General features: G+C 35.1%; 1 protein-coding gene and 1 long non-coding RNA gene across 13 annotated transcripts; one reads left to right on the top strand and one right to left on the bottom strand.

Annotated features, from left to right (window-relative positions):
* The first annotated feature begins 11,691 nt into the window (after positions 1–11,691).
* LOC140671903 (uncharacterized) lies at positions 11,692–54,889 on the top strand. The gene is made up of 3 exons (XR_012047809.1): positions 11,692–11,712; positions 27,754–27,918; positions 54,352–54,889. It is a non-coding gene; the product is annotated as an uncharacterized lncRNA (long non-coding RNA).
* A 12,606-nt stretch (positions 54,890–67,495) lies between these two features.
* On the bottom strand, positions 67,496–196,292 carry LOC140671576 (uncharacterized). 12 transcript variants are annotated; one of them, XM_072902975.1, is made up of 7 exons: positions 148,786–149,183; positions 143,387–143,470; positions 141,919–142,529; positions 76,181–76,486; positions 72,410–75,499; positions 70,811–71,154; positions 67,496–70,411 (listed from the first exon to the last, which is right to left on the bottom strand). In XM_072902975.1, the coding sequence occupies exons 4-7, from the start codon at positions 76,434–76,436 to the stop codon at positions 69,869–69,871; spliced, it is 4,233 nt and encodes a 1,410-aa protein (XP_072759076.1). In that variant the 5' UTR covers positions 76,437–76,486; positions 141,919–142,529; positions 143,387–143,470; positions 148,786–149,183; the 3' UTR covers positions 67,496–69,868. The 12 variants fall into 12 exon arrangements, with proteins under 12 accessions (XP_072759076.1, XP_072759083.1, XP_072759082.1 ...); XM_072902982.1 differs by lacking the exons at positions 141,919–142,529; positions 143,387–143,470; positions 148,786–149,183 and adding exons at positions 195,624–195,822; positions 196,240–196,292 and having other exon boundaries at positions 76,181–76,490; XM_072902981.1 differs by lacking the exons at positions 141,919–142,529; positions 143,387–143,470; positions 148,786–149,183 and adding exons at positions 188,313–188,543; positions 189,053–189,164 and having other exon boundaries at positions 76,181–76,490.
* Between the last annotated feature and the right edge of the window lie 22,146 nt (positions 196,293–218,438).

Genomic DNA, 218,438 nt, shown 5'->3' with positions numbered 1-218,438 from the left:
TTTTTCAGTCGTAATACATATATTTTAAATGCAAATAATATTAGCTTTGATTTCTCTTTGATATTTAAAAAAAAAATATTTTATAAACATTGTTTTTATTACTTATTTTTTCTGCAATGAAAAAGAAAGAGTATATTTATTAATAATATTTTTAATTTTATCTTTTTTTATCAAAATTGTGCAATATATATATATGTTTTAATAATGACGATGCAACGAACATGTTAAGAAGCTTATATTATATATTTCTACAAAATAACTATCCAGCATATTTCTAACAGAAGACCATATATATGAACATTGAAGATTTCTTGTTATTCTATATACTAAATGTCTTCCATCATCGCTTATTATCAAATGAAAACATTCCTTGAATTCAAGAAACCTGCCAAAGAAATCTCGATTACTATATTTATACAATGACGTTGAATCTTGTCTTTTACGGACATTGTTTTTTCGAGACCTCTTTAACGCGTTTACCCTGTCCTATAAAATTCTTTTTACACCACTGTTCGTCTTCCAATGTTGCTTATCCTCAAGTGATGACGTTCTTCGTATTTAAACGTCATTTAACTAAGAGTACCTTTTATTATCTTACAATAACATTGACCTTTTCTATCACTATTATCATACGCACAAGGTGTTCAATAAGTCAATCTTTTCTTACTTACCAAAAATGTGATATGCGATCAATGTCGCAAGAGAAGTTTTGGAAGTTAAGGTGATTCACTTTTGACTGTGTGTAACGTATTTTTGATGATGTTATTGTAATCAATCAGAGTCGATATATATATTTAATCATGAATAAATAATATATATTAAACGCGAAATATATAAAATATATATATCGAAATACCGTTTAATGCGCGTATATCGATAAACTAATCTCTTGTGATATTTATATCATATATTGAATAAAAACTATAAATGATTGTATTATAATTAATCACTAATGCCTCAATTTTACGAAATAAATACTACCAATGTTAAAAGAAAATTATGTATTTAGTGTGTATATATATATATATATATATATATATATATATATATATATATATATACATATATATAAAAGTGTTTATAAATGCATATTTTATGTGTGTCGATTTTTTCTGGAATCTGAAAGAACTTTGGATCGTTCTAGGAACGCCTTATATTTGATAGATATTGTTATTAAAAATTTTGTACTTTCATTATGTTGTTAATTGTGACTTAGCACTTTGAGTTGCCTTACTTCACGAGATGAGATGCTGAGAGGGTAAATAAATAGGTAAGCTTATAGAATTATGTGTACTATGGAGAGAAGATATAATCAATCTTAACTGCAGTTTACATAGAATTTCAACTCATCTCCCTATCTCAGGATATATTAACACTAAATTAAGCAGGAAAAAAGAATAATTGAAAATTATGGACGGATATTCTTATTATATAAGAATGAAGAAAAAATATTTTAATTTTTTTATTATTAGGGATTATTAATGCAAAATTATGATGCTATGTAATTTGTTGCCGGTTTATTATCAACAGAAAAATGTTATTGCAATTAGAACGTGAGATATAATTGAAATGTTACCATGATGGCAAAACATGAGAATGAATTTACATTGTATGAATTTATTGACATTATTCGTGATAGAGATAGAAATGAGCGTAAAATATACTATCTAAACAAACAATGGAAACTCTGGAAAGTATCTCTGGTAGCAAGCATTGAAACTTTAATGTTTCATCAATGAGACGAGGAGTTCAGAGTACACTAGAAGAGATTAAAGTTTGTCGAGAAACTTGCTTCATTGCTCGCTTATTAGTCTACTACTTATATCATATACTTATATATCGCATGTTTATGTAGATTAAGGTGCTGATTTTATGTTTTTATTATAAGAAAATTAGTCGTGTTTGTGCGCGCGCGTATGTGTGTGTTTGTACACACATACACATACTACTAATTTTCATATAATAAAAGCATAAAATCGACATCTCATAACAAGCTATATATATATATATATATATATATATTTTTTTTTTTTACTTTAATTTATTATACTTTTTGATTTAGAACTTTACAAATACTAATCAGAATTTTCAAGAAAATGACAGATTAAAAAAAAATCTATTTGTGAGAAATTTTCTAAATAAAGTGCAAGAATGATATATTAGTGATATCCATATTACTGAACGTTAAATATATTATTAAATTATTTATTATGCTAACTAGCTGCAAATTGCAAATGTATTATATAGCGTTTTCACGCAATTGTTGAATAATAGAAAATGTTATCAGAATATTATAAATATGGAGATGATTGAGCAAAAATATATTAAAATTACTATTTTTATGCAGTTTATTATCTCGATTAAATATTGTTGAATCTTCCATCTTTTTCATAATTAGCTACGATGCACCGTTATTACTATTCTTTATTACCGTAGTGCGTATTTTCAAGATTACACAAAGATATCGTAGCACGAGAGAAATTATTAGAATGCTAGCTCAGGAAACTTGCATACAATTTACAGAGCTAGAAGAAACACTAGCGGAAGTTGCGAGTGTCATAATACTGTATTATATACTTAAGAAACCATTTCGGATCTGCTTAATTGAGTTCTTCGTGATAAATTTAATCTGTATAATTAAGTACATCACAGCCATACATATTATTAGTAGTTGATATTAATTGACTTTTTTACTTATTACAGATACTTTAAAATGGTAAATATTTTTGTAATAATAATCATTTAACAGTTGAATAAAAATGTGCATGTCGAGATGTTTAAAATTGCATATTAATCTAACGATTTATATATAAATTATAAACTGCAATTCCTAACATTATATATATATATATATATATATATATATATATATATATATATATATATATATATATATATACACACACATCAGAGGATTAATATATTATTAAAAGTTCTATGTCGTAAAATTTGTAATAGCAATGTTTTAGAACGGGAGAATATTAATATCCAAGTTAATATATCTCTTTAAAATTATACACGTGTAGAAAGTTGTGTAACATATAAAGTTATTTTAAGTACAAGTTTCATTTCTCAAAGCATATTGAGAAAGATTAATATTAAATGATAAAGACAATATGCAAAGGTAATTTTTAAAGTAATTTTGAGCAACGTAAAAATAGATGTTGATTGTCTTTCGGAAAGAAAATTAAGAAATGCAGATACAAGCCACTCACCGAGTATTTATTATAAGATATTAAATTTGCAGCTTATCGCTGCAAGTAAAGGTGGCGCAAATTTATCTGGCAACTGTATTAATGGTAGACTATTTATCGAACCGCGAGCACTTCGTTGCTCGAGCAGTAATCTCCCTTTCTTACTTTGCCCACCCTCCCAATTTCTCTTTCTCTCTCTCTCTCTCTCTCTCTCTCTCTCTCTCTCTCTCTCTTTCTCTCTGCTCAAGGTGAGAGTAAGTTTCCGTGAAGTTCCGGCGACGGGTGTAACTTCTGACCGGAAGTTTCATCTTGCTATCTACCTGAATTCCCCTCGCTAGCTTGTTCGCCAGAGATGCGATGACTATAGCTATACTCGTTCTGCATGAATTTTCGTCGCACGTACTAGGCAGTCAGTTTCAAAGATGACACGGAGCTGCTTGGTTTCGCAATTTCGAGGTTTGTTTTACGGTAGTAAAGTAGAGAGTTGAAACCTACCTATTCTGATGTATATATATGCATATGAGTTTATACCTGTGGTGAGTGACAAGCGTTTGCTTCTTTTCAGCAATTATATTGACATACATGCGGTTGCATTTTTATTGTATAAATAAAATCATTATTTTGAATAATATTGCAATTAATTTCAATTCTAAATAGATAAATATATAAGAAATATTTTGTGAGCGATTTGTAATTTATTTGTACGCAGCTCATTGTTAAGTTTCCTCGAGTTGTTAAACGCGTGTGCGTATACACATACACATATTACCAATTTTCATGTAATAAAAACATAAAATCAACATCTCATAACAATCTATATATATATTTTTTTTTATTTTAAGAGAGATTTAATTTACTATACTTTTTGATTTAGAACTTTTCAAATATTAATCAGAATTTTCAAGAGAATGACAGATTAAAAAATAATTTATTTGTGAGAAATTTTCTAAATTTTCTTAACAAAGTGCAAGAATGATATATTAATGATATCTATATTACTGAACGTTAAATGTATTATTAAATATATTATTAAATTATTTATTATGCTAACTAGCTGCAAATTGCAAATGTATTATATAATTTTATCTTGCTTACGAGAAATTTAAATGATACAAAATTTTGAGAGATTAACATTAAAAATATTAACAAGTATTTATTAACATATGAAGCGTTTTGAATTGATCGACGTTCGTTAAATCGACAAGATTAATTGACATTAGCTGCGGTGACTCACGCTAAAGATTGAAAAATGAGGAAAATGTGGCGTCATTTATTGAAACCTAGATATTAACAGTGTAACGATAATCGACTTCCCTTGGCAGTGGTAAGACAGTGCGTCGAAACTTTTAACACGTTTGCCTCGGGGTTGCAAAACTGTCTACATCGACCGCTAGCGGTAGGTGCGAATGTTAGAACTTTTAATGTTTGATGCCAAACTGTAAAAGCAACATCAGCTTGGAGCTGCCGTGAGTTTTAAAACATACCCGTTGAAATTTTTGACACTTTACATGGTTTTTTTATCGTACGATTTTATAAAATCTCACGAGAAATGTGATCTGTTTTTCTTAATTTAGATATGAAAAGTAAGAGGAATTATTTTTGTTTATTACATAACGTTGAAATTTCAATCTTTGTATTTGTACGAACTAATTAATTTATGTCAATACGAATTATTCTTGTATTTTAGTTAACTGAGAAAATTTTGCAAAATTTTAAAAATACGTTTTTTTTTTAATATTTACGAGAATATATGATGAAGCCAATAATGTTATTGAATATTTTAATATTTCAACAAGATATTTTTTTAATTAAACTAATAAGTTTTATTTTGTCGATAAAATTTATTAGTTTAATGAATCGATAATGTTAGGGGTTTCTCTTTTCAACTAATAGAAGAAATAAAGAGAACCGACCGTGTTTCTCCCTCTCTTTCTCTCTCTCTCTCTCTCTCTCTCTCTCTCTCTCTCTCTCTCTCTCTCTCTTTTAAAGATAACCACGCATTCATTTCTTTTCTTCATACTTTGTCTTCTGATTTTGCTGCAATTTTCAGCAAAGAGGAGATTACGAAGACCGCAATACTCCAAGAAAACCTTAATGGTAGTGTTGTCATTTTTTTGTATTATGCATTTATCTTCGAGATTTCCGTTGTAGATTTGTCTTATCTATTTTTATAGCGAATCAAAATAACTGACACTCCAAAGATATTTTAAGAATTGTGCACACCTTATATAAAGTATTTTATCACGTTTAAATCGGCTTGCAAATAGATTATCTCTGACTATACTTGAACACAAAACGTTTACAATGTCTCTTTATTCGCGCGGAATTGCTTTTAGTACCATGGCTTTTTGTTCTCAGAATTGTGTGCTTTACTTTGTGCATTAATAATCATTTATTCGCATTATATTCCATCATTGTATCGTTTTGCATATAACTGAAATTGTCTTTTTGCAGATAATGACACTCAAGTACATGTATATTTACGACGGTATAAGGAAAGACTCTTAAAGCTGTCAATCGTTTGTCACGTGCTAATAAATTAATATTCAAAATTAAAGTTACAAGATATAATCGTGCATATATGAGCGGTTTTTTTTCCCCCACGCGTTATACATGTATACCACTCTTTTCAACATTAGCTTCCTCTCGTCGCGAGGTCGCTCGAAGATACATCCGGGTATCCACGTCCGCATTTCATCTCGTTTGTTTTATACTTATGTACACTCGAAGAACGCAGCGAAGCGAATAAGACTACGAAGAAGAAGACGGCGAAATAGCTGGGGTGGAACGTGTCGGTTGTTTCACCCTCCCGCGCTTATCCGGGGTGAACGTGTGTGAACGTCGACGAGAGGAACAACCCCTAATACAATAGTTGTGTACCGTGTATTTGTGTGCGTGTGTACCGATAGGCAGCGGAAGAATTTCGGTTAGATAGCCGACTGCTAGATAAAATGAAATTACGTCGCGACCTCGAGTCGGAATGGGCAACAGAATCCCCTTACCGCCTCTGTTTCTGGGTCGGTGCCGCTCCGCCGAGTGATTTATAACTTCCGTCTGCGCGGATATTTCACGTTCAGTGGCACACGACGGTAGCACGGGCGAAACGTTTGACCGTCTGGTCGGGATTCCACCGACGACCGAGAACGGCTCGACGGCAACATCTTGAAATAACGAGCGCGGGACGCGGCCTTCGGAATCGTCCGGCGAAGCCGCTCCGATGATTACTGGCACAACTTTTGCTTTACATTTCTTCTCGATTAATGTCGGCTGCTGCTATCCCGACTTCGTTTCTCAGAGAGCATCGCGTGGGAGGTCGTGGGATGGCATCGTCGTTTTTCTTCGTCTCGGATATCGATGGTTGTGATAAATGTGTGACTGATATAAAAATTATGTAACACACTGAATATAAAATTAACATTTTTGAACATACTATATTATAAGAATTTGATGTAATAAAATAGTTACAAATTTGCACACACCTACAAATAATTATAATAAAAATTATTTGAAATAATATATACATATTTTTCAAAAAAAAAAAAAAAAAAAAAAAAAAAGTAATGTGACGAAATTCGACGAAAATTATCAGAAAATTTATTACATTTTATACTGCAATATGTAGAGTGCATTCAAGAGAGATTCATAGATAAATCGTGCGGTGCATCTCGTGAATTTCTCTTGGATATTTGAATATGTAGATAAATTGAGAGTACGCACTTCCATGTGTTTTCATGAGATCCGGAAAGAGCGTTGCCATCGATTTCGGGCCAATATATCGGTCATCGTCGACTAGTTGATTTAAGAATTGTTCAACCGCATTCAGGTCACAGTCGCGAAGATGCAGAGAAGAGGGTCGCGTTTATAGTCATTCTATTCAAACGTAAGGAAAGCATTGTCGTTCCTGTGTACGCTTTGAACGTGAGCACCCTCATCTTCTTGGTGGATTTGCGGGACCTACGTTTCTATCTGTCTGTGGTGGGTGCCCACTAGTCTTTTCTCTCGGGGACGGCGCGAAATGCACTCAATTGTTTCGCTCGAGATTGTGAAACACGAGAAACTGGCTTAGAGGAAGCTTTACGCTGCTGCTCGAGATGGCTCGAGGGGGATGGTTTCTCTATGGAAGTTGGACACGAGGAAGCCCAAAGAAATACATCCCTCCTCCTTCTCCTCACCGTTACACACATCGCTTTCCTTTTCAGTCTCTTTTTCCTTCGTAAAATATTTTTGAGCAGAAATGACGCATACGTATCTCCTTTCTCACCGATGAAATTTTTGTGTAGCAGCGTCTTCCATTCTTTCGTAGAAAATTGTTAGGTAGAAAAAAACTCGTAGCTGCGATACACGTATTTTTATTCTAATTTTTCAGAAAATTAATTTTTTTAATATTCTTCTCAATTTTTTAAGAGTTTAAACTTTTATCACAGATATATATGCATTGAAAATTATATTGTATATTTGTGATATACATATTTAATATAGAGATTACATCCAGAATTCCGTTTTATGATGCTCAGTCATTTCGAAATTAGATTAATCAATCTATTTGATTATTTATTATAATCAACTTTAGCGATGAGAAATATTCACGGAAAAATATCGTTCTTTTATCCGTCGACTCAGAAATAGAAAATAATTCTTAACCGGATGAAAAACGGATTAAGTGGTCGTCTTTTCGGCAATTGCTGATCGGTCATTGAGCTGGTGGCGGCGCGATCGATCGAATTCGCTTTTCCAATTAACGTCACGTTTTCGTAGCGGATCGTTATCCCTCTTGTTTCGGCAATCCTCCCTCAAGCCGAGGTCGATCGAGGAAAAGTCTCACGAATCGCATCTCGTCTCGCTGAAACTTGGACTCTTTATCGGGAGACCGTTCCTTCTCATTCAACTTCCGCTCGGCTTTAACACAGTCCAGGGAATCGTAAACGATGGGACTCGAGGCTACTTCCGGATGCGGCCTGCCGGACTTGCGTTTCTTATTCCCTTTTGCTTTAAATCTGCGCTGGAGCAGATACCCTGGGACAATGAGAAGTGGTTAGTAAGAGGAGCGCGGGAAAGTTCGCGGCGCGGCGTCTCTTTATGCCGGCAGATACTCTGTGAATCACTTGGTCCGTGCACCGTGCACCGTGCACCGTGCACGCGGGCCGTGCTAACAAATGCGGAAAGTTCGAAAAGAGAGAGCGTTAACAACGACGTTACTGCGTAGAGTTTAGCGTCGCTCGTTTGCCGAGAAATTTCATTACGCTTGTCGCGTCTTTTGCCAGCGTCGCGACGACGCGTTCTGCTATTCTCTTTCAAAGCGGCATTTAAGTCCACGTCGATACCCTTTACGTGAGCATCGATGCAACAAAATGCGCGGTGAAGAACAGAAACTAAGTATCATTTAACTTTATTATTACCAAGATTGAAGAAAACAGGAAATGCAAAAGTTAATTTTAATCCTACGAACGCTAGAATATATATTGCGAATGGAAGACTTATGAGTTCCGGATAATCTATGCACTTATTGTTGTATAAGACTTACCTACTATTCACAATTTAACACTTTATTACTTTCTTTTTTTTCATATGAGATTTTAAAAAAATTTAAGACATAATATAACGGGGAAGAAAATTCTTCTATTATAAAAGCTAATTCTTTTTTATGACTCGAGTAAAAATGTGTCCCTGTAATATGCATATATTATTACTCTCTCTCTCTCTCTCTCTCTCTCTCTCTCTCTCTCTCGCGCGCAAGACAGATAACTTCTTATTGTCGAATAAAAAGTGTGAGAGAGTATGTGATTCTAGATCGGATTATCATAGAGAACTAGGCCAACGATTACTGGAGATTTCCATATCCCATCTTCCGTCTGGAATATCTTCCTGTTCCGGCTCTTACCGCGACTTCAGACGCTCCTGAAGTACCGCGACCGGGACGGTTCGGGAGAACGTTTTATTTCGACATTATAAGCTATTTCACTTTGAAATGGGACAAATGGAATTGTAGTCTCCCATCCGGCGTCGTCCGCATTTTTCCACTGCAGCTTCTCTTTCTCGCGCTCGCTTATCAACCACCTTTCCGGGACTCGTTTCAATTCGGCCTGAGTCGTGAATATGATTCTCGCGAAATTAAAATGTTCGCCACTATCGATTCATCGATCCCTTTGCTTATTTGAGAGAAGATATTGAATCTGAAATTATCTAGAACGACGGCGCATCTATCGTTTCTCACAAAGACATACGTTTACGATGGCATTATCGACCTTTCTTTATGATGAGAGGAGAGGTCCTTAAATATCTCGTCAAAATTACATGTCATTATTTTCCGCGAAAATTTTAACTTTATATCTCCAATCGATAATACGCGATATTTTTTACACACAAAGATAATTCGATTGCGCGAGAGCAGTCACCCCAGATTAATTTTAAAAATTATATATCGCATAGGAAAATAAAATGAAATTTTATCGTGATCTCGTATGCAGTTAAAAAGTTATTTTAATGAAATGTGGATTTAAAAGAAATCCTATTTTTGGTACCTTTTTCAAGATGCAAATTTTATTAAATTATGAGCAGAGGTGACGAGATGAAAGTTAATGTTATATACATGGTGTGTACAAAAAGTTGTCGCACTGATTTTTCGTAGGACGCACTAGCAGCTATTTCACAATTATGAAACTCGGTAGAACAAACCTTCCTCTACACATATAAAAATTTCAGACAGTTAGCTCTAGTGAAATGAAACGCGTGGTTTTGTGATGTGTTGTTCGTTGTTGATGTTACGATTTAAAAAAATGGAGCAACGTGCTGCAATTAAGTTTTGTGTTAAACTAGGAAAAAATGCGATAATGCAAATTGCGTTCGATGATGAAGTTTTGAGTGGTACTGTGGTACTCGAGTAGTTTGCATAATTTCGCGACAGTCGGGAATCGTTGGAAGACGATGCGAAAGATTCATGAAATCGTGCAAATCATTTGAACAGCATAGTGCGACATAACTTTATTATCGAACGCAATTTGCATCATCATAAACGTTTCGGTCTGCACTTTTTCCGAGTTTAACGCACAAAATTTAATTTCAACACTTTACTACATTTTTTAAAATCGTGACAGTTCGAAAATTTTTGGTATGTATCATGTATATTTATTATAAAAATTAAAACAAGAAATATATATTTTAACATCAATTTTTTTAATTTGAAGAAATAGAATTAAAAAGTAACAATTTTAAATAACTTAATTTAACTATTTACAATGTATTTAATTAAGTTGATACTTTCATTATCAATATATCCTTTATAGATTTTTTTTTCCAATTGTTTTACTGTTTAAAACAACCACGTAGTTTTCTCAACACTTTCCATTATGTATCGTTTATGGAAAGCAATTTACGTGGCTAACGTTGTAATGTTCCAAGGAAGATTTATAAAACAACGGTTCTGCACTTAGCTCCGTAGAATGCTTTATTTACTATTTTCTCTTCATCACTGCCAATGCAGAGGAATTGTTTATAATAATTTAAAAGTACAATAGCGATAGTTTGATCGTCTGTGAGTATCAAAATTGGCGTTTCATTTCGTGGAAATTCATTAATTGTTGGAAATTCTTTATTTTTAATAGTTTTAGAATTCTTAATAAATTGAACAAAAAGTTTTGGCTATTAAACCAAAAAAATAGCTCGGGATAAACTGATATCAAGTTCACGCTATATGTCTCATTTTATCCGCCAATTTTTTTTTAGTATTTCTTATCAGATTTTAAGCGGTTGAGAGTTCTACAATAATTTTACAAAAAAAAGTTCTATGCGCAAAAATTATTAGAATATTAATTAAACAAATTAGATCATCCGAACTGCCGAACGTATTGAGGTGAGATGCTCATATCTCCGCTCGTTTATAATAAATTAATTATCTATATATACGTATTATAAAGATGATAAATTATGTATTTATTCTATTATTTGTTAATAATTATGTATTTATTTATGCATCAAAATATTTAGATAAATACAATATACCTCCGTAAAACGTAATATTCATATACAATATTCGCATATATAATATTATTGAATAAAATATCACACGTGGAATATATTAACATATCTATAAAATCACGCGTGATTTCTTATATATATGTTAGTATATTCCACCATTATAAATATTATATATTTTAATTTTTATAATTATATTTTCTCCGTGCAGAAATTGCTATTATATTATTCCGTCACGAAACAAAGAGAAGTAACGCGCAGCGGAAGCGAGTATTGGTTCGACGTATTTGTATAATGTAATATCCGAAAATATTATGTTATATATTTGCCGATTGTGCTCGCGCGATGAATACTAATATTTTTTTTCGCAATGTCGCAATTAAAACAAAGTACGCGGAGGAGTGCGATTATTATCGGGAGTGTCGTGCAAAATGTCGTTATACTTGATTAATTAGTATATTCACGATCATAATTAAGTGCAAGTGTTTTGTGAGTGCTTTCAAAGATGACATCCCAAGACGATTAGGAGAGGATAAACAGACTTGGGATGGTAGAGCAAAATGAGATAAATTTATTACGTATTATTCACGAAATTAATTTTTTTTATCGCAGTGATTGCATAGCGTAATTCGTGCAATTCTATTTAGATGTATATAAAGCTGTATTTCGTAGAAACTCATTAACTATTGATTTTGGCTTTATTTTTAATAGTTCTACGAGATAAATTCTCGTAGATAAATTAAACAAATAGTTCTGGTAATTAAATTAAACAAATAGCTTAGGATTGAGATGTCAAATTTATATTGCGCATTTTGTTCTCTGATAATTTTTTTTAGCATTTCTTGGCAGATTTTAAGTTCTACAAACAGTTTTATGCATAAAAATTATTAGAATATTTATGAAACAAGTTAGATCGTCCAAGGTACTGGACAAATAAGTACTGAGATGCTAATCGTATTTCGATAGTTCTATCGACTTTAAATGAGATTTCGTATTATACCTCCAGCGATATCCAATTTGTTTAATAAATATTCTAATAATTGTTATGGATAGCAACTAATAAATAAATAAAAGTGATTTCTTTTTTTCATTAGAAATTAAAAGTGATTGCGAAATAACACGTAATCTCAATTTAAAGTCAATAGAACTATCGAAATACGACTAATGTTTCACCTTGATACTACGTCTCATATCTCGGGCGATCTAATTCATTTAATAAATATTCTAATAATTTTTACAGATAAAACTCTCGCTAGAAATTAATAATTAAGTTTGAGTGATTATAGAATAACATGAAATCTCAATTAAAATTTATCGAATTATGACAGCATTTAATTTGGCAATTTAATTTAATATTCTAATCATTTTTACGCATAGAGAAATTTTTTGTAAAATTACTGTGAAACTTTCAAGCGCTTAAAATCTCGCAAGAAATGCTAAAAAATCGTTGGAGGGACAAAATGAGACGCAACGTGAGCTTGGCATCTCATGTCAGTTTGTCCGGGGCAATTTTTTTTTTTTTTATTTAATAGGCAGAACTACTTATTTAATCTATTAGGAACTTTAAAATGATTAAAAATAAAGAATTTCAACAGCAAATGAGTTTGCATGAAAAGACGCCAGCTTCACACTTACATAACACTTTGATCGTAAAGATAGATTAAGATGAATATATTTGCAAGACACAGTTAAGATATAACTTATTTAAAAATTAAATATTTATTCAAGAATTGCAAACTTTATACAATTATTTTTCATGCAAATGATGGTTATTTAAAGATTTGAATTTAAAAATTACTTTACGAGTATACAAATACTTACTTTAGTAAATAATCTTAATAAATAAGATTATGTAAATTGTATCAAGTAAAATAATTTCTTTTATTTTTTTTCGTTTCTTAAAGCACGCAGAAAATAAAAATTAAATGTGACACACACTTTCTTACATTAAATAAATCATATCAAGCTCATAGATTATAAAGTATATATTTTTAAATTAATAAGTTTTATATCTATTGTGCTTTTTATCTGTCTGCTAAAGAATTTCTTCTATGGTGCTTAATTTTAATTGAACAAGGAGTTTGATCGATTTTAAATGCCGTGGCAGATCTCTTTTAATTGAATCGTCAAAAGCCGTTAAATATATTTTTCATTTATAAAAAATTTGGAAATATTTTAGGGAGCTATAATTAAATAGACCATGGATTTCTCATTTTCGCAGTAAGGATTATGTCTCAATGATTACATAGAATTAATGTACCATTCCGCTCTAAATTACCGCGATTTAAATTGTATTCGTGGACGTAAAATGCAAGCTCAACCCCGTCCGTTATGCGCGCATGAGAACACTGCCAAGTGGTAAGGCCGACAAAAAGCTGTGGCTGTCGCTTTCAGGAAGAAACCGCAATTTGGAATCACGGTTTAAAATATCAGGCTTATGAGGAAAACTGACGTTGTACGGTAACGAGATTCTGAAAATTCTTTGAAAATTATAGTCTTTTCAACATAATAAGAATTTATATTATATATTGATGCGCGATGAAAATCATCAATACTTTTTAAACTTTGTTAGTAATTTGAGATGCTGCATAGTGTCGGCGAACTGAGTAAATGTATTAAAAATACTTTAAAAAGGAGAATCGATAGTTTAACCGATAAAATAAAAATACGACGATAAATCAAACGTAAAAGCAAGATATTGAAATATATTATATATTGATTGAAATGAAGTAACGGAACGAAATCTATTGTTATATTTTTACAGATCTGTTGATTAGAATATATTCATAACGAACAACAAGGGAGTTGGATATTCGAAAATAAAGAGAGAGAGAGAGAGAGAGAGAGAGAGAGAGAGAGAGAGAGAGAGAGAGAGAGATTTTATATTATCTCTCTCGGAGATTTAAATAACCGATGGCCAATAAGCGGATTCACTCAAGATAAATATTGAAATTGTATCTTTTATACATAAATATCAAATAAATTTTATCTGTAGCGACTAATTATCACGGTTGTTCGTAGCTATTTTGATTATCAATTTTAAAATAATGAGAGAAGGGAAAGCGAGCACAAGTACACTTTAATTTACATTCGGAGAAGTTGCGACGCACAGCTGACTATCTCCAGTTCCTCCGGCAATTTCATGTGCTCTTCGTAAAATTTTTTTTAGCAAAATTACGAGTTAATTAAGCTGGATAGCTCGTTGTTGTACACGCAACGTACCGCTAGTTTAATTAGCTAGATTCCGTTTATGAAATAAATAAGATTTTATGAAATGTTGTTAGCTTATATCTCTACGTCGTTTTGATTCGAATTTCTTTCCTTTTCTTTTTATACAGAGGAAGTAAATTTGTTTTATGCGAAAGATTTTAAATATTCTAGAAAAAAATATATTGTGCTTTTACAATAAGGAAAATATTCGAAAAGGCTTTTATTCTTCGCAAGTTACATTGCGCCTGATGATTAATGTAAGGAATGCATACGCGCGACAAGAGCAAAAGATTTTTTGCAGTTATTTAATACTTTCTTTTTTCTTTCTTCATGCATTCACTTTTTTTTCCATTTTTTCGCACAGTAGATTCGTTGTGTTTTTGTGAATATTGGAATGATGAATCTTACGTAAAACTAGCATTTTTATAAAGAGTTACGCTACATTTTTTTTTTCTCTAATATTACAATGCAGTTATTTTAACTGTAGGGGATGTGAAATTGTTCTTTTACGGAAATAATTCCGTTTTACATCCGAAATAAAGACACATCTACCATTAAGTAGTGAAACCGACGACGAAAATGACGATGTAGGAAATTCTAACGAAGTATAAAATCAGCAAAGCGTAACCGAGCGCTATGGAACGCACCGCGTACGAAATTTCATGGTATGCGAATAAATGCGCTGACATTCCTCGTTTGTGAGAACTGCGAAAATGGAAGTGGAACCCGTTGCACACATACTCTGCGTACAATTTTCGTAACGTTTTATTGGGATGAGCACGTCGTCGTTGCAACATTCACCCGTGCCGTGACGTAAGATAGAAATATTTTACGAAATGGAACTTGAAGCCGGGACGATATGCGGACTCATCGCTTCGCTCTTGCGAAACACACCTTAACGTGCACCATCAGCCTCGACTTTCCCACGGGCAGACGTATTCTTCATGGGATTTAGCGGCGAACCGTAAATTCGTTTGCTCGCCCCCTTAAACGTCTCTAGTCACCGACAATATTTCATTTGAGAGGACCTCTATCCTTTTCGCGAGATGGATCTGCGGATCAGTTACAAGAAAGCGATTCGCGTATATGTTTTTATTCAGTCAACCATGTTCATTTTGTATCCTCGAATAATCATTTATTCCACTAACGTATGACGAAAATATTTGTCGACACTTGCATCAGTCATGTATTTTCAGTACATACTTTAGAATATTACGATCTAAACAAAAAAAAAAAAAAGAAAAAAGAGATGAATAGAGATATCGACAAAAGAAAGCAATTAATCATACTTTAGACAGCATTAATCAAGACATTAATTAGCCAAATTACTTAGACACTAATTTGTCATTTGATAATTTGGAAGAGAGAAAAATAATATTTTATATCAATTTTTCCGACGTCTGGGTATTTTTAGTTTTGCCAGTTTCATTCGGGAGGTGCGATATTTCTTGGATCTGACAGCTGACGACCTAACTCATAAATCGGTATAAGATTGTTATAAAATAACTTGTAGGGAGAGAAGTTTCCTAATCTCCTCTGTCTGCTTTAACTCTCAACTACTATGCGGTCAGTTTGGCGTCAGTGAAGATATTTTAAAAGAAATTGGAGAGAGAGAACTCGCATTCCTATCTTATCGTTTCTTTAATGTCTTTATAATCTTGTGTATATAGTCGCTATTTTTTATCTAACTGAAAATAACCAAAAATAATCTGCCATTTTTTATAAATTGTAATGCCACTTATTTATTTAGTTACAATCAAGTAAATCTTATAATAATAGTTAATACATAAATTAAACTAAAGTAACGAAAAATTAATAAATTTACTCTTCCTTTTTATTTCTTATTTTTTATCTTTTTTATTTTCAATGTTCATATTTTCCAAAAAAAAAAAAAAAAAAAAAAACAATATTGTGTTAAAACATTATCTACAAATTGTTTATTATATATATGTTATTATTATACGTATTTTTATATTTGTACATACATATGTTATTATTCTTTATTTGGGATGAAAACGTAATTTGTCCTGCTTCAAAGGTTGGAAAACAACGTTACCGTATACAACACTCGAGTACAATATTATCCTATGAACGGATGCACTTAGCAACTTCCAGTATACACTTCGCGGATAATAAATCCAGTTACTTCCGGCTTTTTATTTGCGTCAATATAAAGTTACAGCGTTGGGTAGGAAATGAGGACTGAAAGAAGGTAGAAAAGAAGACCGGCACGCGTTGATTACTTATCGATTGTTTGCGCGAGAGCCATTGCGATTCGTTCAATTTAAAATCGCGGTTTCTCGTTCGATGTTTTCGCAGATGGAACGTAATTTTCTCGCTTGTCTGGCCCGAGATTTCTTTTCTTCGATGCAGTACGGTTAGATAAGATCAGATTAGCTCCAAATGTGTATTATTCCATCAGTATTCTATTAGAGAAAAAAATTTTTCGATCATTTTTATTTTTCATTGAACGGCAAAGTTATTTGATAAATGCTAATTGTTTTTTTTTTTTTTATATATAAAACAAAGAAAAAAACCACAATTTTTTTTTAAATAATATAAATAATTCTAATTGAAGAAAAATCAACAATTCTATAATACTCCAGTAATTAGCTCTCAATTATTTTGTTTTGCAGATATAGCGCTTCGAATTGCGAGATATAATTACCGTTTTCGGAGTTACCGCGGATTTGATATTGGATTAAACAGACGTAGCAAATTGACCGCTCACGTACTCAGCAATTATTACTAGCTGGAATTACAACACAGAATGTAGGACGATAATAACATCGTTGCAGAGATTTTCATTAAAAGTACTTTATGTGTCATCTCCGTTCGTAACATTTTAATATTTTAAAATTTTTATACTTTTAATTACCTTCAAAGTTTATTAACTAAACGTAGAATGTTGCTTTATGTATTTGAATTTTTAAAACTTAATTTAGTAAAATAAATAATTTTTTAATTGTTTCTAATTTGGAAATAATTAACAATCGCATGAATTTTTTTTGATACAAAAGAATTATTTTACATACATAAATTGTTAGACCAATTAAAAAGTAATTAGTGAAGAGTTAGTGTCACACACACACACACACACACACACACACATTTATAAAAAAAAAAGAGAAATAGAAAGATAGAGGGGAGGTGGAAACCAAAAAATTTGTTTAAATTAAATTATCTTTAATTTAAATTCCTGATGTAAAAAAATAATTTGAATTTTTTTCTGCTTACTTTCTTTTTAATAATACATAAATTAATTTTGTTAATTTGTTAAATTGTTAAGTAAATTGTAATTTTGAAAATGTAATTTGATTTTAAAATATTAAGATTTGATTTTATACGCGGAAATGATCATATCTGCTCAGCGAAAAGGCAAAGAATTGTATATTATCGTATTTCATTAGCGATTATTCTCTCGGCGCACCACAATTTGAAAATTCGAAAGTGCAATGCAATATCGAGATGGGTCGCTTGCACACAGTCGAGATCTGAACCATCTGAAATACTTCGAAACGGTCCTTCAATGGTGGAAGTTCGTTCGGACCGTTCGTTGTGCCGTAAGTTCGTCGACGAGTTTCTCGAACTCGAATCGTTAAACATCGATTAAACGGATAGGTGACTCCTGGCGTGGACGCGAACGGGTACTCCCGGTACGTGGAGTGTAGCACAGATTGTACTTAGGGGGGTGAACAAGTTACAAGTCTCGTTACAAGCAGACCTAGAAGTTGGTACACCTAAAGCGGGCTTTGATGATGATTAAGTCGCGTTAGCGCAGAATCACGTCGCGACTCTTTGATTTCGACTCGGATCTGCGTGACACATGACATTAACAGGTACAGTAATGTACAGTTATGTGATACTTGCGGTACAATTGTACATTGGGAACATTGTCGAATTTACATGCGAAAAAGTCGACATTTTTATTGTAATATTTCATTGTAACATTTTTTTTATAATCGACAAACTAATACAATACGGTAGGATTTTTTGAAATTCTAGATTCATTGATAAGTGAAACGTGATGTCGAACATTTTTCGTAACAATATTCGATGGCAGTTAGATATAAAATAGCGAAGTTTCAACCGACATTTCACGTGAGAAACTATTATTGAGGTAATATCGCGTTATTTTTTTGCCAACAGCCTAACCGTTGCAAAATTTTATTAAATTTTTCAATGTTAAGAAAAAGAAAAGTTATTTAAGATAATGTGCAAAAATGTATCATAAAAATTGTTTAAAATTGGCACGTGTAGTAATAGTATTTTTCTAATAAATAATTTGATATATTTCAGAAAATTAAGTCGCAAATCTTGAACAGTGATTACCAATGATTATAATTATTATGGTTATAGGAAACATAATTGTACCAATTTTGTCTAATAAAATTTACGTTTCTCGAGTTACAACTAAAACTATGTTGCACACGAATATAAGAGATTTATAATAAAAAAAGCAATCATAAACCATCAGATTTATTTTTTGGTATCTTATGGTGACTCGTAAAATTCTACAGATCTCTGCGTCCGTTACTTGATAGAGACGTCGCGAATAGAAATGTCAGAATTTTGGCGATCTCCGGTATATATAAAGTATACGAATAAAAACGCTTCCGTCGGGACCATATTTCACAAATACTACTTACAGGCGTCCACCCATCGTTCTTCCTGTGGATGCTTTTCTGGTCCCAAGCTCGTCCTACGGAAATTATATGCGGGATTCGAGCCAGAGCTGCTACGTGCGCTCTGCAAGATCGGAGATCTTTAGATTCGAACTGCCGAACGTTAAACGTCGAATTAATGCCAGATGTCGCGTACATTGAACCCTTGAAGAGTCGCGTGATTAATATCTGACGGGTTAAAATCGCCGGAAATGTTCTCTCATAAATTGTATCAATTGATAATTTAAATGGAAAAATACTCAAAAATAAGCAGTGTGGATGTTTTACATTGGCATTCATACTTCAATATTCAGACTTAAAAAAAATACAAAAATTAAAAAATGCAATATTCTATATAATTCCATAAATTTATAATATTCTATAAGCTTCTTATTTGATAATGTTAGAGTTATTAATAAAATTTTATCAGTCGCGCTTTAAATTTATTTGTGTTACGTGTTCACTTGCCATTAAATTTATAGATTTCATTGTTAATAAAAAACGGATTTATTTATTAACATTTTGCAATTGAAAATTATGGCATCGACGGCTTACTGAGAAATGTTGAAGATTTTTTTCATATTTATTTATTCGAAAGAATAGATTCTATAAAAAAAAAAATATGATAAACGAAAATTTATTATTTTTGACAAGTATAAAAACTTTACGAATTCTAAATTGACAGATTAAAAATAAATTTTAATAGAATATTGTCTTGCCCATTTTTTATTAACATTAGTAAATTGCATGCGTAATATAGTGATAGATATATTTATCAGATAGTCATAATGAATATTTCAGCATGCGATATTAAGCGCATTGTACAAATTATATTGAAAATCAAGCGTTAATTAATAATCACGTATGAATTTACATAAAACACTCGTTTGGCTGAAATAAATGTTTGTTAAAATACGCAGCGTTGCATAATTTTATTTATATTGCTCGCGAGAAATCGAAGATATATCCGACGTAATAAAAATTTTTTTGTTACATTATACATAACGTTAATTAAATATTTTTTCACCTTTATTGAATTTATGAATTGGTAAGCTTTTCGCGTACGTTTTACATTTTGGTGAAAGAGTTGTTGAAATTTCAGCCGACAGTATGTCAAGTACGAATCGGTAATACTTTGTAGCGAGATATGACTTTGATTTTGAGTGTTTGCACTTCCGAAACATCATTTACCGGAGAGTTCGGAGTTGTATTAACTACGCCGAAACGAAAATTGGGCCAACTAAATCGACTTTGTCCTACGTTGAAGAGTTCGTGCATTCAAGCATGTGTTTGCACGATCGTAGCATAAAGTTAGCCTAATAGATGAAATATATTTGAGTGCATTATACTATGAGTAGTACAGATAGAATGTTTCCGCAGGAAGATGTTACGAACAAACACGAAGGAATCGTTGAAGATCATGCGCAAACACGAAATACAATTCCAAACTTATTTTTCCATTCTCGAAATCAAATGTATTTTTTATCATGCAATTTTATTACTTTCACGATATAAAAGTTTCACTGCATATCGCATTATCGATCGTATTCACTTGTGTCTCGGATATAAATTTTCTGTCCCCCGAGTACGATTCACTCTACCTTACGGTATCTTTGTCTGACACTTTGCTCCTATTTTATCATTGCTCGTTTACTTTCGAAGTAATTTTACGTATACACAGGTCCCGTAGGTATATTTTATATATATATATATATATATATATGTGTATGCATTCCTATCTCGAGTTTCTTTATGACGAAACGGCGCTCTTTTTCAAAAGCAATCTGTGAAAGGTTCATTTCTGCGGGCCATTTCTCCGCAGTCAGCGACCACCCTAATTCAGACCGCTGTCAATAAAACCGGTGGTTTCACAGAACATAGTAAAGTTATGCGACAATTTGAACGATAAATGATTCGAGATATTAAATGAGCCGTGGAATTTTTAGGTCCGTGCAGCCATCGGATCGTAGCCGTAATCATGATTCTTTTTTTTTTATATAATTCTAATATTAAATTTCTGACAATGCTTTTGCTAAAAATAATAATGGAACAAGTGTAATCGATCTAAATTCCTGGATGCTATCTAGATTACATATTTAATAAGAATTAAATATCAGGTAGGCACACTTTTTTATTATAAATAGTCCGGGTGTGTGAAGTTAGCATCCCGAAATGTAATTTTTATAGTTCTGATTAGAGTTCTAGCTTCTTCTTAAAGAGTTTAAGAGTTCTTTATAAAAAATAAAAAGACTTCCGTCAATTAACGGTTTTAAATTTGAATTTAAAAATTGGGATGCTAATTTCACATCGAAAATCGAGATCGATTAGTTCTGAATAACTTATTTGCTTTGTTTTTATGTGCTCTAGGGCGCGTTCGGGGAGATACTATTAGCGCTAACAGTGTCGTTCTGTCTTTGTTCAACTTTTAATGAGTAACAGAGCACATAAAAACAAAGCAAATAAACTATTCAGAACTTCTCGATCTCGATTTTCGATGTGAAATTAGCACCCCAATTTTTAAATTCAAATTTGAAACCGTTTTAATCGACGAAAGTCTTTTTATTTTTTATAAAGAACTCTTAAACTCTTTAAGAAGAAGCTAGAACTTTAATCAGAACTATAAAAATTACTATTTCATTTCGGAGTGCTAACTTCACACATCCAAATAGTCCAAAGTAATCGTAATTGGATGTGAATTTAATATTCAGGAAATTTTGAGTTAATTATACTGTGGTTTTCTTTAAACTTTCTTTAATCTAATATTCTATATTTATCCTATCAGTGTATCTTTCTCCTTTTCTAGAGAATATGATATTTTATTTTTCACGTATACGTACACGTAAAAATACGGAAAGATTGATATATGTATAATCATATGTAATAATAGCAGTAAAAAATATTCAGAGAAAGATATATTTTAGTAATCTGTATATTTTGGAAAAATACACGCACATGCGACAAGCGATTCATCGTAAGTTTTCAGTCTTCTTTCTCGTATTTTTCGCTCTATTTTTGTTAAAAATATTTTTCTCTGGTATTTTTAAAAGATCCGTGATTTGACACGCTCCAGCCTGTTTATTCGTGAAATGCATCTCTATATTTTTATTTTTAATTTTTCTGTGACGTGTTAAAAAATCGTTGCGAATATTTGTGTTTGTCGCTTTGAAAGCGATATTGTTAGTTTATGGGGTAGGTGTTTTGAAAACAACATTTATTTATGTATCACTCTGAATGTAATTACTTCCATATTTTTTGTGTTGCGGATAAATGGATCTGTCCTTAGTAAAACAGATAAATTTTTTTTTTTTATATAAACCATTTTATAAACCAAACAAATTCTCTCTTTTACAATATATTAGTTGGAAAATTCAAAAGGGATTTGTAAATGAATAGAAGCGTAAAGGAAAGAAAAAAAAAAAGGTGGAATGTCGTAGCTACTTACGCACCAGAAATTGTCACGATCGTTTCCAATTGAAATCCGATGACGTTTTCATCTCGTAGAAATATCCGACTTATTGGAGCGAAACTCGAATCTAGAGCTTTCTTCGTGTCGGATCCAGGCATTTTCTTGAAAGTCTCATGCGGGTGCATCGTGCAGGACGTGTTTACACGACGAAATGGAGGCTCGCTCAACATTGCAGCCGAGTTGTAAGGTGAACCGCAACAGCACCAACCTAACCGCGAGGCTATCTTATCTCATCTGGCATCTGTTAAATTACCCGACTCCAAAGGCATTCTTATTCGCCTCCCCTCCTTTCCTTTCTATTTCTCGCCACATCGCGGTATTTTGAACGAACGCAAAATGAGGGGTGAGAGGAAGGCATGAGAAAGGGTGGGTCGCAAACAAGGAGAGCAAACAGCGGCGCGGATAAAAGAACGGAGCGGGAACAAAGTGAACGGAGAAAGGGAGAGAAAAAGAAATGGAACAAAATTGCAATGCGTTCTAGGTGCTTTCGGGAATCTCGATAATGTCAAAGACTTTCGCGGGATAAGTATAAAATCGGAGGGGGGGTGGGGATGACTCTCGAGGCTCGATAGGACTTCCGATCGGGGGGAGGGGGTGAAAACTCTTTCGTGAAATATCGCCCGGGGACCACGCGCTCAACTTCGGATATACCTATCATTCGCGACTACTTATCGTGATTGGTGGTGGATTGGTTGGATGCTGAAGATTCGCGCGTTACGACTCTCTCGTAATTCTTCGGTCAGCGCATTTGCAGGATTATCTGCTGGAGCAGCGTTTGGAGGTGGTTTTTCGCTGAACACGATTCACGAGAGGTGTGCCTTGCCTTTCCCCCCCCCCCCCCGATCGCGGGATTCTTGCCCGCGAGAAATACGGAGCTTGCTTTCGGTTGCGTGGCACGGTAAACGATAACTTAATCGATGAAGACATTTACCTCCGTCGACCGCTGGACGTGGATTAAGCGCGCGGCTCGAACGCCGTATATCTCTCGAAACGCGCGGCGCAGCTCCGGAACAAAGAAGAAATGAAATTCAGTAATTCGTACCGGTCAGGATGCACTTACCGGGTAGAAACGACGGGCTTAGCGAGAGAAAGAGACCGGCGCCGATCTTCGTGTACTTACGCGTGCAAATCAAATTCGAGCTAGTCGCCGACTCACGGACGATTGATTTACGATGTTTTGAAAAATCTTAATCTCTTAGGATTCTTCCTAGGCGCCGAGAGTTGCCGATGAGTTTCGAGCAATCTTCTCCCTTCGGACTTTAACAAATTATTCGTCGAATTATAAGCGCAAGCGAACACTGACAAATATTCTTTCGATTTTTAGCGTATACATTTATTTTGTTCCATCTCTTCAAAATGTTGAACGAAATAAATTATTATTAATATAATTGATATTCCCTATATCAATCAATATATTTCCATATATGTACGTATATACCTTTCTATTTGCTCTGAGGTTAATTATAAAAACATCATGTCTTTGCAACATAATATACATAAAATAAATACTAATACATTACGCAAAATTATTTTTTGCGAGATAAAAGAGAAAAGTAATTTCAATGGTTCGCTTAGGATCAAATCAGATCAACATAATTTATTGAAGAAAAACTAAAAGGCGCGAAAGACCAGTCTACATCAAGCAACGTCAAATTTGCATTAGCTCTGATTAAAAGTTTATGCAGTATTTATCTTTGCAGATACTACTGCAGAGACCGTAGACGGAATTAACAAATAAATGAATAAAAATATATGCAAAGGTATAAACGATATAATTAGCTGTTTATTATTTTGCAAATTCGATGTAAGAGAAACACGAGATGAAGATTATGTTTAAGGATAAGCGCGTAATTGGTTTTGGAAAAGCAGAAAAACACAATGAAGAGCAATAGAAAAATAGCAATTAAAACGCATAGATTGCGATAAATTTGCGAAATGCAAATTTTTCAAAATTAGCGGCAATATCAACACGACACACTAGCTAGTAAAGTTAAACCAATCACTCCATCAAAGTTATAACTATGTTTTAGAACGAAGCGCGAAGTATGATGATCTTTCTTGTTCTAATTCAATCGTCAGGATTTTGATGATCCTTTTATTTTATTGGAAAATCAATATTCGTCAGGTTACTTATTATAATTATAGTTCGGGCTGCTTTGCAACATGAAACGGCTCGGTATATCTGATCGTTATTATCTTAGTGATTTCGAAAGTTATCTCCGCGTATATAACTTTAAGGGTTTCTTAATAACACCCTGCGCATCGTTATCTACCATCGAATTTGCACAAGAGAGAAAAGACAAGAGATAATTATATAAATTTAAATATATAAATCTTACAGTTACAGCGTGATAATTGCTACGAATGAACTAACAATATGTATTTATGTCTTACTTTGTGATATTACCTATGTTACACGAACGAGCTCTGAGAAATTTTCAAGAATTATTGCTGCTCGGGAATAGAATGGATCGCAGAAACATATTAGATGCAATCTGAATTTCTATCAATGCTTATATAATAATTCTTTGAATCTAATAATCTAATAATTTATGATTGAAAATTCCTTAGTATGATATATAATATTTTTGAGAATAGTAACAAGTCAAATTCAGTTAAATCTTCGTTACGTACATACAACCTGGTAACCCGGATTTCTTTTTCGTCTTACAATTCACCTGACTTTGATAGTAGCAACGAGGAACGTGATAGGGGAACCTGAAAACAGGGGTATCTCCGGAACGAATTCATTTGTCACGATTCGCCGACGTAACACGACATATATACGCGTATCACCGGAAAACCAAGGCGCTGTATCAAAGTGTAACAAAGCAGAAACAGGACGAGGAGGCCGTAACCTCGGTCGTATACACGTAGAACGCGGGCCATATAACGGGGGCATCGCCGAAAGCGAAGATACACTTTACTAGCATGTCAAAGATGTTGGTCGAGAAACAATGCAGCGTACATGGAACAATGTGTTTTATTCTCGGATGCGTCTATTATCTTTAGAGAGGAAAGAAGGCAAGAAAATGGGGTAGCTCTTGAAAAAGCCCCGTTTTTGCTCGATTCTTCCCGGTTTCACGTAGGTTTTAATGCAGATTGGCCGTAGAGACTCGCTATTATTCCGCCAGACATACTTGAAAAGAAAAGCAAAATACAGTTACCTACGTAGCAGATCGTAAGTAATAGTGATAGTTTTTATGTGAGAAAATAGTTGTATAAATATTACCATTATATAAAAAGAAATATATGTACAATCCAAATTAACATTCAATCACAGTATAATAAATAAATCATTTTTATACTCAAATAAATCAGATTCGATTTCGGAAAACACTGTATCAAGAGACGTTGTAATATTTTGCCTTAATTTTGTGGACTTGTTGTTGTAATATGTAAAAGTATCTCTAGAGTAATCACTGGTTTGTACTCGAAAAATGTCGAGATTATTCATAGAAATTTTTCGGGTTGCTTTTTCATCCGCGTTCACCCCGCTCTGTGATAATGTAACATATGTCTGTGTCAGGTAATTATGTTTCCAACCGAAGTTTTTACAACTCCGTAGTGGAGTGCCTGCCATGTTGACGCCGTTGCAAAGAGGCTGAAAAATACGATATATGCATTAATTTGTTTGCTGAATTTTTTCCGGACTAAAAATGTTACTGTTTTCGTAAAATATTTTGTTTCAGGCAACCGTGTAATCTAGGTTGAATATTTATGATAAATCATTTAAGTTATGTTGCAACGTATTGGACCTGATTTAACGTGAAACGGTGATTATATAAAGCTGATATGATATTATCCACATTAAATATAATTTATATTAGTCATTGATATACATATTAATTAACAGCTTAATTCAATATTACAATAACAGTGTAAATAGTATAGATTAATGCTGGTGTTATCGTACTGCTTAAGGGAAAATATTATATGAAATATATTATTAATTATATAGTTGATTAATGTGTGATAAATATAACTGATTAAAATTGATATTATTCGTATAAAGCTATTTTACGATTTAAATTTCTTTTTAAACTTCAGTGAAATTAATATTTGAAATATGTAAATATTATTTTTTATGAAATATTTATAATTAAAAAAGATAGTGCTTTCTCGTTTTTTACTTATCAATTGTAATACCAGAATTTTTACAATTATTATTATTGCTATTTATTATATACAAGATCTTCCATCCAACATGACCTAATATATTTCCATTGTTTTTAACGATATAGATGAATCAGGAAGTTTTACAAAAATTTTAAAAGAGATAAAATGTTACACAGTCGATGAAATATGTACTTAATTTATACTTTTTAAGATCTCATGAATATTTTTTTTTAATGATTCCATCTTCTAATAGAAGTTTCTAATGTATTCGATAAAGAGAAACGTGAAAAATCAAATGTTGAAAAAAATTAACCTTTTAAAATTTTTCTATATTGAAAATATTATATTTATATATTTCGATTGTATTTTATTATTATTTTGCAAGTGCGCAATTTTCTAGTGATACGCGAATGTATTTCTCTTATATATATATATATATATATATATATATATATATATATATATATATATATATATACATGTGTGTGTTATAGCTTTCATAGAGATAATGCTCGTATATGAATGCACTTCGATTTTTGCAGGTGATGGTCGATTACGTGATAACTTTTATATTTGACTTCCGTTTTAAGAAATAAATTGCTTTTCATGTAACAGGGTTCGCGCAATTTTATAAATTATTTTTTTCCTGTATGCAACGTTTTTGATGGAGAATATAAATTATACGATACGACGGTTATTCTGTTTGTTTTAAAAGCTAATTTTATAAAAATTAAACAATTACATAATATAAAAAAAAGTTTATTCAATATAATAATGAAAATTATATTTACACACATGTATTAAATATGTTTTTTTTTTCTTAATAACTACAATGAGAGAATTACTTTGTTCAGGCAATGTTTGCATTTAATTCATTCGTAGCATGTATGCATGCCATCTGTTGAAGTTGAATTCGATGTATAAGAGTTTGCGTTACTAGCCTTGATTTAGGTATGAATTTAGATTGAAAAATTTGCCGACTACTCGTTATTACACTTTTTATTTTCGCTATCCCGTTACGTAGCTTCGTTATCGTACACTGCGTGGCTTCTGGTAATCTATTCTCGCGAAAACAGAAAGGAGAGAAACGAGTGTCCGGCACAACTAATATTTTATCATATTTCACTTGCAGATTACGACGCCACGGAAAAATGACAAACGCACGTATCGATTTTCGCACTAGCTGATAATCCTGACCTACATAATGCCGCTGCATCATTTGTCTTTTATCTGCTACAAATCCTCATAAAGATTTATTAGTGACAGCGGAATATAGTATCCCCAAATGGACGAGAGGGTGAGTAATGGTTCGTTGCACGCGTGTATTAAGCAGACTAATGCATTCTTTTTCGCGCTCCGCTTGGGGATTTGTCTGGACCAACGTCAAAACAACTTATATCATTAACCTCCCGAGACCTTTCGCGTTATCATACATGATACGGTATATTTTTTTTATTTTCTGCGCGCTTAATTCAGAGGTAATCACGCGAAATGTAATTTACACCCCAGCGATTTCAAATGGAGGAGAATATGAGTGTTTATTAAATATATTTTGATTTTTGCTAATAAATATATTTCTTACATACATAGGTAACTACGATTTAGTGGAAATAATTTGACGGAACTTTACAATGTATAGCTCATTCATGTATTCGAATATAAAAACCATTATTATCAGCTGCACGAATTTGTAGCGTGCACAAAGAAGAGGTAATTCGAAATCTTTCTGCACCTGCTTATACCCATGCGCTTTATAAATTTCATTTTTTCTTATTAAGGCAAGAACAAAGATCGAAATAGTTACAGAAAGGATCTTATTATCGAGTTACTATTTGATAACCGTTATAAATTTTAGCATTATTCATGTATATCACGCAATAATCACATATTCCCTCAACGGTAGATTTTTTTCCATTGTTCATTGAATTTGGGGTTGAATACGAAACCGTTTCTTTTGAGAATTAATGTCATTTTCAATTGAGAATCGCGCTTACAACACAATTGTGATAGTTACACAATTCGATAACACGCGAAGGGGCGTTAATCTCCCCTTCCTGAGAGAATCCTTCAGCGACATGTTTCATAAGGCCGGTTTCGCACGGGTTGTAAGTCGGATCGCAAAGTGTGTTAGGGCAAACACGTCGTTGCCGATGAAAGGACAACCTTCTAAATGAAGGTTTTTACAGGAGAACATTTTGAGTCATTCGTGAAAAGGGAACATTTGAGCGACATCCTAATTGTGTTAAAATTTTGTCTACCGGCTCTTTTATAAACATTTATTTTCTGTCACTTATTGTTAAAGTAGACTTGTCCAAGTGTATTAAATTATCTTAGTATTGAATTCTATTAATTGTATCTATTAATAATTTACAATATTTTTTATTCAAATTGAATACATCATGGCAATTTAATAGCCGACGTAATAAACAATTTACTAACAGAGAGAGAGAGAGAGAGAGAGAGAGAGAGAGAGAGAGAGAGAGAGAGAGAGAGAGAGAGACATATTAATATTTTTCAATTTTTTTGATGAATTAGATACACTGTTTTATCTTTGTATATCTTTTTTAGGGAATATGATATTTTCAATATATTCTTCAATTTTTTCGATGAAATACGTTTTATCTTGTTTTTTTATTAAGGAATATAATATTTTCAATTCAATTTTTTAAAGTAAAACAGATGTTTCTAATTTATCTAAATTTATATTATGAATATGATTACATTTGTATCTTTAAATTGACTTTTTGCAAAAAATCAAAAGTTGCCCAAATAATTTATCGAGCAAATAAATCATTAATAAATTGATCATTTATGTACTTATATATTTCGAGAATTTGTTGAGTAATTAATATTATCATTTACAAACGAGACAGATTTGAAAATCGCTGGTAGAATCAATGATCCGTATGAAATTGGCTTAAACCGGTCTAGGGACGTGATGCTCCAGCGACGACGCTCATAATTGCGTCCGTCGGGAATAATCCCAGGCGTCGATGGATAATCAAGAGGACGGTCCGGTGTACGACTATCGTCGATCGCGTTCGCGTCCATTTTCACGAGGGGGTGGCTGAGTACCACGAGCGCGAAGGGGATGGACGAGATTATTATTTTAATAGTGGCTTAATTTGGCGGGCGCACAAAACGGCCGCCGAATCGGCGAACGATCAGTTATGAAGCGCGTCGATAGCAGTGCGCGAGTTCAAATATATATTCGAAATATATCCTCCTCCGTTGGACAAATACACATACATACACACACACACACCCACCCAACCCTCTTCTCTAACGCGTGCACTACACAATCTCTCGCACGCCAGTCGAAACGGTCCATTGTGCGGACATTCGCCCCGTCCGTTATTGCCGACTCGCGTATCCTCGTTCGAACCGTTTCCCCTTCTCACCCTTTATCAACCATCGCTTGCGAGAGGGTGTACGCACGTCTCCGTGTATATATACGCTTGTCATCCGCGATTTACTCACGAGCGACGATGGCGGACAGCGATGGCTCGGGGGGCGATTATATATGACGGGAAAAGAGCGCGCTTCGATAAAGCGGATAATGAATCGGAGGAGTAGCATCTTTTTTTTCTCCTTTCTCTCTCTCTCTCTCTCTCTCTCTCTCTCTCTCTTTTTTTTTCTTTATTTTTTTTTCATGTAGTCTGAGTTTCGCGGAGCGCTCGAAGGAAATATTTCTCGCGCGAGCGAGGAACTATCAACAATGAAGCTTGTTTTGCTCGTGGCGTGCTGTACCCGCGGGGGTTGCTTAACGCGCTCGGCGTGCTACATGCATTACTCGCGAATTAATTATCGCGGAGAGATGGAGATATTCTTCGTATTTTCGGCATTGTGTTGCTGGTCGGAGTCATAAGCATTATATTTTGTATGCTAATTGGACAGCTTTTATATACAAGGAGTGAATGGAATACATTTATTTATATCGCAAATATGAAATTTTTAATAATGTAATTTACCATACTTGGATTTGGAATACGTATGTAGAAAATAAATGACATCATTAGTTTAAAAACAGGTTATATTTAATAATATACTATACTATCATATAATAGTATTTTATTTTTGACAAATAAAATTCTATATATAAAAAATAAAAACGAGGAATTTTTTTTGTAACATATTCTGTAAGATAATTTAATAAAGGTAACGATTATAATTATAATTGATATTTAAGCAGGCAAACAAAAATGGTATTTTTTTTTATCAAACGCAAAATTTTTCGATGCTGTCATACAATAACAGTTAAAGTCTGATTTACTAAAAAAAGTTTTTGTCAAGGTATTTTTATTCCTCCCTGACTTTGACGAAGGGAATGCGCATACGCGTTAGACTTATGTACATAAATGAGTTTGCAGAAATATTTACACATCAAGGAGACATGATCGTTGAAATTGAAATTTATTTGTTATAAAAATTTGTTGTGTTACAATATGGTAGCCGCATTCATTGTGACGTTTTATAACTGTATACTCACATGAAAGCAAGATAAAAGACGAATATCGCATTTCGCAGTTCGAGTTTTGCTCTTTCACAAAGCACTATATATTTCGATAAAAGCGCAATTATTGTTTGTAATATTGATATTGCTGACAGCTCTATATTGTTTGACTCTTATACAATATATATATGTACTACGTATATTTCATACATGTGTATTACGCCTATCTGTATGTCGAAGTAAATATATATTGATAAAAATAAAAAGAGTGTACAACTCAATGGATATGTCACTGCTAATAAATTTTCTATGCAATACATGACATAAAAAGTAACAGTAAAAACAAATTTTATATCTGACAATGATTTGACAATTTATCATGCATTACAAAAATAAATACAAATATATACTTTATTAATTAATTTATTTATTTAGATTATACGGGAATATCTCTCTCTCTCTCTCTCTCTCTCTCTCTCTCTCTCTCTCTCTCTAATATAATCTTATTATTAATCAGTTGAATAATCTCAAACTTTAAAAATATAGTTGTTTCTTTTCTATGACTGGTTTTAAAAAAATCTAAATAAAAAAAATTAGTGCAAGAAAATTTATGTCACATAATGATATCAAGGAAATAATATATATATATATATATATATATAGATATTTATGTTAGTTGAAGCGTTTTTACAAATCGAATCCGTGATGAGTTTTACATCGTGAAAATTATGTATTACTTCAGCTTCATATAACATTGATCATTCTGAAATTTATTGAATAATATTAAACAATAAGTTTGATAATAGGTGGTTGTTTGATTTTGCCAATAGTTGTCACTTAAAATTCCATGAATCTCTTTTATGGCGAATATCGCAGTGAATTACTTGGCCGTTCAATCTCACGTGAAAATTATTAAAAAGTCTTTAGCAAGTTTGCAGATTAAGTTCCGAAGCTTCCTACATCTTTAAGCCTTTACTAGCCGAAAGAATTTTAAAACTTTAGACATGGTTTACCGTATCAAAAGTCGACCTCTTTCTGGCGCGCTTGCAAATCCTGCCGATAAATTCTCTCCCAAAAGTCGATCGTGCGACGGATAACTTCCCGGGCGAAAAGAGTTGCGGCAGCGATTATCCTGAAACGGGTCCACACGGCATACTTGTGCGTACGTGCGCGGATGTGAAGCGATTTCCCAGAGGATAATATGTTTGTGTCTACGGGATGCTCTCTCTTTCTGTATATACATACCACCTACATTATTAACATCGATCTCTGGTATTAACCGTTTATTTCCATCGCAGCCTTGTGTCGCGCTTCCGAAACGAAGAGATTTCTTCCGGCGGTGAAATAAATGCATTTTCTATTTTAAAGTTTAATAAACGACAATGTTCGCTGATTTTGTCGAATAACTCGAAATTCTGGCATAATACTTGGAGCGCGAATACGCATTAAAATGAGGAGAACCAAGGGAGAAGAAATAATCCGAAAGAGCGAAAGGGAAGAAGTACTCTGAAATACAAGCTCGTGCTAATTTTAATAACGGAGATTTTCAAGCAGTCATTAACGAATTCGCTGAGTACGTCTTGTTAGAGATGATAATAGAGAGTGAGAAAGGTGAGAGATGGAATGAGAGGGAAGCAGATAAGCAGAAAGGTATGGGGTGATGGGATGAACGAAGAGGTCGTGGATGACTATAATTTATCCGATTTCATCGTCTAACGAGATAAATGTGGTGTTATACCCGAATCGAGAGGGGGATATTTTATTGTGTCGAGACTGACAGTCGATTTAAATTATTTTTATGTATACCCTTAGCTTCTTATATTCGCAAGAGTTTGCAATAGCTATGTGTATAGGGATTTGTCAATATGTGGTACAATGGCGTCGTTAACATGACTTGGAGCAGTTGCGAGTCGAACGCGAATCGCGAGAGGGTAGAGCCCCATGTGACTCTTACAACATCGATCGTTGCAAACTTTTCTGACGCGCGATCCGTTGAATAAATAAATGTCTCTCCACTATGATAATATGAAAAGACTAACTGATATTTTGCTTGTGAATAAATATAATAGTGAGTTTTTATTAGTAATATCAATGATGCTGTAGCATTTATCAATGATGTTAAATTATCAAAGATTACGTACATATCCGGCGTATGTTTTTGAAAGAAATTTTTATTCTTAGAAATGTAATATATGTATAAATAACCTGTTTGTATTTTTTGAGGTGGTTATCGAGTTAAATAGATTTTAATCCCCAAAATCTTTTTACGTTGCATTAAAAGAATTGATTTAATTAAAAAAAGCTTATAAATTAAACGTTTTCAAATTTATTTTATTTTTCGTGTATGATTAATAACACTCATAAAACAAAATTGCAATGCAATTAAATGCACGAATGGTTTTAACGTAATATCATGGAATTTGTTGGAAAATCAATTATCTATTCACTCATTGGAGATAATGGAAATAGCAAGCATTTTCTTTAGAATACCTCTGTATATTGCTTCTAAACTGTGCTGCAAAATTTTAATAATTTTTCAAATTTTAAACTATTAATCGTATTTTAATCTAATTTGAATTAAATACGAGAGAAAATGTGCGAAAATATAAAGTGGAAAAAAAAAAATGAGATAATAAAGAATCATTTACTTTTGTTTCTCAACTTTAAGATATGTTGCTGTTACTTGCAAGTTAATACCTTCTATTTTCTTCGATCGTATCATTAGATATCATAGGGTACCGAAAAAGAGTGGCACTAATGGTTGAATGTGGTCTAACTGCCGCTTGGTTCGTTAGTTGCTGGTCGTTCCGGTGAAAATCTGGCCGTTTATTGCACCCTCTTAGACGCAACGAACCCGAACCGGACTGCAATGCTTAGAGGGTGGGAGGGAGGGAGGAGGAGAAAACTTTCTTTTATTTCTATTAGCCGTCGAAAGTTCCTCGATCCGGCTACGATAGCGGAGACCTCCGCCAACACTTCTACATAGCTTGTTTCGTCGCTTTTTTTATTTTCGGTTCGAGGAGCGGACATCCGGAGGAAATAAGAAAACCGTGCTCGTACGTCAGGGGTAATTAATCCAATTAATAGCGAAGAAATTATATAGACTACCATCGACAATAACACGCGCGCGTATATATATATACATACTAATAATTATTAAAAACTCTTAAATCAGTTTTACCTCAATTACATTCAAGAGTGTTTTATGAACCATATATATTCAATCAAAATTACCTATTAATACGATATGTTTTTACAAATTTAAGACAGTAGACACGTGGTCTATTTCTTTTTATTTTTCTATATTTAATATAACATGGCAATATATTATTACAAATAATGCAATTTTTTTTTAGTAAATCTATTTCGATTATATTATTAAGTATTACAGCATCTTTAGTAAAAGATATGTAGCTGTAATATTATAGATAACAAGGAAGAAATTGTGACAGTAACTATACTTTTACTAGTCCAAATAAAAAAAATGACTGCTTTATGCCTTCTGAATTTGTCGACAGTACGTTTTATTATCAGAGATATTAAAGATTAAATTACATATAATAATGAAAAATTTTAAATTATATTTGAGAAAATCAAATATAAATTGCAAGTGTGAGATATATGTACAAAGAATAGGAAATCTACAGGATATTCTCATTTGAAATAAAAAGGGGAAAAAAGCTTTCTTCTCTTACAATTTACAGCAAGTGTAGATATTTAAGGGATCGCAAAATTTATGTTGAAACATGCAAATTTTCTAGGAAAGTTAGTCACGTCGCACACCACCTTTATAACACTATCGATTCCTTCGATTTCAGAACACATAGTTCCCTCAAATATAAAGCGTCGTGCATCCAATAGAATAATGCCATATTTGCATTCGTCTCGAAGACTTGATTCCATCAGATATGCCTTGCCTAACTTCACGCGTGCTTCACGCTTGTTCTCACGTATGAATTCGTGAATCTGTCATTGTCGCTGACGACGAGATGTACTTCTTCCGTTCTTCGTTGGCACTACGAACGTGCCTTTAAAGTATGACCCAGATTCGTGAGACATAAAATTGTCGCAAAGCGGTTAGCTTTTCGATTCAATGAACATGAAAAATCAGAATCTTCCTGACTTCGTTATTCTTGATGAGTTTATGCGGAGAACCTCGCGAAATATGACAAAGCAAACCGATATACATTTATTACATGATAATGTAATATTATATTCTCATGTATAATTTAACTACTTACAATTTCATGTAATTTCATGTATGTATGACATGTTTCAGTATGACAAGTATCATTCTTTCACCACGAGATTATGTCAATAGAAATTAGAAATATGATTTTATATTGTCTCATAATTTTTAATATTTATTAACGTTATTATTAAATATTTATATAATTAAATTCAAATTAAATTTCTATTAAATTACGCTTGGGAAATTATATAAATTGCAATATGTTAATAATAATTTTTAATAATGATAAAAAGATAAGTATAATAATAATTATTATATTTTATTACAAGTTTTCAATTTTGATAGTTTACTGTTAATAATTTGAAATATCTTACAACTTTGAAAAATTTTACGAAAAAATATATTTTTATATTAAAACAGGGAAAATATATTTTTCAAGAATGTGATGCGTTTGCATGTAGGATGACAATGGATGCAATGCGTAAATATACTACTATAAATCCGCAGAAGAAAAAAAAACATAATGTTTCCTGTCAAAGTTTCAGTGCCTTTCGCATCACAAATTCCAACCCATGCTGAAAACAGCTTCCGTAATCCCCAAAGAGTAATTCGGATTTATACTTCCGCGCAGTGCCCTGCGTCCTGTGCGCAAAAACGTTCAACTTTTCCCTGCAGCTTTTTCAGATTCGCCGAGTTAAGAGGACACTGAAATATTGCGAAAGCCGCTCCTAGCGCGCATTGCAATAAGAGAAATAGTCGATAAGAAGCTTTTGGCCTAACTCGAAGTTTCAATAGCAATTCGCTCAGGCTATAGAGAAAGTTTGGCGTGAAAGTTTTCGACAAACCGTAATTTACTAAGTCAAAAACGCGGAGGTAGAAAGTGGAAACTCCTTATCGAAGGCACATAATTGCTCAAAAGATGTTCTGCGCCGGAAACTTTACTAATGTTTCGAGAGAAATAATATTACATAACTATTTATATTGTGTTGAATATGTAGAACTAAAATATTTATTAAAAGTTTATGAAATTAAGAATCAAGAATTTCATGCGTCAAAATATGTGAAAATTAAATAGATGATGAGACGCTGTAATTAAAATTCTATTCGGAGATAAATTTTCCATTTCAATTGCCAAGAAATTTGTCAAAATTCTAAGTCGTAACTGTATATGAATTTTTTCGAGTTTGCCTTTGTCTGAAGTGTCATAAATATGCAAAGTCCTTTATTCTATTTTTTCATTCATAATTACTTATTTTTTTAAAACTAGTTTTCTTCTATTATCTCAACGAGCAGTGTTCCAGTGATTGCGCTAACAAAATTCTGAACGCGGCTTGCATTAAAGATGCAAAAATCCACAGCGCTTTGCTAGAATTTGCCGAGGAGATCTCTATTCTGATATTCACACGACGTGAGATTCCTAACCGAGATTCGAGTCTACGGTAGATTAATGGCGACTCTCATCCTCGCACATGCCGCTGGGCAGAGCTCCTGAGAATCCGTATCCCCTTTACATATGCATCTACGTGCCAGAGTATGCGTGTGTGCATTTCTGAAGGCGCGTGCAAGCGCATATCTGTAGCAACGTACAGGTGTCGGCCTATGAATATCGATGAAGAGTCTAAAAAAAAAAAAAAAAAGAGAGTCTGAATTTTCTGTATCGATGTCATAAATTTCTGTATTTTGCGTCGATCGTTAATAAGAAGTTACTCGATTCAATCTCTCATTGATTCGATTCTTCCATCGTGGAAACGTTGAAATCTCTTCTCTCGTGACTACCCCCGAAATCCATCGACAACTCTTGCGGTTGTCATCTATCAGAGATGTGGGTATCTCCTGTTTCTTCTTCTCTCTCTCTCTCTCTTTTACCCTGCCTTCTTCCTTCTCTTCCTCCCTCAGTCTCTGCTCTGTCGTGTCGCGGACACCTTCACGCATTACTAAGACGAATAGCTCCCTTGCGGTGTCGTGCAATCTCCGCAAAACACGCGCAACCGTCAGCGAGCATGGGCCAACTTTATTGCAGTTTCTTACACACTCTGCATTGTAGGAAACGAATATTTAATTCTTCATTATTGCGCTTTTAAATATTCGCTCGTGTATGTCCCTCGTGTATGTCAGAAGAAACAAAATTTCCATGTTTAGATAACATATGTTATATGTTGTTATCTGAAATCGTATATTCTCTGTATAATATATTGTAAAATTAATTTTTTTTTCTTAAATTAAATAATTTAGTTAACATGTTTAGTCATTGGGGATTAATTGTTCTGTTTTTACATCGACGAGATATTTTAATTTGAAATTTTCCTGGAAAAAATAAAATTCTTATTTCTCTTAAAACTGTTCGTGCTATATATTGTTTGTTCGCGTTGTCGGGATGAATAAATTTGAGAGAAAATAATACAATTGTATTGCATCAAGAAACAAAGTTGGAAATGTATAACGTATCAATGTTATCGTTTGCTAAGAACAAGATGCAGCTGCCTTTCTTACGTACGTATCGAACACGTGTCATCCGAAATGTCAGACGGCGGGTAAACATTTTATGAGGGAAATTACAGGTTATCCGTTTATGTTACACAGCGCATCCGCTAGATCAAGCATCGTCGCATTAAGGTAGTTTCTGTTTAGGGAAACGGATGGTAGGATGCGGCAAGGTTAATTGCAACCAACAGCAAAGCCACGAGACATGTACGGAGGCGGACGTGAGAGACACGTGGCACGGAAATACGTGGCGTCTTCATAATCTGGCGTCGCCTCCGGTCGTAAGACGCGAAACGTTTTGGTCCTGTGATTCCGGGATTGGTGCTTAGAATTAGGACACACATTTAGAATGCTAGTACTTTAATCTAATTTGGTTAATTTAGATTTTCTTGCTTTATTTATTTGCAAGTGTATGCAACGTATTCGTGGCATAATACCGTGAAACGCGAACCGTCTTGTGTAAATTGATAATTTGTGAAAAATTACGTGTTTTACACGAACAAGAGACTTCTCAAATATTTAAAAAAAATTGGTTTAAATGTTATTAAATATTATAGTGCAACAAAAGTGAAGTATTCTGAACAATGAGATTATTTTTACATACTCAGGTATCTTTTTATACAGAAAACAATTAATACACGAGTATGTAAAAACGAGATAATGATTACTTTGGAATCGCAAATGCGATTGTACTTCTCATAGTCGTTGTCATCCCATTTTTCAAAAAATAAATGCCATGCTTTTAGTGAGATGCGAGCTTCATCCACTTCAAAGGCATTCGAAGCATAATACATTGAATTTCACTTCCCATTGTGTTTCTATTGTATTCAACCAACATTAAATCATCGTGGAAAGATATTAACGTTAACGCGATACGACCGCTGTACATTTCATTCGCGTGGTTGATAGGTGGATGAAACGTAAAGTTCATCGTTTCGCTCATTCGTAGGAGACCGCATAAAGTTGACGAAATGTTCGGATTTCGCGGCTGCGCGCACAAAACAAGACCAACTTCGACCCGACGACGAATCGTGTACCTCGCGGCCTTTCGTGGTACGCGAAACATCACCGAAGCAGGACATTTTTCTTTTCGAATTTCCATGGATAAGTATGTACCTTGTTAGTTCGCGTAAATTCGGATCTCTATCTAATCGCGAATTTGAAATTAAGCTAACGTATGCTAAATGTTAAACGCGGAACGGTTTAATTTTGCAACATTATACGTCTAAGGATGCATAGATCATTATCTATATTGATTCAGTAGCTTTCAAAATAAACTTTGACAATTTCAATTTACATATATATTGAATGTATAAATGATATCTATAAATTAACTGTATTTTAATTGTATGTTAATAAAGACTGTAACTTTCAAGGAGTAATACATCGCTAAAGCAAGCGCGATAATTTTAAAACATTCTGTCCACGTTTTACGCAAACATATAACTTTTACATATGTCAATGCGAGTTTAAAATTACATGAAAAGTGTTGCATAAACGGGATGGTGAATAACTGGTAAAACAAAGGTTTTTTTTCCCGTCGTAACTATCTGTTACACATCCGTTGTAATTAGAAAATAGTTGCGCGAGCAACGCAAGGAATTATGACGAGGAACAACGATGTACTACCACTCGTGGTCCGCGAAACACTGCCCGTGCATCACTTTAATAGACAGTATCAAGATGCATCTAACGATATGCCGCATTGTATCTTGTTGATGCATTAACTATGAGATATTACTGGGAACGCGAGACCTGTCTCTCTTGCGTATCGTCCTTATAAGGTTTCATGTGGTTTATCTATAGCAGAAATCTTGTTTGAGTTTCATACAAAGCATAAGCAAACATCACCTATGACTTTAGTGTTTGTCGCTTTAAACTACAAACGGTTTGTCGCTTTGAACTGCAAGCGGTTTGCCACTTCAAACGTGTGATGAAATAAAAACATCTTTATATAGGAATCTTTTATATAATTGAAATAAATTACCATCTATTTAAGACCCGAGGCTATAAAGCAATTCATTTTTTTCTCATGAAAAGTTATTGTGGATTTCATATTACGTTTTAAATAGATTTTTTTTTTTAATTATCACATTTCTCGCGCAATTATGTTGGACACATAATTTAATTATATCGTTTATTTGGTTTCAGCCAGATTGTTCTTGACGATCTATAAAATATTATCTTGCACTTCTTTCTTCTTCGCGGCTTGTCTATTCGTCGAAACATATGTTTTTTTTGTTTTTCAACCATCGCGTCACGTGTTTCATCATATACAAGTGTTATTTTCCCATTGCTACACATTTGATCCTTGCTACACGCGAAAGAGTACTATAAGAACGGTGGAAAGCGATTTCCACGAAATGGGAACTGCGCGAGTGGTAGTTAAATAAATGGGATCGCGGATGGTCGCCTCGAAAATCGGGTTGGACTCTTCAAATGCCGTTGTATTGGGAGCGAAGTGACATTGGGGGTGTTTTGTGGCTGATACCCCTTCTCCCCTTGTGAGATCTCTGGGCGAAGTGGTTCGCCCTAGAACACGTGGCGTTCTCATCGCTAAAGGACCGTTGGGTTCTTATTTATCTGGGCTGCGTCCTCACCACCGTCATCCCAGAGAGTCTCACTCTTGGAGGACCCTAGTTTTCATCTTGGCGGTTCACCTTCTTCCCAAATTCAACCCCGCTGCTTCTCGATACGTGCTCCACATGATCAATGAGCTTTGGAAAATGTGGTAGTTCACCTTCCTTTTCTTGGATCCCGTCCAAGTTGCTAGTTACATATTTATCGTGGTATTGTGCATCAACTTTCGGCTGCTTTTTTTGCCGCCCGACATGTTTATGGAAATTCTGATGCGTCTTAAAGTTTGTCAATATATCACTTTAATATCATAATATCATGTCGATAGGTGAATATCATCGTTTTACGCGAGGTTAAATTAAATCGAAAAAGCAATAAACAACTTTTCCAATTATTAACCTCGAGGTGAGGTGTAAAGAGTTCAAGACACTTATCTGGAAAGAGCAGAGAAGCTACCGGAGAAATGTTTCACTGAAAACTATCGAGGGTGTTCTTACCGTAAAGTCTGCCCTGCATGAAATAGAATTCGCAACTTGGTGAGCATACGCGACGTTGAGAAATTGGTCGCGTAGGTTACGAGCGTAAAACGCGCGAAACAATGTCCCGTACCTGCAACGATCGCCGATTCAACGCTTTAGTGCCACGTCGTAAAAGATATTGATATTCCTTACCGGTAAAGCGGATATACATGTAATGGACGAAAGTATCGAGGTAAGTGCGCGACGGTGCCAAGAAGAGGTGATTCCGTTCTGTTTCACATCGCGCGCAAACAGGAATAACACTCTATCTCCGCGAACAAAATTGATACCATCCCTCCGTGTTTCTCTTCCTCTTTGCTTTTTCTGATACCCGATTTCAGTACCGTACTTGTCGTTGCGTATTACGAAATCGATATGACAGAAGCGGTTGTTTCATATATATATTGGTATACTGCACAGAGAAAACTGTTTCACTCTAAAACATGTAATGTATATTAATATATTGTAAAACGCACGTGCGCGCACGAGTGACCATTCGATGCTTGGAGGTAAAGAGAAAATACAATATTTCATGTATACATGACATTTTTCCCTTCTATTTTCAAATCATCGAATGGTATTAGTTATCGATAATCTCATTTTAAAATATCGATATAATTTTATGAAGGAAGATTTATTTCTTACAATGTAAAAAAAAAAAAATATATATATATATATATATATATATATATATATATATATATATATATATATGTGTGTATTTATGTATTTATGTAGAATTTATTAGATACACTTATGTATATGTATATGAGATTTTTCCCTCCTATTTTCCAATCATCGAATGGTATTAGTTATCGATAATCTCATTTTAAAATATCGATATAATCTTATGAAGGAAGATTTATTTCTCACAATGTAAAAAATATATATGTATATGTATTTATGTACCATTTATTAGATACACTTATGTACCTATATACACTTTTTTTTAACTCTAAAGTAATCTGATTTTTTTTTGCGTGCACCATATTAATAATTCGCGCACATTTCATATCGATAAATGTGTCATAGTCTTTTGAAAAAATTTAAAAAATGATCAAAATACAAAATTTAATTTACGTGACAATGTAATCAAAGATCTTTATGCAATGGCGCGAAATTTTATCATGATTCTCATATTCCATTAAAAGGGACATTTTCGCTGGATATAAAAGCGAACGCATCTGCGCGTGCGCGTATATCTTCTGGTTTAATTTAAAATATGCATTTAATGGTAAAATGTCTTCAGGCGTGAGAAGAAAAAGTTCTTCGTCGTCATCTCACGGATGTAAGTTATTTCATCTTTTCTCAAGAAAAAACCGTAAAAGGACGGCTTCTTATTGAAAAGCGCGACGCAAGGGAGACAACGTATTTACATTCGCGGCAGATGTCCCGTTTATACTGCCTCCCTTTTTTCTACAATTACAATTTCGCGAAATCAAATTCACATCTCAGAAACGTACGTTTCTTAGGCTCTGAAAAAAAAATACGTACGCGGGATGAATGTATAGTCTCTATTCAGTATGAAATAATATTCCGGAGGAAAATCGATAACGGGTTGTCAAATGAGCGATTCGGGATATTACTTCGCTTTTACGATCGGACTGTCCTTTTTCTTTTTTTTTTACGACGTTAGATGAAACGAATCTTTCTCTGAGCTTTGCAACGGGAGTACGAAATCAGTTATATTCTAACATTAATACGATTTATCGGCCAGTGCTTTCTGTAAATCGTTTATCTCAGATTTACTCGCGACGTTGGGAGATTTGCTGGTGACGCCCTTACCAGGCGCACCGGCTCGACAGCACGATTAATCTGAGAATTCCGATCGATCCGTTCTCTGTAATGTATAATAGCACGTACACGAGAGAAATTTGCCTTCTGTTTGCTCTTAATCTTGCTATTTATATAAAATCGATATTTATCGAGATTTCAAGATTAAAAATTGTTTTTTGCATCAATTAACTTTAACATATTGTGTGTGATCGATCGTTAAATAAAAAGATTTGAAATTTATTAATATTTTTACGCAACATTTCGCAAGACCAGCAATAAAATATGTATGGTATATATAAATACGTACACGTGGTACGTAGAATATGTGCAGAGTGAATTTAAGTTTCGATTAATTTGTACGTTAGCGCTAGTTATTGATTTGAGAATTTTGTTTGACATACCCAGACGCGATATTGATGGTACGAGATTCGGTTAGAAAGCTCTAGTGTATCTAGTTATCTATCGGGCTTTAGCCTTTAGGCGAACATCAAGATTCGTCGTTGCTTATACCAACGGTTGTGATGTACATTGCGGTTGTAACGTCAGCCACCCTCGAATTACTTTGCCGCAGATTTATCCCCGATTCACCGAGATTCACTCTAATCACGCATCGCCACGGGCCTTGTTACACAGCGTGGTATCGCGGGTGTGGTTTACGATCGTTCCTCGCAGATTTAGCCCGCCCGGGCTGGTTGGCCGGTCCTTAATTTACGAGCTGCGTGCAGGCCCGTGGAAGAGCCAGACATTGCTCCGCGCGTACCGATTGTTCGACTAACGATCGCGGCCGATGGCTGTGAGATAGATACATCTCGGACCTTTGAAAGCGTCGTTAACGTGTTTTCTTATGTTCACGCTTCAGTTTCGTCCAGGATAAAATCGAAAAACTCAATGAGCGGAAAAAGGGATGTTAAGCGCGGTCGTTTATCGCCTTCAATGCATCTTTTTTCGGAGACAAGGGTAATGGTATTTTTCTTCTTTATATAAGCGAAACTCGTTTGTCTCGTGGACGAGACGTTTGTGTATCGAGAGTATCATTTTACTTTTTCAAAGTAGTATTTCCGTCGGGGTTGTTTATAAATTTGCCGGATAATTTTTCAACGACATGTCAAGAGTACTTATTGTTAATTATGATGCACGCGGTGCATTTTAATGCTTGCGACTTAAAGCTAATTGCAGGTTTCGTCGAAAATGCATTCTTAAGTCTGTTAATACAATAGCCGTTTAGAAGCTTTATGTATAATATTTTATTTTAAAGTGAAAAATTTTTTCATTAAACAATCTTTTCTAATCGTTATAAAAATTTAAATACGTTTGTATAATACCTTTATACCTTTATACAGCGTGTGTAAAATGTGTATACTAGAAGATAGACAGTTGATGCGTTATGTTGCCAAATGGAATGATCGAACATCGATAATTTGATTCGCAACGGTTTCGTTCTCGAAGAACAAATCACGGTCTGACAGAAATTTCTCCCTTCTGTTCCGACATCATACGGCTTGTTAATTGACGAACGAGAGTTGAACGAGTTTTCCTGTGTACGTCACGTATGTGAATTGCGTAACGCCGAATTCGCCCGGCAAATTCGATTACAATGTTTTGTGAATCAAGGTAGTCGACGAAAAAAGTCGCGGGTTATTCGTGATATTCACTGAACACAAAGCACGCGGAAGCCAATATGTACGGGAGTCGTCTGTGATTCATATATATACATATATGAGTGTGTGTGTGTGTGTGAGGGGGTTGTCTATTGAAACCCTATTGCACGCCCTTGCATAGTACGATTTCCAGCTGAGAAGATCTGGCACGGACTCGAACTATTCGTTCCGTGTGCGTCGGGTATGAATTACACGTGAAACTTTTTCGACATTAAATCTGGTCCCGTCCGACGTCGTGACAAAAAATATTTCCCCGGTACACGAAAAGATTAATTCCCGGTGGCGCGGTCGTCACTTTTTTAGTCGTGTTACCCGCGTGTTTTGCTCGCTCATTGAATTAAACGCGCGAGAATCGCGTTTAATTCTTGACGTCGTCGCCTCCTCGCAATATATGTATGTATGTATGTATGTATGTATGCATGTATGCAGTACACGCTTTTTCTTCCGGGGAACGCACGCGTGCATTCCCAACGTTGTCTGATTCGCTCCGACCGTTCCGACACATTCCGTTCCTCTCTCCCTCCCTCTCCTCTCTCCCTTTGCCTCCACCACTATACCGTTCTTCGTAAGTTGCGAGCATTACTCTCAATGATTTTCGCATCTCCACAAAGCGTCCCCCTAATTCTCGGCTGCCCGCGGCCGCCGTAGATCTCTTTCGCGAATTTTCCGCCGCGACGAGGGGAGGAAGGGATGTATGTCGCGCGCGATAAAACTCATGCGGCCGCGTGCCGGACATACGAGAGCATTTTAATCGCGTTATTTCATTTTCACCTTTTTCTCACATACGCCCACCGCTCTCTCGTAATTCAGACATTTGGCGTGTGCTTTCGCGTAGATACGCGCGCGTACGTGCCGGTGAAAAGTTTATCGTAGGGAAAGAGAGAACCGTGTGACGATTAAAGTGTCGGGAGCTTCGCAACGCTTGGACATGAGACCCATATCGAAAAAAGAATAAAGATGTTCGAAAAATGGTTTGTTACAATATTCTTCTTCTTTCGTTATTTGCCTGCGAAAATTATATCGCCATTGTAAAAATAAAATTAACCATTAATATATACTTAACATTGTTGTTCTTATATTTAAAGGAAATAAAATGCATCTATTTTCACAAAAGACACAATTCATATAATAGCGAATAGCGAAACCCATCAGTTAGATTACCATGGGTTATCAACCTGAAGTAGTTAATTTGACACGTTTTAAAAATTTCTAATGTATTCGCTAAAGAAAGGAAAACATCTATTGGTCAAAGACTAATCTTTTCACAGAGATATGTATTTTTTCCAAATACCTGGGACGACTCCAATTTCTTCAATGACTATATAATCGCGGACCGAATGGGACGGGACGGCTCTAAGGCGGAAAAATAAGTCGACAGTTTAACGATCGCGGACGCTTTATTTAAAAAATACGAGAGCCATTTCGCGATGTACGTAAAGACCAGAGAGGAACTAACCTACCCAGCCAAGATATCATGAATGTCAAGAAAATATATTATCTAGCTAACAGAAATGTTTGTAATAACGTATATATATATATATATATATATATATATATATATAACGCTACGTTTTTTCTTCATTATTTCAACATTAAATTTAGAGTTATAATATTTGAAACGTAAAGTAGAAAAATATTAAATTATATAAATAATACTGTGTTAAAGTATCAACTTTTTCAATGGCTTTAGCAGAGTCGACTTTTATACAATATATAGCTGTCTGAAGAAATAAAATTGTCAAACGTAATAGTCTTATTGTTAGTACAAACGAGATATAAAGAGTATCGCGAACAAATTTCAAAGATTTTATGTGCGCAGCCACTGATGTTATAAAAAAATTATGACATTTATACGAAGCGTAATTATAAATAAGAAAAATAGTGTCTTATATATGAATATTTGTTATTTAATATAAATTCGCGTGTAATATCGAATAGTAACATTCGAATATTATCGATAGATATTACATCCGTGAGGTGTGACTACATACAAGCTCACGTTCAAATTTATTTGAAGCTTTGTTGGCTCGGACGGAATATCGCACGCTCGCTTTTTTATTCACGTCGCGGAGCAGAGGGAGCCGTTTTCTATGTGTAATACAGCAACGATACTTTTCAGTTCTGAAAAAATAATGCTTTTATTACATGAGAGACAGGCGACATATGCGCGATCGATTGGTCGTGCAAAGCGGAAATGATCGTGAAATGTGTTTGCAGCGAGAATTGTTTCTCTTTCGCGTACTCGAATTAGAAATATAAATATATAAAACAATGGATACATTATTATTATATAACTTTTATTTTATGTGTATTTGCACATGTATATATATTTTTTATAATGTGTACTCTGAAAAGAATATATTTCGAATATATTTCGAATATATTTGAATTCCATTTTCTCTTGCTGCTATTATTTATACACGATTTTTTGTGCAAACTTTTCAATTATAAATAACATAGCACATGCAAGAGTTTAAATACTCTAATTAAATATATGCGCGAGCAACTAAAGAGCATATCTAATATACACTGTACTATAGAAAAGCGCTAACTTTATTTTAGTCAATCAAGTTTAAACTGTAATTAAACCATCATTTCTATCTGGTTTCATTATACCGACGAATCAGATTGCATCAACAAAATTAAGATTCAAGTACTTTTTTTTAAATCAATCCTACGTGACCCATATCGCGCTCCCTTCTTGATGCTAATGAAACTCATCGGACTGGCCGGAAATACAAATTGCTTCTTGATTGTTAAATGTAATCCTGCAGCGATTTGTTAATCAGACAAAGAACATTCATTGAATTTAATGCAACGATCCGTCTAATATTCTAATCTTTGCTCTCGCTAATTTTGCAACCAAGTGTTATTTGCTCATTTAAAGCAGCGCATTCAGTCGAATACAACGATACACGGTTTGACGTTTCTGTGAGCGCGCGTCTAATCAAAGTGCGTGTTCGTTCGCGCTCCGACATCGGCGCGAATATTCGGAACCGATTATGGTGGTTAGCTTAATTGCATCGACGTAATTTCTCGACTGGCTTGCGGGCTAGGGGCTCGCCAGTTTTGGGGTTGGCATTAACGTATGCTACTCGAAACGGGCCGACACAGCGGTTGTCGATCCGTTCGATAATCAACGCAATATATAGCGAGTACACACGCACAGGTGCGTTTGGTCGAGATGCGAACGAGAGCGATTGATTGAAAAATGTTGTGAACGATGGTACGGTAAAACGTGTCTATTTGGCAACTACCGAACGTAAACGCTTTGAGCGTTACCATCATGGCCGATTTTACGGATTAAAGTTTAACACACGTTTAAAGGATACGTATGCAAATCTCGTTTTTTTTTTTTTTTTTTCTTTTTCTTTTTTTTTGAAGGAGCTAGAAAAATTGGGAATTATGCAATTATTAGATTTACGTTTTGCACATGTAATTACTTTAATGAAATAAAATTTTTTATAAATATTATTTTTCGTTAAAACAGAGAATGGTTGCGGGCACACATTACATATAACAAGCATCGCGCGATAGTGTGAGATAGAATTCTTTCAAAAGAAATGAAATTTAGATGTTTGCTAAACTTTATATAAATGCTACCATCTTGAAGAAATGGGTGTCCTTCGTGTTTTCGATGTTCGTTTGAATAAACGGAACCATAAATAATTGCTACGCGATTTGTCCACGACTTTATTAGTTTTCGATTCGTGAATTTCTCGATATTATTGCACGGTAAGTCGAGATTGTTCTACGAGCGCGTCCAAGTACGAACTTTGACCGTTAATATCATCTTCGGTCAGGGGTAACTTTGGAGTTTGGTCTTTTGAGCAATAACCGATCTCACGGGTGCAGGATAATTTTCGCGCAAGCTTCCGACGTAATTGAACCAGCGTTTCAGTAATTGAACCTCGGCTCTGCAACTAAAAGCCAGTTAATAATCGCCGCTTTAACGAAGAGACGTGTCCGTCCTCTTTACGTGGCGCGAGAGAGATTATAGACTCGACAGACAACGAAGGGAGAGGCCATGTCGACGTCAAATCGCTTCCCGACCGCATACAAAATTGTATTAACGAGGTCACGCGAAATGAAATGAAATCTCGTATAGCGATTTTGCGCGTTTTTTTACGGTTGAAATAAAAGAATATATTTCGATGTCACAAGAGAGAGAGAGAGAGAGTACGTCATCGACGAGTCGTCGATGACGGGTTGGCAATAGTGCGGCTTATGCAATAAATTGCACTTTAATCCGCTCGCGTCGCTCAATAAATCGCGACCCTTCCAAATTACTTTTCCAATTAACAGCCGCGTTTTATGTTGCATTTGTCGATAATCAATCTCTCGTATATCTGTGTACCTTCTCTCTACGTCTGTCGCAGCAGAATGTGTTTGCGTGTTGACGTGTCCGTCGCTACGACGGGCTTTGCTCGTTGAACGTGTTTGGTCGTGTGCATCTCGATGCGTATTCCGATTGCTTGCTCCGCAAACCGGCTCGTACCAACTCCTACTCGTATGTACGTCGGAATATGTATGGACCGGCTGTTTACGATGCCGCACGCGCGTTTGCATTTAATAATTATCTGTTCTTTAATATGAATATTTATTTCCCGAAAATATTGCAATAATGCTAATTAATACATCCGAATGTCTCGTAATTTACTTTCTATCGAGAACAATGAGAGAGAGAGAGAGAGAGAGAGAGAGAGAGAGAGTACCGCGTTGTAATTTCTTATTCCATTTATTTCATATCTAAAATTCAATATCCGATAATCGCGTCGCTATAATATAAAAGAGACATTTTAATTCGCGAACAATGAAAGTCTGTTCTCAGTATCTCATTCCGATTCGTTTGCTTTGACATTAATTAATCTTACTGAATTTAATCAATCATGTTGCTCCGATAATTTGATGCGTGTTCTACGAATATAAAGGCGCTCGTGGAGAGAAAGGAGAAATAGAAAAGAGAAATAGCTTTGTGACGATGAAAGGCGCGTGCCAACGCGCTTCTTGAAAGGACATTGCCATTGAAATACCGTGATCTGTCTTCCTTCTCCGCGCATCATCCAAGAAGCTACGGAATTTAGATGGAAAAGCCAAATCAAGTGATACTGTATTTTCCATGCTTCGCGATGCGATCTTACTACAATACTTTGTAGAAAATGTTGCACGCATCAGATTTCGACAGAATCGATCTTCACAAAGATTCCTTCTACCCTCATCCGATTGCTATCTGTTATTTTTAATTTAAAGAGGAACTATACTATCTATGTTAAAAAAAGTTAATACATTTTCAGATTCATTCATCAATTTAACATTCAAATTTCAGAATTCAATCATCAGAATGAAAATTTTCATTCTTATAAATTTGTTTCTACAATTGCTATAAAAAATGAGTTCAATATGTGATAATATTTACGATTTTGAGATTAAATTATATTGTATAGAACAAATCTTCGACTCATAAATTAATTATTAATTTTATATTTTAAAAAGCTAAAAATGCGTAATGTCAACGGTCATAGGTGATCCGTAGAGTCTCTCTTTAAATTGTTGAAGCGTTTATATACTCATTTTTTTCGAAACAAGAGATATACGATATAGATAGGTATTATAAATGAGTTAATAAAATCTAGTTTGATGGAAATATAAATTGAAAGACAGAAAGAATTGATGAATCAAATGTATAATGCTTTCTTGCAGAATATATAAAAAATATCTACGAGTGTGATTCTTTTAAAGTAAAACGTGCTAAGAGTAAAAAGAGTCTTGGGGATAAAATTGTAACAATTAAAAAAAAACTAGTCTACTTCAATATTAATAATAAAAGTAATAATAATAATAAGACTGCTAACATCTCATTCTTCTTTCGAAATACAGCAGAAAAATTGTTAGCTATGAGGAGATTCATTTGTTCCATCGATTTTATGTTAATTTTTCCTTCTCACGGATATAATATGCAAAGAGGGGAGAGAGAAGGGTAGTATAATAGCAAATGAGACGTTAACTGCTTCGCACAGGTGTGTCCTTTCCAATATCCTTTTTCCGCGATGCTCGCGATCCACGTTCGAGCGCTTGGATGTTCTTTAAATATCGGCCGGGTACTCAGGGGGTGAATTACGATTTGCTTTGGCAAACGGCGCCGAACGTATGCTAAAGTGAAGGAAGAGCGGTGCGCGCAACGATAGCGTAGAACCGAGCTTACACGATACCGTAAGGCGATTTCTTAGACGTTCGCCTCGCAATATAAGTACCTATAATGCTCCGAAACGCGGAGCAAGCGAAACCGTTCTTCCATCGTTTATTCGCTATCGCCGCCCAATCCGCCCATAAACAACAGACTTAACGGTTACCGGAAAATTGCGAAACTACTTTAAAAATACTAATAATGTCGATGTCGATCTAAACGAATTCCGCGTATCCTCAAGATCGCGGATTAACTCTAATAGCATCGCGTAACGTTACGTTTAGTATACGGTAAGTATCGTACCGTTTGGAATATGTAAAGTTCGAGCATCGATTTTATTTGCGTATTGCGATAGTTTCAAAGTGAAATGTTTTCGGAGAGAAATGAAGAAGAGTGGAAAGACTCTCTCTTGTCTTATCGAAAATAACTTAATGTAAACGATTAAAATGTTTGCGTTTGCTTGTATTCCTGCCATCTCGGTTCTCGACTATTGTTTGTTCTCGACTACTTTAAGTACTATCTGCTGATAGGGAGAAGGAGGCTAAGGTACATAGACGAGCGACAGAAACAACTTTTCGCCAGGTTAACGGATGTTGCTGTTCGCAAGTCAAGATGTTAGAAGGATGCGAGAGAGGTTTTGACGGTAGATGATCCAGCTTAAAGTGTGTTGTCAGACAACGTACGCGAGAAAGTAAAAAGAATTAATTGTCTTTTGCATGTCGAATAATCAATTTAAGACGTCAAATATTTGCAGGGATGATAATAATTCGCGTTGGTTTTCAAAGATTGGAATGCAAGAATTCGGTTACGATCATCCTCGATCAAATTTCACCTCTCATCATCGTACTTTTTGTCATTCGTTCCAATGTTTGTCTCTCGATTGAATTGACCATGAAAATTGTGAAAAAAAAATTCACCGGGTTAGATCCAAGTTTCTAGATTATGAAGGAGAAAGTAAGATTGGAGAAACGGAAAATAGGTTCCGCGGATTACTAACAATAAGATAGCTATATAAAGATGAAACTTTCTTCGATGTGTACGAGCTGTAGCTTCGTGGAACGTGTCTCCACATTAAGATCCGGGTTTAAAAAGAAGCTTTGAATATACAGGCATTATGGATAAAGCAATGTAAAAACAGATAATACCAACATAAAAGATTACACTTAACAATGATTCAAGTTAAATTGCAAAAACACACAATGCTATTTCGTATACTACAGTGTTATGGATAATTCACGGCGAATTTACACGCAAATTTTTGCAGAAATCCTTGACTCACGCTAGTTTTGCCGATGAAAGCATCGTACTAAACTGTATTTACTTCAATATCATACATGTATATATAGGTATATACGCAAGATATATACAATCAAGCCCAAAGCGTGTTCTCGGTTCGCCGCGTTTGCTTTCATCTATAGATTCTTTGATAAATATGACGTCCACTTTTTTCCTAGCGAATTTGATTGGAGGCCACCTTTTTACATATAGGTTTTATAAAAAATCTTTCTGGATTTACAAAAAATCCTTTGTCTCACTAATTGTTTTTGTCTTGCGTTTCTCTATCGTCTCATCTATTTTAAAACCGTCACTATGTGGAATTAATTTTTGCGACAATTCAATTGTTACTTTTATATACTTTTATGTTCCTGTGCAAGACAAGCGTAGGACTTTGTTTTTGCCTGTCCAGCTTTAGATTTTTATTTTATCTTCCGTCTTTTTTTTTTAGAAAAATTTACGCAATATATATATATATATATATATAGCCGGAAGATTAGTTTTTTTTTATAATTTATCTAATACGTTTATTTAATTTTTAAAAGATTAATGAAAAAGGGTTCGAAATGATTGAATTATTTGTGACACTATAATCGAGTTTGCACTTTGGTTCGCGATGCTTGGAACCGATTTCTAGGAGTAATTCAATCTCGGTAATGAGAAACTAGCTGAGAGGGCCGAAAATTGATTCTCTCTTGCATCGCGTATGGCCTTGCGATGATGTTTCATAGCGCATAGCATCGGTTTCGTCCTCTCCTCTCGTCGATAAACTCTATCAGACCCAGGTGATGAAAGCTCGATCCAACTCGTCGTTCATCTCGTCGCGTTGTAATCCCACCACCGTTTAGCATGCATGTATACGCACACGCACACAACAAGAACGCGTCATAAATCCGGCTGGGTCGCGACAGCGTTCGCCGCTAGTAATTAACTGTTCGTTCACTGTCACTTCTTCTCTGACTGGATTCGGGATCGGATCGATATACGTCTCCTCGATACGTTCGCGCTTGAAGAAATCACGGATGGCGAACGCGCGCGCGCGCGCGCGCGAAGAGATCGGTAGAGACCCGTCGATTGATGGGATTGATTATTGTGAGATTAGCGAGTGACGAATCGTTATTTGTTCCCAACGATCTCTCTATCTCTCTCTCTCTCTCTTTCGAGAGAGAGAGACCAATGTGCATTTATATTCAGTCTGTCGATAATTAATTCCTCTCGAAGGTGAGCCTGACTAATCGTCTGGTCTTAGAGGCAGACAGTTTCCCCGAGACAGCTCGGTCGTCGCAGCTGCTTGGGGGCATATTTCGAGAGTACGTACATACATGTAGATTCTATATTCGAAGAATCTGATTAATACCGCGCATCACGATAAATATCGTCATGAATCAATGTGATTTATAGCGTTGTATTCCGTAATTCATTAAAACTATTATCCTGCGATTTAATTTATGCGTAGCGTAATTGATGGCTTTAAGTACAGTGGTGAATGATATAGTTAAGAGAGAATGAACAAATATTAAATTGGTATTACATTGAATTTAGATTAATTTGTGTGTACGTGTGAGAGAGATTATGAAAATTTATTCCTTTTTATTTGTATAATCTCCAACCAATTAATTAAAGCGTTTAGGAATCAATAGTTTATAATTCTAATGATAATATTTGATAAATATGACAAGTGTACACACATGGAAAGGTATGATATATGTAGCATATTTCGAATTTGTTTGACAGATCGTCTGACGGATAAGTGCAACTACAAATTTGAAATTCTAAATATTGCACCAGAGAGAGACCAGTATGTGTGCAATCGATCATTCGTAACAAGTTTTCTACTAGGATATCCTATTCGAAATGCTTTTACAACACTCTGCATATCTCTATTGCAATACGTAATCGTATTGCAAATCGTAACAGCGTGGTATGAGAAGCAATCTCGATATCCACATAGCCCAAGAAATACATGACTATTAATATTTTGTGCGAAAATTCCTTATAACTTTACATTTTAACGTAAAGATCAAAGATTACATAATATTGATATTGGAAATCAACTTTGATAAAAAACTTGAAAATTTCCATGTGTTTCCGTATTGATCCATAAATAATTGTGATAACAAGCTTATGTGGTTTTATCATTCACGCTTATTAACCCTTACTCCGTGTTGTTAGTTTTGGCATCTTCTAACTGTACAGGTGGTGGGTCAGCGTATTTTCGATAAGTTTATTAATATGTATAAAAGTGTTTAAAAAAATTTGAAAACATGTATATACCTTGTTTGAACATTTTAAATAAAGACTAAAATAATAAATTTGAAAAATAATTTACTTAAATATATTATTTTATGATTATTTGTTTTCGAGAAATTGACGTGTTGTTAGAAAAATCACAGACAAAAATGATCCATCAGTACGGAATAAGGGTTAATATATTATTAATAAGAAGTTGCGTAAAAAACACGACGATGCACGATATTGTAATCGAATATTGGCGAGAACGTACGTGAAAAAGTGGCCCCAATTTACGCGCGTAGTCCGAAGGGAGGGAAAAAGCGTACTAAAAAAAAAAAAAAAAAAAAAACAGAAAAAAATTCTTATCCGATATTCAATTTTCAGCCGGCCACAGAGTGTCGACGTCAGCTCTTATTTGCCGAAGTTGTAATGTAAAGCACCCAATATTTGCCGGATGCGTCGGCGCCTGTTTCTACTCGCTGGCGAAGAATATCGCGCCGGTGTGCACCGGATAAAAATAAAGCGGTACTGACGGGGCAAACGGTATTGGCGGAGGAGCGACACGATGGTATACACAACGAAATTGTTGCTTTCCGGTTCTGTGCGAAATGCGAAGTTCTCCTCCCTCCCTCCCCCCGATGGAGAATCAGGATAGCGCGAAGAGAATTGAGGATGAAAAAAAAAAAAAATGCGCGAGAGTTACATGACAGTAGTAGTAGTAGTAGTAGTAGTAGTAGTAGTAGTTCGTGCAGATGTGGCGAGAATGCCGATGTAACGTGTCGGTCGATCGGTTTTTTTCCACCTGATAAAGTTTAACCAATTAATGTCTGCCGATTAAATCACTTTGCGGTCACGATAAAGCCGGAGAAAGACATCGAGAGATTCGGCTTATTTGTACACATCTGCTGGCGAGATCGGGAATTGGCTGGGATTTATCGAATGGGGCCAAGGGGGGGGGGGGTGAAAGGGAGGGCGAAACGTCGACGAAGGGAAATGGAGAAACGTCGCGCCGTTTGTAACCGCTTGCGGCTTTATTTACTACAGGGCTTGTTTAGCGAAGCGTAGTTATAGCTATTGGAATATATTATCATCTGTGAATACGCGACATTTCTAGTTAGGTACGTATGTCAATAATGTTTAATATGCGACTTGCTTAAAATGCACGAGGACATGGAGCGTTATGAATTTTCTCAGGCTGCAGAACATCGCGAATATTGTTACCGTTATATAATCAGCCTTGTAACATAAATAATATCGTTATTTCTTTTATCGTTATTACTTTGTAACCGATTATATACACGCATACTTTTAAATTGAATTAATGAAAATATTGTTGATTAAATCAGTGACAAGATTTCACTAAAGATCAGTAAAATATTCGCCGATTTTCAGTGAAATTTTGTTACTGCTTTAATCAATGACAATATCGATGACAAAGAGGAGCAAAGTGTGAGTGTTTTCACTACAGATCAGTGAAAACACTCACACTTTGGTCCTCTTTGGTAACTATGCTCTTCCCTTTATTCAGTCACTTTTGTCAAAGTTTGTGTACAATTATGTGGAGAATAAGAGCTTGTGCTATCTTATAGCCTTGAAGTTAAATACACCAAAATTCCTTCTTCTCCAGAGTCCTTCGTAGTTGGAAACTATTTACATCTCGACATTTTTGCCAAGGCAAAATTATCCCTGTTTTCGACAAGAAATATTATCGTGCACTTTTCGTTTAATACTTTATGCTATTACATTTTGTTTTATATTTCCATTTAAAAGATTCTGTGTCAATTCTCTAGGCAAATAAGTTTCAATTTGATCATCGAAATAATAGAAGTATAATTTGCAATAACTTTAATTTAAATCCACTTATTGTTAGCATATATATGCTGCAAATATATTCAATTTTTAAATATACACACTTATTATAATTAAAATGTTCCATACAATCAAAATAAACATTTATCGTAATTAAAATGTTCAACGTCATATAAATTCAATATAGTATATATACTAATATATATATATATATATATATATATATATATATATATACTATATGTTTATATCTGGGATTATCACAGGTAGATAATATTGAGACGCAAAATGTTTTATCGTGCACAGCCAGTTCTCTTCTCGTACCGATGCAAATCTATATTTTCCGGCCAATATATGTCTTCATTATATTTCTAGTCGAGCACAGTCGATCGTCGACTCGATTTGTTTGAATCTGTGCAGTACAGTCAGCTGCCATTGCCGTTTTGCCCGGGATTTTGAAATTCCTTCAGTTACTCGCTCCGACTTTCAACATTCCTCGCACTAACGTAGAAGCGAGGTGGAAACGAGTTTACGGCGAATGTGTGTGGGATAAAAAGAGCAAACATGTTCGAGCCGATGGAAATATTTATGCCAGAAATTTTCCTCGGAATAACGGCCCGGTGTTCGCGTTTATATAAATTTGGCCCTCGGTCTCCCGGTGTCTCGGATCTTCTCGTTGAGGAGTTTCCGGCGCAACGCTGCGAAAAAAGCTCTTTAGAGTGAAAGGTCGAGTTCGGCGATAAACTTATGCATTTTCTTACACTTTTCTTTGCTTACCAACCGCATTGTTTTCGCTATCTTACGCTTCCATCCTCGGTTCGCTATCGACCACGTGTCTCGGGGGCATTCATAATGAAATATTAAATCTTGAGCGAATACAGTTTTATAAATATGAACGCGTAAAAATTTTTAAATTAGAATGCATGTATAATTAAAAATATGGATATTATATAGTTTTGTAACGTGTCCCAAATGCACTGCGCGTTGTAGAGAACTTGAGGTACAAAATATTTCCTTCACAAGCTACACAAATGTCAACTCGCGCGTCAGTTTGGAAGTCTGCAGTTTGTCTCGAAAGAAAACTCAGACTTCATGCTCCGTGGAAAAGCCGCGAATGTCAGGTTCTCATTTAGGTATTCGTTTTGAAGTCTCCGCGAAGTTGGCCGGCACTCGAGGATCTAAGACACCTAATTTTGAAACTTCTCGCGTTACTTATGGCCGTCTGCCCATGTAATTTGTCGACCTGCTGCAGAAAATTTATGAACAAAGCTCGGCTCTCAAATAACGAACTCTCGGAGCATCCACGTTATTCATGTGTTTCTTCTTTATTAATTCTCTTAATTTAACTCTTCTTGAACGTCCTTATTCTTCACACATTCAAAAAGCTGTATTTTTCTTCCCGAAATTTTTTAATTATATATTAGAAATATGACCGTATATAATTTCTAGCTTTCGTGCTTTCAACAAGCACAAGGCTATATATATGTATATAGAATACATACATTATTATGATATATAGATCAAATCGAGTGGACGAAATGTATTTGTGTATAGTAATTAAGCGGATGAATATCAATATTCAATAATATTCGAATGATAAGTTTGATATGACGACATTATTGTACTGTAATAATTCTAATTAAAATCATAATATTATCTTCTCATTTGTATTAAAGTGACTAAATTATTGATTACGCAAGAAAGGACACATAATTATTGCCAAAATTACCTCTTACTCCGTATTGTTATTTTTTGCACCTTCTAACTGTGCCGGTGGGTCAGGATATTTTCGATAAGTTTATTTATATGTAAAAGTGTTTTAAAAAATCTGAAAAATCTGAAAAAATGTATACACCTTCTTTGAACATTCTAAGTAAAGACTAAAATAATAAATTTGAAAAATAATTTACTTAAATATATTATTTTATGATTATTTGTTTTCGAGAAATTGACGTGTTGTTAGAAAAATCACAGATAAAAATGATCCATCAGTACTGAATAAGGGTTATTGATGTTGTGCCTTCAAGTAGCTGCAACAATATTCTTTTGCTTCTTCTTATTATTATTATTTATTTGTACCTCATAGTTATATATATGTAAGTTATAAATTATAGGCTGTTAAATGATGAAACAACAAACAGAATGCACGAATATCTTTGTTTGCTATTTAATTACGCGACAACATTCGAAATACAAGTGTCTAATTAACTTAAATGTTGCCACAAAGCTCGATCGTCTAGTTCGCGCGTACAGAGAACACAAGGTCGACGTAATAAATATAGGCGTACCGAAACAGTCGGCAGTCGGGATAATCCTCTCTGATCTCCGTCATAGATCTGTCTGACTTGTTAATCTTATGAGAAGACAAAGTTTACCTTTGTTTCATCACATTTTGTCGGTAATTTCGGTAACGTTACCGCTGAGCCTCGTTATAATTTCTCTGAGGCGTATTCCGACCACCGTGTTACCGCGCCATATCGAGGTATTAAGGTAATGAAAGTTCTCCCACTCCCTGTGTTCGTACATTCGATATGCGCGAGACCACGTTAAAGTGCAATTTTCCATTTCGAGGTAATGATTCGGTTCGTGAAAGTGCACGATAAAGATCTGAGAGATTATAAGATCAAATTTCTTCGCTGAAAATCTTCGCATAGACGTGTTCTTGAACCATTCTATAAAATTACGTATGCATATGTATATCGTATAAGTATCTAATTGGAAAATTACTTATACGCTAGTTATTCGCAACATTCGTATTTATTTCATGACTGCGTCAAATTCGCATATAGAGATATAGGAAATTTTGATCGTTTGCTAACATAAGGAACAATAGAAACAGACGCATTCTCGTATTACATATTGTGTTCACAGTAAGCGTTCAATTTGGTTCGAATATTATACAATACCGATGCATAGTATTACGCGTCTGTTTAGATTGCTAGCGGATACACCGTGTAATATGAGAATGGCTGGTGGCCATTATATAAACATTACATGATGATTGATCGAGATCAGCAAATTTAACTGTATCGAATCTGTATCCAGCGATTCGATGCTGTTCCTTCCATCCTATCGGCGAGTAATTATGTAACGTTAATCCGCAGAAATATCCTCTTCATCTCACATATGCGCTCTTTCTCGTTATACATATTACTTTTCGGGGATGGAAAATACGTGGCTCGAGGAGTAAACTGGAGAGATATTTTCAAAGGCGAAACGCACCAGCAGGCATTTACGATCAAGAAACGAAACAGGCATGTGTCGTTTTATGTAATCTCACGACAGTGAGATTCGCTTTGTGCGAGGCACAAAGCCACCGGCGCCATTTCGCCGAATGCCCGACTTTGTATGCATGTCTATTTCCCGAATGCGTCGTTACGGAGCCGGAAACGTTTGTTCGAGGCTCATTGAATTTCCCGTATTTGCGAAGTTTTGTATACGCCATGCTAAAGTAGAGTATCGACGAATGTTTCGTGAACGCTTAAATGTGTTTAGTTTCCGATAACCACACGTCGGAGACGCCTATATACGCGTGTTATTGCTAATATGTGATGCGAATACATAAGGTTTTGAGTGCAGCTTTACATAAAGCTAAATAAATCGTATTAATAAAAAAAAAAAAAAAAAAAAATAATGTAAGAAGATGGAACTAAATAAATCAAAAAGTGTCAAATCAATTTTTCTAAATTATTTGTACCGATGAGATTTTATCTCTTATTTATTTTTTTTAATTCAATTCACTAATTTAATTCAAAACACACACACACACACACACACACACACATATATATATATATATATATAATATTGATTTTATCAAAACGTTTAATTTTGAAAAATCGTGAATTTATATATATATTATGAGATATACTGAATATATTTTCTAATACGAATTTAACAGATATAATAAAGCGCATAAAACAATTAATAGTATTAATAAAGCTGCCTTATAATTTCGTTTGATATTCGCGAATTCTGCAAGATTAGAAGAAAAAAAAGATTGAACTTGAAAAAAAGAGATGAAGCCGTGATGCTCATTATAATATCGCCGGATAATCTTATACTCATTTCATACTAATCGATTCCTATCATTCTCGGATCTAAAAGTTAAAATCCAAGAATTAGAGTTGAGATTGAAGAAAAATGCTGAGCTCCATAATCGTACCTCGAAATTGCTTCGATGAGCCTCAGAGATTCTTCGAGAAGAACATTTGATTTTGCTTAGATCGCGCAAAAATGCTTCTAACCGTACATTTTTTTAATTATTTTTTATTTACTTACATATATATATATATATATATATACATCGCGGTATATATAAAGTGACGTGAAAACATACGGTAACCGTAAAACATTACGGCGGTAATGATTGAATGGCATATTGACGTACCTTTTGTAAACGAAACAGAATGGAGACGGGTTGCACACGAGTATCACTCGTAAATTGTCAAAGCGCGATCGCAGCTGCTGTCGAGGCAAAAGTTGTGAAAAAGAAAAGTCCGTCAATCGATCGTGCTTCATTGTGCGAAGCTCCGACCATTTTTCTCGATGGAACTGGGACGAGAGATCCGAGTTTCAGATAGCATTCCGGGGGCGTCTCATAAGCGTCTGGGTGTTCTCAGATACTTGCGCTCGCATCGTACGCCTGACGCCCACGCGTCTAACAAAAAAGTTGCTGATAAAATTCATGTATTCCTCACAACACGCAGGAAAAATATATACATATTGTGACTGACTTCCGCGCGCGAGAGGCGAAATATATAAATCACTTTTCGCTTTTTTTCCCTCGCGATGACCTCGCGACATTCCTTCCGTACATCTTCCATTCGATTTTCCACTCCACGGCTACTAGTGAATATATTTTTGCGCAATCGCTCTTAATCAGATCAGCATTTCAAAACGAAAATTATCGGTATTGTTACCGTACGGGAGAGATGCATATTTTTGGTCGTTTGTGTCGTGCGTTTATGAAAATGGATTAAATGTACTCCACCCGCACGTAAAATTATTCGCTCTCCATCCTGATGATTTCATTGTTGTATATCGCAAATACTTGTAAAAGCGATAAATAGAATTATACCAAAGAATATCTCATTGATTTAATAACAATGAATTTTTTAGCCAATCCTTTCCATTTGTTATTCATATATTTTAAAGATCGATACGCTAGATAGGAGTTTTATTGGCGTCTTATTTATTCAGTAGAAATTAAAATAATCGATATTTATATAAAACAATCGATCATTAAATATTGGATTTATTTTGCACGCCTATCTCTGATAAAATGCTTTTTCATTTGTATGGATATGTCCAAAAAAAAAAAAAAAAAAAGTCCACAAGTGTGTGCAATATACAAGTATTATTTTCGGAATTACTAAATCTATGTCAATGCGCCATAAACTTGTGAGATGTAACGCTAAAATGTAAGTTGTTATTATTATAATTACCGGATACATTGTAATGCGCCTGATAAATATACATGTATGCCTCGTACATATATACGAATCGACAAAGAGGAGGAAACTGATAAACTCGCATATATGAATTATATTTTACACTAGCATGATAATGGCGATTTTGAAAGCTTCGCCGACGAAATTACGACGGCCGAAAATGTTATTATGCGCTTTGAATATGCACTGCTGGTAATGCGGTGTCCCTTTTCGTTCTCGTTGTCGAAATAAGCCGGCCCGGTGATATATTAGTACCGCATAATAGAGTTACTGGTAATGAATGGCCACGTAGTACGCCTCATTTTTGTTGGTTTTCGTGGTGAATGCAGTCACTGTGACATACGAAAATGTCAATCACCTATGTAAATTGTACAAACGGGACCGTCGCATATGCTGTAACGTTAAATTACAGTTGGTATATTGTCACGAGTCATCGCTATTAAAATGTTAAACGAGAATTTATATCAAAATTTACAAATAGAAATTATGAATATACATATTAGGAATAACAATTTTTAGTAAAATTGTGTGAGTTTCTATTTCTGCAATTTTATAAATTAATGTAAAAGATTGGTATGACATATTACTCTACCTCTTTTGATTTAATTTATTTTATATAGCAAACTCTATTATTATTTTGTCATTTTTATCGTTAATCTTGTATTAATATGTATATATACAATTCGCAGATACATATATTCTTTTTAATCGATTTTGCTGTGAAGTTTGTCGCCATAAAGTATCAACGACTGTTTAATTCACGATGCGTAATGGTAACGCACGAGTTCAAAGTGGTTTGAGTGTCGGCATAAATTTCACTTCGGAAAATATTTGATCTTCCGTACGCTGCGCGCGTCTACGGCGCGAAGCGAACTCATTTTCCAACATACAGCGAATAAATATTAATTATCTGTTATCGGACAAGCCATATACGGTACGCTGGCTCATTCGATTTTATGAAAATAATATATGCCGGATTAATTTACATTGGCAATGCGTGCCCACGCGCGCTATGTTGTGGATCGCGTGTATATAGTTTCTAATAAATTAAAGCATGAATTTGAGAAACTAATCACTCTTTATTTAGCTTTCTAGCCGTATTAATCGAGTTAATTTTACTTGATACTTTCTCTCGTAATATTTTCTTTCTCTTTTATTCTTTTTTTCCATTTTAGATGCTCCATTTAATTACATTATATTTCCGTTATACGTGAAATTTATTTATTGAATAAATATTGTGTGTCGCGTTGCATGATTTTTATTTAGCGCATGCAACTCTACTTTGTGACTAATGTTTGCACATATAGTTAATTATATTATTATATTAGTTATATTTGTACTTTGCTATATATTATTGAAATTTTTCAAATATTATATTATGTGCAATAAATAATAGATATATATATATATATTTAAAGCCTCTAATTAATACGCCTTCCCTTGAAAAGATTTGACGTAATGTAAAGGAATAAAAATCGTATATTGGAGAATAAAGGATGAACGCATTACATGTATTGTGCGCGTTCGATAAATTACGATCACATTATTTTTCAAGCGTAAGCTCTGCTCGAACATCTCACTTTCGCGCCGTTATTCCAATAGAATAATTTTACAGCATTATTCGTTTGATGCATTCACGATTGCATGTTTTCGCCGATTCCTTGATGATAAGTTGGATTTATATGGAACAGATTGTTACTTCTCGCCAAACGAGTGCTCTCAATGAGCATCTTCCTTCTGGTCCCCGTTCTCGTTTCCAGGATCACTTTGCCGGTCCCCCGGGTATCGGATGAAGAGAATGGAATCATTCCAAATCAGATTACAGCATGTGCTTGGGCATTTAAAGCGTTTTTGATCATTCCTCATTCAGAATCGCGGCGCAGACATTTTCCGATGTGAGAGAGGAAGGGGGCAAGAAAGCGCAATCCAACGAAGGAACTTATCGCCAATCGATATCGTAGCAGAATTTTCTCGAAGAGTAATATCTGATGTGGAATTTTTATATATACATAGACGAAGCGAAATCTTATGCTCAAGATGGAAAAGTAAACTTATAAAGCAAATTACTTATATATAAAACTGTAATTTTGTTTTTATAGTTTCTGTATAGGTAGCAAATACAGAGATAGAAACAAATATAGGTAGAAATCGATATTTTAAATATATTCACTGGTTCCTATAATTTCTCTGTTTATATTGGAATAATAAATTTATAGATTTTGTAATCACAGTTCAGTCAACTGTTTAAAATATAAAACTTTCACATTTTACATTTAAATGTAACGCTAACGTAAAAGATGAAACATGCGAGCGATGTAAGTTCAAAATGCTGCTAATTAAATTATCCGAGTGTAAGAAACGTTCATTTAAGTTCTATAAAAGAAAACTTGGCAAGTGCTGTGAAACCTTTCTTTACGTTTCTGATTATTGTAGAAATTCTGCTTGTTCCTTCGTTTAACACCGTTTGAATTCTATCATAGTCAGAAGAAAATTCTACGTATAAAAATATAAATGTTAACATTTCTAATTGTTAAGAAAATTCGCTGTTTTTTATTTACCGTAGGATAGATTTAAGTTATATAAAAAAATTAATTGTTCTGTTAATTGATAAAGCAAAAATTTGGAATATTTCAATTTACGCTTGTTAGTAGAGAATATTCTAAGAATGCAATGTGCAGCAACTTGCATTGCGGAGAATTTTGCAGTGAAAACAGAAAATTATGCAACAAAGTATATAGAGATACATTGCAGTTATCTTCTTTTCGCGTTTAATGTGTGATACATGCATCTGCACGCGAGAAGAACCGAGTATTTTATTAATTAATTAATTTTATATTCTTGCAATTTTCTTTTTTGAACAAAACACATTGTAGATATATGCAATGTATGTATGTACATACATAAATACATAAACGTTTTCTTTAATTATACGCCAAAAGTTTATCCCTACATTTATGTACGTAAATTTTGCACATAAATGCCCTATTTTCATTTTTCGAGAAACAAATTCAACATTTTTGATCAATTTAATATTCTTTTGTAGAAAATTGACACTTGTAATAATTTCACATTTTAATAATCGTAATGAAAATTTTTCTGAATCTGATATTTTAATCGTAAGAGAAAAGTTAAAAAAATGTTAACAAATATAAAATTTTCCTGAAATTATCGTGACATTTTTTGCAAGTCAGCGAGTATAGAAAAATATTGGCGCAATTAATGTCGATGTCATACGTGACGCAAGCGCGAATTCAAAACTATAATATCGGCAGGACGTTTAATCGATCGATATCGCTTTTTGACGTTGCCAGACATACACTAATCCAACAATAATGCGACCCTATGAACCCTGTACAACCCGTCGCGTTTATCTCAATAAATATGGTCCCCTAGCTATGTAGGCTGTCGCGAACAGACTGCGCCCATAGATAGTTATTTCTCTTCTCTAGATATTGCGCCGTAAAATGGTGTACACTTACGTGTCGTAGTGAATTGGTTACTTGATAAATGTTTTTTACGGCCTGGAATGGTAGTTTTATACGAAACTGCTGTATCAACTATTGTACTGTTATAAACGCTATCTTGCGCGATCAATCATCTTTTTTTTGGCGTTAAAAGAGAAAGAAGAAAAAAATAAAAGATAGAAAATAAATAAAAGAAAGAAATGTATATATTTGTAATAATACATATTTAATTTTTCTAATCGAGAAAATATTTCGTGGGCATTCTCTTCCCTTTTAATTCAACCCTCGTAAAACTATCAAAAAAGACGTATGTACACTCTGGCGTTTCACGTGAAACGCAATGCTCGAACGCCTGCTGCTTAATGCGCTATCATATGTCTGCTCTCATTCAGCTGCCAACTGTTGCGACAGGAACCTCACGCGGAAGCATTTTGTGGGTGTACTATGTCAGGTGAAAAGTGGGGAGAAATACGATCGAAGACGAGTGTGGAGGCGAGTTAGAGGGTAAAAACAGGGGGAGAAAGAGAGAAGGGCAAGATTTCATCGCATGCATAATTTCTCAATCCATGACTGCGTCTTCCTGTTATACAATAAGGCGTCTTGTTCAAACGTATTATCCGCGTGTATATGTACGTGCACAATACAACGCGGGGAAATTGTTAGATCGTATATAGGAACGCAAGCCTGCAAGATGCTGCGATACGACCAAGAGAGTTGTATAGACACCTAACCGGCTCTAATACAATTGCTCCTGCGCCAAGTTTTCCCAGTATAAGGTATAGGCTATGCCAAGTACTAACCCCGCGTCGTAACCATGCTCATACCGGATCTCCGCGAGCCATCCTCCCACGATATAGTTACGGTCTAATGGCGCACCGCGCGTACCTTATTAATAGTTGCACTTGGAAACTGCAACGCCGTTGCACAGCGTCCCGTTTGCGCAGCGAAAGATTAACAATATGTGCGCGGGAGTTTCTGCCGCGCTCAGGCAGAAGAACCCTCGACCGCAGAGCTGTTTGTCATGAGGAGAAATGCTTCCGAAGCAAAACACCGCTACCGTTCAGTTGTAAACTGACGTTCTGGTTCATTAACGCTCAATGTATTTTCGCGCCGCATATCGGCGAAGGAGTATTTGTTTTCAGGCTACGAGGGATATTGTTTATTATTCAAGAGATATGAGTTATCGTTCTCTCGTTGAATTATATCTGTATCATTTTTCTGTTTCGGCTGTTCAAAAAAATTTAGTAGATAGCTTTACCATTTTCTCCGTATATATTTATTTCTGTTTCCGTGTATGAAATATTGATTGTAAGATATTGCGGAATATGTAAATTATATAGTTAAATAGGACAAACAGTATTGTTATTGAAATTCAGGAAAATGTTTTAATATACGTAGCAAAGAACAGGTAGTCCATGCCCTGTCGACTGAAAGAAAAGTAGCTTTAGTAAAATATTGCTTATTTCATGGTAGATGTTTCATAATAGCTCGTTTAACGTTTCATTTTTTATATAGCTTTAAAATATATCCATTACACTTGGAATAATACTAGTTATTTTTTAATAAATCCTGTCATTGTTTTATTATGTATTTTATAGCTGTTTCTATTACACATTATTGTGAAATTTAAATTATGTTGTAATCCGCTATTTGTACTTTATTTTTCGTAGAAAAACGATATAACAATCGAAACTAATAACAATTGTAACTAATAATAATATTGTTGACAGATATATAAAATTTCTTTTAAATTTACTGCTAAAGTTTGAAGTTTCCAATGAAATATTTCATAAACTCGATAAACCATGTATAAAACAAATGAATAATAATAATATAAAAAAAGAAAAGATTTTATATAACCTTCTTTCAACTCAACGTAATAAATTATAAAAGTGATTTATCTGTTTCCCTTGATATCAATTTCTGTTATCTTTTAATTACACTCGCTTACCGTCCATTTAAAAAAAATATATGTTTATCATGTATGTCTCTTTTTTTCTATAGAACTTTGTTACATATCTTACATATATTTTTCGTTAAAAAAAAAAAAAAAGAAACAGCGAGAGAGAAAAAGAGAGACTGAGACAAAGAAGAAATTTGGTCATTTCCAAAGACTGATGCTAGTCTAAAGAGATTATTAAAACAGCATGAATTTTTATGCAGATTTTACGCTGGCGCAAAAGTGTTTACGCGCTGGGTTTCGTTGATGAGATCACGGAATATGATTATGAAATACATGGAAGCTCTGGACGATCGTATCCGCGGCACACATTTACATGCCGTTTTACATCGAGATAAATTACGGACACGGGACAGTTAGACGAAACTCCTGGAATTAATTAGAGTTCATAATATCACCGCTTTAGCATGCCTCTAAAGCGCTTGATGTATCGCATTGACCTTTCTCTCTGCTTCTTCTTGTTGCATTTTCATTAAATTTACTCAGTGTCTTATTTCAAACTTCTCGCGAGACTTTAGTGCATTCAGCATCGACGTTGTCAACATTGCTACGCAATTCCGATACGGCTATACTTAATTAAAGAGCCTTGAAATTCTTTGTATATTTGTTGTACTTGTTATCCATTCGATTTATTTTTATCGAATATTTATAAGACAAACTATTTGTATTTTTTGCATTTTTTAAGCTAATATCTAACATATTGCAGAAATATTAGACTGAAAAGATAATGTAACTTTTTTACATCCCGATAAATTTTCTTACAACGATGAAAATGTCGAAATAAAGAGAGTTATTAATATTTTGTATGTTAAAACTTAAAAGCATTTATATAATATATACATGCAAGGGTTTAAATTAACAATTGAGTGGAAAATACTAGGAGAGATATATATTTATATCATACATCTATAAATGTTAAACTTTCCGATAAAAATCTTTTATTATACATATATAACAATCTTTAAAAAGTTGTTAATATTCACTTACCTGTCGCATACGGGATATCAAAGGCAATATTTCTGATACAAAACAGCTGTAAAAGAAATTTGTGTATCGAAGCGTATTATTAGAACAGGTATCTCTTTGTAACTTCTAGCTTCTCCTCCATCTGACATATCAGATCGGAACTGATTGACGCTTAGGGATAAACCCTAGTTAATTAGGAAATCTACGTAAACCACGGGCGCATTCTAAGCTGTCCGGTCTAAGCTGCCATTATAATTAATTAATTAGTCGTATGAGATGACTTAACGGATTGCCGGAGATATGCTAGGAAATTCCATTTGACTAGAATGGCGGCTGAATCATGAACTAGATGCTCCACGTGCATGCAGTAGTTTTGGCACAAAACAAATAAGTAATCGCGTAATAAAGATAATTAGTGTGCGAGTAATTAAAGATAATTTTTATATAAAACAGATTCTTATTAATTTTTCTTATTATCACTGTTATTCTGCGTCCCGGGAATTGTATTCGGGATTAATTTCGTAATTAAGAAAGTAAGAAAACACTGAAATAGTAATTAATTATGGTTAACTTTCGTGAGTTATTTATGGTTTGTTAATGTGAGTCGGGAAAGTTGTAACAACAATTGAAATAATTGATTTACAGCCTTACTTTTATTAACCGAAAGCCTAAACTATAATAAAGAATGCTAATATGTATATATATATCTTCTATCTATATACAATAAAAACCGATTTTTCACGATATTCGATACACAATTAACATTTGGCAACTTGGAATCGATTATTTCTTTCTTTTATTTTTGTTTGGCAGGAATCACACTTAGTCTTCCACAATTGAAGAATTCGAATGTGCTCGTTCGAGTGTCGCAAATCTGCTTCGTAACGTGATATTATCAAAATCGAAGAGGCTAAATCACAATCGTTCGTAAAACTCTTTTCTATCGCGATATTTTAAGGACGACGATGTGAGCTTCTTACGCAGATCGCGTACCTCCTTAATTATGTTAGTGCTGATCATTAAAACTATCGATACGAATAAGTGTAATATTGCTTACGCAGCACTATAAAGATGAATTTCATGGATACACACCTGTACCGTTATATGCCGCGATATCTTGTGTTATTTACAAATTAAAAAAAAAAAAAAAAAAAAAAAAAGAGTACGATACGAGTAGACGAGTCTCGGGATTACGAAGAAAATTTCAAACGGTTTAAAAAATCAGTCTTCTCGTACGAGAGATTCGAAGTTTCGAGGGAGAGAGGGTTGTGATACGTCGTTGTTCCATTTTCGGTAAAACAGCGGAATATATATTATCTATTACTCGCCGTTAATAGTCGGTTTTTACGCGTTGTAAAAAAGATTCTTCTCGCGAAGAATACTCTTCTTGGTAAAAAAAAAAAAAAAAAAAAAAAAAAAAAAAAAAAAGAAAAATTTCTTGTGTGTCAAAGTACTAAATTATCGCCTACCCGTTTGATTCTCTCGCGGAAGGAATCTTTGGATTTTCACCAGTTATTTTTCCCAGTCTTTTGGCACGAGCTTTTACGCGCCTAAGTCGCGCACCGACGCTTCTCGTCGATGTATGATAATGAGATTAAGTCACTCGAAGATGTTCTCGCAGTAGAAATCGCGCTGTTAGTTAATGAAAGCATTGTATCCATGTTTTTTTCTTTTTTTTTTTTTTTTTTTTTTTTTTTGGCACTTTGCTTTATCGCATTTCTTTCTTCGTACACAATGATGAGCAGATAGTCGTGAGAGCGGTGGTGTGATTTGATGAAATGGTACAAAAATTTGTCTACATTGTTGACATATCGCTGTCGATTAAAAAAATTTTACCAATAGGCGTAGCCCCGTCTTTTGATCATTTGCTAGAAAATGTCGAACAATATGTGTGTCAGTGTCTTATTTAGATTAGACGTATGTAGGTCAAATAAAAGAAATTACGTCGATCGGTCGTGATGACGGCCGGAATAAAGTATCACGATCACCACATCGTTCCACGATGTAACCGATATAATCGACGGTTTCCCATTTGATTACTCGAAATAATTACGCGCTAATAGTTCGAAGGCTCGATGCCACACACGGCCGTCTCGTTTCTCGTCACATTTTCGATGACAATAGGCAAATATCATCGACACGTCTTACTTTGGCCCGCGCGATTATTAGCTATAGATGCTGGTGCAAGTCGACACGGTTTTCATCTCAATGTCGTGAGCGGTCTCTTTACGAGACTCCTTCGCCTTTTGCTACGACCCGAGGGGCGGCGGTCCAATGTTGCTGATGAAACTTGGACATGTGTTCTCCGCTCTGTCGCCGCTCTGCAAGGAGAAGTGTCTGTAAGACATGTACTCTGGTGGATTCGAGGATAACGGCTGATCTCGTTTCATCGTCGCGCGTTGCTTCTTCATCTTCATGTAACCCAGAACGGAAATCAGCACCACAAAGACGACGAAACCCATGCAGCTACCCACGATCAGGCCTAGTCGTCTCGTAAGGATACTCGCCAGACCGCCTCTATCGCTCACCGTACCGTCGCCCACTATCGAATCGGGCGCGTCCAAAGTTCTGACCTCGGTGCATCGGCTCGTAGGTGAATTCACCATCACCGGCAGCGAGGATCCTTCGATTATGTCGTCGTGCGAGGCGTTCCATTGCCAGGAACCGATGTCTTCCGGGATCGGCGTACCCCAGCTGCCCAAGCCGAGTACGCAAATCAGGTATCGCGTGTCAGACGCCAACTTTGTCAGTCTCACCGAACGTGCCTTTGGATCCAGCAGTTTACCTCGTACCTGAAACGCCGATGGAAACGGACATTTTTTTGTCATCATGCGGCTTCTTATTCCGCCGTCAGGTTTGAATAAATGAGAAACGGGCGTTCGATGAAATAATGCAGCAAGTTTTAGCTTCTAAAATAATTTTCATTATATGTGATATGATATTATAAAAATATCTGCAATAATTATCAGAAATAATGAGTAATATAATAAATCGTCTCGTTAATCACAAATTATACATTTCAAATAATAAGCGGAATCTAAATTTTATACGCAATTTACTAAAAAATATTTAATTTCTAAATTGTTATTGCTAAGCAGCCCATATTTTTTTCAGTTTCCCTTCTTATACATTTTATTTAACGTCGTGAAAATTTCGACTTTTTTTCATAGTTGTAAAAAAATGTTCTTTACCTCGTCAACATTGTCCAAGGCGTGATACGCCACTTGGTATCCATGGAGGCCGGAATGATTTCTGCTTTGCCACGATACCAGAACGGAGAAGGGCTGGATATCCTGAATTGCGAGCTTCAAGACTAGCGGAGCGGAACAGAAGGCGTGGGGGTCAAGATCGAGAAAGACGAGACCTCGTAGCTCAGGCGGCTGCTCGCATCTTAACAAACCGCCCTCGACGTCACCGACTCCGACGCCATTTCTTCCGCGGCTACGACCACCACCGACTCCACTTACCAATTTCTGATGGTCCCTCAACCATTCCCACAATTCTTGCGATTCGCAGCCGCAGTGTAAAGGGTTCTCTGTTATAAGATTATTTCGCTATTATTTGCGATACCGTATTCATCAAAATTGAATTGAAAAGCGAACCAGTTGTGGGTAAATACAACTCGTTAATTATTAATTAAGCTCGATAATTATTTTGAACAAAATTGATAATAATTCTTTGATATTGAAAATAAATTTGAAAGTATATTTGAATTTATGAGAGGATGATAAATTACTTTAAAATATGAATATTTGATTTTTTTTCTATATATATACCTGTACACACACACACACACACACACACACACACACACACACACACACACACACACACACACACACACACACACACACACACACACACACACACACACACACACACACACATACGTAAAAATATGCACATTCTAGATTATCAAATAATTTATTATTAATTTATGACAGTTAAAAAATGTTCACAAAAAGAGTTTTTTTTTTATAAAGAATTTTCTGTACGTTGCTATTCTACTTAGCTATAATAAGCCATAAAGCAGAATGTACTCTCTCTAGTTATTTTACTGAAAATTTAATCCATAATTAAAATTTCATATATAATAAATATAAGTTTCATTTATTCTCTCGCGTGTGCTGTGATTAAAATTAATTACAACTCTCATGCATTAATTGTTAAATCAACAATTAAAATTTATAATTTTGGTTCAATACTTAATAATTTGCATAAAATATGTCGGCATGAATCATGAATAAATGAATTAAACGGCACACAATATTTTACCGTCGTGTCGGAATTACAATTTCGAATTTTTTCATATAAATTTTGTAAAAAAAATTATATATACCTTTCTCTTTATATAATATTCTTTAAACAAGTTTCCGAGAAATATTAAGAGAGAGAGAGAGAGAGTAGTTTGCAAATACTATTAAAAGTGAAAATTAGATGGAATTGTGCGCGAACTTGTTTGATTGTTCTAGTGTTGAATATTGATTCGAGATATAGCAATACGTGACCGGCGATACGATTGGTTTTCGAGTAGTAGTAACTTCATCCGGATCGATAGTCGCCGTGTGTACGAGAAATTCTCTCTCTCTCTCTCTCTCTCTCTCTCTCTGTTTCTCTGTTTCTGTCTCTGTCTCTATCTATCTCTGTTTATCTGTCTGTCTCTCTCTATTTACCTTTGTTCATTTGTGTTCAAATTCAGCAGCTTTTATCGTTGCTTTCGAGAAAAAAAAAAGCAAGCGTTCATGCAAGCGCGAAATTAATTACAAATACTATATGTTTTAGCAGCTCACCTTCAGCCCGCAGGCTCCTTATTTGCGTCTCGAGTGGCCGGAAAGCGTTCAGTGGCAAATTCTCCAAGTAATTTCTACTCAAGTCAAGTAGACGTAGTTTCTTCAGGGGTCTAAATGCTTCGCTAGAGATGGCATTTATCCAGTTACCGTAAAGATGTAGCTCGACGAGGCTAATTAAATTCTTGAACGTCACTTTACCGACGATGCCGATCTGATTGTAGGACAGGTCCAGTATTTGAAGTGATTTGAGATCTTCTGGAAACTCCTCGAGCTCTTTCAGACGGTTGTGCGTTAAATTGAGTATGCGCAAGTGTTCCATGCCCTGAAGTCTTTCCTTTGGTAAGATCTCTAAACTATTCATGCCGAGATGAAGAGTAAGTAGATTCGGCAGGCTTCGAAACGCGCCCGGCGATACTCGAAGAATGCAATTCTGGCCTAGATAAAGATGCTGCAATGCCGGGAAGGCCTCGAAATCTTGCGAGGTTACTATACTGAGATTCGTGCCGGATATATGCACCTCCTGGAGAATAGGATACATCTCCGATGGTAGATCATGGATTCTGTTTAAAGGATTCCGGGTGAGATTCAACCATGCAAGTCCGGGGAGATTCTGACCCGAGAGAGCAACCGCGGGTATTTGTCGAAATTTATTTTCCGATAGATCGACTCTTCGCAACAAGGATGAATGCGCGAAGAAATTTGCCGGTAGCGCATTCAAATTATTGTGACTCAGATCCACAGATATCAAACGTGATAAATTAGCCATCGCGAAACCTGACATTGTTTCGATTTTATTGTGACTCATATCCAACTCTCTCAAATGCTTCAAACTGGCGAAACTGGCCACGTCGACGACGAGGATTTCGTTGGTGGATATTGTGAGAATTTCGAGATTAAGAGCACTCGCCAACGCCGAATACGGGATGGCTTGAAATCGATTGTGATCCAGATGTATCTCTCGTAACGATAGCAATCTATCAAAGATGCCCGGCGGCAGAGTGCGCAGATGATTATGATTTAAATTTAGACGCGCAAGATTCCGATTCAGTACAAAGATAGTCTCCGGCAGCTGACCTATTTGCGAATCGTCCAGGAAGAGCTCTTGTAGAGATGGCAGCCCGTTGAAACAATGTTCCGTTATCTGACTGAAGTTGTTGCCCGATGCCGCCAATGTTCGAAGACCGGGAATGTGCAAATGCAGAAGCGCCGACGCTGTGAGAAGATTATCATCCAAATTGAGATCGAATAAGTTATTGAGTCCGCGAAAGGCACCATTCTCTATGGTAGTTATTGAGCAGTTCTTCAAATTCAACGTTCTGATTGGCAGGTCTTCTTGAAAAATTGCGTCTTGCAAAACGGTAAGATAATTGTTCGCCAAATCCAGTACCTTTAGCTTCTTGAGCGCCGTCAACGCGTATGGATCGAGCCGCCTCAAACCATTATCTTGTAGATATAGTTCCTCGAGCTCGTGTAGTTCCGAGAACGTTCTCGCCGTTACGTGACTCAGCTTGTTCATACTGAGCTCGAGAAATTTCAAAGCTTGCATCGGTTGAAAGGCAGCGTCTTCGATTCTGGATATAGAATTGTTCGTCAGATAAAGACGCTCGACTAAAAGAAGATCCCTGAAGAGGGGCGCTTGCAGATGTGTCAACTTGTTGTGACCAAGCCACATGATTCTGACAGACGCTTGGCCGCGCAAAGAATCGTTATGCAACACCGCCAGGCCGTTGCTATCCAACTGAATGGACACCAAAGAGCTTCCGCCGGAAGACGACTCCGAGGCGGATAGCTGAAAGACGTCGCCGAGCATAGTCAATTGATTGCCCTGTAGATTAACGTGCTGGAGACTATTCAGCGTTCTTAGCGCGCCAGTCTCCATGGAGGTGATGGCGTTGTTTTGCAAATGAAGCTCGAGAAGCGCCGGAAGGGGCGTGAAAACGCCACGCTTCACCTCCGTTATACGATTATCCTGTAGCCGCAGCTCGCGCAGCTGATGCAGCTTGACAAAGGTACCCGGTTGTAACTCGCGGATCTTGTTACCATCCAGAGAGAGCGACGAGAGGTTCTCGCAGTGTTCGAGGAATTCCCGTGGCACTTTCTCGATGTAGTTGTTACTCAGATGCAATTGGGCCAGCTGCGTGAGACTCGTGAGACCCTTAGCGTCGATCCTTCGGATAGCGTTCTGCTGTAGATACACCACTGCGAGGCTGACGCTGCCGGCGAACGCATCTCCCGGGATCTCAAGAATATTGTTTTCCGCCAGATAAAGTTCCCTCAGTTCGGGCAGTCTCGCAAACACACCGCCGATGTAGTGAATGTGGTTATGACTGAGCTCGATCGTGCGCAGTCGTTCGTTCCCCTTAAACGTTGTCACGTCGAGGAAAACGATTTTATTGTGGCTCAAGTCGATCGACTCTAGATCCTTCAAAGATACGAAGGCGTCCTTGTGAATGCTCTCGATGGAGTTGTAATAGAGAGATAGAGTGTGAAGGATCGGACAAGGTCTGAAGCAGTCTTCGGTCAGCTTCTCGAAATTGTTGCTGCTCAGATCGAGGATCAGCAGAGAGCTAAGAAGACTGTGACCGTCGTCGGGTAATTCCGATATCTCATTCCACGCCAGCCTAAGCGAAGCCAAGCTCTCGAGTCTTCTCATGGGAGCCATAGGAAACAGTTTCAGCTTGTTTTCGGCTAAATCCAGATCGCTGAGACTGTCTTCGAGACCCGCAAATGCGTATTCGGAAATTTTCGATATTTGATTACCCTTCAACGTCAACTTCATTAGCTTTAAACCGTAAAAGCAGTAGGATGGCAGATCCTGTATTAAATTTGTCTCGAGATCCAAAGCAGCAAGTTTCCGTAAATCGGCCAATGACTTTTGGGGCACGTGAGGTAAGCGACCGGAAACTAGTGCCAAAGATTCCAGGCTGTCTTTCAGATTCGTGAAAGCGCCCTCCTTTACTTCTCGTAAGGATGAATGTGATATTTGGAGATGCCTGATTTGCGATCCGGGCGGAAAAGCGTTTTCTCTCAGTTCCTCGATGCTCTTGTCAAGCTCGTAAACGCTCAACGACTGTACCATCGTGCCTGTACCTGCAAATGGTCGTAAAGGGCACCGTCATTAATTTGAGACTATAACATGAACTTTGAATTCGGCAACAGTGGTTAATTGCATATTTCATTAGTTTTATGAGACGTGTTGAAGAAAATGATTTTCCCTTAACCGTGTCATTCATCTTACATTAAATTGCGTGAAAATGTTGTAAGAAATGTGCGCGCACTTTTCACGTAAATATTTCAATATTAAACGAGCTAGGACGAGTAAATTTAATCACTCGAATGCAATCGAAGGAAAAAACCGATTACAGCTTTTACCGCTTTTACAGGTATCGTTAACATGAACATATTTTTAATCGCATACTTTTGATTTATATTATAATTTAATTTTACATTATAAAAAGTTATTTTGTGCAATTGTGCGATATTAATATCCACATATTGACAAAAGTTTAATTTTATATCTCGAATATATTTTTTAACTTTTTCTCTTTTGTACTCTTACAAAAAAATACATTTCAAAACTCGTATATGACTGTAAATATCGTACATATTGTGCATTTTGTTATTTATAATTATTTAATCAGATAGAGGGAAAATGTTATACGAATGTTACGCAAATTCTCATATTCAACATATGCCTGTTTATACGTTGTATTATAAATTATGTTTAACGAGATTATAATTTCTTGATTCTTAAATATTGTTTATACTTACCGCTTATACTTAGCACGCCTTGTAACGTGGTTCTTAGAGTTTCTTCCGTAGCGCCAGCGCATTCTAGAAAGAGACCGTCTTCAAAGTTATAACAAGGACAGCCCGGAATTGTCTCTGACGGCGGACATTCGGCTATTTGAGCTATGGCTTTAAATGTAACGAAATTCTGTATTAACAGGATTTGGAGGACCATCCTCGCGATCCACCGATTTACAGCGCGAGAATGATCTCTCCGTCGTTGTGGATCTCGCCTCATCGTATCGTCACATCCGTAATCCCGTTTCCCGCCTGACAGATTGCAAGGATCTTCCTGAAATTAAATAAAGTTATCAGAAAAATGAAATAAGCGAATTTGTGTGATATTACATTTAATATATATAGCGCAATAGCTTTTTCTAACATTTTTACTATCTAGTAACGCAATCACAGTATTCTATAAATTGAAAATTAAAACATTATAATTTATTTGGTTTTCATCGTGTATTGCATGTTTTCATAAATATAGATATATTTTAATTTAGTTTACAAAAAAATTGCATCAGTAATTTTTTCTCGTTTATTTTGTAGATGTTACAAACTTCATTCTCTTATCGTGAATCGATCAAAATTATATTTTTTATCAATTAAAATTATTATTTCATTTTTACAGTCGTATGAAATTAAAACAATATAGCTTTTGTAAAAATTTTCCCATTTCACTGACAAATATTTACGTCTGCCTTTGCCATGAGAGATTCCTGTCTGAATAAATCCACGAGTAAAGTTAAACTTCGTCTACCAAGCACTATGCACTGCATGTTGAAGCATGTTTACGAAAAAGTACGGCCGAGCTCTCAGAATAGTGCGAATAGCTTCCTTGAATAACAAAGAGTCCACGTCTCACTAAGACGAAGCTGCATACGAATACACGAGGACATAAAAATTATTTGACTCTAGTATAAGAAAAAAATTGTATTTTCTTTGTAGTTTCATGAGACACATTTTTTTTCGCGCGATAGCGAAGAAAGTTTCTCTCTCTTTTTGTAGAACAACCTTTGTATAATATATTTTTGTACATGTGTGAGAATATATATTATAAATGTACACTAATGATACAAAAAAATTTGGATTTTATAATACATAAAAGCCTTAAAGCAAAAAGTAACGTCTAACACGTACAATTGCTGCAATAGTGAATATAATACGAACAAATTTATATATACACGTAAAAGTATATTTTTAAATTGAAACTATTCATCATAAAATAATACTAATAAAGTAGTCATCGATGGCAATGACGTTTGTCAATTATACTAACAAGATTTTATCTCAATGACGTTCGGTTTTGATATGCTGAAAATATATGCTTCTTGAAATGTCATTTGTGAAGCGCGTTTCCTGTGTACAATAACATTTCTCGTTCAGTGAATATTAAGTTTCGATTTCATAATTTATTTAAAAGAAAATATATATCAAAATTCTACAACTGTATTTCTTATTGTAGAAAATAAGAAAAAAATTGAATCTTAAAAGGTATTATATATAATATAAACGCGTCTTCTTATACTTTAAATATGATATATACTTTAAATATGATATATATACATATATGATGCATAAAGGGCAAACATCTACAAAGTTCTTTGAGCGTAATCGAGCAGCGGCAATAGTTGGTTCAGAAATCTGTATCACAAAGACGTCTAGACCAAATCGATTTTTCGCAAGCACCAAGCCGCGATATCGCGCCATTCACGCTCAACTGAATCGACGAATGCCTCTTCCTTCTGACCCCGCTGGAGAATCGCGGCACGAGAAGCCTCAATAGCGGCACATCATTCCCGTCTACATTTACATTTACGCTTCCGTAGAGCGACGATACCGTATACCGTATACCGTATACCGTATACCGTATACCGTCTTTACGATCGGGCGATAAAACACACAGCAGCATTTCACGAGGCGTGCGTGCCAAAGGTTTTGAATTCGAATCGAGCAAGACGTGCGTGCCCTACCGGAGAGCACTCGGACGAGATCCTTGAAAGGATCTTTCATGAAACACGATTAACGAACTTTCAAAAGACCTAGATGTGCGAATTAAACCGAATGCGAATCTTGTATAATCCAGTTATACACAACCTAGATCCATTGAAAAATATTGTAGAAATTTCCTTTATCACACTTTGGTATTCATTTGACGGAGATACTTTCAATTTCTTATTCAACATAAATATTCTTGACAAATAAAACGTGCACTCAAAAATATTATTCTGCAACTTGAACAAAAATTTTCTATGTGTAAAAAATTAACCGAAACAGATAAATTACTAGCAAATACCGTGATACTGCATATATTTTGCACTTGATCGATTTAAATGACAGAGACAGAATTTATATCTGTGCTATTAGTGTAATTTAGACAGACAATTTTTTTATATTATATTTGTGATTAATATTTGGCAATGGGAGATTTAAATTATTTACAGGTATTCGCTAGAATAGTGCTGCTATAAATTCTATACGTGACAAACAATATTCTAACAGATACAAAAAGTATCTGGCGATAAATTTTAATCGAGACATCTAGAAATCTATTTACATTAGCAAAATATTATTTCCAGTGTGTTAAAATGATATAAGCAAACAAGTAACAATTCCATTAATGCACGACGTATGTAGATTAACGCGCAAAAGCATCCTGACAGCAGGGTAAATGAATCTACAACTTGGAAGGTAATCGTATCGGATCTCTTCTCTGTTTGCTATTGAGCGAAGGAGTCAACGTACTCCGATTATTTCTCAGCGAGCGATTAAGGGCGGATTCACTTGGAATTCAAGAAACGTTTTCAATTTAAACATTAATCTTCGTAGAGAGAAATGCCGGTTCAGCATTATATCGGAATCCCAAAGCTATCTTTCTCCTTAAGTATTTCGATCGAGTGACTGGGCAAACTTGGCACGGCCCGATATATGTATATCGGTTCTTCTATTCGCTCTACCGATCTCGAGGAATATGTTGTTCGTACGACATACGCCGCATTCCTGGCACGATCGCCATAAATGCTCCGTGCTTCAGGAATCTGGTGTACGACGCGCCATTAGTAAACTAAGATATCGCGGTTACGTGAAGCTCCTCGATTTGGATTATTGGCACCTGGTATTGATAGAATTAAGCTACGGCGACAAATGGATTAGCGGACGATCAATTTTAGCAACGATGAACGGGCGCTTGACACGTACCGGCATTTATGAAGATGAATGTTCTATCACTGTTACTACCCATAAGATTCAGATATAATTGACGCAAAATTGTAATTATACACAGTAAAAAATAAAATGTTAATTTTAACATTTTTTTTTTTTTGCATCTCCCAAAAAGTCCACTCTAAATTTTAAGTTAAAATAACTCATATTTATTGTGCGTTACTTGTTGACAAATTAGAAATGTTAACTAACTGACGTAAAACTTTACATTTATCTTTTGTTATTATATATTTTAAAGTTCATGCTTACTCAAAGATTTATTTTAACTTTTCTTAGAATGTTAGACACTGCAAAAAAAACAAAAAAAAAAAAAATATTTAACCATATGTTCGAACAATTATCGAACACCTTTGAAGTTGTATTAAAAGATATCGATATATAAATGTGCGCGAAAGAAAGAGAGCCTTCGTCTAATCAGACGAGAGGTTCAAAGCACGCTCTTCTTTGAAATCGACGCGGTAGAGGATTATAACTTGTGAAAAGAAGAAAGTAGTTGAGAATTCAGTGGAAAATGCGCTTTACGAGACATACATCGTTTCGATCCAAGTGTACGGCTATATACGTACTTCTCGAGAGCGTACTCAGCGCTTCATGCAACACCAACGGTAATAAAGCGCGAAAACGTTTCTCCGCCGTGTTTTAACGCGATGAAAACAGTCGGCGCGCACTTCTGCCCGAGGAAAAACGAAACGTGTCTCTTTCAGCGAGTCCATTTCCTCGTCCGAACCTCTCGCCTTTCCCGAAAGAAATTTCAGCAATGGAATTAAAAGGTTTACGCGTGTTAAAAACGTCTCCTTCTTTCGTCTCTTCTCCATTTTTTGTTAAATTATTTATTTGCCACTCTGTCGCGTTTTGCATCGTGCATATTGCATTGTGACATGAAATGAACATTTTTGACAAACAAATATACATATAGATGCATGTGTATATTCGGATATATGAGATACAGAATATAAATGTTTCAAAAAAACAATTTTTTACAACTTTATCAAAGATTATATATATATCTTTTCCACAATATTAATTTTAAAAAAATGTCTTATAATTACTTTTTTTTATATATATTTTACTAAAGATAATATTGTCCACAAATGATATTATATATATCGTAATAATTTCAAGTCTATAAAAACATTTTTTTTTATATTATTTTACAATATTTTGCATAATTCATCCCATTTGGCGGTTCTACTATTTTGTCAAGCAAAGTCAACAGTTTCTGTATTTCGTGATTTACATCAAATCGATTTGGGAACAACAACACGTTGTAATTTCGAAACTACTGTTTTGACAAGGTAATGTTGTCTTGCTTTCCTATTAGCAAGGCATTTATTCGACACGACTTGTGAACTTCATGGTTCAATTAGCAGTCGCTCTTTTCGACACACCGCTGTGTCAACAACATGTATGCGCATGCATATTAATTACTTGACGAAGAGCTTTGATATCCTGTAGTTACACTACGATCAATTACTATCATAGCTTGCTCTCTCATTAGTAATGTACTGATGTAATATAATTGCTGGAGTAAACAAGTTGAGCAAGAAAATCATTGCACGACTTTCATACATCATCAATTTATTTAGTTTATTTATTTTAAATATAATTCAAATATTTTATAATATATTTTATAAATTTCAAATAGTTTAAGCAATGCAGTAAAATAACACGTCGCGCTGCGAAATTAATTCGAATGTTTATGATTCTCCGTTTCTACGTCATTTAAGGGAGGGAGTGATTAATTTTCCGTACTCTGGCAGCGTTAGTCGAAACTCGGCACTGTTTTTACGGTTTATAACAGCTATTGTATCGCGCTTCCCGTCATAAACTGTGCATAATTTCAAGAATATCCCGCCATAGTTGCCGTATATAAAACCACCAAACGATATGTAGATAGGCAGTATCGTAAAACCGGTGCACCCGCGATACGTTTCTTCCTTACGAATCTTGACTGCGCCTTGAAAGATTACCTACCCCTTCCTGTAGTAGCTTCTCCCATGCGGCACGACTTATCCGGAACGTCACGTGCTATTTTGTGCATTCGCGAAACTTGTGTTCGCCACATATTACATTTAGCGGTTAAATGTACCGTGAATCCAGTTCATTTATCAGATCGAAACGATTTGATTATAAACCGCGCACGCAACATTTTCTTTGGAGAATCCTTTATCCTATAACTATATATACGCATGCTACACATGTATTTCACACGTATTTAATATCGGAATTGGAGATTCAATACAATACATGTTGGACAAAAGTAATATAACGCGTGAAAGAACACGAAACACATGACAATGGAAAATAGTAAAATTAGCGATATCGGAAATTAATTATGTGATGGATAAATTCATTGGAAGACTATATCGTGACAACTGCTTATCCGATCGTAATTGATAGAAATCTGTGTAATAATGCGTAAGCTGTCGTAGGCACGAATAGCGCTTTACACAGGGTATTAAGGTCAGACGAGCACGTTTGCTGGGACATTGCGATAACAACCCTCGTTAAGTTTGATTGGCACTAACACAGTCGTTGTTGCAGTTAAATTTACTGTGTATATATCATTAGACCTGCCTTTTATTACAATTATGTTTTCATTGTAGTGTAATTATTATTTAATTTTCTCCAGTATTCACTTTTAACGTCGCCCTTTGATTAATTAATATTCATACTATTCAATTGCGTCTTATTTATTATAATATTCATCTTCGAGCAATTAAATCTTTATATAGCATAACCGTATAGTGTTTATTATACTATTTTTCAAACTTGTATGAGGAATAAATTGGAAAAAAATAAATAAAGGTAAAACATTTCATAAAAATCAAAATCTATTGTGGCTATAAATAATCAGCGAAAACACAATCAGTACGATCACCCTGAAATCACACATGTAGAAAGAATTTTTTTTGCGACTAAAAACACAAATAAAATCGAGATGGTATAGTGAATGGTATGACTAATGTTGTATAGTGAAAGAAACGCATCGATATATGCAAAATTTATCGTTAAATATGTCATTTTCTCACAAGAAAATGTATGGAAGTGTCCCCTTCGATTTTAATACGCTTTGAATATGCTGTCGAAAGAGATATAAAAAAAAGTTTCGAATAAAAGTTTTATGGTTTTAACGTACTTTAAAACTGCGTAATCAAATTTTTCAAAAATGCCATTTTTCGAAAACCTCTCTTCTCCCTTCAATTTTTGAAAAATCTGATTATCCAGTTTTAAAGTACATTAAAACCATAGAATTTTTATTCGAAACTTTTTTTTATATCTCTTTCGACAGTATCCGCTTAGAAATATAAAAACCGATATTATTTCAAGAGGATGTTTCACCCCCTTAACGGTCGTAAGAGCACATATAAAAAAATACGTGTCTCCTATTTTGACCTGGACTACAACATATTCAAACCGCATTAAAATCGAAGGAGGGCCCTTTCATACATTTCCTTGTTGGAGGAATGAGTAAAAAAGCAAGAGAAAAAGAGAAAATTTTTTTAGAATTTTACTTTTTTTTTTGTTTTCTTTTGTTTGTAATGATATACAATTTGCTGATAATAAAATAAAACTTTTTATTCAAGTATATTTTCTTTGTGCATGATGAATGATAAAACGCCATTGCCTCAGGGATGTTACATAGAATATCTTTCTAGTCATCGTAGCAGAAAACTTGCTCGTATCTCATATGTTCTATGTAATATGTTTTTACATACTTTGTATACCATACACGTATTTATCTATGGGATATTATCGAAATAAATTTTTTGACTACGAGCAAAAGAAATCAAACTTAATCTAGTTTTCTTTATTTAATTATCATGAGTAAAATGTGATCTTGAACATATATATTTTACATTTTCCTTATTGCTTTTTTTTTAGATTTAAATAAATCTCGAATCAATATAAACATTAAATTTTGTTTTTATATATATATTGAAATGTAAAGAAAGATTAATTTTATCGTGGCATATATATGCATATTTTACAATATTTTACAATATATTTTACATACAATATTTTTTATTTTGAAATATAACATGCTTTTTATTAATACATTAATAAATAAATCACCAACAATTAAAGATTTCAATCGGCGTTTATGAGAGTTTATTAATAAATCCTACGAAAAGTAATTACGATATTAATGTCAAATAAAATACGAATTTAAAGAAATAAATGAGAATATATATCTGTCAGAATCATTCGTCGGATGAATACAGTTTAAAATAGAGAAACTATTTAGTTGAAGCGCACATCACGTTTATTTCGTTAGACGGACGGGCTTTCTTTAAAATGGTTGATCTCCTTGCAGGATCTCTTTTGTTCACAGAATCCGACTGCTTGCGGATATTGCTTCTCTGTGCATCGCCTTTTAACCGGTTTACCTTGTTCCTTCAGGAGAGGAAAGCAAAGCTGGGTTTGCTAGCATCGAAAAAGCTACCAATTTCCGCAGCGCCTATCCTTTTCCCAACGTTTTTACTTCTAGGATCTCCGTTAGAAGTGGCTGCGAAGAATCTCTGAAACTAGTGGGTTAAGTGAATTCGAGGTGTCCCGGTTCGGATTACCACCTTCCAATTTTACCGTCTTCGATAGTTAACGGGGGGCACGAATTCGCTTTAGATCTAGGACCGCGATCGCTTCGAGATTTGCGTGATACGAGAAAAGCAGAGTCTATCTAACTTTGCATTATCAGCCAGGCTTACGCGGTTTGATCTTGAAAAGAAGATCGCGCATTCGTGAAAGATTCCTTCTAGCTTTCCTTCTGCCGGTACACTCGATCGTTCTAGAATCGAAAGCACTTATCCTTTCATGAATAATTTGTGCTTTGAGGTAATGGAATCTCGCAACCGCATTTGTGCTTTGCGCATAAAGTGCACTGCTTTTAATAAAATAATTTGTAACTACGTTCTTTTGTGATTTTACGATGTATTATGTAGTCGAATTTGCCATAAATGTTTTGTAATATTTTCTCATTACCGTTTCACGACACGAAAAGATTAATCAAAAATTATAATAATTATTTGATATTATGTACTCGTGAAAATAACACAATCATAGTTATTAGAAATAAATTATGTCAATTTCAGACAATATAAGACAAATTACTGCAATCATTAGTGTAATCCTTATATTAGGGATTAGCGTCAAGTAATATAGTTGGAACAAACTTTAGAAGTTTAGATGCGGCTTTCAAGCTGACGCGAACATCACCGAGGCAATGTCTTGCGTTACATATTCACATCGTAGGCGTAGCTTCAAACAAGTTCTGATCTGTTCGCTCGCTCCAAAATTATGCGAAAATGTGTTACGATATTCTGCGGATGACTCAGTACATAAACTCACGCATTACTCATGCGACGTTGAATTTGACAATCTTTGTTGGCGATCATTTACTATTTATAAATATTTTCTAAAAATATAAGAATGCGATATGTAAATGTTGCTTTTTAATCGAATGTGCAAATAAAAATATCCGCTGAAACGATAAATGATAGTATGAAGCTATTTTACGACTGATACGAAGAGATAACAAAAGTTATCGCACGAATGTTGACTCGGAGGGATTCCTGCCGGTCGAATTAATCGAGACGAGAATACGTTTTGCTTGTTTCTTCTGCCTGAGAACGCGGCATTCGTCTGGAAATACTTCGATTTAAGGGACCCCAGACGAGTGTAAACGTGATTTGAATATTTCAAGCGCCAATAGCAAGGGCCGAGAAGTTTTCACCGTATCTGACATACCATGAATTATTTTCGGCATCGTTGAGTCTATTGAAATAATTTGAATTTGAATTTACATAACTGGAATATTTGTCAAATTATTTCATTTTGCGCAAATAGAGTGTGGTAACTGATTGTAATAAATGTAAATGTAATTTTTGTACATTTCTCTAAAATTTCCTACTCTTATTTTACAGAAAATTATTCTTTTCCAACTTTTTCTATCTTTTTCTATTTTCCTTTACAATTATACGTACCAGTAATAGAACTACATAGTTCTGACCGGAAATATATAAGTTTTGTATGTATATATATATAGAAAGCCATTCGATATCCGGCTGTGCAGTTTGATATAGTCAACGTTAAGAGACGTAGCCGCTCGGTGGTGAATCGATTCTGCCACCGCGTCGAATACCAAGTACGTTCGTTATGTCGCATGAGCTCGGGCGATGCGTCGTAACTTCCGGACATAGACGATCGGTTCTTGCGGAAACAAATGTGAGATATTCCAACGAGAAGCGAGAGCCTCGATCAACGAAACTGCTACGTCTCGGGCATTTGCTGCGCTGCAGCAAGAGGAGAGCACGGGATGGACAGAGGACGAGGGGACGAGGGGACGAGGGGACGAGGGGACGAGGGGACGAGGGGACGAGGGGACGAGAGGACGAGAGGACGAGAGGACGAGGGGACGAGAGGACGAGAGCAGGATAGCGAAATACCCGGGTCCTCTCTGGATTCCGCGAGTATTGGCACATACGTAATCTCCTTTCGGCCTCGTTTCCGGAAATCGCTGATCTTCCAGCAAGCATTCCTCCCTACGTTCCGGTCGCCTAACCCGGCGACGGGGATCCTTACGTGGAATAGTTTCGCGGCGCTTCGTCGAGATAGCTCCCGAAAATTTACTGCCTTCGTCGTACGTGCAGTAACTTAGGGCAAGGTCTGGGAAGACACATTCACAGGGGAAACGGGAGTGGAAGCGAGGAAACATACTCCTCGTCGCGTCGATTTAAAGTTGAAGAGTCCCCTCTCGATTTCGGGGCGATGACTCTTCCCGGGATTCCCGGCGAGATGTCGTTTCTCTTTATCGTATCCATCCGCAGGTATAAATGTGCGCCCGTAGTTTACGTTACTCGTGTAACATAGAAACAACCACAAGGGTCGGCTTACCGCCCCTTTTACTGGATATATTCTGAGCTTCTGTACTGCTTTAGAGAGATCAATATATTTCAAAATTCTTAAATAACGTTATATTTATTATTTTCATGTATAAGAGATTTTATCTTTATTCTATTCACGGTCAGTGACTATTTGCAATTTTTCATTACGCGCTCTTTGTTACCATCTTTGGCAATATCTATTTTTAATAAGAAAATTATTATAACAGAGAATAAAATCAAAGATGCAAAGAGTGTAAAAAATTTGAAAAATAGAAAACAAAATATTAATTTTCCATATCTGAGATAATGACATTATCGTTTCGCAAATGTGACAACCTTTCGAAACAATTGCCCGATAAAGTTGGAAATTTTTCGAGGATTTTTTTTAGGAAGCATAAAAAATGAGCTGACGTGTGGATTTATTCCGTGCAAGTTTCAAAAAAAAAAAAAAAAAAAAAAAAAAAAACTTTATCCGACAACTTGCCTAGTGCAAGGATGAATCTATCACGATACGTGCGTGTCCGTACATACTTTCGCGCTCGAAAATCGCTAGCGAGGTGAGAGTGATTTCCAGATCGATGAACGGAAGCAGCAGATTGCTCCCCTCTAACTGCCGATCGAACGGTGTCTAGCCTCGGCAAAGCGGGGTTACTCGAGTAAGATTACGGCCGAATGACTATCGGCTTGTGATAAATTCTCGCGAGTTTAAAGGATGCCGTAATGGATTCGGGTTATATATCTTCTCGGACCCGGTTCTCCGAGAGACGGGAAAGAGAGCAAAGTGCCGTGTGCGCGAGTAGAACGAATCGCCGTAGCGTATCGTCTCACAGACGATTCCCGATTCCGGATATTTCGCGGTACGCGAATCACACGATCGGGGAAATTTTTGCGACGTCCGCTCGAGAGCGAAATTCGCTCCGGCATGCCGTTCGATTATCGTGTTCAAAAGTGTGCTTTTGCGCCAACTTTTCAAACCTTCGTTCCCCGCGGAGTTGAAAGGGTCTTTCTTGGCGGCCGCCTGAAAGAGCTGCATAGCGATAGTGTTAAATGGAACGTATCATGGCTCTTTTCGCATTATTACAGTGACAGAGTTAGCAAAGTTACGTCAAATAACGTACAAAAAAGTACTTTGCAAAATATGGATATTTTAAACTTTATTTAAACAGAAGAAACTTTCTGGGACTGACTCGAATTCTCAAAAACAACAGAATAACACGCGATCGGTATCACAAACCGATTTTTTCTGCCAGATATTTAAATTTCTTCTCACAACACCCATTGTGTCAAAAGAGAGGGACTCTTTTCAGTCTTACAGATGGAGCCTTTTTACTTTCACATCCAGATTTCCACACTAATCATAAATATTTTACTAGAAAACGTTAGATTTCATTTTTTTTTACAATATTCAGAATAGAATAACATTTCTAATTAACAATCTCAAAGTTTCCAAAAGTAATTGATCATAATAATAAACAATGAAGATGAGGTTTCTTATTTTACAATCCCATACATTCTGAAGTTGACAGAGCAATTTAAAAATTTGGTCAAGAATACTAATGTTAAAATTTCTTTTTTTTAGCCTTGATAAACTTAATAAGTTTGTAAAAACGCATAAAGATTCAATTCCGAAAACATGGCAAAAAAATGTTGTTTACAAGATCAATTGTAAAGATTGTACTGCTTCATATGTAGGCAAAATTGGCAGGAAATTAATTACGAGAATTTCAGAGAATATAGAAACCACATTAGAGATTAAAACCTCTAATAACTCAGTAATCACCAATCATAGATTGGAGGGTTTAACCATGATTTTAATTGAGATAATGTTGAGATCTTAGATATCGAACAATTTTACAACAAGAGATTATTGTCGGAAATGATACACATAAAAAGACAAGAAAACAATTAATTAATTTGCAAACAGATAGTAAATGTTTACATTTAAATTATATCGATATTTTAGACAATTTAACAAAGATTTGACCTTCATAATGTACTCGGATTTTGGTATTTATATTAGTCATGCGTTGTATATGTCAGTCTTTAGCGATCTGTCATATGAAAAATATCACAAGTTAAAACAGTTGTGAACGTTCGAGACTTGGAAGATATAGTTCGAAGGTATTATAGTAATTTGTTATGACTGAATTAATTTGAACATTTACAACTTAGTTACGTGTTATTACTATGTCGTAATAGATATAAAGTCCTACACCTCCTGGCTTACCAACTAGGGAGGAGCGTTCTAAATATTTTCGATCCAGACAACAAGTAGCGTTCTAAGTTAATCAAGGCAATACCACAATTTTTCACCACGTTATCATCAACCATGATTTTATTTGCGATAAAAGTAACGTTTTTTATAATTGCGCCGAAGAGGGCCAAAAAATTGGTCGAAACGTCCGCATTTTAACTATAGATTAGAACTCTGCGCATTTTAATTTGATACTAGAATTTAAGAGCGTTTAATTTAGACAATAAATAAATTGTTGTTTGTTCACTAATTACAGAGCTTGGCTCCTATTTGCCCCGATAATTCTATATAGTATATTATTCTCTCAGAGCCTCTCTCACTCGGTTTGATTAAACTTTATTATTTTATAAAGTAGAAATATATAAAATATATACATGCATTTATAATATGTTATGCAATACTACACGTTAATAAAGCTGTAAAAGATTCATGCGTAAATAAAAATTTGTGCAGCGCAACAACTCTACTTTATAAATATTCACTTTATATACGAAAAGATACTCTGATAATATAATTTAGTTATCTCGAAAACTCATAAAACTGTTAAAATATTTTTTTAAATTATTAAAGATACTACTATGTATCGAATTCGTTATTGCTCTGCCATCATAGTCTTCATTAGATGCGATCTGTCAGATTTCGAACATAAAATCGTTAGACGTTCGTCAATTAGGCAAAAATGATATTCTCGTGCTTAATTGCATCCGCTCATTATATGAGACATAATCCACAATTGCGGGCAAAATCAATCGATCGTCTCATTAAAATAGTGCTCATATTACAGTTGCAATTATCACGGCCGAAAATTCAGAAATCTTTATTCGCGGTTATTTAACCTGGTAGATCGGGTTCGCCCGGGAATAGCTCTCTTTCACAAGTCTTCTTCTTTATCTTTAAAAGAAGACAAAGAATTTTCGCAGATGGCTTAAAGTACGACATGGTACAAAGAAGCTGAAGCTGTTCAGCATTTTCAGGAAAATATCGTTTGGAAGGTACAAGTGGACTTTGCGGAGAAACCATCGCCAAAGCAGAAAAAAAAATGATATAGACTGTCGATGAGAAGCGTAAATATCGATTTACCTCGAATTAAATTTGCCTCGAATTGGAGCCCGCTATCGGCTCGATGCTGGTTTCAGTATCGCACACAATGGAAGTCGTACATTTTCGAAAGCATATTTATTGTCATCTCTTTTTTAACGAAAATTTCACCCTCACGTCACTTTAACGTCGGCAAATAAGTTTTGCGATATGTTTGACCTAGTGATCCTTTTAAAAGTCGGATAGAGAGAGGTATTTGCCGACACGCTTATGGCCGATGGCGTCATACGCACCGTAGTTACGGAAATATTATTTTAATTAACACACCGCACATCGCACATATATATTCCTTCCTCCTTTCGCGCCGGATGTTCGTCCCACTTTGTCGCGTTCCACGGTTACGATCCATTGGTCGTAACTCTACCTCGGAGTGGCAGCGAAGGGATTTCATGCACCGTCGGATATCAAGCCTGTATAATATTATTATAGACATCGTTATAATTAAAACGCGAAGAAATTAACTTTGGCTCGTTCATCATCACCGCCAGTTTCACTCTTTGCACTTTTCTCTCCTCGATCCTCTTCCGGCTCTCATTCAGCTTTTCTTTTCCTTTTTACTTTACTATATTCTCTGCTTCCTTTCGCTTCGCTTTCTGGCGTTTCTATCCAGTGTTCGACTTTATGAGCCTTCGCGAACTCTCTGTGACTCTTTAATTTCTTTTATTTTCAAGTTCTTCGAGCGCTCATTTCCATCCTTCCCCGCAGTTTTATCTGTGAATTAACACTTCATTTTGATACCAGCCGCGAAGATTCTCAATGATCGCAATGAAAAATTCTCAGAGAGATTTGCAAGAAATGGCGGAAGGAGTTGTTGAGCGTGAATAAACGTTGGAGGTACGCGTATACGGGTCGATTCTTCCGCTCAAGAAGCGATAGTGCTAGTTTTTGAAAAAAAAAAGTACTAAAGGATATAGAAGAAAAAGGGAGGAAGAAAGAGAAAAAGTCTGTGTATGCCTATATGTATGAAGGAAAGAAAGGAGAGGGTCGACACGTCGATAAACGAGATAAAATAGAGAACCCGGTGCAATCTTTCGATTTACTGCGACCGAGTGATTCCATTGAAGCAGCACAGGTGCTGACGATGGATCGAGTGGGTAGTAACGCCGAGAGTAAAATAATTTTCATGACGCGAATAAATTTGGCCCCCGTGAGACGGTATGGGCATTCATTTACATCTCCCGAATGCAGTGAAAGCGCAAATTTGCTCCCGCTCACCGCACCGAATTGCCTCGTAATTTTTTTCCCGGCAACCACGCGCGTACAAATAAAACCAATTGTAAGATGGAGTTGAGATAAATCGTAATTCATAGTGAAAGTTAAGCAAAACTCTCATAAATCACAACTCTTAGCGCGTAATGAGAAAAATTCTTAGAGATATCAAATATTATTAAAGTAATACACTTTCAAGAATTAGAGCAACATTATGTTGTATCTATATATTTATCGATTATTCTATTTATATTATGCAATTTTTAAAGTTGTTAAACATTTTTGCAGTAGGTTACTTATAAGTATCACTAGTTTTGGAAACTAATAAAAGAATGAAAATTACAATTATTATGTATGTGAAAAAATCTAAAGGTTTTATAAAATTTCAATATATCAAAAATAATTAACTAGACGGTCTATGGATCTAAATTCTAAGGGTACTTGTGTTTGGCACGAAAGCCGAACGTAGACTGATAAAGTTGGTTAACAGAGAGATTATCAAAAGCTGGGCTGCCCCTTTGTGACGGCCAAGAGTAGGGCATTTCATGAATAAGTGATGCAATTACTACAAACATTGTTCGCGATTATTTTACGAGCTGTTGCACATGCAGTATATTACATGATTCCATTTTGCCCCCTCCCCCACTCTCTCTCTGGCAATTTAAATTTCGATAAAAATGATATTACTACATTTCATAATTACGCTCGCACAGTCATATTTTTGCTTTGCCCATCTGCCTGTAATATCGTTGGACAACGATCAGGTACTCGTTCACGTGTGTACGAGTAGAAAATGAGAGATCAAGGCGTGAATATTGTTACATCAGCCGCGAATTTATTCATGAAAGTATCCCTGTTTCGACACTAATACCCTTATCACGTTGAATTCTTCGTTCTTCAAAAGGGAACAAAGGATAATTGCATACAAAGAGCCATGATAGTTAATTTCACCTTTTTCGAGTTCTCGCCAATGTTAAATTGCCCATCCATTACTCTTTATCCTTTAGTAACAATAAAAAGACTTTAACAGTTGTAGATGTTCAAAAATAAGAATAAAATGCATTTTTATTTTCGTTTAATCAAACAATGGCAGATATTTTGAAATGAGTTGTGAAAATTGACATTGAAAAGTGAATCGGGGGGGAGAGGGCGGAATATTTTCTGACTTAAATTAAGACAGAGATGCTACGAATTAATGTTATTATGTGATTATAGATATCGATATTTTGTTAAAGCAAAGAGTTTACTCTCAACAACAAATAAAGAATAAATTTTATTTTATATATTTGCACTTTTAAAAATTAAATTTCTGAAGATCTTTAGATTTATAATCTTACTTATGTATATAAAGTGAAATTTCTTATTATTTTAATACCTTTGTTAGCAAAAATCTATTTTAAATTTGTCCAGAATTTATGGATGGAAGAAACTGCAAGAAATCTGCGACATCCTGTATAGAGTGTAAACTGTGGATTATTCAACATGGTCGTATCACAGTCACTCGAGCGGAAAGTGTGCAGCTACCTTGCAGATGATAACAGCCTCACGTCCGATCTCATCTCGCAAAGCTTGTATATCGCGGTTTATTTTTCCCTTAGCTTGCGCAAAGTTTTCGGTTTATTTCGACGCGATCCACTCGTTTCCGCGTTATTATTTTTTTTCGTTCTACAGATCAACTCTTGCACGTATAAATTGACGATGCATCAGTATTATCTGTATTAATGTAAGATGAATGTAATAAAATAATCGCACAATTATTGTATATAAACGTATTTTATATTATATAAATCTTAATTTATATATACACAAAATAATTACGCATACAAAATGTATTTAATTGTTGATAATTTAATATTTCGTTGTTAATTTAATAACAACATTAATATGATTCTCTCTAAATGCCAATATTATTGATTTAATTTTCATCCATTAAGATCACTTTACTCTATATTTTCCAATTTTAAACACCGCATTAATTTTGTTCTGTACTTGCTTATCTGTAAGTTTTTAACTGATCAAACTGATATTCTTAATCTATTTTGATCAATAAAATAATTACTGGCTTATGTCAATATTCAATCTTGATTTAAATAAAAGTAGATAAATTTAAATAAAGATAAACAGATAGTTAAAATCGATGTCTATTCTAGATGAAAAATGGGAAAACCAACAAGTCTTGTTGTTTGATACAAAAAGATATTTCAGTTGGTTTAATGGGCACGTCATTTGTCACGCGACAACGTGACGCTTTCGTTACAGAACTCGCAGCCATGCTGCGAGAGCTCATACCGAAATTACATCGTCTCGTAAGTGACGGGCCGCGCGTTTCTAACGCCTCCCAGGTTCGACGTCGCGTATATCCACACTGATGTATTGCAATTTGCAACACACGTGTAGAGGTCGTGTCAACATATAACAATGGATACATCAGGCACGGCGACGACTCGCCATCCGGAAGCTCTATGTAGCCGCCGCCTGTGACGAGAGAAGCCTCAATGGTCCTGAACCATCGAATTGACATCTCGAGCGATCGGTAAATCAATCACAGGCGCATTAATAAGGACTCGAATGCGCAGGCAATAGACGACTATTCTCCTATCTAGACCCTTAGCGGAGAGCTTGGATCCGGCAATAGATAAGGATATTGCGTGCAATCACGTTTGCGTGTTTGGCTTGATCGCGTACGATTATTGTGATTATAAGTGCTTCGCACTTGTTAGGATTAGTTAACCTTTTACAATTGCCAGGCGCACAGAATTCCATGTATAACGTGTGTCATTGCCCTCAAACTTGCGAGAAATGAAGCGTTCTTGGCCTTTGTCAAGGATACTTTGCGATAATACGGCTTCCTTCTCTTTATAGCGCACGTTTACGAGAGCCGATCTATTCTTCGTTTATACGGTAACGCGCTATCAAAAGAGATAAAGAAGATTGTAAATACACTTTAAAGCGAAACATTACATTAAGTAAACGTTCCCACAAACACATACACACACACACACACACACACACATATAATACATAGATAAGACGAGGGAATAGAAAAGTTTCAGTCGTTTCAAGAGCGCGGGCGCCATTGAAATTCAATGAACATCAAAACGAAGTAACGCGCTACTTCGTTATGTCACAGTTATGCTGTAACATGACGTTTGCCCGGGTTGAACCCTGGGCTTCTCTGGCTTACGACGCGCCGTATCATTTATGTCGGTACCAATCTGCCTTGCGCTCCGTTGCTAACGGGCTCGCGTTCGCGAAATCGTTACTCCCATCGGTTGTGCGCAAACTTCGAACCGAGCTGCAACTCGGGTGGACGAGCGTCATTAACCCTCTGATGCACACTCGCATACCTTTATATTACATGCCAGACTGCTGGCGCGCGCCGACTCCCTGTTAGACTTTCTTACAACACATACGCGGGATCATGAGACTGGTGCTGGCGTTTGCACCGCAAACTGCCATTTGTAATATACGTGAACTCGTGGATATGATAAAATAGCATTGTGGTGATACGATCGCACACTGGCTCTCTCTTATGTGTTTGATTACTCTATAGTTTTCATTCCCTATATGGTATACGACAGTTCAACCTGACCGTATTTTATCGGCTAAGAGTCGTGTGTATACGTACGTGGATATTGGATATTATAAAAGTTTCTATTTGTTTGTCGTCTTTTGACAGATTTTTGTTTCATTTTGAAATTTGCATATTTCAAACGAGACACTAGCATCAATTATTCTATCATCTAATTTATCTTACATTCAAGATTGTCGGAATGACATATAGACGAATAAATGAATAAATTAGCATTCCGCAAATAACACATGTTCTTTCAATTGATAGAGCTAAAAAGAATTACGTTCTCTGTTCAACATGAACACTTAAGCACCGGAAGGACGCAATGGACGCGATTAATCGCATTGAATTATCGCTGTGTGATATGTTACGGTTCGTCGCAAACTTTCAATTATCCCCGTCAATCGAATGCGATTCACTTAATAGAACCGGTCAAAATACTCTGCGCTAATGTAAGCGGAACTGTCTGTGTATCTAAACCGATAAAAATGAAATTGAGATTTTTATAATGTTGGCGAACATTCTTTTGCAAAAAAAAAAAGTTTTACGCGAGAATGTAATATGATTGTGCGCTGGGTACAAGAATTATCTTCACAAATTCGCACATGATGTTCTTACGATCCCTGGGGCGGTTCGCTCGCCGTTTATATTCTTGCTTGGCAATGGTACCGTGAGCAATATAAATCCTCGGCGACGTTTGAATGCTATAAATTAAAAAGTATCTGTGTGTTAAATCTAGAGAAAGATGAAAAACTTGTTATCTTCAGCATATCGTGTCTTAAATAAAAATATTAAATTTTGCTTTTTTGAAAAATAAGTCCACTAAAAATAAATTGTATTACGTGACAGACTCTTTTCAACTAGCTCGTTAAACGTTCCGTTTTTATTATATTTTTCATATAGCTCTATTAATTTAAATAACTTTGCTTTCGCACATATATTACGTACACTATGGTATGTAGTAACTGTGGACCATTAGAAACCTTCCAAGTTAAAATGCTATGTAAAACTGTAAAAATTGACATAATTTACGTAAAAATTACGTCAGTTACGTCAGTTACGTCAGTTACGTCAGTTTTTACAGTTTTACATAGCATTTTAACTTGGAAGGTTTCTAATGGTCCACAGTTACTACATACCATAGTAATTTTTAATATAAAATTTTCTCCGTGTAAGATAACAGTGTTCTAAGATTTTGTCACTTTTGTGACCGCTCATAGAAATTTATATAAATCATGTAATGTACATACGATATATTCCGGAAATGCATTAGTTTAGCTCACGATGCATCTAATCTGATCCGTTTGAGTCTTCACATAAGAGCAATCTTATCCTATATTTGCTTGTTTTTTTTTTTTCTTTACAGATTATCGAGGTCTTTTGCTCATCTGAGATGACTGAAACGCTTTCTATCGAGTTCCTTAGATGCAGCTAAACGTAAACCGTATCACGTTTCGCAGCGTCTACTTACGTTTCTTACTTGAAATTTTTACCGGCGCGCAAGATCCAATCCGACAACATACGAGAGATCTAATCCGAAGGATAGCGTATCGCTATACGATAAGTTTTCTTTATAACTGTGCTTATTTTATGTCGCACGGCTTCGTTTCTGATGCTTTCAAAAACGATGTTATTCATTCAAGTTCTATCGCTTCGCGAGGAATACTTTTCTAGTGTATGGAAGAGGAATGAGTGTGTATATATACACATAAAAGCAAAATGCGGAGAATTCAGGATATTCCATGTACTCTTTAGTCGACATTGTACTTCAATTTTTATCACAATTTATATTTATATTTATATACTTCTTTTTATATAAATTATTTATAACAATCACCGTTCGCGACGCGTATAACATCGCGTATTTCTTCTCGTAATCTTGCGCCAAGGTTGATCATATTTTTTGTCCAACATTTTTTTTTTTTTTAACGTACATGAAAAATCTGTCGTCCGACGCGGAAGGTACGATCGAAGTTACCGAGGTGAGAAATAGCAAAGTCGAAGATGGAATATTTTGTCGGCGAATGTTATCTGTCGAAGGACATAAGCCCTTGTACGTCGCGCGCAAAGGAGCTTTCATTATTACTCTTCCAGGCGATGGAGAGAATTTTCCGCGAGACGGAAGAAGGGGGAGAGGGGGAGAGGACGAGAGGAAAAGGTCTCATCGAAAACCTAATACGATGGTAATCAGGGGTGAGTCTGCTTGGATTCTTCGGGGTTACCAGTTCCATCCGCCGTCGACGGGAGATCCGATCCAGCCTCCTTTTCCCTTCTCTTCTTCTATACCCTCCTACCCGCCAGTTGCCAGGCATTGAAAATTTATTGAACTCTCTCAGCCACCTTCACCCTTCGGCTCGCCTCCCCTTTCTCTCACCCTCCAACGCTCTCTTGACTTGATCGGAGACAGGCTTTTCGATATCTTAATAATCCGCCTATTCGACTGTCACCGGGGATCGGTATGATTTCGCGAATCTATAGCCCGTCGACGTACGAAGAATAGACGTCGTGCTTGTCATCGCCGTACGTCATCAATGGAACCTTCTATGAGCTAAGCTCACTCAAGGGACTTTTATGTGCTGTTATGTTCGACATCTCGCGTAATGCCAAATTGGAATCGTTCGTACTGTTGGTGGCTTTCAGAAATGATTCAAGTGTAATGGAACATCTCATAATCCAACTTTTTATTGAAAGCGAAAACTTTTTATCGGACGCGAAAAATATTTTACTATCTACATACACACACATATTGTATATACATATACATATACACATGCGCATGAGAAATAACGTATTTTATAGAGTTGTAAATTTTAATGAAGGAATCTCTTTGTCGACGATATATTTTTTAATTCAACAAAAATGTTATTAATATAATAAAAAGCATTTACGCGCGAAGCATATTGTTGAAGCTAAATTTTTTATTCCACCCTCTATTTTTCTATTAGTTATTTATGTGATACATATATGTATAGTTATTTATAATTGAAAAAAAAGATCAATGCAAAAATTGATCTCAACACTGTCAAATAAACAGATGTTATACAATGACGTTTTTAAACTATTTATAAAACATTTCTCACAGATAAAAGAATTCTTTTTCATCAAGCGTTTATCTGTATAGTTATATCATACATACACACACACACACACATATACATATATACATTATATGACGTTTTCCCACTTACATATCTAATTTTCGAACAGTAAAACTCGTATACGTACCATACATTCTTCATTTCTGCATCTTTCTATTTTTCCACATAAATATATCACAAAACTTTTATACTTGGACATATTATCGGAAGAAGTCTTGGTTCGTATTATGTGGGATAAAGAAAGCGATTTGCTGTGCTTTTCGAACAACCAGATATAATACGAGCAATCGTGGATATTCGTTAGTTCGACTCGGACAACTAGAAAAGATATTGAAGGCGCCGCATTTCCCCGCGAATGAAAACGATTCGCGGACTCGTAACGAGTTTAGCGAAGTGAATCTGATAAACGAATTCGTTCAAGTTCGAGACGAACGAATCTCGACTATGTCAAAGGTTTTTTTTTTTTTTTTCCTCGAAATCCGTTCGCCGTGAAAAATAACTCGTATTTCTTTGACAAACGCGAATATCTTTGCGCAGAAATATCTGGTATTCGCGAAGATGTATGTACATCTTGTCTCGTGTCGCGACCGTCTCGCGTATTTCGAATTCGCACCCGTTTTGCTCGGCGACCCTCGGCTTCCCTCTCTTCGCGCGATTCTTTATCTACTTTCTTATGTTAAATTCATGACTCGACAACGGTGGCACGGTGGCTGTTCCCGTCTTCGCTCCCGCTGGAATTCTCGCGCAGAATGCGTTCCGCGTGCGGCAAGTCGCTGGCTCGCAATAGTGCGTAGAATGCACGTCGTTCTTGGCGCGAACAAGTCGTCGAGATCCGCGAGAATAGTCACGAATTGTTCGCGTACACGCGAAATGATGGATATTTTCCGAGAGAGACGATTGTCGCGCGGTAGTACTTTAAACGAGTTATTCCACAGAGAATATTATGCCGTCTCCCTTCCTTTTTCCATCTCTTTCTCTCTTTCTCTCTCTCTCTCTCTCTCTCTCTCTCTCATTTTCTTTACAATTTCGAATTTCTCAATTTTATATAATTAATTACAAACTAATTAAAATGACGTATCTTTAATAATGTATTATGGAAACACAGTCGTTAAATTTATATTTATTTTATTACTCGATCGTAAATTCGGTTAATATTTCATAATAACGTAAAAAAATAGAGAATAAAATGGAAATTCTTTTCTTCTCAGTTAAATGTGAGTTTAATTTAATTACATTGCATGAAATGCTGTTCGGCGATTTCTGCAATTAACGAGTGGTAACGATCTCATTACTCTTCATCATCATAAAATTTCTGATAAAGTCAAGTGGAATAATTAAGGCTGAATAAATGGGCCAATAAAATTATATTTTTAAAACGATAGAGAAAATTGATAATTATTATTAAAGAATAATAAATGTCCATCTCTAATATTATGTATGTCGTCTATCAAAGACTTTAAGTTTCAAATTATTCCAGTTATTCTATTTGAGACTTTTTCTCTGAAAAAAGACGAGCCGCTCATATAATTCTGCGAACGCGTTTGTCCGTATTTCTTATTAGAGATGCATAAATGTAAAAAAAAAAAAAGAAAAAAATCCGTCTTCTTACTCTTTTGACTTTTTTATCGGATACACGATCCCATGTATTATTTCACAGGAATATCGTCGATATTGCGAAAGGCGCATTGCGTAATCATGCTTCTGGAATTTCTCTGGTTAATACAGATTCCTCGGCTTTTCGTTGACATTGTAATGCAGAGGTGCATCTGCATAACGTGGGAAATACAATGCGCAATAGCGACGTGTAAGCTTGGGTGCGGGTAATGAAATAGCGCATTGCGCCGCGGTAATGACGGCTCCCAAGGCGTCGTCGACGCTTAGCGTTCGTGATAACGATGTAGAAAAGACGAAACGAACGTTTCGTACCTTCATTGCGAAGGGCAAAGAAAGACCATTGTGCCGCGAACCGCAATCTCGATTAGAGATTTTCGGACCTTCTTAATTTAATTTAATCGTCGCCAATGAAAAGCGAATGCAAAATAGTGAGCCATAACTGTTTTTTAATTGTCTATCGATTAGATATATATCGTACTATTCGATGGAACGATCAATGAAACTGTGAAGTAGATATAAATTCGTAAGAAAGTACATTGCTACTTTTTAATTAATTACTATAATTTATTCGTATCAATCTTGTTCGATTCAATATTTATTTTAAACCAATGTTATATTTTGTTACTGTATAATAATATATCAAATCAAGTACCTTTATCTTTTTCTCTTTAAATGTAACACAGTAATGACACACACACACACGCACGCACGCACGCACGCACGCACGCACGCGCACACACACACACACACACACACACACACACACACACACACACACACACACACACACACACACACACACACACACACACACACACACACACACACACACACACACACACACACACACACACACACACACACACACACAGGTGAAGCTTAAAATAAATAAATCAACTTTCTCGCGGTTAATTATTGTAAAAATAACTTCTTTGATGACTTTAATTGATGTGGTAAATCGTTTTCAATTATATATTAAAAGAACTTTCTTTTTAAAGAGATTTCGGACGACAAAAAATTTATAAATAACTAAAAAAGTTTAATTAAACGTGCCTATATATTTATACAGTCAATCTTAAACTTTAATAAACTGCGACAGATTTTATAAGCAGCTTCGTTATTAATTTAAGTTGGATAAATTGTTTTTTTTTTCTCAGATATCAAGAGCACTTCTTTAAGAGCTTTTAGAAATCTGGCGAGTAGATTCGCTTTTACATGCAATTGCACGGCTATACAAATATTTGCTTAAGAATCTTAATCCGATTATGGTGAATCAAGTTAGATTGCGGAGAGAAAATTATATATAGTATATTTCTTGCAATATTTACCAGTACTCACATTGGATACGGACTATGGATGATAGATTCGAGATCAGTATTAGCGGAATCGTGTCACGTCGGTAAAAATGAAAATTTTAAAGAAAAAGAATATGCGGTTAAGCTAAAAAAAAATGTTAATGCATTTTTGACAATAAAAGTATCGGTAATATTAGACATTGCATTTATTAAAATATAAAAAATGCTAATGTTTAAGAATTTATAGATATAGACACATACATACACGCACGCAAAGATTCATATATACATCTCAGAAAAAACACTCTACGAATTTTCTTTATAATATTAAGATATGAATCTTAATTATAATACTTTTACTCTAAAAAATTGATTTAAATTATAATTATTGTAAAAAAAAATTATTGTCAAATAGCACGACCATCTAATTTATTATAATAAATTGGTGATGGTATGTACATATGACGTTGCAGTACTAACAACTGTCACACATACATAATTATATAGATAGTTGTAATCAACGTAATGCTCTCTTGTTCATTTGATTTACATAATATAGTTATGAATGATGAAAGCTACAAAAACTTTGAGTATGTTTAATCGTAAAAGCTGAATTGTGTGATGTATATCACCGCTAATTACGATGTCTCATGCTGTTTCACTGAGTTTGGAAATTGTTGTAATTATATATGCGAAGCTTATAATCTAATGACACCAACATATGTACGTACTTCAATGAAAATGTGATTTGGACGATCCATAAATTAAAACAATATGAAAGCTATTGAATAATAATAAAAATTACTAAGCATACAGTTTTTCTAAGATTTTGAATTGTTTAACTTTAGATAGTTTATTAAAAAATTTTAACTAGCCATGCTAATATAACGCTGTTTTAATAAATAATAAATAAGAAAAGTTTTAAATCTATACAGCGCAAAAGTATATATACATATATGTATTTAAAATTCTTCGCATCGACCTTTTTTTAAAAATTAATTGATTTCGGATTTATTCGCTCGATATTTTTTCTTATATTATTTTTGGAAACAAAATTTAATTTTCATCAACATAAATGAATGAAATTGAAGAAAATGTTAATTAAATATCGACGAAATTCACATGGTCGGATTTCTTGAAAATGCCGCATCTTATATCTCGAATTGAAATCAAACGGAAGTGCACGCGGACTAAATAATCGCGAACTCGCATCCGCGTAATCATAAGTATTCGTCGCGTGCAGTTTCCGCGTTCTCAGTCATCGCGTTATCTGAAATGTCCTCCAACAACGGCATAAATTTGCCGGTATGTTTTCGGCTCGCTGCGCAATTTACTCGAGGCTCTGTTTGCGTCACTGATTTCTAACTCCAAAACTGCAGCGGAGCAACGCCACCGACTTTGCTACGCCGGTCACGCCGATCGTCGGAGTTTCTCATTACGATTCCGTTAGCGTCAGCAATTGCAGTAAGTTGCAGCCGGCCGAGCATATATCGTGTTACTTTATTGCTGTTTGGCCGCCACGCTGTGCTGCCACTATTTTCAAATTTTCGTAACTGCCTCGTCACGTCACTAACGTTGCAGCAACTTATGGTCATGAACGATTGTAATATTTTCGTGTTTTCGTTCACATACCGGTTTTACGATTTTTACAGTTGAAACTGAACGGCCGAGTGATTCTTGATGTTCATGTCTCGCGATGACATTTATTAAATTGACAATATTTTTTTTTTTTTTTTTTTTGATTTACGATTAGAATAGCGAAAAAATATCTACCATTTTTATGAGAAAAACTAAGAAATGTACAGAACATATGACTTTTATGTTTTACAATATATGAATGCGCGAATAATGAATAGCGTAAATAAAAGAATAAAAAAAAAAAAGTGATAAAATGCCGTAATAATTCAGTGTATCGCGCTTAAGAGATTCATACTCTTACGCTAGTAAAGAACATTTTCTTGTCAAGTGAGTGCACTCTTACGGAGCAGACGTTCGAAAAATTCGTGACAATCAAGGAAGGATATTTGTACATGTCGTCATTTTTACTTTCTATTCGTTAATATGACAAATAGGGCTCGGATATTCGTGCTCTAAACCGGCTCACCGCCGGCTGCGCCGGAAACAAATGGGACAGCTCGCTCTTTCGGCTCTACCCCTTCTCTCGCTTCACCACTTCTTGCCACCAACGAACTGCTAAACGAGTCGTTAGTGCTGATTTTTTACACGGCACTGTCATTTTAACGCGGACACCCGAGCCTTAAATTTATACGGGCGTATAAATCAAGGAGATTTTCTAATTTATTTACGCCAGCGTCGAGAGAGAAGAGATGAAAGATTCAAATGTTTTAAAAATGTTTCATCGCGATATTTAATTGATATACGTTGGACGTACCGCATATATATATATTTCATACTTTACCAAGAAAGTGTTTCTGCATTTGATACGCCGTAATTTATACTTTTGCTTGAATCTTGACGAAGGATTCTAAAAATTCAATTTTCAGAAATTCTACAAATAACTTGCAGTGAGCTACGTCTCTGTTTCCAATAATTTTACTGAGCAAAGCAACGAGAAAATGATAAGAAAGCTGCGATTGATTACCGATTCGGCAGTTATTTTTCCGAATACCGAAAAACGTCGACGTTGGAGGATAATGAAATGCAAAATGTAAAAACGAGCGATAATATTATGAATAATTACATAGGTTATAACATTTTAAATAAAAGAATAAATTAATCATTTTTATTCTTATAATGAAATTAAAAATAATTAGAAATATGTTTTTTTCTACACAGAAATTCTGCCCACAAAACATATGTTTCTAACATCTAATATCTAACACATTTTTTTTCATAAATGCACATTTTTCTTTCGGAAAAAAAGAAAAAAACGAGCGATAATATTATGAATAATTACACAGGTTATAACATTTTAAATAAAAGAATAAATTAATCATTTTTATTCTTATAATGAAATTAAAAATAATTAGAAATATGTTTTTTTTCTACACAGAAATCCTGCCTACAAAAACATATATTTCTAACACCTAATATCTAACACATTTTTCTTCATAAACACACATTTTTCTTTCGGAAAGAAAACATATACGCGTAAAATACAATGTTTGTAGAGCGTGAAATGCTTTAGCTGAGTTAAAAAGAAAATTCATTTCGTATAATCTCGCATTATGTATCATGTTTGATGATAATATATTACAAACATTTTCTCGTTGCAACATCATAAATAAAGACCATATTATTCAGCGCATTATTTTAATGGAATTTACAGCTTCAAAAAGCTTTCCGAAACAAGTAGCATCGATTGTTGAGAATTTCTCGCCGTGCACTGGGATACCGCTCGATATATCATGGCAGAGCGGAATTTCACGAAATTGCTTACCGCCTTTTACAATGTCTACAATCCCTGCTCGATGCAGCTAGTCGAATTGTGGCTCGAATTCTACAGACATTACAGACGGACGTAGGAAACTGTATTTTCGTGTATTTTCAAAGCAAACTTGGAACAATTTGCTCCAATTGAATTTTCTTCTCTCAGAGACCATAGAATAATTCGCATAAAAGTTATTCAAAGTTGCGCGATAATATGATAAAGGCAACACGATAATATAATAGAGAGTATAATTGTGGAGTAAATTTGTGACAAAATCATATATTACAAATAAAATTATTTATTTAAGGAAAATATATTTTACTGAAATGAAAGGCTAAACTTTTAACATTATATTATATAATATAATGTATTTTCATTTTGTAAAACATTTATGACGTTGACATTGTTTTACTGCAGCATCGAAGGAAAAGTTGGCTTTTTATGTTGGCGAGCGAGCACGGTTATTCTGAATATGATTATCATGCGAAAACGTAACAGCTTTTTTTGATATATCAGCGCTCACACGCAGATTTTCACATATACTTTTTTATAAAATCTGAAATATAATCTGTACGTCCATTACGATATTTTTTCATATATTTCGCATCAGCGCACTTTTCACATTTGCAGCTCTCTCACGATTTCGCCCCGCTCTATGAATCTCTTTTCACAGCTGGGAGTATAATTTGCTTCCGACTTTTCGTTTTTGTATGCGTGAGTGACGTATGGCCGGCGAGCAATGAAAATGCCTTCTACCAAGTGTATTGTTCTTGCGATTCGTAATGATGCTTCCGAGTTCGCAGACGTTGTTCTAGATTCTTTAGAGCGGCTGACGTGAAAAATTAGAAAAACCTAAGAGAAAGAGAGAGAGAGAGAGAGAGCGTTGCATACATCATGCAGACTATTATCATTTCTCCTGTTCATTACTGATACCACGTCAGTGGTCGACGTAGAGCCAAAATTAATGTTAAATCAAGAAAATTTTCTCTCCGATTCAAAAATTTGTGAAATACTCCAACGATGTACAATGCTTTACTTGCCTGGATAAAAGTGAAAGAATATGAAAGTAATTTCCTTAAAACACATCGGAAAATCGCTACCATTTAGAAACCACGCTCTACGGCGTACCCTCTACCGAATCAGTGTCATTGAACGAATTGCCGCGCCCGATTGCTCGCCTCCGGCTGATCAGGAAGCCCATTTGTCGGGTAATATATTATTCGGAGTGGCCACATCAATCACTCCATTTACAAGCCAGGGTTCTCATTGAAATTTATGTAAGATCGATGTAAGAAAAGTTGAAATGCTATATAAAAAATAATTTAATTTATATTAAAGAAATGACGCGCGCACAATGTAAAATGCACACATAATAAATATAATATTATCAAAGATAAAAAAAAATATTATAAAATATTAAAAGTATAATTTCTATTTTTATAAAAAATTACGATTTAAAATTGTTTATTCCCACGTTTCAATATAATTCATAATTAAAAATTAATTTGTCCAATGGGCATAAAATAAAATCGAAGCAGTATTGTTCATTAATTGTGGGCTAATTTCTATCGTATTCTCTCATCTAACTTTTAATTTTGCTTATGATTGCATCGATTACGTGTAGTAGTCCGTAATATTATCTCACTACATAATTGATTCAAGCGATACGTAATTGATTAACGAGTTAGCCGTGGTATCTGGTAATATTCGTCGTTAATTCCTTGTTATGTTCTACGAGTGCACGTACGTTGGTAATATTCAATATGATTCTATTTCTCCTCTTACGATTTGCGTTTGCAAGCACGTTGAATTAGTAGCAGCTGAATTGTGAATTTTGGAGAGCTTCTCATGGTCCGCGTAATAATATTTTATTAAAACACACACCAGAATGTAATAATATGCGCTTATAGTGTGTGTGTGTGTGTGTGTGTGTGTGTGTGTGTGCTGTACGTTGACTCTACAATAAGATTTTATCCTCTCATGTACAAAAATGTCACAACTCACATCAAAGGGAATGTAAAAGGCGTTAAATCACAAAAATAATTTGCCTACATAATATCTGTAATTTGTATAAAAAATAATTTATATATAAGTAAATATAAATTCGTTTATACAAATACAATTCTTTTTTCATATAATATAAAATGCATGCAAGTATATATATCTCTCTGATATAAAATAAATTTCAATTCGAAAGATATATTGATAGGCGTAAAATAATATTTTTTAATCAAATAAAAAATGGAGAAATTAATACAGAAATAAAAATAACTGCATCTTTTTCTACAAATGTATTAAAAAAATATTTTGATATAATTCGAGCATAAATATTAAAAACATACGCATGCATACATCTGCATACAAATTTATTTTATTTGTTTTTAGTGTTTTTTTACTAAACGCTTGATTGGATTGAAAATCCAATTAATATAATCTGATTGGGAAACCAGATGGTCATTAATTTCCAGGCATTTCGTTGTCAAAATTACATATATATATATATATATATATATAATTTAATGTGAATATATAACTATAAAACACGCGATATATTGTTTTATTTACGTAACATATTGGGAAACCTTATATTTTTAATGCAAGTGCATCAAAATTTTATTTTTAGCGAAAAATGTTCTGGTTTGTTATAAATTTACCTGTACGTCAATCAATATGTTAATTGCACATTATTGCAATTTATCACGTAGAAATTGAAGCGTTAAAGTCGTAAATGTGACTATAACGCGAGTATAATTACAACGGGCGGTTTAAAACTGTCCTCCCACTTTTATGAACAAAATTATACTGCTACGAACTGAAAATTCGGTGATGGACAATTATATTGATTGAGATTAATTGAGCGGCGATTATCCCGTAAATGACTTACATTTGCCGATTTAAATGCTTGTAATAATAAGAATTAGAATAATCAATAAAATCTAAGAAAAAAATCAAATATTTAAAAAATTGGTCATTCAATATTCACATACGAATAATATTGTGAGGTATTATTATAAGTAGTTTTGAATATGAGAAATATGATAACAATATTGTTCGTGTATATATTTAATTACCAGCTTTTTCAAACAAAGCTCTGACTATGGGGGTGAAAATATGGGTCTTCCATAGTCGGTAAAATTTTTTTTTTTTTTTTCGGAAAACAATGATCATTCTTCATTTGAAAGTGCTCCGGAAAAAAACTGCTTCAAAAAGCTATATTCCCTCTCTATTAATTCAAGCGAAATATAACAAGCCGACACGATCGCAAAAGGTTATATAGCGATTAAAGTGTCAAAGCATACAACACATGTGACGGCGATGCCACGATAGACGATATTTTTAATTTAAAATATTTAAAATGTTCTCCTATGAGTTTTGTTTTCTAGAAACGCTACAATGTCAAAACACATTAATTTCTCCACATTCGAAAGTCCAGAAGGCATAAAGCAGCAACAGTGCTTCTCTTCGATAGCAGTATCGCGATAATTATTTCGTTCCCCGTTAAACGAGAATTTATCGAAGTGCCATCCGAAGTTCCTGTGCTTGACAATATATTAACGGCATTGTTTATAGGTGATTGTTCATGACACATCAATTTGGAGCTCGAAAGTTAATGGATAATTAATTACATATGTAGCTTACGAAAGTATTCAAGTATTTCAATATATCCGAGTATATCAATTGTATCGATTCTATTGCGATATTCCAATTTATATTATTTATGAATTACTGGATATTTTTTTGTTCAACGAAATAATTTTCTTTTATTAATATGAGGCAAAATTAACCGAAGAGAATACGAGAAGAAAATTATTTCTGTTATATATAATAAAATAATATTATAATAATAATATGTTTGTATCGAATATCGAATTATTATATCAATTTATTCGGTTAAACTAATGGTGTTAACTCACGGTTTTATCACTTATATAGGATTGATATATGAATTCTAAAAGAATATGGGATAGGAAGGAGAAGAAAATAATATATATGCGTAAATGTTCTTTCATCAGATTACATTTTACTTATTTGCATTCGGCACTGCAGTGTTTTCCCACTTGCATTATATAACATCGAGATGCGGCATTACTTTATGGTCATCTCATTTACCCCTTACGCGGAGATTACCGACGTTATATTGCAGTTATAATCATCACTCTGTATGTGTTATAACTATCAGTATATGAATGCTCTGCAATTATTTTTTTTACAAGCTGTATCTTGCAAATAAAAATGCTGTTTTTTCTCACGTTTTTTAACGCTAAGATTTTCTATTGTTGTATTCAAAGTATTTAGAGTTTATTAATAATGAGTTTACTTGTGAAATATCCCATTTAGTGTAAAGATTTTCAATTTTTTGGTCCTAAATGAAATAATTATATTATTATCGCACGTTTGTATTTTACTCTTAATTAGAATTATTATTAGTAAATAAATAACATTGTGACAAACATGAAGACAAAAAATATACTTTAGAAATATTAATATAATGGATTTTTCTCTATTTTTTTTGTCTTTGCGAACATCGGTAAACTTTATCCGTACGGTGAAAACATTGAGAGCACCAACATTTTACTCTAATTGCAGATGCTGTGCAAATAAAACGTCGCGAATCGAACTCAACTGACGACTCGAGCAAAACACGTCGATAAACCGACCAGTGTTCCCGAACGCATCTCTCGCAAATGAAGCCATTGACGCTTTCTGTTACGAAGAGTAGGAGAAAGCGTCGCGACCTATTTTTTTATTCGTCGCTCGCCCACAATCGCTTTTTTTCTCCCCCTCGTCCTCCGCTTCCACCAAAAAAAAAAAAAAAAAAAAAATGTAACTTAATTCCACAGCGTAGGTGGGAGCGGTTCGATTAGTATTCCACGCATCGTGTCACAAGTTCTGCTCGTCACGGATAGCTTTCCGTTCCGTACACCTCGTCGCGACATCTTTTCTCCCCTTTCTACGTTCTCTTCCGCCACGAACGGAAATCGGAATTTACCGTGGAAAAAGTCGAGGATCCGTTTCTTGCCCTCGATTTTATTTCATACCGGCTTGCAATTTTTCCACGAGAATCTCAAGCACATTGATCGAGGATACTTTTGAGCTTTCCGCATGTTTTTTTTCTTCCGAGCCAGCAATCGGGAATCTACTACTAACATAAGTTATTACACCGATTTTCCGCGGGCGGTCGCCGCGGTGAGCTACTTCGCAGCAGGTCTGCTTCCCTGGTCTGCTTTGAGAAGGACAAAGTGTCGTGAAGCACCCCCGGCATTAATAGGCCACGAGCAAGTGACTTATGCGAAGTTTGACCAAGTTGGCGCACGACAATATGCCTCGTCATCCGTCTCACACTCTTTCGCCTTTCTCGTAAATCGTCGAAAAGCGATAAACGGAATAAATATCTTCGGAAAACATTTTGAGAGAGAGAGAGAGAGAGAGAGAGAGAGAGAGAGAGAGGGAAAAGAGAGTGAAATAACTACAGCATCGTCAAAACTTCCGTCGATACTGTATCTCTATTCAGTGGACGATGGGTCGGATTGTGCGAGATGAATTAAGCGCGCTTGTGTACGCGATTCATGTTTGGCGCGGAGGATGCACGACTATAAAGGTCAGGTCATATTTTAGTTCTCGCATTGTACTGACGGAATTGTAAAGGAAATAAATTATCGCGCCCAGGGGAATCGCGCGCCGCCGTTTCCTCACCGCAGTGTAACGTGCTCGCGCAGACTCCGCGTCGATAGGGATCGAGCACGATGCTGGAGGACACGACGGGATTACGCCCCCTTGACGCTAAAGTTGCCGACGATCCTGGATAAACTGTTTGCGATAATAGCGCGAGCAGTTTAATCATTCGGTCACCAAGTTATTCCGAGCATAAAGTTTTGTGATTAAATTTATTAAAGATTGGAAATTACATGGAGCGCGAAAAAGTTCCTGACTGCTGGACAATTATGGAAAATTTTATTGCTCGAGAATCAGCATGTATAACAAAAGAAAACTATTCATAAAGATATGAAGAAATGATATTTTTAATTACTCGTATATGTCATAAAATACAATTTATTAAATGTATCAAATAATCTTCTCTAATACTTTTTTTTCTTTTCATTATCCTCAAAGTTTGAAAAAAAAAAAAAAAACAAATACCTTAAATATTTGATACTTAAAAATATAATTACAATACTTAACCATTTTTTAATCATAAATTATTCAAGCGATTATTTTCCTTCTTAAAAATGTTGTATTCTTAGTCACTGTGAAAGAACTTAATGGCCAGAGTTTAAAAAAGAAAAGCAGTAAATAATCATATACTTCGTAGCGAAATGAACATTTAAACTTGTATATATGTACTTTCCACTGATAGTTTGTATGTGTGGAAAGTTCGTTGGTGTAATAATTACGCGACCGTCAATATTACTTTGAAGAAAAAAAAAACATTGCCTTTGATCTTGCTTTTAATCCGCCAATGTAAATTACCGTTTTTTGCATCGTCACATCGATAAGTTCGAAAAGAAATTTGAAAGAATCTTGAACATGTATGCGACCGCAATCTGTTTGCTCCGATCAGAATTTCCAATTGCCCGAGTGTTATTCCAAATTATCAGAACATTCGAATAATTTTTTGGGATTCCCAATAATTCCATAAAATGCGACGAAGGGGGATTAATTCGAGTGGCGGAACCATATGACGTGTTCGTCACATTTGAGGGTTATACGCGACCGGAAAATACGGCATTTGTGTACCATGCAAATTGGATAGATTGGTCCGTGCAGCTTTTCCAGCGTTTATTCCATTATTATGTTACGATTTAAAAAATCGGTTTGCAAAAAAAAAAGGAAGGATATGGCACGAAATATAATGATCTGATACAACGATCGCATATCATTTTGTTTGACCTTTGAGCCACTGTTTATTCTTCGTGTGATTTTATTGCGAGCAGATTCATTATATTCTCGATAATTTTTTTACTTGGAATTTTGGGACTTAACTTACTACACTACGCGCAAGTTGACCGTTTTAAAATTTAAATGACGCAATCGTATACGTTCCATCGACGATTCTTGTAACAATGGCTTTTGTTCGATCATTTCGAAAATATACGAGACAGGTTGATGCATTGCATAACCGGTGTATGTCGGACATTCCCTATATTTTATATTTCGCGCGCGACGAAAACTGTTGCGCAATATTCCGCATCGGATAAAACGCTGGTATCGTAACGTGCCAATAGCGATTCCACGACTTTCGAAGAATTGTCGATTTGAAAATGTAAAACGACAGAGCAGATAGAAATTTGGCTCACAGATATTACAAGTGTCACGTTTGTCAAAGATTGATTCTTCTTCTATGAAACTAGAGAATCGGTGATTAAATATTTTTTTAAATAATAAATCCATATCCAGTAAATGTTACAGGTATTTTTAAGTTTACAAAATTTCTAGAAACATCCGAGTCAACTTTTTTTTTAAATAAAAACTTTTAAAGAAAAAGCTACAAATTTTATCAAAATGTTTTAATATGTATGTAACTCGAAAAATGTTTGCAAAAATTCGTCCTCATTAATTCTGTGAAAATCTACTTGAAATAATAAAGTGGATAGGTAAAATTTAAAAGAATAAAATTCAATTTGCGACTTCAAGTTCTAATTCATGCAAATTTATATGTGTTAGTTGAACGATCTTCTCAAATTTCTCACAATCTTGTCACCGTGTGTCGCGAGTTTGCTATAATGACTCTCGCGAACATTTCCCGTTAATGAAACCGCGCTTTAACGCCATTCGTGTTCTAATGGGGCAAGCTTCGTCGTCTCCTCGCGCAAACCGAGAATAATCTGCCTCCGGAGATGGGACCCAGGGCGCACGTTCCTCTCTCATGTCCCTTCCAAAAGTGTTGCCGCGACACGTCTGGCGTCGAAGACCTCTCCTCCCGCTTTCCCCTCCCCCCTCTCTCTCTCTCTCTCTCTCTCTCTCTCGCGTAACAACATTTTTGTCACGTATATTTAGTGCGAATTTCTCGGCAGTTTCTCGCCTACGCGACCGCGCTCGCAGAGATTTCCCCGCGGCGATAAGCCGCGCGAATCTCTCACAAAGCTCTTTTTCATCGCGCGTGTACTATATCTGTCGCACGTCGGAACGTATTGAAGTGGTGAACGGTTATGACAGACGATTCAATATGGTCCAAAGCCACCATTCCGGCTTCTATCTTCGCGGATGAGCTGCAACGAAAATATTAACAAAATACTCCACCGCACGATCGCAGATATCGATTCTTCCATTTCGCAGAGCGCTAAATTGAAAATCTCGAGGCAGAGCGCATGGCGCATTCAAAAATCAATATTTCATGGGTAACAGAATTTCAACAGAATAATGTTGTTGATATTCTTTCAAATATTTAAAAATATTTCGTATGTTGGGAATATAAATATCATTAAATCAACTGCGCGTCAATTTTTAAAGCGCATATTACTATACATATATAATTATTATAGTGTATATATATACAGCAGGTATAATTCACAACACATTTAATTAAATAACTAATAATATATTATAATGTATTATATATATATACATGGTTCATAAAAAAATTTTAATTTTCATACGTATTACAATAGAGAGAATAGAATATATAATTTGGGTATTTTAAATTCAAATTTAAGAAAAAATAGAAAACCCTAGGAGACTTGAAATTTTATTATATTATGAATAATTTTATAAATAATATTTGTTATATAAATAATATTGCATATGTGAAGACAAAAAGATATTATAAATACTATAACAAATGCAGAGCTAATTATCTACTCTTGTATTATTATATCACTACTAACCATCACATTTTTGCATAATTTTTATGCGATGGAAGCAGCAAAAAAAACTTACGTTTGTTTTTAGATGGACATTATCACATTAATTTACGTAATATACGAACGCAGCAGCTCGCGTAGAGACTCGTGAATTCCTGGTATAGAAGCTTTACGTCAGCATGGACGCGCGTTTAATTTCTCGACCATGTCTTAATCGTCTCTCTCCCTTCCGGCAGCTACTTTTGCGCGCGAACGCAGACGGAAAATTGGGGCTTAAATTTCTGCGCGGATGTTGGGCATGCGAACGAGAGCGAGGTAACGGAAGAAGAAGTCGTAGAGTTAATTAGTACAGAAAGCGCAATGCCGTTTTTCTCTCTCCCCCCTTTCTTCAAAATAGTGATTTCAAACAGGAAGTTTCACTATAGAGTTTCTTTCTCGCGTGTTGCGTACGATAATTTATAATTCATAAGCATAGCGAGCCGGGGTTTTCGCCTTGCCTTTTCATTTTCTATTTTCTTAGTGGTTTGAATTAAATTATATCGTGAGATGAAAGGGTTTTACCATAAAATCCACTCTGCATCTTTGTGTTTAGTGTGTATCTGATTTTCAATTTAAGACACGTGTGTATCAAATTTCTCGAAAATTTTTTAATCAAATAAAAATATTAATATCCTTATGCGTGCATTATTACACATTTTTTTTTTCTAAAAATAATAATATACGTACAGAATGTAGTGGCAATTTCGAATATAAATTTCTCGTGAATTAAATAGATTATTATTGCTCGATCAACAATTGATGGAGTCGCGACATTATATAATATTACAATATCACGGATATAATTCAGCTATTACTTTATCTCTTCTTCTCTTTTAATTTATTACTACGTTGTATATGTAACGAGATATTTTCATCTATTCTGTGCATAATGCATAATGGAATATACAATGTGGAGAGAAGGAATATGATGCCGCAGAGTGAAATGGCGATTGTAATGATACTAGCGCGAGTAAATCTCTGATAAACTTTGACGTTAATTCAATAATAGTAATGGCTAGTCCGCGTTATTTTCGTCCAACATGCCGGAAATGAATTACGCTTTGCGCTCGCGAATTCTAATCCCCCCGTGTGTTTAACGTATCAAAATATAATTTCCATATAATGCCACATGCGCATTGATCGAGTGTAGCCCATAAAATGATAACCCATTTGCTTACGAATTATATTGAAAGTAGAATTTATTCGATGGAATTGAGACTTAAAACGTGCACAAAATTGATCGCAATCCCGATTTACAGCGGCAGATCGAACCTTTTTCGAGAGTTCTTTTTTACCAATTTTTGGTTCGTTAACAATTTGTCATTACGCACGATCGAGCCCGTTAATAGCTTTCAATCGGGATGTAATCATTGTTTATTTCCTTTGATTTCTACGTAATTGGACCATGACATTAAATAACGGTACAAACAACTTTGAGCTTGGATTATATTGAAGCTGATACCGGATTATAAAGGAGGCCAGAAAATATTTGTAACAGCGTCATCCTCCCTGGGCATTTTTATCTCTGTGTAATTTGAAAAATTTGCATATCGCACAATAAAAAAACTTTAGTCAGTAGTTCCTATACTATATGATGACAGATGAATGTAAAGTATAAAACTAGAGTTTTTTTTTTTATGTGCGCGTATGGAATGAATCATTTTATAGATGAAATGAAAAATTTCGAATGGCAAATTGCGAACATGTTGATGCAACTCTTTGTAAAATGCTGTTTATTGCTCGTACATTCGTGTAACTTAACATGTTGATTTGATGCGTTTTATTTGAATTATTATTTTTTAAATGAAATTCTCTCTTTCTCTTTCGCAATTGCGAAATCACGTTTAGTGGAATAATTTTATTATTTTCACAAGCTATACGAGGCTATCATGATAAAATGTCGATAAAATTCGATATTGCAGAGACTATGTGTGGCATTGGAAAATTGCGAAAATAACTTAGGCAGTTGCGGTATTATCTGCATGCATGACTAGCCTCGGGGGAAATTATGTGTTCTCTCATAACGTCATACATGTTCGTGTGTGTAAAATATATCGATAATAGGAACATCATAGAAAATCGTTTCACGCATTATAGATTATTCAAATATTATAATTCATCAGTTCCTTCCTGATTACAATATTATGTGAAATTTTAAAATATTACATAATATTTAGAAATATGTTAAATTTTAATAAGTTTAATAATACATGTAGAGAGAAATAATTTATCGTCCTATTACATAATACAACCGCAAATTTATTATATTCATACCATATTTACTATATATCTTACAAAATTTTAGAGGGAAAAGGAAGAAGGAGAAAGCTTTAACAATATTTTTCGTTCCAATTTCGCTTAAAATATTCATGAATATAAAGATTGAAACTCATGTTATCGCGGCAATTAGAAGCGTTCAAACAAAACTCGATTCGTAATATATATATATATATATATATATATATGAAAACAAATATTGTTATATGCATTCGCGATAAAATATTTTTAGAATTTTTTATATTTTCTATATACATATTCATACGATGTATGCAGAAATTTTATACAGAAAAATTTGATCGCATAATGCATAAGGAATAAACCTGATCCGATTGATTTTCTGTTAGTTCGGCATAGTAAATAGGACCGTGAATAATTCCAGTAGATGAGATCGATTGCAATCTATCCCGCAGCCTTAAGCCTGTTTATATACATATAGTGTTCGTGAAGCGCGGCACTTGGAACGCCGCGTTAGAGAATAGCCGAATGCTACAAATGGAGATCTGCACAGAATGATCCATATGAGCAGACATGGACGTCTCTGCAGCAGTGCGCGCAGATTGCGCCGTTGCATACACTGCATTCAGACGTTTCTAACGCGGCATTCCAGCAGACATTTTGTGAACGTTCATTCCGATGCGATTTTAAGCCAGTACGAGGTTACAAGATTTTTTCCCAGAATTTCCACATAAGAGGCTTTATTTGGAAATTAAAAATTTTATTTCAATGAATATTTAGAAAACCCAAACTGATAACACACACACACACACACACACACACACACACACACACACACAGCAGCTGTTTTTCTTACCTTTTATCCGCAAATCTTCAAATTACTTTCAATTTGGTTTTTCTGATAATGCAATATTTTTCATCAGATGTTGTTTTTTTGCGCAGTCTTTTAATCTCTTGACATTTATTTTTCAATCTCGAAAATTTCCATCTTTCTTCCTTCTCTCATTTTTTTTTATAAGATTACTTAAAGTTACAAAATTTCTCACAACATGAAAGCGACAATGACTTTAACGACATATTTCAAGAGTAAACTCGGAGAGAACGGTAATTCGAAGCGTTCTTTGTAAATTCGAAACTAGAAGCAGATTCATTATGATAACGCGTCGGTTATGCAGCGGTACTTGAAATGCAACTCGCACTGCTTTGAGCTTTCTCTAAAGTGAATTAATATACGATATATGCAACACACCACTCTGAGAATCTATCGCTTTTCTGCACCGCGTTTACGCGAAGCAATAAATCGCTTCAATCTCCTAGGTAGTTTTTAAGATTCTAGTAAAACGCCTGAATAATGCACTTTTACATTTTAATACATTCGTAGATCGAGTATACGTAGCATTATACATATACGTTCAAATAATACGAGTGCGAACATGCTTATGAAATTTTTTTAACATAGACTCAGGTGACTCGCGCGCGATATTCGCTGAAAGAGAATCATAGTACGAACATATATCTTGAATGCAGTTGCGTGCCATTGTCTGTTTGCAGCGGGTATTGCATTGTATATTTTCCCGCGCGCTGCTAAAAGCAGTTGCGATAAATTTTGTGGTACCGGATATCTAGAATCCGGTGGAATTTATGACGATGTAAAAATCAGATATCTGATTTTTTACAAAATTATGGACTATGCGATAGCGAGTTACCTAGAGATGCAAATAACGCGGACGAGGATGAGAGTCTAATTAGTGCGTCGTAATACAAATGTTTATCTGCTTGTTTTAATTAATGATGCGCTCGCATATTATTCTCCGCGTAGTTATACTTTAGTCGTGCGCGGCTTTAGTTTCCTGAAGTAATGTTCGCTTTTCCATAATAAGCATGTTTGGACAACCTTGCGAAGAATTTCTCTCTTCGTTGCGAATTATATCTCTTTTTCTTTCTTTTCAACGGAGAATATGATGTGAAACAATTTAATCCGAGAGAAATATTTTTTTTGCATTAGCTAATTATATATAATATATAACGAATATATAATTATATAAATGTATAATTAATTGTATAAAGAAAAAATTAAGTAGAGAGAAACGTAACTTTGCATAAAGGAGCTCAGAGTTATCCCTTTCAATTTCCTTTTGACGGATACGGAAAATATTTGCTACCTCTTAGTTAGACAGAAGCCATATGTCCATTATCCGTCTATCCATTGTAGATTACTTTATTATCGCCGTATATATTGCATCATCTGGATTGTAACACAATTTTAAATGCTATAGCACAACGGCTTACCCGGCACTTCCTTAAGATAAACTGGATCGTGCACATCTATCAATATTGGAAATATTATGCATTGAATGCAGCCGCCGCTGTCCAGAAAGGAGGAACGAAGAGAATGCACAATAGATAGCGCGCGAATTCCTGGGAAAATCGATGAGGTACCTTTCAAAGCGATCGTCCGCAAATTACTTGAAGCTCATTGTGACTCGAAATTGATGAGGTCGTAGACGCACACACACACACATACATTTCACGCGCGTAGACTCGATGAGGGAACGAGCGGAATAACGAGACCAACGATTGGTCGAGTTGTCGGAAAAAGTGCAACGGGGAAGGCTGACGAGCAGGAAGTTTGCGGGCATTAAGTTTTTGCATAGCCGGGGCGAAATACGAAGAAAGTCGTTCCTCTCGTCGTTTCTCCGCGTTTCTCTCCCCTCCGCTGCCCTCTTCTCTCGGACGAGAGTCTGTCTCTTATCGTCAATGAAGGGTTGTACGCTCGCCGGCATATAACGATATGCCGTTAATAGAAGACGTGATATCTGATGGAAAGGAGTTCGCTTGTACTAACTATGCTTGTATGTAGTTGTGCGGCCGCGCCGCGCAAATACCCGATAAAACCGGCCGAGAGACGAGAAATAATTAGTGCCCGCTCGTTTCTTGAACGAGGGGCTCTACTAAGCGGTCGCGCAAGGGAAGAGACTTAATACGAGTTTTAACAACACCTAACAAAGTAATAAACGTAAAGGACGAAAGCCGCTTGTGCGGCGTTCGCTTAATCGACGACTCTCTGTAATTAACGTGTAAACAACCAGACGGATTGTGATAAAAAATGTAGGTAACGTTATATAAAAATTTTATTATACAATAGTAACTGCTAGTGGATATTTTGCCTTTTAAGCAGCGAAATAACGTCAAAGCGGTTAGGTATTTAGCAAAGAAATCTGTCTCTTATAATCTGTCTCTTTTCAAATAAAGAAGCACAAAGCATAGCGAAACAGCGAATAGCAGATGCAATACGAACGTTTGCAGCAACATGGCACAGTTAACATCGGCGATGTAAACCTTTAAGGCACAATGCTATATACATATGGCTTCTAGTTTTCGCTCTTTGTCTACTCCGTTACATAATCTGACATTTCGTTAACAGAGATTTCATTTCCTTTAAAGGAAAAAAAGATTAGTCTTTAGAGAAACTCTGACGACAAAATCAATATATCTGTAAAATCGTATAATACTCTGTAAAAAATATAATTATATAATAATATTTTAATGCAATACCTGTAAATATTTTTTGTAAATTACGTACATAAAGCTCCAATATTATTGTAAAATATATGTAAATGTGTATTACAGAAAATATGGAATAAAATATGCTCACAAATTGTATATGAATTGCAAATGTGTCACACAAAAATATGTATATTAAATATACCCATATATTAAAAAATATATAATAAAAAGTAAAAACGCAAAAATGTTGATGAACACACTTCGTTATAAATCCGAGAGACATTTTTTCTTAAACGTAAAATATGTGTGTTGTTATTCCTGTCACAAATATACTTTCAACGTCACGTACGCTTGCTTTTTATTTTGCGACTCTCTGAAATTTAATTGCATTCACGCAAAAAAGAAGTGAAATTCATGATACATTAAGTATAAATATATGTACACTTTAAGAAAAATTAATGCCAACATTTTAAGAATTCTTCCTCTCGATCTAAAATTTTCTCAAACTATCTTCGATTATCTATTACACGAAATTTAATAGATTTTATATATGTATAACAGGAATCGCTAACTCCTGCTATTCTTTTCTGGCCTTTTCTACATCGTCTTCTCAAAAGACTGTTCAGTAATTTAATTCCAATAAACTGTCGATGGTTTAGTAGCTTCGGCTTTGTCTTGCTTGAAACTTTCAACGAGGCGTAATTACTTTTATGAAAGGGATACTCTTTTTGTCTCCTTTCGTTAACACCAAACAAGCGCGCGAATTGAAGAAAACTTTAAGTTTTATATATCCATAATAAATATAAAGTTTTATATATCTATTTTTTTTTTTTAATAATACGCTAGTGCTTAACGAAATTTTTTAGTTTTTAAATAATTGTGTTTAATTATATTGCCATGCATAAAATAGTTAATTAATAATTATTTCAGAGTTATATTTTATTAAAGCCACATACTTTTAATCATTATCTGATTAATCATAAATTTTCCTAAAATCAAATCCGATATCGAGGTTTGATTTCATGACGTATTAAATAAAAAGCACCGTAATATCGATTGATAAGGAATCCGATGTTGGTGATCAATGATTGCACGAGAGCTTTACGTAGTGGTCTTCACATATCATGTATACACAGAGGCAGCGATCGCGACCCCGACAACGAACAAAGAGCCGATCCGTCTCAACTGCTCGGACAAAGGGAGCACACGAGTCTGATATAGCATTGCATCCATATCAGGACATACAGGTATTACAGATTATTATTATGGGTGACGTAAAGCCAATCTCGGAACGTGACGTCGCGATAAAAAGAAAAGGGAAGCAGCGGAAGAGTCAGTGGTGTGTTTGCGAACGTTGGTAATCATCTCTTCCTACAAATACATTGACGACATTCATAAAACAAAATGATTAGACATTAAATCCTCTTTTGCATCCCTCGCTTCTCCTTTTGTTTCGCTTGTCAGTCCTCCGTCATCGCACACGTGTATTATAGGCTTCCCGCGTCAATGTTGCTCGTTCTCCCGTCAACTCGCGGCATTGTATAATGAGAAGCTTTCGTTTAGTAACCTTAAAACTGATAATGAGTTCATCGTTGAACTACCAGTGTGTCGACTTTAGTTGCTTCGCCAAAGTATATTTTCTCGCGTTAACGAATTTACGAGCAGAGGTGTAAGAGCGTTTAACGCGGAACGGAGAGGCAGAATGTATTTGCGAGAATATATTGTATATACGCGTATTTTTAAAATATGTCATGTTGTGTCGTGAAATTTTTTGTGACTTGTGAGTAGATGGGTAGATGATGCAAAGTTTTCAAGTTTAATTTTTTAGATTTCATGTCAATAGAAAATAACAGCAATATGTTTTCGGCGAGTTTTTTTGCCAAGTACAAAACTTTCCTCTCCGAAATATTAAATTTTAAATTTTGCATGAAAAATAATAGAAGATATATATAAAACTGTACAAGTACTTTATCATGAGTCGCAGTCATCCTCGTCTTCAAATGCAGTCTGAATTGTCAATCTTGTTAAGCATATTTTACGATGCGAGCAGATGACGCGTCGAACGAGATGTGGGGGAAAAACGGAATCCCTGTCGAAGAGCTTCTCGCCGAGAGTCGAGAAGATAATCCGCTTTTGACGTTGCGGGAGGACCCCTGCTCACCCTCTTACGCCGCAAATTAAAACTCGTACCGTCCACAACAGATTTACTAGGGTATTTGCCGTATAACGAGGAGCTCGGCAATCTACAATGCGAGCGATTTCTGTAGGGCATATTCTCTTTGAATTATTTTTTCGCGGCCGGGCATGGTGTGTAATGCAATCTTAAAACATCGCGTCGACGATAACACCTCCGTCAAAGAACGCTCTCGTCGAAGCAACCCTCAAACTACTATTTTCATCCTATTACTATATTTTTTCGTCATTATTTTCTGTGCACTTATCCTTTTGCTTGTTGGCTTGTACGCTTGACTACTTCGTCAAAAATCGGCGCGCAACCTTTGTGGTTTCGTGCTCTTTCGAAACTTTCGCTCGGTACTTGCGCGATGTCAGAGTGCTTCGTGAAATAAACGAGACGCCGAGAAAGAGAGAATTTTGTTTGAAAACTCTTGCGAAAACGTGTACCCGAGTAAATTTATGCGGATTTTAAATCCGCTTATGCCTCGCGAGGTATGTCCCTTCTACCGTGCTCGACTTCGACCTCGCGAATTTTGCAGCCGCTCGTTATGCGTGTCCCGAGTTCTCGGAAACTTTTCAATGTCGTTTCCCAACTCCATACTTGTCGCGCGGACATTTTTGCTTTAAAAGCGTCAGTCTTGAAAAAAAAAAAAAAAAAAAAAAAAAAAAAAAGAGACTACTCTCGATGGCGTATCATGTCCGGCTATATAATTTTTTAACATATGCGCCTCGATACTTGATTTATATCTCAGGTCGGAGTACTTCCGGCGTGCCCGGATAATTTTGCAGTCTAACGCGCCGATAAACGACGGAGCTTAATCTCCGTCGCTTGTGATAAATGATTTCACGCTTCTGAAAGTACACAACTTAAGGCTGTTGCAACCCGTGAGAAATTCGATGGATGGCGCGCTTGTTTACGTTGTCAACATTATATAATCCTGACACTGCTAGTGCATCACTTCGGTCGCTTATTTCGCTTGAATATGTAGGAAAAGAAAGGTTTTTTAAAAGTTTCTTAAGAATACCTCTCTCTCTTTTTTAATATATTATATTTTTTTATTTATATGTAACTATATATATATATATATATATTTATTTATTTATTTACCTATATTCTAAAAACATATTTAAAAAATGTATCTAAATGGAGATATTGACAAGCGTAGATTAAAATTACACTTGTAATATAGCCTGAGTTTAATAATAATTTATGTACATTTTATTAGAATAATAAAATGCAGCTTTCTAAAGCAAAAACGTATTTTTGTAAACGCCTAACGATAAAAGCAACTCGTACAAAACGGCGAAAACAAAGTGTATGTATTTTATTTGTGAGAAAGAGACTCCATTAATGATACAAGATGTATCTTGTACGCGCAAACGCGGAACTGTAGAGCAGTATTAAGGCTCGAGTGTTAGAGCAGTATCAGAACCGGACTCTCCTGAATAAAATATGACGGATCTAGCTGATGTTAAATCCTCTTATGTGAAGGTTTAAAGCAAAGTAGATAAGTACACGTATTTTCCTTCGTAATAAGAATCCATTGTCGGAAGAATTGATTAATAAGGGTACTAAAAGAAGTTGGTTCTGGCATACTGAAGCGCTTCTGAGGCGAATGTAAAAATGAATTGTACATGAGCAAAGAGATATAGCAGATGTATATATCTTCCTCTGGCCTTGTAAAATTGTTCCGTTATACATACAAATGTTCGCTTTTGACTCGTCGCGCGCGGAACCAGATGCACAAGTTTAGTAATATGTACGACGGGTCTTATCCGAGAACTGTTTTGCACTTATTCGCGATATAACACGTAATCGCCATAATATACCTAGTTTAAAAAACTAGTTATGGTCGACATCGTGCGATAATAACATCGCGGTTTTAAAAAGATCGAGTAGTTTAAACGCATAATTATAGCGCGCGAGGCACTTTTCTACTTTCTTCGTCAATGTGATATTGAGTATTTTTAACGTCGCAAAATGATGGATCGGCTGGGGAACGGAAACAATTTTAAAAATTAATTTTTCTAAAATGTGCACGCAATTTTCTATTTTTATTTCTTACACGTATTATACATATATGTAAAATGGAGTATCCTGTTTTTATCGAATCATACGAATACGAATGACAGATTTTTCATTAATTTAAAATTAATGTTTCGATAAAAAAATTATTACTAATAGCTTTCAAACTGTAAGCGATTGAAAATGAGTTCTTTATAGAAAACTGCAAATGGATGGAACGAAACTATACTTGTCGAATTTTAAATAAACTTGGTAATTGATGGATTAATTATATATGAACATTTTAATAAAAATTAAATGTACAAGTTACTGAATGTGTAAACACTTTCGTTAATGAAAAATAACTCATTAGAGAGACGTAAAAATTTTATAATCTTATATTGTCTAACAATAAACACATTTCTTACGCGAGTTTAAATTATTAAATATTTCTTGTTTACAGCTTTTAGCGGTAATGGTAAATCCATCAATTTGATTAATGATAAATCATCACTGATATACAATGCGTTATGTATGCATCATGTTGGCCACGCGATTGCAAATCTCTTTGACCCAAATCTCAAATCGCCCTATTACATCGTTCTGTCCTTGTTGCAGAACACACGTAGAGCGAAATGTTTCAGTTTGTGATCAGCCCTCGAAATTCAAAAGGCGTGACGTCTTCAAGGTGCACGGTTTCAAGAGGGATGAGGAATTTGTGCGGTGATGCAGTCGAATTCTTGCCTGCTCGCATTAGACTGTGACGCGATAAATATGACATTATCTGTCAGTGTAATGAGAAACGTGCGTGGAGGCGGGCGCACGCTGTTTAAACGAAGATATGGTGACACTCTGGTCCGTTAGCGATGATGACAGAGTGCAGTGCCCTCCGGTCGCATCGTCTCCGTCGTCTTCGTCGTCGTCGTCGTCGTCGTTTCGTTGCGCGCGGCCATCGTGTCGTGCCGTCTCGCCCGAGGAGATATTCATAGAAGAGGAACTTCAGGGAACTTGGGGGCTATTCGTGGTTTCCCATAAATGCGCGGGAGACGACGGGACGAGAGGAAGGGGGAAAGTAAGGGCCGATGGAGGAAGCGTCGCATATTTTTAACCCTCCACTTGCAAAAAGTCGAGGTATTTATAGAAACGGTTAGCAGCCGGCGTTAGCACGGCACTGTGTGTTTCCTTCGTTGTGTTCCCTTTGTTTTGTCTACCGATGGCGAACGGTAATGCTCTTACGTGTCGGGTGCGCAAGGTGCGGACCGTTACGAAAGACGTAACGTTAGACTCACCCCGGGTAACGGTTTGCCGCTCTTATGGCTATTCATGCAACGTATTCATGTATGTGACGACTAACGTATGCGAGGACGATGCGAACGTATTATTTGCATAATGCGTAAGCGATGTCTGTTTCCGATTACCGGGTATTGTTGGAGACGGCGTACGTGGAATTTTCTTCGTGCTTTGGATCTTACAGGATAACTTCTCGCTTAAGCGGAAGTCTCTTATACAGCGATATACATGTATCTGCTATGAGCGCGTGACATGGAATTAAGATTGTATGCAAATCGCTCGGTTTTACTTATCATATACGCCAATTCAATCGACAGTTATACAATTATAATATCACTGCGATAAAGCCTTATATTATAACATCATTATTCAATATTATTTGATTAGCTATGTATTTTAAAAAATATTCCTCCCGTATGCGTGTTCTTTCCATTAATTTGATTACCGCTTTGAGAAGATATTCTTTACGAATCTATAATGCATAGAAACTCGCACAAGTCCTCCTAGATATTCTCTTGACTGTGCTATGAAGCCTCGGAAGGCTCATTTACATTTTAGTTAACGCATAAACTTTGCATGAGAAACGAAATGGAGTTTGCGTATCTCCATTAAATCAGTGTACCTCTTTCTATCCTCAATCGCGGGTGAATGGCAATCAACGTAAAAGGTAGTAACATTATGTAATATATTCACGCAAATAAAATAGTAATTAACAAATATATTTCAGATAAGAGGGAGAGAATATTCAACATTTTTTGTTTACGATATATTTACTATGAATTAGATTAGATGATGCGCATTGTGTGTTGCAATGTCTCTTCTCTTGAGACTAAAGAAAGAGAGCAAAGTTCGTAACATGCTTAAACCCATGGCACAAGTCACTCGAGTCACGTATTATGTTTTTCACAAGAGTCCATTAGTCGGGACGTAAGAAAACAAGGATAATTATTAAAGGGCATTTCATTAATTCGTTCGGTTAATTGTCTTTATCGGCGTAGCAGGCGGCCTTAATAACCCAAGACATTCCAAGGCTTTCTTTGGCGGTTGCAAGGCAGCCACTCGGAAAATAAACAAGAAATTTGGCGTTATATGTACTGCCTCTTCCCTCGCGATACGACCTGCGCACTTTACGAGCACTTATGAACACTTTACACAAGAAACAACACGATATGACACGTGTATGTGCATGCCAGCACTCTAAAGTGGCATGAGATATTCTATATAAGAGAGAGAATATTACTTAACTTGTGCGTACACATGTGGTTTATATCAGACATTACGGTCAATAAAAGGAAGAGATGCAAAATCATTTATGCGTCGTGATTTCCAACTGCAGCTCGTCAACCAGATAAAATCGTGATGAAAGATTAAGTATCAAAAATAACGAGATTAATAACGAATTTTAAATTGTAATAAATTTATGGTGAAATATATTTTTAAATTACATTTTTTATATTAAAGTGTAATATATGGAATATATAAATTTTATATTCTCTCTCTCTCTCTCTCTCTCTCTCTCTCTCTCTCTCTCTCTCTCTCTCTCTTCCTTTCTCTATATCTACTTTTTTTTTTTTAATATAATATCAATACAGGAACAAATTATTTCTCTTTCAATTAAACGATTATTCCTACATTTATTTTATTAGAACCAATTGTCATAAACATATTTAATCGCTTTAATTATATAAATTACTAAGTATTATATATAAAGTTACAAAATAATAACAGAATTTGCATGTTCTTCCGATCTCGAGTCCTCGCAGTATAGTCGTAAATCGTGCAATTTCCCATGTCGACGACGTATTCTTTCACCCAAATTACCTCGGCGTCTGTAGATCCTCCGGCGAATCGCGCTCCGGGACATTAAGGACCGGCGCGGCGGGGTCGTAAAAATCAATTTGCACGAGCCACGACGTCGCGGCGGCAATCAATTCGGCAAATTCGACAATCTTATTTGCTGGATTCGCGCGCGGGGTAGGTAACGACATCGGTAGGCACGCTTTGAGAAGCGCGTGTAAGCGTGTAGGCTGTTCGCCAGAGTATTAAATTGGCTGATGCGCCCTGTCGCTTCCGCGCCGATGTCTCATTGGGCTCTCGTAATTTTAAGGCCGATGGGTTTGGGTTTTCGTGTTTTCTCCATCCCCAAACCTATCGCGCGATCCACCAAGATCCGCCGCATGAGACTCGCGGCTACCCGGATCCGTCCTTGCCCACCGAATCAATTTCCGCATCAAGTCCCATTAACGATCGGATATGTATGTAGATGTGTGTGTGTGTGTGTGTGTGTGTGAGTATGGGCGCGAGCGTGCATGTATTAGAATAGCGTGTAGATTGCGTGCGGGTGGTTTTCCCAAAGTTCTCCTCTTCCGACGACCCTTCGTGAATTTATTCGCACGAACGCCCGGCACGTCGCCGAGGAATTCCATTAATCGACGGAGCAGGCACTTCGAGGCGACCGAGCTACCGCTTTATAAATGGCGGTAACCATCGTTTAAGTCGGGATTTATAACCGAACCCGAACCTAAACCCAGATGTATCGCGCTATAGTGGCGTACGATCGGCAACGCGTTTTCCACGATACCATCGATATCGTGCCAATCTACATCTATGAAGCGCTTGGAGCAACTTGATGACTATAGCTATATATTATCGAAGGAAGTTACTTGATAATTTTATTTTAAAAAATTGGAAATGAGATCATTCCTATCTATATTTTCACTCAGCTCGCGAACGCAAATTTATTAAAGAAAAAGTGTCTTATTATTTTCTGCGTGAAAAAGATATCAAGGAATAAATGTATCAGTGATATAAGAAATAGGATTTCAATTAAAATTCTAAATTTAACTACGATACATTCTTAATTAAAATTAAAATAGCTAAAAATGTGCAGGCATTAAATATTTATATATTTACGCTTTTCAAGAATGTGTGCGATCGTAATAGGTACTCCGAGATATAGTTACATGATTCCGATCGCGAAACCTGATGCTTTCAGCTTATGTCACCTTCGCGATGGGATTGTAGCCAGAACCGATGAAAACGTTCGAGCGATCACGGACACGGAAAACTTGTTGCACACTCGATCATTATACATGCCAATGTGCGCGTGTTCGAAATTTAATCCTCAAACGGGCAATGCACTCGCATGAAGAATATTGCGATTCTCGCGGCCGAGCGACACAAACAACAAAACCCATGAAAACACTTTAGTTTTGAATGCACATTCCGTTGCACGCGCGATTACAATGGAATTGGAAATTTATCTCAATATTTATATAGAAGACTGACACGCTAACGTTGGATTGCGTGCGGACGTATCGGTATTATTCCACGGATCTGATTCAAGATAAAGTTAGATTTAATACGTAGATTGCGTTTTACGCCATTTTTTTCACGCTCGTCGAACTCGTTTTTTTTTGGATCATCGCGACGTAATTCCGATTGAATGCGCAACAACTATGAGACATTGGGTCGCAAATCGATCACTGATATCATGAACGAAAAATAAGAGATACAATTGTTTCTCGATGTATATTTCGAGCCTGTTATCAATAAATTTTTTCAATTTAATAAAATGCTTCAATTTTGGCAAATACTTTCTTTATAATTATTAGTGATTAGCTGTAAATATTTCGTGAGATAAAGCTGTAATTTTTTTTCTCGAAACATTGTTTTCGTATTTATGTACGTCCTTTCTTCAACTTGTATCGCACACACATCATCTGAAATACTACAAAACGTACAATACAGATTTCTAATCTAGGAATATATTTTGATTTCGAAAAGTCGTTAACATGGAAATACATTCCCATATAAAGATCTAGAAACATGTAGGTTTCTCTAAACTAATGCGTTACATTACGCTTTAAATCTAGTTAGTCTCAAATCGCCCTTGCTAAGCCCGTTCTCGTTGCCGTTTCATTCGCCAGTACATTTTTAACGAAGTTGGCTTACTACTTTTTTTCGCGATACTATATCCGCTTACGGCTCGGCATTTCCGTCAGGACTTAATCAGGTTTAAGCACAGGTTTTATCCGCGAACGGCCACGACCTGCTCTTTAAATTCAGAACTAGCTTAACGTTTAAGCTTCTTCTGTGAAACACCAAGACTAAATAAAAACTCGAATACAATATTTATTAGTAAAAAAAATCGACGTTATTAATTTCTATCAAATATCGTGAAATTTATACAATACAGAATCTATATCTTTAATGCGATTTTATAAATTTTAAAAATTATTTATTCTCTTTTGATAAATAAATTCTTCGGTATAATACAAATTAAAGCTAAATTATTTATAAACGTCCTATATGTTTAACATTTTTTTTATAACACGTTATTTATATGCTGAACAAAGAATAAGCGTTTTAGGAAAAATTCTGCGGGGAATCTTACGAGAGGAAGTACGCAAAAATCTAGACGTACTATTTTACAACCTACTGCTGATAAATGTATCTTTGTGTGTTGAACTTAAGATTTATGCTAGTTAACTTGTTGCACAATTTTTAATATGACACCGTGAACTTTTCTCATAAAGTTACAAGTCTCTTTTGATTCAACAGTGAATCTAATACTTTGTTAGTTTACATGTTTTTTATAACACGCTTTTGTATAACATAATACATTTTACGACGAAGAATAACGATCGCTATTAGTGTCGCATTTCAATATTAATGTGCTATTATACGAATATTATACGATATTAAATATAAAATAAAGGTTTGTATTATTATGGCAAAAAATCATAGTGGGCGTGAAAATAAAAATAAAGAAGAGATAACGATGAATAACACCTTTTTCCGGCCAAAGTTCAGAGTGGCTTTTTGTGTTTCGAACGAGTACGACCATTATGTTCTGTCATGCATGCTGCAGATTTTTTTTTTGCAATGCGAATAAAAGAATCGATCCGCAGAGACCACCCAATACGTAATACACGCTTCAAACATTTTGTTTGTTTAAATTAAAATATCGAACTCGTCTCTCGTACAAATTATATATATACGTAAAAATTCGAGTAGCCCAACAAGGAACATGTGACATTTTCCGCGCAGGTTTTGTTCTCTTACGTAAGTTATATTCGAAATATCTCTAGACTTTTTTCTTAGAGTCACAGGTAATACATTGTTATTGTTACTAATCCCTCCGGGATGAAATTCCGCGAAACTCGAGAGCGCGGTAGAATTTTAAGAGAGAATCGAAAGGAAAAGAAAGAGAAAAATATGTGGAAACCACGAGCAAGCGATGTAAATATGAGAGAAAAGTACTGATATTCTAGTAAACAGTCTTTTTTCAACGAACGCGAGACCGGCGAGAATAGCCGCGAGATGCTAATAACGTCGGTTATATAAACGCTTAACGTGTAATTAAAAACTAACATTGCAACGTACGTGTAGATCGACGCATGTGTACATATGCATACGTGCCAATCTATGGAACGCGCTTTATGTATAAGGTGTATCTCGCTTGTGAATTCGAAATAATCTTCAATTCCTCCTCCATCTTCTAGGATGAAACATAATTACATCTTGAGCCAGTGGATCTGTTATAACGCCCTTGTGGGAAATATAAATATAAATACTTTGTAATTATGCAATATTTCTAATAAGCTTCAAAGTATATCACAAATCTTTTTAATTACTATTTAAGTATTTACAGCGAAAAATATTAGGTTTTTCGCATCAAGGGCCTTACGAGAAATCTAATAACTAGTATGCCAGCTGTTAGAAGCAGTAAATGGAATAGTCGTTAAATTCATTGTCAGTTCATCTTTACACTAAATGATACTAAATGAACGTGCCATTGAACGAGAATCGTACAACGAACGAACGCGGACGCGTTCGCAAGACATTTTCGAGTGTATTTATTGTCGTTTGTCGTAAATTAAAAGCTCGGTCGCGCGGCAGAGATCGCGTGCATCCCCGTCGTTGCATTTCAGTTAACTGCTGTTAACTGCGTCAGCCGGCAAGAGTAACGTCGGCGGACAAAACGCTGTAATTAGAGCGATAATTGTAAGAGTGAGGGGTGGCACATGAGGGCGGGATGATGGTCGCGGTGGTGGCCGCCACCATCGCAACGATAGTGGTCGCGAGAAACAGAGGCCGGGGGGTGGAGGCGGGGAGTGATAGTAGGCGAGGGTGAGAATCAACCCGGAGCAATCATGGTAATTACTTGTAAGCATGTTCATTACGACGCGACAGTAGGTATTTCTACGCGGAAGGCGCGCCTAGGAGCGGTTAGATTTCGTCTCGGGCCATTGCTTCCTTTAGCCTACTTTGCCTCGCCGTCAGTTCTCGAAACGATAAATCGAGCATTACACGCCGTCGAGGTTACGCCAATCTCTCGAGCCGATTCAATGGCGAGCTTACACATGCAATGACGCCGTCGTAGGTTCGACTTGGAGTCTCGATTCGGTGCACAATACATAAACCGTATGTGAAATATGAGAATGGGAATTAAATTAATTACATCTCATTTATCTTTCTCTCTCTCTCTCTCTCTCTCTCTCTCTCTCTCTCTATGTATTGCATAAATTTCGCGCGTATTATTTAAGTAATATAGTGACACATAGAAGAGATGTAGAGATGATACAACGTAACGAAGTATAATGTAATAATGTGCTACGTTCACACTACCCCATGTGTGCACATTAATGTAAATTCCATATAAACACGATGCCGGTACAACCAAGGGTCTATTTGCGGCTGTTTCGATCTGAAATGTTGATAATTTCAACATTTAACGATAGCATTGGATATTTCAATAAATTTATATTAACACGCGAAAATGTACGTACAAATATCTAAAATCTAAATATCTAAAAAAAAAAAAAATCTAAAGAAGCAACATCCTTTTTTTGCGATATAGAGATGCGAATATTAGTACTGTTGTTTCTTTGAAAAGCAATTAGTTACGTCAAGTTTCTAATTTCAGCATCCGCGTTGTGAATCGCACAAACGTCTGAATAAATACACGCCACAAATCGCGTCTCAATTACAAGAGTAACATAATTGTCGCGAAACGAGTCCACATTTGAACGACATTCTCCGAGATATCATAGCGCATCCCGCGTCATTCTATTAGTCTTTCATTCTATCTCGTAGCTATTTGATTTTCGTTTTAATACAAGTAGCAGCGCGACGACGAATTGGATTTCCTCATATTTCCTTTATTTTTTTGTGTTTTCTTCGTGTCTTCATAACAGAGCCCACATCTGCATGGATAATATTGCTGGCACAAAGAACGCGAAACCTTTACTCCGTCTTTATTTCCGTAGCAACTCGCCCGCATCTTTCTGCGTACATCCTACATAGATGCGATACAGTGTGTTTCTAGTTTTATGTAATTTAAAAATTTTTCAACTCTCCCCGCGTCATATATTATCTCATTGTTGCCTACAGCAAACGCATCTTTGTATTAGCATATGGTACATAGAAGGAAAATTTAAACTGAATCTTAAGCGCATGATATGATTTTATAAAACGTATAGTTTACTCAAAAAAATGATCTTGCAACTTTAATAAAAATTTTCAAATAAATTACTAGCAAATACTGTGATACTGCATATATTTTGCAACTTAATCAATTTAAATGACAGAGACAGAATTTACATCTGTGCTATTAGTGCAATTTAGACAGAAAATTTTGTCTGCGATGCCTATCTTTAAGACCTATTTTGTCAAGGACAATTATATTTGGCAATGGGATCTAAATTTTCTAGAGGTATCGCTAGAACATTGCTGCTATAAATTCTATATACGTGACAAACAATATTCCACAACAGATAGAAAAAGTAGCGATAAATTTTAATTGAGACATCTAGAAATCTCTCTACATTAGCAAAATATTTTTTTGAGCGTTCTATCTCTTCTTAAAATAATAATTCTTTTTTCTTTCATTTGCTTAATGTTACGTTTTATATATTTATTCAAGATAGATATTCTACGATTAACTGTGTATTCAATTTTAATACTTACAATTAGTTTCTTTAGCTTGTTTGCTTTATATTTTTGCGTAATGCTAAATACATAAATAAATAAAAAATAACAGCCTTCCTTTATATTTAGATAAAGAAGATTAATTTAGATTAGTATAAAGCAGAGTGACATCAAAGAGAAAAGGAGAGAGAGAGAGAGAGAGAGCTGTTCTCATTAACGCATTGTTATCACGTATGCTCTAATCTCAGTCGCGACATTGTATATTACATATTCATTAACCTCGCGTCCATTAGTTCATTAACTCCGCGACGCATTCGTGTGATGGAATTAAATCTCAAATTATTAAATTGTTATCTATTATGTTTATCATTTATTCGGATCGATTAGAGATGCCAATAGTAGTATCCAATTTCATTGATACATTTCTCCACATTCATCAAGCTTATATTTCGTACTTTTGTGTATAGAAACTGCTTATAATTGTACAGTGTTTTACCTTGTCATTTTATCTAACCTGTTGAACAATCACCATTCTCATTATTTGCTTTAATAAGTTAAGATAATGAATACGAAGTACCGCGCTCCGGCTCGTTATCGTTAACATTACTGCTATTACTGCTACAAGAACAATATCATTACCGTTAATGGTTTATAGCGTTCATTCCACCTAATATAAGTCACGTACTTTTATTACAGTTTAGAATTAGTTTAGGCATGTAAAGAGTATTATATAGTACATTGTGGGGCGTAACGATACGTCCGTAATTGTGCCAACTTTCATCGATAAAGCGCGCTTGTAGTAGTTTTATAACGAGGCTTCATTAAGGCTGAATGTCGATCGTTGCATACTTTCTTGCGAGCGATAGGGTAACATGTTACTTCAACATTCATCCGGAAATTGACAAGTTTGAAAGATAGTGCGAGTTAACATCGACATACGTACGAGTTGAAGAGGAAATGTCCATCGCATACGAGCAATCAGAATGATGGGATCAAGCGGATGAAAAAATTGTATCTGTAATTGAAGGTTATGGGGTGCGCATCCTCATATTGTGTCAAAATTGTTGCGAAAATAAGACTTGACTATTAACATGAATTGAGCAGCAGTATTACGTATAATAAATAACTTAATAAAAAATGTCACATTACTTTATTTTCTCCTTCTCTCTCCTCCTCATCCAAATACAAAAATTACATGTGCTATTATTAATATTATTATTGTCTTTATTATATCATTGTTACTATTGATTTGAAAAACGTATTTTGAGATTCTAATAAATTTGTTGATATAATAATATATATGTATATTGAATCTTTTTACAGATTTTATTATATTTTATATAGGCAGCCGTTAATGAGCAAAAATTTATGAATATATTAACAATATTGAATGATAATGCAGTATAATTTATAAAATTTTAATTAAACATTGCCAAAACATCACAGCATAATGTAAAATGCAATTTCTAATATACCGTTGCGATATACATTATAAATTTTGGTTGCATCGTATTGTTGAACAAATTAATTTCTAGTTTTCGACCGTTTCGTTTCGAGCTTGTAATTAATTTGTCGTTTTACATCAAAACAGTGACGTTCTGTTTAGATCCTTCTCGACATGTTAACTCGTATAAATCTTTGTTTCATTCGCTATATTTTATATACATAACTGTGCAACAACCGTTGGTTGTGAAAAAAGAACCGAAGAACCTTTCTTGACATCGAAAAATGTTTGACATTTCTAAAAACTAGACTCTGTCTGTGTATGAAAATGGAATAGGCAAATCGAATAAATCGAACGAAACTCAGGCGCTCACGCTATACAACTTCAAATATTGCCCGCGCTATAATAGAAACTACGCAGTGTCAATACCGAAATGTCCATTGTATTATGCAAATAATCGCACAAGCCATTCGAGCAAACGGGGCGTAGAAAATTCGAGGCTAAACTCGTTGACCCGTAACGCGATGCGTATTTAGCGCATCATATAACATTCATAGGAAGAGAACAAGTATCATGGCGAATGTGTCAATGTGGCGTTTTTGTACTGTCATTCAAACACCAATATTCAAACACGACTCTTATAAATTGCGAAAGAAAGTTATCTAACATATCCGCGTGTCTGCGTTTTACAATAAGAAATGATAGCGTTCTATGATATAATAAATTATTCGCGGAAGCAGTTTGTATCATTTCAGATGATAAGTATCATAAGCGTTTCAGCCTCAATAATAAAGCTCACGAGCATTTCTAGCGCGGGGAAATTTATGTTCATCCCAATTAAAAGTTATCTGAAGCATCCTCGCAGATACTCTCTTCAGAACCACTGAGGCGGACTGTCGTTTCTCAGTTCATGGAAATACAGACAGTGTAAATTTATTTAAATGCCGCTTACGATAAGTGTTGTAGAAGCTGTTATGAATGGAATGTAATTTCCTGAAAAGCAGCAAAAGACTTACGATCTCAAGCGCAACTGTTACATTTCCATTCGGCCACCTCTTCAAAGATTTCGTAATTGTCAAGTCGCTTTGATCGACTCAATCGTCGACAACTTAACGAATGACTTATCTTGGAGAAATGTTTATGAGAGAATATGAGAGAAGATAGATTAAGTTAATGACATGTATAAAGGATTTTATTATCGAATCACATTTATCATTTGAAATAAGTGCCAAAGGATTGTAAATTACTAAAAACAAACTTTAGAACACGAAAATTAAGTTGTTGATGTTTCGTTGCGCTCAGGCTTTTATCGAGATTATGAATTGTAAAATATAGTTTACAAGACAAACACGTGATTCGATATTAAGAGCCAATTTTAACAGAGCGATTCTATCATTGTCCAAGGTAACGCTGACGATGCCATTGCACGCACTCTGGCGAGATGCTGGGTCGTAAAATGCAGCCTCAATCGTACACTGAGGGTATACATATGTGTGCGTATACACAAACGACCATCTGTCACATTGGTGCGCGGATACAATCATGAAGCTACTTCTCGAGGACACAAAGGTTCGAAGAGAAAAAAAAAAATCCATCTCTGTAGAATAGAGGAACCGAGGTCAGCTAAACCTTACAACTTTGGGAACTCGCTGGCAGTTTTCCAAAGCTTCTTCGAGCCAATCGACCATCCTGATAGCCTACAAAACACACGGCAATCTCTCGATATATTCACTGGAGCTTGTGGACACTTGAAACATTGCGTTCGGTGCGATTAATCGGGATCAATAGGAAAAAAAAAACGTATAATTATATTGTACTAGAGATCACCGATAATGAAGAATATTTCTGAAATTTTTTCTTTTTAGAGCAACAAAATACATAAATATTATATTTTTAATACTCAAGTATATATATATATATATATATATATATATATATATATATATATATATATATTAAATAAATGTATAAACATTCTTCTAAAATTTTTGACGTATAAACATTTATCTTGCAATCTTTAGAAAAATTTTGATGATAAAAAATATATATATTTTAAAAAGCAAACATTTTGATGCATTTATGATACATGCGAGTACCTAATCCAAATATGTACATATTCTTTATGTATGTAGAGATATTCGTGCCGAATAATTTAACAATATTTTGTGTATACATGTTAGATTGCTGGAGAAAAATAATATGGAAAAAGACAAATGTATGTGAGACAAAGAAAGGAGAAAAATTCTACCGCGAGATTATGCATTGCAGATTGCTATATGCATAGAAAATTGAGATGTATAATTTCCTCTCCATTTTTCCATCGCGCAAATGAATGATGCTCTACATCTACACGCACGTATATACGAACACTCCATATGTAGTTACTCTCATAATTATTGCAAATCTAATTGAAGTTAAATTTTAATACGAATTCATCAACACGATTTCCCGTCCGGGCGTGGTTCACAACAGCGATAATTCGCGCGTTGAAAATCGATCTCCGGCCGGAATATATCGGTCGTCGATTAACGACAGAGTGGCTGCTAAATTACACGGCACCGATCCAAACCGTAGCGGCAGGTATGCGACAATTGCATCGCTCGCGCGTGATTTCTAGCGTGTTTCCATATACCTATAGGTATCCTTGGCCAACGTGAGAGGATGCCTTATGCCTGCTCCATCTCTTATTCCGACGTTCCTGGCCTCTGCCGTGCGTGGCCTCGCCTTTTCCGCAGATTACCACGCACGCCATTTGATTAACACAGCCGAGAGTGCGGACGGCGTGGTTTCGGCATGCTGCACGTGACATTACGGGTATACCATCCATTATTCTCTTCTCTCTTCACCCTTCACTTCGTGATTCTCTTAGTGTCGCGCTTAAATAGATTCACGCGCCCGCGCCCGCGCTCGCGCGCGCAGCCCCGCCCCGCAGTCTGCTCGTACGTATTTCCTTCCGCGCTACTAAATCATCATCAGGTTGCCGGCGCGACGATAGTGTTACTTAGCATGCTGCTTACAGCAGTCACCTCAAGTTATACCGTACGTCGGGTTATTGAATTTCCAATTATTCAGGCATTCGGTTGGTGAAAATTCGCGACGTCTATGTATATCAAGCACGACATCGCGATACGATCTTGAGATAGTCGAGCGCGTGAAACAGTTTCCGGCGCAATATCGTGTATTGAACTTGCCATGTTGATGTTTTATCTAATTAGTTCCGTCTAGTTCTTAAAAAGGTCCCCTTTATATCCTCGGTATGTAACGATGGAAGTGTTTTCAGTTTCAAGAAATCTTTGTAATGTGAAGTAAACAGCTCGACACATCTAGATATATCGAGGTTTTAGTAAAAGTTGACCAATGTCGCTTACAATATATATTAATCTAATCTTTAAACAATTCTCTAATCCATTTTTATAAATTTCTACAATTCTCAGAATGCATATTCAAGCATTTCTCTCTCTCTCTCTCTCTCTCTTCGTAAGTTCTACAATATTCAGATAAAAGATAAAGACTATTCTGTTTATCCATAGTTATTTGTTATATCATTTATCTAGCCACTTTGCCAACGTCACATATAGCTATGGGAATAATGACATAAACGGAGAGGACAAAGAGAGAAAAAAGGATAAGAGGCGTCTCGAAAAATAACGAAGTACCTGCGAGGAGGAGAGAAAGTAAACGACCTTTGGCGCTTGCGGCGGCGCTCTTTTGATTTTGATGGATCGCCCTTTTCTCTCGTGACGTTCTCCCTAGCTTTCTTCCTTCCTTCGGTACTTCCTTCCTTCCTTTATTCTGTGTAAGCTCGCTAGTGTGAAAAGTAAATACTTTGGCTGACGATGATGGACGCGAAATCGTTAAAGTTTACGAAATCGTTAAGTTCCGTTAAATCTAGAATTAACTACGAAATATATAAAAAGAAAAAGTTTTTCTTTCACCCATATCAACCCATATCATCAATAAAGTATTTTGTGTTTATGTTTTTCTCAAACTATTCCTCCCATGTAATTTGATTCATGCATAATATTAATTATGGATTTTATAGAGAGTAATTTACGATTTATCTATAATTAGTATAAAACACAATCTCATATTGTTTTTAAAATTACAATAATATGGAAAATATATGTTATTGAATCTTGTTGAAATAGATATCTTTGTATTGTCGAAAGGATATTTGACAGAATTACCAAGTAATCGAGATTAAATGAAATGTCGATAAACATATTTATGCTCATTCGTCCTTTGCCATTAACTGTATCAAAAACTTATAATGAGTTAATGATATATATATTTTATCGCAAGATTTAATAACATTAAACAGAAGTATAAAATTGATTTAAATAGTATGATAATTGTGGAAAATAGCTTTAACGATTATTTAAATAACAAAATTATATCGGCAAAATGAGGTAATGTAATATGTGCACGATAAATGCGAAATGTAAAGTGTCACATAGATATAAATGATGTAAAAGTTCTCTTCTCTTTCATAAATAAATAACAGATATTAATTTTTTTATTGACATACTAATCATAATTGTCACATTTTATTATTGACAAAGGCTTTGACTTTTAAGAAGATATCGATTGTTCGGAAAATATAATGTGTAATATGTGTGTAATAATTTCACATAATTAGGTTGATAAAATTATAAAAGAGAATAAATGTCGCGAGTATAAACAAATAATGTTTGTTTAATATGTTGACATCATTGATTAATGACATGGATTATCTTTTTGCTTAAAACAGTATTGTAACAGTATTGTTTTCTGCTTACACGTAATTAATCTTCTGCAGTAAAAATGCTAATTATTTTGGTACAGACGTTTAACTATAAAAATATACATAGTGTGAGTAATAGTAGAACTGACATTAAGCTTTTCTTTTTTTAATTTCGTTCCACGTTATTGAAAACTTGTCTACAAATTCTCTACGTTAGAGAAATAAAGAGAGAATAAAGTAAAACTTTGATCGCAACTCGACCATTGTAGAAATACATATTTCAAATTAAAAGCGTACTTAATATGCATGTATGCACATATATGTATCTACAACGCTCATAATGTGATTTGCAATATTGATTATTAATATTGCGATAATAATAGTTTATAGTTTATATCTCTCATGTGCAATATCACATCTCATAGTCTCAAGCACGCAGTCTATAAACTAGTCGGCACAGTCAGATCTAATTTGTTACACGATCACTCAGCTCCACCCAGCTCCATTTAATCGAACTGACAACCGAGTCAGCTGTCGCGAATTAATTTGCTTTGCAGGTGTCAACAGCAGACCAGCAGCCGTCGTTGTTTTGACTCGATTTATTGGAAGTATTCGCCTGAATTATTTCTCAGACTCTTTCATTATAAATCAATTCTTTTATGAGAGATTATGTCTTCCTTATGGCAAAAAAGAGAGAGTTTTATATATATATATATATATATATATATATATATATATATATATTTATAATTAATGTATAATATTCACTTTATAATATGAGATATAAATCCCACATGTGTTAACAGATGTGAATGGCCAGATTGTCGGATAACATTAAAATATTAAATATTAATATTAAATATGATACAACATCACCATTTTACAAATGTATTACTCTAGAATTTGAGACTAATTGTAAGCACAATACATTTTACAGAGACACTGTCGCTTTACCACGATTGCGTTGCGCAGAATTCTAATAATCTCGTCGGTTATTCCGCTTAACAAATGAACAGAGTCGTTCTCATTATCTTCCGCGTGGAGTTTCGAGGAAATCACTTCCACGCAATTTCGTAACAATCTGAGTTGCGGTATTCAGGAGTGAGCTTCCGGTATTGCTTTAATGACATTCTTTGGCGGCGAACTGTTCGCGAGAATTGCTGAAGGGAAATACAAATCGGACGAGAGTCGATCTCGTAAGGGTTCTCGTCATTCGTCGTGCGTCGACATTCGCCAAAGAAAGATAGAGATAGAGAGAGTGGCACTTTAAAGGGTTGTCTGGATGCATTCTATGGTGGCCACAAATATTACGGTCCAAGTAGCGGATCCGCCCTTGTGAAAGTGCAAGTCGAATTTGTGGCTGGGATTTGCTCGTCAGATCGCAGCTCTCGTGTCGGTTAGACCGCGCGGATACCGCAAAGCAGACATTCTGTACATTCCGAAACTGTAATATTGCACTTGTTGTCTGGAGCGGCACTTTGAAATTAATTATGTAGTGCAAAAGAGACGTATAGGAGCATAGTGGTACGAATTTTCAGAAACTATTTAATACAGGATCTTAAATTTTCAATTGTTAAAATTTAAATACCGAGATTACTGTAAATATTTAAATCAACTCACAATCAGTGCAACTTTGCTTGCACTTTTAATTAATTCAAACTGCTTAAAGCTAAGCGGTTGAAACATATTTCTGTAAAAATTTTAAGAAAATAACATTGATGAATATAAATTGTTTTGTATTTGTTTTTTTTTGTCTTTTTTTTCATTTTTATTACCCGTTTTATTTATTCGGAAATATATATATATATATATATATATATATATTTTTTTTTTTGCAAAAACTCATTTTTGATAAAGAAAAGCAACTAGTGCGCAAATTTTTGATATTAAAACGTTATATATGCAACATGCTGAGATTGTATTCATATATGAATATACTAAAAATATTATTCCAAAGTAATTACGCTCTGAGTTGTCGCATTAATTAAAGTCATGGATTACATGGGGGATAATATCGTGTTTACGTATATATCGTAAAAATCCTCTGCTAGATTTTAATTACAGTAAAATTGCATCGCATAACGTAGTTTCGCTGTTATGAGAATTATGACTAAAGTATAAATGGCTGTTGTTGTTTTATATTTATATAATATTATGATTTCTCTCATGTCTGATATTTACAAGAAATATTATTTTTAAATGACAGTAATGCCATGTTAAGAAAACAGGTGGTGCACAATATAATTAAAGCATATTTTTATAAGAAAATATTTGTGATTATACAATATTGCATTACATTTTTCGCGTCACCGATGCAGTGCATGGCCATTTTTTGTTGACATACATTTATTTTGTTGACTTACATTTATTTGACGGTGGAACAGTTTTAATGCATGAAACACGTATGCGACAAAGATGTACTTTACCACATATAACGCGCAATATCTTATACGCGGCGACATATTAACGATTATAAGGTTGCGAAAATATTTTCTAGAAAGAGAGAGAGAGAGAGAGAGAGAGAAAATAGCGGTGAAATTGACTAGAGAGAGACAAAAGCACAGGTGTCTCTGCGAAGTCGAATTAAAAAATCGATTCGGCTCGCGCAATACTCGAACGTGAATGTACTACGATTAAAATTATTGATGATATTAATTGTCGGATCAAAAAATAAAAATATTTTATTGGTTTATATATTACGCAGTATAAAAATATGGGATATATCGAAGCATAGAAGAGTTTTAGTGTGTGAAAAGTAATCTTAAATTGTTGCGTTAAAATGAAAATTGGTAGATCTATCATTGCAAAGATACAGACAAACTTATGATTTAAGAACAAGTGTTTTTATAATTATGTACAGAAATCATGATTGATAAGAGGAAATGCAAATTGCTTTATGATACATTGCGTATCTGAAACATTTTAATAATATTTCATGTATACTCACATGTTAATATTTTATTAGATATTTCACTTAAAGTAGAAAAAGGATTAATAATCATGCTTGAAGACTATAAGAATATTTATAAAAATTTCTTAAATTTTTGCTTGTAAGATCCAAAAGTTTTAAGTAGTTTACGTCAAAAACCGCTGTAGGACAGATTATTAAAGTTATGACACATTCTACACTGAGCTGATTTTTACTTATAAGCTCCACATGGAAGTTGATAAAAAGTTGGATAAAAATTATATGTAAACACTCCTCTTCAGAGGAACACAAACATTTTAATTAAAAATTTCTTGTATACCTTCGTATTCCTTTTACTACAGGATGAAATGTTGCGAGATTGTAATTATGGAAAATGAATTAATGTTACAAGCTATCGTTATATACCTACATATAAAAGAATTTTCTCAATTTTTTTCAATTTTGCCTTTTACATTTCTATATCAATTTTAATATAATTTTACGTATTCAATATATATATATATATATATATATATATATATATATATATATATATATATATATATATTGTATATATATGTATTATAATACATTATGTATTATATAGGTACTATAAAGTTTCGCAGATCTTATATCAAAAATGTCATAACTTTACGTACATCAACTTGAGAACCGACTTAAAGTTCAAACTTACGCATGACGTAGCTGAATAGTTTTATAAGTGGATTACTATAGCATGAATTACGCATAATCTTCTGCGTTGCAAATTTTACCCGTTTATCTATTATACATCTAGATAGGAAAAATTACATTTCCAGTTTTCTCATAGTATTATTCATGTTCAAATTTGGTTGTATATCTTTTGTTTATCTTCGTGATTGCTTCTCCTTTTGAATTCAGCACAAATTCAAAAATTACTTATATGTCTAACAAATTTGATTGAGAAGTCATGCAAGAAATAGAAATGCAAATTCTTTATATAAATAAAAAATAAAGAGAGCCGTTGTTAAAAAATTAATAACTTGCCTGTGCATACGAATGGCAACGTTAAAGTTGATTCGCCGAGCCCAAGCCAAGCCAAGTCAAGCTACGTCACAATGATCCACGCCAACACGATTTCTGATCTTCCCTCGCACTTGGGCACTTCTAAGTCACACGTGCACATGCACGTCGAGATAAATCGTACCTCGACGTGCCATCACTCTTCTGTTTCCTCCGTCGACAATTACTCCATTCGGTCGGCACGATCACGTCGAATTATCGCGTCGTCGCGTAGGATACACACTCTCTTGTAGGACACCTCTCAGCAATTCCGAAACGGACACACGTGCGATTTTTAACAAGCTCGAGATAAGTCCGTCTCGACGACACTCGAAAACACAAGAACACTCTCCGGCCGGTCCTCGATTTACGCTTTCGGTTTACGGCGTCGCCTTGAATGTGTGCATTTCCGTCAGCGAGGATTAAGGGATATCGGTGTGTTGTCGCACGAGATTGTCATTGTACATGTCAGTCGTTGTGACGCCCACTATGACAGGTACTTACTACAGATACATCTGTTGTTGTGTTTGGAGAGTTTGTGTGATAAGCGTCCTCAAGTGTCTTCTTGGCACCTCTGTTAACCGCTCGCAGTCTTATTCAAAGTATCAAGATAGTCGATCAATCCTATTTTTGCGTAATCATTAATCGCGATATGAATAAAATTAATGTTCAATATCAATGTGCTACATGACACGTTTGTGCTCTTATTTATCGTTAGCAGAGACCGAATGAGTAATAATTTATAGTAAAGAATAACAAAGAGAATACAAACTCATTAATTTGAAATAGTTTCTGCAAATGATTGATTTATGAATCGCTAAACCAACATTGTACATATCTTATTAATTACTATATAATTGCAGTTTTGTTTTGAAAACAAGCATCTTTGCAATTTCAATCAATTGTCATGCACGTGTAAAATATGTTTTTTTCTTACCGATAAAAGTTTCGAAAATTACGATTAAGATAATTTTCAACAACTTTACAAGTAAAAATAAGAAAAAAAAATTACGACAATAATATCGCAGAAAATTGATTTATTTATAATAATGTAATGTTAACATTTACGAGATCTTGTACATTAATATAATAGTATTTAGATCTTTATTTCAAACTGACTAAATTTCTTTTTAGTAAAAAGCTAAACTTTCTGTAGCAAGAACACGCATTTGCTCTTGCCTGCCATTCAATATTAACTGTACAAGAGAACAGCTTTTGCTTTTTCCTTCTCTTTATACGTTAGGATTGTACTCATCGAAATGGCAACGAAAAAGCTCACGATCCAGCGCGAAAACGAAGAGCTTTCGAAAGGAATAGAGAATGCAAGAGAGAGAGAGAGAGAGAGAGAGAGAGAGAGAGAGAGAGAGAGAGAGAGAGAGAGAGAAGAAAATATAGGCATGAAAAAAAAGGAGAAAAAGAGCAAAGCATTAATTTGCGTGGGCGCCTTACAACCGCATCTCCCACGTTGCACGAGAGAATTTTCGGCGCGGTAAGCGAGAGAGCCTCGTGTACTCTGTTAATTGCCGCTGGTCGCTAATTGAAGTTCGTGCGATGCTCAAGCCGGACTTTTCGGTCACGGATTCTCAGTAGTCTGCGGAAGCTACGCCACGTCGGAAACAGTCGGGCGTTATCATACGGCGCGGCCACAGAGCCGGTTCGTATACCGTGTTGGCTACTTCGTTACGCGATTGTCTGCGGCAAACTGCGCGCATTTACATCGGACGCGAATTATACGCGGTGCATGCTACGTACGCGGTCGACAAAGCGCGGGGAAACGAGAACCTCGTCAGCGGACCCTCTTCGATTGTGCAAATCGCACGCACGCACTCACACACACACACATACACACGCGCACACATACGCGCGTACCAAAGTCCGGGTCGAAGAGCTTTGAACAGTTATTTTTATCAATGCCTGCATATTCTTTCCATTCTTTGTTTATACAACCTTTCTGAGACAACTACTGTGTAGAAATGCATTCTTCGATTTCAAAGATCCTTATTGATCAATATTATTAAAAGGTAATACGTAGACTTGCGTAAAAGCGCATAACGATATGATAAAGTTTGTGTATAACGCGAGAATGCGTATATTAAATTGTATAAAGTAAGCTTCTGAGACAAAAGTTTAATATATGTATAGTTAACGATCAAAATAAATAAATCTCTGAAATATTTCAAGTGTGAGATAAATTTAATGAAATATTTTATAAAATATTGAAGTAATATTGACAGCTAAAAATAGTTTGTAAATAATAGTTTTGAAATTATTTCTCACAGGTCATAGAAACATATCATTTTTATTAATTTTAATTCCTTCTCGTTGACGTTGAATAAAATACAATAATCTATTTTTACGCGCGCAATATAGGTTTCTTATTAAAATGTTCGTTCGAATTCAATTGCGATTACCATTAAAACCATCAAAGCGATAACACTGAAAGCTAAGAGATACTCTACCGCTTGAATATTCGCGATCATAGCATGAATTTGCATTGTGGCGGATTATATTAATATATCAAATTCATATGTATATATTGATAGGGAGAAGGGAAAATTCGTCAGGGCATCTCTTTGCATGATTCATGGTTGAATGGTATGGCTGTATAAACAGAGCTATATGGTACATGGTACATGATTGCTCAGTGCGAGGATATCGGGTCTATTCACGAATCCATAAAATTGTAGAGCTGGTGCGCCGTGAGTTATATCCGCTTTAATTTGAAGTTTTTGTCGATTTACAGATGTATTTTGTATTCGTAAATGAAATTGTTATATTAATTGGCATATCGCTTAATAAAATGCATACGTTGCACTTTATATCAGCGCGCAATGTTTAAGAGAAAAATACAAATACACTTTTGAAGAAAGAAATCGTTGAAATAATATCAAGATTCAGTAAACTATGTATTGTGTACACACTTTAACGATGTTTTCATTGAATTTTGAACAAAATATTTCGATAGAGATTCTTCACTTGGCAAATAATGCTTTATTTCACCGTTTTATGTTTTTATCTGGTTCCATCTCAGACTATAACACGCGCTTCGCTTTGCGAAAATCGAGAAAAAGTATCGTGAAAAAATGGGCATGCGAAAAAAAATGAATCAATTCAACCATCGATAAGTATCGATATGTTCTATGTGTGTGTGTGTGTGTGTGTGTGTGTAATGTATATAGTTATAATTTCGCGCCATTATATTCATAATGCGAGTGATACCCGATAAAATGTATAGGTACTCAGATATACTCGACATTAACGCGAGGCAAAATAATGCACTTCCGGCGATCGACGATCCGATCGAAACTATAAAACTGCACTCGAGAGGGACCGCCTGCATACTTGGTCGCTCTTTTACGACTTCATTAAGGCGCCGTTACGAGCTATACATAGATAGCACGAAGCGAACAAAGTGTTCGCTTATATAGTATAGCCTTACGATAAACCGCGTCGATTTATGAACATCGCGCGTGGTTTAACGGCCGTTACTAATTTTTCGCTTTCGAAACGCACCATCGCATCGTCGTTTCATAAAGCCGATAGACAGATCGATTTAGAAGCAAGCGAGAGATAACGGTTTGCGGATAGCGTAGCGATATCAAGATTTTAATTTGTTAGACGCAACTATCAGATGCAGATGCGATGTCTGATTCGGTATAAAGTTGGTGAAACTGAACTTTGGAAAGCTTGTAGCGAGCAGTATCGGTAAACTACTGGTCCATCAAGATATGTATAGATATATGTAGACGTAAGAAAGCGTGCCATTTATGTTTGAACGTGATAGGGACCGTGATAATTATTAAAAAACAACACAAAATTATATGCATTTACTACATGTAATGAGTGACGTGGAATGTTGCAAAAAAATGTTAACTCGTTTTTCAGAGAAATTCATTTCTGCTTAAAAATTAAATATATTAAAAATATATTCGATTGTACATCAACACTACGTATATCAGCTGTGATTATATTAATATTAACAAATTATTTAAACCGGAATCTGAGATTTCAAATATTCAGAATTTATTGTATTTGGAATAATCTAGTGTTATATTCGTTTAAATAAGAAGAAATGTAAATGCAGAAAAATTTACATATTAATAAAAATTCACAATTTAAACGGATATATAAAACGTATATTTTTTCGGTAAATTTAAAATGTAGCTGCATGCAAAATTGAATTAAAAATTGTTAAACTTTTCACAAGATATACTGTAAAATCCGAACTCTCTTATAAGTTTAATAACGTAAAAGCTCTCGTTGAGAAATATCAGTATCTCATCGTAAGATACATAATAGAATATACATTGTATTTGCCTTAATTTAATATCATGCACTGTCTAATTATCAACAGAATTCAATTATCAGGTATTTTTATTTAGACTTGACGAATGTGATCATAACATCTTAATTAGCATATCGATACACATCATTTCGATTAAATGTATCATTATGTAAACGAAAGAAAAATTGTTTGTAGATTGAAATTTCCCAGCCAATGTTTTATTTACTATGATATTTGATTTACCGTAATAACGTTTTATTTACTATACGTATATTATTTCACACGCGATATTTGTACGAAAAATATTGGTAAAAAGCGATACCTTTCACTTTAGTCTCAATACCTTGTTTAAGAGGATTAAGGTTACTGTAACAGCAATGTCCTTAATCACCGAATAACCTAGGTTCAAGTTCAACTTCCGTCGTCGTAACGTGCCATGCTTTCCACGAGAAAGATAAACGTCAGTACGTTTATAATGCAAACAATGTGCATAAATGTTTATGATATAGGTACGTAAATTTAACGACCAGGGACTTCACTGTAATGAGGGTGAAACGTGTCAAAATATTGATACTTGTACAATGACAACTGAAGCAGAGAGATCAGGCATACACACATACACCTACCGACACGTACACCGACATATACATTCTACTCCATTTTAACATGCACTTTTAGAAAATATTCAGTCGTTATTTTTAATAAATCGATGGATATAACAACGGCAAATGTAATAATATATAAATTAACATAATATATAATGCGCGTAACACACATTCAATATTAAAATAATCTCACATTTTGCAGCGATAAAGTTTGATTGTAAACGTAATTGTATAAAAATGTAAAAAAACATATTCATTAAACAATTTAGTAGCAAAAATATGTATAATATATAAAAAAAGGTAAAATCTTTCCCTTAAAATGAAAAATCTGTCGTGAATATTTTATGCATCCGGATATGTGTCTCTGTTATATGTTAAAAACAGTTTTCGTGCACGTGAAAATAGCAAAACATCAGGTAAATATCGGTCTGAATATGTTTAATACTGCAAGTTTAATACTGCAAAAGCAAATATTTCTAGTCGGATCAGATATGCATTTCGATGCTTCGTTTTAAAATGCAGCTTGGTATTTTGCGTTCTGTCGTCATATATAAGTTCTCTTTTTGTCTCTGCATTTTTTTTTTTTCTATAACGATACAGGAAGATCGTTCGCCGTGCGTTGCGATGTACTATGCAAACAATGCGTATGCATATTTATATGCTACTGTGTAGGTATCGCACCGATAAAATCGCCGTTATAATGGGAATGGGGCCGGCAAAATATTTAAATACTGTTTTAGTCTCGAGCGCGTGTCTCACGCGTCCCGGATTTTATAAACGTCGGGACTGATTAAAGTTTTTTTACGACATTCTAATTTCAGAACTTCCTCCAGTCAGACGTAGTAGGAACTGTTGTAAGTTTATCTTGTCGATTCACACGCGAGTCGCCCTATAATTGGAGTCAACGATACAGGATGTCTTTATCGCCTGACAGAACCCGAGAACCCGCGCTTTAATTTTTCACGTTATCGGGCCGATTAACGCGCGACATACGCACGCTGACATATCGTATATATGTACATACACAAGCTGTACGCAATCCGGCTACTAACGATTGCGTAAACGCATAATACCCATGAAATCCCGGCGTGTTAAAGTAAAGCGATCGACGCGAAATTATCGATCGTAATACGACGTGCACAAAAATTATGCGAATCGTAAATTGTTACGGTTCACTCGTGAAACTGAATTTTTCATGCCACGCGCAATTTTATCGGGCCATTTTCATAGTAACATTTTTATAACGCGTTTATGTATCTTTTAACTGCATTTATTTGAATCATGTATATTTTACATTGCTTCTACCTCACTTTGCTATCAAACTCGTTGTTGGAGTTAATTATATTAATTATATACTTAACGACACCTTTTGTGCAGATATGTAATTTAAGATTACACGTTAGCATCCAACTGATACAAATCATTAATATAGTTTGTTACAAATTTTGCATCTGCCCTCTTTAATGTACGTGACGCTTTATATTCTCGAAGCTAACTTGCCGCTCCATGTAATCTCTACTCAGTGAAATCTAGTCACATCTTACTCTATTGTATCTCCATTTGTGGTGAACTTTGCCTTTCTTCGCGCAACCCGATGCAATATCCAATTCCATTAAAACTTACGGTAAAAGAAATTTAGCTTTCTTGCGCGTATAAACTTTAATGATGCATAGTAAAAAGGGGATGCGATGCTTCGCTTACGTATAAAGAATTTACAATTGTATCAGGATTGCTTTTTCAAGAAATTCTTGGGAAACAAATACGCGAATATCATTATATATTATATATTAATAATACACATAAATATACAGTGAAACATTCGAAGGATTTCCTTTGACGGGAAAAATTAATGTCTAAACAAATTATTAACACAAAGTGATATATATATATATATATATATATATATATATATATATATATATATATATATATCTCCCTCTTTTTACTCTTTATTCTACCTCTCATCCGTCGACTTTGATTTCGCGTCAGCGGAAAAGCAGCCGCGAAAATTCCGCCGTTGCTTTATCATTTGCGCGCTCGATCTAACGAGAAACCCCGTCGTTGCCGATCACCTCCTCACTCTGCGAATAATTCTCATTTAAGAACTCACACAGAAATTTATTTCGACGAAGCGCACTGCATCCTGCCGAGTCGGAGCGAATGCAAGCGATCACCGGATATCGTACACACGTCGCGCAATATACACGCACGCACGCAGGCACGCACGATGATCGCCCTGTGACACCGACGCCACGCGCGGCGTACGTTTATTTCCGTCTACGGAAACGTGACACCCGCTGCACACTCGGGAGCTGTGAACCGTCGCTCTCATTCAAGAGTCGCCGGCGGACTGCGAGCTCACACCATGTCGAGATATGGGAGTGGTGGAAGTGTGGGAGGCGCGGGACCGACGGGGGATGTAGTACTGCGTTCGACGGGTGGGAGAGAGCCGACCCTGAGTACAGGGGATGGAGAGAGCGAGAGCGAGATGCAAGCTGAGGAAGAGAGAAAGAAAGAGAGGCACGATGACGATGCAAGAGAACGGAGATGGATGCAGGTAGAGAGAAGGTGGACCAGACGAGGAAGGAGCGAAAGCATCGCGTTCGAGAATGAGAGAGAGAGAGAGCACGGGAAACGACAAACGAAGAAAGAACGATCGACGGGCAAAGGGCGACGAAGAAACGCAAATGCCCAAAGTACCTGAGAGACGGAGAGAAAAAAGAAGGATGGAAGTAGGAGCAAGAAAGGGATGAGAGAAGCAAACCTGACTAGAAAGAGAGAGAGAGAGAGAGAGAGAGAGAGAGAGAGAGAGAGAGAGAGAGAGAGAGAAAGAAAGAGAGATAGAAAGCAGACAAGGACGCTCGTTCGGATAACTGCAAGAGAGAGAGAGAGAGAGAGTTGGTGAATGTGTGCGGTAAACCTCTCTATACTCCGACTTCTCTCTCTCTCTCTCTCTCTCTCTCTACTTCTTCACCCCTTTCTCTATGCAACCCTTCTCTACTTCCTCCATCCTTCTATCCTTCCATCCGTGCTCGCTTTCTCCCGCGTTTCATTCTTCTCCCTCGTATCTGACAGTTTGCACCCTCCGCTTCCGCTGCACCTTATATGCGCCATTTTTTTCTCCACCAGACTCGCTCTTTAGACACATTTCGCGATCTTCTCTCGGCTCGTCCTCGCGCGAGTCTCGGCCCATCTTTCTTACTTTATGCGCCTCTTCAACGGTGACATGCTCGAGCGCGCATAGACTACCGCGTGAACGTAAAAGGATTATTTGCATCACGGAACGTTGCGATTACCAGCGGAAGACCTCTTTTGAAAGAAACTCGTGCGTTCTTTGATTGCGCTCATATGGCGCAAATCTTGGCGCGATGACGAATTTCATGCGGAAATTGGATATTTCTCACAAAATATACACAAACGTTTAATTTTAGAAACGCTTAAGAAAGGTATTTCTTTTTTAATGCTCAAGAATGTTTAATTCGATTTCATATTTTACGTCTCAAATATTGTACAATATATTGCATTTTTAGCGAAAATTATCGTGAAATATATTCTTCATTTTTTAAAAATAATGTAATTAAAAACAATATTATTTAACGTTTTTTTTTTACTTTTTTATAATTTTGAATCTTTTTACATATAGATTATTAGATGAAGGACTTTAAACAGTCAGTTTAGATTCTAAAACTTTCAACATTTTTATGCGCTTCTGAAGCTTGTATTGTCTTCATTTAATTCCTGTATTTTGTAGCAACATTTCCATGGAAATAATCTCCTCAGCTGTATTCCTCTAGTCATATTGTGTACGAATGCTTCAAGTCGTGAGTGGACAAATTGTCTACCTCTTGAAATTTCAGTATTAAAGGTGTTATCCTTGCACGCGAGAATAAACGCGCAAGTAACCAGTGGTAAATGACAATTAAAACTGTAATCGTTTCTTTATGCTTTTGTTCTCTTTCTTTTTTCATATATTATACAAAATGCAATATTATATTATTAATTATATACTTTTTAAATAATCTTATTTTTTATTATTAGACAAATTGCAACGATAAAAAAATTTGCTGGCATTCTAATAATTATTTATTATTCTAATAATTATTATATATATAAAATTTACTTTATTGTAATATTTTTATAGCGTAAAAAGAGAAAGTGTTGGAAGTATACATGAAAACATTTTAAAATAAATGTTTTATCTTGCAAAAAATAATTTTATTGATAAAATAAATAAACTTTTGTTTATTCAATTTTTAACTGGATACAAAGATAAATTAAAACAAAAATTGCTTTTACAAAGAGATTATTATTTAATTCAAATATTTGGAAGTTTGATAGTTTTTTCTTTTTTCTTTTTTTTTTTTTTTTTTTTTTTTTGTTAGGATAAAAAATATTCTCGCTTATTTACATGTAAGATTTTACTGCTATATAATCTGTTGCGCAGCATCTGCGTATCGAATTTATTACACTTAAGTTATCCGACAGATAAACAATATAATCTTTACCAGCTGTACAACAATTTTGAGAACTTTTAAGAAGCTCATGAATAGAATGCTTTTAGGATCATGATCTACGATACACTAACAAGAGTTTATTATTATCGTAGGTGCATGCTATTTCTAACATTGAAAATTTATAGTTTATAAAGTCGTAAGCGCAAAGTTATAATCGCGGTATAATTTATTGCCAAAACTTACGCATTATATTACGTATTAAAATTAGAAAATAGTCAATTAAAACGTAATTAGAAAAATGTCAAGAAATGGAAAAAGATAATGACTTATTAAATAAGACTAGGAAAAAGTGTGAAAAATCGCTTTGCTAATCTTTTATACTTTTTTTCGGATGATAATTTATTTTTCCCCAGTTCATAGAGGCGATCAATGCGCAATCGTGAAACGACTTATGTGTAATATCTCATGAAATTCGATAACGCAGATTGAGTTTTCCACTCAACACGCCAGCTTGGCTCGGTTCATGAGGGTAGTTCAAAGTAGGCCAACAGGAATGGACGATATTACGAAAAACCTTTTAAAAGAGGTACAAGTTCGGTTTCAAGATTTGGAAAGCAACAACGTTCCTTGTCCACTATATACATATATACATATATACATATTGCATGGAAAAGTAGCTATTGATAACATTATATGTATAAGTATTATTACATGTATACTTTATGTCTTGTTGTGTATATTTTTATATTTTTATCAAAGGGAAAAATTCTTCCCGTTTAAATAAATAAATATTATATGTGTATTTTGAATTAAGATTTTTAATTAATAATTCAGATTTAATTAATATCATTTCTTTTTTTAAATTTAAACAAGTTTTCTCGATAAAAGTTTACTTGAATTTTATAAATTATTATAGTTTTAAATATTTGTGTACATTTACGTTTTTAACTAGAGAGTATAATAATTATCATCTCTTTCTCACTCTTATTGCTCAGTTTTATTAAATAAGTAAGCACTTTGATTAAATTCTTCTATTGAGATTGTGAAAGTGATTAATATGTATAAGCTATTAATATGTATTACAAATATTAATTTTAATAATTCATACGATGCCTCATGATGTTAGTAATTCATATGACATATGTATGTAAATGCAAACTATTATTGTAATTATTGGTGTATTTGAGATTCGCTTTTAAACATTTCTATCAAATATAGTTATATAAGTTTATGAAATTTCATTTTAGCAAGATTTGGAGATGGTTGATTTAAATTTTTCAAAATAATGCTTTAGATCTGATTCTAATCCTAGTGAATCTAATAGAAACTTTCTACGTTATTATAATGTTGCACTCAGTAGATCCTCTCAATTTCGAGACTTTTAATTTCTTTAGTCCATTAGTATTATACTCGCGCTTTATTCTCTCTTAATCTCTGTTAGTTTTAGTAATAGAAGGATAAACGGAATTAAAAGTGTTAATTAGAAAATAAAGTATTAAAAATATTTTGAGAAAATGCTTGAGGCAGATAATAAAATGAGTCATTTGCTTAGAAGAATAGAAGCAAAATTAAAGTTAGAGTGTTCTGTTAATTAACCCATCTATGGGTAGCCTACATTAAATAACTCAATTAATAATGTGATAAAAAACGAAAGCTGGAAACACAATTTTCTTTGCCTAGGTTTTTTTTTTATACATTTATGTGTGAATATTGATTTTCTTTGAATTACACAATATTTGTTTCCGGCTTTGAGAAATTCTTTCCTTATCGCGATCTTTATTACAAGAATACGGCTTTGTTTGCGAGGCACTTTGTATTCCACACGCGTCACGGTGTTATTATTCCAAAAATGTTCGGAGCATTTCAAAGTGTTCCCTTCGCTTCAACCGCAGCCGATAGAAAAATCCGACGCGACCGATGCTCTCTTCTCGAGATTTTTGGCTACCGACTCACCCTTCTCGATACACAAGGGTTTGCTCACATCAGGACGAATGAGGTGGAAGCTTTTAGGAAGCACTGCAAGGCAGACACTTTCTGGCGTACGGAACACACACACATATATATATATATATATATATATATATATAGTATATATGTATGTAGGGCTCTCGCCATAGCCTGCCGAGGTGGAAATGTGCGCGCCGCGAACTATCAAAGACAAGAACGTCGGTGAGTTCCCGGGACGAATTTTCCGTGAAACGCGGGTTGACTGAAAAGCTTGGCTGAGATTAGGTCGGTAGCCAATTTCCGTACTCTCTTTCGACTCCCAACGTCTTTAGTGCCAAAAAGGAAATTCGTAATGCAGGCATTTAAATTTCAACAAGTTTAAACATCTTTAATCGGTGTTAGAGATATTAATATCAATCATGTGCATTTCTCTCTCTCTCTCTCTCTCTCTCTCTCTCTCTCTCTCTCTCTCTCTCTCTCTCTCTCTCTCTCTCTCTCTCTTTCACATATATACAATATTTGGAAAATATAAATCTTCACTAAACATAAAATCTTCATAAATATTAGAGGATTCATCAATTCCATTAATATGCTAATACAATATTTGCTGCGTTAATCTGAAACTGCATATAATGTATAGCTGAAATCATCAAAGTATCGATAAAAGCTAATGAGAATGATTATTATTCCATGTTCCTATAAAATGGTCAATGATCGTATTAGCAAGATATGTATGATGTATGTATTTATATTATTAACAAAAGTAATGAAAATAAAGGATAAAGAAACAATGTACAAAATTTCTTTTCTCTGTTAAAGAGCTCTTTATAAATCTTTTTCGTAAGAAAATGGAATAACATCTTTATCGTTGGTTTATTATATACCTTTGTCCGTTTGTTCATAGCTTGTCTAAAGCAACAAGAATTGTTGATCTTTTTACAAAATGTTCTTTTGTGCTTCAACGTGACACGATTGAGAACCACCGTAAAGCCGTAAACCATATAAAAATATTACATCGCGCTTGACACAATCAAGGAAATTACTAGCTCTGCGCGAGGCAGAGAGAATCGTTCGAAAGTTACAAAAGCAAACATCCCGTCGCCCCCGGGGTTGCACAAGCGGCATTTCACGCTTATCTTTCGCAGTATTAAGCGACCCTGACTTTTTCCCGTCTTCGTGCCCGTGCCCGTGCCCGTGCCCGTGCCCGTGCCCGTGCCCGTCGCAGTCACGTACGCGTCACGTACACGCAAAAACTTATGCCGACCCGCCGGGAGCGGGCTACGGGCTACGGGCTACGGGCTACGGGCTCATTCGGCCGGAAGTACCGGACATCGGGTAAAATACGATTGCACACCGGCGCGGTGCGGCGAACGTACGGCGAATGGGAAGAATGGAAACGCAGAATCGCGGAATGTCGGAGGGTTGAGGGTTGAGGGTAGTAAGGTCGAATGAGAGAACGGGAAAGAGAGATGCATCTCTCTCTCTCTCCCTGCCCTTCACTCGCACACATTTTCTCTCTCCGGCTTTGTCTAACCCGGATATCACGGGTGGCTCGCACGGTTGTTATTTACGTTGGACGATGAATAACACAATGAACGAGAACATATATTAAACGTATCTATAAATCCGAGAGCGCGCGGTGTGACAATTCTCGCTAGGAGCGATGGGGAGCGATGGGGAGCGATGGGGAACGATGGGAAGCAATGGGTGCGTGGACGGCGCCGGCGGTGGATGCAGCGAGAGAGAGAGTGCATTAAAAAGGACGGTCGGAAAACGACGGAGAAACGGACGCGATAGCGTTCGACCGATCGTTTTCCACGTTCGCTCGTTCGCGTCCTTTCCGCGCGTTCACGAGCATTTTCACACCAACGACCGACGCGTGCTGCATTGTTCGGGCCAGACAGAGCGCTCGCGCTCTCTTTTTCCCCATTTTCCTCACCTCTATATAATGTTCGATTTCCCTTGGAAAACAGGAGTAATGAAAGAAATAAGAATCGACCGGACAGAAGCGTAGGATAATCACTTGGGTATTCGCCATTGACGTTAGAATGAGAAAAGTAGAAAATCATGTAACACAATTTTATCCGAGATGTACTATCAAGTTCAATATTAGCGTTAAAATTTATATAAAATCGATGAGAAGATATCTTTCTCAATTTTTTTGCTAAATGCGATCCATCATTCAAAGTTTTACCACTACGATATAACGAACGTCTATATCATTCAATTACACATTTTTGAAATTACTGCGTCTACTTGGAAATTTGAAATAAAAATGGATTCAATTACGCAAAAGATTACGTAAGCAAGTTCAAAGTAGTTAAATTAGTGAACAATTGATAGGACGACATTTAAAAATATAAGACTGATGTAAGAAATTTATTTAGACGTATATTGACATGTGACTTTTTAACAGTTGCAATTGTACGCGCGATTTTCAAATTATTTATTCAATATCGAATCTCTGTAGTTGTGCGAACATTGTTGTAAATTGGATCCACACGTTTTATTTGAACTTTTGGTCTGAGAATGATCCCGACAACACAACGAGTTGACATATGGAGATTCTATTGCCGGGCCGTCCTACATAACTATCGAGCTTCCAGTATCGCCAGACTTGTTGTCGATAATTGCGAGCCATTGTAAACGTTGCGAACGTGCGAGGAAAGAGCAGCGATTGTTTAGCCCCGTTTTGCGTTGCCCGTCAGTATGCAAAATCGTAGTGCGTCCGTACTACAAAGCGAATATTAACTCGCACAATATTTTCGCAAGCTACTTCATGAATGTATTTCAGCCGTTGGCTCTGAAATCAGACCGATGAAATTTCACCCATCTCATCCCTGCCGCTCGGCTCTCGTAGGCAAGCTACCCCGTTGAATATTGATGTAACATTGTGTGTGTCGTCGAACGGAACGTCACGCCGAAAGCTCTGCTCGGCACGGTGAAAGAACGTGCCGATTTACGTGTTCAATCTGTCCATTACGACAATTCATTTCATTGACTTTACAATTAACCCTAATTTATCATTAATCTTATGTGATTTAATGATTCTCGTAAATTAATTACAATAGACACGCAGAAAAAGCTGCTATATCTAAAAGAGTCTTGCGTGAGTGTGTCTTAATAAAACTGGCATTAGACGAAGATTTATACGACCTCCTCTCTCTCTCTCTCTCTCTCTCTCTTCCTTCCAATATAATTCATTTATATACCTAACCGCACAGCATCATCGCGAAAGAAGTCCATTTTCATTTCCCACCAGCGGTGAAACGGACAATTACGTATAATGCTTGAAACACTAGAGGCAAGGTAACGACGCTACTCCGGAAGTAACAGCATCGTTACATTTTAATGCCGTGTAAAGGCTTCTTTTATTCGGTAAGGAATCAGACACGTCAGTCGAAATGTAAAAAGCTTACCAAATGAGATAATAAACGACGCGGGTTATTACCCTTGTAACGACGAGCCGCGCGCGAGCGTCGGGATTCCCGGCCTGGATCTCGTCTCGTTTCGTAACATTATGATAGGTAACGTACCAGGTCAAAAGCTCCGTGAAAAATTTGTTGCTAATGTACCGGTCATCTATCAAATACTATGTCGTAACGTGCGGGGATGATGCGCAAAGCTGTCATTTCAAGTAGGTCACGCTTTCACGCGTCTCTCGTTTTATACGTTTACCAAACTGCACGTCGCGTCGCGTCGCGTCGCGTCGTTTGTAAAAACAGGCAGTTAACGGGAGATGACGTAAGATATTAAAAGCATTAGATTTTATAGATTAGAGTTTTCTTCGTCGTCGAAAAATTAAACAAGCTTTCCAACGACGCCGATCACTGTTGCCGCGCGTCGTCCGAAAGAACGATAAGCACGACTTTGCTCTCGAGTTTTAATGATACGTCGCATTCTTCCTGTCGTCGACTTCACACGCTTTTATCGTCGTCTCACGTATCCTTTATCACGTTGCTACTTGTCTCGCGTATCGTACGAGATACTTTTTGTCCCTCGACCAGATTACCGAGTGGATCTTAAAAGTCCTGTGGCAGTTCGAGCCGTTCTTTCCCTACTTTTGCGACAAAGACATTTCGTGCGAACTTTAATAACAGAGTCGAGAATAAAATTTCAAGAATTACTGTTACTTGCAGATAGGGTAAACTAGGGTATGATGGCCATAGGCTGTAATTTTTTCAATAATCGCTACATAGTGCGTTTTTTTAGTCATTATCAACGATAATCGATATTTACAGTAGTTTATGTGCATACATTATTCGAAATAACGATATTGTCAATCTTATATCATATATTTTTACTTTTGACTACCTGCAAACTTTTTCATTTTTCCACTAAAAACTGTTATAACGTCGAAATAAATTATAGTTGAGCTATCGTAATCGACGTTAGACATATTATAAAGATATGTAAATTGTTATACGACCTATAATTTTTATTTTCGTTTTCACTATTTTTTTTATAAATATTATGGTCATCTTTTCCTTAAAAGCCGGGTAAAATGGCCAATGCTTATGTTGTATTATTTTGATAATATAAAATTTCTATGAAATATTTTTCTTTTAATTTCGATAATATTACGTAATTTAAGCTTCAGTGATAAGATAATATGTCAAACGCTATTAAAAAATAACAACAAATAAAAGTGTGTTTTTTGCATTTTAAAAAACTATGGCCATCTTACCCGAGTTTACCCTATACTCGATTGTTTCAATTTTCAATTTTTATATACAAATTCTTATAATTTATCCATTTATTCGCTTTAAATCTGGATAATAATACATATAAGAGATAAAAGAAATAATTTTACTCTTTAAGACAATATGCTTCTTTTATCTTTTTAGCTTACATATTTCAAAGCCTATTTTAATCCTTCACCTCGAGATAACTCCACGCTTCGTCCTACGAAGTAAGGGCGAAACCACGCGATGCTACCCTTCCTTATCCCCCGTTTCATCCCTTGTTTCTGTATTTTTTACTTCTTCGCCTCACGTATATAGCGTAATGTCGAATAATAAGCAGCCGAAAGCGCCGGCGTAATATTACGTCGGATCGTGTGGTAGATAACTGGCGCTAGCTCCTCGTCTGCCAAGTTCCTTTACTTAAACGGGTCGTCTCGCCCGAAGGGCGGCTTATCGTGGCCGACTACACCCGCTGTTCGAAATTTCCCAGAGCGCCTACGACTCCGTCGTACTCTCGCCGTTCTCGGAGCTAAGTTTCCGGCCACGCAAGCACACATTCGAGTTTCCTCGCGAATTATGAACGCCAAGGAACGCCAAGGCCTCATGAAATTGTACTTGCAGGAGAGGACACGAATCGGTTAAGTGTGACATTTGCAACAAAGGTACAGAGAATTCAAGAGGAGAAAATGCCACTATTACATGCCTAGAAATATTTTCGACGGAAAATAAAAATTGGCGGCTCGTATCAAGGTCCGTTGGAAATTTTCGAAACAATGACTCTTTATCGGACATTTAAATTTATTATTAAATTTATTATTGTTCAATTTTTTTGCAAAATGCAACGGTGCGTATACCTTTTAAAGTGATAAATTAAAACAATACAAATGTATATCGTGACATTTATGTAAAATATTTTTAACACTCGCGTCCTATATAAATAACATACGCGCGTGTGCGAGCAGAGTGTGCTTGTGGTGTTCTCATATCGCGTAAACCGCGTAATTTATTGTTAAACGCATATATACGCGTTCGCATAGTCAACCTCATCGGAAGACGAGATCACATGATTACCTGCTGCATATCAAGCGCAATGCCTGGAAGCAATGATGCATTATTATACAAAGCTGCTCTCCCTTTTCGCTTCTGTCGACAACATTGCGATACGTCCGCAAATAATGCGTTTTGGCGATACAGTCTGCTACAGATTAAACACGGCATTATATTCCATTAGTAAATATCAATTGATTTGCCCACATAGGGATTCTCTTATGTATTCTCTGACTTTAAATAGTTATTATATCACATCTGAGAGAGATATCTCGATAGAATATTTGATCATATTACGCGATTATACGGACCGCGTTTCAACAGATCGTCCATAACTGAATAGTTGAATAGGTTAAACTAACACGGTAAAGTTTTAAAGAGTATCTCGATGCTCGTTAGCTTATGGCTTACATTGTATTATATATATTGATATCACGAGGCTTTTCTGGATAATTAGTTTCCGATTAAATTATATCGATTAGTTTTAGTAACACATAAATCCCATTATAATATTACACACCTAAACGTTAAATTGCACGTCTTCTCTTTCTAGAAAAAATATAATTTTGCTTTTTATATATAAACAGCAAGATTATAAGTATAAAATCTTTTGTAACAAAAATATATCATATCTATGATTACACGAATAATTAATAAGAAAACACAAGAATAACACAAGTATATGAAATATCTCTTAATATAGATTTCTGTAAATATGATAAAGAATTAAAGAGAGAGAGCGTAATATTGATATCGATAAAGATGCAGGGTGTCTACGAGCTACATATTCATTGAATTCGCCCATTTTGCGTGGGGCATTTTGTGTGGGACAAACGATCGCTCGGATTTCTCTGCCGTTTTGCAATTCCGTTTGTGTATTACGAAGTTACGGATGCGCGTCGCTTCGAATCGGCCTCGGTTCGATAGTCGTCGTGCCCGGATAGCGTGCGAACTGAGCGAAACTGAGTTACACTCGTCTATCCGGCCTCGTTCGCGGCCTTCGATCGTTCATGCGTGCTCGCGGAGCCAGGACAAACGGCCGCTTTGTAAACGCGAATTTCACTCCGCACGGCCGATGGTTGACGCGGTTCCGGTGGTTTCTGTTCTGTCACGGTTACGCGCTTCCGTTCCGCGGCGCGATCGTTCGAGCCTCGCTGCGAGAATCGACGCCCAGCGTTTCGGACTCGTCCTGACAGGACAAGCGGGATGCAGGGCGCGAAGCGGGGGAAAAGGTCCGGGGTGAATGACAGTGGACGGCTGTAAAACGAAGGAAAAAGGAGCAATTTGTGCGGCGCGCTGTGACTGCAGGTTTTTACCAACGCGCAGTTACTCAACTACTTTGATCAATTAATTCGGCCATTGACAACGCATTTCGTGTTTTTACGTCATCTTGATTATACGTATCGACGTCCTGATATCCTGGAGATACGATGGAGCGATCTACTTTTATAAAGTTCTTAATAATGGATTGTATTTCGAATACCTTTTTTACTTGGGTTCTTAATTTTAATAATAAATTTTTAAACTCTGATGGTTTTAAAATATTTAACTAATATAAGTACAAATTGATAATAAGACTTGCTTTTCCTGTAATTTTTAGTCTTCCTCAGAATTTTAGATAATGAAAAAATTATTATACTGATGATGAAATATTGAAAAAGTGAAAAGTTAAAAAGAAAACTAAAATATATTATAAAAATGATTGCGAGATAAGAGGAAATTTATGAGATTGCAATTTACAATTAAATTTTTAATTTTCTCTTATTAAAATCATTTCTTGTAAATTTTTCATAAAAATATTACACTATCTTTGTTATAAATTTGTTCAAAAAAAAAAAATTTTAAAAAAAAGGAAAACGATTGATCCACTGAAATAGTGCGCTGACGATTATTTTTTTCGGTTTTTTTCTGTCTAGCGAAAAGATTTATGATAAAAGTTTCGCAGTAGTATACACGCTCATACCGCACAGAACTTTTTGTTCCATTTACAGAAAAGCGAAATTAGTGGTCTACACTATTGTCTTATAGTTTGTAAAAAAAGATAAGCATTAAAATATTTTCTCGAATTGTACGGGTTAATATTAAGTACATTAATAATACTAAACAAATATAATACAAATATTTGTATATGAGAGATATATTAAATATTGAATATCACAAGTAAAATGTATATTAATAATTCTTCTATACATAAATTCATATAATTACTTGTACTCTGATAAGGCTTTATATATATGTATATATATATATATATGTGTGTGTGTGTGTGTATATTCTGTTTGATTTTTCGCTTTATTAACTGTTCATTTTCAAAGATCACCTTAAGATATTCGCTAAAATGTTAAGAACTACTTTTCGTTATCATGCAATTTATTCAGTAAAAGAGGACTAAAAAGGCTTTAATTTTCAACTTATAATTAGTGCAGAGATCTGTACAGATAGTCAGTCACCTCCATAACTACCCTACGAAAACCTATCAGACGGAAAAATTACGACAAAGAGGGTAAAGGCTAGCGTGCAACTACTCGCTCTGAATATCGCAAAGTCGAGGAGTTGACCCTCGTCGGGGTTTCTTCATAATAACTCTTTTGGCGTCTACAATTAGTGGTTAGTCTCGGTTGCTTGCACGCTGAGCACGTCTGCAAATGCTTCATAAAGCGTTGCACTTTGCCGAGGAGGAGGGTTCCGTGTTCGAGACTGCTCCATTCTCGTCGTCCTCTCACAAGCTGAGCCAAGGGAATTAAACGAGCGAAAGTAAGACGACGAATTGATGTAGATGGGGAGAGAAGAAAGGAGGCGAGCGAGGTGAATAGGGGTGGTAAATAAGTGGTGATCCACAGAGAGGGGGAGGGGGAGGGGGAAGCGCCCCTCGTACGTTGCAGCAGGTACGTGGCCCACGTACGAAGGATACGTTTTGCCAGTTAACTGGCCAATGTTAACTGACTTACACTACCCGCGGGGCGGAGAGACCCCTTGGTGTGTGAAGTAATGAGGAAATAATTATGAGAGTACGTGTCAAGATTTTATGGTATCGCTTGCGAGAGGAAACGCAGAGCTGCAACGCCGCCTATTCTCGCGCAGTTTGTTCGAGCACGTTGCAGCCCGACATGACACAAGCGGATTTACGATAGTCGATTCACGACGCGCTGAATTCGATTGGGAATTCCAGCAAAGGCAATTTGATTCGATATAGTGTAACCTAACCCTGCTGTGGGCAAAATTCACTTTTTTTATTACCATCATCGTTCTCAGTAGTAAGTATTCGTAAAGTATCACGCCGCCAATGAAAAGAGTTGAGGAAAACGATGAATTACGTTTGAATGACCCGTTGAAAAAATGTGTTGTAAACAAGATTTAAGTTCCCCTTTATTATACACGTAGCGATTAATATGCATTTTATCCTAATTTGGCTTTATTTCGCGCTAAATGCGAGATCGCGTATGAATTACAATCACTTAAAAGGGTAAGAGGCTAGGGCACTTAATAATAATTACCATGAAAATTATGAAGGGGCGCTTGCTTTACTACCGTAAATAAGTGAGAAACGTGAGCGGGGAGAAGAGTAATTTTTACACTCTGCCGACTCTTCCGCCGACAGTTACCTTTCCCATCCCTTTTTACTTTTTGTAATATCCTCTCGTTTCTTGTCTTAATCTCATTTTCTTTCGTTTTAACTCTGATTTATGTCACATACGTGCTTACAAAAATCTTATGCTTGCTGCGATTCTTTTAAAAGGTTCGTAATACATAGTGACACATATGTCTCTCTTTCTCTTGATCCATTTTATTTATGCTGTATTATATCATCTAACCTACCATTGCCGTCGCAAAAATATTGCCACTCCTCTCAACTGCAGATACCGTGATACAAAGTAAGACAAATGGTTAGTTGCTTTAATGTCGAAACGACGACTTGGCTTTTGACTTCCAAACAATAGAACGTTAAAAGATTAAGCTTGGCAACTGACAGATAAATAATAAAAAATTATTCGGTTTATATATAAATTAAACTTAATTATTTCATATAAATTTTTCTAAAAAATATACACGATATACAATTTGGCTAAAGAACAACATTTCATTCTGTATCTCGTATCTGTCTATACTTTTGTTTTCTTATTTCTTTCTCTCTCTCTCTCTCTCTTCGAATAAGATTGTCGATCTAAACTTTTCTATTTATCAACCAATCAACAATTGCAACCTTCTTTTAGTGGATGTAATACCGGAAATATTCGATTGTTCAAAGCTTACGCATTTGTCGTGCTCGCGATTACAAGATATCTTCTCGTTGTCTCGTGATTCTTATCCGAAAGAGCTCGTCACCCGCTGTGAAGTGGAAAATAATGAGACTGCGGATAAAATCGTCCCAGAAACAATCATCGTGGTCCCGAGTATCTCACGTTTCTTCTTCCGGGATGAATGATTGTGCGAATAAAGATCGCAGACTGCCCTTAAATCTCTCGGATGCTGTATTTAAATTCTTTTAAAAAGTATGCGAGACAATCAGCATAAACGAAGCAGTCACCGTCACGAAGCACGTCTCGCGGTTGACGCTATTTTTTTGTTAGTGTTGGCATCAATAAATACTTGGTTTGCACCTTGGATGCGCATGAATATTTAAAAGTCACTGTATGTACATTAAAAATATAAAATTCTTTTTTTGAAAATATTTTGAGAAAAAAAAAATAAATATTTAATACCAGTCTTGCACACATTTCAAAGCGATTTTAAAAATCTATTCGCTTTTTGCATAAATTCTTTTTTTTTTTTTTTTATGTAAGTGACTACTTTTGACTTATAAAATGACAAGCACTCTGTTAATGAGTCGCAAACAAAAGTTTTTACTTTGTTTTTCCTGTGAAAAAAATTAACCGCGATCGTGAACATTCGTCAATCGATAAAAAAGATACATGACATTCGAAGCCCGGATGGAGAAAATATCGCGCACGAAGCGCGCCGTCTGGCGTAGCGATCGCTTCTGTATTTACGACGTTCAATTTGGCAACGCGTCTTGACGTTGTTGCAGAAACGAAGAGGGCTTGGGAAAGCCCTTCGTGCTACTTTACGAGGGAGTACGTGGTAAAGGAAGGAAGGCAGCCTGGGAACGCCGGCAGTTTAAGTTTTGCTTGGCGAGCGCGCGAAAGATGTCGAGCGCTGCGAAAAGCGAAAAACGTATAGACGGATCAGGTGTACGTCCCTTCCCCGCGTCTCCTGAAAATACCTTTGCGAATTTACGATTTCGCCGTGCGCGGTATTTTCACGCCTCGTCGGATTTCTGCACCCTTATCTCGCGTCTGACGGAAGGCGTTGAAGCAGCGGCAAGGCAACTCTCGCTCTCGCCGAGAGATATTGGCTACGCTCGTCCCAAACTCGACTGTGGTAAAACTTGAAAGTGCAGCGCCGTTTTTACGAATGCGCATCGTATTTCGGTGCAGCCGGCACGGTACACGGCGATCTGTCGGAATAATATCGGGAAATATCGCTTAACCGACTGCGCGAGAATTGAATTGAAAATAATTCCCCCCGCATTTGTATCTTCAATTATTCGTACCGTAAAATCAGAGGTGATGACACACGCATCGTTTGCAGAGAATATTTAGAAATACAGACTTTGTCCCAATTTTGTGAAAGTAAAAATAATTTTTTTAAATAAATAATGTATTTATCATTTACCGAATAATATATAATTCTTTCTCGATTTTTTGACAAAAAAAAGATTAATATCAGTCCGAATTAGCATAAACTATTTTGTTGACGTAATTTTGTTGGTAATGCAATTCCTTATCTTTTTCTGATTTTCCAATATGAAACGAGAGATTCGGCGAACCATGTATTATCTATGTTACACAACCTTCGAAGCAATCCCGTTGCGAAGTCCACTGGATCATCAGCGGCGGTTCAATTTTCACACGGCTACCCGCGATAATCGTTGTCGTCTTCGTACCGCGCCGTTACGAGATTGGATGTCTGCGCTATCTCCTACAGGGTAGAAAGAAGGAAGAGACTGTCGTCACCAGCCGGTCGGGCGAGCGAAATGAACTTTATCACACAGCTGGGATCTCCATTGGAAAACGTGTGTCGCGCGCAAGAAACCCCCTACTCTCACCCTCGTTGTCCGCCATCCGTCCACTTGCCTCCCCCATCGTCGTCGTCGTCTTGGTCTTGTCATCTTGGGTGCTCTACTTTGCTTTCGACATGAACCACAACGATCCACGGTCTCTTCGGTCTCACGGTATATCTTTGCGCTCTTCGGCGCGTAGGGTCAGTCGGAGTAAAAATATTTATCAAGTGCGTAGTCGTATTAACCGGCCACGGCGACGTTACTTCGCCGTTAGAAGGTTGGATATAGTGTACTTGAATTCTATAAAGTGCACTTAGTCGACGAGAGCTTTCGCTACCGAGCGTGTCGGCGACTTCTCGAAATGACTCCTTTTCATTCCTTTTCATTTCTTCTCTGCCTTCCTCTTTTGATGAAAAACCTATTTTTCCGTGACAGAGAACCTTTCGATCTCTTTTTCTTTCCCTTCTAACAGAGAAGGATAGCATCGAAATAATCCAGATGAGAAACCACGGGGTTTTTTCAGAGGTAGTAGTCAGAATCCCGAATTCAATTTACCATTCAAACAGCGAAAAACCTATCGGGAAAGAGAGAGAGAGAGAGAGAGAGAGAGAGAGAGAGAGAGAGAGAGAGAGAGAGAGAGAGAGAGAGAGAGAGAGAATATATATATATATATATATATATCTTTTCTCTTTATCTTTATCTCAACAATATCCCTGTCTTTGTATGAAATAGAGAAACAACGACGATACACGCTCGAAAAACTCTCGATCTAGTGACACAATGGCCTCGTACCGCTATGTCGATGCCTGTGAATTTTTTTTTTTTACAACCATCTATGCACGGGAAATGAATCAATACGAGTACGAACGAAAGCGAAGAGAATGATACGTCGATGCGTCTGACCGTGACGGATCGTCGAGGATTCGATGCCAATCCAACAATATGACGACGAACTGTCGTCGTTTCCAACTGAGTTGTCTCATTTCGCAGATTGATTCGCATATGTTGGATATGAATAAATTTATCTCAAAATTGGAATATCTTTGAGTAATTGTTTCGTGAAAAATCGAGAAATATTGTTAATAATAAAAAATATATACAATATATTTCCTAGACATTGTTTCCAATTTAAATAATTTATAAAGAAAAAATTAAAAATCAGATGAAAATCAAAAGAAAATAAAAACTTTAAAAGATAAATAATATATACAAGCGTTTCATTCAAATATAGATTTGATGCTTTCGCGTTGTTCATATAGAATGTGTCCTATGTTGCACTTGTATATAACATGTATAACGTAACATATTGTTTGTCCGAGCAGCGTATGTAACTTTGATGACAAAAGTGCATTAAACTAGACGCAATGTTACCTACCATCGTTACTCGTTGTTGCTGTCCGTTTAGAATGGTCAGCGTCGAGTCTGAAGCGGGAGCGAGTCGAGTCAGTTGACTATTCAACTTTCATGCAAATGCCAGTCGCCTTTAGTCGCAAATATCTCTAGCCCAAGACGTCCTAACCGAGTTATATACGCGTCCGTTTCGCGGACAATAAAAGCTCCAGGGACGAGGAAGGGACAGAGATAAAGCTAGTCTCGGGACAAAATTTACGCGAGATTCTGGATAGAAAATAGGACCGATATAAGTCACCGATATAAAGGTTAACCGAGACGGGTCTACTGGCAAAGTCGTTACTATTACTTCTTCCAAGTCTCTACATTTTAGCTCGCGTACAGTTTTCGGGGAACAAACCCATTTCCCTCTCCCCCCGCCCGCATCGTTCGCCAATGTACCTCCTCTTCGTCGCCATCCACTACCGCCAACTTCGTCTCGTCGTTCATCTCGCTGATGTGCGCTCTAGCTGGGCCAGGGCGATGAAGAGGAAGGCATGCGGCGACGAGAAGAAAGGGGATAATGCGAGCAAGGGATGGATGCAACGCGCTATTCCGGAAACTTCCCACCAGAAGTAGTCAGTTGGAGGTTTTTGTAAGACGGAAAGGAAGGGAAAACGCGCGCGCGGCTTGTAGACCCTCCCAGAATATCCGTCGTCCCCTTTTGACATCGTCTTCGTCGTCGTCGTTACCGTCCTTGTCGTCGAGCGACTACGCGAAAATTCGGCATCGCTCCAGTTAACAATCGCGATTAAGATCCTTCCGCAGGCATCGTCGTACGAGCTGCGGACATTAGCGGGGAGATTAACGTTCGCTACGCTCGCCGTTATGAACGGGAGAACCGGGGGACGTGGAGGCGAAGATCTCGTTTCCACGGGCGATAAACGAAGTATGCTTCAACGCGTCCGGATTTCGTTCCCAAGAGGGAGACGACGGGTGTATTGGGATTAAGGGGATGTCGGTCGTCCTGCGGTTAACCATCTTAAGATGGTTTGAGGAAAAATAGAACGGTCGTTTGCGGTTAGGTTGTTTTTATCGATTAATATGTGCATTAGTCCGTAAATCGGCATTTAACAGATAATCTTTACTTAGTGGGAACCTGATAGGAGAGATAATTTTAACAACGATAGGTACTTAATTTAATCACTCATCTTTAAATACTTAATATTCATAATGCAAATTAAAAGCACACTGCTTTTTTATTGATTAAAAATCAAGTTTTCCTTCATTTTCTACAATATAAAATTACTTTCCTGCGTACCTGATATCGATTATATGCTTCGGTATATTAACTAATATTATAATTGAGTATTAGTGATTGAGTGGTAATTTTATTAATTTCCATCTCACAAAAACTTTGAAATTTTTCAAAATTTTCTTATACTTACAATTAGACAAAACGTGTACCATTAAGGCTAATTAAATAAATTTGATAAAATAATCGCATTTATTTTTAAAGCTATCGAAATTCTTGTATAATTTAACGATAATATTATAAATTACTAAATTATCTTGTTACTCGCTTCTTAAATAAATAAATATCAATTTTATATTATGTAGTAATAATTTTAAAAAAGTTGTTACATCTTTGACAAGGTAAGCCTCAATTGAGAATTACAAATGACAGACGCGTAAATTATTTTCTCGACACATGTATGTACATATTAAAGATATGAAATTTCCTACTAAGCTGCAGACGTATTATTCAAATGTTGCACTACTCGTCAATTCCAGGTCATATTAAAAATTCTCATCCGTGTCAGAACGCACCAGAATTTCAAACTCGTCAACTGCCATTTGCAGTTTCTCTGTTCCGCGAACGTTACTAATCACGAATTATTATTCATCCCCCAGGCTTGCCGCCAGCGTAAACGACTTTATAGGGCGGTACAAAATCTCCTTGTTTTACGACATCCAATAAAATTTCTCGACTACCGCGAGTGGTTTTAATGTTTTACGACATTTCTTTTGGCAAAAGAGACAAACTAAATTGTTTACTTTCTTACGTATAATTGAGAAAGAAAATGATGGAGAAATCATTTTTATCATCGGTTAGATTAAATAACACGTATATGTCTGCCCGACAAATCCGGATGTGATCGAATGCGTCAAATAACAAGGATGGTGACAAAGTGATAATTCGCCAAGATAAGTGTGGATAAGAAACATTTATGGAAAGGAGGAGTAGGCGGCTGGTTTATGCCTTTTTCGTGGCGTGAATGCAGTGCGCGAAGAGGAGTGTAACATCCCCTACTTAAATAAGAGTTCTGTGCGAGGTTTTATATACGGATGATTCAACGTAAATGTAATGTCTGTCTATAAATATTTCACGTAGTTTTTGCAGCTTAACAGGTGAATCAGAAAATAATCGTGTCGTTAAAAAGAAATAAAAGTAGAAATAGTTTATAAGATTTTGTCTAATATTTTAGTGATATAGTGTTTATTCATTAATTTTCCTTCGATACAAATTTTATGCGTTGCATAATCCTTAAGAATCCTTTTGATGCATATTTAAAAATTCCCTGGATTTACGTTGAATGTGTGAAATAACGAGTGACTTCAATATTCATGAACATTGGACATTTAAATTTAGCTTGGACAAATCCAATGAATTTATGTCGAGAAACAAACGCGTGAGAAAGAAAAATGATAGAAATCTTCGGAATCTCGCTATTGTAAAGAGAAAGCGCAATCAATAAAATATTTGCATACGAATAAACTGCATAAAATTGTGCGAATAAAAGAATATAATTCAATAGACGGCGAACAAATTGCATTTTTTACAACAATGCGTAATTATTGAATCCGTCCAAAGTTCATCAGTAATATTTGTTTTAGCAGAAGCTAAGAAAAAAAAATAACTCTCTCTATCTGACTAAATAGTAGTGTGAGAACTTTTAGGGAACGCTTTTAGGAAAATTCTTTCAAAAAATATTTCTTAAATATTCTGACGGTGCGCAATTTTAAATAATAAAATTTCGAATGTATCTTGGCAAAACAGTCTCAGAAAGGATTCAGCCAACGATGTACATTAAATTTAAAAATTTGATTATGTATTTATTTACGCGCTCTTTATCGTTAAATGATTTTTATAGAAATCTTGCGGAAAGTCTCGTTTATCGATATATTCGCTGTAAGATTTTTCGTTTTGGCTATTGCAAAGTTATTCGTCATTCATGAAATGATCGAGAAAATATTGACAAATATGGAAGCGCGAAAGATGAGATAGGCAAATAGAAGAGGACGGTGTCGACGGCAATGCTGTACATGTACATAACAATGAGATAAAAAGAAAGTAAGAATCATACATTCAAACATGGTCGAAGGAATGTCTTTTGTTGGTTCGCGGACGGTGCAGTTTCAACGACGGATTGACATTCCATTTGAGTAACGTTCAGTCTGTTTTCATCTTTTCCTTCGCGTCTTCCTTCTTAACGTAACCTGGTGACTTGCTCTTTCATGTGCTCGAATAATTCTCTCCTGACTTACCACATTTTTCTGAAGGCAGTCGTACGGAAAATATCTTACTGAGGCGAACCCATTGTCACTACCACGTCGTATATGTACTTCGACCTTACTGGTAAATGAAGTGCAGCTAGCAAAATGGCTTACTTAATCGATATGTCGTATTCTTTGCGAGGGCATACTAATTGTCCTCACTATATAACTTTTTGATTGACAGAAAACGTCAATTTTTGCCAATATACGCGAAGAAAGAAGAGTTTGCTAAATTCTATGATGGAAATGCTACGTGTATCTCAATTTAATGTTAATCTATAAATAATTGTTAAAGAGGTAATTATTATTATTATTATTATTATTAATCTTTATTATAAAGTAATATAAAACAAAAATTAAATAATATAAACATCATATTTGTTAGATCTGTTTTTTATAATTCTACTGAAAATCAAAACTTATGTGTGAAATAATTTTTAAGAAATGATTTTTTATTTAGACATGAGCTACATATATGCAAATTAAGTGATTTAAGTAGTATCATTGTATTTTCGTGTTATCGATTAATTGTAAGATATAACTTTCGCCTCATGTGTGGTAGATATATTCTATGATTCCGAAATATATAAATATACATATAAAGCACACGAAGATTATGTATCGCGTATATACATTTTTGAACGTATACGTTATGGCCGATTGCGATAGCCGGTCCATTTTCATGTCATTTGTAACAGTTACGCGATACACGCCGCCGCCGCTTGCAATTTTGATTCATATGTATATTAATTTAATGCAAAATAATAACTGCAAATAAACGTTAAAAAATATCTTCTGTTACGTGAAACGCTTCTATATACTGATAAAAAAATATTTTTATAAATATTTACATGGCTCGTGAAAAGTTTGATATATATAGTACGTACGCAATGTAGGTTTTATTGCACTCTAATTATTCGTTGCGTATAATTTCTCCGTAAATCGTTCATAGCATTGCCGTAATCGCCGCATGTCAAATTTATTGATTGCATAGGCAATTTTCCAAACGAATGTAGAGCGTGGACGTATCATAAAACGCGACAGCTCGTTCGTTGAATAAACAAATGCACTCTAGCGTGCTGTGTGACCTACTATGGCCGCACTACGAAATGTCGATTAAACACTGCTCTCAATTATCAGTCTGCTTTTGTCGAAACGAATTTATGTTAGCTTATTATAATGTTAATTCGTGTACGCGCGCCACGAATCCTCGCGAAACTTTCTCGTAGCTATAAATTCTCGCTATGTCGCGCCTTTGTGTCTGCTGGGCTAAATTGAGTTTAGCGCGCGTCGCTTGCATTTTGCGATCAAACTATAATTATCCCCATCTAGGGCATATGGCTTGCGCCTGACAAAAGACTTGAGAAAAACATGAAATATTAGATTCACAATATAATTTACAGTTCTAATAAATATCTCGGATTTTCTTCATTGCTTCATTGAATAATAAACAGAATTCTATTACACACATTAATATTATTATTGTAGCACAAATGTTAATGTTATTATTATATTATATATTATTATTATAGTAAACAAGAGAGTTAATGATACAATATAACTGTATATACATTTACAATGTTAAATTACAGTATTACGAAAACAATATTACAATATAATTCAATTATTCTTTAATATTTAATTATATAATGATAAAATAATTTAGCAGATTAATACTTCTAAAATATTGATTACAATGTGATTATACTGTAATATTATACAGTAATATTTAAACCTATAATAAAGTATTATAATTTTAATGGCACGTGCTCTTTAAAGCATAAATTATTTTATACCTTAGTAAATTATTAACAGACATATTTATATTGTAATATTATAAATAATATAAATACTGCAATATACATATATATCATATATACCGCTAGAATTTCATGTATTTATTTGTATAAAATTGACGAAATGGGTTACACATGTTCGCGCATTCCTGAGAGAGAATTAATGGTTCTTTCACCAAATATAGAAAGCGAAATAACACGGTCGGGATATGTGTCCGATGGCTAAAAACGACGTACGAAATCTTGACCACAGTCGCGTGATATGCGCGGTTAACGAATTCAGATATTCGGACCGTACGTCAGAATTTTGATAGTGAGTCTCGCCGTGAGCGGCACGGCGCACGCTTAACACGCACGTCCGGCGTGTAATGACCCTCGAAACGTGTCGCTGTCAAACACGACTTGACCTCCGTCGAGTGGAGGGTGACGGTCGAGAGGATGTAACCGGCCGGGACCGGACCTGGGGACGTGGACGTGATGCACGTGTGACATATGCAGCTTCGTCCGCATCCGATATGAACCTGCGGCCGGTCGGCCAATAATCACCATGGCCGCCTTATAATTAATTCAACACGCGCATTCGATCATCGATTCGTAATCAACGCGACTCAGTCGCGAGTCTGAGCCGCCGGGCATTTCCTCTAATCTGACATTATCTACCGCTCTGAATCATTTATTATTACTATTCTGCATGATAAGAAGTCCGTTGTTCACATCGACGATAAATGGTCCAACAAAATATGCATAATATTAATTAGACTGTGTATTAATATCAATTATAAAATTGAATGCAATATTATTTTTTAATCTTAGTTAATTATTTATGATAATTAACATCAATATTAATTAAATTAAAATTAACATTGTAATCCCGTTATCATTTTTTGTAATCCAAACTCGCTAGAAGCTTATTATTTTCTCTTGTTTAATTATTTAAAATTTCTTTATATTATAAAATTATAAATCATTATTTGAATATTTTTCAAAAAAAAAGTTACATCGTGTTACAGAAATAAGTGACTTGCATACATCTTTCTTCGATCAATCAATATGCGTGTATGTAGGTGCATATGTGTATACGTATACGTATACGTATATACGTATGTATTTACCTGAAGCTTTTCCCATCGCATTGCAACAAGGAAAGTTTAATTGCCTCGATAAGCCGTCCTGAATCGACAGTTTCGAAGCTTATTCGTGCTTCGAGGTTCTTCGGGAACCTACGGAAAAGAAGAGTGCTTGAATTCTGTCGGTGGCAGCGTGTAGATTCCGCGAAACAACTTTCTCTCTGCTTTTTCCACAGTGAAGGAAAGCGAAAAATGCCACGACGTGAATTGCACTTTTGCGAGCAAGTGAGGCTATCGATATCGGTATTTCGTTTCGAGATCGCGTTGCGCGAAGATGCGTGGGACGGCGTGCGGTTGATGCTTTAATTTACGCGCTGCTATCCGTCACGCGGATCGAAGAGGGGTGGTCGCGATGGAGATTTGGCATGCAAAGTAATTATTCGGGAATTGCGCGCGGAGAACACCGGTGACGGAGCGAACGAAAAAAAGAGGTCCAAGAACCGCTGACGAGGGGCAAAAAATCGAATGCGAAAATCTGCAAATACCCCTTTCGGTCCAGTCAGTCGGACGAGAAAGGAGGGAGCCTTCAATTTTCAAGCGAGATTTATGATGGCCGTTCGAGAAAATTGAACACGGTCCCGAGAATCTATAATCTACAATGGAGAAATGGATGCGCGCCGCGCCGGCGAGATAATAATCTACAGTGGACTTTATGTTGCCGATCAATAACGGCCATCGGTGGTATTTATCCCCGGGGTACGGGGTAACGTTATATCAATTCCGCGGACATTCAGGTATCAATTGGGGAACTTATTGAAAGTTTTAAGTGAATTTCATAATGCGGTTAAAGTTTGCCGCTTGAACGACGGCGTTTAGTCTGCGGGAGACAAGTAATTTTCTCCAAGATATGGCTTTCAACGCGCAAAGGGGAGGAGGAGGAGGAGGACGAGGAGGAAAAAGGGCGCGTAAGTTACAAATAAATATCTTACAGAAGAGATCTCGCTAGAAATACGACGTTGTCTTTTAATGAGAAGCCGTGTAGAAAGTTCGGTCTTTGGAGGGATTAAAGACGACACGAATAGTGGATTTAATTCCGTGTATCTCGATTAAATTATCGATTCTCACATACATTCTGTAAATACGAATGTGATTGTACGTGTAGACGCAACAGGCTACAATGTTACCAAAGTACAAACGCTTTCAAGAAAATGTTCCATTTAAACACCGATCGATCTTTCTTCCGATACTACTTTTTAATTTTGCGAAGAGACAGAGTTTTTAAAGAGTTAATCGACGTTGTGAAAAGCGATCATTTTCGGTGGACAAGAAAATCAGGACATTTCCGTTAATTTTATGGATTTCCAAGAAAGGACTTGTTATCTAACATTTGAACGTCACGATATAACGGAGAATAGCATATCACGTTTCGTCGTATCTCGCCGATACGCAGATCTTAGTACGAAGGGTCGACCGTTACCGAATCTCCGTTGGCTGCAAACTACCCCGCGGCGCTATTAAGAGCAAGACAACAAGCCCAAGTTCCGGTTTCTACAGTTCGAGAGCTCGTACTTGGGGTCACAAGCGTTCGTGAAATCGTTTCGGCATTGTACGCGAAATTAATAATCGCGAAGCGGATAATATTGAGATATACAGCTGCACCAAATAGAAGCGCCTCTGGGCTCTGCATAATTGCCTCAACTAAAGTGCTTCTCTGGTCGCTGTTCATGATCCTGCGGACGAGATTCGATGAGATTTTCATTCCAGTGTGCGATATCAGAATATGGTAGAACCGTTTATGTCTCTCCCTCGCAAATTCCAATTTTCTGGATGGTGTCATTTTCATCGACTCAAGATTTTTACATCACAAATTATATTTCAAATATGCAACTATACACATTTTAAAAACAGTGATTATTCCGAAATAATTCTATATTTTTTTAAATCTATTAATAATGTTTTTTTAACTCGGCCGTATGATTTGTGATTGATTCGATGATTTTAAATTACGGCGCATATAAATTTATTTTATATCTTAAATTTTATGAACAACAATATATTGTTTTATATTCGTGGATGCTCGATTATAAGTATATGTGCAAATATCACGAATGTGTCTACTTTTTTGACAAATGTATTATTTATTGCAACGTTCAGTGAATAATGATTCTTTGATTGATGCAAACAGACGTGTCTAGATAGCATGTATAGTAGAAAAAGCAATATTGATCTACCGTTGCAAAGTTTGACCGGAAGAATCAATCATATCTGGCATGTTTGCTTCCTACAACAATTGGAGCATGTTGTGATTATAACCACATTAATGCATTTTCACTTTTCGTATGTTTAGAGAAATAAAAAAAGTAATCAAACACATGTAATAAGATTTAAAATAATCGTCAAAAAAATATAGTTTGCCTAATTCTTTCGAATATGTTATTACTTGTCGAAATTTTTTCGTTACTTTTCAATTTTTGCCTATTATTTTTTAAATCTTACTTTTAATTTCAATTCAATTCCGATTTATTGTTGCAAGGATTTTTGCAAAGAGAAATGAAATCTAAATATTCGATAAGGATCCGCTTTAAGTGAATATATAACAGTCATGACAGACGGTCTTGCCTAGATTCTGTGGACCGGAGCAGAAAAAGAAGTCAACGCACCATTCCTACGATTTTATTTTTAACCGCGATGAAAGGGGAACCATCGAGCCTCGAGCCATCTCATTAAGCTCACGAAACGTCCGTTTTTTTTTACGCCTCTTCAAGGATGGCGTCTTTATCTCGCGAGGTTAGTGCGACGATAAAAGCAGCCCGCGCAGGACTCGCGCCATCTGATTCGTTGTAAAAGAGTTGTTTAGAAAAGAAAGTACTTCGTTACGTGGACCATTGTAGTCGGCTCCTTTCAAGAACGGCACCGTTAACGACGCCGTTTTTCGAACGGCTCGATACGGACTTTTAAAATCAAAGAACGACGCAAGATTGCTTTCTGCGATGATTACATAGTCCTTGCATACTCGTAAATTTTTAAGTTGTTATAAAAATCCCATCGAGAGAGAGAGAGAGAGAGAGCATTTTTGTAGAACGCAGCACTTAGATAGATGATTGCACAATACGAAAAAAGGAGCTTTCAAAGCTTGCGATTCACGCATTAAAAGCTTCGGAAAAATAAAAATTTAAATACACGCCAGTAATTCCACGAGTTGAAAAAGTCAGCAATTTTTAAGTCAAATAATTTTCCCAAAACATAAAGAGAACGAAGGATTTTAAAATTTTAAATCATAGTTCCAACTGTCTTCCATCAATCCCGAGGAGAACAGTTTTCAGCATTTTACGTGTCAGAAAAAGGCAGCTAAAATTTTTAATATAATAATTTAATATTACAAAATAATATATTTCTTAATTACGAGGAATAACTTCAAACGTGCTTCATTCTTGTTGAAATTCCAGGCAAATTTTCAAATCCGGAACATATTTTGCATCAAACTGATTTTTCAGCTTCTGGATATATTATTTATTTAAAAAATGTCTACTCTCTCTCTCTCTCTCTCTTTATTTGTAATAAATCGTCAAATGGAAAATATCTGCCATTAAATGCAAAAGCGCAACGTTGGTACATTTTGTAACGTATCAATATATTAAAGATTAAGAATAGAGATAATAAAGATAAATAAATAGATGCATCATTGATGTATTGTTTACGTTAATGCTACAAATATCTCTTGTACGCTCGATAACCTCGGAGAAATTGCCTGCAACCTGCAGTTGCGCTTGGTCTAAACACGCTACATCGCCCGTGGCGAAGCAAGTAGCGCACGAAGCGAACTTAAAAATTCTTGCAACGTTTGAGATGCGGGCGCGTAATGGACCGTAATTTCTACTTACTACAGTCGATTACCTTATTGTGCACTTGTTGCTGTAGCCGCGCTATTTGTTCCTACTGTTAGCATACCCCCGCTAAAATAATCCCGCGATAAAACTCATCGCGATTCTTCGAGGATCGTTCGCCGCTTTTATTCGCTTCGCGCAATGTCCGCGCACGAATACTAAATTAAACGGTACGGGCTTAATGGTCCGCGACACGTTGTAAAGCGCTTTTAATTCTTTACGCCACCGCAGGAACAGTCGGATTACCATGGGATGCGATCTGACTAACGACGTGGTACGTTCCAACGAATACAAACGTTCTAGCCGATGTTTGTTGCGGCAAATTCGGAAATACTCGCGGGACAAAAGGCACGGAACAGCTGATAAATGATTCGCATTAAAACCTGCAAAACTAAAAATCCATTCGATACGCAATTTTTAATTTGCCGGACGAGCGGATAGCTCGCAAGAAAAAGAAAAACACACATTTTATATTCCGAGAAACAATACATTTCGACTCTGTGAATGGCTCGGTGAAACGGAACCGAGTGTTTGCTAGAGAAATAGCAAAAGGAAAAGTATCGTTCGGTAAACAGATCAAAGTGAAATATACAACTAGTTGCGCGCCAAAAAATGCATTGTTGCGCGTGACTTTTAATTTTCCACTTCGGATAGCAAGCTATAACGACGGGATGCAAGGGTCGCGATCGATATAAAGACATTCTTAGCATCCTGTGTGTATTAAATGTGTATTAAAGAATATAGAAGAAATTATTTGACTTGATTAAAACATTTCTGATTAACGTGTCAAAAAAAGCTGACTACTTCGATACACAGAATGCAATGTTATAACATTGTCGATGTACAGCTTGTGAAAAATGGAATTTGTTTGATAAAAATATATGAATAAGAGCGTGTTCGACTGATATTTTATATGAAAAACGTGATTGGTTTAAAAAACATAACATACATTGTATATTGAATATTGAGAGATTGCGAGAAAATATCATATCGATACAAGTAATTGAGGTCGAGTAATAAATCAATTGCATGGCTATATTCACGTAATTTATCGTGGACGCATATCGCATTTTGTAAAAACGAATATATTTTAGTTGTCTTGTGATATGTTGGTGATCGGTTTTTATCTGCGACTTGATAATTATGCAAATTTTAACTTCAAATAAACTTAAAATTTTTCATTATATAATATCTTCCCTCATTATATTATATCTTCATATATAATTTATATATGTATATTACATATGTATATTACTTTGGAATTATATCATATAATTATATTGTATAAATGTATTGCTGCATATGTGTATATTTGCTCAATCATTTGTACAGTAATTGAACAAATAGACAATAATATTGTAATATCAAGAGCCATTTTACATGTTTTCTCTTTTCATTTAATAAAATCACAATTAATAGAAAAATATTTTTATTACATGTATTTATATATCAATGCAGATTGCGAATCATTTACGAGCGAGAGAAGCAGCGTACTGTGTAACGGCAAAAAAAAAAACAAAAAAGATTTTCTTTTCCAAATAGCGTAGTTGACATTTAAAGCCTGTCACTCTCTCGCTCCTCGACTCCGATTGTTCTCGCGAGATGTAGACGTTGCAATGTCGCCCGAATAGACAACGATCGAAGGGTTGCCGAGTTTTCCCGTCATGGAGCGAGAGAATGAAGGGAAGGTCGCGCTTCTTACACGATTTCTTACCGGCCCGCTTCCATTCGTCTTCTCATCTCCCACAGGGCTCGATTTTACGGCCGCTCTTTCTCTCGCGAAGCTCAATCTTTTTCGGTCCCTCTCCCTCCCGATGCACCCTCGGAAAATTCTTACTGCGGGGAGAACTTTAGATCTGCAGTTCTTTCATTTGTTAACGTCCGCCACCGCGCAAGAGAAACGGCGCATTTGGATAATTTTTTTTCTTCTTTAATCCGCGAAATATTAAGTTCCTCTCCTCGAGACGTCATTGATCGATGATGATCTCGATAGTTATCGAGATGGTTAATTCGCGATTGTTGATACACTTGGACGCTTCGCGAGTAAGAGTAATTAATTTAATATAGTTGAGCAAAGTATGAAATTTCGACGTTAACGAAGGCGTTACAATGAAAAGAGGAAATTGATGAGCGTCGGAAACGAGCTGATTAAATTAAGGATGATTTTCGATTTTTATTTGAGAAACTTAATATCGAGGAGGATTGATGTGACGTATAATTAATAAATATAATATCTTTGACAATATATGATGCGCGCATCAATTTTCTTTACATTTTATTTTTAACAAATATAAATTGTAGAAAAAGCAATCAAGAAAATGCTTCTTCCCTTCTTGTATTTCTTAATACACTGTTCAAAAAAAAAGCAGAAAACATTTTTTAAATTGATCGCGACTTCCAGAGACCGTATCATTGCTATAAAACGATGAAATTGCTTTTACTTTTCTAATAAAGCGAATGCATGCTCATGTGTATTACTATAATAATAAACGCCATAAACACAATGAATGTACTCTGATCGTTCTCTCTCTCTCTCTCTCTCTCTCTCTCTCTCTCTCTCTCTCTCTCTCTTTCTTTCTCTTTCTTTTCTTTTATATTTAGTTTGACACATAATAACGTTGAAGTAAGAAAAAGCAATTAGAAGAATATGAATGTATAGTACTGGTTATTATCGTATATATTCTTATGCACTCAAACGTAGTGTTTTAATGAAATAACGGGAAAAACACGCAAGGTGAAAAGTACATCAGATAACGTTGCAAATGAATAAATTATTCCATATTCTTTAAACAGATGTATCAGAAGCACGTACTACTAAACTTTGCGTAAATTTTACATTTCTTTTTTTCCTAAAATGAGATAGAAGGAAGAAGATGAAAAAAATTGAACAATGAAATTCAAAAATTGAATTAATGAAATGTATTAATTTTTTAAAGAGCAAAAAAAGGTATAACGCTCAGCGTGAGCGATATATCGAATGTATGAATTAGATGAATGTATCCACCAATATTTAGAAACGTCGATCACGTATCAAGGCTACGTCGTCTAATTTATTACCGATCATTTATATACCGTGGGAGTCAATTTGTCGAGCCTCAATTGACGAACAATTAAGTAATTTGTTCCGTATAATCACTTGATAGCACATTGGCATAAAAGACACAAGGATTTTTAAAAAGCCATAATACTTTTTTCCCATTCGTCTCTAACTAGTTTACTTATTGCGTCTGATTGTCTGAACTTGATTACGGTTACATTCAAGCGTGTGTTTTTCCAATGTATTTCGCTTCGCTAACTTCTTCACTAAAAAGAGAATATGTATTGGTGAACGATTGAATAATCAACTTGTGGAATAATGAGAAATTAATCTGATAAATCGTTACGGGAAACAGTTGTGATGCAAAGAATTTATTTAAACTTGATTACATATTTATATATATAAAATTATAATATTTATTTAGTTGTTATTGCAAAGTGAAAATATGCAAAATATTATATTCGTCACGCATGTTGATAGTAAAAAGAGAATATTGTATTTTTAATTTAAATGATTTAGTTGATAATATGTTGATAACGTGATATCATTTCATTGCATAATTATACAAAGTGAAGTTTTCTTAGTAAGTAAATGTGTGCTGATTAGAGAGAACTATAAGATTATAGTAGGAAGCAGAGAGAGCTTTGGTGTACCACGTCATATTTCCACGTTATAAATTTACGAAATGTCAACTTTGCAAGCTTATCACATTTCACGACTTATTTGGTATTAAAATTCTCTAGAGAACATTATCTGTTCCAATACACAATAACAAACTAAATATTTATTAACTTCTCCGAAAATCCTTACATTCAATGTATAAGATTATGCATTGTACTGCCAATTGTTATTGCAAACAATAAAATGCGAAAATTTCTTATTCGAGTTAATTTATACTGTTATAAAGGAGAAAGAAGAATGTAGTCGTTTTATCATTTTTCAGATCAAAACGAATACTCAATATACATATCTATCTTGCTTCTCAATGTTTCAGATAATCATAATATATTGTCTTCAATTTTTAATATTTATGTATATACATATAACAAATTTTGAACACATTTCATACTAATTTTCTACAGACATGTTGCACACCTTTGTAACGCAAACGTATCTTTCTTAATTTGCATATCTTAACCTTTCTCTCTCTAAGAGTTACTTTTCTTTGTCAACTTGATTAACCCTTGTAGGTCATATATTTTTTTGCTTCATTCCGGGTTACATATAGGTCTTGTCGCAGTTTTAGCTATTTCAAAGTGTGCTTGAAAAAATCTAAAAAAATTATATATATTCCTTGACATTTGTAAAAAAATGATCATATACAACAGTTAAAAATATCCCATTTTATTGTTAAAATATCGATAAGAAAATGACCCATATGTGACCTTTAAGGATTAAGAATGCCCTGTCCAAGTAGCTAGTAACTTTAGCAAGGCAGCAATGCTGCCAGGTGCAGATAACGAGTCACCCTGCCCGTCTGGTATTGAAGGAAATAAGATCCTTCTATTTTCTACGTTTCTCCATTCATGAGTTTATGCTAAGATTGTCAAGATGGACTTTTGTGAAACGAATACTTGGAAGCGATTCTTGGAATAATAAAAAGAACTTTTCATCATAGATTGATAAAATACTATTATATGTTAAAGTAGTGTAGAAAAAATATACTCAAAGCAAAAAAGATTTATTTTACCGTTACGAATCTGTTATTGAAATATAAGTATTATTCAAATTATTACTGAATCGAGTTTATAATAATACTGTCAAATAAGCTTGCCAATAAAAGTTTTAATGTGTTTAAATATTTCAAATATTTTAAGACGAAGCTATAAAAAAAGAAAAGCACAGATTTTTCTTTTCCGAAAATGCGTATCAATGTATTATCCAAATCGGTAGTAAAAAGTTTAAACGACAAGGATGCTTTACGGACCGTTGTTGAGGAATTGCAAAAGAACATACAAAATTGTTTTGAAATCCGGGTCACAAGAAAAGTATGCAAATCGGTCTCTGGCTTACGTACCCTTCGAGGGGCATTGAAACATTTTAAGAGCAGATTCTCCATCTTGACAGAATAGGCGATAGAATCAAGAGCGATATATCCATCCATTTGCACATTATTTAATCGAAAATATATTCTTTTCATTACGAATATATGCTGTCTAAAATTATACACAAGGTTGTTATATTGATTAAACGTAAGGTTGCACTTGATTAAATGCAACGCGTTTACATCTCGCCGCGCGATAGGGTAATTCTATCGTAAATATGAAACATGACGTATGTCATATTATGCTAAACAGATGCAATTTACATGCCACACATGTGTTATTAAACTAAATAGAGCAAATTTTACAAAGCAACATGTTACTTTGTCATGAATTATGATACACGTTTACGAAACCGCATTGTAACTCTCAACATTATTTTAAACGTCAGATACAATAATTCTAAAATTCGACGTTACTTCAATTAAATGTTCCTTCAACGTTCTCACGTTCAATCGCCATTAAAGCTTTCTCAAAACCTCTCTCCTCTTCTCTCTCTCTCTTTTTCCCGATGCTATAAATATTTGATTAAGCGTCAATGTAGGCTATTTCATTAATTAGGCGACACCTATCAGTTGTCATTCGTCATTTCTTCTTCTCCGTGTTTTCTCGTAATTTTAGTTAATTAACTCGATTGATAGATTCAAAATATTTGTTACAAAGTGTATTCGATAGTACGAAATTAATCCCAGTAGAACTCATTTTATCGGAGTCACGTTAATAGTCTGCCGGTATCGTGTAACAATGTCATAAATTAATCCCGCAATCGTTACGCTATTTTCGACCCACGGTCACGGAGATATAACCATAAACGGAATATTGTGACGCACACATCCAATGCGTATCCCTAATTGAATAGACATACATGTATGTACCTAAAATTAGAAACAATAAATACGCTCAAAATTATGCTTTCTCGTATAATATCAGTATATTATTATTAATGTTATAACTTAAAACAGAGCATAATAGAAAATAGTGTTTTATTTTAATAAATATTTAAATTTTAATCAAAAATTATCTTGCAAAAATTGCGTTAATGATTTCCAAGATTAAATACAAGCAATGATGAAACTTGTAAAATAACCAATTGTAAAGTCGCAACTGGTAATCTCTACTATTATTATTATTATTATTATTATTATTATTATTATTATTATTATTATTATTATTCATGTATAGTGTAAAACATAGAACATGAAGCACGATTCAATACACAAATTGCAGAAAATTTCGCTGGAAAATATTCGTTCGTATACAAAATTGCGAGATATGGCTTATCAAAGTATCATCATATTTACAGATTGCGTGAACAATGAAAAGATGGAATATATCGTGAGTTACGATAATGTCACCGATTAAGAATCATGCAATAATGCATCCGACGATATGCTCGACAACATATTTTTGACGGAAACCATATCGTTTGGTGATCAAATATTTGCACAGTGCGAAACATCGATCGCTCGTGCATTTATAACGTATATGGCACAACATATAATATTGTCGATACGGATCGAACAATAATATCTTTATGATGAAAAAAGCAATTGATTCTCCTTTTACGATCACATATATCACGTATATATATATATATATATATATATATATATGTGTACTTATATATATGGGAGCCATAAATATACATGTCGATTTAAATCCGTCCTTTGATATTATTACAAGGATATAAGTAGTTTTAATGCTATTATTTTGACAGCTTCATTTTTTTTATCAATGCACGCAAAACATTTAATCAATTTTAGACCAAAAATGTGACAGCTTTAAAAATAAATTATATTATATAATTAGGAACTTTTTATAGAAAGATATTTCGATCATATTTTGTAGGTATGTGTGTGTAAAAGTACAGGCCATAATTTTTGGTTTATGTCTTCCCCGCTTGAAACTCTTTTAATAAATAAGAGAGATGAGTTTAAAGAGTTGCAAGGGTCGAGCGGCCAATAAACAATTTAATGACGTTCGTGCGACGTGACTCCTCCGCGCTCGAATTTCCCCATCAGCGAGACAGGGTTAAGCCGAGGAACGATGCGATGTGCATCTCGACCGTTGTTTGGCTCTCTTTCCTCCCCAGCCCGACATGAAAAAGAAAGGAAAACGCTCGTGAAAAAGTTTCACGGGCTAAAAGCAAACATAAGCCGCAACCTACGTAGCCGGCAAACAATTCCGAGGGAACTGCCGCCGCTTGGGCCATTTGCATTACTGCTCAATCCCTTTGAATCCGTAGGGTAAGAAGTTCAGCGATATCTCGAAACTCGAGGGAAATATGCTTATAGCGGGGAAAACGGTGATCGGTCGACGATGCCAAGGCAAAATAGAGCCCCTTCCTCCGCGTTTCGTCGCGATACTCGCCGTTGTATCCCGTTGGCGTTTCACCTTCGTCGACGATCGAGTCGTTCAAACTTCTTATATGTCTCGCGGTCGGACGGTCGTAAATGTCGAAGCTCCTAATCAATTTGGTCCATACGAAGCTAAAGCTTTCTCTTCTCGTCCCGAGTTGCCCCGCGCCTCTCAGAAACGCGTGCGCGTCTTCAACTACTAAAAAAGTCAAGCCCAACTTTTCTATGGCCTTCGCTAAATTGCTTATCGACTCAGCATCTTTTCCGCGAGACCGTGGATAGTCGAAACAGACTCGATAAATTCGGCTCGATGGTACATCTCAGCATCAAGCGAAATATTATCAAGTGATGCGTAGAATTCGTAATGATAATAGAATATCGCAAGTACATGTTTTTAATCTTACTCGGACATATATTTTACGCAGTTGCTTGTTAAAAATACACATACAACTTGATTAGAATAACGATAGCTAAATTCAACAAAAAAAAAAAAAAATTGAAAAATGTTCTATGAAAATGTTACAAAAGTTTTTCTAAAAATTTCGTAAAAAGAGAACAGTGCTAGTTCCGCGACCAAGTTTGGAAAAGCTTTATAAAAAAAATACCCATGTGAAATAAACGTAATGCAAAAGATCCCTCACACTAAAAAAATTTGAAAAAAGTTTACCATTGCGAGCAAAGAAAGAAATACTATTTATGGTTTTGAGTTTCGCGATTGACGGATAAGGCGCGAAATCGCAATCGCATAGAGAAAAGAAGAGAAGGATATATATATACACATATATATACATATATATGTATATATGTATGTACATGTGGATAAGAAGATGGAGGCTAGAGCAGCGGCGATCGACGTGTGACCAAACTGGCCGGTTGCCAATTTCATTGCGCATTAGCATGGAAATGGTCCGTGATTTGTGATCGCAGTAGCTTCGATCGCGGACGCGCGTATATTTTCGATGCACGCGCAAGAAAAACGCGCGCGGATTCTAACGCTCCGCGCTTCCTATGGACAACAATAACGAAGTTACACTAACGCGCGAGAGGCGAATGAGCGATGCCCAGGGTCGAGCTGCAGACCAGAGGCAAACACATCAAGAGTTGTGAGGATTAACCGAGAGAATTTATGAGCCCTCTTTCGCGCGAATTGTATATCGACTTGCGAAATACTGAGAGCCAGCGAGTTAGCCCCGCGGTCGAAAAAAAATCACTACCACTCTCTCGATGCACTCTCCTAGAAGAGAATCGGGAAAATGTACATTATCGTGAATAAAAACGCTCCTCTGACGATTTTCATGAGCATTGTATCTCTTCACGATGGGTGTAATATAAAGAGGATCATTACCATAATGGAAAAGTATTTCTACGAAACGTTTTCTGGAGGCAACTTTCGCCATAAGTACTTTTGGTGTAACGATAAATTAGAATTAAATACCGTAAAAGCTGTAATAGTTGGACGATAAAAAGTGTCAAAAATAAAAAGTGTGATATTGATACAATAAAATTTATATTTATTACATACGATTGAAATAAGAAATTTATGCATTTTATTTCGAAAACTATTACAAATATCTAAAAAGTTTTTGAATTTTTTTCAAAAATTGTAGGAGAAAAAGTTCGCTCATAAAGTATGCAATATGAAGTATCCAGATTAAACGTTAAAATCAGAACAGAGACGTTATAAATTAACACACAACTTTTATAGTTTTATAGTTTTGATTATTTAAAAGACAAAAGCAAGCGTTCAAAAGAGTGAAATTAATGCCTCTCTAAAGCCTGAGTTTCGATTAAAAAAATGTAATGATTATTGCCTCAAACATACGTGGTTCCAAGTAATTCTTTATCAACACATTCTGTCGAAATAAAAAAATCAATAGCCGATATTTCTTTGCGTGACGAACATAACTTATGTGTGCACCTCCTCTTCCCGGGATATAACCGTACACTGTATATATCTCCCGAATAAGGAAGGAGCGCGCGTGTGCGCGGCGCAAACATAAGAGAGGAAGAGAGAAGAAGAGGAGAGAGAGGGAGGGTAGGAGGGAGGAGACAGGTCGCGAGGGGATAGTTGCGATGGTAAAAGAGAGAAACTCGCATCTCGTCGCGGAGGCGGAGGAGCCGAGCGAAAGCGATCGGTATGAATCCTGTATCGTCGAGCGTTCTACTACGAAGTCTCGTCATGTTCGGCACGAAACGTGGAAGATGCGGGGGAAGGGGAAGGGTGGCATACCAACGAGCTCTCGCGATATCTCGTACCATGGACCACACTGGCGCGGCGTGGCGCGGCGTTTCCCATCCTGCTCATCCGCCGACGTCTCCTCTAGGAAGGATACGCGACGAAGGATTCGCGAGCAAGAGCGCCGGACCCGCGTTGCTGGTCCGCGCTCTCTCATGCGCTTAATATTAAAACCCTTTATATGCCCGCGAACGTTCCATGCTCCACCGACCACATAGATTTACATAATAAAAGAACGCAGCGCACAGAAAGAAAGAGAGAGAAAGAGAGAGAAAGAGAGAGAGAGAACACCACAAAAGGACCTAGCGAATCCCTGGTACTTGAGAGCTGCCCAGCGCGTCTAAGTATAAAGTTTGCGTTGCAAAGCTGGCCGACTTTTACCATCGGGACCAATCGTACCGAGTTTGCCGCTGACGTTATTGTTGTGGTACTAACAATAAGTCGCGACGTCCGGTTTTCGTGTGTATATATATATATATATATATATATATATATATATATATATATATATATATACACAGTATATCGTCAAAATGCTCGATCATGTAACTACATTTTCTAAGAAGCTTGATTACAATGCCAAAAAAATATCAAAAATCTAAATTCTTGACAAGTTAAAGGTTAAACTTGAAATATCTCGATAAAAAAATTAATGTTCTTGGAAAGATTTTATTTGAAATTTTTGGAAAACAAAAAATTTTAAATATATTAAATAAACCTACAGAAAACTAACTTATATAGAATTAAAAGGAAATACGAAAAATGTACATAAATACATGTTGAAATAAATTCTCGCCTTTTGGTTAAATGCAAAATATAAAATTCAATAACGAATATTTTTGCATAAAACGCAAAAGAACAATTAGAAATTTAAGCATACATTTAAGTGTGCACAATGTTGAGCTAAATAAAGCTTTTTTGGATTCTAATTATTGGCAAATTATTCTTTATCGCGAAACGGTACTTTTTTAATCTTATCTTAAACAGTACTGCAGTATTTTTTTTACATAAAGATAATCACTAAAAGTTTTAACTACGTATATACATAAGTATTTTAAAATATATATATAATTCTTTCTAGTTTTCATATGCAAATATACCTGATTCTGATTTAGCAAATTATTTTTTCTCTCTCTCGTAAAAAATCTTAAGAAATACTACAATATTTATATTTTTAACTAAAACGTAGTATTAATAATTGTTCATTATGTATGTGCATACATGAGCAAGAATTTCGGATTATAATAAATTCCTGTGAAATCTTTTTTGCAAAATATTTCTTTTTAGTTTTTTAATTTATTATCTTGAAGTTAAAATAATCCTATATCAGTTTGATGTACAATAGCGGCACAATATTAATATATGAAATATAAATGTAATTAAATTTAAAAAAATGTTTAATATAATATATATATATATATATATATATATAAACGTGTAAAAGAACTTTTAATATTATATTTAGAAGATGTATTAAAATTATACAAATTGTTTATATATAAAAAAATTAGATTTTTATTTATCATATTAAAATAAAAGTTTAGATAAAAGTTTGTCTAAATATAATTTTGTGGAAATTTTTTAAAATATTTCTGTAAAAAATGCGAATGAAACATTTAATAGCGTGCAATAATAATTTTTTTAATATTTTATAATCATTATTTTTTTTAAATTCAATTTTAACTATATGAAACATTTTTTAAAATTTAATTACATTTATATTTCATATATTAACATTGCGTCGCTATTGTACATTAAACTGATATAGGATTATATATACATATATAAATACATATATACATATATAAATTTAATATATTATGAATATTTAAAAAAAAATGTCAAAGTATAAAATGTAAAATACATTATTTTATATGCATTATATTCTGTAACAATGTGAAATGCAATACATTGCGATAATAGACATAAGCGAGAAATTGGTTCCACAAGTAATAAGTAATATATTAAATACGTAAAGTACTCACAGTTGTTCCGCCATCGTCCACTGCCTTCCTGCAGTTTCTCCTCCTCCTTCCTTGTTTGTTCTCTGTTGGTCTTCCCACTCGCGAAAACACGGTTAATTACAATTACGCGCAAACTAATCAGTAGAATACAATGTATACGCGATACTTTGCGCGACACTCCCGACATTAATTACGTAAGACGACCTGATCCGCACGACGATTCACACGTTACTTAGCGTGGCGACACTATATCTGATAATAAATAGTAATTATTATTAAAATTCTCATTTTGGGACAATTGTTATATTCTTTGCATTATAATATAAATATGAATAGAAATATATTAGTTAAATTAAAGAAAAAAAGATTCGTGAACTATCAGTCAGATACAGATTGTTCGTATAATAAACTTTTATTGAATGAATTTCGTGAAATACGATAAATTAATAAAATAATGTAGAAACGTTTGGTGATGCGAGATGCATTAGAATGCAATAAGGAAATATTTTACATTTGAAACACAACAATCTAAAATAAAACGATAATTTTTAATGTCTATTTTTGCGTCTCGATTCTTTCTTGAAATGTATGAATCGCGCGAACTATCTGTTTTAATAATCATAACCTGGATAGAGAATCGTCAATATAGTAAATTAATCGTAGGTCTAATAATCTCTAATTGTTAGAAAATTTAATCGCGATATCATAGTACTTATTGCCATCAAATAATTCAACGCACACGGAGCGGCTCTCAATGTTACCTTCTGACTCGAGGGTCGCCGCGCAAATGACGACAAGGCCACGGAATGTAAACACCAGCGCGTTATACGCCACATAAACGTCGAATAAAGATCGAATTCCTTATTGTCATAAAATATTTCACGCGATATATATAAAATATATAAATGCGAAATACTTTATTTTCTGAAAAATCTAAATTAATGATTAATTAATTAATTATTAACAAAAGATTGATATCATTGTCTTTCGATTTGAGTCGTTCTATCCTGTTACGTTATTTCTGTTAGTAATAAATAATTATTCATTATTAACGTTCTTATTTTAGAAAATATGATTATTATCTTGCATTATTATATAAATACGAATAAAAATATACTAGTTAAGTTTAAGGAAAAATATTCGCGAACTATATATATTCAGAAATATAATTTGTCGATTGTTCGCCGATTTTTAATTTTACGATTTTCATTGAATGAATTTCATGAAATATGACTAATTAACAACGAATCATCAATATAGTAAATTAATCGTAGGATTAATAATCTCTAATTGTTGGAAAATTTAATCGCGATATCGTAGTACTTGCCATCAAATAATATAACGTACACGAAGCGGCTCTCAAATGTTACCTTCTGATTCGAGGGTCGCCGTGCAAATGACGACAAGGCCAGGGAATGCAAACACCAGCGCGTTATACGCCATATAAACATCGAGTAAAGGTCGAATACTTTGTTATAGTTGATTCGTTATCGTCACGAAATATTCACGCGATATATGTAAAATAAATAAATGCGAAATACTTTGTTTCTTGAAAAATCTAAATTAATGATTAATTAATTAATTATTAACAAAAGATTGATAACATTGTCTTTCGATTTGAGTCGTTCTACCCTGTTACGTTATTTCTGTTAGTAATAAATAATTATTCATTATTAACGTTCTTATTTTAGAGAATATGATTATTATCTTGCATTATAATATAAATACGAATAAAAATATACTAGTTAAGTTTAAAGAAAAATATTCGCGAACCATATATATTCAGAATTATAATTTGTCGATTGTTCGCCGATTGCTGATTTTACGATTTTCATTGAATGAATTTCATGAAATTTGAATAATTAACAACGAATCATCAATATAGTAAATTAATCGTAGGACTAATAATCTCTAATTGTTAGAAAATTTAATCGTGATATCGTAGTACTTATTGCGATCAAATAATACAACGCACACGAAGCGGTTCTCAAATGTTACCTTCTGACTCGAGGGTCGCCGTGCAAATGACGACAAGGCCACGGAATGCAAACACCAGCACGTTATACGCCATATAAACATTGAATAAAGGTCGAATACTTTGTTATAGTTGATTCGTTATCGTCACGAAATATTCACGCGATATATGTAAAATAAATAAATGCGAAATACTTTGTTTCCTGAAAAATCTAAATTAATGATTAATTAATTAATTATTAACAAAAGATTGATACCATTGTCTTTCGATTTGAGTCGTTCTACCCTGTTACGTTATTTCTGTTAATAATAAATAATTATTCATTATTAACGTTCTTATTTTAGAGATTGTGATTATTATCTTGCATTATAATATAAATACAAATAAAAATACAATATACTAATTGAAAAGAAAAATATCCACAAACTACATATATTCAGAAATATAATTTGTCGATTGTTCGCCGATTGTTGATTTTACGATTTTCATTGAATGAATTTCCTGAAATATGACTAATTAACAACGATGTACATGACTAATTATAATGTACAAACGCTTAATGATGAGAAATGTATTTGCAAACATCATTATGAAAACTATCGTATATCTCAAAAAAATGTAAAACAATAAGTTTTAATTTTTTTTGTTCTTTTTCGAAGTATAAATCGCGCTGTATCAGAATTGTTAAAATATATATATATATATATATATATATATATATATATATATATATAATGTATTACAAAATATTCATTATAACATATAGAATTAACTATCACACTTTATTTATTATTATTAGTTATTATTATTAGTTATTGTATTTTTAACTTAATCACTCGCGTGATTAATTAAATAATTAAGTCCCACAATAGCTATTTATCAAAGCAGATATTTTTCACTTTATATACTTAATAAATATTTAATATACAAAGTTAAAATTTTGATATTTTGATTTTGTATTTTACTTATCTTATATATGGCCATATAATTGTAAATTCTCGCTTCAAAAACTCTCCAAAATTTTAATAAAATTTAAAAATTACGTAACATGTTATGAAATGTAAAACAATAAATTGTGCTATATAAGAGGAAATCACAATAATGTGTTCAAGTGGTCTACCATTATGCGCGTACATTGCAACAATAACACATCCGTGGCATCAACATATTTGGGGTTTGTGTCATACCCCGTAACAAGAGAGAAATGTATAACAATGGAATTCTCGTGGCAAAACAGAAAACGCCGATTGATGAGGGGACTACGCTCGTTTTATATTTTCTATCTGTAGGTTGCTTTCGCGCTGAGAGAATATTGGAAAATCAACTGATCCGTTTCATTTAATTTTACTAGCTGTGAAACATGTACGTTAGATTTCCGACGAAATACCAGAAAATGAAAGTGCATATAAATTGACGAATAGTCAAGATAGAAAAAATTATTGAACGAGAAAGCTATAGGATGTTGCGGACAGTTATATTCCCTATAAGCAATATTTTTTTTTTTCACATGATGAAAATATCGTCCCCTCGCTTATAATTTACAATCGCCTCGACATTTTTGCTTATTAGCAATTTATTTTTAGTTGTATATAAAAGAGCAAATTCCAAAGTAAAATTCCAAAACTTCCACCATAGATATTAAAAATTTAATCTAACTCACAATTTTGTTAGTTGCAATATTAAAATTTCGATAAAACGCGTATTGTATGAAGAAAATCATCCATTCTATATTAATCGTGTTATCATTTTTATTATAATCGCATATTTTAGAAAAGCAAAAAGATATAAAGGCAGCTCTTTTTTTTATATATTTTCGATCGTTAATGCGTCTTCGCGTTGAACGTCGAAAAAGACAGTCTAGACCATTTCATTTAATTCGTCCCGAGTCGAATCGGCGCGGAGAGTGCGACAGGTGCGTCCGTGATGAAATTTCGAGCGACGAAAGCCCACCTTCCTCTCTGCACGAGCTACGGCAGCTGCTGGAATATAAATTCCGTGCGATCGTTCGCGTGCGTCACGTCGTATGTGTGCTAAGCGCGAAAAGTCCGACGTCTGGCCGCCGTTGTTCGATCGCGCCGGCCGCGGCCTCGGACAGCGGCTGTGCAACGAGCTTCAGTGACTTAAGGGATTACATGACGTGGGATTACGGAACACATGCAAATAATTCAAAGTGCTGGATAATAAATTCCGACGCGAGGCTTGTCGCGCAACAAAGCGCCGCACAAAAGAAATATGATGTGCAGAATATCCGAGGATACCTCACTTACTTACGTTGCTCTGTAAACTTGATAGGAGATCCTTTGCAAATTTTGTCTTTCTCTTAACGACCATCTAATTAGATGTTCTCATTTTCACGATATTTAAAAATCTTTAACATAGCATATTCAGTTAATTAAAATTCTTATCTTATTATATCAGTACTCACTTGAAATTAAATCAGAATTATTATTATTATATTACAAATATTATCCGCATTTCTGCAGTTTAGTTTCTTAATTTTTTATTGTTTATAACTCAAAAATTTTATTAAATTTAAGAAACAGTCAGATCAATTTGTATCATAAAGGTGAATTTGTTAGAGAAATTCTTTAAAAGTTAAAATAAAATAAAATGAAATATACTAATATATATATATATATATATATACATATAGAGAGAGAGAGAGAGAGAGAGAATAATTTCACAGAATGCGTGTTGCGAACGTGGTTTGCTACGAAGAGCAAAATTGCGTTATCTCTGTTTCTTTCTTTCCAGGGATGATATTTGATTTACCGTTCAAAACTCTGTACGTTGTAAATTTCCAGCTTTGAGAATTTATTGTGTTAATGCTTGTTACAGAGAGATACGTTGCGCGCGTGCGTGCAACCCTAGCGCTCTCACAGGGATATTAACGTGTCGTGTTCTCCTGGGAAATTTTTTCAAAGTACCATATACATACACCCACGCCCGCCTGCCGTTCGTGAACCATTGAGGGTTGTTATGTTTGTTATTAACTTCCAATGTCGGCCTTTGAGGGACACCGTCGATGTACCGTATTTCAATTACGGCGGGAAAGGTTGGACCGTGCATTCTAGCCAAATTGTATTATGCGTATTTAGGAGTTTCGCCGTCAAATACCTAATGTTTATTAAAGGCATTTTGCCAGTATATATGTGTACTTCGTGACTTTAGCCGATAATAACTCAAGTACGAAATGCAACAACGTAATACGTTTAATGTAACTCGTACGAACGATTTGGCACAACTGCAATTGCACTTTAAAACTGAAATTATACGATTACTGTTTTTTATCCTTTGAAAAAGGAAAACCTTGCATTAATTTTATTAAAATACCAACTATATACTCCTACATTCCTTCATTATATTCTTTTGAAAAAAGAAGCTTTCTTTTTTTAAGCTTGTTATATATTAAAGTATATATAATCAAGCTTTATTGCGACAAAGGAAGAGAAATGTTTCTAAATTATAAAACTTTGCAATAAGTATCATATCTTTCCTTATAACTTGATTAAAAAATTAAGATTATTTTTTGTAAAACCATGTTATACAATTTTTAATGTTTTAAAATTGCATTTTTTCTTTCTAAGTTTATTTATTATTTAGAATGCTTTTAAGATTAAAAGATACGATCACAAGCTTAAAGGAAAAAATCTTTCATTTTTGTAATATTCATTGGTTTGATTAAATAATATATTTTCTCGTGCAAAACAATGTTACGTTATTACATATTACTATAAAGTTTATATATATATGTATATATATTTTCTCCTCGAAAACTGCTTCTTCTCCGCTACTTCTCATAGACTACCGTCGTTGTCGAAGCTATACTTAAACTACCGAGCAACTGCTCCCAGCACTTATAATTACTTTACGCCAATTAATATCCCCTCGAATAAGTTCCACAACTTGCAAACATTTTGTATATACCACCGCGCTTTCTCCATCGCCCCGTTCGCTCATTTATTCTGCAACAACGTCTAGCGTCCCGCATTGTATCTCTTTTACCGAAAACTACCGTTCACACATTCGCTCCAATTTAGGAAAACGATCGAGAAGACGGTCGAAAACCAAGACGGTAAATGTATAAGCTTATTCTGAAGAGGAATACTAACGCGACTCGGTAAATAGTACTACGTACAATTGTAATTTCTTACACAAAATATTGCTGTGAAATTCACAAATTATTATTAATTATTCAGAGTGTTGTTATTGCAGTCAATATAAAGTTGAATACAATCTGCATCAATTTTCTCGCACTCTTTGCATAATATTAATATTAATCGTATCAATAATTATTGTGTTTATTGATTAAAGCTGTTTGAATGAAATAATGAACAAAATGAATACAAACCCACATATCACATAATAAAGATAAATCAAATCTAAAGTTAAAGCCTAGATTACATACGGTCCAACGATTACGATTAGTTGTATTTCACGTATCTAATATATATTTTAATTATGTATTTAACATAGTTTTAAACAGTATTCGATTTCTTATCGAACAAGTTAGTGTTTTTATTTATGTATGTCTTTGAATTCGAATAAATTGTCATTTTCTAAATAAATAGATAATATATTGTGTGTGCATTTAATATAAATCTTTAATAGATTCAATTACCAAAACAGCCCGAAATAATGTAAATTTTTAAATCGAGGAAACTATTGCATAAGCATTGTTAAAAATAAAATTTGTATATATTTATGATTCATAAATAAAACGTTCGTGATATTTGAAGAATTCGAGATATTTACAGGAAGCGTGGTTAGACAGTTTCGTGTACATATTATCTTGTAAAGAGAGCAGATTGTAGCATTACATACAGTTTCTAATATTAATCGACCTACGCTACACGGTAAAAAATTTTGTGTTAAATTTAACATATTTCTCGCGTTCCAATTTATCCACTCTAATTTCAATGTTAATTTAACAGAAGGCAAATATGTAAATAAATAACACAAACAATATGTAAAAAATTAATACAAAAATGTGAATTAGTGTAAGATTTACTTGTTATTGTGTTGTTTTAACTTTTAGAAATTGTGAATATTAACTAAAAACTGCAGAAAAATAATGACAGTATGTTATATTAACATAAGAGTATGTTAAAAATTTAACACAAAAATTTCTACACAAGAACATTTCAACAAAAATACAACAAAATGTTTTTTACCGTGTATTATCATCTTGATAATCAAAATTAGCATAGCAAGAAGACGCGCGCACCAAGTGTGTAACAACGCGCCTCTTCTTATGTAATTTTAAAATTGCTTTGATGTACGTATAGCAGCTACTCCGACTTTCTCTCGCTACGTTAATATCCAATTATCGCTACTTGCAGGCTGGTCCAACTTACCGTGGAAGACACTTTGCCGAAACTTGGCCCATACACGGCGGCCACGGAGTGCGTGAGAGTTTCCGGTGCACGAGCGTGTAGTGGTACAATTGGCCGCAACCTCCGTCCGTGGCATCTAATACCGAGCGGGTTGCTCGGTAGACTTCGTTAATTCAGAATTAATACCTCGGTCCGTGCGCCGTATTCCCTGGACTTGAATCTGTAAAGGGCAACGCGGGGTCAGTAAGATTTGCGAGGATTTGAGTGATCGTTAAAATCTGACTTCATTACGCTTCATTGCAACTACGCGAGCGCGAGAACATAGATTTTAATTTATGCCTTTTAATATTCGGTCTGACCGCGCTCGCTAGAGCGCGATATTTCGCGCAATGGCAAATGTTAAATCGTAAAAGATAGTATACCGTATATAACTTCGGTGTAATTTCTGCGCGCAACGTTTTCAGGACTTGCGCGGCGCGAAATTTCGCAATTATTAGACGACATTTATTCTCACTTATCTCGAAAATAAATCGCAACTCGGATACGATGAGTATCAAACGATTGAATATCATACTGTAATTATAACTACAACGATCGCAATATCAACTACACTACTATTAATTATAGAGAGACCTACCTCCTTTCGTTCTTTCGTTCGATAGCGATATTGAGACTGTATCACAAACGTTCCGACGCAGCCGCGCGCGAGGTAATGACGTAACCACCGATTTGGCGGCAAACGGAAGAGGACGCTGCGGTCCGGTTCCGAGATTCCTTGTGCGCGAATCAGAGGCTGTGTTCTAAAATTCACTGCCGGTACTGCCAACATATCGCCATCCTTGTTGTTCGCTGAATAGTAGACAAAGATGAAAAGATCAAAGATGCTGGTAGTACTGACAGTGAATTTTGGAACGCAGCCAAACGTGGCTGCTACGTCATACTATCGGAACTTTGGAATCGAACTAATTCTAATGGAATCACAAGTAAATCATGTATCGCGCGCGATCGCGTCGGGATATTTGTGTAATTATTAATCGTGATTGAGTCTCGCGAGAGTGTTTAAAGAACGAAATCAATCGCTAATTAATATCGCTATAAGTATAATAATAATTGTTATAATCATAATTATAATCGAAAAAAATATCATATAATTTTATTACGTGCAGGTATTGTATTATTATTTATATTTACTATATATCTTGCTATATATTTTTTATTATAACATATAAATTTTCTACTTTTGAATTTACAGAAATGTTGCATCGCTACGTTCAGATAAAATGATATATAAACAAGACGACGGTGGCAACTTTTGGGGAATATTCAATTTTTACGTCTTCAAATACAGGTAAGTTTTTAAAAAATCCTTCAGGTAAACTTTATATTAAACATTCATCGATTTTTAGTAAAAAAGTTTTTAAATAATGCAATTTTTTTTACATATAATTTAAAAAAGTTTTCTTCTTATAAATTACCATTTATTGAAAATAATAAATATACAAAAATTTACATAAACGCAAAACAAGTTTGCAAATAACATAACTTTCGTTTTATAAAATGTAAAATAATATTCAATTATTTATTTATTTATATCTCCGGTAGTGTATTTTTTTTACCTTTTTTAATACAATTGCTCTAAAAAGATACGAGAACGCCGCGAGCAATTTACAGGGAAAAGTTCATCCTTATCCGCAGGAACAATTCCATCACAAGAAAAGTACATCTTTTCTTTTCACATACATACATAAAAATACACATGCACACATATACGTCGTCTAGAATGCAAATAAAAATCTATTGGCTACTTCCTATTTCGTATTCTCGTATGTAAGCTTTTACCGCACAATACCAGGGAAAGAATGTCAAGACTTTTGTTATTTTTTTCCCTTCTCGCTATCTGTCATTTTTTATTATCCTGGCTAATTTTGGTTATTCGCTTATCAAAAAAAATAACTGACTGACAATAATTTTCTGTACCCACATGATGGTTGAAAAAGCCACGTCAGCATTTTTTCTCTCACTTTTATGGAAAATTAATATATATCACTATATATAATATTTAAATGTTAAACGACATTTATGAGAAATAATTTTAATTAAAACTTTATTAAACACCGAACTGACAATGAGATAATATCTAGAGAAAATATTAAGATAAAATAAAATATAATAAAATATCAGCAAATATATATACTTACATTAAAATAAAAACATTTATTGTTTTCTATATTTATAACGTAATATAACTTTGCAAAATGATAAACTCATATATATAAAGATAAGAATAAAGATTAAATCGTCAACCGTACATTATCAAATAGTAATTTTTTTGCTTCAGACATTTCGTTTCTCTAGATAGACAGGTGTTTGAGTAATCGCACTGCAATCTATTTTAATTATTTTGAATTTCTTCCTTTCGATTTACTGTAATTGTAAATTTCGCGAAACATCAGTAATGAACCTAACACCTTGCCGTAGCATTAAATGAGATTATATGAGATTGCGGTCTGCAGGCTCGGACAAAATCAAATTTCTGTTGAAAGCACTACTGTGTGTACCGATGGTAGTCGTGCGAATCGGAACTAGCTTAAAACGAACGTTTCGCTTACGAGTCCAGCTACGTCTGAGCAAAGCGCCATACGATTTTCAAGTCCTCTTTCAGTAAATATTGATTTCTATTCCGTTAGATTTACGTTTTATTATCAAAGACGTGAGATATCTATTCTAACGTGCGACGTTGGATCGTGATTTACGCGTTCGACTCTATAGCTTCCTAAAAGCAAGTGGTTAATGCGGTCTGCCAAGCTCTTAACTTTGAATTGCTATCAGTTTTGTTAATTCGCTTTATTGATATTTCGATACTCGCAAAGTTTTGCATTATATGAAACAATTTCGAAATATATCACACGCAAATAATACATCTATAGAAATATTAATAATATTAATTTCTATAGAAATATATTAAACATAGAATAAAAAAATTTAAATGATATAAATATTGAAAAAAATATTTTTGTCGCTGATATATGTTTCTTTCTCTTTTTCTTAAAGATATAAGACTATAATAATAAATTACTGTATATTCTAGTAATTGCATACATTTAGTTATATATATATATAGTATAATCTATTTATTCTTTCATTAATTTGAATCAGCAAGTTTTTGTTATTCAAAATTATTGCCGAATAAATTATTAATTATAAATTAATTAATTAATTTATGTTTATACAATGTTGAATAATGAAAAGCTAGACAAACTAATATGAAATGGCTACAATATTCTTACACAGCAAAAAATAATTCTTATAAATAATATCTTAAAAATAATTCTTATAAATATTAAATATTACAATGTTAGCAAAATAACCAAAAATTGAAAAAAACTAACATTTTAATCTGATATTTAAACTGAATTTTCCTTTTTTCTAGTGGATTCTTAACAATTCAGTTGCCAAGCTTCATTGATATTAATGCGTGATTTGCAATTTCTATATGTATACATGTATTTGAAAATCTGAATACATTATCATTTAAATTATCGCATAACTTTATATTTGTTTCTTTACAATATTCAACATTTAGTCTATTGTATCAAATATTTAGTCTATCGTATCAAACAGCAGCGTATTGACATTGAAGTAGAATTTCCCGATAATCATTATCAGAACGCACGCTTGTGAATTTATAATCCGCTCGTTTACTCGGGGATATAATTTCGTGCACATATAATTCCGTACATATTTTTCGGCTTGATCGTTTGATATGACGTCGTGTTATCATTCGAAAATGCGGATTTTCGAGAAATTGAGCGAATCACGTTGCAACATCAACGTGATTATGTTATTCCCGTTATTTTACCGCTGTGATTTATTGTTAATGCAACGCAGAGAGTCGCGATATATAAACATTCGCTCGTCTGGCGATACGTCGGTAATAAATCACCGTTTACACGACATTTTCAGCTTCATTTCTCCAGAATTCCCGGGTGGAGCATCGTGATATAAACGTAGGCGATACACGGTATGAACGGAGCGCATACCATTGGCCTCGCTATAATACGAGAAGTAAAGTTACCGGGCGGCGCGGCGCCTGTGGAGGTGAGTAGTAGCGCTAAAATATTCCCAGGCTGTGTGCGCGCGCGCTCTTCAGTCCACGTGCCTCGGCCCCATTGTTTATTACATCCCGGATGTGTTGTTTGCTGAAAAAGTTCGTCGCCATGAATCAGGGCCCTGCCAGCGACCATTGTACTCTCGTACTTATCCTACGCGAGAACGGAACGATGCATTTTAACGGCGAGACTCTCTCCTCGCCTCGTTTTTTTTTCCTTCTCTTAGACAACTCGCTTAAAGTTTCAAGAAGACGGTGTTTATTAAAATATTTCGCTGTTAACAAACATTACGAGATTTTTATTATTCGCTAAAGATGATGCACAAAAGTTATTGACCAATAATACTTAACGATAGATATCTGGAATGCGATTTGCAATTCGTACGATCGGTTTCGTAGAAATTCAAAAGATGTTTCCTCCTTTCATTTCCACTTGCCTAGACAAGCAGAGGTCTTCAAGCGGTTACAACAAAAGATCTAGGCCGGAAAATTAATCGTTTTCGCAGCGGAGTCCGACCATAAAATCGAAAAGTCATTCTATATCCTCGGTATTAGCTTGGCTTGACGTATTATTATGAAATTGCCGTCACGTGCGCGTCGATGGACGATCGAAAACGCATCAGGCGACTTCTCCTTGTCTGTGAGTTAAGTCACTCTTCGACGACTTGGTAACAGCCTTCTTGATCGAGTCTAATCCTAAAGAGTTTCCAATATCTGATAATCCGAGAAATGTCCGTGATCGGCATTAACCTTAACTCATGTTTTTTTTGTCTGCAACAAAAAAAAAAAAGAGATTCCATCATATTCTTAGCTGTCTTGGACGAAATTTTACGTCTTATAATTACGAATAATATTACTTTCAATCAAATTAAATTGTTGAGAGTAATCAAAAGTCTGTCTGCGCAAAGTGTTTCATTTTGTTCGAGTAATAAATTTTAGCCGGCTACATGCATTTTTTTTAAACTGAATTTATTTCATGTGGAATATTTTTTAGAACACTTTTTTAGAACTTTTCTAAAACGTTTTACAGCCCCATAAAATTTTTATTAAATTTATTATTTTTTTACATATATCACATAGTTATATTACTTTAATGTAAAGTTTTATCCATTTAGCGCGATATTTCTGCTTATTTTAATCTAAAAGTCGAAATAATGATTGTATCTAATATGATAAATTTAGGTATTTGCGGAACGCTATCATATTAAACCCGTCAATATTCTGATTAACATGTAATAGATCTTGACGCGCGGCTTAAGCTTGAAAGCTGTCTTTCCTAGGAAACAACGCAAGTTATATCTGCGTTCTCTACAACCGAAACTCTTGCTATATACTAGACAAAGCGTTCTACTTAGTACAGACATCTAACATACTATTCCTGACATTTCCAGCGAGTGATTTAGACAGTTCATGTTAAGGATCTTGTAATATCCTCATAATTTAAATCTAATTAACGTCAACCTTTCTCAAAATTACAGACATGTATATTAATGTATTCTAGATGTATTAAAATAATATTTTAAAAAATAATATTAAACTATGTATAAATGCACATTTGTAGTAGAGAAAAGCTTTTGTTTTAATACACAAATACTTTTGTTTAATGCATTGTTTAGTGCATAGATGACAGATAGAAATATGTCTTCTATAAAACATAACACGATAGAAAAATATAGCAGTTATCGTACTTAGGATTCGAGAGAAGTAGGTAGCTATATCAAACGCAAGAAAATGGAGACGTATACGATCAGTACTATCGGTACACGCTTTACGAAGTATCCGAGAGATCAAAACAGCGAGGATTATCTTGACAAAAGATCTGTCGACCGTTAGCTGTAACAATAATCGATAGATCCAACCCCTTTGATAGAAAGTCCGTCATTTCTCGCATTTCACGAAATTCGATAGAATTTGCTCGTTGCATTCGAAGGCGAAATTCCGTAGAAAATTTGTCAAGAGAGTGACAGAGACGAGGGGCTGAGTCGACTTTTTTCGTTCCAAGATTTTTTCCTTGCGCCAGGGGTCAGTCAACAGTGATTTTCAAGGTGTACGACTGCGGTAACCGCGTACATCAACGTGATGTGTATTCCCATGGGACAAGCAAGCGAAATTGGACTTCACGCTTGGCTTGAAAAGTGCGTGGTAGAAATATACAATCGCGTAGTCTGTCAAAATTCGAGCGGCGACGCAAACTCTCATCCTCGGGCTTTTGTTTCTTATAATAATCCTTTTTTCTTTAAGCATTCCATTCTCGTTTTAAAGCTTATCCCGATGTCAGTTAAGATTTTAAGAGATTTATTTCTACAAAATGTAAAATTCTTAACTATTTATTTATTTACTTCAACTTTTAATATTGCGCGCAATCGATCCATAACAGGATGCTGCAAATTCTTCGAATTTTCCATCGTCTACAAATTATTTTGTTAATTCAAATTTACAATTTTTCTCTTGACAAAAATTCATTTGCGAATATTAATTTCTTTAATACAATATTTTTCATGTCAAGTTAAAACATATATTTTTATAGTATAATAGATCTAAAAATTGAATTTTCATTCTTGGAGTTTAGGCAACATGTGAAGTATCGAATGTATTCATAAAGAAGCATTTTTTAAATTATGCATATCGATTGCGCTGCACAGACATCTTCGATGTTGATGCATCGTTCTTGCGATGTGAGGAAAATGAGAAAAAAATGCAAGAGTCGCTTGTAGTATTCACGTGACGAATTCCCTGAGCAATTCCGCGTTCAATAAAGCTCATTGGTTTTCTCTTCGCGCAATCTTGCCATCTTGAATTCGATCGTCAGATAAATAACTCATATCATTTTAATCAAAATTATATTTGAATTTTAATGAAGCACAGCCCGTCGTTCTCTTAGCTTTGAGATCTTTCTTCGATGCCTATATTTTTATAAGGAAAAATCCAGGAAGAATACAGGATGCAGGATGCTAAAATGTAAAATGTCAAAAAGATCGCGATGCTATTTATTTATGTCTACATTTATTACAATCCTCCTAACAAGCAGCTAAAGAAAAACTTGTCAACAACTATGTCGCTCTGACATATCGATAAATGCTGGCCAGCAAAATTTATTGTCGGGAAAAATGACAGCGATAAACTGTCATTGTCCGTGCAATCGGTAAGGATTCGGTAAGGATTGATGGCGAAATAGACAATGTGTGTGGGCGCCCGACTGATGAAAATTACAACTCAAGGTCGCTTAAATTATGCGAATAATTGCGCGAAATAAACGGCGACGGTCGAAATAATTGAATATGCCGGCGCATCGTTCGTATCTCGGTGGAATTCGGTGCGCAATAATGTAAGCGCATTTAAAGCTACGAGGGAATAACAAGATCCAAGGGAGACTCCTTTGTTGGTATAGGTACATTTTACATGCGTATAAGTATTTACATGGCATGGTATAGGTATTTGCATTTACTTACAAAATTTCGAATAGCAAGTAAAGCGAGAGAGAGCGAGCCCGTTACAGTCGCATCTGAGTTACATTATTTTTCTTTGGATACATTCGAGAAACATCACGCTAGCACAGACATGAACCTATCAAGACGACGCATGTTATCGAATATACAAAGCAATCTCGAAATCTGCTTCGTGAAAATCCCACTCGTCGAGTTTATCTGTAGGATGTCACGTCTATCGGATATGCTTTCTGCCGAGGGATTCAAACTTCGCGATGGATCACACTATACGTTTCGATAATAAAACATACGTCGAATATATATATATACTAGCAGAGAAAGAGAGAGAGAGAGTATAAGAAAACAATATAAAATACACATCAAAGATATAAAAACAACGAGATATTCATGTTAACAACTACAGAAATTGTATAATATACAAAAATATAAACTGACAAAAAGATAATATACACACTATATTGTACATGTATAAAAATGTAAAAATGTATTACATGATAGTAATAATAATTTAATGATAAAGTAGAATATGTAGACTATAGAAATAATTACGATGACAGATTGTTTGAGAATCGACAGAAAGAGAAAGAGAGAGTGAGAGAGAGGGGGGGGGGGAGGGGAAATCGTTATAAAAAGTTTATAGAGATATGGATCACAGTCGAGACTTTTTTTTCCAAACTGAATTAAATCGAGATGAGTCAGATCGTATCTGTAAATTTTGTCAGCCTAAACGATCCGATCGCGGTATTCGATATCTCTTTTAGGAAATTGTACAAGTCCATTTATTAAAATCCATGTATCGAACTGTAGATTTCATTTGAAAAAGAATTATAAGCAAAATATTAATACCCACGATTCAAGAAAAATGTGAAAAATGATAACATATTGATTTCTATTTTCTGTGCGATTTGCTTCGAAAGAGCAAAGGCAACAATATTGATGCAACTTTATATTTAAGGGCAAAAAAAATCATGCACGATACCCTTAATACAATATAACATGACAGATAGACTTATATGTATCTTCTATTTTCAATTTATTTGTACCGCGTTTATATAAAGTTTTTGTATGGTGCGAAAAGATAGGGAAAGAAAGGAAGAAGTAGTACTAAAGTGTCGTAGTCATGTTAAGAGAAGAGGTGCTCGCGTATAATTCGACAAAGGGAAAACTTCTCTCGTTTCTCCGTTTCAAAGGAAAGCATTTAATGGAGAGGAGAAGCGATGGGAAATACTCGCGATCGTACCACAAAGATGAGATCCTCCGTACAAACCGGAGGACTGATTCAAAAGTTTCGGGAGCCGGCGGTTGATGGGACAAACTTCCTCGACCCTTATGTCGTCCTCGTTCCAATAATTAACTTAGAAAAATGTGGTCTGCCGTCGTCGAACTCGCATGAAATCCACCCCTAACTTCTGCCTAACTTGACCTTTAGTCTTTCCCTGCATTCTCTTCTTCGACCTCTCCTCAGCTTACCTTTATGTTCTCATCAAGTGCCGTAACTTTCGCAGCTTTAAACTTAAATTTACTTTGGGTGACCTGTACGCTTCGTTGACCGTACTCGCTATACTTCTAAGCCAAGTTCTCTCATCAAGCCCCCATTTTAGTCCAGCTTCACGCATATTACCACTATCCGACCTCATTTTTCCTCCGTTTTACCGCTTGCAATACCACACGTGTGTAGTGACCGTATACAGACAATTGTTGGCGCAAATAACATGTCGGTATCTGCTTCTTTCTCGTGTCCTTTCGTTCGTTCCTTTTTGGAAGTCTCGTTCGCCTAGAATCCACGAAGAGCGGCGATATAAATTTGCTTCTTGTTTCTCGCTGACTTGCTGACATAAATACAGGTTTCCATAATAGGTGAAACAATGCTCGACGATGTACCGCTTATTATGGTGTCACCAACCGATTAATAGCTGCTATAAAATAATACAGTCCCGGTGAAAACTAAAACAGAAATTTCACAACACATATAAGTATTTTATCTTATCTCTACGACACACGAAAAAATAATAATAAAAGAAGAGAAATATGCTAACTCTTTAAAAGATAAAAATTTAATGAGAGATGTCATATTGCAGAAAATTATCTGCTTTTGCAAGTAAATATAAATATCAAGTTATTAAAGTTGTACAAATTATTACTCACATTTATATCTAAACAATTTACATTTTACAATTAAAGTATATAATATTCAATAATTATCATCCCTATATGATTTAATAAATAATTTATGCAAAATTTGTTGCAAATTCCTATTGAAATATATATTAACAAATAAATATTTAATAAAGATAAAGATATACATATACTCTTTTTTTCTATAAAATATAAAATTTTATTTGTTATTAACGTTTAATTTGTTTGTAAACTCAATACTAATTTAGAATATTTCTGAACTATAAGACATATTTGTCCGACAAATAAAGATGTTACTGCAATACGGTTTTAATTCTTATTTTATCATTAAATTACACATGTAGTTGTAATTGTACGCGTAGTATATACACAGTGTAAACGAGATATATTTCTTTAACGTAGAACAAAGTTGTATTTAAACAATTTTAACGTGGTCGATACTATGTCATACTTTGTCGAATAGTTTTTTTTTTGCTCCGCATTGTTCGCACGAAACATATTGTTGCCTTTGCAATTTTTCAATTTCACGGATACCGTCCACCCCTTTTACACCCGCGATGAACGACGTGAAATTTTGTAGCTCCTGCTACCGCTGCTGCTGAAGTAATTGGATATCGTAATCTCGTTATACTTTGCTAGCTGGAAGGATCGTATAAAATGTCGAGGTGAGTTTCTAAACGAGATTAACCCACAGATCGTACGGATTAGCGTGACGAAGTTCGAGTAGTGGCTCAGTGATATTGGACATCACGTATGTTGTCATATTAAAACCTTAAAAAGTATTATTTATAATTTATGATTTATATGATTTAATATCACACACAATTTAATTTGTATATATTAATATAATTATCTCTCTCTCTCTCTCTCTCTCTCTCTCTCTCTCTCTCTCTCTCTCTCTCTCTCTCTCTCTCTCTCTTCTTCTTCTTTCTTTCTTTCTTAATTTCTTTTAATCATGACTTTTTCCAATTTAAAATTTTGCAAATATTGTTTAGAAAACACTTTTGCATGTAAATCTTACGAGAAGTTAATTCAGAAAAATATTATTTTATTGTCGAGGACAATTCATTTACCACTACAGTGATATTATTATCTGCATGCATTTCTTGAAAGGCAGCTTATTGTCTTGCGAATCGAAGCGAACATTGGCCAATGAAGTGCACAAAAGTACCTGGCAGGAGAAGGAGGGGTTCTCTTCTTTCGGTAGACACACCAATAATTGCCTGCCTGGCGAATCTTCTTCTAGGAGATGTTCCGGACATAATTGGTTGCCTTTGTGCTAGATAGGAACGAGACGTTCTCGCTCTCTTGAAGACGTTCAGTTAAAAAGATTAAAATCGATACGGCAAGATGGTAGCATATTGGATGTTGAAAGATTCCGTGTAAAAATATTTCTTTGATGCTATTTTATTATTGCATGCAATTTTTTCTTGTAATATTAAATATAAGTAGTATGAAAAGAGACAGCCATACATTATAAAAGATACAAAGTTCTAAGAAATTCTTCTTGTGTAAAAAAAAAAAAAAAATGGTTATATCTGCTAAAAGATATGCTATATATACTTTTCATTACATTTCAAAATTTCTGTAACTCTTTATAATAATAAAACATCTAAACGTTTCGTCTTGAGATGCAATAATAGATATAGAAAATAGCGGAATATTCCAAATGTGAATTCTCCTGTGCCCACGAAAGCAGCAACGAAAGAAAGCGAATATAAATGGACGAGTCGAGCACGTGCGTGTGTAACACCTTATACGTATATACGCGATGTACCCACGCGTCTCTATGCTGTCCGTCCGTCCGTCTATCCATGTGGACTGTCTCGAGAAAAGAGCGTGTAAAATCTCTAAGGGGACCGTCGCGCGTGTACACGGCGCACCTTATAGCCCCGTAAGGAGCCGGCGTCGCAACCTACAAGCCACATGAGAATTCCTCTCCTCGCACCCGACAGAATTCCTTTCCACTTTTCCACGAGCCATCCGCGTTTCTCCCCATGGCCCGTGCTAGAGAAGCGAAGACGTAACACGAGATGACCCCGCCTCCATCCACGGAGCTAACGTTCCGGCTGGAATTACTCGGGATTCTCTCTGTCTCTCTCTCTCTCTCTCTCTCTCTCTCTCTCTCTCAATCTCTCTTTCTCTTCTACCGTTTGTTCGCTTATGCTGGCGTAAGGTATTCCCGAGGAGACGAAACCGCTTTACGTGAACGCACGCCTGTATATCTGTGCGAAACTACCGACAACGAGATTCGGGAATGCAACGGTAGATTAATTGCAAAACCTTTTTGTACGTTATACGACACCGGACTTAATGCCAGCCAGGCATGAGAGCTAGTGTTCCCAGTAGAATAAAATTAGACTAACAATGGTAAAATTATATCTGCTTTTAGAAAAGACGGATAATGACAGTTAACTCTTGGTTTAAGACAATCGTCACGACGGACTCACGATGACGGAAAGGAAAAACGAATGTTTGATAGATGAGCGGAAAGAGGAGACGAGATGAGATTAACGAGCAAACGCGCGAGGTGTCAGGTGTCATGATTCTGATATATATCTAGAAAAATAAAAGGACTTTGCATATATTTCTCGGAAGACTAATGAACTCGATATACGCATGTCGCATGCAAATTATGCCGATCAAGTTTTGTTGTAAAATAATATTTTATTATGTCGCTTATATCATCTTAAATGTCTTTGATAACTTTTTAATAACCGAGAAATATTAATTGACGATTTTAACATTTTTTACTCTCATCAAGTATTAAAAATTATTTCTCAATTTCAATTTTCATAATAATTTACGAATTTACAAATTAAAGTTAACAATTATCAATTATAAATTGTGCGAAAGACAGAATTAAAATGGATAAACGTCAAATTATGTAAAATAAACAAATCATAAAAAAGTTACATAAATTCTTGCCGTCGATATCGAATAGTTGAATAATCTTCGGCGAGTACTTCAGGTGGAAATACATGCTCGTCGGAAATCGTTATTTCAGTGTGTCGTAGCTGGTTCCTTGTCGCAACAAAGATACTCGAGAATGATAGTACATGTTCGAACAGAGTACTGGGAGGCTTGAAGAGCACACGAGACATCTTTCCCTCCTTTTGTAAAAATCTAGTCGAACAAAGGGTGAAGAGAGAAGCGCACTTTTTCCTTTTTTCTCTTTTATCCGACGAAGTAGAGAAGCGAAGCACCACCCCCCCCCCCCCACACACACACACACACACACACATGCACACACGTTGGCACTGACGTTGAAAACAAACGACAGAAAAATGAAGCCGCTTGCCGCTTTTCCGAATCTCGACCGTATTTCAGACCGCCGTAGACACAGTTTGACTCGACGATTTGCTTGGACCTCCCGGACTCCCTCGCAAACGACGTAAATAATGGACGGTAGGCCTTCGCGCATAAGATGCCGCGAACATTTCGCATCGTCGCCTTTTTTCTCCCATCTCGCCATCCGCCTGCTACACCCCTCCGTCTCGCGCCCTTTTCGTGTCCGACTTTATTCCTTCCTTCCTTCCTATCCTTTATATATCCTTTCTTCCGTTCTTTGCATCATCTATCACTCTCGGCGCCGTCCCCTTGAAGTGCGGGTTACACATTTAACGGGAACCGAAGCCGCGCGGTGTATCTCCCGGAGGGATAGCCGAGAAACGGTCGTCAGCTGGCAAAAATGTAGAAGAAAAGTGGACGGGGTCTGGGCGCGACTGGGTCACTTCGGCGTGGCGTCTGGTTGGACGTGTGTCGCTTCTGGGATTTCCTCTGAGAGTTATGCGTCCGACAGGTTATCGATCGGAGAAATCACTTGTACATTAAGATAATAAGTAATATTGTTTGCTCCGGATTAAGCTAACGGTGCGCCGATTTAAACGTCAGTGATACTCTCGGATTGATGGATGTCCTGTTTCCAAAAATGCGTTTATTCTCCATGAGTAGTCCGATAGTAAGATTATCGCGTAGGGCACCTTTTTCCCCGTATTTGCAATTGCTAATTCCGTATTGTCAATTTGTATTTGATCGCGTGGAAAAAGTTTTACTGCTATTAAAAGAATAAGAATTATTCGCACCATTCTAAATATTATATATATTTGTATATTCAAAAAAAATTTAAATTATTTTGTTGCATATTTCCTTTCAAATGATTCTCGTAATCTTTTTTAATAAGATTGAAAAAAAAAAAAAAAAAATAAATTGAGATATCAGGAAACTAGAAATTGCTGTATTAAACTTATACCGTACTACATTTTTTATATCATATGTTTTAAGTATAAACAATGAAGTCAATAGCACATGAAAATCAACCGATTACAAACAATATTACCTTTGTAAATATTATTTGTAATCAATAAAATTACAAAAATTGCGTGATTATATTTACTTGGAGATACAAGATACATCGATTCAATACGATATTGACATCAATTTCAGTCGATTGGACAACCTATTTATCTATATTTCTCCTTGCAAAAAGCGGACATATATTTCAAATCTTATGCTGCTCTCGTACATGCAGAGCCGATTAAGCTTAAGGATATTCTCGGTGTATCCGGTTGATTTCACCAACCCGTGAACCATAAATCTTACGTACCTCGGCGGATTAAGTAGCTTGCTTTATCGTCGTCTGGCGTGAGATCTCAGAGCTTGAGAGTCGCCGATTTGGGATTAGTCGACGGCATTAAATCAGGAACACTCGAATCGGTTTCGTGCATCGGACTTTCTAAAGCTCCTCCTGTAAGCAATAGGAAATAAAGAATAGCGTCACATTGTTGTGTTCCTTTTTTACGGCATATACACACGTATCGTTAAAGCTGCAAGATTGCAAAAGCACGAAAAATAATACGTTGCGATAAAAATTAATTTGGACAAATAAAGGTATACATTTCTAGGAAGGAGAAAGCCGAAATTATATTGCAGACAGGCGGTGCAAAACGATGGTATAGACGACTGGCAGGAACAAAGTCAGAAAACGAAGATTTACGCGCGACTTATTTTCTTACGATATTACGCGCGCCTTTCTGGTGTGCTAATTATCTGCACTGAAGTCATTAGTATTGCATTTGCGCGATGGAAAGCAAGCCAGTAATACAATTTAAATCAGGATTCGCCGGTAACGTACTAAACACTAACCGGGAATCTCGACAGTGCTCGACACACCGTGACACGCCGGGGTTTAATATAATGGAGCCTGGAGGAACCAGTAATTACGAGGGAATCGAGGTCGAGGAACGATTTACGGCTGAACGAACGTCCAATGGCTTCTTCCGTGGGAATACGAAAAGGGGTGTTGCATTTCTGTCTGGCCACGAAATGAATCCTCGCGCCCGACTGCCACGATCGATCGATCTTACAGAATGATTTGAGATTTGAGAGACCTTTAAGGATTTAGGAGACAACAAAAGAGCAGAGAAGCAAGATGCCGTTTATGGAAAGCCGCCGGCTTTTTGCTGATCCGCTTATGTCACTTGCTAAAACTAGCTGTACGTTTATTATAGATGGTTACATTAATTTATGAATAATAATTTCATAGGCAAAATGTTAATGTAAAACCGAATTTAAAATATCTATGCATATATTTCTCTATACATATATTTCCTTAGCAAGTTTCCTCTAGCTTATGTAAAGTTTGAAAATTGAAATGTGTACGTAAAGAATTGAAATATTCATGTTAAGAAACAATCTTTTTAGAAATTAGTGAAATTATTTATATAATTCATAGAAACAGATAATGATTTTATATTTAATTTTTGTGCTTTGAAATACATGCAAAAAAAATTTATATATAATATCTTATATTGAAGAAAATATTTTTTTAGACAACAAAGAAAAGAAAATAAATTGAAATAAATGCAATATAATTAATTTTTAATCTTTTATATATGTTAAATGTTATTATATACCTATTTGCATTACGAAAAAAATAAATTACTATTATCACGGTTGTAATTCAATAAAATACTGCTTCTTAATCAATGCAACGCATCTCTTTTGTTGACAATAATAACTACAATATATAATGTGAAAGTAATTGATCAATTGAAATACGATTGCGCTTGCAAACACAATACGAGAAAGAAATTAGATCACAGGTTAGCCCTCTTTAAAATGAAACAAAATGCGTTATTTATCATCATGTAAGTTTCGATGTGGACATCAAACATCGCACATCGGGAAAATCCAGGTCAACCGATGAAAACCATTTCCGCGGACGAGTGTATCGATCGACGACGCGCCGTTATATCCTTATTGTTAATCTCGCTATAATCGTTTTTCGACGCTGTTTCCCGAGAGCGAAGTGAGCTTCCTTCCGCGTATGGCGACGAGGTTGAATTTGACGCCCGACAAGCTGGCTACGGGAAGGATTCGATGATAAAAGTGAGGCGACAAAAATGAATTCGCCATGTCAGCGAATAACGGGTGGATGAAGAGATGGAGAAGGAAGATGGGTGGAAAAAATAATAAAAGAGAAAAAATACAGGGTGAGAGGAAGTAAGAAAACGAAGAAAACAAGAAAGAGACAGAGAGACAGAGCACATAAGCGTATCAAAGAGGCTTGAAACCTCTTCGCGTTTCAAGCAAATGGGCTTGTGTCAAATGGGTACATGTGTCAAGGTATAGATTTTGGTTTCATCGCCGAACGAATCTGAATTTCGAAATCTACGGCTGCGATGTGCGAGATCGAGCTTTGATGGACTATAAAATCGCAATTTTGCTGTTTCGACCGATTCGATACGTATACGATGCGAAATATCAAAGTCAATGAGCTACAAAAATCATATTAATTTAAGCTTCATCATACATATCGAAAGAATATAATCATTAATAATCAACTTTAACTTCGACAATTAATCCGATCATATACAAATATGAATAATAAATATTGCAAATTTTTCAACTATTTAATTTATATCTGTTAGTGATTATTTAAGAAACGCGTGTAAATATATTTAAATGTCAAGCTGAAATGCAATTTTAATTCGAATATTATGGATTGCTAGTCTGACAGAAAATGGATGATGTGATGAAGAAGACGCGCCATTATGACTAAAGATGAAAAAGTAAGACTTCAGATTCGTGCATCACGAATGCTATTTTCTTCTCATTCAATGGCAACATTCGGATCTACCAGCGACACTCGACGCAAAAACGAAAAGTCGACGAATGGCGGCGAGTCGCCAAAATACAGCTCGATCCAGCGCTTGCCCGCCCATCGTTTCCCAAAAGCATCGTTCAATTCTGATTGCTCTGGTGCAACCCATATTTCGACATCGACGTTTTGATGTGACGTATGCGAGCGACGGAATAACGCAGAAGTTAACAGCGGAATAGGGAATAGGGAATAGGAAATTTTTTTCCATCGACTCAACAATTAAGAAAAAATATCACATTCGTGTATAACAAGATAGATTTTTTTTTATATTAACCAAATTAACGCAATTATACACTAAATTTTGCGATAATTATCGTCTATAAAATTACTTTAATATTACACTGATTTATTAGGATTCGTTTTTTAATGAAACTTATTGTTCGTATTGCTGTATTCCTTGAATCAGTTAATTTTATTATTATTATTTCCTAAATTATTTCTTAAATTAATTAATCTCTGAACTAACTAAACTTTTTCCAAATCGGCATTGAATTATTATTGCAAAACATAATTTTTATTGCATTATAAAAAAAAAAAGATTTATTTTTTAGACTACTAGTGTCCCAGTTATCGGAAAACTATAATTTTGGATTTATACAATGTAGCAGTTCCTGCCATTGTATCAGAAAAAAATTGTAAAATAATTTTTCGAATGCACATCTAAACTGCATATACAAAGAATTTGCATCGCCCTTTACGCAGTGTAGAGTTTGTTTACGGGAAACTTTATTTTGGATATTGGCAATTTTACGTTGGAATGTATAGCGGCCGCGGGCTGATTCATCGAATATTAAATTTTCGTTGAAAAAAAAAAAAAAAAAAAAAAAAAAAGAAAAAATATGTCAGACACCACAGTGTCTAACTATATCAGTCTATTTCCCTTAGGAATTATCTGTTTATATAACCATTACTTAAATTCGATTGTAAACTCGACGTTTTAATGTTTTTTAATTAAATTAATTAAATTATTTTACTTTTACGTTTTGCAACACGTTCTTGCACTTCTTGTTCATCGCTATTGAGTAACTTAACGCGTCGTATCTTTTTCTCTTGTATATAAGATAGAGGATATACTTGACGGTCAATAAATTAAGAGCAGAGATTGCCGTCGTGGAACAAGCAATTTCCTCCCTTGCCTTCGCTGTACCATCTTTGCATACCCACCATTCCCGTCTAACACTTTGGCGAGATAGTTAACGCGAACGTTGCAATACAAGAGGATCGTAAAATCTAGTTATTGCACATTGCACAGAGATTATTACGATCGAGCACCATTTGGCCATATCGTTACAGAGATGATAACATATCTCCAAGTACGGCTGATATTCTTCTCGGATGAGATACGCATTAATTTATTTTTTACAAGAATTTCGTGCTTATTAGCTTCATTTTTTTTTTTTTTTTTTTTTTTTTTATATATAACCATCGTCTTTTATCTCAGAGAAGTGGATTTATTTGCGTAAGCCTTAAAAAAATTTGGTGTAATATATCAAGGAAAAAAAAATTTAATATATTATAAAAATATATTATAATGACGCAATCATATAGTATTATTAACAATACATTTTTCAACACATCTTAGAAAGTGTATTACTTGAAATAATACATATGCCATTATGATTATTAATATTCGCTACCTACAAACTTGATTCTCGAGAATTTTCCATAGTTTTATCCACATTTTGTGATGTTAATGGAAATAACCATCATATGTCAGAAGTACGTATTTAATCCTTATCAAGATGATATTGCACATATTTACAGTACGTTTTCGCAAGCGTACATCTGTTCAGCTGCTTCGTAATTCGCTGTAATATCCGCACGGGGATTCAAAGCCGAATGTAATCGCTACGATTAAACTTGGATGAACACAGAGACTGATATTGGATACCCACCGTCATTGGACGTAATGAGATGGATTGCGGGGAAACTTAGGAAATAGTTTCGCATCTATTACTTCTTAATCGGGGCTTTCCGTGTCACGGATCAGTGATATAGAGCAGATTTATCGTTATTATGATAAAGTTCTAGTCTATATGAGATATAACTTATATAACTCGTATTCTAAGCGTAAAGAAAAGATATAGAATTATTTATTTAATTATAAAATATTTTTTCTTCTTTAAAATATTTAAATGTTTATTTACTTTTCAAGCATTAGAATTATACAGAAAATATTTTACATCATTTTTTAAAAATAAGATCTAAGATCTAATATTTCCAGATACTGCCGGGTAAAACTCTACCACAAAACAAATTTTTCAGTCGAGAATTTTTAAAAATATTGCAATATTACTAACATTTTAAAATTATTATTCATTGAATTCGATTTTTCTTAATAAATACAGACTGCAAGTCGGCTTATGACGTAGCCGTAATTACTAAGAGTTTAAACTACCTAGTGCTTTCTGATCTCCTAAGGATTCAAGATATGCGACAATATAATTTAAACTTATAAGTTTAAAACTGGATTTGCACAGAATCTTTTAAAGTATCTTGAAAAACCTATTACAATAATAATTATTTTCGCTTCTATTTTGATATTATACGTGTTAATCATTCTTATATGTAGCTTAATTTTTTTCGTAAGATTGAAAAAGAATATTAGAACAGAAAGTACATTTTTATCTTGACATCGTTTACTACATATGAGAAATGTGACATAATACAAAACGTGTTCGCACATGAATATTCGTAATAAAGTTGCAAAGAAACGGTGTGAATGCCGTGAATAATATTGTTGTTGCACCCAATGTATAACAGTAAATTTATATATTTTTTCTGTATGTATGTATGTTTGTATTGTATATAAGCATATAAATAAAAGAGGGATTATAATGATAATGCATGCCTGTTTCCAACGCGCGGCAACGCATAGAAAATGTCAAGCTATATTATAGTAGAAGCAACATATTACAAGGCAGATTTTTCTCGTCTTTTCTTCACATTTGTGTCTTCGTGATATTTCTTTCTAATCAAAATCTCGCTATTTGTACGACACAATAAGTTAAATATAAAAATAGCAAATGACGTTATAAAAAAACCTATTTTAATAATTTGTAGAGAGACAATATTATATATTATAATTATAAATTGCACAATAACTTTTGTAAATATTTTAAATATATAACACTAGATATTCTATTATAATATTGACATAGTTGATGGACTTTGTTGATTGTCAAGGAATTAATTCTGCTTAGGTACATAATATATAAAAGTATGAAATACACGAGCTTTTATGACGCTTTGCGTTTAAAATTGATTGATCACAATAGTTGATTCTGCAAAAATGTGTTGGAATTCATCTTTGATTTATTAAATCATGATTAAAACAATATTTATAATTATATAACAACTTAAAAATATAAAAAAAAAATATACCAAACAGTTTAACATTTTTTTTATTGAAATATTAAGTACATATTTAAATATATTAGAAATATACATATAAAAATATAATTAAAAAAAAGAATGTAAAAGAAATTAACAGAAAAAAATTAATGAGAGGATTCCTATTATTTTGATTAATATTTCTGATAATGCTGGACAATATGGTACAAAATTATACATTATAAAAAATGTACTAATTGTAAGCTTAAAATCAGTATCATTAATCAGTATCCTCCCAATTAAAATCTTTATTATAAAAAATAATTAAACGCAGTTGATATATATATACAGAAAAAAAGCGATGTAAAATAATTAGCTAATTAGTAATTACTGTGCTGATATAATATATTCTTACATTGTTCTTTTATTATTTTTTATTTTTTTCGTCCATTTTATTTTGACGTTCTTTCTTAATTTTTTAAAAATTATTTAAAAAGTATTATATAGAGACAATAAAAAAATAAATAATTATACAAATCATTTTATAAAACATATCAAATCTACGATTTTATTCATATACTTTAGCAATCGCAACAGTAATATAAAACAAAAAAAAAATTATTCATTGTACAATAATAGAAAGATACGATGTAGTACATGATTTACTGTTATGTAAATCTACAAAATTGATCTGATGGCTCAATCCAATTTTTTCTGTATACAATACAATACAAATTTTCGAGAATTGTTCGATTTAACTGTAATCTGGCAGAAAAGCTGGCTAGTAAAACTGGTAAAATTGTATTTTTGCCTAACTGTAAGTTCTTCTATATTGTAAACATATATTGATTACCCTTGTTAACAGTTATTTCGTTTTATCTATCAGTATAGATTATCAAAATATAGAAAATGAAATTTCTTGATTTTGATAATTCGTTTAATAAAACGAGATAGCATATTTACTGTATTTAAAAACATTTTAAATATTTTTATATAACATTTCCAATACTATATTTTTATCAATGAAATATTTGTCTCTTTTATCAAAATAATTGATCATTAAATTGTTTGTAAATGTTATATTTTTCTTACATTTCCTCTATATTTCGAAATATTCCTCGCGATTCAAGACAATTCCTGATTATTCGATTAGGAATGACTTACAATTAGATTTTGATGCGCTTATTTATGTGTTACACAAGTCGCATCGCTTTGTTTCCGAGTAAATCGATGCTTTTATTTTCCGATTTAACGTTTTTATCCAGCGCGACGACAAAATTGTCTCACAGCACTCTCCAAGGATTAAATGCTCATGTGGTAACGCGCGTACGCAGATTGCCGCGGCGCGACCGCATTAATCATGCCAGATATCGGAAAGGACAGCGAGTTGATCAGATCGGAGAACGCGGCCAGGTAGCGAGTTACGTAGGTACGTACGTAACGGCCGCAAATGTGGCCCATTACGGAATTTATGATTCGTAAGTGCATAACTCTGCCATTAGCCATGAAATAGTTTCCGGCTATCTACCTCGTTCCAGCATGCAGCGCGTAGCCGCGTGGACACGCTCGCCGTGTGCATATACACACTGTCCTCTCGCATTTCCATCCGGTTCATTTATCGGCGTTGGCATTATTCGAATTATTAAGTACCCTACGTCGAGCTGTAATCGACGACCTGCTTTCATCCCGCTTCGGCGTTCCCATTGTACGCCCAACGGGCGCGTTTTTCGTCGAATCCGTTATTACACGTCGCTTTTCGCCAACCCTTAAACATTATACCCTCGTTTAGTTTGTATACCGCCCCATTGTTATCCATCGTTTTCCCATTCGCTATTACCATGTAAATCTCGCGGCAATTAAGAGATCGTAAATTGAACGGAATTCGGAATTGTTTGGAATTCGTGGCAATTAGACATTCATAGATTGCGAGTGAAATTTTACCGTACAGAACAGAGTTTAACAAAAGAGGAAGTATATGCGCGTAGCTATAATAAGGAAGTCTTAAAAATAATACGATTATATACATTCTTGAAAACTTATTCAGGTTCTACAACTTCAAGTTCTATTATAATGACAGCTGAAACAAAGTTATTCTGAAAATTTGCTGCTTTCATTCAATATTTATCTGTGTAAAAAAGTTGCCGTAACTATCGTCGTTTAACTGTCAAATATTGATACAAGAGAGCCTTGGAAAAAGATTATGATATTAAGTAAGTATACGTATACTCAGAGAAACGTAAATTATTTTATTTATTTATACATGAAATGCATGAACCTTACTTTACTATCTCACACTTACAATCTAAATCATTAACAGATAAAATGTACACAGAGTATATATGCGTTTCTAATTTTTTTAGGAGGCTGTAATATTTTACGAGACCGCAGGCCGAAAGGCAGACGACGAGACGCGATCGCGAAAAGAAAACGAGGGAAAGGGGTAAAATCGGCGGAAGTGGCAGCGAATGTAGCGTGAAATCGTAACGGAGGAATCGCAATAACTCTTCTAAAGCGGTTTAAAGCCGCTCGTCCCCGAGCCCGCCATCCACGGTCGCGAGAAAGTCGACGGAGCCTGGAGCCTGGAGCCTGGAGCCCGGAGCCCGGTGCACGGTGTATCGAATTTTTTTCTCGCGCCCTCCCTCCCCGTC

This window comes from Anoplolepis gracilipes, chromosome 12 (assembly GCF_047496725.1).
Source record: "Anoplolepis gracilipes chromosome 12, ASM4749672v1, whole genome shotgun sequence".
NCBI lineage: Eukaryota > Metazoa > Arthropoda > Insecta > Hymenoptera > Formicidae > Anoplolepis > Anoplolepis gracilipes.
This window is presented reverse-complemented; position numbering and strand designations above follow the sequence as displayed.

Bases quoted from the DNA above. Each gene is read 5' to 3' on its own strand.
- LOC140671576 (XM_072902982.1), bottom strand. From the start codon at position 76,436: ATGAGGCGAGATCCACAACGACGGAGAGATCATTCTCGCGCTGTAAAT. The intron at 71,155-72,409 runs GTGAGCTGCTAA...ATCTTATAACAG, and splicing joins AAGGAGCCTGCGGGCTGAAG to AGAACCCTTTACACTGCGGC. The intron at 70,412-70,810 runs GTAAAGAACATT...TCGGCGTTTCAG, and splicing joins CCTTGGACAATGTTGACGAG to GTACGAGGTAAACTGCTGGA.